At 44.0% G+C, this 234,738-nt stretch overlaps 5 protein-coding genes and 3 long non-coding RNA genes across 11 annotated transcripts; 4 read left to right on the plus strand and 4 right to left on the minus strand.

Annotated features, from left to right (window-relative positions):
- Positions 1–3,003: 3,003 nt before the first annotated feature.
- On the minus strand, positions 3,004–28,124 carry KLF15 (KLF transcription factor 15). Of its 3 annotated transcripts, none has more exons than XM_080996577.1 (3): positions 27,796–28,124; positions 15,028–16,116; positions 3,004–6,167 (listed from the first exon to the last, which is right to left on the minus strand). In XM_080996577.1, the coding sequence occupies exons 2-3, from the start codon at positions 16,059–16,061 to the stop codon at positions 5,999–6,001; spliced, it is 1,203 nt and encodes a 400-aa protein (XP_080852703.1). In that variant the 5' UTR covers positions 16,062–16,116; positions 27,796–28,124; the 3' UTR covers positions 3,004–5,998. The 3 variants fall into 3 exon arrangements, with proteins under 3 accessions (XP_080852703.1, XP_080852704.1, XP_080852705.1); XM_080996578.1 differs by lacking the exon at positions 27,796–28,124 and adding an exon at positions 19,685–25,633; XM_080996579.1 differs by lacking the exon at positions 27,796–28,124 and adding an exon at positions 17,815–18,278.
- A 34,560-nt stretch (positions 28,125–62,684) lies between these two features.
- On the minus strand, positions 62,685–64,487 carry LOC308472260. Its single transcript, XR_013983373.1, has 2 exons — positions 64,297–64,487; positions 62,685–62,963 (listed from the first exon to the last, which is right to left on the minus strand). It is a non-coding gene; the product is annotated as an uncharacterized lncRNA (long non-coding RNA).
- A 162-nt stretch (positions 64,488–64,649) lies between these two features.
- CFAP100 (cilia and flagella associated protein 100) lies at positions 64,650–93,627 on the plus strand. 2 transcript variants are annotated; one of them, XM_080996922.1, is made up of 17 exons: positions 64,650–64,820; positions 65,664–65,797; positions 67,840–67,992; positions 68,414–68,488; positions 70,366–70,472; positions 72,162–72,354; positions 73,414–73,481; positions 74,511–74,674; positions 76,711–76,791; positions 77,758–77,924; positions 79,153–79,333; positions 80,011–80,071; positions 88,346–88,497; positions 89,393–89,528; positions 89,733–89,935; positions 91,078–91,171; positions 93,300–93,627. In XM_080996922.1, the coding sequence occupies exons 3-17, from the start codon at positions 67,926–67,928 to the stop codon at positions 93,411–93,413; spliced, it is 1,863 nt and encodes a 620-aa protein (XP_080853048.1). In that variant the 5' UTR covers positions 64,650–64,820; positions 65,664–65,797; positions 67,840–67,925; the 3' UTR covers positions 93,414–93,627. The 2 variants fall into 2 exon arrangements, with proteins under 2 accessions (XP_080853048.1, XP_080853047.1); XM_080996921.1 differs by lacking the exon at positions 65,664–65,797.
- Positions 93,628–93,828: 201 nt separating this feature from the next.
- ZXDC (ZXD family zinc finger C) lies at positions 93,829–108,403 on the minus strand (the record flags this gene model as incomplete). The annotated part of the gene is made up of 10 exons (XM_080996902.1): positions 93,829–96,829; positions 97,151–97,252; positions 98,638–98,792; positions 100,550–100,634; positions 101,465–102,150; positions 103,193–103,363; positions 103,937–104,067; positions 104,475–104,553; positions 105,314–105,466; positions 106,858–108,403. 10 exons carry the CDS (start codon positions 108,401–108,403, stop codon positions 96,743–96,745), a joined length of 3,195 nt encoding a protein of 1,064 aa, XP_080853028.1. The 3' UTR covers positions 93,829–96,742.
- A 103-nt stretch (positions 108,404–108,506) lies between these two features.
- On the plus strand, positions 108,507–118,464 carry LOC308472266. The gene is made up of 3 exons (XR_013983389.1): positions 108,507–108,633; positions 108,701–113,292; positions 118,325–118,464. It is a non-coding gene; the product is annotated as an uncharacterized lncRNA (long non-coding RNA).
- On the minus strand, positions 111,253–168,859 carry UROC1 (urocanate hydratase 1). Its single transcript, XM_080996915.1, has 21 exons — positions 168,330–168,859; positions 160,877–161,007; positions 158,648–158,741; positions 156,565–156,624; positions 153,804–153,932; positions 152,504–152,565; positions 151,548–151,614; positions 150,362–150,505; positions 148,758–148,846; positions 147,219–147,281; positions 146,709–146,888; positions 144,595–144,692; positions 143,982–144,054; positions 142,009–142,130; positions 132,606–132,676; positions 130,180–130,278; positions 128,234–128,333; positions 125,851–125,932; positions 119,791–119,890; positions 118,325–118,538; positions 111,253–113,292 (listed from the first exon to the last, which is right to left on the minus strand). The coding sequence occupies exons 1-20, from the start codon at positions 168,453–168,455 to the stop codon at positions 118,398–118,400; spliced, it is 2,031 nt and encodes a 676-aa protein (XP_080853041.1). The 5' UTR covers positions 168,456–168,859; the 3' UTR covers positions 111,253–113,292; positions 118,325–118,397.
- LOC308472283 lies at positions 146,029–158,677 on the plus strand. The gene is made up of 3 exons (XR_013983406.1): positions 146,029–146,158; positions 147,513–147,603; positions 158,540–158,677. It is a non-coding gene; the product is annotated as an uncharacterized lncRNA (long non-coding RNA).
- Positions 168,860–173,203: 4,344 nt separating the features above from the next.
- On the plus strand, positions 173,204–232,561 carry LOC308472240 (netrin-4-like). The gene is made up of 10 exons (XM_080996923.1): positions 173,204–173,775; positions 183,713–184,260; positions 193,677–193,940; positions 207,027–207,153; positions 214,104–214,292; positions 220,592–220,805; positions 221,117–221,253; positions 222,518–222,586; positions 223,622–223,792; positions 229,269–232,561. The coding sequence occupies exons 1-10, from the start codon at positions 173,688–173,690 to the stop codon at positions 229,403–229,405; spliced, it is 1,944 nt and encodes a 647-aa protein (XP_080853049.1). The 5' UTR covers positions 173,204–173,687; the 3' UTR covers positions 229,406–232,561.
- The last annotated feature ends 2,177 nt before the right edge of the window (positions 232,562–234,738 follow it).

Below are 234,738 nucleotides of genomic sequence, written 5' to 3' on the forward strand. Positions count from 1 at the left end.
AAGGGGGGGAATGAATGAATTCCTATGCCCCACAAATAACCCAGAGGTGCATTTTAAATAAAAGCACACATTCTACTCATGTAAAAACACCAGGCAGGTCCCACAAATAACCCAGAGGTGCATTTTAAATAAAAGGACACATTCTACTCATGTAAAAACATGCTGATTCCCGGACCATCCATGGGCCAGATTTAGAAGGCGATTGGGCCGGATCCGGGCCCCGGGCCTTAGTTTGCCTACCCATGCACTAGGGGCTGCAGTTTTAGTCTTGATTGCGACTTCTATATCATGAACCATTTCTGCACTTAACATACAACAAGTGTACCTCTGTCAGCTTGCTAAGGTCTTATAAAACACCAAGGCTTCAGCTTACATAACACAGCAAAGGGTCAGAGTAATCATTAACCTTGCCCCTTTTCTAGTTCACTTTGTTCTCAAGTAACCTGTTTGCCTGGATTAAACATATAGCAATATGTTAAGAGAAGGAGAAGGAGAAGCAGCTCCACAGTGTTCTTCCTACTATTGACCAGGCATGGAATTTGAGGGAGGAAGGACAGGCATTCCCAGGAAAGGTGGCTTTTAAAAAATAAAAAAGGGATCAAGATCCACTTTCTTCCCTTCCAATGGTTTCAATATGCCCGGATACGTTCCCCAGGAAATGACCTTAATAAAGAAAAGCTGTATCACTGGAAAGATCGGAAAGGCTCATTAGCAACATTTAAGCAAGAACAGGAATGTTGTTGGCATTTGATTGGCATCCTATTCGTGTGTGTGTGTGTGTGTGTGTTGCTAGTCAAGGCATGGGTCATAGAGTAAGGATAGGAAACTGCAACTAATCCAGAATGCTGCAGCTAGACTGGTGACTGGGAGTGGGCACTGAGACCACATAACACCGGTTCTGAAAGACCTACATTGGCTCCCAGTATGTTTCCAATCACAATTCAAAGTGTTGGTGCTGACCTTTAAAGCCCTAAACACCCTCAACCCAGTATACCTGAAGGAGCGTATCCACCCCCATCTTCCATCCTGGAGACTGAGGTCCAGCGCTGAGGGCCTTCTGGAGGTTCCCTCACTGTGAGAAGTGAAGCTACAGGGAACCAGGCAGAGGGCCTTCTTGGTAGTGGCACCCGCCCTGTGGAACGCCCTCCCAGCAGATGTCAAGGAAATACAGTGGTACCTCGGGTTACATACGCTTCAGGTTACATATGCTTCAGGTTACAGACTGAACTAGAATCAGAAATAGTACCGCGGGTTAAGAACTTTGCTTCAGGATGAGAATAGAAATCGTGCTCTGGTGGCACGGCAGCAGCAGGAGGCCCCATTAGCTAAAGTGGTGCTTCAGGTTAAGAACAGTCTCAGGTTAAGAATGGACCTCCGGAATGAAGACATCTGAAGGCAGCCCTGTTTAGGGAAGTTTTTAATTTTTGAAATTTTATTCTGTTTTTTATGTTCTGTTTATTCTGTTTTTAATGAAAGCCGCCCAGAGTGGCTGGGGAAACCCAGCCAGATGGGGCAGGGTAGAAAAATATATTAGTATTATTATTATTATTATTATTATTATTATTATTATTTAGAAAAACGATGTTTGATGAAATAGGCAACTGCCAATAAGCTGCTGTTGGAGCCAATTTGTACAAAGAGTAACAGTAGTAATTTTTTAAGTCCTGGTCTGTGCCCCTACAAGTGGGAAGATGTAAGTTTTTAATGTGTCCTCCTGGACAAGGTGTGTGGGTACGGAGGAAACTCACTTTTTATTCTGAACAAGAATGCCTTGGAGAAAACTCACAGTTCAGATGTGATTCCTTCTTCTCGAGACATCGCTAGGTTGATATGCTCAGGATATTATTGTTGTACCCTACCCCAATCTCTGGGTGGTACAAGATTCCAGGGGTTCCGGACGCCTACCTAGGCTTTGTGTTTCCTTCTGGAAATGAGGCACAACGGAGACTGCAGTGTCTTTATGAGATGTGGTTTATTTGCACATATTTACAACCTGAGTCTACGATGGAGGGGTTCACAGTGTCAGTACCCCAAGAGCGTCTTGCTTCCTCCATAGGCGCAGCCTAGGATTCCAGCAGAGAGACAATATGGTGCTGCCTGCTGTATTGCTTCTCAGTCACGTCACTCAGTCACATCACCTCTCTAAGCTAAGCTCTGATTTTATCTTTTAACTCTGAGCTGAGGGAGGGGCCCCAACCATATGCCATCTTGCACCAAGTTCCTTTGACCCTTTGTAGTCTTAATGGCTTGTCTCCCAGGCGATTTCCTGGACATGGGAAGCTTAGCCCCAACATGCATCATCTTATGCTTGTCTACCTTGTATTGTCATAGTTTTCCTTTCTGTGCAAATGCCAGTGCTAGCCAGTGGCCATACCAGCACACTCAAAGGGGAATGGGCTGTAGCATTTGCTTAGCTTGCAGAAGGTCAATCACTGGCATCTCCAGGTATGGCTGGGAAAGTTCCCTGTCTGAAACCCAGAAGAGCTGCAGCCAGTCAGTAGAAACATTAAATAAGATGGACCAATGGCCTGTGCCGGAAGTGAAACAGCAAAGATCATTCTGTGTGCAAATTAATGGTTAATTTTGTTTAATGTTAAAGTCAACTAGCCAAGAGGGGAGTGGGTGGAGGTGTTACTTAGCAACCATGCAGAGCGACATGTTTACCAAAGTTGCACGTGCTCTGATTGGCTGTGTGGTCCTGAGGGATTTTTCCTCTGTATGTTTGGTTGTATGTCTCCCTGCTATGCACAAGGCCTGAAGTAAGAAAGACAAAACCTCTCTGTTATTGTTCAATTTTCTCAGTAAAGTGTAATCAGGATTTCTTTTCTCTCTGGATTTTGCGACATTTAAGTTAAGTTTCCTAGCAGCTCGACTCAGTATAAGGCAGCTTCCTATGTTTCTAAATGCTAGACATTACTATTCTTTCCCATCCACACTGCCAAGGGGCTCCATGGACTCCTGAAGAATATGATTGTGAAAACCAAGAAAAGCGCATCACATCACTTGTAAAATTTCAATTTTCTTTTTATTGTCAAAGTAAATATATTTTATGAAGAACAAAAGAAAAAAATATACAGGATTGTAACTTATGTACACTGGCTTTAAAGATATTCTTTTGTTTCAAATTTACACAATTTTCTCATACGTTATTAAAAGATATTTTATATAGATATGCAATATGTACAGTTTTATTTACATACATTCATAGGATGTGAGATAAAAACCAGTCAATAGAAGAAAGATTTGTTTATACTTGTTTCTTAGACGACAAAAGGAATGCATTCCTAGATGAAGGTAGTGAGTGGAGCTCTTGCTCGAACATGGCCTGCATTTTGACCTGGTACGAACGCTAGAATTGCAGTGTTTTATTTCCCATTTGGCTAACAAAAAAGTTGACAAGACAGACAAGGCTTAATCCTACAGAAGTTAATTGCAACCAAGTCCCATTGAAACCAATGGATCTTCAGGTAGGAGCTACTAATCCCGTCCCATTGCTTTCAGAGGGGTTGAGTCACGGCTAACGTTTACTCAGTTGTGCTGACGGACACAGGCACCGTCTATGATCAGAGAAGAGATGCAACACGCTCAACTGTATTTTGCTTTAAACAAATATTCTCTAATTACCAGATTCTATTTTGCTAGAAAGCTTCCTACGATCAGCTGAGTACATAAATAAAGGGAAAAGAGGGGGTGCAGGGGAAAATGTTTCCTAACACAATAATTTTGCTGCCAGCATTGCATTATAAGTATATATATATATTGATATATATATGTATGTACGTATTCCCTTTTTTGTTGTTGTTGTTTAGCCCTTGAGACAGCTACTGCACCAGCTGGCTAAAATGCACGATGCCCCAGTTGCATTGCTCTCCGAATAGCAGCCCATGAGGATACTCCACATTTGGGGGGTGCTTGCCTCCTACGGCTCAAAAAAAGTGCTTTCGCAAAACATTCAATAAGTCTTTTAAGTCCTCCCTCCCCAGTGACTGGGGGGGGGGGGGTATAAGGATTTCATTCCATGCTGTAAACGGGGGGGGGGGGGGGGATGAGTCCAGCATTTCTTCACACATCCATCTGGGAAGATGCAAAGAGCCATCCCAGTTACTTCTGTGCCCATCAAAAGCCACGTGAGGAGGAGGTTGTAACTTTTGGCAGGAGGTACCTTAGGCTCCTGCAGGAATGGTACGTGATGCAGGCTATATTGCATGGTGAAAACGCAGTGGCCCAAGAAGCGGCAAAAACAAGGTATCACTCTTACATCCAGTCCTCCCACATCATGATCACCGGACTATGAATCTTTGCCAAAGAGCAAGCATCATTTGTACAGGCCTGTGAGCATCACTCCTCTCCAATGAAAAATATTTTATAGAGCACATTGGCCTGGCTATATTTTGGGCTCCATAGGAAGCCAACATTCAACGCTCTGCCTTAACACCAGCTACACTCACACACAAACACACTGATCAGCTATTGTACTGTCAGCCTACTTTGGATTATGGCTGGACTGTGACTTTGAGACCTATGAAGCAGCAGTCAAGAACTGCTCCCAAAGACTGGAGGGGGGCAGAGTCTGTCGCTGAGATGCACCTCACCCTATGTATATTTATCATCCATGAACTGAATGAGACTGGTGTGTTTTAGTAATCTGGATGATTGGGCAAAGGACATACATTCCACATTTTATCTTTTTGTTTCTTCCTCCTTTGGTTGCCAGCTTTTTGATTTCAAAAATACTGACCTCAGGAGGGGCAAGGGGTGGAACCAATACACACTGGTGGAATAGGAGATAACATGGAAGACTCTTGTCAGCCTGGAAAGGAACCAGGGAGGATTAATTTAGTGGCTTATGAGAACAGGCCCTGACAAGACTCCAGCAGAACTAGGAAGGATCTGGACCTTATGAGTTTTTCAGGCCACAATTCTGGCAGCTGACAGGATATTGTGCAGCTCTGCTCAAGAGCAGCAAAATACCAGCTGGCTTGCAATTTCCCACACAGAAACACAAATACAGACATCATACACCCAATATGCTCCTTTTGCCCTTCCTCATTTGATAACCTCTACAGTGGGGCAGCTAGATCATTTTAGACTCTGGACCTAAGAGTCGCATGAGGCATCCCTCTATAGGTGGCTGTGTATGACTTCAAAATGTGTGCTGCATTTGGGGGCCTTCCTGCTCATAAGAAGAGCACTGTGGGATCAGGCCCAAGGCCCATCTAGCCCAGCATCCTGTTCTCACAGTGGCCAACCAGATGCCTATGGGAAACCCTCAAGGAGGACCGGAGTGCAAAAGCACTCTCCCAGCCTGGAAGTCCCAAAACCTGGTATTTGGAGGCATGTGTTAGCTCCAACAGTGGAGATGGAACATGGCCGCCATGGCTAATAGTCATTGATGGCCTTATTCTCCATGCTTCTACTGCTGAGTGGGCCTTAGCCATCAAAGGCCTCTGCCCTGACAGGACTACCAGGCCTCTACAAACTCCTAGATAAGGAACACCATCACCTCAACAAAATATATAAGCCTACCACCCCACCCCAACCTTGCCAAAAAGGCATTGTTTTAATTTCAAAAGGAATTTGCTGTTTCCAAACTGGACAAATAGGCCAACTTAATAAGAATGCTTTAAAAAAAAAAATTACCCCTCACAACGAATAGCCCTGTACATGAGCAAAGCCTTCAGGAATGCCAGAACTATAATTAACTAGCAGCAAGTAGCCCATAAATTATCATGGTGCAGGAGAAAACAGCTAAAAATAAAACACTGTAATTTCAAAAGGAAGAAGCATCAGCAAAGGAAAGGAAAAGAAATAAGGTAAAGGTGGTGGGTGGGGGTTTTTTTCTTCTTTTTCTTTTTTAAAAAATAGATGTGTGTGAAGTCATGGCATCAGCTGTTACAGGGAGACAAATAAATTATTGTGAGGAGGATACCGAACAAAGTTCTGTCAGTTCCTGTTCATGGGTGAAGGGGTGGAAAGGAGAAAGTGAGACCCTCCCCCCTCAGTTCACTGAGCGCATCGAGCGGCTGCTTCTAGGAAACCGGTGGACTTTGACGTGCTTGGACAAATGGTCGCTCCGAGCAAACTTCTTCTCACACACGGGGCACTGGTACGGCTTCACTCCAGAATGCGAGCGCCTGTGCCGGGATAGTTCATCTGATCGTGAAAACCTGAAAGTCAGTAAGGGGGGAGAGGAAGGGTTATCAGTAGGTTGTTGTCTTTGGTTGTCATCAATGCATGAAAAACCAAAGGACGAAGTCACACAATGAAAAGAAGACAAGAAGTGATTTATAAACAGACAGAACAAAATTGCATGTAAAACAAACATATACATGAATAGCAGAGCTGGCTGCTGTTGTGCAACAATTCCAACCATTTCTCCAAATACCTCAGGTTATTCTCTTATTATGACAAGATCTCCTGGATTTCATCCAGTTTCAACAGAACAAAATGGAGAATTTCTCACAGATGGCAGCTGTAAATCCCCTTTTGAAATCCTTGTTCATATGGTATAGTTCTTCCACAAAAGCTTAACCAAGGTACTTTCCATCCTGTAATCCCTATAATTTTATTTATTTTAGTAGATATCCTGCCTTTCTCCCAACATGGAACTCAACATGACATACATGGATTTCCTGGGCAGTCTCCCCTCAAAGCACTGAGCAGACTCAATCCACCCTACCTATATCAAGGTAACAGTATCATTTGCCCATAAACCATTCCCCTATGGGCCGGGGCTGCCCACTTGTCAGTCACCTGGCATCACAATTACACTCTGTGATCTGTTTTTCCATTGCACTGTGTACAGAAACCCCAGTGGTCATCAGGGTATGCACACCACAGTGCATGGTGCTTTGCAAGCCCTGACAATCAGCTGATTGAAAGGGATCACAGCTAAAGAATCCCTGACAGATGGCCATCCAACCTCTGTTTAAAAACTTCCAGTGAAGGAGAGTCCACAGCCTTCTGAGGTAGTCTGTTCCACTGTCAAGCATCTCTTACTGAGTCATTTGTTTAAGCTATGTGTAGACCAGTTAATTACCAATGTTTCTAAGTGGTGTACATAAAAATTAAAAAGCATGCAATGGATAGGATTGATTAAAATTACTCGTAAAAACTGAAAAGTTCCCCTTCAATTGCCTGCTGAAGAAGAAAGGTCTCGTATGTCAAACACCTTTGTCAAGCAAATTCAACGGAGAGGAATGAATGAATGAATCAATCAATCAATCAATCAATAAATGCAGTGACTCACATTCGACATCAAGCTATTCCCCACATGCTCTAGCAGACCTGTCCCCCAAATGGTGGCAACATGTGGGAAATTCTCCAATACATTGGGACAAAGTCATTATCCATGAACCGCTAGCAGCACAGAGGCAGATGTCGGCCACCAAGCATAGTTAAAAGTAGTCATTGCATATCCACTGGCACTGATTTCAAAGGAGGGAGAGTGTGACGCTGTCTCATACAAATGTTCCTCTCATATTGGAAGGCACAGAACAACGACATTTTGAACACAACAAGGCTCAGTCAGATTGTGGAGAGAGGAGAGAGAGACCCTCAGCTAGCAATATAACTCTCTGAGCTTATATCTTAGGCAGCTCCTGCCTAACATCAGGAAAGGGGAAAAGAAAAGAAAAACCCTAAATACAGTGGTACCTCAGGTTAAGAATTTAATTCATTCCAGAGGTCTGTTCTTAACCTGAAACTGTTCTTAACCTGAAGCACCACTTTAGCTAATGGGGCCTCCTGCTGCCGCCGCACTGCCGTTGCACGATTTCTGTTCTCATCCTGAAGCAAAGTTCTTAACCTGAGGTACTATTTCTGGGTTAGCAGAGTCTGTAACCTGAAGCGTCTGTAACCTGAAGCGTTTGTAACCCGAGGTACCACTGTGCTGTCAATACTGAGATGAATTCATAGAGTTGCAAGGCAGGACAGTGCTGATTTCTAGCTCCGCATAATGCTGAAACTCCTCTGAAAACCCCACGTGTTCAGGATGCACAACTGCCCCTTTCGAAAGATGGTGCTATGAAGTGGGTGTCAGCTAGAACAGTAGCAAAGGTTGGCACTGAAAAGAATTCTTAAGAAGTGCTGTCAGCTGTTTGCTTGTAGTAAATGAATGAAGCCGCAGTCATTTACTAAATGCAAATTGGAAGAGAAAGGAAATCTGTAAAATGTGTTTGCCTGAAAAGATAGTAGATTGCTATGTTTAGGTGAATGCATTTTGTTTTGTTTTTAAGCAAAAAATAATAATTCTCAAGAGAAATGCAGGTGTGCCAAATTCCTGTGCCATCATTGTGTGATGCTTGGATTTATTTCTGCACACACACACACACACACACACACACACACACACACATATATAAATGCTGAGTCCATTGGGATGAGTTTTTATTATTAGCAAAATCAGGGGCAGATGCATGAGCACCTCAAAGATATGTGCTATCTGAGCCATGGAAAGCAGCGTGAGTTAATATGATAAGAATATTCTTTACCTCATGCCTAAACCCTGCAGTTGATCAGGTAACAATGTTGCTATGCTGTTGCCCAGCTTGCTGGGAAAGATCAGCTTACTATTCCAGCAGAAATACACTCCCTGATCCCTGCGTGTTTATACAAAAGAAAAGACTCGAAAGGTGAACATCTGAAGCACGTAGAATCCCTTGCGATCGCCACACACTAGCCTTACCAACTTTTGTTTGCTCATTTTGGCTGGCCTTTGTGTCATGGTGCACATGGAATGATGTCACATATCCTTAAAGAGTTTGATTCAATCACAGGTGGTTCTCGGGTCAAACAAGCAGGACATGTGACAGATCCTGGAATCATGGTAGCAAGCTGCCTGGGTTTCACAGCAATTAGCTGAGCCCCGAAAGTGAGAAAGGGGGAGATCTTTTCCCATATGTTAATTGCTCAGAAAATCTGGGGGAAAAGTGCTTCAGTGGGATTTAAGCATGCTTCAGTGGAGGGTTGCTGGCAGAGTGAAGCAGCTGCCTCAGGTTGGTTTAGGGGTGTCATAGAAGGGCAGCAATTTGTTAGTTATTTAATTGGATGTTGTGCCTTTACTCCCAGGGAGAGGTACTTGTGGATTTTCTGTCTCAAGTACCTCGGATACTATGCACCTTGACTCAGAGAGGGGAACCCTCTGGAACTGCACATCAAGAGACACAATTTGCTTTGTGTCAGTTAATTGCACCTTCATATTATGCACCGCCAGTCCAGCTTCCTTGTTTTTCAAAAACCCACCCACATTTTCTTATGTGATGGCGGGTGCTTTAGAAGTGTGCAGACTGCAGCTAATGGACTATATCTGCTTTCTAGTGCAGCTGTGCTGAATGCCTTGCATAAAAGAAAAGGTACAAGTAGTAGCCAATAGGCACTGCTGTGTCTCCATATGTCCTACATCAGTATTCTTCAACCTCAAATCCCAGGCATTTGTTAGACTACACCTCCCAGCATCCCGAGTCAGGTTAGCCAATGGTCAAGGGTGATGGGAGTTGTAGTTCGACAGCATCTGAGGACCCAGGTTCAAATGCTTCTCAGTTAAAACGATTATCGTTTCCCACCCTTGAATTATAGCACCTTGATTGACAAACATTATTTAATTTTTATTTACTTATCAGATTTATATACACACAAAGGAATGGTATTCTGAAGGAAAAGCTGGTATGTTTCAAGTTCCAAGGACTGATATATAGAATTTCAGGTATCACACATCCTAAAATATCAAAGATGGGGGGTTAAATATCGATTTCATAGGTCAAATACCAACCCAGGAATTGGATATCTGCATTCAGCATGAAATCTGAGTTCAACTATGTGAACCGTAGCAGATTCCAAATTGGATTTTTGAATGAAAAATGCATTTCTGAGTTAATTATGGCGGTCCAGCCATTATAAGTGTATTGATGGCTTTCCAAATTATAAGTCCATAGCTCACTTACATTTTGTGTTTGCTGATTGCTTCATCCCAAGTTCTGGTAACACTCAACTCTTGCTAACCACATACTGCCGGTTTTAAATTGTTTTTAATGATAATTTGAATGTTTTATTTTATATTTTTTGTAAACTGCATAAGAGGTTTTCTTACAATCATGTGGTATATAAATTTTGTGAAATAAAATAAATAAGCAAACAAACACCTTGAACTGCATTCATAGAGGAGATGCAGTGTAATCGTGGGAAGGCGTCCGTTCCAATGGGAGATATTTGTCATTTGCCTGCAGGGCTTGTTTGATTGCTTTACACAACAGGTTATTTATTTTGTAGGCTCTCATAATGGTACAACAGTAACAAAGACGATAAATGGTCCCAGGGTATTGTCTGAAGGCAAGGGAGGCCACCACCCTGGTGAAGCAAAACTGGTCTGGCTCAAAATATAGGAAGCTGCCTTATTTTGAGTCAGACCAATGTTTTGCCTAGCTCATTATTATTTACTCTTGACTGGCAGAAGATATCCAGGGTTTCAGGCAACACCTTTCGGTTGCCTTGCATCAGGTCAGACCATATATTTATCCTACCAGTTTGGCATTGTCTGGCTAGCAGTGACACACTCTCTCTCTCTCTCTCTCTCTCTCTCTCTCTCTCTGTCTGGGTCTCCAAGACACAGACCTTTCCCATCACCTGATGGGTCTTTACTGGAGGTGCCAGGCACTAAACTTGGCTGCTTCAGCATCTACTTGACTCTACTGAGGTTTAGTCCTTCCCCGTGGAGCAGGAGCAGAGAAAGATCCATTTGATTCTGCCTTGCCTACTTTAAATGTGTTTTGATGTTCTACTACGGTAGTAATGCACTACTGTAAGATGAGCAACTGTGGTTAGATAACAGCCTGTGAAGCAAAGTCATTGCTGTTGCTGCAGCCATCATACTACAGATCGAAGGAGGGTCGTACCACACAGCAGCATGGGGTAGCCAACATGGTGGCTCCCTGGCATTGTAACACTCCAGCTCCCAACTTCCCTGAGCACTGGCCAGACTGACTGGGGCTGATGGGAAATGGTGTCCAATAATATCTGCAAGGCACAACACTGACTACCCCTGCAACAGAAGAATGGAGAAATGGAGAAGCCAATCTGTAGTAGATGTATTAGAATATAGGCACATCAGATTTCCTGGTGCATTTTGAATACCCAGGTTCTCTTTTGAGGGAAGCTATTCAGCAACATGACATTTTGTTTTTAACCTCACTGTCTCGTCTAAAAGAAGGAGCAGCTTTAGTGCTGTCCATAGCTAAGTTATAAGAAAGGAGATTCCGACCAAACTTCAGAACAAACCTTCTGACAGCAGGAGCTGTTTGACAGCGGAACGGACTCCCTCAGGAGGTTGTGGTCTCTCCTTTCTTGGAGGTTTTTAAGCAGAGGTTAGATGGCCATCTGCCATGGATGCCTTAGGCCCTTCAGGTCCCTTCCAACTCTACAGTTCTTTGATTCTAAGTATTGTGTTTCCATTTACACAGACCAGGGCAATTTTCTTTAATTGCTCTTGATGCAAACAAACACCTGAAATGCATCTGTTTGGAAAAAGGAGTCCTACACAAAGAGGAAAAGAAAACAACTAAAGGAAAAATACCAGAAGTGTATCTCTTGGGCCTGTGTGTTCAATACAGGGCGATAAAGAAAAATGGAAAAGAACAGAAGCTCCAGGTGTACTCGGCACACACAAGTCATGTGAGGTCCCAGCTCTCTCTGAACTTCTAGAAAGTAAACATTCTCTGCTGATAAAAGGAAAGCTGTGCAATTTTGGGCTCAGTTACCTCCAGCCACTTGCCAATCTCACTTTGATGGCCAAAAACACCACATAAGTGTGCACTGAAATTCTGGACTAATCCTAGAGAGGTATACTGGAAGAAACAAACTCCTTAGAAAATGGGCGGCCGCCTCTTCCTTCCTTTTAATAACAAATGCCCATTGCAAATGTGGGGTGGGAAACCCTGGGCCCTCTCTGGCCCTCAAGACTCTCTGAAAGCTATGCTCCACCCAAGCCCTGCCCTTTACACACAATCCACACCCTGCAGTGGCCATACTCTGCCATCTCCTTGAATAATCTTGCCTGCCTGCAATCTGCCACTGATCTGTTGATCTGCTGTCTTCCATAAGTCTCCTCCTCATACTGACCATGAGCTAGAGCTGTCAAATGTACATATCAGCTGATGCAGTTAACATATGCACTGGCTCAAAATAATAGCTCCCACCCAAAAAGATTAAAGGGCGTAAGGATCTGCAGGATGTGTAGTTTCTCGAGTAAAGAAAGGGGAAGACCTCTGGTGATGCAGTGGCGTAGCGTGGGGGTGCAGGGGGGCTGGCTGCACCGGGCGCAACATCTGGGGGGGCGCTCGCACTCACAGCTCTCTGCCCCACCTGGAGGGGGCGCAAATTACTTGCCTTGCCCCGGGTGCTGACAACCCACACTACGCCACTGTTCTCCACAGCACTTAGACCCTGGATGCCACAGTACCAGGCCTACACAACTCACAATGCACCAAAGCAGATCACAGCTGTGCATTGTGGCCAGCAAGGTGCATGCTGTCCCTTCCCCTGCTTTTTGCAGAGGCAGCAAAAACATGAGAGGTCTATCAAACCTCTGGTGGACAATCATCCATGGCTGGTGTACATCACTCATGCTAGTCAGCTGTTACTCACAAGGACGCAGGCAGTCATCAATGCAAGCACATTCCCCATCACAGCAATGCAACATATTGCCTGGGCCATATCCACTGCCCTCTCTCCTGTGATAAATGTACAGCTGCCATTTTCTGAACTTTGTGACATTCCACAAAGCCGAACCTCATAAAGAAGGTATCTTAGATATTAGTTCTTACTCTGTTTAAGGGTTGGGCACTCCGGGCCTCTCTCTCTAGCCCTCAGGCCACATGTCCTGCCTTAGCCACAAGCCATCACTGGCCCATCTTCTCATGAGTGCTTCTGCATGGCTGGAAAGTATCCTAGAATTCTGTCAATGCCCCTTGCTTGTCTGGACGGAGGATAGATTGTGCTGTGTAAGCGGGTGTAGAAACTCACCTACTGCACAAAGGTAACATTTGCATTTGTTGCTCCACCCAATTTGCTTCCAGACTCACCCAACACTTGCATGTGGCCTCTGAACAGTGGCCAAGAAGGGAATGTGGCCCTCAAGCTGAAAAGGGTTCCTTACTCTTGCTGTAAAGCAGGGGTGTGGAACTTTGGGCTCTCTAGGTGTTGCTGAGCTACAACTCCCATCAGCCCCAGCTCAAGGCTTATGGGAGCTGCAGTACAACAACATTTGGAGACCAAAGGTCCCCCACCTGTGCCCTAAAGCAGAGTTTCCCAAACTTGGGTCTCCAGCAGTTTTTGGACTACAATTCCCATCATGCCTGACTACTTTTCCTGCTAACTAGGGGTGATGGGAGTTGTAGTCTGAAAACAGCTGGAGACCCAAGTTTGAGAAACCCTGTCCTAAAGCATACTAAAAAAAATAAATTTTAAAAATTGGTGATTTCAGGCTCTTCTCTACGACTTGTGACAGTTTCACCCACTGCCCTCTTGACATCTTCTGCTCATGCGATCCATGCTCACTTCCCTTGAAGTTAGGAAAATGACGTACATTTGTGGCTTTCATAAAGTACATCCTCAGAAGAAAGGATGGAAGAGCAAAGAGGACTGGAGAGTCACTGAGAGTCCTCAGACAGGCTTGCTGGGATTTCAAGTCCATTGGCTACAGAATACCAAAATCATTTTCCTTCACCAGCATTTAAAAAAAATCTGAACATTTGTCATAATTTCCTCACATCCCCCGCTCACAGAGACAAAATTTTCCACAAAAATATTTGCATTAGGGTTCACTGTTAGGGAGAGCAAATATTCTAAATGCCATGACAGGAAGCCATCAGGACGGGAGGCCAACCGCGTAGTTAATAATCAACTATTTCCCTAAAAACCACGGGTGAGAAATGTTATGAGTCGCTCCTTGCAGGCATAGGGCAATCAACCTAGGGAAGTGTCACAAATATGGAAATTGAAGAACATAAATACTGAGTCAAGCCAAATGTCCAACCGAGAATCTCAGCCTCCAGGCATGACCAACATTGGATCCTACGCCATAGGGAAACCACAGCGATTACACAGCGATTCCTCTGTCTAGTCTCTCTTACTTACAGCCTGCGGAAAACAGAGGGTTTGGAGGCATTTTGACTAAGCCTTCCCCATTCTGAAAAGAAGCATGCCTATTTCATCCTCGAGTATCCATGCCCAACTGCAACATGTAGTAAGCACTGCAAGATGGCATTTGACATCGCCTCACAAGTTCAGGGGTGGAAGCCACAACAAAGATGCTCAGCACACGGATGAGATGCAGGTCAACAGACATTTAGCAGACCAGATTTGCAAAGTCTTGTGGAATTTGTGTTGATTCAGTCAGAAGGAGTGTCAAGCCATTCAGAAAGCAGAGATTTCCATGGGTCTGATTGTATGCATTCACTTAAAGATGGTGAATATGGATATATAATTGATAATTCCCCCTCCCTCTTTTGTCACTAACTGCAATTATAGGAACATATGAAGCTGTCAAAATACTTTGCCCATCTAGCCTAGTACTGTCATCTCACCTGCCACTCAACCATTTAACTGGAGAGGATTGAGCCTGGGACTTTTTTGTATTCAAATCCTGTGCTTCACCACTGAACTCCTCTTGGCACCTATCCTTTCCTTTGGTGCTGATTGCAGGAAATGCATCGCAGCCAAGCCCATAATATACAGCTCGCAATGCCTGTTCTGACAAGTTCAATCTCTCTTTTATGAGCTGAGATGACAACTGTTTTTGTTGAAAAACAAAACCTTTTCTGCCACTAAAGCCCAAGAGGTTGTGCCATTTGATTCATAGATGTTGCTAGCGTCATCTCATTTCGAGAGAACATGCTTAAATTCTAACGATCGGCAGGTACTAGAGAAGAAGGCACATCCTTCAATTAATTTGGTTCAAAATCACCGGCTAGCAAATAACGTGGAACGAATGGCAGTATTATGTGACCCAGCCTGCCACCACACCCCAATACTGACCTCCATCCGCAACCGGGCCACGTACACGCAAAGGGTTTCTCCCCCGTGTGCCTCCTCAGGTGGGCTTTCAAGTGGCTGCTTTTAGTGTACATCTTGGTACATCCGGGGAAAGTACATTTGTGCATTTTAATGAGTTCTGCCGCAGGGTTCTTTTGAAACTTTTGACCCATGATGACCCCCGTTTGCCCCTGGATCGTACCTCCAGGCCCGATTGGTTTTGCAGCGATCGGAACTGGGGCTATGCGGACAAATTTGGAGGAGGAGTTCAAGTTGGATGACGGAACAAGCTGTGGCACAAGTGCAAAGGTTTGCCCTTGGATGTTGACCAGGAGCTGTGCGATTTTAATGTTCTCTTGCGCAGGTCCCTGTGAACTAGGGCTTGCGTTCGATGCTTGCTTAACTTGCACTGGTTGGATTTGGAGCATGACTGGGATCCCCCCATCGAGGGACATGGCTCCGTTTGATGCATCCATCGTGCCGCTTGACTGTTCGCTTTTGCTATCTTTTAAACTATTACTGGGTACCATGTGATCTTTGGGCTGCATGGAAGCCACAGTTATCTGGCCACAAGCTCTCATGTCTTTGGTCTCGCTTTTGGGTCCTTCCTTGAGCTCTGTCTCCATGTTCTCTTCCAGAAACTCCTCGATTTCCTCCAGGGTGGGCTGAAATGGTCCCGAATCCTCCATCTCCACTGTGAATTCGGGCATCCTATAATGCTCCTCCTTCACAATAGGCTGAAGTCTCCTTTTGTCCCACCAAGAGGCATGGCCATTCCCCAAGGATGCCTGAGACAACAAGTAGTCCAAGATGCTGTCCTGACTCTCGGCACTTGACGAGCTCCCGCAGCTTGAGCTAAGGACCTGGGAATCGGGACTGGAACAAGAGCAAAAACTGGAAGAGTCGCTGTCATCTTCCGACAAGGGGGACGGCAGCATGTGGTACGACCTGCCGATTGCTGTCATGTCCCCAAAGTATCCGAGAAGAGGCCTTGCAGATGAGAAGGACTCATCCGCAGGAAGCAAGTGATCCACCATCCCGGGATAATCTCTTTATAGGTCTCCCACCAGCATGTACCAACAGAGCGAAAGCCTGGATATGGGAAACACAAACACCAAGAGTCAGAAGTCAGGTTTAATCATTCATCTCAATGCACTAAAACTACAAAGCTTTCTCCAGCCTGGCCCACAATCCTTGCTGCGTGCTCATGTTGCTACATGTTTTGATATTGCCTGTTATCACCCAAGAGGATTTCTTGAGAGCTCTTTTTCCAAGATTGCACCACATGCTTGCAAAAGAATTCTCTCTGAAACGCCATTTCACAACTATGTGTTCTGGAGATTTACAACAGCCTACTTATTTCCAAAGGATTGCTGGTGAGGAGAAAGATGTCCTTCAATGTCCTTTTCCTTAGCCGTGGATCTTGCAGCCAATGCTAAAGGGTAGAGAGAGCCAGGAACGAGGCCGAGGGAGGAGAACTGTTGAAACTTTTACCATTCCCAAACCTCCATATCAAGCAGAGTCTTTATTACTAGGTTGCCGCTTTCCACTGGCTTTATTTTTAACTTTCTCACATATACAAATATAGGCTAATCAGCGTAATGCAAAGCTTGGGGCGGCAGGAGCTAAAAATATTGGCTAGACTTTGACAGTGAGGATTTTCCTCTCCGGGTTAATGATTCAAATTTTCTACTGCCATTATCTGTTGCGCTGCTCTTGATACAGGCTTGAACCAAGCCGGATTATTTAATCGCCATACCTTGGCAAAGAGGGGGCCGTTCCCCACCCCTCGAAGAAAGATTACTAGCAAATTTTAGCTCTGGTCTGCATGCCCACAAGTCCAGTGTAAAAACTTCTCTCCAGCATATTCTCCTGCCTTTCATTTGAAGCACTGCCTTGGGATGAACTGAAGCATGTGACAGCTTCTAAATTTGGAAGACTCCGGTCAGAATTAGCATCTCAATTCTGGCTTTGGATTTCAAAGCATTGTGACCAGCCTCATTGTGCCATGTTCCTGACAAGCACCATCAACTCACTTAGTCTCAGGAAGACCTGGGAGTGAATTTCCTACGGAAGAGCATCTGGGTGGCGGGGGGGGGGAGAAATCATGCACAGGCCTTTCCTGCTCTAGCTGCCCCAAGCAAAACTCTCACAGCAAAACACCCAAAGCTTGTGCTCTCGGTTGTGAAAGGGAAAAGATACAGTCTCGGGCAGACAATTATTTGCTCTTCCAGTCAAGGCAAACCTACTTTGCCTTGGGGGAGGGTATATGAATTGTGGTGGCAGATCCTTTAAGAGCCAGTGCTGGTGTAGTGGTTAGAGTGTTGGACTATGACCTGGGAGATCAGAGTTCAAAGCCCCACTTGGCCATGAAGCTCACTGGGTAGTCTTGGGCCAGTCACTGCCTCTCAAACATATTCTACCTCACAGGGTTGCTGTGAGGATAAAATGAGAAGAGGGAGAACCTCTTGGAGGAAAAGGTGCAATATAAATGAAATAAACTTATAAAACCTGGGTTTGGAAGAAAGAGGGTGAACGTGAGAGCGTGAGAAGGGGCAATGGAAAACAAAGGAGATCTCAAACACACCTTTTGCAAAGTCATTTCTAGCATGCTCGTCTGCTATTGCTATTGCTGCCGCAGCTGCTTTGCCACAAACTGTTGTTGATATTGTCCAGGGGTAGGCAAAAGATGCTTACTATTCCCTGTATAATCTGTGCTTTTACTGCATCTTTTAACTCGCCCCATCTTTGTCTCGTTCCGCTCAAAGAAATAAAATCCAAAGCACGCACCGCACAGCTGAGATGGCAAAAGATGGATTTTGCACACATCTTCCATCAGCACCAGCCCACTGACATTCCACAGGAAGCCTGAACAAGCGAAAGTACATTTCTTTGAAAAGCAGCTTCCTGACTGATGCAAGGCTGGGGACGTGGATGGCGAGTCCTGAAGCAAAAAAAGCATTTGTTGGCTTCCCAAGCTGCACACTTTCCTAGTTTACACACAAACGCCAGCCATCTCTTCTCGTCAAATGACTACACTTATGAAATGTTCACATGTGCTGAACGGGAGGAAGTTCAATCAAAGGTTAGGCTTCACGGTGCAAAAAAAGAGGAAGGCGAACAAGGTTATTATGACATAAGCTTTCATGGGTGACTGTCATTAAATGCTATGCAGAATTCTAGATACATATGTGGTTGCAGCAGAATGGTATACTGTGAGATCAGAAGGAAAGGTAATGCCCCCAAAAAGGACATTTTATTAACAATGATCATTCACACATGTAAGTAGTTAAATAATGCATGTAGGGTGATTTATTTATTTTTTAATCCATTGTGTTGGTTCAGTTCACAAGAGATAGCTTTGAGCCTCTCGGTGTATGGTAATTTATCCATTCCACAATGCATTTTCACCTCTTTTTGCATAATAATCACTATGAATAGTAAAGGGGATTCTTCACCTACACAGGTTAATTACCTAAGGATGCTGCAGATCAGATCTGAACCTCCAGAGTTTTCTCCTTTGTACTGCTCCAGGTTTACAGTTTAACCCTGTTCATGTCTACTGATAAGTGAGTTCCATTGAATCAAATGGGATTTGCACCCCAGGACTGCAGGTTTAATCAGTTTGATAGATTAATCAACTAAAGCTTTAGCTGATTAACCAGTAGGGAAAGGTGAGCATACATGTGTTTATTCAGCCTGTGGTATATTGGTGTAATAGGAATGGGGAGGGTGGACTACAAAAGATGGCATTTCCTTATAAAATTATAATCTCACACTCCCTTTAATGTTGTGGGGGATGGGGAATCACCCTGATAATGGGCATAAGGAAGGTCTTCTGAGTAATATCATCCTCCTTATTCCCCGACAGAAGTTTTGGTAATACGCCGTCAATGAATTGATCAAATCAGTCAGCAAGCAGGCGATTAACCAACCAGGGATTTCTGGGCACAATTCACACAAGGGATTGTCTTAATCTATGATGTCCTAAGGGAACTTTGCCAGCACACACAAGTGAGTGTACACACCAGTTCAGTATGTTCAGATCTTTGGAAGACACCCTGCTCTGAGTGCCATGCTTTCTGGCGTAAGGAAGGTCTTCTGAGTAATAGCATCCTCCTTACAGAATCTCCTCCCCAGAGATGCCCAGCAAGCTGCCAGCTTGTTCTTTTTCTCGTTTTGAATCAAAGCTTGTTGGAAGGAAAAGACATCAAAATGCAGCGCTAGGCATTTTAATATGATCTTCATTAGCTCCTCTGCAGGCATTCGAGTGCCACGTGGTGGGATGAAGCATTTCAAAGCAGAGATGCATTAATGAATCCTGCCCCAGTTTGGTCACAGTCCAAAGCTGCAACCTTACCAGGGAGGGAGCCCCCCACTGAAGCTAAGGGCACTTGCTTCCGAGCAGAAATGCACAGTTCACAAGTTCCACTGGGGTGTGTTGCAGATGGCATGCAGGAGGGAGGGGGTCAATGGGAAACATATGTTTCCAAAAATGCAGGGAATGCATGCTGGCGCGCCTTAACTCTCAAATGGCAGTCTATGCCTCACCAAAGGAGGGCATGCATTTGATTTGCATAAAATCTGCATGAATTCAATTCATATGCATAGATACAAAATAATAAACCATTGTACTATAATTTAAGTAGAAATACAGTACCTTTTACTACAGTGGGGAAGGTGGCCTGTTTGCCTGCCCAGCCTGCTGCCCAGGCGTCCCCTGTTGACGGGCAACTTCAAGGCTCTTCCTGCTCTTCCTTCTGATGGGTTCTTTATCTTTAAACTTGACTCGGACGCCTTCAACAGAGGGCTGTCCTCCGTAGGACACGTGGCCTCCCTAATATTTCCTGGCAAGGGCCTACGATGTGTCCCAGGGTATTTGGTTTGCACGTCTCTCTTTTAGACTTCCATGCTTATGCCCATTCATGCAAATGGACTGAAATCTTACCTAACTCTGTACTGGACTGTGACCAAAGTGCAGAAAACAGCACTGTATCCAGGTTGCTATGCAGAGGGCCAGGAAAAAGGAGCATTTTAGAAGGAAAGTGTGCATGCCAAACATACAGGAAGTGGAACGAAGCTGAATGGAATGGACAGGGAAATAGGTAGAAAAACAGGCAGAAACTATCAGGTTTGCAAATCCTGGGAGCTAATGCTGTAAGGCTTAGTCCTGAACAGATATGTATAGGATTGCACCTTCAGGGCACATTTTAAACCATGAATGGCTGATTTGTGGCCCTCCATATGTTGCTAGACTACAGCTCCCACAGCATCCCTGACCATTGGCCATGCTGGCAGGAACTGAGAGTACTTGGAAGCCAACCACATCTGGAGAATCGTCAGCCCAACGCTGTTTCGAACTGTCCTTGTCAGCTCAGGAGCTAGCATTTCAAGCAGTGATAAGGGCAATATTAATCTCCGTGATTTCATCAGAATACAGGGTCCTTGAATCAGGTTCTGGGGTGGGGGAGGAGGGAGGGGGAGGAATGACATGAGAGTCGGCAGATGACGAGAATGCTTTCTAGCACAGGGCCAGCTGCTATTCATCTTACATTCCCATATCCATATGGCGCAAATCAGTACTCTCTCCTCCAGTGAAAGAAGAAATGCCAAGAGGAGGCAGAAGGGTGAAACCCTAAAGGCACAGAGGTCAGTAGGCAGATGTGAGAACTTATACCACTTTCCTTGCCCTATCAGAGCTGTCACTGGAGCCAAAGGGAATTCTGGGTATTGGAGGAACATGCTGGATTCATCACTTGCCTGCTAATGACCAAATCCTTCTTTTTTTTCCCTTTTCTCTTTTGGAGATTCTTAAAGAAGTATGTAATAGTAATGTTAGAGTCATGGGGAAAATACATAGCTGTATTTTCATTTACCGAGGCCTGCCCACTTTCAACAGTTTATCCATGAATAAGTTTTGTGGGGGTTATTGCTATGGTTTAGTTTGTTCTTGTTCTCATTATGTTTTTTATAGGGGTTTTTTCCCCTCTGCAACTGAAATGCAGTCAGCTCTGGGGTGAAGCACATTGACCCTTCCACAGTACTCCAAACCTCCGCAATATCCTCACAATATTGTTTTCTTGCTACTGATCTTTCAGAGCTGCCTTGTTTTGGGAACAACAGTTGCCTGTTTAGGTCACCAGCTAAATATTAAAAGGGCAGCAAATGTACTGCATGCCTGCGCACTGCTGTATTTCAGAGTAAGCATTCAGAGGAGAATGCAGAAAGCTATGCAAAACTTGAGCTGCTTGTCACTCCAGGGAACATTAGAGGACGACTGGGGAGCAGAGAGATGTTGCTGCTAACAGTATAATCCAATTTGGTGCCTTTTAAACAGCTGTGGATATGCTGACAGCTACTTTCTAGGGTTGCCAACATCTCCTCTCTTTGATGCAACGTAATCCCCTAAACCTATGTTCTCCCTACTACAACCAATTGCACCAAGAGGGATACCTGCTGAGGGAATGCACAAGTCCCATTGGGACATCATCAATGCACCTTCAAGAAAGTCCTTGCATCAGGGCATTGGAATGCCACAGCCCAGGAATCCCAATAAACAGCAGAATTACTTTGCATGCAAATGTCATTGCTTCTGTATAGGGAAAGTGCCAAGTCAAGAAGCCAGTGTGGACCAATGCTGGATCTGTTTCCACCAAGGGAACTCAACTCCCAGCCTCTGCTTGACTGTAGGGGGGTAGACCTAACTCCCTCCATCCCTTGTGATCTAAGGGTGCCGCATTGCTAGCTCTGCTTCCCTCCACTGTCCTAACTGGGCCCTAATATCTGTGCACAGGTGAACATCCACAGGGCTCTTTCACGTGAGGATTTTCCCTCACATGGAGGAGACCTATGTGTGTAGCTCTGCGTGCACAAAAGGGCCTATTATGATTCTACATGGCCTCTAGGATACCTGTGATCTACACCCTTAGACCACATCCCAGTCTCAATTCTTCCTCTGCCTTCTCATACATCCTCTGTATATACATACCCTCCAACATTTCTCCGATGAAAATAGGGACGCCCCATTCCATAATGATAATTTTACTATTTATACCCCACACATCTTACTGGGTTGCCCCAGCCACTCTGGGCAGCTTCCAACATATATAAAAATATAATAAAACATTAAGCATTAAGCATTAAAAATACTTCCCTATACAGGATTGCCTTCAGACAGCTCAGGGGTCCGATAACTCCATATCCTCCAACGTTTCTCCAATGAAAATAATATAATAATTATTTATTATTTATTCCCCAGCCACTCTGGGCAGCTCCCAACCAAATATTAAAAACACAGTAAAGCATTAAACATTAAAAACTTCCTTAAGCAGGGCTGCCTTCATATGTCTTTTAAAAGTAAGATAGTTGCTTATTTCCTTCACATCTGAAGGGAGGGTGTTCCACAGAGAGGGTGCCACTACCGAGAAGGCCCTCTGTTTGGTTCCCTGTAACCTCACTTCTCGCAATGAGGGAACCGCCAGAAGGCCCTTGCAGATGGACCTTGATGTCCAGGCTGAACAATGGGGGTGAAGACGCTCCTTCAGGTATACTGGGTTGAGGCCATTTAGGGCTTTAAAGGTCAGCACCAACACTTTGAATTGTGCCTGGAAACATACTGGGAGCCAATGTCGGTCTCTCAGGACATCCTAAGGAAAAGTGGGACATTCTGAGATCAGATCAGAACTGGGACGGCTTCTCTAAATGAGGGACACCCCTGGGAAATAGGGTTATTTGGAGGGATATCTGCAGCATGACCAAGATGCAAACATTTGAATGGAAATATGTAAATGAGGAGGCGGGACCAGGCAAACAAAAGTAGGCTCAATTTCCAAAGATGGCATCACCAGCAGCAGGAAACAGTTATAGACCTATGCACACCAAACGCCAATGTACCTTGGAGTGCTATTCTTCAGTAGCTACCAGTTTCCTTCTAGAGAGACAGACACCTGAACTGCTGCACTTGCATGGCAGTAAGAGCCAAAGCTCTCTTCCACTGCTGAACCTGGATGGCTGAGATCCTACAGATTCCTTGGGGAGCAGGCACACAGGGGCAAGCATGTGTGCATAGGCACATGTGTTCATGACACAAGGACAGAGTGGACCTCTTAGGAATCTTTCCAAACACAGACCCTCTAGAAATAATCTTGCCTTGATAACGTATTTTATTAGCAGCTATTGTAATGCTCTGTAGGATTTTACACCCTTGAGAAAAAGCCTACAGATCAAAGTGCAGAATGGAGGAGTACTGGACTACCAGCAGTGAAGAAATGCAACAGGATAGAAGAGTTGCAGCAACTGCGAATGATGAGCCAGTTTTAATTCCTCGATTTGTATCCCAGCCTTATTCCCATCAGCTCAGGGCAGCAAACATGAGGTTGTCCCATTCCATTCTCACAGTGCCCCTGAAAGGTAGGTTTGCCTGAGAAATATTGACATGTTCTGGGGGTACTCAAGGATGAGCAGTACTGGCACCTCCCCCCCCCATGTTAAAAGTGTGGCAGTTACTATAGCAACTTCATGGTGAGTACCGGCACCTTTTGTTTCTTTAAAAAAGAGGCTGGACATGCCTCAAACCACCGACAGAACTTCACAGCTGAGCAGAGCTTTGAGCCAAAGTCTTTTTGTTGTTGTTGTTGTTCCAAATCGAACTTCCCAGACTACAGATTGGGATTTTTTTTAAACCTAGCTGACAATCTGGCATCAAAAGAGGTATGTTTACAGCCCCATCGTATGCTCTGCTGTGTGCACTGGGTCAGCATAAAGGGATGAAGGAGATGCATATAGCATCTAATCATCATCAGAGTTGTCGTCATCCTTTACTGTCATCTGCCGTCAGGCTGGTTTAAAAATACGCTTGCTGTTAAATGCGGCAAGAAAGGTTTCCTGATTAAGGAGCCTCCAGCCTGCATAGCACATGACTGCTTGGTGGTGCCAGTTAAATGCTTAAGAGAAAAGGCACATTGGGCAGCGCACAGCAACAACTTCAGGGTCTGCTCTCACTGCACATGGTTGCAGCTGCACCAAGGGCAGCTTCTCGATTCCAGCCAGCACCAAATAACATTTTACAACACAGGGCAAGTTTCTAGATCTCATGGCTGGAAAGATTTTTTTAAAAAAACCAACAAACAAAACCAGGAGCACATCTGCAAATTGAGTTGTATGCAGTGTTGGTCCTACTTAGAGTAGACCCATTGAAATTGATGGATATGGCTAACGTAGGTCCATTAATTCCAATGGATCTACTCTGAGATAGCTGGATATAAGAAATACTTCCTTGCCCACACAAAAAGGTTCAAAGTATTTCCTTTCTCTCCATGGAAAACCCTCCCAGCACCTTTATCTCACCTTACTGTCCACCAAAGAATCATAGAATTGTAGAGTTGGAAGGGACCACAAGGGCCATCTAGTCCAACCCCCTGCAATGCAGGAATCTTTTGCCCAACGTAGGACTCGAACCCATGACCCTGAGATTAAGAGTCTCATGCTCTATCAGCTGAGTGCTCTCTCTCTCTATATATATATATGGGACCTCTTCCCTTCTCCTGATTCCCTCTATTCACAATTAGACATTAAGAATACATAACTTATCTATAGGCTGGTAGCCTTGCAGTACATCAAGATCCCTGATAATAAAGGAGAGGAAGGTGCTCCAGTATATCAAAACATGCTCCGATTAGCCTTGTTTACACACACACACACACCCCCCTCTTTTTCACAGCCTTGTCAAAATTTCTGCAGGAGCAGAGGAGGATCGGTGGGAGTAGGGGGGGCCAAGAAATCCCCTTTCTCGCCAAAAGCCAACTGGCTTTAAAACGCATCCATTCTCCTTTGTTTTCCAGAGGAGGAAAGACTTTGTTTACAGCAATAATGGCCAAAGACTTTAATCCCGGCCTCTAGATTGTGTACATTCCGCTTTGACATTCATGCTGGTCACACACACATGGAGTCCCAAGCCTGTCTGTGCTAATCTGTCAAGAGGTGAATGGATAAAAGCTCCGGGATTCATTGCACTAAGCAAGGGAGGGGGGCGGCGGCACAGAAAGGGAGAAGGGATACATTTCATATCCCTTCAAGAACCAGGCTGTGGTTTTAGTGCGAGGAGTCGGGGGGGGGGGTTGTTTTTGCTTCCTCTAAATAGCCGAGTGTGTTTAACCCAACCTCAGCTTCACAAGGCTGGGTATTAAAGAGGCTGACTGAACACACTGTGACTGGTGGAGTTCTCCCTCCCTTTGGCCTCTGAAGTTTGCAATGACCGACAGTAACCCTGCAACCATCTCTCTCTCTCTCTCCTTTCTTTCAACATTACCATAACAGCCATAGCAGAGCACAGCTGCCTCCTCCTGTTGCTGCTGCAGGAGGTTGCTTCCCCAACATTACATCCTCATAAGCTACTCAAAAGTTGCTCAGGGAAACCAGTAAACAGAACCGTGCTGTGTGCCGCAGAACTTCTCTCTCTCTCTCTCTCTTTCTCTCTCTCTCTCCAGTATGTCAAATATCTCACACCCTCAAGTTGAGAACATAGGAAGCTGCCTTGTATTCCAAGCCCATCCAGCTCAACATGGGCCACACAGACTGGCAGCAGCTCTCCAGGGTTTTCAGAGGGGGGGGTGTTCCCATTCCCACCTGGAAATGCCAAGGACTGAAGCTGGGTTGCAAAGCAGATGCCCCTTCGCTGTTAGAAAGAGGTTGGCAGAAGAGGCAGAACGTTGCAAGTGAAGGGGAAACATTTCCTAACTCTGACAGCAGTTCGGCAACAGAAATGCTGCACCCTTCGTCCCCATTAGAGTCATGCTCTCCTCCAGTCACCCAAACAGCTGTTTGGCAGGCTGGGAGGAGCATGGGCTATACATGAAGAGGATGCATGTTTCAAACTGGACTGCTCCACTGGCAAGAGCACGAGACTCGGAATCTCAGGGTTGTGGGTTTGAGCCCCACGTCGGGCAAAAGATTCCTGCATTGCAGTGGGTTGGACTAGATGATCTTCTGGTCCCTTCCTACTCAACAATTCTATGATTTTACAATGCTCCCCATGTGCCTCCCTGCACATCACACTCATGCTTTCAAGCAACTTGTGGCATTTTTTGGGAGGGGGTTGGCAGTGGGAGCAGCTGGGGCATGCACATCAGGTAGTGCTGAAGGCCCTCCAGGGCCACATCATGTGGCCCCTGGGTTACCCACATGTGCCTCAGAGGCAAAACAAGGGAGGTTTTTCGATTCGCCATCATGCGCTAAAAGTCAACGTGTCTTTTTTGCCATCTGCTTGAAAGCCAAGCCATGGACATGTGGCCCAAATGACCCCATGATTTTCTCACATGATGGCATACAGTGATCTCACATACCCATGCCCTGCACTCCCCATGGAGAAGTTCCATATGGGAAACAGTCCTGGACTTCCTAGGAAGGGTGTGCAGTATCTTTTTGTAAGACGCACTGAAGGGGAGGGGTACTCAATAGGTATGTGTTGGGATACAGCTGCTCCAACTTTGCCTACTCCTAAGGCAGGATTTGGGACTGACTACAGGACATGGAGCCCCTTCTAGTTGTCAGGTTGCATGATTTGCTTCCCAGTAAGAAAATGCGACCTCTTTTCTTGATTCGGTTATACCAATATTGATGTCAGACTGTGCAAGCTTTGGAATCGCACAGAATCCTTCATCCAACGAAAGGTTCTTTGCAGCTCGGAAGCTGCTGCCCTACCATACCGCAGGACACAAATTAGCTTCACGTAGAAAGACAGCCTCCTGCTGGTTTCGTCATCTCTGCCCTGTTCTCGACTTAACACAGCAACCACAGCTGTCTTGTCCTGTCTAGGCGCTCCACGTTAACATAAACTCCGAAGCCACCGCCATCTGCAGCGCCCATCCATTTGTCCCATAGCCGTGCATTTTGCGTTTCACCCCCTGGGGGAGCGGGAGGGGGGTCCAGAGAGAAAGCCAGCGGTGAAGCTTTGATACAAACCAGAGTCACTTAAAACACCTGCTGGAAGGAGCCAAGCGTGCAAGTTAAAGGCAAAGCGGGGTTGGGGGGGGGGCGAAAAGGAGGACATCCCTAACAGTACAGGAGGAAGGATCAGTAACCGGATCTTTTCCAGCGTGGCAAGCGAAATGCACGCCGTGGGCTAAGAGAGGAAGCGGGGAAGTACCTGCACGTTTATTTCTTATTCAAGGGAAAGCGCTGGCCGCATGTTGCCTTGCTGCTGAAACTCCTCAGCCAGGCAGCCTTCGCATATGGTGGGGAGCGCCGACTCTCTCCAGCGCCAGGAGCGGAGATCAGGATCCGCACAGGCGAGGATCTCTCGCCCTTCACGGCCAGGATCCGGGAAAGGAGTCTCTGCCCTCTCTCCCTCCCGCACCCGATCACTGTAAACATCTGAAGGCGCGCACACGCACCCCGTCCTGCCTCCATCTGCTGCCGCAAAGAGGACTCGCCTCGCCTCCCTTCCGTCCACATTCCTCGAATTCTGCGCGCAAGTCGCCCCGGCGGCCAAGCCAGCTAATCGATCCTTCGATCCGGCGGCCCTCTATATTGATCCGCCAGGCTAGAGCCGCCGCCGACCGATCGCCTTCTTGCTTAGCGTTTCCTGCACGCGCAGAATAAAGCAAGCATGCTGCCCGGTTCCTTGACTAGAAACTGGCTGCTTCTTCGTTTTCGTGCACTGAGATTTACCCCCCCCCCCGCCCCGTTCTCCTTTCCTTCTCGCCCCACTCCCGTCCCGCATCGTGCACCACCAACCACTTATTATGGGTCACAATCGTGTCATTTGCTTCTTACCTGAATTTATTCAGTCAACCCCCGAGGGTGAGCGTGAGGAGGCGGACAGCACACCCCCCCACACACAATTTAAACTGCAAAAAGATCCCAGTAGGCAGCAGCTCCTCTTGACATTTAATTCTTTTTTTTTTTAAGGAGATGGGTGGGGGAGGAGAGAGAGAAGCAAAAAATAAAACGGATGGATTAAACCCCTCCAAGGAGATGATGGGGTGGGTGGCAAGCGGCGTCCTTGAGAATCGCCCGCAGGCAAACAGGGTCCCGATGGGCGGCCAGCAACCCGGCCGGCGATGTGTCCTTTCGCTCTCCTCGCGTAGTACTATATCCCCATCACATGACTGCCAGGGAGGTTATCACAGTAAAAGGCAGGGGAAGGCTTGAAGGAGGCTCGACCCAAAGTGGCGCCCTCATTGGCTGAGGGAAAGGCAAGGGGCGGGCCTGAGGGTTTGTCGTCAATGGAAGTATCTGGTATGCTCGCTCCGTTCGCCTTTCCTCTCCCTGGTCCCCCCCCCCTCCTCTCCTCTCCCTCCAACCCCCCTTCCCCACCGCGCGGTCCATTTTTGTATCAAAGCCCAGGCAGGAATGTTTGGCTTCTGCTCTCCTCTGCTTACTCTCTCTGAGCCATGACAAAGAAGATCATGTGAAGGCGAGGTAGAAATCCCTCAGGCGTATATTTAGAAGGCTGTTCTAACTTGGAAGAAGCACCCCGCCCGGGGGACAAATGTCCATCTGACAATAGTTTGGCATTTCAATTGGTCTTGTTTTAGGAAAGGGCTGTAGCATCTGCCTCTTCCCAGGTTCGATTCCTGATGTCACCAAGTAAAGCTGGGAGTGATCCCCGCACCTGCTAGAGGAGCCCCAGCTAGATAATACTGTTGCAGGCCACCCCAGTCTCCCAGGGGTGAAAGATTCCAGGGGTTCCAGGTACTTACCAGGGTTTGGTCTCCTTGGAATGAAGGGCAGCAGAGACGGTGGTGTCTTGATGATATATGGTTTATTTGCACGTATATGCAACCTGAGTCTGCGATGGAGGGGTTTGCAGCATAAACTTCCCAAGAGGGTCTTGTTTCTCCCTAGCTGCAGGCTTGGATACAAACAGATCTCAGCCATGGCTCTCCCTCCACCTTTTCCAGCCTGCCACTTTTGAACCCATCTTCTAGCTCAGATCATCCACTCTGGCCTCTGTCTTTCTAACTAAGCAAGGAGGGAAGCCCACCCATTTGCCCTCTGGCACAGAGCCGCTTCCTGGATGGTCTGGCTATTCCGCAGTTGAATCTGTGCTAGATCAGGGAATTAGAAGGAGGTCTCAGGTATTATAAGGGTCTCCACTTACAGCCTACCCCCCCCCCCCAACTCATAACACTACTGAGGTAGAAGGACCTGGGGTCTAACTCAGCAGGAGGCCGCTTCCAGGATGGGTGACCATACTTCACTGTTATGAAGACCTGTACAGGTGGCTTTTCCTTTGTTAAAACCCAGTGCTTTCTCTTTTTGGCTTTTGATTCACCTTGGCTTCTTCACAGTCATTTTCATTGGCTTAGAAAACCCCGTATCATCCCTGGATGAGACATAATGTTGGAAAAAGCATGCTTATTTGAAATCCTAAAGCTTGCATATTATATATAGAGAGAGAGAGAGAGAGAGAGAGAGAGAGAGGTACCTCGCTTGCATATAATATATATACACACACACAGTGGTACCTCGGGTTAAGAACTTTGCATCAGGATGAGAACAGAAATCATACTCCGGCAGCACAGCGGCAGCAGGAGGTCCCATTAGCTAAAGTCGTGCTTCAGGTTAAGAACAGTTTCAGGTTAAGAACGGACCTCTGGAACGAATCAAGTTCTTAACCTGAGGTACCACTGTGTACACACACACACACTTCAAAAATAATAGACTTGGGTTTTGTTTTTTTCTGCTTACTCAAGAGAACTGACCTTGTGTCCACTGATGGAGTAATTGCCCTGCTGTACCCATTTTAAGGTAGCCTGATCCCTTGTCTGGGTGAAGTGCTCTCAAATGCTGCTGTTTGGACATGATGCAAGGGGAGTGCAAGATTAAATCATGCTGGGTGATTTCAAACAAAATGGGCCATAGCCTGAATGAAAGCATTTCAGTGTGATCAAGGGAAGCACACATGCCAAAATGTAGAACACAGAGATGACTTTAAGACTGTCATAATACACAGTGATCTGGGAAATGGGTGTGTGGTGGGGGAGAGGTTAAGAAATGGTACAATGCTCACACAGTCCAAACTTAATCTCACGGTGTCATTCACTGTTGTTTTAAAGATTTAGTCCCCAAACCAGCAAAAGTTAGGTGTGTCTATCCTATGCATCTTTCATCAGAAGCAAATTCCTTGTGCAGTGGAGGCCTGAGCTTGCTTTCTCAGCTGTAGATCTCATTCCGTTCCATAGCACTTACTCACTAGTAAGTTGGTGCAGGACAACACCCTTAGGGGCAAATCATACATTCTAAATGCACAGTCTGCCACTGAATGGGGACGCATTTTTCCTTTAAAATAAAAGTTGGGGTGAGGTGGATCTGGACCACAGCACAGAGGATTGGGTTGACTCCTTCTTCCATGCTGCAATCCAAATTAAAATTGCCTCCTTGAAGCTCCACCCACCCTGCAAATGGCAGCCTCTGGGTTATGTGATTCCCATTGAGAGCGCAGTGATGGAGTGTTGGGAGGGGATAACACCCACCTCCCTGTACATCAGGGCCCTGATCACTCCATATGGCTTGTATTTTAAGGGGGGGGTGCAATTGCAAACTAGGAGTTTTAAAATAGCACAGAGATTGGCCCTTATTTAGGTTCTATCATTTTTAGATGGTCTTAGAGTGAGCGCACTGTAAGTTCCCAAAATGTTTTTCTTACACATTAATCTAAAACAAAGCAGCAGTTCTTCTTGATTTCAGTGGTGCTTACTTAGACTCATAGAATCATAGAACCATAGAACTGGAAAGGGATGCCAGGGGTCATCTAGTTCAACCTCCTGCGATGCTAGAATCCTGCCACAGAAAACCCTGGGTGGGTTCAAACCACCAAGCTTCTGTTAACAGCCAGACACACTGGGCCAACCTTCCATATTCTTACTTCCACTGGCCCATATGACCAGGAGTGTGCATCATATCTGGTGAATTGGGGTGATTTGGGGTAGACTTTCATGTTACTGAGGCAGATCGTGCTATTCACTAGGCATGCTGAGGTAAGGGGAAAGGGAACATCTAATTGGCAAGTAACTCTGTTGCCCTGCATTTTCCATTAAGTTTGCATATAATAATAATAATTTAGAAAAAAAAACCCTCCTAAATTGTAAGAAATCATTACAAAAGTAACACTTCAAATGTCTGTCCTTTGCAGAATAATCCTAGTGGGAGACAAATAACTTGTTCTTCTTTGAAACATTGTTCTCTGTAGCTCATTTTTTCAGTCAGGTGTCAATTTTGACCAGAAAAGCCAAGACCATACAAAATTCTACTTCAAAACTCTACCTTTGTCTTCAAACTATCTCAGAGCTTGAGGAGGGGCCTCATCCATTTGCTTTCTGGCACAGAGCCCCTTCTCCTTGGCTCTCCTAATGGCTCTTCCTCTTTCCTTGTCTTTTTAATGGCTCATCTCCAGGCCCGGAAACTGGCCTGGCTTATATTTTAACCCTTGCTGAATCCAGAAGTTCATTGTCTGGCACCCAGGTTAACACTCGGAGCACTGAGTAAATTCTAACACATACTAGACCCAGGAATTTAGGAGAGACTGGCACCCACAAACTCATAACAATATATCTATATTTACTGCATATGCATGCAAAAATACCTAAGTTCAATTCCTGACATTCCTGGAATGGTCTAGGAAAGACTTGCAAACAAGGCTGAGCTAGTTGGTCCAATGATTCAAATCAGTGAGTTTCCTGCCCTTGATATGCACTGGTGTACAGCAATGCATGCAGTCAGCAGATGGATATGCCTGAGGCATCAGGATCTGCACCGTGTAAGGAACAGCACTAGCTCAGCACCATCTTACATCAGTTTGTCCCTCGTTGAAAATGTACAGCTTGTCCCATGCTTTCTCAAGTCTTTCTCAAGTCTGCCTGCACTGGACTTGCCAACAGAGACAAAACACTGCAAACCCAGCAAAGGAAATTGCACTTGATGATTCACTTCTTGTGAATCACCTGTGTCAAAAAGAAAAAAGAAAGGACAGGAACCTTAAGTCTTGTGTTTCCTAACTCTTCTTCTTCTTCTTCTTCTTCTTCTTCTTCTTCTTCTTCTTCTTCAGCCAATCTCTTCTCCTTCGGATTACAGTCTGGACTATGGAATTTCCCGTTTCCTTCTCCCCCTGTTACTCACAATCCTAACTTGCAGTGCAGTCTGTCACCCTGTCAGAAACAAGCTTAAAAATAAAGCCTTAAAAACTGCCACGGTACTGTTATTCCAAGGACCTTCTCCTGACAGATGAAACTGGCCACACCTTCAGGACATCAGGGAAGGGACTTCCATTCATTTCTTCACCTTCCCAGACATTGGGAGAGATGCAATGGAGAGCATTCTCCAGAAGTGCTACCCAGGATATGGAGCTCTCTACCCCAGGAGATCCACTCAGATGCCTCCAGGGTGGCTTTTAGGTGCCATCAGAAAATGTGGTTATTGCAGGGGGGCTTTTGGTTTGGCTGGTGGCATTTCCACCCCCAAATGTCATATCCAATGCATTATTTTGCTATATTATTCAGGTTTTAATTTACTTTAAAAAGCTGCTGTTTTATAGTTATTGGTGCTTTTCTGCTGTATACAACCTTCACAGCAGGGCTGTGGAACTTCCAGATCTTGTTGAAGTCTCAACATTTGTCAGCCCCAGGCAGCATGGCCAGCAGTTAGGGATTATGACAACTGTGGGCCAGAGGTATCTGAAGGGCCTCAGGTTTCCCTCTGCAAAGCAGGTTATCTAATTACGAATAGATGAATAAAATAAAATATTGTCCTGCCTTGGACCTACCGAGGCTCAATGTAGTTTCACCTGCATTTATTTTATTTATTTTATTTATTAGGTTTATATACTGCCCTTCCTCATAAGATCTCAGGGTGGTTCACAGAACAAAATACAGGATAAAAACAGTGCTGTTTTTGTAGAAAAAGAGGTGCCAGAACTCACCACGAATGCCTCCCTTGTTCTCTTATAATGGCAATGGCGCCCACCTGAAAGGTGCCGGAACTGAGTTCCAGTACATTCCAGCTGGAAAAAAAGCCCTGGATAAAAACAAGTAAATAAGTAAAACCAAACAGCAAACCAATAACCCCTGCTTCCCACAGACACATTTATAAGGCTGTAAAATACAGTCGTGCCTTGGAAGTCAAACGGAATCCATTCCGGAAGTCCGTTCGACTTCCGAAATGTTTGGAAACCAAGGCACAGCTTCCGATTGGCTGCAGGAAGCTCCTGCAGCCAATCGGAAGCTGCAGAAGCTGCCCCGGACGTTCAGATTCCAAAGAACGTTCGTAAACTGGAACACTCACTTCCGGGTTTGAGGCGTTTGGAAGCCAAAATGTTCCAGTTGCAAGGCGTTCATCAACCAAGGTACTACTGTATTAATCAGCCAAAGGCCTGGTTGAAGAGAGACGTTTTTACCTGGCACCCAAAATTATATTAGGAAGGTGCCAAGCAAACCTCACTGGGGAGAGCATCCCACAAATGGGGAATCACCAGAGAGAAGGCCCATTCTCATGTTGCCACCCTCCGGATCACACATGCAGGAGGCACATGAATAAGGACCTCAGAGGATGAATGCAGAGTCCAGGATTGTTTATGCATCTGAAGCCTAACTTTGGGAGGTGTGGGCTGACAAGACAAGCATTCAGTGGTTTCCCCTCCCCTCCTGATGACACCACCCTTATTCAAGCAAATGTGCCTTCAAAGTCAGTGGCAATTCTGAGGAATGGACCAAGGATCTGGCTGATGAATTTGTTCAATATCAAAAGCACCAGGGTGGCAATTTAAGCGACAGATAGATATTGGTGGTGTCAGTTGAGGGGGGCAACTCAACACATGCTGTGTGAACTTCCCAGCTGCTGTTCTCTCCATCATCGAAGGGAGATATACTGTTGCAAGCGATAAATGAATACATTGAAACAGCTTATACAGTATTTCAAGTCTGGGTGGTATTTCAAGGATAGCCAATGAAGATAACAGTTTCTCTTTCAAACTGGCAACTCACATGCTCTTTGGGAAATCGTCTTACATGAGCTGCCCAAGTTAGGAGATATGGATGCAGCTGGTTCGCAACACACTATCAGCGCCAGAACTCATTCGCAGGGGAAATCTCCATTCAAACTCATTTCAAAATGGCATTTGTGATTCATGAAAGTAATTGAAGTTGCCATTTTGAATGAACATGCACGGAACAAGTACAGAAAGGGGCAGTCGGATTCAGACAAGAAAAATGCACAAACTGAGCAACACAGAGCAGATCCAAAGCCGATTGGGCTGTTTCCTGATGCTGCAGATATAAGGCAAATCTCATAGTTGCTACACACCCCTAATAAATGCATTTATTAAATAAACAAACAACATGATTTAAAACAGCCACTGTGATAGTGGCTCCAAGTGTGTAAGACTGTAACCATAGGCCAAACTACTGTAGATTTGACCAAATGTGTCTTTTCAAATTAGCATGCAAAACTGCAAATAGCATTTGCACTTGGAGAGGACGGATCTTTTATAGACTCAGAGCAGGCAATTTAACCCCTGCCACTTCTCCTGAAGCCCTAAGAAAAATCCTTTTTCTGAAGCTTCAGTGGCTTTAAAATGGGATTGGACGAATTAATGGAGAATGAGGAAATGAATGGCTTCTAGTCACAATGGTTCTATGTTACTTCCGGTATCAGGGACATTATTTATGCCACCGAATTCCATGTGAGGAATATTGCGCTCATGTATTGCTTTGGGCTTCCAATTGGCATTTGTTTGGACACTCTGGGTGAAGATACAAATGGGCCGTTTTAGCATCAAAGAAGGGATTTTCCCTTGGTACTACAACAGTGATAGAAAGGGTTAAATGATCCCTTTTACAACTACTTTGATCCCGCTAACTATTTAATTGTGCTGCTTGTTTCTTTGTTTGTTATTTTTATTAAATTTGAATACCACCCTTCATCTGTAGATATCACGGTGGTTCATACTTGCAATATATATATTTTTTAAAAGAAACCACTATTCATGCTAAATGCAAGGAGCAAAAAAAGCCACATTGTTGCACTTATAAAATTAAGATATTTCTTTCAGCCCCTAGTGGCAGGAACTCACAGGAGGCAAAAATGACCCTCTTCTAGGGTCCATTGGCGGTCAGGCCAAGATGTGTGTGAGACAGGTGGGTGGACAGCTGGCCAAGTGAAAGCATTCAATGTCTTCTTCCAGTTAAGCCTGTAATTCAAGAAGCACCTCCTGGCCTTTAAATAAAGAGAGAGAGAAGAAGAAGAAGAAGAAGAAGAAGAAGAAGAAGAAGAAGAAGCACAAAACACCTTTCCTATTGGCTCAAATTCATAACTCCAGAAGGAATAGCCTTCCTCCAGTGAGATCTTGTAGTCCATTTTTATTCAGCACAGTGACACACATATTTCAAAGCCAGGAGCTTCTTCAGCTAATAATGAAAGGGCTTACATCCCATTTGTACGTAGGCAGATGGGCTGTTTTGACCGCATTCATTTGCAGTCCTTGAACAGATAAGAACTCCAAGTCCTCTTAATGCTACTGAACTATTGACACAAAGAACGTGTTTATCCTCTGCTGCCGTGCTGCCGTGCAAGGTAGAAAAATCGGCAGCTGCCCAAGGGTCCATTGTTTATAAGGTTTCTCGAGGGCATTCAGGTAACCTGGCTGTGATGTTTTCACTTTGACACCGCTTATGCAATTTGGCAATCGGCCGGTCTAACAATACCAGCTCGCAACACTGGATTCCCCTCTGCATGTGCATCTTGGATTGTGGTGGGAATGGGGGTGGGGAAGAGGTTGTACGCAGACCACATAGCAACAATGAGCAATATGGGCCCCTCCAGAAGTTGCTAGACTACAACTCCAGTCACCCCTGACCATCAGCTATCCTGTTTGGGCTGATAGGAGTTGAAATCCTAAGCACACTTAGACAGCTGCAGGTTCTTAACCCTAGGAAAGGGATCTTGAGGATGGGGTTGATAGCTCAATGAGAGCATCTGTCTGTGCCAGTTTTGAAGGAGTTGGATTTCACTTTTGCTTACAATATTGAACGGGGACAACAAAGTTCCTAAGCCACCTAGGACGGTAAAATAAGGTAAGCGGCACATTCCCTTTCCTTGTCTCTCCCATCAGATATGCAGTCAACTTGCTATCGAAGAACGCTCTCTGCATTTGGAGCAGGTGTAAAATCTCTGCCCAGATCAAAGCCAGGGGGAAACGCTTTCTATCCGTTTAGAGCCAAGGAGGATGAAAACATCACTGAACTGGTTGACTCTTGTGTCAGTCATGAAGCCACTTCCTCCCTCCTTGGAACAGCTTTTCAATTAAAAGATTTAAATCAAACAAACATGCAAAGAAAGGCACACAAAAGTCTGCCTGAAGGCTGGAGGGGATGGTGAAGTAGAAACGAGCACTGGATTTGGAGCAAGTGCATGTATCATTTGAGGAGCAAAATCGGAGGGAAAAACAAGCATTAAAAAACCGAAAGGGGACCTCTATTTGAAGGCAAATCTGTTGGCTTCCCAAACGTAGGGGACATTGGCTCTTCTTTCAGCCAAGGCATTTTTAATATGAGCTGCAAGTGCTTCTCTGGCTCCCCCCCCCCCATTGAAATGACTGGAATTCACCCGGGCTGCAACTGTGTGACCAGGGGCCCTCTGCTGGTCAAGCCTGAGACATCAAGGCAAATGCTGATTATGTTGGTTTTGGTTTGATTCGTCCTTCCACCATCCCTGAGCCATTGCAAGCAAAGGGTCTGTGCTTCCCATTGATCTAGGGGCAGGGATGCACATTGCAAAGTGGGGAAAGTGTCAGCATCGCCCTAGAGCCAGTGCACCAACTGGACTCATGCACCTCAACCCCGACTGGGCTAGGCGAGCTGGGTAGCACCGCCAGAGACCTCCTTTCTCACAGGAAACGGTCACAGTGCTGTGGACTCACAGCTCAGAGCTGAGAGCACCGGATTCACTGTCTCAATAATACAGTCATTGCGCAGCAGAGTTTTGCAGAGTCTTGCAGAGTATAAACCACTCGGAGAGCAGCTCTGTAGAATATCTTCCTTTTATTCTATAACTACAACTATGATACAAAACTACATACAGAGCTAAATATTCTAAGCATAAATCAATGCTACACTGAGAGTCTGCAGCTGCTCTTAGCAGCAATCTTATCTCTAGGATCTCTAACACTCTCACTCTCTCCGATACACTGACTGACTGACTCTCTCTCACACACACAGTGATATGTTGCTGGGCAGAATAAGTAGATAGGCAGGACACGCCTCCTGCTCTCTGGAGAGTCAGCAGAGACCATCAGGAGACCATCAGGAGATTCTTGGGTATGGGAGGGGTGAAATCTCCTCATCCTCCCCCATTTCATCCGACCATTTCAAGAATCTTTAACATAACTGCAATTTGCACATACACTCCAAAAGTTGTTCTCTGCTTACAACCTTGGTTAACATATCTGCAGGTATCTCTCTCCCGGCATATAAAACACTTTTACAATACCATTGAATAAGCAGCTTCTGGAAAAATCTTCACACACATTTCTTCCTTTCAAATACAAATTGACATTTCTAATTAGGCAGATTTGAACAAATCATTTTTCAGAACTCAAATACACGCTTTCCTTCAAATATCAGGTAAGGAAATAAATAAAGCGTTTTGTGCTACTACTCTCAGCACACTTCATGCTAGGTTTGAAAACCCCACCAGAGTTGCTCGTGACCGCAGTCTTTGCAAACTCTTCAGAAAACCTTTTCGGTGGTACACCCTTGGTTGTTCTCTCGGACCTGCGCAGAACTCTTTGATCCTCTTGTTCTGGTGCTTCCTCCTCTTTGGGAGAATGGGGAGCTAAAGTATATGAAGCTGCTAAGTCTGAGTCAGCGTCAGACTCACCTGAGGCTTTTGGGCTCTGATAATCTGTGCCATCATCTGGAACTACATTGGCATCAGGATTATCACCACCAACAACACTTGCCTCCCTCTTAACTTTCTTTGCCCCTTTTGCACCATCATCACAAATGGGATGGCACTGAAAAACACCAACTCTGTCCCATTGTGGATTGTCATCAATACTCCTGGTCAGCCTTATGGTTTTCGTGTCTGTGATCAGAACACGATAAGACCCTTTCTCATATCCTAGGAAAACACCATGTTCTCCACGCTTGCTCAGTTTGTCACCCTGCGAGGTGTGCACCCAAACCTCCGAACCAAAAATTTTAAAATGCTTTACACATGGCATTCTTCCGTGAAGCATCTCATATGGGGTGCAATTTGTACTAGACTGGTACCTCCTGTTATACACATGACAGAAAAACGAAAGAGCTTCAGCCCAATAGGGATTGGGCAGCCCCGAATCATGTAACAGTGTTCTGATTCCTTGCTGCAGGGTCTGGTTTACTCTCTCACATAAACCATTCTGCCAGGGTGATCTGGGCGTGGCCGTCCTATGCTCAATGCCCTGTTCAGAAAGAAAACTCTCAAACTCTTCTGAACAAAACTCTCCAACCTTGTCTGTGAAAAGAAAACGTACATTCTCATTATGTACATTTCTGAGCCATTTACAAAACTGGCGAAACTTGGTAAAGGCTTCAGCCTTTTTCTGCAGCATATAGACCCAAACATATTTCGAATAGGAGTCTATCAGAACCATGAAAAACCTTGAATTGCCTCTAGAGAGCGCTAGAGGCCCCACTAAGTCTGCATGAATGACTTCATATGGTTTCTTGGCCTCTCTCCCAGACTCTGTACCTTTGGGAGCTTGCCTTGCCTTACTCTCTGCACAAGAAACACATTTCATGTGGTAGGGACATTCTTTCAACTTCATACCCTGAACCATATCAGGCATTTTTGCCACAGCCTGGAAATTCAAATGACCATAAATACGGTGGTAATAATGAATACATTGGTCATGCAACTTCTCATTCTTATCCACAGACAAGTTGCAACACTCTTTCTCAGTTGCTTCTGCAGTGCCTGTACCTGAAACAAAAGGCAATTGGTACAATCCATTTACACATTTTGCATACAGAATGAGCTTGCCATCTCTAAGAATTTCACAGCGAGATTTAGCAAACACCACCTTAAACCCTTGACGATCAAGCTGGGAAACACTCAACAAATTGTCCTGAATATCAGGTGCATACAGGACATTCTTAATAGTTGCATTCAGGCTCTTTAAGAACACAGTTCCCTGAGCCACACTCGTGAGAACTGTCCCATCTGCTTGATGAATTGCTTTCTCTTGCTTCTCAAGCTGAACAAAGAGATTCTTATCTTTGGCCACGTGGTTTGAACAGCCAGAGTCGACCACGAAGAAACTCCGCCCACGTTGACTGGAACAGCGAGAGATCAAGGCCTTTGAAGTAGCAGGTGCTTGGGGATTTCGTCCTCCTCCGCCTCTGCCTCTGAAGTTTCCCTTCTTCTTTGAAGACTTCTTACACTGGAAACTCAAATGGCCTTGTGCTCCACACGAAAAGCACCGCTTCAATTTCAAAGCTTTAACAGCAGCAGTTTCACTTTCATTTTCCCCTGCTGAAGACTCAGGCACATTTTCAAGCACATTTTTAACAGCACAGTCCCGGCTTTCGCTAACAGCCTGTCTGCGATCCCACTCATTCAGAAGCACGCTAGACACATAATCTTCTGTTAGCCGGTCAGAAGGCATTGTGGAAATCTGGGCAGCTACTCCATCATAAGACTCATCTAGGCTATTGATCATCAGCATTGCAAACACAGCCTCTGAAATAGCCAGGTCTCGCTGAACAAGGTCCTGTCTGAGACGCTTTAATTGAGATAGATGGCTAGGCAAATCACCACCTTTCTCCAACTGCAGCCTGCACAGCTTCTTAAAGAAAATCACACTGGAACCAGCATTTTGTCTAAGATGCATATCTCTCAACTTATGCCAAACAGCTTGTGCAGTCTCTTGATCCTCTAAGTTCACCAGCAAGTGGTCTGAAACACTCAAAATAATTGTCCCTCGGGCTTTCATATCTGCAGCATGCCACTCAGCCCAATCATCATCATCCTTATCTGGAGGGTCATCTTCTATCGTGTGAAATAGCTTTTCCCTCTGTAAAAGCGCTTTCATCTTTACTTGCCAAACTGCATAGGTTTCAGGCGTGAGGAGAGGAAAGGACAGAGCCATCTGGCCAGAATGTGCACAGGCCATGTCTGCTATTACTTAGAGCAAGACACTTCCCTCGTGCAACACAGATAAAGCCTTGACTCCCTCAGCCACTCTCTCTCCCACTCAGAGCGCAATTAACAGGCAAACAGGGATGCTATCTTCTTCCTTTGGCAGTCAGCAACATACCTCCATAAATCAAGCAGCAGCAAGAGCAACAGCGGCAGCTTGAACACTCTGCTCCAAAACAGCTCTGCTTCTGGGCACCGCAAATCAGTCCAGCATGCAGTGTCCGTTCCACCGTCCGGCAATCAGCAACAGAAACCTCTGGCGACTGGGACGCCTGGGACGCCTGGGATGACTGGAACAACGCCAGGTCAGACGACTGGAACAACGACTGGGCCCATAACCGATGTCAGCATCGCCCTAGAGCCAGTGCACCAACTGGACTCATGCACCTCAACCCCGACTGGGCTAGGCGAGCTGGGTAGCACCGCCAGAGACCTCCTTTCTCACAGGAAACGGTCACAGTGCTGTGGACTCACAGCTCAGAGCTGAGAGCACCGGATTCACTGTCTCAATAATACAGTCATTGCGCAGCAGAGTTTTGCAGAGTCTTGCAGAGTATAAACCACTCGGAGAGCAGCTCTGTAGAATATCTTCCTTTTATTCTATAACTACAACTATGATACAAAACTACATACAGAGCTAAATATTCTAAGCATAAATCAATGCTACACTGAGAGTCTGCAGCTGCTCTTAGCAGCAATCTTATCTCTAGGATCTCTAACACTCTCACTCTCTCCGATACACTGACTGACTGACTGACTCTCTCTCACACACACAGTGATATGTTGCTGGGCAGAATAAGTAGATAGGCAGGACACGCCTCCTGCTCTCTGGAGAGTCAGCAGAGACCATCAGGAGACCATCAGGAGATTCTTGGGTATGGGAGGGGTGAAACCTATGGGACAATAGTCTGAGGTCTGGGCTTAGGTGTAGCCACCTTTCTCTGACCACACATTATTGAAAACTACTCTGATATTTCATAACATATAAAGGAATATAATCTTTTTTAAAAAATCAATAATAATAATAATTAATGCTGTTATTGGTTGGCAGTTTTAAAGAAGCCACTTCCCATGGAAGCACCTGAGGTTGCCGTTTTTGCTGGCACATTGCAGCAGTGAATGGGAGCTCGGATCCAGCCCATTCGCCTTCTAAATCCAGTCTGCGGACGGTCCGGGAATCAGCGTGTTTTTACATGAGTTGAATGTGTCCTTTTATTTAAAATGCATCTCTGGGTTATTTGTGGGGCATAGGAATTCGTTCATTATTATTTTTCAAAATATAGTCTGGCCCCCCACAAGGTCTGAGAGACAGTGGACAGTCCCTTTCTGTATTCAAGTATTCAAAGCTCATGCAATGAGCCCTGGAAGATCACAGCTCTCAATCACACAGGGAGCCTGCTTACTATGTGAGCTGAGAAGGCTCTCTGCTGCACAGGTTCAGCCCCCAGTGCAAAGTGGTGGGGAAAGACCAGTGGCTTCATCCCCACCTTCATATAATAACTGGGGGTGGGAGGAGAGAACGACTGTAAGGGATTTCAATGGTTTCTAAAGCACTGGGATGCTCTCCTCTCCAGCCACTAGGGGGCAGGCCAATTTGTAGGAGAGAGACTTCACCAGGGATCGGCCTAGAGGTCACCAGCATTCTCTTTATGTTTCAGACTTTTTTATTTTATTGTGTTTTTATGGCATTGCTTATATTTCGCAGCATTTGCATTAGCTGCCTTCCCTTTGTCGTCACCTGAAAACTGTGCTATTCAGGCAAGTCTTTGCTAGGTGCATTCTTTTCACCAGCTAATTTTTACTGATGTTGATGTTACTGTAATTTTGTATGCTGCATACTGCCTTGCTGTATTTATATGAATTTATTTATTTATTTCATTTGCGTCCCACCTTTTCCTCCAAGGAGTTCTAGGTGGCGTTCATGACTCTCCTCCTCCTCCTTTAATCCCCACAACAACCTTGTGAGGTAGGTTAGTCTGAGAGGCAGTGAATGGCCCCAAAGTAAGCTTCATGGCCATGTTTGGTTTTTTTACCCTGTTCACCCAGATCCTAGTCTGACACTCTAAGCACTACACCACAGGGGTTCTTGAAGTGAAAATGCAGTCTGTAAATATTTCAATACTAGTGGCTCACCAACCCCTCTGTCATTCCCCCCACATTAACTCTATTCCCACCCCATGGAACTACTAAATTTGCTTTTCACCTTCCCAGTCCCATTGCTGATGCCACTTCTCTCATCTATTCTTCAGCCCTGCTTTGCACCCCTGTTTTCACCTTCTCCCCATGTCTATGTCTCCCCCCTTCTTCTTTTTTTACAATTCCCCTTGCACACAAATCACTCCCAAGGCAACCTCTGCATCTTCCTCCACCCACACATTGCAACTATTACAAATCCTTTTCACCTTCTGCCCAGTTATGAAGTCACCATTCCCTCTCCAAATCTTCCAGTGCAGGATTACAGCTTTACATTGTTATGTATCTAGGAAGAAACAAAACAAATCCTTCTGCCTAATCTACCTCATAAGGCTGTTGTGAAGATATAATGACTTGACTCCATATATATGTCACCTTTGAAGGAAGAGCTTAGAAGTTAGGGTCTGGTTTTTGTCTAGGGCACTCAAATGATTTTCGGAGATTGACTTGCAGAATCTCTTTCCAATGGGCTAAGGGGTTTGCAAGCTTCAACATCCTTCTGATAGGAAAACTCTCTGCTCTGGGTCCACAAGGAAGATTGCAGGCAGGTCCCTTGGCTATTAGGCAAGATTGAAATAACAGAGCTGTCCAGGCAGGTTATTAATCAACTTTCACTTGCTTGAAAGGAGAAATGTAACTACAGTTGCATGCACTTTTGCATAGTGCAAGTTAATGCTATGCACCTGGTTTTATGGGCTTGGAAATCCCATTCGGCCCCCTGATAACAAGGCCTAGAATAGATGACGGAAATCCTCAGTCTGGCACCTCAAAAGTAAATGACATATATGTGGAGGCACACCTTGCAGTAATTCAGTTCAGCTCTCAACAGCCTTGCAGAGAAGGCCTTATTCCCCCACTCTTGCATAACATCGCTGTTGTTTTAAGACATCTGCCTGCAATCCCCACTTTGGACAAACACCCGAGTGTTTTTCTATGGGGATGACGTCAAAACCTGCAATCTCCCCCACATATGTCATTTCAACACCAGCAGAGATCACAGCTTTCCTGGCAAGCTCTCCCTTGCTGTCACTGAATGACAGAAATTCCATAAAGGCAGCTTCGATCCAGGCAGCATGGTTAATCGGTTACCAAATGGCAGCACGTGCGGTCCAGATCGCTTTGCCAGAGGAGTAATATCTGCTTGCATTGTTAGCTGTCCCTGGTAGATTCTTTCAGCAGCAGAGGTCAGAAAACCTGTGGTCAAAAGAGAAAATTGCTTCCAAGCTGGAAAATGTTCTGAACAGGGCAACTAAAAGATCAAGGGGATGGAGCGGCACCCCGATGAAGAAAGGGTGAAATGTTTGGGGCTTTTTAGCTTAGATCAGGCTAATGGCCCATCTCTACAGTATCCTGTTCACACAGTGGCGAGCTAGATGCCTGTGGGAGACAGCAAGCAGGATTCAAGTACAAGAGCAGCTTCCCTTCCTGTGGGTTCCAGCAACTGGTATTCAGAAGCACTGAGCTTTCAATTGTGGAGGACAGAGCTGGTGGCCATGGACCGACCTGTAGTTCTCCAGCCAAGCAATGTGAGCAAAAATACACATGTTGTTCTTGTTTAGTCATTTAGTTGTGTCCGACTCTTCGTGACCCCATGGACCAGAGCACGCCAGGCACTTCTGTCTTCCACTGCCTCCTGCAGTTTAGTCAAACTCATACTGGTAGCTTTGAGAACACTATCCAACCATCTCGTCCTCTGTCGTCCCCTTCTTCTTGTGCCCTCAATCTTTCCCAACATCAGGGTCTTTTCCAGGGAGTCTTCTCTTCTCACGAGGTGGCCAAAGTATTGGAGCCTCAGCTTCATGATCTGTCCTTCCAGTGAGCACTCAGGGCTGATTTCCTTCAGAATGGATACGTTTGATCTTCTTGCAGTCCATGGGACTCTCAAGAGTCTCCTCCAGCACCACAGTTCAAAAGCATCAATTCTTCGGCGATCAGCCTTCTTTATGGTCCAGCTCTCACTTCCATACATCACTACTGGGAAAACCATGGCTTTTACTATATGGACCTTTGTTGGCAAGGTGATGTCTCTACTTTTACACATACTAGAGTAAAAATGCACAGATTCGTGAAAACTGCACACAAAAGGCATTTTATTAGGAGAAATGACTTTGCAAAAAAAATGTCCCTAGTAGGGGAAAATGCACACAAAAAGTGTGCTCTGGGAGAGATTAGCTCTAAAGTGCTGGTGCCTTTTCATGAGGACCTTAAAAAAGAAAAAAATTGCACCCAAGTTATCATATTCACCCATCTCTACCTGCCACCGCTCAGCCAGGACTGATGGGAGTGGGAGTCCAATAACATCCGGAGGGCAGCAGGTACCCCATCTCTGCTGCAAGTTATACTTTTTCTCAGCTTCTAATAAGTTACTGGGTTGGGGGCTGCGGGACGATGACAGTGGCAAAACTCTGCATTCTCTCCTGGTAATGGTTCCATGACAGTTTGATATCAAGCATTTATAGCAGCCTTTCTTTTTCAAAATCAACATATCGACTGAATATAAGGAACGTGCTTGGTGCCCAGTTGCCCAAGGGCAAACCCAGATTCCACAGAATCAGTAAAGACCCAGTTCCCAGCTCCCAGGCATCCATGTTTTGGTACTGTGTTGAAGGACAACATTGCAGAACTGAATATCAGACTAGACAAAACTTTTTTGTGGCATCCCATCCCTAAGCATTTAAGGACATTTTGCTGCAGCCAGGAGAGCTGCAGGAGTACAGCAGGTGCCGTCATTCTATTTATAGGCTTATCAGATGTCAGCTAAAACTGTTTGCACTTTCTATAGATTATACATCAAGTACAACAAGACAACACTTCAGAGTCTGTGCTGGTGGAGGGGCAGGTGCATTAGCCCAGGTTAAAGGCATCTGCTTAATTGAATGCATCTGGGAAAGGACACATGCTCTGGCCCTCTGCCCAGAACTTCTCTCAAGCTCCCAGAAAGCCAAGCTGATTGCTTTACAAACACTATTGTGTCAGGAGGAAAATTGGAGGTATGTGTGTGCACACTTTTAAAAACGAGGTGACATTATTGGGCAGGAAGTCGTTTTCAGGCCCAAGTCCATTTACAGATGCCTTAAAATAATACCCTCTTGCACGTGGATTTTGCTGAAGATATTCCAACAGCAGCCTATTGCAGTCTTGCATGCGACTCAGCAACACCTTTGAATTTGGGAGCTTGCACCTGTGTGGCTTTACTGAAACCCAATCTGAGTCTGTTATTTCCAAGCAGCAGAATGAATGAGCTGAAATATGTGAGCTTCTCAATACATTCAGCTCCATAGGGGTAGTTTTTCTTCATTCCATACGCATAAGATATTCAAGTGTGCATATTATCTCTGATACTGAATACACATGAGCTCAGTGTTAACAGGGTTGGAAGCATCCACAGATTTATTTCAGTTGTCAAACCACTATCAATGGATCCAGTTTCTCCCTGACATTCTGAGTGACCATTTTATGACAAAGGAAAGAAGACTGGGAGACACTGCTATATAATCAGGGGCAATTTTGCTCAGCTACCTGCAATGGCCAGTAGAAATGATTGTGTCTAGATCAGGGGTATGCAGTAACCACAAGATTCAGTAAAGACCCCAAATTGCTGCTTCAGTCTGAAGCACTGCCTGTTTGCTTCACAAGGCTGCCTGATTTGGCTTGGGCCCCAAGGTCAAATCCACTTTGGAAGGAAAACACAGCTTCATTTCCCCATCCCATTCATTATTATGGGGAAATCAAAAGACCTATTTCCCCCCCTTTTGGCAGAAGTAGGTAAAATTTGTGGGCATGGTAACCTCTCTCAGAGTAGACAAATTATAGGCAGATAGGTCCAGGGGTTTTTATGCTGGACACCTGTAAAATATATTGTTTGGTTTAAAAAAGGAATCGTCTATAACTTTATTCTTTGGTGGAGCTTTATGAAATTTGCAAGCCTAGTACTTCCTCCTGATGGGGTGAATTCAGAAAAGTCCATGTAGTGGTTTTCCTACAAGAGCAACTTCTACTGCTGGGATGGTTGGAAAAAGGATTCCCTTAAATCTCCCCTGGTGTTTAATTATAGGCATGACCTGTCAGCCATAACCAGCATGGTGTAGTGGTTAAGAGCAGTAGACTCGTAATCTGGGGAACTGGCTTCGCATCTCCGCTCCTCCACATGCAGCTGCTGGGTGACCTTGGGCTAGTCACACTTCTTTGAAGTCTCTCAGCCCCACTCACCTCACAGAGTGTTTGTTGTGGGGCAGGAAGGGAAAGGAGAATTTTAGCCGCTTTGAGACTCCTTAGGGTAGTGATAAAGTGGGATATCAAATCCAAACTCTTCTTCTTCTCTCTCTCTCAGGGGTACTCTGGCATTTGTTCTATTTCCCTTTTCCTTCCCTTCTTCCCCTCACAGTTTCCTTAAACGGTGAGATGAAATACAAGTAGCTTAGCTTTCCGCAGACTCTTGCCTGGAGGGATTTTTTGGCACCTGAGTCGCCAAGGCACCATGAGATGCTTCAGCGGGTCCCCATTTTGATTGAAGGCACCTCATGTGCAGATCCCGTTTTGCTTCAGACAAGCTGAGAATCCCACCAAAGCACTCCACATTGGGTTGGGAGTCATCAAAATCTGCTGCACACCCTTATTCAATGCTATTTTTCTTGACAAAGAGGTGCTGGAACTCCCCATGAACACCTCCCTCTTTCTCTTACCTGAGAGGGGCCAGAACTGAGTTCCGGCGAGTTCCATCTGGTAAAAAAGTCCTGTATACATTCCCTCCAGAATTAGAGGCAGTGTGCTTCTGAATATCAATCGCTGAGGGACAATAGCAGGAGACGGCTATTATGCTCATGTCCTGTATTATGCTCATGAGAACCAGTGTGGTGTAGTGGTTAAGAGCAGTGGACTCGTAATCTGGTGAACCAGGTTCGATTCCCCACTCCTCCACGTGCAGCTGCTGGGTGACCTTGGGCCAGTCACGCTTCTCTGAAGTCTCTCAGCCTCACTCACCTCACAGAGTATTTGTTGTGGGGGAGGAAGGGAGAGGAGATTGTTAGCCACTTTGAGACTCCTTAGGGTATTGATAAAGCGGGATATCAAATCCAAACTCCTCCTCCTCCTCCTGTTTGTTGGCTTCCCACAGGCCTCTGGTTGGCCTCTGTGAAAGCAGGATGCTGAACTAGCCTTTGTAATGATCCACCAAGACCCATCTCATGTTTGTAAGCAGCACACAAGTCCATGGACATGTAAATTTTCTGCAGTGATGCCTAGCGGTCCACCATCAATCCTAGTTGCGTTTTTTAAAAAATCAATCTGCATTTGCCACAATAATCCTAATGAATAGAGTTGTAAATCATGCCCCAACATGGGGGGGGGGGAGATGCTCCCCTCAAATATAAGGATGGCTATTTTTAAAATCACATCTTCCCAACCAGGAAGCGCTGGATAATGGTAGGTAGGATTTAGTGCAACCACGTTTGGGATATATTGAGGACTAGTCTGTCAGAGAGATTCTGCGGTGCTGAGAGGCAAAGAAGCAAGCAAGCATATTGTCCTTATAGGTATAAGAATTATAATATACAAATGAGAAGGGAGGACAGATTAAAGTTATAGTGGCAAAACCCTCCCCGGTAGCAATTATTCCTCTTATCGCTATCCAGGGCGATGACCTGCTGTACAAGCTGCAGATAGGGAAAACTCAGGCAGAGCAACGCTAAATGCAATATTGACACAAGAGGCCGTTTTTTCTGGAAAACAGCCTTCAGGGTTTGCTGACATCCTGGTTCACGGAACTCTGTACTTCTAAGCAGGTGTGGCCTTGAGCAGTTCAAACAATTGGCCATGGGGTTGGATCCTTCCCACTAAATATTACTTCAGATCAAATCAAGGTTTTTGGCTGCTTAGATGTCTGTTTAAAGAAACAGTGGAAAAACCACCCCACTTATTCCTGACCAAATGACCCGAAGAACCTGGCATAGGCTGTTCTTGTGCCTCTAGCATCACTTGATCTGCCGAAATCAGCAGGTGACACTATCCTGCAAGGAGATAAATATTAGCACCTGTGAATATTTGAACATGGAGGGTAATTGAGTGCAGAGCTGGCAAGTTAATTATATAGATGCTCCTGAAAAATAATCTAATCATGGAATCTGAAGGTGGGGTGCAAAGGCCCCCTCCCACAACCCCTAAAAGGTGCCTCTTAAATGGAGCTTCTCTAACTCAGCTTCCCACATGGCTAAGAAATTAGGATTCAATGTTTTCCCAGCATTCCATATCTCACTGCACTTATATTTACCACTTTAAGCATTTTACTCATTCCAGCAATGAGCCTACAAGGAATTAAGAAAGAACAGAACAAATTAAAGGTAAGTTACATTCTCTTTCAGGGTGCCAACTTGACTAAAATATGGGGGGGCAGATAAGCCCTACCCCACATGGTGGGGTGCATACACACCATTTGAATGACAATGTCCATCAACTGGGGGGCAGGGGCGAAGAAAGAAGAAGAAGAAGAGTTTGGATTTGATATCCCACTTTATCAATACCCTAAGGAGTCTCAAAGCGGCTAACATTCTCCATTCCCTTCCTACCCCACAACAAACACTCTGTGAGGTGAGTGGGGCTGAGAGACTTCAGAGAAGTGTGACTAGCCCAAGGTCACCCAGCAGCTGCATGTGGAGGAGCGGAGACATGAACCCGGTTCCCCAGATTATAGATTTCTTAAGTTTCCACAAATCCTAACATCACTGGATGCAAGAATTTTGACCTATGGCAAGAAGAGATAATTCAGCACGTATTATCTTCATGAAGCTGCTATGAGCATATAAGGTAGCAGACGTGTTTCATCACATCTACAGAACACTGAGGGTTCCACAAAACAATTGGAAAACCCCATAGTTCAGTGGAACCTTTAAAAACTAATAAATGTTTGTTGCATCAGGATTTGTAAGCCAAAGCCCTTTGCATCAGATGCATGGAATATTATAGTTACCTAGCTTTTCCATCTTTGTGTGTATCTTAATAGACAGAAGGGGAATGTTATTACAAAGGAAAAGCAGAAGATCCAGCAATTCAACAGATAGGTGTCCCAACACTACACTGAGCAGAAATACAAACAAGAGTAAAAGATTTATTCAGAGTGGTGAGTGTAACCCACTTCCATTTGGCGTTGCTTTAACCCTAGCCCTTTTCCCTGGAATTTATATATTTTGTTTTCTCCCTTTCTACCGAGAATTCAGAAAACATTGCCAAATCATTGCCTTTCTGTGTTTTGCTTTGTTTTAGCTGATTTGTGTGACCTTTCTTCCAAAAGTAAAAAAAACGTGATTGCAGCACCAGCCTTCCCACTGTGGAGTGGCAATGTGCTTTTGAGGCTTTTAAGGGCTACAATACTTTTACTTTTTAAAAAACCTACCAGTTCTGCCTCTTTTAGTCTTTCTGATCACTTCAGCTGGGATGAGTGATTAACGGTACCACACCTCTATGTTACTTCCACATGTTAATCAGAAAGGGGAGGACCTATTTCCTTTTTTAAAAAAAATGGAAAAGCACCCTTTGCTACAAAGAAAATAAATAATGGAGGGGGCTAATAATTAAAGCACCATTTTCTTGTGGGAAGCAGGAGTTGATTGATAACAGGACATTTCATTTGTATTTTCCCAACCATACCAAACAGAGAACTATGAAAAGAGATGAAGATGCAAGAGGAAACATTTAATTAACATAGTAGTGGGGTTTTCTGAGAAGGCTTCCTTGTGAGTAAATGCAGAAGGATCTTGGCTGGTGCTAGATTAATATTTGTTGTTTAGTCGTTTAGTCGTGTCCGACTCTTCGTGACCCCATGGACCAGAGCACGCCAGACACTCCTATCTTCCACTGCCTCCCGCAGTTTGGTCAGACTCATGTTTGTAGCTTTGAGAACAGTGTCCAACCATCTCATCCTCTGTCGTCCCCTTCTTCTTGTGCCCTCAATCTTTCCCAACATCAGGGTCTTTTCCAGGGAGTCTTCTCTTCTCATGAGGTGGCCAAAGTATTGGAGCCTCAGCTTCACGATCTGTCCTTCCAGTGAGCACTCAGGGCTGATTTCCTTAAGAATGGATACGTTTGATCTTCTTGCAGTCCATGGGACTCTCAAGAGTCTCCTCCAGCACCACAGTTCAAAAGCATCAATTCTTCAGCGATCAGCCTTCTTTATGGTCCAGCTCTCACTTCCATACATCACTACTGGGAAAACCATGGCTTTTACTATATGGACCTTTGTTGGCAAGGTGATGTCTCTGCTTTTTAAGATGTTCTCTAGGTTTGCCATCGCCTTTCTCCCAAGGAGCAGGCGTCTTTTAATTCCGTGACTGCTGTCACCATCTGCAGTGATCATGGAGCCCAAGAAAGTAAAATCTCTCACTGCCTCCATTTCTTCCCCTTCTATTTGCCAGGAGGTGATGGGCCCAGTGGAAATGATCTTGGTTTTTTCCATGTTGAGCTTCAGACCATATTTTGCGCTCTCCTCTTTCACCCTCATTAAAAGGTTCTTTAATTCCTCCTCACTTTCTGCCATCAAGGTTGTGTCATCTGCATATCTGAGGTTGTTGATATTTCTTCCGGCAATCTTAATTCCGGCTTGGGATTCATCCAGCCCAGCCTTTCGCATGATGAATTCTGCATATAAGTTAAATAAGCAGGGAGACAATATACAGCCTTGCCGTACTCCTTTCCCAGTTTTGAACCAATCAGTTGTTCCATATCCAGTTCTAACTGTAGCTTCTTGTCCCACATAGAGATTTCTCAGGAGACAGATGCGCTGGATTATGGAGAAAGCTAGAGAGTTCCAGAAAGACATCTACTTCTGCTTCATTGACTATGCAAAAGCCTTTGACTGTGTCGACCACAGCAAACTATGGCAAGTTCTTAAAGATTAATATAGCACTATATTAAGTGTTGAGAGTAATCCCTGTTTTACTTCCCTTTGCAGATAACTGTGGGAAAATGCCCCTTAATTGCCAAAAGCCTTTAAGTAAGGAAGCAACCCAATTATCAATTGGCAAAGCAATATGATTAATGCCACGGCATACCTTAAGAAGGGACAATAGCTTTCTGTGGGGAGCTTGCCACTATTAGCTGAAAGGCATTACTTATGGTTTGCAGGGGGAGAACGGGACAAGAGCTTTTAAAATAATAATTATGTCATATAAGGCGTCTTGGTTCTCACTGACTCACTCATTTGGTCTGATTATTAGGAAGAGGAATGACATTTTTGTACAGGTCATAATCAGAAAATAGAAAATTCCTGCTTAGTGTGTTGTGTGTGGTTTTTTAAAAAAAGATACCTTAAATGTTTAAGATAACCTTTGTGGAAAAAACCGAGGCTTTTTTATTAGGAATTATAGGTGCAGAAATACCAAAGGAGCAGAAAAGACTATTTATGTACGCAATAACGGCTACGCAGATGCTTTTTGCCCAGAGATGGAAGAAAGATAAAGTCCCAACCAGAGAAGAATGGATAATAAAGGACTACACCAAAATGGCAAAAATGACCGGGAAGATCAGAAACCAAGAAGATAGAAACTTGAATAAGGAATGGGGAAAATTTATAGAATATTTAGGAGAACACTGTAAACAATTAAAAACTTTGCAGGATTTTAATAACACTTGTAATGTAACAAAAACTAGGGTAAAAAAAGGAAGTTAAAGAAAAGATAGATTACATTATGTGATGCAGTTGAAAATGATAAACAATGGAAACCATGGAGTAGCATAGGGAAGTCCAAGGATTCAGGGAATCCTTTATAATATGTATGATTTTGATTTATATTTGAATGCAAATGTAATTTGTAAAACTGAATAAAGATATATATTAAAAATGCAATAAATGAATAGTAGAAAAAAGGAACCGTAATTGCTTACCCATTATCTCTGCTGCCTTATACAAGTCAGACATTGATCCATCTAGCTCAGTGCACTGTCTACATGGGACTGGCAGTGGCTTTCCAGGGATTCAGGCAGGAAATCTTTCCCAGCCCTGCCTGGAGACAACAGGGATTGAACTCAGGACCTTTGATATGCAAAGCAGATGCCCTGCCTCTGAGCTACAGCCCTTCCACAGTGAGCTATGGCCACCCTAAAAACAATAACACCTGCATCCAAACCCTTAGGAACATAGGAAGCTGCCCTATGCTGAGTCTGACCATTGGTCCATCTAGCCTCAGTATTGCCTACACTGGCTGGCAGCAGCTCTCCAGGGTTTCAGGCTGGGTTCTCAACTGGATTGAGCCTGGGATCTGATGCATGCAAAGGAGATGCTCTACTATTTGGCTATGGCTGTTCCCCTAACATAGGAGGCTGCCTTATACCAAGTCAGGCGTGTGCTCCATCCAGTTCAGTGTTGTCCGCACTAGCAGGCAGCAGCTCTCTAGGGTTTGACGCAGGAAATAATTCCTAGCCCTACCTGGAAATACTGGGAATCGAAACTGGGACCTTCTGTGTGCAAAGCAGATGTATCTTACTTTTGAATGTGTCTCCTTTACAAGTCTTCTTTAATGAGATTTTAACTGATGATGATGATGATGCCTTGCTGGATTAGGCCGATGGCCCATCCTGTCCAGCATCTTGTCAGCACTTGTCAAATTCAGCCTAAGGAATAAGACGCAGCAGAAGCATTGTTAAACACTTCCAAATCTAACACATCAGTGTCTTCAAGAAGTAGCCAGTCTTTTAGCCAGCAGAACGCTGCGGCTTCATAATACAACTTTAAGTCTGGCAGGGCAAAGCCCCCTCTTTGTTTTGCATCGGTTAATATCTTAAACTTAATTCTGGGCTTTTTGCCCTGCCAGACAAACTTAGAAATGTCTCTCTGCCACTTCTGAAAGCACTCCGTTTTGTCCAAAACCTGAAGTGTTTGAAATAAAAACAACATCCTTGGCAATACATTCATCTTGATAGCAGCAATTCGGCCTAACAAAGAAAGTTTCAATTTTGACCAACTATCTAAGTCTCTCTTAATTTCTGTCCAGCATTTTTCATAATTGTCCTTAAATAGACTTAGATTTTTTACTGTTATGTTTACCCCTAGGTATTTTACTTTTTTAACCACATTAAGTTCCGTCTCATTCTGAAACCGTTCTGACTCTGTATCAGTCAAATTTTTCCCCAAAACCTTAGTTTTCTGTTTATTTAGTTTAAATCCAGCCACCCGACCAAAGTCATTAATCAGTTGTAATACTCTTTTCGTACTGGGCTCTGGCTTCTGCAAGGTCAAAACCAGGTCATCTGCGAAAGCTTTTAATTTATATTGTTTCTGACCGACCTGAATTCCTTCCACCAACCGATCCCCTCTAATCATGTTCAATAGCACTTCCAGAACCGAAATGAATAACAAAGGGGAAATAGGGCAACCTTGTCGTGTCCCTTTTTCAATTTTGAACTCTTCTGTAACCACATTATTAACTATCAATTTAGCTTTCTGTTCTGAATATATCGCCTCAATCCCATTCTCAAAACCCCGTCCCACTCCCATCTCTTTTAAATTTCCCATCATAAATTTCCAGGAGATATTGTCAAAGGCCTTCTCCGCGTCTATAAAAATTAAAACTGCTTTTGTATTTATATCTGTTTGCAAAAGTTCCAAAATGTCAATAATGTTCCTTGTATTAGCAAACAGATGTCTACCTGGGAGAAAGCCGGCCTGGTCCTTATGAATTACTTCATTTAAAACTTTTTTAAATCTATTTGCCAAAATGTCTGCAAATATTTTGTAATCCACATTTAAAAGAGAGATGGGACGGTAGTTCTTAAGTTGTGTCTTTTCAGCTTCCGACTTTGGTATTAATGTGATGAACGCTTCCTTCCACGACTCCGGTGCCCTCTTCCCCTCCATAATTTCATTGCTGACCTCCATCAAGGGTTGTATCAAATAGTCTTTTAATGTCTTGTAGTACTTGGAGGTCAGCCCATCTGGTCCTGGAGATTTGCCGAGTTGCATGTTCTGGATGGCTTGTTCAATCTCCTGTCGTGTTATTTTAGAATTCAGGATTGTCCTATTTTCTTGTGACAATTTTTGCCAAAAATTGTTTAATCTCAACATCGTCTTGCGGCCCTTGGGTGTATAATTTTTTGAAATATCTCTGGAAACACTTTCTGATATCCACTGGATTCTGAATGTTTTTTCCATCAACCTCTAAGTTTGTAACAGTATTTAATCTTTGTCTTCTCTTCAACTGCCAAGCTAGCAGTTTTCCACATTTATTCGCCGACTCAAACGTTTTTTGTTTCATTAATTTAACCTTCCATTCAATTTCCTGATTTATCAATTTAGAATATTGTGTTTGATAAAGTTTAATTTCTCTCAGAGTTGGCTGTGACTTCGGATTCACTCTTAATTTCTTCTCTAATTCTTTTATTTTATCCAAGATCTTATCTTTTTTCTCATTTTGTGTTCTTTTCTTTACTGCATTCTGTTGTATCAAGAATCCCCTCATTACAGCTTTGCTTGCGTCCCAGATTATTCTTTTTTCCACCATATTATTCATATTTATCTCAAAGTAGTCCTTCAAAACTTTTTGGGCCTTCTTGGTAATTTCCTGATCTCTAAACAAATTGTCATTCATCTTCCATCTAAAGGATCCAGTTGGTAATAGTGTCATATCCATCTTTACTGCATTATGGTCGGAACAGGTCTTTGGGCAGATTTCCACTTTTCTGACCTTAGGTGCCAGGCCTCTAGAAATCCATATTTGGTCGATTCTTGTCCAGGTCAGTTGGGCTTCAGAAAAAAATGTTCCCTCTCTTCCTAGTGGGTTCTTTGTCCTCCAAATGTCAATCAAATCCATATTGTCAGTCATTTCAAAGAAGGTTTTAGGTAGTCTGCCGTCTTTTGTAACATTTTGACTTTGTGACTTGTCCATGTTAGTTGATACGACCCCATTCATATCTCCCATCATTATGATGTTGTTGTAATCCAGATAGTCCAGCATTGTCTCCTGCAGCTTCTTGTAAAATTCCGATTTCCCTTCATTAGGTGCATAGATTCCTAATATCAACAGTTTCTCTCCTTGATATTGTATCTCAATGGCCAAAATTCTTCCATGTTCATCTTTAAATAGGAATTTAGGTGACAGGCTCTCTTTTGCATATATCACCACGCCTCTCTTCTTAACTTTGTCCGACGATACAAATTCCTGGCCCAATCTTTTATTTATTAACACTTTTCTGTGGAGCCTCGTCACATGTGTTTCTTGTAAACAGATAATGTCCAATTGTTCTTTTTTTAATATGTGAAATATTTTCTTCCTTTTTTCCGGAATGTTACAACCATTAATATTCCAACTCAGCAGTTGCAGAGACATCCTGGATCAATCTGGTTATTTCTCCAGGGGTGGTATCTTCTCTGAATCTTCAGGTTCCCCAGGTGCTGGTGTTGATACTGGCGTTGCCCCAGGCCCAGAAGGTAGTTCAATTCCTTTTTGAAGATCCTCTCCGTATGTAGCCAAAAATTTGTCTCTCTCTTCCAGTGTTCTTACTTTGACCTTTCTCCCTCTAAAGGTAAAAGATATTCCTTGGGGAAATTCCCACCTGAATGGAATTGCGTTGCTCCTTAGTAGTTTAGCAAGTTCAGAATAGGCGGCTCTAAGATCCAGCAGTTGTCTTGGGATATCTTTATAGATTTCAATTCTTCTATCCAAAACCTCCAGTGACTTTCCGTAATGTAGGCCCAAAATCTTATCCCTTTCCTCCTTTGATCTCAATGTTATCAAACAGTCTCTGGGCCTCTCCTTCTTTATGAATCTTCCAAGTCTGAAAGCTGACACAATTTTAAAGTCCTTTTCTTCCAAATTCCAGAACTTGGAGAATTCTTTGGTCAAAAACTCAGTTAGATGTCCTTCTTCTGCCTCTTGTAATGATCTAATCCTCAAATTATTCTCACGATTTCGCAGTTCTATCATAGAAAGATAAATCTGATGTTCCCCAACTTGTTTAGTGAGTGGTCTTACCTCTTGCTCTAAATTTTCCAATTTTTGTCTGGTGTCCTCAGCCAATTTCCGATTTTCTGCTGAGGCCTCCGTTAACTGTCCAATTGCTTGTGTATTCTGTACCACTTGTATGGTTAGTTTATTTAGACATTCTGTATTTTTGTCAATCTTTGCTGATTGCACATCTACTTTCTTGTCCAAAGCTTCCAATTTTTCAAAAATTTTGTCTAGAACAGAAACAGATACTCCTGAGGCCATATCTTCCAATTGTAACTGCTCTGCTTCACCCTCTCCCTCTTTTGCCTGTGACAAGGCAACTTCTTCAACTTCTACTTCTGAGGGCAAAGTAGGTACAGATGATCTACGTGTCTGCGAGGCTGAGGTTAGAGTTGTTAAAGTTGTTTGTCTAACTCTCCCTCTTTTTCTTGTGCCACTCATTCCAACGTTATCTGTCAGTCAAGGTCACACTGAGTTATTCCCATGGGAATGGAAAGGCCCAGAGCAAGCAAACAACAAGGGAATCAAAAGTAAAATGTACATGTAAAGTCACTGTTTTAATCCAATCCTCTAGAGGGAGCTTAAAGTGTCTTTCAGAGTCTAATTTAATGTCCAAGAACCTTCAAATACAAATGTTTAGCAGAGTTTATCAATGGTCACTTTGTTACAGACAGTGCTTATTTATCTCCAAAAAGAATGTTTCAAATTTAAAAGGTCTCAATACCCTCAGATTGTTGCAAGTTCCAATATACAGTATCCAAATCTGCAGTACTGACAGCTCAATCTCTTAATGCTCAGGCAGCTCCTGACTCTGGGTTTCACCTTCTAATTTGTAATCCAATAAAAGGAGGAAAGTCAAGTGCAAGTAATAATCCCAAATCTTTAGCTTAAAGTCTTTACTTTAAAATGCAAGTTCAATAGATGCTTAGATCTGTAAAGTTTAGAATCTCTTTCTTTCAGCCTCCACTCCTCCAGCTGATTGCTTTTTTCAAGTTCAATGGCTGCGGAAGACGGACTTCCTGTTTCCACGTCTCTCCGCTTTCAGCCAAGTTCAAGCCAATTTAGATTTTTCCTTTAAAGTCTCTAATTTCAAGTGATTCAGTCTTTTACTCACAAATTAGTTGCTTTTCGTCCGGATCCGTAATTTGACAGGAAAAGGGATCAGCGCTCACCGGCAGCAGCAGCGCGGCTTCGCTCCACAGACTGTGAAGCAGCTCTCAGCGCCGCAACCCCCCTCCACGCTCCGGAGCCCCTTACGGGGTTCCTTTAGCGCTTGGAGGGTCGCTCAAGGCGCCCACCGAGCCTCAAGACCCCAGGCTCTTGCTGCCTGGGGTTTTCCGAAATGGGTCTCCGCTTCGCCGTAGCGGACGACCCGTTGTCTGCGGAGCCTCCTCTCCCGTTCAGAAGAGGACCGCCATTGCCGTTCGCGCCGCCCCCGGAAGTGTTTAACAATGCTTTTGGATGGCATGCATATTTATGGTATGACAAGGTTAAAGCAAATAAGGCCTTTAAGAACCATATTGTCAGAAAATCATTGTTTAATGTCTGGACAAAATATAAAGACTTGCTGGAAAATAAAACACCAAGGTGGCTTTCACCTCTGGAAGCTAAGGCCCGAAAAAGACCCAATATGGAGGCTAAATGGCCAAAATATTGGGAAATACTAGAAAAGGATGGAGACAATTGGAAATTGCAGAGTTTGGAGAAAATGAAAGACAAAGTGCGAGATTGGTTACATTACGCTCAGATTAAAGAAGTTTTTAAAAATGATAAGAAACTAGGGTTCCAGGTGGAGAAATCGAAATTAGAAACAGAATTGTTAGAACCAAAGATTAAGGTACTTTCAAGGATGTATAACTTGCTGTTGAAATGGAATACACAAGATGAAACGGTTAAATCGGCTATGATAAGGTGGGCACAGGACATTGGGCATAATATCATGTTTGAGGACTGGGAGAGGTTGTGGAGTAATGGATTGAAATTTACTGCATGTAACGCTCTGAAAGAAAATGTAATGAAAATGATTTATAGATGGTATATGACCCCAGTCAAACTTGCCAAAATTTACCACCTGTCTGATAATAAGTGTTGGAAATGTAAAGAGTGTGAGGGAACGTTCTTCCACCTCTGGTGGACTTGCCCTAAAGTGAAGGCGTTCTGGGAAATGATTTATAATGAATTGAAAAAGGTATTTAAATATACCTTCACTAAGAAACCAGAGGCTTTCCTTTTGGGTATTGTCGGCCAAGGGGTGGCAAAGAAGGACCAGACATTTTTTATGTATGCAACAACAGCAGCAAGGATACTCCTCGCAAAACACTGGAAAACTCAAGATCTACCCACACTGGAAGAATGGCAGATGCAACTGATAGACTACATGGAATTAGCTGAAATGACCGGCAGAATTCGTGACCTGGGAGAAGAGAGGAATGAGGAGGATTGGAAGAAATTTAAGAACTATTTACAAAAGCATTGTAATTTGAGTGAATGCTAAATAAGATGCTAGATTAAAATAACTGAGCACCACTAAATTTAGAAGTTTTTAAGAAAATAAGTAAGATTGTGAAAATTTAGCTCCTTTCGAGAATTATAAGATTATGAAATATAGAAGGGATATAAGAATTTAAATAAGATGATAAATTGCTGACAAAATGTTACAACGATGAAAGTGGGAGCGGGAGATGTGAGGAAGTCCAAAGAAAATGTGAAACTATGTTAAGACAAATGTTATATTGTTTATTATGTTTACTTTTATTGTAAAACCCAATAAATTGCTTTAAAAAAAAAAAAAAGACGCAGCAGAAGCAGCCCTAGCCTGGCCTCACTGAACCCCCTTGAAGCTTACGAAGAGTTCACTCTTATGTGGACTCAGTGCAGTCAGGAGCCTGGGCTGTGATCAGCAGCATCCTTGTCCATTTAGGTCCCCAAAATTCTGTAAATTAGGTTCCAGCCCAGAATAGCCTGGCCTGGCCTGAACCCCACCAGAGTCCAAGTGCCCTGTGTAACCTCTAGAGAGGACAATCGAGCATAGGAGCGTGCAGTTAGTAGCCCTTTCAGCCCAGTTCTCTCTCTGTTTATTTTTAACTGCTGAAAAATCGCTGGAAGAAAATAAACACCCAGAGTGTTCATTGGAAGAGATGCGGTAATTCACTGACAACCATCTCAAGCTCACACTCTCTACCCTACCAGCTTAGTGGCTGTTCTATACACAGAAAAGAGAGGAGAGGAGTTCTGTTCTATTCCAGGTATACAAGCGGGAGTTTGCAACAAGCAGCTGCTTTGTGGAGTGCTCCTGAACAGATTTTTTTTAGCCAGACATGCCTTTTTCTAGAATACTCCATTCCGTCCCTAATAGCCGTGATGGCTGTGCACTGTTATCCACTGCCAGAGGCAGTAATGCATGCCAGATTTAGGGCAGTGCCGGCACTTCCCCTGCACAGGGTGCTGAGCTGAGGGGACACAAAATAATAAAACCTATAAGGGTACCTACTGAGAAGAAAGCCATTGTACCAAAAGGAATTATTGTGAGAATGAGAAACATGGGGGGGGGCAGGCACCAAATTTTGTCCTCATTCAGGTTGCCATATTACCAAAGTCCACCACCCGTGCAGTAATTTTTCTGAATACCAGTTGCTGGAAGCCACAGGAGGGGAGAAGGCTCTTGTGGTCAGATCCTGCTCGTGGGTTTCCTACAAGCATCAATGCTGGAATAATAATAATACCTTTATTGTCAATGTACAACCTGTGTACAATGAAATTGACCAAGCCTAACCGAGCCTCCCACCCTCCCCACCCAAGCACTCAGTCTCATTGCACTCTGTGTGCTTATCGCACAACACATCACCTCACAAGTCAGTTGCGCTATGTTATTTTCCATTCAACAGCCTAACGGCCCACGGATAGAAACTATTTTTTAGCCTGTTGGTACGGCCGATTATACTTCTGTATCTCCTGCCCAAGGGTAGAAGATTAAAGAGGTGCTGGCCGGGGTGTGAGTCATCCCTGAGAATTTTTCTTGCTCTCCTAAGGCAATGATCCCTTGCGATGTCATCTAGCGGACTCAAGGGACAGCCCATGAGATCATGGGCTGTATTCACCACCCTCTGTAGAGACTTTATGTCCATGGCCAAGCATATGGAATGCTGGAGAGCCACTGCCAGTCGGTTTAGAGTCCAGGCATGGCCAAACTTGGCCCTCCAGCTGTTTGGGGACTACATTTCCCATCATCCCTGACCACTGGTCCTGTTAGCTAGGGATGATGGGAGTTGTAGTCCCAAAACATCTGGAGGGCTGAGTTTGGCCATGCCTGCTTTAGACAATAGTGAGCAGCAGCTCTCCAGGATTTCAGGTAGGAATCTCTCCCACCTCTACCTGCCGATGTGTGGGATCGAATCTGCAACCTTCTGCTTGCAGGGCAGATGCTCCCACACTGAGCTCTGGCCCTTCCCCGTGAACCAGAAGTCAAAAGCCTGCGATGGACTCCCTACATGACTAAGTATATCACCAGGAAGGGTGCTTCTAGCAGGGCCACATGCCACTTCTCTGTGGTGACATGAAGCAGGACCTTTCATGTAGCAGCACAATGCTGTCCCACACAAGCTTTCAGGATTTTGGTGCCTGTTGAATGTATTATTTTTTTTAATCCCAGCAGGCCTTGCCATCGTTTTTATTCCACCTGACTTGGTCACTGTTCATTTTGGAACAGTAGAAAGTTAGTGAAAGAGTTTTTTTATCTGATGGTGATATTGCATTGTATTGACATTCTTTTTAATACAAAGCTATTAAGACGTTTTCTAAACCAATGATTGAATATAGAGCTGCCTCATCATGCAGAAACTCAATCCAGGGTAACTAAGCTGTGGCCCTCCAGAGGCGGCTGGACTCCCAACTCCTTCAGCCCCGGCCAGCATAGCCAATGGTAGGAAATTATGGGAGCTGTAGTCCAGTAATACTGGGAGCGCCACAATTTAGCAACCCTAATCTAAATCTTTCAATGTCCACACACACAAAACAAAACACCGAGCTAATGTCCTCTCCGCCTCTCTCTTTCCTCATCTCTCTCCTTTTCTCTCTCTCTCTCTCTCTCTGCTAAGAGGAGACTACATCCCAACATCAGATGACATCCTGTGGCAGATTTGGGCAGTGCACTTGTTAGAAGTGGAACAGCTTTTCTGAAATCCACTGAGGGAGGTTTCCGCAACAAAACAGCAAGGTCCCTTCCTGTATCACACACCCCTATTGACATTTCAGGAACAAAGTTTAGGAAGCTGCCAGAAAATGACTTTGGACCAAGGACAGGCATCGTTTTTGGTGCTTACTGAAGACTTTTCTCTCCCAACGAGACTTTTAAGTGGGCATCTTTCTCAGTCTGCATCTATACTAGAATTGTTTTTAGATTTTAAAAAATTGTTTAGTTTTGTGTGTTTGCTGCCCTGGGCTCCTTCAAGAGGAAAGGTGGGATATTATTTTTAATGATGATTAAGCTGTCCAAAGGGTCAGATGTCAGTATGAGATACACCCACGTCACCAGAGTTTTCCTATGGTTTTTATGCACTTATTATATTTTTGTTAAGCTTATCTGATGTTATAAATATGTGCACATTTGGTCAGTTTGCTTGCCCACCCTTCAATATTGCCCTGGCCCCTGCCTTATGCACACATTGGGGGTAAATCTTTATTTAAATAAACATTCCTAATTTGACCCTTAAAGATATTTCAGACTTTATTGCCCTATCAAAGGACTGAGGTCACTGAAGATTTATTCCCATGTTATGATAAATGGTTTATTTATACATATATAGCATACCTGGAGGTTTCACAGTTTGAACCCATTCCAACAAATACTGCTACCCCATTATGTTTCAGAGGCAGCACGCAGCGCCTCCTTCAGACCTCCCAGAAAATCCTACAGTTCTGACCTTGTTCTCAAACCGTCTCAAGTGTTAACTACCAACTGCCTCCTTTGTTCATATCTTCTATAGACCAAATTAGGACATTCCTTAGGATGGAGAGCAAAGGGGCATCCCATTCAGACATTTCCTGGCCATGGATGCAGTCCATCAATAATCTTCATAACAGAAGAGAATTTATCAGGCTAACCATGTGACCAGTTTGGCCATTTTAGCAGTCTTGTCTTAAACACACAAGAATCACTGGATGAGAAGGGAGCCTGGGAGTCATTTAAATCTACCCCCAAACCCATAACAATATTGTGTTGGCCTTGTTTTTTAAAGCTAAGATTCCCAACAATCTTCATCAGATTTCAGAGCTTCCATCATCTATCAGGAACTGCAGATTTATATTCTCCTCCTCCTCCTTCAATTCCTAGTCCTCTTGAGTTTCAACATTTTTAAAGCATTTCCTACATTTATAGGATCATTATTTTTTATTGTTATTTCTGCATTGGAAACCCTCACCATGACAAAGTAGTGATGTATGTGCACTTGGATGAATTTCTTTAATTCTCACTGATGAATGCCACGGGACTTCTGTGCAGCCTAAACAGATGTTTGGTGTGCTGTTGTTTTCAGAGTTCCACAATCAGCCTCCTTTCTCTCCTTGCTTGTTCCATTCACTCGTTTCACAGTTTGCTGGCTCCAGTATCTGAGTAACCAGCAATTACAGGAAGCGATGCCTCTGTGAAAACTAAATGGAAGTTTAGAGTTTTGTTTTGATTTTTCAAAGAACAAATTGTGCCATTTATTTTATACCATACTGAGGCTTCTGTAGGGTCCACAAAATCATCTGGAACATTATTGGCATATGACAGGAAGTGTTTTTTTGAAAAGCTCAGTCACCAGCCTCTGCAATATGAAGGGGGAGGAATGCGGGGCTAGGAATAAATAACAAGGACTTGGGGCTTCAAATACACAGAGCTGTACCCAACTCTCTAGCAGCACAGCCAGACTTCTGTTTCCTCTCCTCAGTCACACCCCAAATTTGTTCCAGAGAGTCCCCCAACTCTCTAAAGCTGAATTTGACAGCACACAGGAGAGGGGCTGGAAGGGACAGGAAAGTCATCGCCAACATGTGCATGGGTATCTGCTGCACCACTGAATATGGCTCACAATTACTGCCTTGAACTTGAGCCCTTTCTTTGTGCCATTTATTGCAGGACTTCAAAGGTACAGGATCCCTGGATGGTTGTTGTTGTTGTTGTTTAGTCGTTTAGTCGTGTCTGACTCTTCGTGACCCCATGGACCAGAGCATGCCAGGCACTCCTGTCTTCCACTGCCTCCTGCAGTTTGGTCAAACTCATGCTGGTAGCTTGGACAACACTGTCCAACCATCTTCTCCTCTCTTCTCATGAGGTGGCCAAAGTATTGGAGCCTCAGCTTCGCGATCTGTCCTTCCAGTGAGCACCTGAGATCGTGAAGCTGAGGCTCCAATACTTTGGCCACCTCATGAGAAGAGAAGACTCCCTGGAAAAGACCCTGATGTTGGGGAAGACTGAGGGCACAAGGAGAAGGGGACGACAGAGGATGAGATGGTTGGACAGTGTTCTTGAAACTACCAGCATGAGTTTGACCAAACTGCGGGAGGCAGTGGAAGACAGAAGTGCCTGGAGTGCTCTGGTCCATGGAGTCACGAAGAGTCGGGCACAACTAAACGACAACAACAACAACTATGCTATATGGTAATTTATGGACCTAATAGGTATCTAAAACCATTTGCACGTGGAGAATGTAGGCACCCTATATATAGAAATGAGCAAACCAGTGATATTTTAGGGAGCAGGCCAGCAGGCGGGGCCCATTACTTACATCAAAGTAGCCTACACAACACAGAACACTGTTGCTGTATGTAGGTTTTATTTCTTTTTTATCTTATATTTTGGAAATGTACACCCATTTTTTCCCCTTTAAATTTTTTGGGGGGCCCCAAGAGAGTGGGGCTCTAAGCTATAGACTGTTTAGCTTATAAGTAAATCCGGCAATCACTGCATCTTCTGGGGCCCCCGATTTCACAGGTTACTTACCTATTGCGTAAAAAGGTAGCTTTGTTTTGTCTAGCCTGCGTCTACCGCCCCTCTCAATTCACTGAATGACACACACAGAGGCCGAGTTCTAGTATTACCAGCTTATTATTATAACAAAAAAGGGGCTGTTATAATTCGAAGCAAGGAAAGCCTGCCTCTCCACTGCTGCGCCCCTCTGCGCAGTGCCCTACCCAGGTTGGCCAACCATCCCTCCGGAACGACGCGGCGCTTCTTCCTTTTATGACGTCAGCATCTCCCGGCAACGGGAGAGAATGGTTGCCTTGGCGACGTAAACAATATAGGAGAACAATGGCAAAGGCAGAACGTCGAGACACCAAATCGTGTCTCTGGTGCAGAAGTGCAGCTGCGCTTGAACGCAGGTGGCCGAAGGGGCTTTCCAGACGCCGAGGATTCTTGCTTGCAGTTAAATGAAGCGTTTAAATGGGGCACATCTGAACTTTGTTTTCCTTCCTTGTATTTTTCAGTTACGGTGTTGTTTTTCTCGTCACAACTGAGAATTCAGGGTGAGCTATGTGCTTTGTTAAACCTTATATGCATTGGTGAGAGATAGGTCTCTGAGTTGTCTGAAAGCAGGGAAGTCGACAGGCTAAATAGATGTTTTTTAGGGGAGAATTACTGTGACTTTCGTGGAAGCATACCATATCCTCAAAAGAAACTAAACTCTTGTGAACTTTACTCAGCGGTAGCATTACACAGGCACACACATCCGCAAATATTTAAAGTTGAAGATCCAGCTGCCTGTGGAATAAGTTTCCCTTCCAAAATATTTACATCTATGGTCATTCATCTGCCTCTTAAATTCCCATCAGGGGGTTTAAAAATATTTCCAGTGTTTTCTCAGCCCAGTTGCTGTTTTTGCTCTTGACAGCTGATTTATATATTTGTACTTTTAAGGACAATCTGCTCATTCAAAGCACCAATATTTTAATGTTTATGTTGTGTGTGTGTAACCTTTCTGAGGGAGGGAGAAATTATAGACCTCGGGGGTTCAGGTTGCTCTTGACATTTGTCAGTTTGGCATCTAGAAGTCAATGCAGTCTATTTTGTTTCTTAAGATTTTTACATTGTAACCTGGGATCAGCTTTTGGGAAAGAGCAGGCTATACTGAATAAACATCTTTAATTTCTCTGCTCTGCAACTGGTTAAATATAATTAGTTTGCTTTTTTAAAAGGAAGTTAGTAGGCTGTGACTGTATACGGATTTAACTTGCCAGAAAAGCTGCGCCCTATGCACATTTACTTAGCAGTATGCCCTAAGTGACATTTGTGGAGAAGGGCTGTAGCTCAATGGTAGATTAAATCCTTTACCTGTAGAAAATCCCCAATTCTATCTTCTGCATTTCCAGGTAGGGCTGCGAATATCCCTCGCCTGAAAACCTAGAGAGCTGCTGCCAGTCACTGTCAACCATACTGAACTAGCTGGATCAATTTTCTCACTCAGCATAAGGCAGCTACTATGATCACATGCCCCATTGAAAGAGTGGGTTTATTTCTGTGTAAACAAAGATCATGCAGTGTGTCCCATTGAGCACAGTGGGACTTCCTTCCCTGTAAACCTGTTTTGGATTGTGTGCTGTATGAAATCTCACAATGCTACTGTTCCTTAAGTAGTTATTATCTTAAAGAATTACCTCAAAGTATTATAATATGCAAAGCTAGTCTTGAAAATTAAGACTATCCCACAAATTATAGGATTGGTTCTATCAGATGTAGTGATTTACTTGTGGTTCAGGTCCTGCAAAGACTTTATGTACATTTCGTCAGGAACTTTGTTCCATTTCTCTGACTTAACTTGAATCATTTCAAATAGCTTGGAAAGATAAGACCTGTTGCTGTAGGAGTATGTAAGTTTCACCCCCATAATATTTTAGTTCACTTTTGGTACACAGATATCAGTACAATATAAAACAGTGCATAATGCATCCATGGGCATAGCCGGAGGGGGCAGCTGCCCCCTTGGATCAAGTAAAACAATAGAAATACTTATCTAACTGAACAATTATGTTGGTTCTGCACTCCAACAAAGTTCTGTCCCCACCACAACAAAAATCCTGGCTACGCCCATGAGTGCATCACAAACAAACAGAAGTTAAGGGCATTGGTCATACTGTAGTATTGAAAGAAGTACGGAGGCTTTTTGCATGTGATTTTTCATTATGAAGGACCGTTCCTAAATGTTTCATTGGAAGTGCTTGTATAAACTAAATATTTGCATATTGTAGTAATAATTAATCGCCAGGAAGAATAATTGCCTCAGCTGAAACAAATTGCAATTTTACATATTTGGGAGGGAAAATTGTACCTTCTCTGCTTCTTTGAGATGGGAAAACTTCTTAATGGGAAACTTTTCCCTCAATCGCAAAATTCTGGGGTCCTCCTGTTTATTCAGTTGAGTGGGGCCCTGGACTTTGGCTCTGATGGCACAAATGACTATGTGGTGGTCCCTTCAACAAGGCTGGGGAATCACTGCCTAATGAACATGACCATCCATGGCCCCACCTAACCTTTGAAACCAAATCTCTGATGCAGTGCACCAGGCCCTTTTAAGTTTGCCATTAAGATGTCTAAAACGATTATTAGGCTTTTTGTGATTAATGTTTTTGGGTGCTTCCAGACAGTCACTATTTTCGGGTGGGATTCAGTCACATACAGTGGTACCTCAGGATACATACGTTTCAGGTTACAGACTCCGCTAACCCAGAAATAGTACCTCGGGTTAAGAACTTTGCTTCAGGATGAGAACAGAAATCATGCTCCGGCGGAGCAGCAGCAGCAGGAGGCCCCATTAGCTAAAGTGGTGCTTCAGGTTAAGAACAGTTTCAGGTTAAGAACGGACCTCCGGAACAAATTAAGTACTTAACCCGAGGTACCACTGTATCTGCAAATTCAGGCTGCACAATTGTAGTTGTTTGGGAGGTCTTGAGCAACAAACCCACTTCCCTAAAAGATCAGACATGTTGAAAAAGAGAAGCAATGAGGAAATGCACAGAAATATGAGGGATAATACATGCTTCCACGCAATGCCATCTAACTTCCCCACATTCATTATCCGAATGAATGCTCCTTAAATAGCCAATGCCATTTAATCTCCCTGCAAACTAATTAGGGTGAATGTTCAATAAGCAGATTATCTGGAAGTGCTCTTGTGTAAGTTATGTACCTTTAAAGCACATTAAAAAACATTTTCTCGCTCAAAAAACTGGGCACTAAAGTTTGTAAAGGGTTGTTGTTGTTCATTTCATTTCTGGACCGCTTTATATTTTTAAAAAGGCTGCTTGGAATTGCAATTCTCTGAGAGGTAAGCTGCAGTGGTCAGAGTTCTTTGATGTGGGAAAAATGTGCTTTGAATAAGCTTTAAATGCATAGTGTGCACACAGCCTCAGTAGTAGTTTTTACTTGTCCCTCTGAATATTTATATATCAATTTTATTTTATTTTCCTACAGAGACTGAGCAACATAGGTGCAGTTGGCTCTTCCCCACTCGCCTGGTGCATCAATTCTGTTTTTCTGCTTATGTTCTAGGAAGTGAACGCAGCATACGGTTTGGGGGAAGCCAACGTCCAGTGTAAACCTTACCCTGTATTTTATTAAGGCAGAACGTCGCCAACATGTCTGTAGTCTCTTTTGCTCGTTCAGATACATCTCTGAATGCAGAGAGCTCTGAAGCAACTTACAGTAAGTTTTCTCTTTCTTTCTCACCACTTTAGTTAACTGGCTTGGTCCGTTTGGTTTGAAAACTCATGTCGTAATCTGAGGAGCTTCTGAAGAATACAGAAATCTCCAGGACGTGGACATTTGTGGGATATATATTTTTATATGTCTGTACATTTTGCCTCATATCTAAGGTTCTATCAAGGCTTACTTAAAAAAAAAGAGACGGAATAGAAAGTAAGCTGGAAATCTGGGGCACTAAATAAAGCCCACAGGGACTTGGTTGGCCATTCCTGATCTGAACAGTCCTCATGGTGCAGGTCCTATCACTTGAGCATTAGTTCCAAAATGTGAAGCATTACCCTCGCTTCCTGAAACCTCAAGTCTTTTTTCCAACTCCTGAGATATCCATGACTAAGAGTGGGATTGATTCTTATTGTTCCAGGAGAAAGACTGACATCTCGGCAAGTTGGGGATGTGTTTACCATTCCCTCAGTTCAGTCAGGTGAATCAAAACTAGGTAAGACAGTCTTGCAGATTTTTACTATTTCTGTTTTATAATTGCATATATGTTCCAGTTTTCCTCTTAAATTGTTCAAGCTGACCCTTCTACCTTTTATCCCAGGGAACTCTGGGAACTGTAGCTCTGGGAGGTGGACATAAGGGTCTACTAAGAACTCTTAGCACCCTTAACAAACTACAGCTCCCAGAGTTCTTTGCAGGAAGCCATGGCCATTTAAAGTAACACCACAGTGCTTTAAATGCATGGTGTGAGTGTGACCTTTGACTACACAACCTGAATCCCACCTGCAAAATGGAGACAAGTCCAGAAGCAGCCTGGAGAGAAAGAGAGAGTGAAGGTGGAGATACCCTAATGCAGGGGTCTCCAACCTCAAGTAGGCTGCAATCTACTATTCAGCATTAAAAACTGGCAGTGATCTACCACACTCTCCCATTGTCATTGGGGGCAAGGAGTAAGGTGTTGGTGGCCAGAAAAAAAAACCCTTTCTTTCCTTAGCACGGATTCACAGTCGATTCCATCACTGCCTTCTGTGTATTGCCCAAATGGAGGCGACAGCTGATTAAGCCACAGGTCGCTCAGTATGGAGGAGGAAGGAAAGGCCTCATACCGAATGTAGAACATGGCACCCTGCACCCCAATTTCCTTTGCTCTCAAGGGGGAATGCTGCACCCTCTCCCCGCCACACGAGTGTGGTCCTGCAGCCCCCAGCGAGGGCCGCCCAGCCAAAGGCGGCCTCCTTAGCAGAGTGAAGTGAGAGAGGCATGTGCTCCAGAGCTCATGGGACCGCAAGCGAAGGCACAAGTCTGGCCTGGGAGGGCGGAGTGCAGACCGACTCCAGCTACAAAAGCAGAGGCTATTGAACATGGATATTATTGTTGTATCTTTGGTCTTAGATCTTATGATTTATGTGGAAATTGTTTCCATTTGGTTGTGTACTTTTTGATATGTTTTATTTATTGTTTAGGACTTATGTTTGTAATTATGTAAATCTTGTCATGTTGTAAACTGCCTTGAGCATGGTCCAGCTATGGAATGGTGGCATACAAAGAAAATGATGATGATGAAGAAGAAGTCTCTCCCTCCTGCAGCTGCCTTGCAAGTCCCATTCAGCCCGCCGGCTCATGGGACCACAGAAGTGGAGCCGCAGCTTGTTCCCTCCCACAGCCTAGCCCCGGCTGCGAGGGAGGAGCAAAGGCTGCCTGGCCATATTGTGATCAATGGAAACCCATTCAAGGATCGATCTGTTGATCCCAATCGACGCCTTGGACATGTCTGCCCTAATTCATCGCCATCAGCATGTCTGATGTGGTCCCAAATTGCACTGGACTTGAGGACAGTCAGGATCAATCTCATTCTGGCCTGCAAAGAAAGCTTAGGCACCAACTTTGCAGCAAATATAAAGCAAAACAAGAACAATACTCAGTTGCCCTAAAAGGGATGATGGGAATTGTAGTTCCAAAACAGCTGGAGGGCCAAGTTTGGCCATGCCTGCAAAGAGCCATTAATAATTTTGCGTTTTTTGTGTTCTTTTTGTGTGTGTGTTTTTTTAAAAAGATGAATCTTCATCAGATGGGGAGAAACAAAACTTGTGAAGGGGGGAAAATACTTTGTTTTTATATGCTACATGCATATAAAATACAAATATTAGAATGCTGTATGTGAGAGAAAGGGGAGGGAAGTCTCTTCTCAGGTGATATTCGTATATTTTTTTAAGTTGCCATTTTAAAATAAAATCTGTGTTGGGGTGCCATCCATCTGTGGTAGCTATCCACACATGCAGATCACCAATTAGCATCGTGCAAACTTTTTTCCCCTGAAGGGCAGCTGTTCCCCCCACCCCACTCCCCTCGCTTATAACTTCCTGTTTCTTGCAGCTTCTAGTCGTGCCACAGACTTTCAGTTAGACAAGAACCCGTTTAAAATCCCTTCAGATATCGATATCTTCTTGCTGCGAGACAGGCAGAAGGAAAAGGCAAGAGCGGTATGTACCAATCACACGAGGTTCCTGGAGGAAATCTTTCTTGACCACAAGCAGTGTAGCATTATTGTTATTGTTTATTACATTTCTGTCTTGCCCAGGGCAGCAAGGAGCAAAGCAATACATTTTAAAAAAATTAAAATACATTAATACAATTATAGATCATAGGGTCAGGAAACATGTTGCGGGAACAGTGTGTGCACATGCTGCGATTTTGCAGATATCCAGGGAAATCTCTAAAATGAGGCTCTGAGCTCCTTGGAAAGTGAGCTGGAAACAAATGTTATAAATAAAAAGTGCTCATAAAAATACAGAAAAGAGCAATCCAACTGATCAAATTCTTTTCTTTTTTTTAGGGCAGATAAAATAAAGTACCTCTCTGTGCAGTACAAAATTAGATTCTAGAATATGCTGCCCTAAAATGTAGCGATAGCCACTCATTTAAAGTACTTTTTAAAATGGCATTAGCTGAATTCATCAAGGATAAATCTCTCATCAATTAGCCATGAGAGCCAAGTAGAACCTCCATGTTCAAAAGCAGTATACCTCAGAATACCCAGTATGTTGGGGAGAAACTATGGGAGAGGGCTGTTTCCGAATCTGGAAGTCAACAGCGCTGAGGTAGCCTGAAGTGCTGGTCTTGGGACTAGAAGCTCAGCGCTGAGTTCTGAGATCATCTTTGGGCTTGCTGGGTGACTTTAGGAGATGGACTGTGGCTCTGTGTCTTGGATGCAAAAGATCTCAAGGTTTGACGCCCAGAATCTCCAGGTAGGACTAGAAAGACCCTGGCAATCTGCTGCCATTCAGTGCTGACAATATTCTGGCTCATTATAAGACAGCTTCCCACGTCGCTATGACTTTGCAAGTAGAACTATATCGGTGTCAAGGCACATGAGAATCCATATGAGCCATCACTTCTGGGACATCTTTCCCCCTTTACATTGTCACAATCAGCTCAGGCTTGAGTCCACAACCAATTTATGCTGTTCTGGACATTCCTTTTCCCCCATAAATAGTTTTAAATTTAATTTTAAAAGTATAAAATTATAACAATATCAAATACATACTCAGATTTAGAGATTTCTATGAATCTCCAGACTTCCCACCACCCCCTCCGTGGGTTTTATTGTCATCATTTACAACTGCGTATTATTTCATCATCCATATTTTAGGTCTATCCATATTATCCAAAGTCTTTGGTACATTACCAGTGGTGTTAAAATCCTGCTAGTTTTCATTTGTTTACAGTGGTCTCTTAGATAAATTATAAATCTTTCCCGTTCTTTCTTGAAACTTTTGTCTTCTTGGTTCCTGAACTTTCCAGTCAGTATTGCCATTTTGTCAAACTCCAACAGCTTAATTTGCCATTGTTCTTCTTCTTTCCATCTCTGGGCTAACAGCATCCGTTAGGCGGTCATTGCATACATAATGTCTTTTCTGTTCCTTTGGAATCTCGGTATCTACAATTCCTAATAAAATTTGCTGTCTGGACATTCCTAACCAAAATAGGTGTTGGCTGTTAGAGGTTGGGCAGTCAGATCTGATTTTTGCAGAGGGTCCATTCATACCCTAGTCCCCCTAGTTGGTCACCATTGGCCACCACCACCCATTCAATACATATATATTTGAAGCAATCTTGGAGGTTACTGAAAACTGGATGGAGCAATAAGCCTACCCCCTTTTTACCTTTAGGAGCGAGAGCGAAGGAAGACTTTGAAGGTTCACGAGAAGATGACCTGCTCCACCCTGCAAGGTGCCAAACAATCTGGCTTCAAGAAAGAAATCCAAATGGAAGAGGAAGCGGAAGACAAAGAGTTGGCTGCAGAAGCAGAGCGCCTCAAAGCTCTCCGAGAAAGCATCTCTTGGAAGATAGCAGTCACTAAAGGTAGGGATCTTTACAGAAAGCATCCAGATCAGGACACAACCAAGAGACTGACGGCAATTTGAGTGACAGAACACACACGGCTTCAGCCTCCAGGCTCAGTTGCTGCCACATCTCCAGTAACAAAAGACATCAGTCAAAAACAACCCATGATGTGCGATTGCGTACATGTTTTTCCAGTATGTTTCATTTTTCAAACCGAAAGCAGCCATAGGATGTTGCAGTCTTTAGTAAAGGAGTGCCCCAGGGTTTGGGCGTGCATACACACATGTGCTTGACCCTTTCCCTTCCAGCTTTTCTTCCATTCAGAATTGTGGGCACCTGCTTCCACAGAGAGAAAAGCAACAGTGGGTTAGGGGGCAGACGCTCTATGGGGGAAATATCCGTGAAGCTCAGGGGTGAGGAGCCTTTGTTTTAATTCCGAGGGCCACATTCCTTTCTGGGCAACCTTTGGGGGGCCGCATGAGGGTGGGCAGGGCTAGATGTCAAAGCAGGCAGAATGCTGAATGTATGTTTAATCCAGGAATCCCCAACCTGCGGCCCTCCAGATGTTTTGGCCTACAGCTCCCGTGATCCCTAGCTAACAGGACCAGTGGTCAGGGATGATAGGAATTGTAGTCCAAAACATCTGGAGGGCCCAAGGTTGGGGGTGCCGGGTTTAATGTTTACACAGCAAGCTGATTTAAATGGGTACTTACCCACAACCCTCTCTGTCCTCCATCCAGAAAAGAAAGAAGCAGGTTCAGAGTTCAAGGGCATATTCCCAACGAGGCAAAAATGCTCATGGAGGTTGTGAAGCTGCGCCAGTGAGGGGTGTAGCCTTGGGAAAGTCTCAAAGGCCAAATCTAGAGGCCAGGGCCCGAGTTCCTCCACCCCTGATGTAGCTGGTTGTAGACTCTTAGTTGCAAGGACATCTCAACTTCTTGGGGAATTGTTACTGATTCTTGAAACTCTCTGAACACAGCTTTTTTGCACATGGTCTGCCTCCGCTTCGCAGCTGCTTGTTCTGTCTCTACTTTGCACAATTGTCTCTCTCCCTCCTGCCTTTCTTTCTTTTTCTAGACCAGGTCGTCGAAAGAGAGACCATGCACGACTACATCAATCAGAAACGGCAGATGTTTTTGCTGCAGGTATATGGCTTCAGTTTGGGTGGAATTTGATTCTGAGCCAGTGGAGGGCAGCAGTCAAAGCAATGGGCTTGCCTGGGGACAGCTGGCTTCAGGTCCCTGCTCAGTCATGGCGCTCAGTGAGTGGACCTGGGCATGCCACTGTTTCCAACTTTAGAATGTTGTGAAGGTATAATGGAGGGAGACTACATACATCTTTAGAGGAGGAACAGCTGGTTACAGTTGTGATCATACACGTTCTTACTAGCTTTCTTCCTGCAGGGAGACTTTCATGTGAGAATAGAGTTAGATATAGTGGCTACTTCTGGCATCTTATAGTAGTACAATCCTGAAAGGACTGTACTGTGTGCTTATTTAATTAGCTAGGGTTGCCATGCATCCGGAATTTCCCGGACATATCCAGAATACTGCAGTTGGAAGTAGTATCTGGATGGAAATCGCAAAACAAAAAAATGTCTGGGGAAATCCTGACATATGGCAACCACTGTTGGAGGAATAGGGGTGCGGGGGGATACGTCCGCTCTGGATGCCATCGCGGGGGGGGGGGTGACATTTGATTTATTTTGCATGTATATGCCGCCTTTATCTTCCAAGAATTTCAAGGCCGTGTATATGGTTCTCCTCCTTCCCATTTCATCCTCACAACAACCCTGTGAGGTAAGTTAGGCTAAGAGATGGTGACTCACCCAAAGTCACCCAGTGAGCTTCATGCCTAAGTGGTGTTTTGAACCCTATCCTATGCCATTATCTGCTGTTCCCTATGACCTCTCCTTTGCAGGCCACAGACAGAACTGATCCAGCTCTAGGAAGCAATTATTTTACCTTGAAGAAAATGTATTTGATTGGGACTCAGTAGACGAGGTATAGACTATGGACTCCCTACGGAGATAATGCAATGTTTTTGCATTGTATTTCTTTTCATAAGCAACTTTAAAGGGTTGCTGAGCTGAGTCAAGAATTGTAACAAACACAATTCAGCAAGTCTCCAGTGTGGGCCAGTAATTTTTCTCTTCTTTTTGGCCTAAATTCCAGTATGCTGTAACGGTAAAGAAAGATGAGATCCAGAAGCTGGAAAACTTGGCCATTGAAGAAGAAGCAAAGCTGGAAAGAGCCGAGGAAGACCTTGAGAAGGATGCTGCCATGTTTGATGAGTTCCTGAAGGAGAATGATAGGAATTCTGCACAAGCCTTGAAAATGTAATGCTGGAATTTGGACTCCATACTGTCACATTAGATTTTGTGTGTGTGTGTGTGTGTGTGTGTGTTTTCCAATATACCCACAGTGTTTCCCTCCCCAGAATAATATGAGAGAATGGTGGGAATCAAATTGGGATTTAGAAATTGAGGAAGACGCGTGGAATGGACTGTGGATCAAAGCCCCGTATAAATCTATTCCGGCATTGACAAGAGAAAGAGCCCTCAAAATTGCACATGGCTGGTATTTAACACCTAGATATCTAGCTTGTATAAAACCCAGCTGCTCTCCTATGTGTTGGAGAGGGTGTCCCACTATTGGGACATACAGAAATATGTGGTGGGAGTGTTCAAAAATAGAAAAATTCTGGGGAAATGTCTTTGCAGAGATATCTTTGATTACATGGCAGACAGTTCCTATCTCTCCAGGACTGGCATTGCTTAATTTGTACAGTCAGGACTCACCAAGAATTAGAAATAAATATATTATAATCCATTTACTGACCGCGGGAAGAACGACCATAGCCAGAACATGGAAAACATTGCAATGTTGACCATGGATAAGTGGTATGAAGCGGTCTGGTAGACAGCTTTGTTGGAAAATCTAACATGGAAACTGCAGGTAGAAAGAGGCTAAAAGAAAAACTCCTACACAGTAGGGGACAATTTTATTGAACACACAGTTAGTGAGGCACATGGGGGGGTAGTGTTTGGGGTGGGTAACATAGTTTGGAATACTTGAAGTATACATTTTAACCTTTCAAATCGTTGCAGATATAATGTATTCCTTCCTTTCAATGAGATTGGAGCACATGGTGTGTTGTTTTATGGTTTTTAAGATCATGAGAATGTTTGAAATATATGCTGTGACAAATCAACTATTTTTAAATGGAAACAAGAAACCAAAAACCAGGGACTAAACTCCACATCAAGACTGAAGATGCCTGGAAAGGTGCATGTGGGTGGGATTTTAAAAGGCCCCACATATCCTGCCAATGACTGCACACTCAAAGGCAGCACAAGTTTATTATGGACTCAGTCCTGCTCATGCCTGCACGTTTTTCCACAGTGTCCACATGACAGCATTCTCTTTTTTTTTTTAATAATTTTTATTAAGGTTTCAATAAAAAGTTAAACAGAAAAAACATAAAAAAGAAATACACAAATACACAATACATAATCCCAAAAAGAGAAGAAAAACACAGAAAACAGAAAACAAAAAAAGAAACAGAACAATTAAAAACAATATCACCTTTTCATTTCTGTTTTTGAATTTACTTATTTTCTGGACTTCCTCATACCTCCCTCTTTTGTATTCCAGTCCAAATTGTTTATCCAGCAATTTCTTTTCCACTTTTTTAATCCCAGTCTTTAATCTTAGTGTAATATAGCATTAAAATTTTACCTCTTAAGTACCAAATTTCCCTTTCCTTTAATTTATTTAATCCTAATCTTTAATCTTAGTCTATCTATAACTTTATCCTGTACAGCTGGAAACCACTTATTTTCAATCCAACATCACTCTAACATTCTTTAATTTTGCAGTGTTTCTGTATGTAGTCTTTGAATTTCTTCCAATCTTCCTCCATCGCCTCTTCTCCCTGGTCGCGGATTCTGCCAGTCATTTCCGCCAGTTCCATATAGTCCACACATGACAGCATTCTCATCCAGCTGCCACCCCATTCCCACCCTACTCCACAATTTAATCCAGATTTACAATGCCCATTTATCAGACTTCCTGTGGAAAGTAAATCTGGATTAAATGGAGAATATGGGGTGGCATTCTGAAGATGCAACTGCAAACTTACATACATGAGGAGTGCTGAGTCCAGATAAGGCTGCCATGTGGAAGAGCCCTGTATGGACAAGGCTGAGCTGGGAGGTCACAGAGGCAAGGAAGCTGGAAGAAGCTTCTCCCTCTGTCTCTCTCTGAGCAGCTGCATCTGGCTTTTCAGGGAGAAAGACCTTTAGTCCCACTGCTTGCGTCATCCCCTGCTGCTGTTCTTCAGGTAACTGTTGTTTTGATGCCTTTTTCTTAGCGCCGAAAAGGAAACCAAAGCCAAGCTTGAAAAGATCATTGAGATCCGAGAACTGACTGCGCAAATGATGAACATCCAAAGGTCAGAATTGTTTGGAAAATATTTGGAATTATTGTCAGTTATAGTATTTTTTTGTAATACCCCAGAGGCTATTTCTCCAATCCTGCAAAGAGATCTGCACTGGTTGCTGATTTGCTACCAGGCCAAAGTGTTACTGTCACTATATGTACTTGGGGACCCTCTTACCTGTGCCTTGCCCTCTCAACCACTACAGTCTGTGGAACTGGTACCACATAATACCCATTCCACATTTGTGAGAAATCAACTTTTGACATGACACGAGGCAGACAATAATTTGATTAATCTGAAAAACTTGATTTAGGGAGAGGTTTGTTCCCCCACATTTATACGCGGGAGGTCCAACTCTGGCTGTTCCACAGCTTTCCCTGTTGGGAAACAGCAGCAGTGTGGTGTAACAGTCTTCTTTTGAGGTAGAAAGTTTAGTAGTTGCTGGAATGAAGCAGACCCCTCTGTGGCTTTGCCTCTGCCAAGAGACAAAATACATGGGTTGAAATGGTCCAACCCTGGAAGCTTTTCCTCTGGGCAGCGGTGGAGCGAGCCGATTGGGTGCCTGGGGCGGGACGCATGCCCTGTGCCCAGGGGCAGGGCCAGCCATTCATGGGGTTGGGGCCAGCCGCCCACAGGGCAGGGCGAGCTGGGGCAGGACATTCCACGGGGCCTCTGAGGAGACTGCCTGCCTCCTCCCACTAGCTGCCCTACAGCTGAGGGGGAGGCAGAAGGAGGACTGTTTGGGGCAGCATGGAGCCCGTGGGCGCCCAAGCCACTGCGTCACTCCCAGGAGAGACGCGTGGCTCAGATGCGCTGCAGGCCCTGCGGTGAGTGCCGCTCACCATTTTGTCACCCCCCTCAGCGGTGACACCCAGGGCAGCCCACCCCCCCTTCCTCCGCCCCTGCCTCTGGGCAGAGAAGACTGCAAATGACTCTGTTCACGGTGACTGGAACCTGATGGAACTTCTCCTCCTCTAGCGAGATCGCCAGGTTTGAAGACACTATGCAGGAGTATGTAGTATTCAAGGACTTCCTCTTCCAGCTGTCCCCCAAAGAGTGGCGCGAGGAATATGAAAGAAAGCGAATGAAGGACAAAGAAAAAACGGTGAAAATTGTACCTGACAAAGATTTCGCACCTTCTAAAAGTAAGAGCTCCCAGCAAAGGACTGTCCATTGTTTGGGTCCATGTGCACCTCCCATTTTATGGTTGTTTATGACAGATTAGCATAAAGGAATTGGGGAATAAGGAAAATAATCAAGCCAAGGCTAGATACTTCTCTGCTTTACTTTGAGGGGGTTCTTATTTTATCCTGGCAGTTTTAAATTGGTAACACTTCCTTTTCTAATTAAATACTAAATGCTGCATTTTAGCTGTCTGAAAGCCTTTTGTTAGAGCCCAATATTGTCAGGAGAAGCACCGCTGATTTCAATGGTGCTTTCCCCCAGCTTTTTCTGCAGAGAATTTCATAAATGATACATGGTTGATTAAGGACGTGGAAGCAGCTCTCCTGATCCCATGCTATCCACAAGACCACCCTTTGCTAGTCTGCTGTCCTTATATGGTCAGATGATCCTAATAAATTTGGTATTATTTGGTACTCTTCTTGTGGGCGTGGCTGTGGGAGCTCTCTTGCTGAGCTCCTGTACTTCAACATTTACCACCACTGCACATAGCAGAACAAGGAGGATTTCACAGCAGACTGAAACCAGTAAAGGAGAGTAGATTTGCTGTCCAGGGGGAGGCAATTTCACAGTCTGGGTGCCACAACTGGTGAGGCCCTGGCAGGGCTGGTGTGTACATTGAACAACAGGGACATGGGTGGTACTGTGGTCTAAACCACTGAGCCTCTTGGGCTTGCCGATTGGAAGGTCGGCGGTTCGAATCCGCACGATAGGGTGAGCTCCCATTGCTCAGTCCCAGCTCCTGCCAATCTAGCAATTCAGAAGTAAGCCAGTGCAAGTAGATAAATAGGTACTGCTGTGGCAGGAAGGTAAACAGCATTTCCGTGCGCTCTGGTTTCCGTCACGGTGTTCAGTTGCGCCAGAAGCGGTTTAGTCATGCTGGCCACATGTCCCAGAAAGCTGTCTGTGGACAAATACCGGCTCCCTTGGCCTGAAGTGAGATGAGCGCTGCAACTCCATAGTCACCTTTGACTGGACTTAACCATCAAGGGGTCCTTTACTTTTACCTTTACCTACATAAAAGCTCTCTCATGACACACCATTAGGCTCACCTACCTGTCAGAAAGTCCTGTGAACTGTAGGGGTAAAATATGTATACACCTCTACTCAGAAGGAATCCCCATTGAGTTCAATTGCATGAAATGTATTTGTCTGTATAACTTAAGGCGCATTTTCCCTTCTCCTGCTCAGGCCGGGATTGGCAGCAAAGGAGGAAAAGCCGATCACTGCCAAAGCATTCCAGTTTTGACCTGTCTGGAATAGATTTGAGCTCCTCCAGGACTCAAAGCCAAGTTTTTGCTAGAAAGGACTCTCTTAGGCTCAGCCAGGTGTCTTCAAGGCAGAACCTCAGATCCCAGCTTGGCAAAAGATCGTAAGTGCAAAAGGGGAAGGAATTATAAAGGCAACATCATTGGCCCACATACAATCATGCCTGTGATTTAAAAAAGAAATTAAAAAATAAAGCTCAGTCTGGAGGCCCTGCCCAGAGGTGCCAGGTTGGCAACTCTTGGTGAAGTGATGAGGCTGGTAAAAAGTGGCACACAGGACAAAAGAGAACTTCTGTAGTGACAAAATAGCTAAGGGATCTAACCAATTTACTCTACAATCCTACACTCACTTACCTGTAAGTCTAATTGAACTTAATGAGACTTACTTTTGAGTAAACTAGTATAGGCTTGCAGTTAATTGTGACACAGTAGAACCTCGACTTACGTTACCCTCGGGTAACGTAAACTTTGGGTTGTGAAAGCGGCAAACCCGGAAGTATTTTTCTGGGTTTCGCCTCTCGCACATGCGCAGAAGCGCTCTACCGCCGTGCATGCACAGAAGTGGGATGTGGCTGGACCTCTGGAACGGATCCTGCCCGCAACCGTAGGTACCACTGTATTTTGTTTTCATTGTGTGCTTTATTTTCCGCTGTTATCGCTTGCCACAAGCTCTTGAAAGGGGCAGGGCTAGAAACTGATTTCTATTGTATTTTTAAATCTCAAGTTATCCATTGTTATGGTCACTTTGTGCAAGCATCTAACTTAGAAATAACCTTTGCAGGAGCATTGCAGGAGACAGGGAAACTCCAGAGACTCCGTCTGATGACGATGACGATGACGAGGTTAGTAACCTTGAATCCAACATATTGAACGTATTCCTTTTGATTTACAAAATGGGGGTTTGCTGCTTGTGGTTCGTTTGGCTTACTCAAAAGTAAGTCTCATTAAGCTCAGTTAGACTTACTCACAGGTAAGTGAGCGTAGGATTGTAGTGTAAATTAATTAGAGCCCTGAACTATTTTGTCCTTGAGCTAAATAAAGCCTAGCAAGACTAAATAAGGCATAATACTACAGTTTGTATTACTTGGTAAAGAGTTTAGCACAGTAAAGCATAAGGTTACCAAGCAAGACCCCTGTGGTTGCTAGGAGTCCCTTGGACAACAATGGACACGGCCTCTGACAGCCCGGGGGCAGCATCGCAGGTCTGAGTTTCAGGGTCTGAGCTTCTGGGTTGAAGCTTTTCCAGCTCTATGACATCTGGGGCTCCTTTCTTATACAGTGGTACCTCAGGTTACAGACGCTTCAGGTTACAGACTCCACTAACCCAGAAATAGTACCTCGGGTTAAGAACTTTGCTTCAGGATGAGAACAGAAATCGCGCGGCGGTGGTGTGGCAGCAGTGAGGCCCCGTTAGCTAAAGTGGTGCTTCAGGTTAAGAACAGTTTCAGGTTAAGAACGGACCTCCGGAATGAATTAAGTTCTTAACCCGAGGTACCACTGTACTGTATAGTGTTACACTGTCTAATTGGTGTCTTCATATCCACATGCATACCCTCCAACATTTTGTGGCAAAAATTCGGGGCATCTCCCCCCCACCCATCCCCATATCCGTCGTTCTCCCCTCCCTGCCACTGACCCCTTCCTTGCTCCCTCTCTTTCCCCCTCCTTCCCTCTCCTCTCTTCGGCTTCCTGCTCATGAGACGCAGCATGGCCGGGTGCAGCCTCCCGGAAGCTCACCCTACCCACCCCATGCTGTACCGGGAGATGGAGCCCGCACCACATTGAGAGACACAGCGCAGCCTGGAGTAGCCTCTGGGGAAATTGGAGCATCCCGGATTGGTGTCAGAAGCCAGGGCAGCTTCTGTTAATTCAGGATGTCCCAATTAAATCGGGACACTTGAGGGATCTGCATGTGGCTTAGACACCACTGGCATTAACATTCCTTAACTATCCTGATGACCCTGGCAGGAAAGCAGCAGTGTGAGAAATGGACCCGGCCTATTTTAAAAGGATATCCAGCCGGCTGGTCAGTTTCTCATTTTGATCCTCCCTTTTAGCCCGCCACTCGTTTCTGCTAATTAAATGCTGACTACAGTCATACCTCAGGTTACAGCCACTTCAGGTTGCGTTTTTTCAGGTTACGGACCGCCGAAACCTGGAAGTACCGGAACGGGTTACTTCCGGGTTTCAGCAGTCGTGCGCGCGCGCGCAGAAGCGCCGAATCGCAACCCGCACGTGTGCAGACACGGGTTGCAAATGTGCATCCTGCATGGATCACATTCGCAACCCGAGCGTCCACTGTACAATGAAACTGTTAAGTTGTGGGCGAACATATCAGACGACACAGCGATTCTTCCAAAGCTGTTTTTTATTTGTTTGTTTTTTAAAAATAATTTTTATTAAGGTTTCAATCAAAAATTGAACAGAAAAAACATAAAAAAAATACACAAATACACGATACAAATCCCAGAAAGAAATAAAAAAACACGAAAAGCAAGAAACAACAATAAAAAAAGAAACATAACAATTAAAAACAATATCACTTTTCCATTTCCGTTTTTGAATTTACTTATTTTCTGGACTTCCTCATACCTCCCTCTTTTGTATTCCAATCCAAATTGTTTGTCCAGCAATTTCTTTTCCACTTTTTTAATCCCAATCTTTAATTTTAATATAATTTATAACACTTAAACTTCTTTAATCCTAATCTTTAATCTTAATGTAATATAACATTAAAATTTTACCTCTTAAGTACCAAATTTCCATTTCCTTAAACATCTTTAATCCTAATCTTTAATCTTAGTCTATCAATAACTTTAACCTGTACAGCTGGAAACCACTTATTTTCGATCCAACATCACTCTAACATTCTTTAATTTTGCAATGTTTCTGAAGATAATCTTTGAATTTCTTCCAATCTTCCTCCACCAACTCTTCTCCCTGGTCACGGATTCTACCAGTCATTTCCGCCAGTTCCATATAGTCCATCAGTTTCATCTGCCATTCCTCCAGCGTGGGAAGTTCTTGTGTCTTCCAATACTTTGCGATGAGTATTCTTGCTGCTGTTGTTGCATACATAAAGAAAGTTCTATCCTTTTTTAACACCATTTGGCCGACTATGCCCAGGAGAAAGGCCTCTGGTTTCTTAGGGAAGGTATATTTAAATACCTTTTTTAATTCATTATATATCATTTCCCAGAAAGCCTTAATCTTTGGGCACGTCCACCAAAGGTGAAAAAATGTACCTTCAATTTCTTTACATTTCCAACATTTGTTATCGGGCAAATGATAGACTTTTGCAAGCTTGACTGGGGTTATGTACCACCTGTATATCATTTTCATAATATTCTCTCTTAAGGCATTACATGCCGTAAATTTCATACCTGTGGTCCACAACTGTTCCCAGTCAGCAAACATAATGTTATGTCCAACGTCCTGTGCCCATTTAATCATAGCCGATTTTACCGTTTCATCCTGAGAATTCCATTTCAGCAGCAAGTTATACATTCTTGACAAATTCTTAGTTTTGGGTTCTAACAGTTCTGTTTCTAGTTTTGATCTTCCCACCTGGAAGCCAATTTTCTTGTCCAATTTAAATGCCTCCATTATCTGAAAATAATGAAGCCAGTCTCGCACTTTGTTTTTTAATTTTTCAAAACTCTGCAATTTCAGTCTATCTCCGTCTTGTTCCAAAATTTCCCAATATTTTGGCCATTTGACCTCCATATTGACCTTTCTCAAGGCTTTCGCTTCCATTGGTGACAGCCACCTTGGGGTTTTGTTTTCTAACAAGTCCTTATATCTTATCCAAACATTGAATAGCGCTTTCCTGACAATGTGGTTTCTAAATGCTTTATGTGCTTTGACCTTATCATACCACAAATATGCATGCCATCCAAATACATTGTTAAAACCTTCCAAGTCCAAAATGTCAGTGTTTTCAAGAAGTAGCCATTCTTTCAACCAGCAAAAGGCTGCTGATTCATAGTAAAGTTTGAGGTCTGGCAGGGCAAATCCGCCTCTTTCCTTTGCATCCGTTAGAATTTTAAATTTTATTCTGGGCTTCTTGCCCTGCCAGACAAATTTAGAAATATCTTTCTGCCACCTCTTGAAACAATCCATTTTGTCAACAATCTGCAAAGTTTGAAACAAAAACAACATTCTAGGCAATACATTCATTTTTATCACAGCAATACGGCCTAGCAGTGAAAGCTTCAAATTTGACCAAATTTCTAAGTCTTTTTTCACTTCAGACCAACATTTTTCATAATTATCTTTAAATAAATTCCCATTTTTGCTGTCATGTTAATCCCCAGGTATTTAACTTTCTTAACCACTGTTAAACCTGTCTCATTCTGAAACCTCTCTCTTTCAAACGGTGTTAAAATTTTCTCTAAAACCTTGGTTTTTGACTTGTTCAATTTAAATCCTGCCACTTGACCAAATTCTTGAATCAGTTCTAAAACCCTTTTAGTACCAGATTCTGGCTCCTGTAACGTCAATACTAAGTCATCTGCAAATGCTCTCAATTTGTACTGTTTAGTTCCGACCTGTATACCTTTAACCGACTGGTCCCTTCTAATCATATTCAGCAGAACCTCCAGGACCGAAATAAAAAGAAGTGGGGAAATTGGGCAACCTTGTCGTGTCCCTTTTTCAATTTTAAGTTCTTCCGTCACAACATTATTTACAATTAGTTTAGCCTTTTGTTCTGAATAAATTGCACCTATACCATTCTCAAAACCTTGGCCTACCCCCATACCCTGTAGATTCTTCTTCATAAAATTCCAAGAAATATTGTCAAAGGCTTTCTCCGCATCTACAAATATCAAAACTGCTTTAGTATTTATATTCACTTCTAATTTTTCCAAAATATCAATTATATTCCTCAAATTGTCAGACAAACGTCTTCCTGGGAGAAAGCCCGCTTGGTCTTTATGAATCTCTTCCATCAACACTTTTTTAAATCTCTTAGCCAAAATATCTGCAAAAATTTTGTAATCCACATTCAGTAACGATATAGGGCAGTAGTTCTTAAGCTGTGTCTTTTCAGTCTCTGTTTTTGGTACAAGTGTAATATATGCTTCTTTCCACGACTCTGGTGCTCTTTTTCCCTCCATTATTTCGTTGCAGACCTCTTTCAATGGTTGAATTAACCATTCTTTTAAAGATCTGTAGTATCTAGAGGTCAAGCCGTCTGGTCCTGGAGATTTACCCAATTGCATGTTTTGAATGGCACCTTCTATTTCCTGTTCAGTTATTCTATGATTCAAAATTAATTTGTTTTCTTGAGATATTTTTTGTAATCCATTTGTTTTCAAAAATTGGTCTAAATCTGTTTCTTTCAGTGGCCCTTGAGTGTATAATCGTTTAAAGTACCTCTGGAAACAACTTCTGATCTCTGCAGGGTTCTGTATGTTTCTTCCTTCCACTTCTAAGTTCGTAATTGTGTTTAATTTTTGTCTCTTTTTCATTTGCCATGCCAACAGTTTACCACATTTATTGGCCGACTCAAAAGTCTTTTGTCTCATTTGTTTAATTTTCCATTCTATTTCCTGATTCATCATTTTCATATATTGTACTTGGTATAACTTTAACTCTCTCAAAATCTCTTGAGATTTGGGGTTTACTCTCAGTCTTTTTTCACATTCCTTTATTTTGTCCATTATCTTATCCTTCTTCTCATTTTGAGTTCTTTTCTTTATTGCATTCTGTTGTATTAAGAACCCTCTCATAACCGCTTTACTTGCGTCCCAGATTACTCTTTTCCCCACGTTGGTACTGAGGTTTATCTCAAAATAATCTCTCAGAGTTTTTTGGGCCTTCTTGAGTAATTCTTCATCTCTAAATAAGGTGTCATTCATCTTCCATCTGAAGGAGCCAGTTGGTGTTAGTCTCATTTCCATCTTAACAGCATTATGGTCGGAGCAAGTTTTCGGGCAGTTTCCACCTTTCTTGTCTTTGGTGCCATTCCTCTAGTTATCCAAATTTGGTCAATTCTTGTCCATGTCATTTTGGCTTCAGAAAAGAAGGTTCCCTCTTTGGCCATGGGATTTCTTATTCTCCAAATGTCAACTAAGTCCAAGTTGTCTGTCATGTCAAAAAAAGTTTTCGGTAGTCTACCATCCTTGGTGACTACCTGTCTTTGTGCCTTGTCCATATATGTGGATACCACTCCATTCATATCTCCCATCAAAATCATGTTATAATCCATATGGTCCATCAGGGTCTCGTGCAACTTCTTAAAAAATTCAGATTTCCCGTCATTTGGTGCATAGATTCCTACTATCAAAAATTTTTCTCCTTGTGTTTGAATTTCAATTGCCACAAATCTTCCTTGGTCATCTTTAAATACAAATTTCGGTGATAATCTGTCCTTTGCATAAATCACAACCCCTCTTTTTTTAACTTTGTCCGATGAAATAAACTCCTGACCAAGTCTTTTATTTATCAACAATTTCCTGTGTAATCTTGTTATATGTGTTTCTTGTAAGCAAATTAGGTCCAATTGTTCCTTTTTTAATATATGAAATACTGATTTCCTTTTCTGAGGGGAATTTAGACCGTGACAGTTCCAAGTTAGTAGTTGCAGGGCCATGATGTTATTATTTTAGTACTCCTCCTACTGCACCTAGTGCCTGTTCCTCTTCTGTCGGTGGTATCCCTTTTTTCTAACGGTCTTTTGGTTCCGGAGATAGTCCTTTTTGTAGGTCTTCTCCGTGGTCTCTCCAAAATTTGTCTTTGTCGTCTTCCGATCTTATTTTCCTCTTCTTTCCTTTGTAGCTAAAAGATAGGCCTTGAGGAAATTCCCACCTAAAGTTAATACTGTTACTTCTCAGCAGAGTAACCAAATCTTTGTAATTTGATCTAAGATCCAGAAGGTGTTTCGGAATGTCTTTAAATATTTCAACTCTTGTCTGATGAATTTCCAGTGTCTTCTGGAAATGCAAACCCAGAATCTTATCCCTCTCTTCTTTTGTTCATAGAGTGATCAAACAGTCTCTCACCTTCTTCTCGCCTCTTTTCCCAAGTCTAAAAGCGTTTACTATTTTAAAACTGTCTTTTACCAATTCTGGATCCCAAAAGTCAGAAAATTCCTGCATGAGAAATTCAGCTAGGTTGTCCTTTTCCACTTCAGGTACTGATCTGACCCGTAGATTCACTTGTTTTTCTTTCAATTCAATCATAGACAGGGTCAATTTATGGTCTTCCAATTGTTTGTGTAGTGATGGTATTGTCTCTTGAACCTCTTTAACCTCTGTGGCAGAAGTTGTAGCAATTTCTTTGGCCTCCTCGGCAATCTGGCGCACTGAAGCCGATTCCTCTAGTAATTTTTGAATAGTCTCTGTATTAGTGTTTACTTTCTGGCCCAAATTATTTATACTTGCTGTATTCTGGTTGATACTTATTGTGTTTTAATCAATCTTATCAGATGCCTCTGCTACTTATTGACTTATTCTATTCAAAGATTCATTAACTTTAGCCAAAACTTGAGCAAAGGAATCATCACTTGCCATACCTTTTACTTTTGGTTGTGCCGATGGGGCTGCTGTTGGAATCCCAGAGGCGCCAGAGGTCGAAGATCTCCTTTGTAATCCATCTTCTGTTCGAAAAACTCTGCCTGACCTTGTAGCTTGTAACGCTTCTGTTTTCTCTTTCCCATCTGCCATTCCCCTTTAGATAGAGCTCAAGGTCGGTCACACAGTTAAATTCAAACAGTGGAAATTTCCAACAGAGCTGTGTGTGAATTCCTCAGGCCAGCTGCAGTTTCAATTATAACTAATTGTAACAATTCCAAGTTCCACTAGGGGGACACTGTAACAGTCAGAAAAGTTCTTAAATACTTTACTTCTTTTTTAAATCCCCCCAGTTTGTCAAGAAGATAACAATCTATCTAAAACAGTTACTTTAAGACCAGGAGATGTTTATCCACATATTGTATCCAAATTGTATTTCCTGTGCAGGACTAACTGTCAAAGTATATTTAAAGACAGTACCTCTCATCCGTTTTTAAATTGCCTCTGGGAATCCGTTCCCAAGGAATTGAGCGAGGGTTTAATCCCTTTATTTTTCACTTCTTTATAAAAAAAATAACATCCACAGTTCTCCCCCCTTTTCCCTCGATTTAAGGGGGGAAAGATCCAGGTTAGATGATTGGGTTAAAGTCCGTTAATACGTCTTTTCCTAAGCTTCCGCTTTCAAGTTCAATGCTTTGTTGTATCTACAATAGGGAGAGGCAGTCTTCCTTTTTATACCTCTCCGCTTTCGGCCAAATTCACAATTTGTACAGTTCCAATTGCGTTAAATCCTACTCACGGATCGTTGATTTTCAAGTCGAAATTCCAAGGAAAAAAGGCAGCGCTCTCCGGTTACAGCTTGCAGCTTCACTCCACGAAAGAAGCAGACAGCCCACAGCACAGCGCTCCTTCCCCCGCTCCGATTCCGAGCCCGTTGCCGGGCTTTTTACCGGGTTGGGGGGGGCGCCAAATGTGCCCGCTGGGTCCCAGGTTCACAGGCTTCCCCCGCCTGTGATTTTCAGGGGTCCCCCGCTGCGCCGAAGCGGGATCCGACCCTATTTTTCGTGGTGAGATTTCCTCCGATCGAGGAAATCTGCCATTAACCGCTGGCGCCACCTCCGGAAGTCCCAAAGCTTTTTCTTTATTTGTAAGCTGGTACAGAACTGAACTGAGGAGCTCAGTCAGCCTGCTTATATAGAGCTCCACTAGAATGCAACAGTAACCATTTTCTGTAACTAGCCAATCACTGAAGGTCACTTTCGGTCCTGGCCCAGGGTGAGAACTTCAGTACATAACAGAAACCATACTAACTCCTGCAAGGGTAGGTTACAATAGGATAATAGCAATGCAAGACTAGGGCCCAGGCCTGCTCTTAGGCATCAGACCGAAGCATGAGAGGGGCAATTGCAGGCATCAGTGTAACTCCTCAATATATCAAAGGTGCATTGGGATACACATTTTATTTGAAGCAAAGGAGAACATGCATTCTGTAGTTAACCATATAATATCAACCATAATATCGATACACTCTCCTGCCGTGCATATTGTCCTGTGTGCTTAACAGAAAGGACTCCTTGATGCTGACACTTTCCTTTGCAGGAGCCGGTGTTGTACTTCACAGATCCACACCAACTGCTGAATCTGTTCACTGAGTTGGAAGAACAGAACTTGTCCCTAATTCAGAATTCTCAGGAGACGGAGGAAACCCTCGATGAACTTCGGCATACCTTGGCTAATACGCGGAATAAAATGTAAGTGATGAAAGGACACTGCCCACAGTGAATTTGCACAATACATAGGTGCTTCTGCATCGTGAGTGGTTTCCAATTTATATCATCAAAATCTATTCTGAGAAGCACAGACTAGAAAAAGAGACATTTCATAGGACACATGACCAGTTTCCCCATTAAACTTTGGGAGGGGGTGTTTCTCTATGATAGAACCCACGCAACATTCATTCATCCAGTGCTGGATTTATGTATAAGCTAAACAGTCTATAGCTTAGGACCCCACTCTCTTGGGGAAATAAAGGAAAAAGAAACTGGATGTACATTTCCAAAATATAAGATAAAAAAAAATAAAAATAAAACTTACATACAGCAACAGTGTTTTGTGTTGTGTAGGCTCCTATGATGTAAGTAATGGGCCACGCCTGCTAGCCTGCTCCCTAAAATATCACTGGTTTGCTCATTTCTATATATAGGGTGCCTACATTCTGCATGGACTGGTTGCATGGCAACATGTGCAAATGGCTTTAGCTACCTATTAGTTCCATAAATTACCATATAGCATATATTCAGCAACAAAAACAGCGACAATTTGTTGTTGACAAAGGACAGCTGGACATATAAAGGGCCCCATTACTTTCAATAGCTTAGGGCCTCATCAAACCTAAATCTGGATCTGCTTTCATCTCATGAGGACCTTGTATTAGGATTCCCATGCTTGCATAATAGAGACGTCATTTCCCCATGCCAAAAGAATCCAGATTATCTAATACCTGTTTGCTAGGAAGCTGAATGTAAGTGAAGTTTCATAGTTAACCTCCCTGCAGTTGTTGCACATGATTAGCACATGGTGTGAATATAAAACATATCAAAACTCCTTTATTTTTTATTTTTTAAAAAATGTTTTCTTCTGGACCAGGGACCGTGAAATAGAACAACTGAAGCAGCTTACAGTCACTCTTCAAGCCAACATTGTCAAAGAGGAGGAGACTGCAGCAGACCTCGAACTCAAATCCCGAGTCTTTTCCTTTGGAGAATACAAAGCTGACGTTCAGGTATGTATCTGAATGAAATCGATGACTGAACAACCTTGGCTAGGAGAAGAACAGATAACAGGTGCCTGGAGATTGTCGCTGACGGGAGCTTGACCCCTTTTTCTCTGGTGGAGGGTGGGGAATAATACTGGAAGTGTTATTCCGAAGGAATGTGGTAGTTCCAGTCCCAGGTTCGTGGAGGTTAATACTGACTCCTGCCCGCAGGACAAAATGTTGGTGAGCTTGCACCGAAAGGTGCTGGAAGTCTACCGGCGCTGCATTGGGGAAAACGAGGCAAACCTGGGAACCCTGCAGATGCTGACTGTGATTGAGCACCAGCTGGACGACTTACTGGAGTGCCTGGAGAGGATCCCTCCAGCCAAGATAGAACAAGCCGAGAAGGCCAAGGAGAAGGAGCGAAGGATGAGGTCTGACGGGGGCTGCCCACTTCTTTGGGGAAGGGGCAGAGGGCACATTTGGAGGTTGGGGGAGGAAAGTCCTGTGGGCACCAGTCACAAAATGGCTGCCAAGGCATAATACAAAACAGCTGGGGAAACCCAGCCAGATGGGCGGGGTTTAATAAATTATTATTATTATTATTATTATTATTATTATTTAAAGAAGAGAGACAGCACCATCACTACCAAGGGGAAAAGGGCACCTCATCACCATGCTCGCTCAAGAGAGAGCTCTTTGTTCTTTGTTCTGAACAGGAGCATAGATGATGGTGGTATTATTATTATTATTATTATTATTATTATTATTAATTATTATTATTATTGACCCAGCCACTCTGAGCGGCTTCCAACAAATATAAAAACATAAGAAAACATGAAATATTAAAATACTATCCTGTACAGGGCTGCCTTCAGTTGTCTTCTAAAGGTTTTTTAGTTACTCATCTCCTTGACATCTGATGAAAGGGCATTCCATATGGCGGGCGCCACTCCCGGGAAGGCCCTCTGCATGGCTCCCTGTAGCTTCACTTCTCGCAATAAAGATGGGCATGTTTAAGGAGGTGCATTCAATGTAGGAGAAACTGAGCCAATGCAAATAAGATCTGAGCAGGAAGAGCACACCTTCCGTCTTCTGCATTGTGGATTTACGAGGGCATGTTTCCTGGGTACCATTCACGGATGCTATTGCAGGTACTAGTGAGCACCCTGGCACCTGCAGGCACCATACTGCCTTATTGTCTCTAGTCCAAGTGAGAACATATAGAAAACTTGACCTGTGATGGAACCTGTGCTGTCTCTGCAAAGGAGGCAAGGCCTGCCAAATACTGTTAGTTGCTTGTCAGTCCTACTGTTTAAACATACTTAAAACTAAATCAGTTGATTAATTGCACCAATTTATTCAAAAATGCAACCTGAGAAATAAAATTAAGGCACAGAGAAAAAAATTCACCCCATTTGTGGCCCTGTTTTTGTGTGTACATGGAAGCACATGGCATGGAAACGCCCGAGTCCCACTCCTTGTGCTAATTCAACTTAATAGAAATCTAATTAGATAAAGTTGGCTTACATGACGTGCACTTCTAGCCCTTAATCTGTTTCATTTATTTTGCCAGGATGAGAGAAGAAAAGATAAGGCAGCAGAGGCTATTACAGGAAGAGAGGCTGCAGCGTGCGCTGGCAAGAGCACAAGCTGATGTTAAGAGAAAGGTAAATCCAGCAATTCCAGACAAATGGTCCTTGTGCACTTCCTAGATTTCAGAATTGCAGCCGACACACAAACCTTTTTGCTCAGTGTCCTTCTGTAAGCCCAGGTCCACTAAGCGGTGGCTATAAAAAGGACAGGGCTTTTACTGAAACACTGCCTACATATGCCCATTGCTTGGAAGAACAAGGGATGTTTGCCCAAAGAAACTTCTTGAGGGGCAGCTTCACTTGCTACAAGTGCACTTAACCTTACTAAGAGGTCGAGCACTCAGCAATTCAACAAGTTTTCTTTAAGCTTGCTGAGAAAAGCGTGGGTTGTTGCACAGGGTAGTGGAACAGCCCGAGAAGGCCCTCGGACATCTCTGCTCTGGGCTATCCCACTTCCTTTCAAGCTTGTAAAATACAGAGATTTCAGTTGCCCATGCCTGGGATGGACTCAAGCAGCAATGGTGGTGAGAGCAGGTGGAGGACAGTAGGTGGAGCCCGAGCCAAATGAGATTCCTGCATTGCAAGGGGTTGGACTAGATGACCCTTGGGTCCCTGCCAACTCTACAATTATATGGCTGTGCTCTGCCTCCATATTCAGAGCTCCCATAGTTGCGAAGATTACTAGATGAACAAGAGAAATCTGCTTGACTGGGTGTTATATATTTTACTTTGTAATGCAGAATGAGCTGTGCTGACCAGGCAAAGCTATTTTTAGCAATTTGGGAACGAATAAGAAAAAAAGGGGTGAATTTCATAGAAATGTTCTGGGAACAGCTGATTGACTGATCTTAGTGTTTTTATAAGGTGACCAAATGTTTGTCCTCCCTCCAGTTGTTTTTTAAGCACCTGGTAGCAGACAGGTTATCTTCTCTTAGCACCTCAGCCATTTACTGAGTCCTATGCTGCAAAAATGTCTGTGGGAACCTGCTGTGAACTTATAGCTTCTCTCTGCTGCCTGCTCCTTTATCAGTTATTAATCCTTTAGAGACCTATCATCTTATGCCACTACTGCTGAGCTTACACAGGAGCTTTTGAGGGGCTTTGTTGAAAACTCCAGAAGTCCAAGTATACAATGCTCACTGGATCACCCTGTGATGTGCTAGTTGAAAACCCTGTGCGGTTTTAAGAACAGTAGGATCTTTGAGGTTGAAAAAAGCAGGAGCTTATCACATCCACTTAGAGCAGTCTCACCTTTCACTTTCCATCTGCTGTTGTAGTTTGTAAGGCGCTTTCATGAGAAGCTGCCTCTTGAGCCAGAGTAATAGGAATGCAAAGTTGGACACGCTGATTTGGCACCCCTTCCCTCCCCCAATAAACCATGGCTGTAAGGTGGGGTAGTGCCAAACCAGCTTGGGCATATGGCTGAATGGTGCCATTATGGCAGCAACAAACTCAAAGAACCCACCGTGGTGCTCCGAGTTCCTATCTGCCCTTTGCTTGTTGTTGAGTGTGCTTTCCGTTACAAAAGATGTAGTTGTAGCACGAGGACAATTTTGTCAACTCTATCTTGCAAGAGTTGCCACCTCAAAGATAACTTCTGATAGCACTATGTTAGTGCCAGACCTCCTCCTCCCTTTTGCACGCCTCCTAAAACAGGTGCACTCAAGAATAGCAGCATCTTAATTTGCAGCAAAGTACTAACAGGATAATGAACCATCTATAGAGGGTTATTGGGTTGTTAGGAGGCAGTAGCACCACATACTCTGGGAGAGGGGAACGTAGAAGACGTTCTGCAGATGTTGCTGGACTCCAACTCACATCATCCCTGCCCGTTCATCAAACTAGCTAGAGCTGGTAGGAGTTGGGAATCCACCAACATTTTCAGGGCCACAGGTTAGCCACCCCAAGGATAAAGGTACAGCTGTGCATCCTTTCTAGAGCTGCTACATGTGTTAGCCCTTTTGTTCCTGCTCTTGCAGAGAACCATAGGAAGAAACCACACTGGTGATGGTTTCTTCTGCAAAAAAAAGCAAATACTGCAGTTGGCTCTGCTTTTGCAGATGTACTTTTTAAATGTTTTTTTTTTTTTTTTTAAGTACACTTAGAGCTTATAGTTTTGGTAGTTTTAAATATCGCCATTTGCACACCACACATGAAAATTACTAAGAGTTCTTCTGATGCCTGTCTTTATTGTGTCTTTTAGTCTGGCAGAAGGTTGGTATTCCGGTCTGAGCCTCCTGCCTACAAAGAGAAGGAAGATGAGGATCAAGGACTCATAGACAAGGAAAAGGAAGAGCTACTCTACTACTTTACTTAACAGCCCTGAAAGTGTAAGAAATGGTGGAGAAATGTTTTGGTAGTTAGTACACTTTATCAATAATTTGTTCACTACTTTCATCCCATTTCCTCATTCTGGTTACATGTACAGCCCCCAGTAATCCAGGACAGACTACAAGTCAGCTTATACACTGCTTTTAGTTGGACAATTCAGTTTTGCCTTTTTGTAAATAAAACTGCTTTTTTAAAATCCAGCAGGCCACCATGGTTAGCAAGAGCAAGCAGTCCAATGCTTTGATTTCAGTCTTGAGTCCTGGAGATACAAAAATGAAAGGATTTCTGCTATTCAGAGATTTCAAGGCTCCCAAATTAGAAAGGTGTTTACAACTTTCCTTCTCTTGCGGTTAAGCAACATCCTGATTGGAAACAACAAAAAACAACTGAAATGGAGAAACTGGACATTAGGTTTTTTTTATTAGTCTCTTTGTCTCACCAGTTCTTTAGATGTCCACTGCCAGCAATGGACTTAGGCAGAATAAATCTGATGTTGACCTTTAAGCCCTTACCCTTCAATGTTTACTACAAATTCCATTTTAGGAATTTACAAAGCCAAGTAAATGATTTTTAAAAAGTAGACATGTTTACAAGTCTCAGGAAAAAAACAACCCACATGTGACTTATTCATAACTCTGAAAAACAGAAGCACCACGTTTTGATGGGCCCAGTTCATACTCTTACCTAGGCTGTGATCCTTTCAGCAGTAAGTGAATGGGTGTGCTGTCCCCACCCTCCCTGCATCAAAGGTAACTGCTTACCAGGCACTCTATGTAAAAAGCTGTAGAGGAAGTCTTCTTGTTCAAGAAAGGGGTGAGGGAGTAGAAAGAACAGGAGATGAAAAGGCCTCATCACAGAGCAGCCCAAGTTACCTCTGAGGATCACTGCCAAAATGAAGTGTATGAACCAACCCCACAGAATAAAGAATTTGAGGTGACTTTTATGGGGGGGGGGGGTGCAAGCCTCCAACACTCTCTTAAGCAAAGTCATACATCTGCAGACCACTCAGAGTTTTAGTTTCTCTTAAACTGAACTTTAGTGATATAAAAAAAAGGTTGAATGAGTTAGCAGTTACTTCACTCGGTTCATCTAAGGCAGTGGTGGAAAACCATAGTCTCTTCTGGGCAAGCTGCTAAGCGCCACCTGCCAGCCATGAGTGGAATCAGAGGCAGAAGTGGGTGGGGGAATGAATATTCATTTCACCTTTGTACAGTAAGCCAGTTTCCACACACTATAAGTACTCATAGCAGATTCACTGAAATTAATAGACATGACGTGACTTAAGGTTATTAATGTCAGTGCTGCTTCTTGGAGTAAAACTTAGCTGAATACAGCCTGCTCCTCTCGATCATCCACCCAGGAAAGCAAGAGGCATTGTCAGAATTCAAGAATACATTCCAGCCATGCAAAGACTCAAGGAGGGGTGGTGAGGAATGTGGCCTAGAGCCAGTCCCAAGGGCCAGAGAAAGAGGCAGGCAGGCAGGGCAGTATTTTGGCCCCATGGTTCCCCATCCTGATCTAAAGGAAGCAAAAATTAACTATAGTTCTTATAGTTAAGAATTTTTTTAAAATACCCATAAATTAAATCTGAAATGATGTATAATCAGTATAAAAATGCCTTTACAATTTCAGGGAAAGTAAGTAAAAAGGCACAGGAATCAGTACATTTCTAATTACTTATGGGCAAGCCCCCTCCCAATCTTAATTTGGAATGAGCTTATTGAAGAAGCGATGCATGGTCCAATAATAGCAGAAAATCATTTCCAGGGCCATTCTAGTCAAGTTGTGCTCTCGATTACATGCTATGGAGTAAGAATAGGTCCAAGCAACACATCCCCAGGCATTAGGGATGTACCAGGAAAATCTTCTGAAAGGGTGACAGAAATCCCGGTATCCAGAATGCTACCATCAGAGGCCCTTGGACCAGCTCACCTCATTGCCATTGTTGCCAGGTAAGTCTGGGTGGCTGCAGAATTAGTCCATTCCAAAATGTGCATGAGCTTCAGAGGCATATGGGTCTGGAGAAGGGTCCAGTCTGGGGAACTCTGTTTCTTACCACCACCACTCATGCTTTTCAGCTAGCTACCCTCTTATTAGTGCATTCCATGACTTCAAATAAATATACACAAGGTCAGATCACATGTGTTCATCTGCAGGATATCATACTTTGTAAAAAATAGAACTGCATATGCACGCTCACACTGCAGGATTAAAAATTCATACATACACACGCTGCTTTTTAACAAAGTCCTATATATAGATACATATATATAATTTTACATCCTTGTGGCACATCATGGAAAAAGTATGTTTAAAATTCCAGCCTTGATGTTTGTTGTTGAACACCAAGTTCTTATATCCTATGCTCAACTGAAATCTTGACATTTGCTTTTTAAAAGTCTACAGAACTGTTTTCCTATCAACTAAAGTAAAAAAGGCAGGTTCCTATTTAAATTAAATATGCACTTTCCTTCTGGGTCAGTAACTCACCTGCATCTCAAATCCTATGACACTAGCTGGAAGCTCTTTGCTCAAGTATATAGTCTGTGTAAATGGCACATGGACCAAGAATGCAATCCTATGCACATTAACTTGGGAATAAATATATTTCCAAGAAAACAAGCATGGGACTGGGCTATACATACTGAAAATGGCAACTTCACAGGAATTGGCAATACTGTTTTGTATTACTGTAAACATATTCAAGGGGTAAGAATTAGCATCTGCTAGGCAGCCTCCTAAAAGGTAGAAAGTGTATACTGCACCATATCAGGGATGGAAGGAGCAAGGAACAACAAGGTTCAACTTCTGCTACCCCCCCCCCCCAAGAACTGTATTATCATTCTGCAATTATTTCCTTAAAATTGTATTCAATGCTATCAGAGAATAAACACTTCAGTGGCCTTAACGGCTCTTCCTCCACTCAAGTCCAATATGCAACTAGGGGCACTAATTATGTGTATGGGTTTTACACTGCCAAGTGTAACTGTTGATATTGCAGCACTGTCCTTGAAGACAACAGTATGGAGTACAATCACAGCATGTCCATTCTAAGACAGGGTTTCAAAACATCCACTGCATAATCTAAATAATGCTTCCATTATCACATTTTTCTGACCACAAGACAGAACATACCAAGATCTCCAAAGCCTTATCAAATAAAATTTACTGAACAGGTTTCCATTGCACGATAACCATCAAGCAAGCCACGAAGTAGCACTGATGTGTGCCCACTCCTATTTTTTTCCTTCAGAAGTAGGAACAAGCTTCTATTTCTCAAGATGCTGTACTTGAATGTTTCTGTCCGCAGCACAATCATTCAAGGTCTTGTAGGTTAATGGTGCTTCCTGTAAACTGAGAATTATCAGAACTGGCATCCTCTTCGGTAGAGTTGTGTGGCTCCTGTACAAAAGCAGAATAAAAAAAATTCACAGTGACATAGGCATTCCAATTTCCAGGTTTCACAGATATATATGGCTGATTTAATAAGCTTCCAAATTCCATCTCTGGGAAGATCACACACACTGGATGATTTTAAAAAATCATACTCTTCTACAGTCAGCTTTTGGTCGTTTACCATTTATCCATCAAATTTTAAACAAGCAAAAAAAAGCATACAGAAAAGGCATCTTTTAAAAACTTATAGTAGCTGTCCATTTGTATCACGCAGGGCAACTGGAATTTGTGTTGCTGTCCAATTTTAAAACACAAAAGGGGTTGTACCTGAAGGATATGAACAGGCAAGTCTACTGTCAGCTGAGAATGTGAAGAAGACGACTGAGAACTGAGCTGAAATGGCAAATCTCCCTCTCCTGGGGAATCATCCTAAAGATAAAGGAGACAAGATCAGTTTCTAATCACAGAAAAATCCCAATGGCAACCTAATCTGCTATAAACACATGGAAACATTTGGAAGTGGCAACATGTCTAATTAGCTATGCATTTTTAAGGCTCTCCATCCTGAAAGTAGAAATCTTAATCATTTCTATGAAATATATAAATCATGCTGCCACCCAATTATGGACTGGAAACTATTTACAGTCATACCTTGGTTGACGAACGCCTTGCGACTCAAATGGTTTGGCTTCCGAACAGCGCAAACTCGGAAGAGAGTGTTCCCGTTTATAAATGTTCTTTGGAACCTGAACATCTGATGTAGCTTCCATGGCTTCCAATTGACTGCAGGAGCTTCCTGCAACCAATTGGAAGTCGCAACTTGGTTTCTGGACGTTTTGGAAGTCAAACAGATTTCCAAAATGGATTCCATTCTACTTCCAAGATACCACTGTACTTAGTTACTTTATTCACTATAAGCAGACAGTTATTAAAAGGCAATGTTCATCTAACTTATTCTTCCATGGACACCATCCTCTGCATATACTAAATGCAAAAACAAGAGAGTACTTTATACATCCATGTACTGATCTAAACGGTATCCCTTTGCTAAAGGAAGGCTTTCTGACCCAGTGGAGCTTTCAGACAGCAGAACAAGAATGAAGGGAATCTTCAGGTACCTCCTCCTCCCTACACCACCACTTCCTATGCTGTTCCAAAGGGCCCAACCCTCCAGAGCACATCAAACCTGTTTTTATTCATCACCATTTGCAAATTGGTTACACTTATTTTAGACAAAGGGGTCACTTCACCTGGGACATGCCAGTCTACTGTATACCAGCTCATCTTCCCCCTGCCACCCTGACTTCACCACCAACTGTTTGTTTGAATGTGTTGCTGTCCATTTACTGTTTTGTTTTAACATATTCCCAATTCATTTCACATATATATTTCAACAGTTTTCATTTTCAGTAAACAAGCGAGGAAAGGGGTTATCATGTGATGGGTAGAGAAGAGAGCTGAAAGGTTGAGTATAATAAATAATAATAATAATAATAATAATAATAATAATAATAAACGTTTATTTGTATCCCGCCTTCCCTGGTCAAGACTGGGCTCAGGGCAGCTAACATCAAATATATAACATTGGTATAAAATCAAACAATAATTAAATTACCTCCTAAAAACAAGTCAGGATAGTTTGCAAGTTAATTTCTAAATGCCCTCCAGGGATGTTGCATCTGAACTATATAATGGATCATCATGCACACCAAGAACCACTTACCAGTTGCGTAAAAGTAGATGTAGGGTGTACATTTCTAAATACATAATTTAAAAATGAAGTGTGTAAATAAAGTCAGGCAGTGAATTCTTACCTGAAGTAGCTGGATTTGAACAAACTGTGTGCCAGCTGAAGAATCTCTTACTGTTAGGCTTCCATTTGGCAAAACACTATTGCATGACCGATTCCCATGGTTAGAAGAACTAACTTTATCACTTTTGCCTTTTCTTATGCCAGAGTTAGGGCTTCCTGAAATAAAGTAATTGACGTGTGTAATACAAAGTCATGTTCCAAGGAATTGAACATATGTACTTCTAAATAATCTATTTCAAAAAAGCTTTTAATATAACAATATATGCTTTTCACCAAAGAAAGTAGGTAATTAGTTAGTAGGTAATACTACACATGGCATATAAAAACCATGGAGCTGAATCCTGATATCCCATTAGTAAAACTCAGCTTACAGAATCCTGCACCTCATAGCAGTATTCAAAACTCCCATTGTTCTGGGTGCATTTTGCGACAGGGAATTTCATTAGTGCAAGCAGTTTTTGAGCTCTGGGTGCAGCACTGCACCCAAGATTTAAGATTAAAATTGCAGAGTGGAAGGAAAGGAGGACTTTTTTCTGCCTCCCCACTTCCAGCTACTCTCTGGAGACTGGAGAAGAGACCCTCGTAAGAATATTAGGGAGGTGGGCAAGGAAAGAACTAGATCATGTGAAAAATGAACATAGTATTTTAGCTGCAGTTCTTTCTTTTTCAGCTTTGTATTCTTGTTATAAAAAGTGTGCCTAGACATTCCGTTCTAGTGCCTATAACCTAGGTTTAAGGTGCCATTTAGCTCCTAGCTTTCATATCTCAGTTTCTACCTCCTAGACCAACCCAGTTACTTCACTTCTCCAAATATAATTACCGTATTTTTCGCCCTATAGGACGCACTTTTTCCCCTCCAAAAATGAAGGGGAAATGTGGGTGCGTCCTATGGGGCGAATACAGGCTTTCGCTGAAGCCTGGAGAGCGAGAGGCTCTCGCTCTCCAGGCTTCAGGAAGCTCTGCGCAACCCTCCGGAGCCCGGAGCGAAGCCGCGCCGGCCTCCGGAGGGTCGCGCAGAGCTACCTGCCCTCCCGGGCTCCGTGCAGCTCTGTGCATCACTCCGGAGCCCGGCACCAAGCCGCGCCGGCCTCCGGAGGGTCGCGCAGAGCTGCCCGCATTAGGAAGCCTCAGCGTGCCCGGGCTTCGCACAGCTGTCCGCAAGCCTGGGTAGACCGGTGCGGCTCCCTAGGCTTGCGGATAGCAGGCTCTTCTGGGGGCTGGGGTCGGGGGAAGCTCGGGCTTCCCCCGCGCCAGCCCCGTGCCTGGGGGGGGGGGAATAAATTTTTTTTCTTTATTCCCCCCCCCCCAAAAAAAAACTAGGTGCGTCCTATAGGGCGGTGCGTCCTATGGGGCGAAAAATACGGTACTAATGAACAGCATGGACGAGCACACAAGAGGTTGACCAAATTTCTCTGAACACCATGTTTACATCCTTAAGTCACAATAACTGAAAAAACCAATCCAACAAAACTGGACCACTATGTGTTCTAGACAAAGAAACTGCTTCACATACAGCATCAAGGTCAGAACAGATATAATCAATATGTACATGCCCGAGGAAGGATTAGTAAACATGGTTAGAATTGGGTGATAAGGGTATTTTACAATTACCATTTCATACAAAAGTAAACATTTAAGAAACAGGGAAACAGCTTCATTAAGCAATATTTCATTGAACAGTGTTCTATCATCTGTAGAGGATGATAGAGAATACCCACTACTAGAACATAGCAAAATTACCCCAATTTGAGCAAGTCTTCTAAGAAGTGAGGCTCTATTCACCCGAATAGCCCCAAACGAACCATGATACTACCTTAGTAATCTATGATGGCTTGTACCAGGCACACACACAAGTCTTCAAAACAATTTTACTTGGTAAATTGCATCCTGTACTGGAACAATTATATACTCACCTATGTCATTCCCATTTTCTTTCTGTTTTCTTTTCTTGGCAAGCTGAATGGCTCGATAATCTGTTCTTGCAGACCCACCACTCTCCTAATGAGAGAAGAAGGTTTATGCATGTCACCAATACAACAGGATTCTTAGGATTATTAGGTTCACATTTTAGACAATATGCTTTTCCAAACATCACTGAATAGATCCCTAGAAGTCTCCCTGCATGGTCTGAACTTTTTCTATGCTAATCAGCTTAACAGTTTAATGGGATAGTGATGCAAGCATAGGGAAATTCAATATTGAGGTCACCCATTTATCTGACTCGCAGGGGATTGGAAGTACTGTATTAAAAAGACTACCACTGAAACACGTTTTGGAAATGTAGCTCAAGACTATGGTCCTCTGTCTTCCTCAAACTAACACACGTTTAATTCAACTACCAGTCAGAAACCCTATTTTAGCTGCGTGTGGGATAATAATAATAATAATAATAATAATAATAATAATAATAATACAAGGATCAGAAGAGAAGGAACTCTTCAAGATATTGCAGTCCATTTTCCTTGTTCTATAAGCAGCGAACAGGGCACTCCTTTTTATTTAGTCAGTTCCAAAGTCAACCATCACTCATTTTTGAGTACTTACAACAACTTGGGAAGAGAGGTTAATAGCACTAAGCTCCAGCTGGGAAAACAAAAAGCAAACTTTCCTCCAAATGTGATGTAGAATGTGTAACTGGGTTTAATACTTTCACAGGCAACCGCAACTTATACCACTTACGTTGTACAAAATATACGACGACTTCGTTCGTGGCAGACATTCCACAAACCCATTTGATCTGGTAGAAAGGATGGCTCATATACGGCAATATAATATCCTCAAAGCTAAGACACTAATGAAAACTACAGTTATTGAGAGCTACTGCATACCAGAAAGGAGCTGCCAGTCACCGTGCTCAGATCAGTTTCTTTCTGTGCACTGTAACTTCCTGGAGGGTTGGAGAACACAAACTGAGTCACCACTTTACTGCCTTCTTGCTGTCCCACAACATCCAGGTTAGGAAGTAAAGTTTGCTCTGCTTTACTTGGAGCCAGTAATTCAGATGCATTATTTCCACCAAGGCTGCTTGAAGGGGTTAAAGTGGCTGCGTCTACTGACAGGTTATTACTGGAAGTCAAACCATGCAGGTCTTGACTGGAACTCCTTGTGGACAACGATGCTAGGGAGCCTAAGGCTTCTGCATTCACAGTCTGTACATCATCCAAATTTAAAGTGCTTTGCTGTAAAACTGTGGCAGTGGTTCCCAGCAGAAGAGAGCTGTCCAGGCTGTGTGGAATGTCACTGCTAGCCACTAAAATCAGTGGGTCAACTGTCTGACCAAGAGAACTGCTACCAACGGAAAGATTGCCCCCAAGCGTGGAGCCAACAGAAGCAACATCTATTGTGAGAATTCCAGAGTTTATCAGAGCCATGTCTGTTGAAATTCCAGAGGTGTTCCCAGAAACACTGGAAAAAAGGGACACAAGGTCTACATTGCTGAGGTCACTTTGTCCTGAACTGGCAAGTTCGCTGCTAGGCGTGAGGGAACCGATAGTTTCCATCTGATTTAAGAGATCTGAAACGAAAATTTAGCATGTTAGTACCACCGTGCCCATGGAACATGGGAATCAAAAGCCAACAATAAGCGCCACCTGCTGCCTCTACTTCTAACTTGGCTGCCCTGCCATTCCTCCAAACATCCTGCTGTCTAAATCACTCCAGCCAACATCCTTCTCACCTTGCAGAAGCCAATGTTAGCTAGGAGCCTATTTCTGCTTGTCACTATTCTAGTCTGTCTTTTCGGATCATTTTCAAACCCTGCCTCCCTCTTATGCACACACAGTGGCATGGCTGCTGTTCAAGGTCAGGGTGCCACATACTATGAGAATGGCTTGAATCAGCTTCCTGTATGTTATGCAGACTGAGAGGTACATGCTGCATTTCCCCAGATTCTGGCACCATTACTTACAACTCAGTTTGGCTAAACCACATAGGAAACAAATTCATGCAGTTCTCACAACCATGTAGAGCTTCTATCATACAGAAGCAATTTTCAGTGGCAAACAAGCCACTAGTTATATGGAATTGATCATAAAGTGCCTGAAAGCATGAGATCAATGTCTGAGAAAACCGCAAGTTGACACCAGTATCACTCAGTCACTGCTCCTGCTGTAAGTTAGGAAATACTATTATAAATTAATGCCCTCCTTTTAAAAGGATACAACACCCCATAGTAATTACAGTGGTACCTCAGGTTACATACACTTCAGGTTACAGACTCCGCTAACCCAGAAATAGTACCTCGGGTTAAGAACTTTGCTTCAGGATGAGAACAGAAATCGCGCGGCGGCGCAGCAGCAGCAGGAGGCCCCATTAGTTAGTGGTCTTCAGGTTAAGAACAGTTTCAGGTTAAGAACGGACCTCCGGAACGAATTAAGTACGTAACCAGAGGTACCACTGTAATTTACAAGGACTTAGGAGAAAAGCATTTGAAACCACAACTTATTGGGCTTTCTAAAATAACCAATGTTTCAATACCAAAAATAAATATATTATGTTTTAGATATAACACATACCAGCTATGACTTATTGCCAAGCAGTCAGTCAACGGGTCATACCTGCACTAAAATTGTGTTGCTTGACCATGTGTGTTTTCATACTATGCTTGGAAGTGAACAATTTATTACAGCTGGATACAGGGCAACGCGTCTTCAGTGAGTCCACATCCTGAAGGTGTTTTTTGGAGTGAATATACAGACTACTACGTGCCGAGAACTTGGCACAACAACCTGAAATAAGATATCAAAGTTTAGGTACTGTCCCTGTATTTACATTTTTAATTTATAGCCTCTTTTCATTTAGATGCCAAAGGCAATTATCAGGATTCCCATTCCATTCCACAAAATTATCTCTCATGATTGTTTTGTATGTACTGTCATAAAAAATGTGGAAATGTTATTAATACAAAGTAATGTAATATGGAAAATCCATTTAGACTGCAATCCTATACTCACTACAGTACTTGAGAATAAGCTCCACTATGGGAATTACTTCTCAGCAGACATAGGCTGTTAGTGTGGAAAACTTAAAATGTCACAAACAAGCATGTATAGGGCATCCAAAAGTGCCAGAACAAAACCAAAAACACCTTTTTAAAAAGTAGTTTTGGAGGGGAAAACAAGAAAGGGTTTCTCCTATCCATGCTGTGCTATGAACGTGCTTTTCTCCCCATTGTATGATTCAGCAACAATTCAAACCTGATGCATAGAGCAGCTGCCATCTTCTCTAATTTAACCCTCTCTGCATGACTAGGAACAAAGGAGATAAACACAAGCATACAAGAGCACATATACAAATAATACCTTCTACTGGACATTCAAATGGCTTTGTGCCAAGATGAGTTATACTATGGCCTTTCAGGTGTTCGGCTCTTGTGAAGGATTTTCCACAGCCTTCTACAGAACATGTAAACCTTCTGTCATCTTCATGTTTCCTACAATAAGAATTAAATAAATTCAGTATAAAATACTAAGGGCACAGGCATCAATGATTATAGGTTGGATCCTAATCATTTTAGCTGAACATGTGCATATTGCTATACTGTACCTGGAACACTTAAACCAGAATTCCACAATCTGGTACCCTTCAGCTGTTTTAGACAACAACTCAGATCAACCCCAGCCAGAAGGGCCATGATGCCTGGGGCCCAACAGCACCAAAAATAATATTCCAGATAAAATGCATATGCCTTTCCCATGGGAAGCAAAGCTTATTTATCTTCTTGTATTCATCTCTTTCCCTTTTCGCACCCTCCCGATTTGTTATTTCCCCCAGTGAAAAAGTTTAAAGTGCAAGCTCTTTGAGGACCTCTAAACAGCCATGTACAGTCAGGTAATTTACCTTTTGTGCCTTAATAGCTTGGACATGCTAGTGAAAGACCAGCCACAACCTTCAAAGTCACAGATGAAAGGTCTTTCACCTGGAGGAAAGCAAAAGCAAAAATATTTTTTTAAAAAAAACGAATGCAATTACCCAACATTTCTGATAACCCCCCCCCCCAACTGCTCACTCTCACATGTTATTCTGGATGTCTAATAATTTTATGTTTACTATTGATTTAATTGTTCTGTTTTGTGCAGCTTATGAGCTACTTTGAGAACCTTAGCTAAAACCAGTTCAATAAATTTTTAAATAAACAGAAGAAACATTCTCACCCATCCAATGACCCTTCTGCCTGATTCCTCTCTTGAGTTAAATAGCTTTGGTTCTTTAACACCAGAAGATTCAGAGCAAGTCATGCATATAGCTTACATTGCTCAAAATGCTGCTGACCCCAGGCAAGCAATATGCACAGTTGTTTAAAGGACACTCTCCCTATAAATCTGAAAATACTATTTCAAGTTTACCAAATCCAAGGAAGCCTTACTTTTATAAATCAGTTAAACATTAAGTTCTATTTGCTTCCACCACCCACTCACTTAAGCTCAGGCTTGCTGGTTTTATTTAAGTAGAAGTTAACTTCTACTTAAGATAGCAAGCTAGCAGTGCACCCAAGGACACAGAACAACACCAGGATTCAAGTAAATCAAATAGACTGGGGGAGGGAAACCCACACACAAAACTGTGTTTATTCCTTAGTACCACAACTCCATCTAAGAATCAAGGACACATTTCAATTCAACATAATCAGTTTATCTATTAATGACAAACCAACTTTAACTAATGCCCTAGCTTCACACCTGTATGACTTCTCATGTGGATTTTCAGTCGGCAGGCTTTGTCATACTGCTTGTTGCAGCCGGGGAAGGAGCAGGAGAACAGTTCTTGTTCCCTGAAGTGGATTCGATTATGAGAAAATAATGCACTCACTGTTATGAAGGTCCTCTCACAACCTAGAGAAAGAAGGAAGAACCAAACTCTGCTTTAGTGGAAAACAAAACAATTGGGTATTACCATGAACTAGAATATTATTACCACCATGATCTAGAAAAGTTCATGGTAATAATAATATCATTTAAATTGTTTTAATGGTGTATCTTACTGTGTATATTACGTTGACATATCATTTCCAAGTACTATGGGGGGAACTGCCTGAAAAGTGGTCTACAACCCCATTAAATAACAGTAGGTAGGTAGGTAGATAGATAGATAGATAGATACCTCATTAAACTATGAAGACCTTTCTGGGAAATTGCTCTGGACTAAGTTTATTTCCAATACTGCAATGTACTGCAGTATAATGTCACAGCTGGAGTTAGTTTTTTGCATCTCCTTTTCACTAGTACACTGCCATTCTTATACATCACTCTGCAATTTCCCTTTCTTCTAAACTGGAGTGCAAATTTTCTTGTTGTTTCACTAACCTTTACTTTCCACATCTAATATTGTAGCATTCCAGCATGGTAAGCATTCTAATGTACAGAGACCATGTACATGATAGCTAATCTAAAGTAGATTATCTCAGAGTACCAAATGCAGAAAACAAACAACAGATGAAGGCCTTCATGTCTGCCTTCTGTGCTTCTCTCTTGCAAACAGAATGCTGAAAGTTATGCACAAGTCTAAATATTACAGTGCACTTATATTGAACCCCACTACAGAGGCATTCCATAACAAGTGATCAAATTTTACCTCATCCAATTTTCTTAATATTTTGTACACTTGTTGAATGATCAAAACTAAGTTTATATCTAACATTTTAATTTTTTTTAAAAGTGTACAAAATATTAAGAAAACTGGATGACATGAGGTTAAAAAAAATATATGAATCATTTGATATGGAATGACCCTACAGCATTGTGGATGTTCTGGCTTGGATTCAAACCTTCACTTACCTGCAAAGCTCAACGAGTAATTTCGGGTCTTATCACTATCTCTATTCTATCCTATCCCACAAGGTGCCGAAAACACCTAATGAATAGTGCAGGGCAAAGTATTTTTTCTTAGAAAGATTAGTACTGCAAGTGGGTACTGAGATTGCGATTCAACTCTCTTCCGCTTTTTCCACTGTGCAAAACAAAGCCACACTGCACATTTAAAGTGCACGACTTCTCCCCAAAGAATCCTGGGAACCGCAGTTTGTTGAGGGTGCTGGAACTGGTAACTGGAAGCTGGGTTCCAAGGATTCTCTGGTGGAATTCGTGCGCTTTAAACGTGCAATGGATGCAGCCAGCAATCCGGGGGTCCAAACGGATTTTGAGGCGGGGCTCTTACCCAAGCCCGAAAGGCCGAGACTTGTTGACCTTTGTAAAAATAATTAGAGGGAGAGCTGCCGGCTGCTTACCTGGATACTCGCAGCGGTAAGGCCGGTCGGGCTCCAGGTGGCTTCTCCGTTGGTGAGCGCCGAGGCGGGCGGCGCTGGGGAAGCGCTGCCCGCACGCCTCGCACTTGTGCGTCGCCTCCTGCTCGTGGGCCCGGCCGTGCGCCCGCAGGTTGTAGATGGTGGTGAAGCGCTTCGAGCAGCCGGGCGCCGAGCAGGCGAAAGGCCGCAGCTTGTCGTGCGAGTGCAGGTGGCGCCGCAGCTTGTAGGCCGTGGCGAAGGCCCAAGAGCAGCCGGGGACCGGGCAGCAGAAGGGCCGCGCCGCCCGCCCGGAGCCCCCCGCCGCCGCTTCTTCTCCCGCTCCTCCTCCTCCGCCATCCTGCGCCGTAACAGAAGCAGCGCCGCCGCCTCCGTGCGCGGACAGGCGGTGTAGTCGCAGCAGCTGCTTGCGGGAGAAGGCCTCTTCGCAGCGGGGCTCGGGGCAAGAGTAAGGCGCGGGAGTCCGAGGCGGGCCTCCTGCCGAGGCCTCGTCGGCAGCGCCTGAGGAGCGCGGCGCCTGAGGAGGAGGAAGGAGCGGCGCGGGTGGCGGAGGCGGCTGCGCGGGCCCGCCGAGGCTGAGCAGCCCGTTCTCGAAGCGCACCAGCAGGCTCTGGTTGTTGATGGTGAGCGTGCCCGAGAACGAGGAGCCGGCGGCGCCGGGGTCGTCGTCCTCCGCCGTCGCCGCCTGTCCGCTCCCCTCAGCCACGGGCCCAGGAGCCTCGGCCTCGAGTGCACCTTCCCCCCCGCCGTCGCCCGGCTTCTCCTCTCGCGGAGGCGGCGGCGGCTGCGTCGTCGTGGTGGCGGCGGCGGGTTCCTGCGAGGGGCTTCCGGAGGCTCCGCCCCGCACCAAGTTGAGCACCAGCAGCAGAGCGTCGCTGTCGTGCGGCTGCCCGGGGCCCGCGGGCGGCAGGGCGAAGGCGCTGCTCGCGGAAGGCCCCTGCGGAGGCTGCTGAGGGGCGGGCGGCGGAGGAAGAGGGGGAGGCGGCGGCAATGGCGGCGGCGGTTGCTGCTGCTGAGGCGGTTCCGGCGGCTTCTTGCCCTCCAGGAGCAGCAGCACCGGGAATGTCACGTCCAGGCCCCAGGCTCCCGCCGCCGCTCCTGCCCCCGAGTCCCGCGGCTGAGGAGGTCGGCGGGCGGGCCCTGAGGAAGAAGCCCCCTCTCCAAGGGCCGCGGCGCCGCTGCCGCCATGTTGCTGGGTGCCAGGCTCGGGCCGGGCCGCCTCCACGGCGGCAGGCAGCCCCTGCGTTTCCATCTTGGGGGTCCCTGTAGCAGCGGCTGAAACCGGAGCCGCGGGGCGGGGCCGGCGGGGCGGGTGGAGAAACCCGGAATGCGGATCGCTCAGCGAGAGAGAAAGACAACAGCTCAGAGAGGGGATCCGGAGCCAACGCGGCTGGGTGGAAAACCCGGACACGGGATTGCTATGTGGAGCATGCAATAGCGCAGGAAGGTGCGCCTCGCGGAGCGGAGAGAAGTCGGGGAAAAGGGGATGCGAAAATAAGAGCAGTCGTCTTGGATCAGGCCAATGGCCCATCCCGTCTTAACACCCTGTTCTCACAGTGGCCAACCGGATGCCCGTGGGAAACCTGCAAGCAGGGTTGAGTCGCAAGAGCCGTCTTCCCTCTCCTGTGGTTTCCAGCAACTGGAATTCAGAAATATTGCTGCTTTCGACTGTGGAGGCAGAGCTATAGCCATCGTGGCTGGTAGCTATTGATAGCCCCTCTCCTCCATGAAGTTGCCTAATCCTCTTTTAAAGCCCTCCACGTTGGTGGCCATCATGCAAAGGAAGGGATCCTGCGAAGTACAGCGATGTGCAGGTGGAACACGTGAGAATGTGCTTTTCATGTGCAGGACAAACCTAAGTGTCGGAAATAATAAGGTTTCCACCTCCTCTGTTGAAAGAGGCTTACACCTAGATTGGATCCTTCTTGTTTACATTTATTTATTACTTTATTTGGGAATTGCCTTTCACATACACCTTAAGGTGATTTAAATCATACCAGTGAAAGCAACAAAAGCAGGTTTAAAAAACAGTGCGAAAAGCAACTAAAGATACTGTTACCCGTCACCGCAATCTCCAAGCAGTGCAAGATCCCAGGGGTTCAAGGCACTTGCCCAGGGGTTCAGGTTTCCTTGCAGTGAGGGCCTGCCAATATTGTGATGTCTTTAGGATATATGGTTTATTTACACATATATACAACCTGAGCCTGGGATGGAGAGGTTCACAGCATTAACACTCCAAGAGACTCTTGCTTCTCCCATAGCAGAAATAAGGCATAGCTCTGTCCCCCAGCCTACCAGCTTCTAGCTCACATAACTCAACTCTCCACTCTGGCCTTTATCTTGTGAACTACCAGCGAGCTGAGGGAGGGGGGGTTCACCCATTTGTTTTCTGGCACAGAGCTACTTCCTTTGTTACATTAATGGCCCACACTTAGAGGGTCTTTAGCTCACCAGTAAGATAGCCTGGCTATTCAATGAATTGAATCCACCTGTATCCAGGAATTAGAAGAGGGCTGAAATATACAGCCTATCCCCAACAACTCATAACAATACAATACATAAGTTGTAAAGAAACGTGATGTATTCCCACCACGTACAGATGACGCCCCACTTTACACGGATTCAGGCACCCTACACACAGTGAAAATCGTGTAAGTGGGGAGCACCCTTTAAAAGCCTTCCTCTCTCTCCAAATTACTACTCTCCAAAAATCAAAAATACTGCACCAAAAATATCCACAACTGGAATTGCTGCAATATCATTTAAGCAGCAGGTGGTGCTATACCACCTTGGGGGAAAATTACATGTTGGTCCTAACTTTTGACACACCCATTGTGATTTTTTGAACTTTTAAAAAAAAATCATCACAACACATCTTTGTTATTATGAAATGGACAATCTCCTCATGCTTAGCCAACTGCATTATTTCTAAAGCTTTCTGAAACTGCCCCCTTTCTGTATTGCTAGGTTATTTCATACACCTGCTACAATATGAGTGTGGCACAATCACCGGGGCAGTGGAGAGAAATTCAATTCAGTTCACATTTAAAGGTTTCTCTGCTAAATTGGCACTTCCTGAAATGGTGTGTGAACCAAACACTCAGCCATCCTTCAAGATTCAAACTTCTCTGAATTCTGCAATGAATTAATGAGTACAAAAATTCATATACTAGGTATAGGGTGCAAAAAATCCATCTGTCTGTCTATCATTTGTTAGTCACTTTTTTCAAAAAGTGTCCCAAAGCAACCTGGAAGCCAGCTAAAAGCAGGTAAAGATAAGCCTTTAGCACCTAAAAACAGATGAAGGTGGAACTACACATGCCTCCCTGGGGGAAGCATTCCACACGCAGGGAGCCACCACTGAAAAGGCCCAATCTTGTGTTGCCAGGCTCTGCACCTCCCATGGAGAGGGCACACAAAGAAGGACCTCAGATATATTAGTGAACATAGTACCCAAATATTCACTGGTGAAAATTGCTTGCAAAATTGCCCTATAATGCTGAATAATATTCATGAAGACTCTTAAAAGAAAATCTGCAAACCGATGTGGGAATGTGGAGAACTGAAATGAAGACTGGAAAAATGAGAAACCATAACTGACACATTTGCACATTCCTAGCCACAACTTTGCTAATCCAAGCAACTGCTAAGCAAAACAAGTATCTAAAACCGCCATGAGGAAAAGCTAAGTGATGCTGAGCATTTTCTGTTGGAATTCCATATGCTTCATGATGGACCTGCATATTATAACATGGTAAACTCAAAAATTAATCTGGCCTTGTCACAATGGATCATCTGTCATTGTATTCAGTGCTGTAATTTGTTAAATTAAGAGACATAAAGGCCTGATTTGGATGTCGTAACAAACCATGCCACCATATGATCTTGGTTTGTTATTTTAGTTTGTGAACAAACAATTTGCAGTATCAACATATCTACACAACCCCATTTCTGCTCATTAATTTATCTGCTTTATAATGAATATATCTGTACCCAGAAAAGTTATTTACATAGTTTGCTTTGTTGATGCAGTTTTAGTATATCCAAATTCATATGAGGGATATTGGCCACAAACATGTTTATTATATCTTGTCAAAATATTGTCTTTATATTTATATAAAATCTTTATAAGCGTCTTTTTAAAAAGCAACAACCCATTATTGGGAACAGGGTGTCCTTAAGTCTCTATTGTAGGGCTCGCTTGGGCTATTCAGTGAGATACAATTCATTGACAGCTTAAATTGAACTGCATTCCACTGGCACAAAACCATGGAAGGAGGAAAAAACCTTGCAATGAATCGCAGTTATGAAGGAACCAAATGTCATCTAGTTCAGCCTCTTCTACACCCCCTGCACAAGAAGGGAAATCGAATGAGGCAGTTCCTGTTCACAGAATCATTTATTGGAAGCAATTACTTTAGGTGCAAACAGAGTGTGTTTTCTACATAATTTTAACCAAGGTGATTCCATGAGCAAGTATGGCAGAAATTGAGACCCCCAATTTACCCAGTATCTATGCAGCGTTCAGTAATTAAACCCATGGTTCTGCCACTTTTCATGTATTACAACTACTTTATAAAAAGCAGTTTGAACTATTTAGTTAAAACTGTTTTTGTTGATGGTTAACTATTCTAGATTAACAATAATTACATTACTCTTTGGGGGGGGATGATTATTTACATCTCATTATTAGCACATTGAAATAGCAACAGAAAAGTGTCTTTCCTCACCTAGGTTGCGGAAACAAAGAAAGCTAATCGGGTTCTGACCTTTTTGTGAAAGGACTGATCAGTTCTTGTACTGAAATCAGATTCCTAGCCTCAGAATGTGCTCAGAGGCATGCTGTTCTTTAATTCTGACTGTTTGTCTGTTGTACCAGGCTCTGGTTACTGGATCTTGGGGTTCAACTAAAATAATAATAATAATAGTAATAATAATAGTAATAATAATAATAAAACAACTAACAAGGAAGGAGCCCTCCCTTCTCTGATGTCACTGATGAAGCTAAATATCTGGCTTTACAATCTATGGCCAAAAGCTTTTAAGTGAGATGTTGAAATATTTGGCATTGTCTGTATGCAAACTGGGTGTGGGTAAGCTCCAATAGAACCGGGAGCTTTTAAATTTATTGGCAAATTCCAAAATCAAAAGCACATGAAGATAATATATCACTGTGTATGTGTGTGATCTGGCATCTAGTCAGGAATGTTCTGAACAGAGAAGTAGCTTTTGTGACCTAAGAGATACAACTGTGAGCAATTTTCACATTGGATATATCACCAGCGAGTGTGATTCATCACTGCAGCTCTGTCAGCCTGAAAAGATCTCGACCACCAGCAACCGAGGCCCATTCCTGCCTCCATTCCAGCTAGCAGCCACAACCCCATCACAGCTGTGGCATTGTGCAGCACCAAAAGGCACCAACTCTTCTGTAGGCCATTTGCAAACTGTGGTGCAAAATGGTGGCATCTTCTTTCCTTTTTTATGGCTGGAGATGATGTTGGAGAGGAGATGAATGATGCTATGAGACAGGATGACAAGGAATGCAATGTGGTGGTGATGGTGAGTTCTCACATCCCTGATAGACAGATAGGGATATAAGCAAAGGGATGGACAAACAGTAGAATTCAGGGGAGGTGAGTGAAGAATGGGTTGTGGGACAACTCTGATCCATCCATCCATAGTGCTTGGAAGGCAAATCAGGCAAACAATTAAGTGAATGCTTCACCCTTGTGTATATAAATTAGCTAAGGAATCGGGTATCCAAATCAACAAATACAGTGGTACCTCGGGTTAAGCACTTAATTCGTTCCGGAGGTCCGTTCTTAACCTGAAACTGTTCTTAACCTGAAGCACCACTTTAGCTAATGGGGCCTCCTGCTGCCGCCGCGCCGCCAGAGCACGATTTCTGTTCTCATCCTGAAGCAAAGTTCTTAACCTGAAGCACTATTTCTAGGTTAGCGGAGTGTGTAACCTGAAGCATATGTAGCCTGAAGCGTATGTAACCCGAGGTACCACTGTAAATGGATTTCCAATGGGGGCCCGTGTCAGACCCTCCTGAGCAGCTGAAGTGCTGACACATAGGCATAAATATTCTCATAATGACAATGCTGGATTTTGACTACAAACCTGAAAAATGGGTTGCTTAAAAGAGCATTAGAAATGGAACATATGTGTCCTTATTTCTTGTGCTTGGATTTCTAGACTGACAAACAATCATAGATGTTGACAATACAACTCATGCTGGATAGATTCTTTGGTTGGGAAACATTCACTGTGATGCGATGGAAATATGTCCATTACTGTTGAATGTTAAGTAGGTTGGAGTTTCCAAAAAATGAAAATAAAAAGGGTCCACTGTCCTGGAAGGCAAACTCAGAGGCGTGTTTATTATGCCAACTTAACTAAGGCTTGTTGAATGTGGGAGCCAGGAAGTCATGGAAAAGGCTTGTAGTGCCACCTGGTGCCTTGCTGACCTCGGCTGACCAGCACTCTGAGCTTTACAATGTATTGGAATGCATGACCTCATATGGAGTTATGTCCCCCCCCCCTCTGGGCAGTGTAACCCTATATGGTTTGTGGGTGGGTTAAAGCTTGACCGGATGAGGTAACGTGAGACATTGGAATGCAGCCATGCGGCTGGAGAGGAACAAAGGAGTAAATAATAAAAGGACTGGAGGGAGAGGAGAAGTCTGAAACAAGAGCTGCCCTCCGTCCATGGAAATATTTGCCTTTGTGTGTGTTTTTCTTTGCCTTGCACCCCAAAATGACGGCTGGTTTCCGTCAATTGGTTACCACAAGTGGTGCCCTCTCTGAGGAAGAATAAAAGGATACGGCTGAGGTTTTTAAAAGAGAAAAAAGAAGCAACTTGAAGCAAACAGTCTGAGGCAGACTAAGAGGATTTTAAAAGAAACTGTGAGAGGATTTTCGATCCAAGCAGTGCATATCATCGGCTCACTACGTCCGGCAAGGATTGCAAGCGCTAATCATCTTAAAAAGATCCCGGTGAGTTCGATCCCTTCTATTATATTGATTTTTGAAAAATGGGCAGCTCTTTGACTACTCCCCAACAGAAATTTTTAAAAGACTTAAAATTTCTCCTCTCCTCCAACAAATTGGAAGTTCCAGAGGGTGATTTGATACAGCTTATTCTGGCTATTGATGAACATTATCCCTGGTTCCCTTTGAATGGAACATGCGAATTAAAACATTGGGACAAGATTGGTGAACATTTTCATGAGCTCCCCAACATAAGTGTTCGAATTTTAAATGCTTGGTGCAAGGTTCGATATGCTATGGGTTCTTTATCACCAAAAAATATCTCCCTGGCTGCATTGCCAGCACAACCTCCAGCTTCTTTAATTCAGTCTGCTGTTCTGCCATCTGTCCCAATCCTTGCCCTGCCAGCAGCTCCAGAACCCAAACCTCCAGATTACAGTTCCTCACCAGAGGACCCAATCCTGCAAAAATACCGTGGTCTGGCTGGCAATAATCCAAATCTTTCAGAGGCAGGACCAGCTACCACTTTTCAACGTGCAGTCCTTGCCTGTTCCTTAATTCAGGATACTGTGGCATTCCCTGTCATTGTGCCCCCTGCTGGTGCTCCAGCAGGAACTCAAGCCCAGCTGTTGGTGCCAGATGACATCAAGCTTTTGGCACGTACAGTTTTACCCCCATCAGCTGGTGTATTATTTGCTCATGAATGGGAAATCGCCTGTCGTGGTTATGCTCCTGCTTTACTGCAACAAGCAAGAGGGAATAATCCAAATATTACCCTTGCAGACGTCATGGATGCCATGATGGGGTGTGAGCCTTTCGCTCAGGCTTCAGTACAAGCCACACTGCTGCAGATCTTATTGAGGGATACTGCTCTTGCTGCTAAACAAGCAATGAGAAAAATCCCAGAACCCAGTATTCAGTCAAGGTGGAGTTCAATCAGGCAAGAGGCAAGAGAATCATATTCTTCCTTTATGGACAGGCTGATTACAGCAGTGAGTAGCCAAATTGAAAATCCTGAAGCCAAACAAATAATTATCAAACAATTGGCCTTTGGAAATGCCAATGAGGATTGTAAGGTTGCGTTACAACCGATAATACACAATCCTGCCACAGACACAGCAGCCATGCTTCGCATTTGTCAGTCTGTAGGTACAGCAGCTCATCTGCTGGTGGCAGCGCAAAATAAAAACCAGCCTGTAGCCACCGATACAACGTTTCCAGCGTGGCAAACCAGGATCACCGATACCTCAGTGTGGGTAGAACGGTGGCCTCCACCAAAAGGAAAATCCACAGCAATGACACCATCTTGTTTCTGAACAGCTTATTTCTGAACAATTGACTTTCGGCCACATTGAACCATCTTCATCCCACTGGCTCCAGCAGACAAGGAACAGTTTGCTTTTACATTGCCAGTATATCACAATTCGCAGCCCAACCAGCGATATCAGTGGATTGTCCTGCCTCAAGGCATGCGGAACTCCCCTACACTTTGTCAACATTTTGTGGGTGAAGCATTGAAACCTTTCCGCATGCGCCACCTAGAGGTGCTGCACACAAGCTGCATCTGGCAGTGTTTGCTACACCATTGTTGCCAACAGGAATTTTATATGCTCAGGCGGAACAAGAAGAAGACTATCTGCATTATAGAATGGTTACATTTACCGCACATCCCATCGAAGAACATTTATTCAGTAATTGAATCCACATCAGACACTGTTATCAAAGGACATTCACAAGCGATAACTTTAAGCGGTTATGATGTTACCTCAATTTATTTACTTTTCTCACAGACTGAACAGCAGCATTTATTGATAACAAATGCTGCCATGCAAATTGCTTTAGATGATTTTATAGGTGTCATTATTTTTAACCCTCCAAAGGATGACCGTTTGACATTTCTGAGACAGGTCACCTATGTTTGGCTACCCCCTTGTCTCTCACACCTCTCCCCTCTGCACTAACCCTCTTCACGGATGGAACGAAAAGTAGGGGGGTGGTGACATGGGAGGAGGGAGGAAAATGGAAATGCTTATTTACCCCTCCACAGTCTTCCGCTCAGCGAGCTGAGCTAGCAGCTGTGATTCTTGCCTTTCAATCCTTTCCTACTCAACCTTTCAATCTTATTGTGGATACTCAGTATGTATATCGCCTTTTTGCTATTTTACCAATATCTTATATAACTCCTTCCTTGGATTCTGACTTGTTTTCCTTGTTTCTTGCCCTGCAGGCCTTACTTCAGCACAGAGAGTTCCTTTATTATGTTGCACATCTTCGCTCCCACACATCGCACCCAGGGTATTTAGCAGAGGCAATGCAAGAGCAGATGCGGCTTTGAGGGACATTTCTGCCTTTTCTCTCTTTTCTGATCCTATACTAGGTCATAACACCTTTCACCTTCCTGCGAAAGCATTGGCAAAGCAGTTTTCTATTCCTTTGGCCCAAGCAAGGGATATAGTTTCCCAATGTGCTTCTTGTTCTAAATCTCAGCTGGCCATTCCTTTTGATGCTGTCAATCCTAGGGGCACGTCTGCATTGGCGTGTTGGCAGATGGATGTCACACACACACCTGTGTTGGCTCCACTCTCCAAGGTTCACCTCACGGTGGACACCCACTCTGGATTCATATGGGCAACGCCCATGAGAGGGGAAACAGCTCGGCATGTCATTCAGCACACTATCCGCTGTTTCTCAGTCATGGGTAAACCTGCGCGTATCAAAACTGATAATGGTCCAGCATATATTTCTAAAACATTTTCAGAATTTTGTATGTTGTGGAATGTGAAATTAACTCATGGCATACCCTTTAACTCCACAGGTCAAGCTATAGTGGAAAAAGCACACCTGACGTTCAAAACACTATTGTTTAAACAGCTTGGCGGCCGAAGCATACCAACAGCAGATATCCCTTCGGCTGTTCACCAAGTTCTTTTTGTACTTAACCATTTTTTTATATCCACATCTTAGGACCCATACCCCCGCTTAATTGCATTTTAGGAAGGAGGAGGCACTCCCCCACCCCTTGGTGGTGTACCGACGCTTGCCTGATCCCACGTGGCATGGACCTGTCCCGCTGATCACGTGGGGACGAGGGTAAGCGGCAGTGGACGTCGAGGACAAGCCTTTGTGGGTTCCAGCTCGATGCGTGCGGCCATGGCGAGTCCCTTCAACTGCGGAAGTGCCTTCCTAACCATTTGCCTTGCCATCTTTTGCTGCATCATTATACAAGGAAGAGAAGCAGACGACACAATCCAGTTGCAGCCACCATATTTCACCTTATCGGCTGGCAAGCAGCTGTCGCCTGAATCCTACTCTGGCTGGCAGTATCCACGGCTCAGCCACTCTCGAACTATAAGAACAGCATTGTTGAATAAGACTTTTAGGGGAGAAAATTATCATAAGATATGGAGGAATAATATTTTTGTGCAAGATATGATTAAGTTTACCAGTTTATTGCATGCTTCTAAATGTTGGTTATGTATGCACATGCCGCCCTTTGCCAGTCATTCAGGCATAATGCTTCATGATGTGCCTGTCAATGGCTCTTTTCGATTTACTAATATTATATCCCCTAAGCAATCTTTTTGGCCCCCAGTACACTTGACCCTCCATGAGCCTGCACCCATTTATTTTCAAATTAAGGAGGGGAAAGAATCATGGGGCATATATCCAAACTGTCAATATACATTGAAATTCATGTTTAATAGCTCTTGTTCTCTTACAGGAACATACAATGACCAATTTCAGTGCTATAGAAGTGACACCAGTGCATGGCTAATAAACTAGAAAGGAAGCTACCATGCAGCTTGGAATCAGAATTCTTATATTCTTGGCTTCCGGATGGAAGTTGGCTTCGACATTTATTGATTTTAGTGATCATTATAGTAGTTATTTGCATTATTTTGTGTTGCTGTATACAATGTATTCCTTCTTTAATTTCTGTATGTACTGCATGGTTCTCCAGTCCGCGGCCCGCTTCCGGTCTCACAAGAGTCGCCTATCGCGCTCGATATAACCGTATTGGTACTGACATATATGACTCTGATTAAATAAATAAAGAAAGAGGGCATGTGGGAGCCAGGAAGTCATGGAAAAGGCTTGTAGTGCCACCTGGTGCCTTGCTGACCTCGGCTGACCAGCACTCTGAGCTTTACAATGTATTGGAATGCATGACCTCATATGGAGTTATGTTCCCCCCCCCTCTGGGCAGTGTAACCCTATATGGTTTGTGGGTGGGTTAAAGCTTGACCGGATGAGGTAACGTGAGACATTGGAATGCAGCCATGCGGCTGGAGAGGAACAAAGGAGTAAATAATAAAAGGACTGGAGGGAGAGGAGAAGTCTGAAACAAGAGCTGCCCTCCGTCCATGGAAATATTTGCCTTTGTGTGTGTTTTTCTTTGCCTTGCACCCCAAAATGACGGCTGGTTTCCGTCAATTGGTTACCACAGTTGAAGACCAGAAGCGCATTGTTCAAAGCCTGTGGTTGTTGTTGTTTAAAAAAGGCAGGAAAAAAAATTTAGTATAAGGTTAACAACTCAAGGCTTGTTCCAGGATATTGTCATCTACCACCTTATGTGGAAGAGTCACCTTCAGCTTCTTGTCTTTCTGCATGGCTTGGCAAATGGTTTCATATGCATTGTTGTTGCCGGACCAACAGCGTCTAGCAACCTGTCCATAGGGAACAAAAATAAATGGGTATAAATTAAGAAAAGAGTCATTTGTCTCTCAGCTATGTCAATCGTAGGAGAACACTTCTAATCAAATGGTTCTCATTTTTAACACATTTGATTTCTCAGTACAGTATCTAGCTCCTTCACCCCCTTGGCCAGGCATAGGCAAACTCGGCCCTCCAGATGTTTTGGGACTACAATTCCCATCATCCCTGACCACTGGTCCTGTTAGCTAGGGATCATGGGAGTTGTAGGCAACAAACATCTGGAGGACCAAGTTTGCCTATGCCTGCCCTTGGCTGTCCCCCCCCCCCCCCGCTTTAAAGTAAACCTGGTATGTTTTAGTTCCAGTTACAAGATTATTGGCCAGCACTAACCACAGGCAGTCACAATATCAACAGGGCGCTTCACAAGGTTCCCTCTGACGTAATGGAAATACTAATGTGATCTGTAATATGTTCCATTTTAGATACAGGCATTTCTTGAGCAATCGCTGCTCATTATATGGGGAGGTGTTACACAGAGCTAAGCACTCCTAAAACTGACTGAGTACAGTGATAAAGCCTTTCCCACATTTAAAGAGGCTAGGAAAACACTGTGCTTTGAGGGTTTGAAAATCAGATTTAAAGTGTTCAAATTTGAGGAAAGCGCCTGGAGGAATCCTGCAGTTATCGCATCAGTTCAAGCTTTGTTTACAGGCTGCTGTTTTTATCATCTGCCTCTGATAAACGAGGCTTATTAAGAGTGTTCCTCAGTGGCTCAAGCCTAAAGATTAACTTCCTATATGACATACCTACATCTCTTTCAGCAGTGATAAAGGGAGTTACATGCAGAGCAAATCCCTTTTGAGTCCTGCATGATAAATTGACTATGTCCACTAAAGCAGGATGGTTTTCAGTTGCTCAAATCCCTCCTGCAAAATTAAAGACCCCGAATCCAAGACCCAGTAACACTGACCTGCCTCCACAAGAAAAACCTTCAGCTACTGGAGCCAAACTGGAGCCATATTCCTCACTGCACAGGACTATGGCTCTTTTTTAGAATGTTGTACAGGACAAACTCCTGGAGACCTTACTAAAGCTGCAAGTGCTACATTTCATTAGAAAATAGCTAGCCGAGGAAATGACGCTTTGTGATTTCACGTGAACTTACTAAGACATTTATGAAATTCTGTATTTTTCAATACATTTAAAAACAAACAAACACCCAAGCAATATTTCAGAAAAAGCAGATCAAGCATAGTGGCTTACTCCATTGGAAACATCCCAGCTCAGCATCATCTTCGCACGTTCTTCTGCATCTGAGGAGCCATCCAGGACAAGGCCAAATCCTCCGTTTATCACTTCTCCCCTTTAAAATGAATTAATTTTTTTAATCACTTTTTTGGTGTCGAATAAATCACATGCCAGTGCACTACAATCAGACACACATTTGGGAGGAATGAAAGATACTAAAACAGTGCTGTAATTGGGCACATTTAACTGATGGCAAATGGCCAGTTCAAGTAATGGACTCTGAGAATCCTGGTGCAGGATAAGGATTTTGCCTTTTCCCACACTATGCCCAGCCAGCAAGACCAATTCTTATTAAAGTGCCAGTGCCAAGGGTTGAGCTTGCTGTAATTCTCCTGAGTACAAGATAGTCCAAACAAGTACTTGTTTAAACAAATAATGAAAATGCCTGCATGTCTGATGATTAAGTGGCTAAAGTTACTGGGTTTCTCAAAGGCCAGGCCATGGCTATTGATGTTTATTACACTGCAGTGTGGAATTCAGTTGCTGCATGGTGGCAATGGCCACTTTGGAATATGAATAAAGACCTTGGAATAGGGTCCTAATGGAATTATGAGAAAGTATTCTTTCATTAATTATTTAATTAATAGGTTGTTTTTTTTTCCAGTTCCTCCAGGCTTTGTTATTGGGGGATTTGTTTTCATGTTACCTTGCTGACAAGTCATAAGAGCATGACGTTTGCCCTTTGCAAGTGTCAATCTAGTCCAGTACAGTGGTAACTCGGTTTAAGAACAGCCCTCTTTACGAACTCTTTGGTATAGGAACTCCGCAAAACCGGAAGTAGTGTTCTACGAACGGAAGCCAAAGGGTCAAAGGGCACCAGCGGCAGGAGGCCTCATTAGGGAAAGTGAGCCTCGGTTTAAGAACGGCTTTGGTTTAAGAATGGACTTCCGGAACTGATTAGGTTTATAAACCGAGGTACCACTGCACTCTGCATACAGATGCTCCTGGAAGGTCACAAGTAAGGCGTGAAAGGGATGGTCACTGCCTATTCTTTACCCCAGGTAGCTGGTACTCAACGTCTGCCTGGTACTTAAATGTATACCACATCATATCTGGATGTTCCTATTTTAGTTATTGTGGATAACGGGGACAAAGCAGAACTCAGCGGACTCTATAACCTATAACACATGCTGTAAATGTGGCTGAAGGCCTTCAAATGTTTTTAAAGCCGAGATGATAACAGATTAAACCGAGCAGAAGCTGATACTTGAAGTGTGCCTTCATATGTAGAGGCTGCAGCTGGGGGAAAAAGTAATTAAAGACTGTGCTACTTTTCTTAGATGCCCAGGTGCGAGTCAAACACAGAAAACAGTTAGCTGGAAAGCTCTGTAAAATCCCACCCCACTGTTCTTTAAAGAAAGTTTTAGACTACAACCACAATAAACTGGTTTCAACTCTATTTAACTGCTATATTTATTTAAAGGTATGCCTCCTTTTTTCAAAAAGGCATAGTTCTACACTTCTGTGTTGAAAGAAGCCATGGCAGTTAAACCCATTTCCAAACACTCTAAATTTTTCTCCAGCTATGGCAACAAGTCAGAATTTGACCAAGGCTGAAGCCTAAGTTGTGTAAGCATTCTAAAATGCATAGGTTTGCATCTAACAAAGTACCCAATCAGCAGAATGACTTCTGCTCAGCCAACAAAAGATTCTCTCCCTCTCCTCCCCTGCTTGTATCCTGTGCGCACACACCCCACCACTGCTCTGGGGGGCCCCAACTCTCTGGAGCAGGTTTGGGGTGGGACGAGAGGGAGGTGAAATTCTACTCCAGAGGAAAACTGGATATACCTTAAAATACTGGATATACCTGAAATAGACAGAATGGACGACAAGGTTATGTGTAAAGGGTTAGATTTTACAACCGCAAACAAAGAAAGATTCTTGTTGCATTTTAAAGACTAAGAAATTCATTATGGCATGAGCTTCCACCATCAGATGCAACCCACAAAAGTGTTTGCTTGTCTTTTGTTGGTGTTTAAGGTGCTACAAGACTTTCCCCTATTTTTGTTGAAGGCTAACATGGCTGGAAGTTCTTAAAATGGATTAAAGTAGCCACACAGTGAACTGAGATTCAACTAATGTTGCCAAGGGGAATGTCTTCAGGGACCAAATCAGTATTGCCACAGAGGCCAGCATGATATGAGTAAAAAATAGATAGATGTTCAGGCAATGCTGAGATTAAGCACCAATTTAAAATGTTTTTCCAAGTGCTGTAGTTCCTCCACCTATCTCTGTGTGATGCCTGGTCAGAATCACTTTCTAAGTTTCTCCTACTGGAGTCAAATCTAGAATTCTGCCAAGCAGTTCAATAGCTAAGACAGTGAGGTTTAGGTTTGCCCCACTCCACATGCCTAAAAATGCTCATAAATTAAACTTACAACAAGTCATGTTTGTTAAGCTGAATTTTCCAACAAGTCTTCTCACTTTTATTGGAGAGCGCTTTGCCCTCATTAGTACTGGGTCATATATTCAAATAATTAAAGAAAGATGTGGCATTTTGACCTAAGCTACCTCCTATAATTTCCAGATGTCTCTATCCAAGGTGATCAAAGAACTCCAGGCCCCTCTTGCAATCAAGACATCACACTGTTGACTGTGTACTTCATTTGGTAAATTGCCTCTGTCTCTTTGTTGGTACAAGTCACTTTGGCCTCCTGCTAATAAATGGGCTTTCAGAACTGAGCTGCCCTAACAATGGCCAACCCTAATGTAACTCCCTATATGCTCCAGCTAATAGTAAAAGGATTCCGATTCATGTGAGTAAGTAATTAATGTTCAGCTCTGTTTAGGCAGCATGATTATCAGCCTATAAACAAAAATATCACTTAAGTCTCTGAAGGAAGAATAAAAATTTGTGGAAAGGAAACTAAAACATGCATATTAGAAGTGGCTGATAAATCCATGTGTTTATCCATTGGTAAAAACACTGCAGTTCAGATCTCTCAGTTCTCTAGCCAGCAGTATTGACAATGGAATGCTCAGCCTCACAAACATAAGACAGCACACACATTTTATTATGAACTGATGAAAGATTGAAAAAAAGCATGTCTGAATGATGGAGTTTTCAAGGACCAGATGCATGGATCCAATGCAGCCAATCCCAGTGCTGGGCATGAACTAATTCACTGATTAATTCACTGAATTAATTCAAAATTCTCTGACTCACACCTGAAAATAGTTCCCGTAATTCCCAGGTGAGTTGAACGTGATTTTATTTTAGTTTATATGGGTTTCATCACACAGCTCTGCATCTGATTGTGGTCACTGCATTTTCCATTTTTACGTATCTGGAAAGTGATTTTGTTTTAGCTTAAAGATCATAATTGTTGGGGAAAACAAATAAAGCAATTCTTCACATTGCACCGTGTGTGAATGTTTTGATGTTTACTTAGTCTTATTACTTATATGTAAAACATCAGCAGAGCAGCTTGTAAAAATTTTGAAGGCTGAAAAAAATGTGAGGACCACATGAGTGCATTGTGTCTTGAACTGTAATGGAATTAGCTCCATTTTGGAGGGGGTGAACTGGAACTGGTAGTAACCCCTTTTAAAAAATGAACTTTCTGAGCAGTCTGCTGTCCCCACCAGCCTCAAACTTCAGATCACCTTGATTCCTTCTAATGGGCAATGCAGACAGCCACCATGGAGGGTGAAGTATTATCACTAGTGCTTTTTTACCCTTCCTATTTAGTGCAAAGTAGCCAATGGAAAGTATGAGCTTAAATTGCATATTTACCTCATTGAAATCAGACCCTGTTATCTTTTGACTGGGACAGAATTGCATGTTAGAAGAAACACAAGAGGGCAGAAGTCTCATTGTACAGGTGGAAGTCCTTGTGCTAACAGGCCAACTTCATTGGATACAACCCACAGAAAGGTGCCTGATTCTGAATAAGGCAATTGGTCCATCTAGCTCAGTATAGTCTGAACCAGAGGCGTAGGAAGGGGGTTGCGGTGGGTGCGGTCCACCCTGGGTGTCATGACTGAGGGGGGTGACAAAATGGCAGGATAGTGGGCGGCACACCTTGCACCCGGTGGCAGCAGCTCTTCTGACCAGGCGACAGAGAGCAGTCCTCCTCAGCCATGGCAAGGCCATAGCTGTCAACGTTTCCATTTTTTTAAGGGAAATTCCATTATTCCTAATAGGATTCCTCGCAAGAAAAGGGAAAAGTTGACAGCTATGGGCAAGGTGCACCTGGCCGCAGCAGCTAGTGTTGTGTAGTGGTTAAGAGTGATAGACTCGTAATCTGGGGAACCGGGTTCGATTCCCCACTCCTCCACATGTAGCTGCTGGGTGACCTTGAGCCAGTCACACTTCTTTGAGGTCTCTCAGCCCCACTCACCTCACAGAGTGTTTGTTGTGGGGGAGGAAGGGAAAGGAGAATGTTAGCCGCTTTGAGACTCCTTCGGGTAGTGATAAAGCGGGATATCAAATCCAAACTCATCATCATCACCTGGCTGCTGAGAGCAGGAGGAGAGTGAGCAGCAGCTGCCCCACCCCTCTCCTGCCCTGAACTGTGGCAAGTAGGAGGGCACCCTCCATGCCCTGCCCCCTTTGGGAGCGTGCCCGCCCTGGGCAGCGCAGGCATATGTTCCACCATTGGTATGGAGCAGGGATGGGGGAATCTATGTCACTTCAGATGTTGAACTACAACTTCCACAACAACCCATTACCATTCCAGGAAGCTAGCTGTACTAGCTGAATATAGACTCCATGGTTCCTGTGATCATTTATGTCTGCCAGCACGACAGGAACCAGGATAGCAGAATGGGTGAAAACCTCAATGGACAAGCATTGCGAGGTTGAGGCAAAGGAAAGGAGCAGGGACTGTTGTGCCTAACTAAGAGCTTGGGAAGGATATCTTGCTTTAAGAAATCTTCCAGGTTCAGTGCCCACAGAAAAAAGGTTTAATTTGCTCCTTAAAAAAGAAAGAAAAAAAAAGCTAAAACTAATTGGAGTGAGAGCGGAGGAAAAAGCAGACTGGCACCTGACCTGTTTTGTATCAGCGATCCCTTGCTGCATTTTAGCATATGGACATGTTATATTGGGGTCCAAAGGTCACAGGTTTAAATGCAGCTTGCGGGGAATCAAAATGCATCTCATCCACTGGCACCCTGAAGAACTAGGCAAGTTAATATGGTGTTGGAAGCAAGTTCTATTTAGAAAGAGAAAGAAGGAAAGAAAGAAAGAAAGAAAGAAAGAAAGAAAGAAAGAAAGAAAGAAAACCTCGAAACTACCATAATAGTAGTCAGTTTTCCACTGAATGCAGTGGTCACTGTCTTAACATCTGGGATTTTTTTAAAGATTAGCAGAGAATCTTGCAACATTAGTCCATAAAAAGAAACCTCAGACTCCAGCAGAGTCTACTTAAACCATTCTTAGCCTGGTTTTGCACTCTGAAGGCAGCTAATACTGTAACTTCATTCAAAGGCAGCCCACAGTAACGGGCTGTGCTGCATGAATCCCACTGGAGCTGTATAAAAGCACAACTGTTCCTCAGTTTTCATTAACTTGCATAGAGATTGTGTGGGGTACCTTGATGTGTTTCTAAAGCACAGGTGGAGAGCCTGTGGTCCTCTGCATGATCCTGGACTTCCATCCCCCACTATCCCTGACTACTGGCTATTGCTGGTTAAGGGAGTTGGAACCCCACAACATCTGGAGGGCCACAGGTTCCCCTTCGCTGTTTTAAAGTCTTTCCAGAGGAGTAACTGTGTTAGGCTGCTTCAGCAAAAACAACAAAGTGTGGCACTTTAATTTGTCACGGCATAAGCTTTCATGAGTCCACATCAGACTGTCATCAATGAAAGCTTATGCCACACTACGCATGTTAACATGGCACACTACCCTTTGTCATTTATAAAGTTTGAAACAGAAGCAATGGAGACTCCCATGAAGGCATGTCCTTCAGCAGCTCAATCCTGTTGCCCTACAACCATTGCTGTTTTTTGCTGCAGCCGCATGGCACTCAGGAAATGACTTCTCCCTTCCTTTTGAAGACAAATTCTCCTTACCAGCCAACACCACCGCCGTTGTGCAAGGCAACCCAGGTGGCTCCTCTGAATGAGTCCCCCACAAAATTCTGCACAGCCATATCTGTGGAGTGAGAGATCAGATGAATTACCGAAGCATGGGGATTCTTAGGTTAATGTGGGGGAAGGCGCATAATATACGTGCAGCTGTGAACCCAAAGCTTTCCTTTCTGTCTTCATTTCATTGACTGTTTCCATTCCAGCTATCGCATTGCCCTAACATTGTTGCCAGAGGGCTAAAGCAAATGCGATGGTAGCAGATCTGTGTGGCAAACTTGAGATTGCTGCCAGATGCCATAGCAATTTAAAGCACAGCCAGTGCTAATTCCGGAACTCAAGACATCCTTAGTGAGTCACCTGAACTATGAGGAATAGGCCTGACCAGGGCAGGCAGCCCAAGGAGTGTCTGCTTCTGCTTCTGCTTCTGCTTCTCCTCCTTATGAGCATCACTATGCTGGCTCATGACCTGTCCTTCCCTCAGACAGGTGAGCAGGCAGGCAGCGCCAGCCAGCATGACTAATGGCCAGGGATTATGAGCGCTGAAGTCTAGCAACATCTAGGAGGTAACAGACTCCCCAACCCAGGCATAACAGAACACAATCTTCTCCAGAGCCTGTTGAAATCCTTGGAAAGATCACGTCTCTGAAGGCCTTTCCTTGAGAATGGACTTCACTTTGTGATAGATTGTAGGCATTGCTGATGCATTTTGGTATGTCTCCTGAGTTATTTAGTTTGGGGCAGGCTGGATGTTTCTCGTTTAATTTAACTGGCTTCAAGTAAGTAGGTTTACAGTGGCTGTAAATTGCCTTGGGAGGGCTTTTGCCCTGAAAGGCTGCCTTTAAATGAAAATACAATCCTTTAAATAAAAAATATAAATGCATTTTCTCATGTTATGTGTACTTATAAAACTGATAAACACTTCTTAAGTAACTTCAGCTTATCTGAAATTCAACCATATAAAAATGGAATGTTATTATTTACAAGCAAATTCCTCATCCTGGAAAATATCTAAGGGCGTTTCCAGAATGTTGTTTTTGGGGGATGGAGGGCGAGATTCAGCCACACACTAGCAAATACAGGCTGCACAATTAAAGTTGATTTTGTGGTCTTGCACAAACATTCCCAATAAGGGAACTGATGGGGAAATGCACTGAAAAAGGTGAGATAATGCAACATCCCCACAAATAAGACTGAATGTTCAACAAACAGATGGTGTTGTCTAAGCTCCTCGCAAACTTTGTACAAACAAATCAGGAAGAGTGTAAACAGGTCATCCGGGGCAACTGAAGGCATTACAAAGATGTCTGCAAACACGACATGCATGCTGGCAACATCAGCCCTGACATGTGGGAACCCCTTGCAGACAACCACAGTGCTTGGAGATAGGCTGTCAAGGCCTTTAGCAGTAACCAGAGGAGAAATGACTGCTGGGAGGAGCGCAGAGAGAAGAAACACCATGGTGCATCTGGACGCTTTCATCTGCCCTAGCTGCAACAAAACATATCTCTCCAATATCGGTCTCTACAGCCACAGCAAGCACTGTAACCCTCCAATGGTTTGACTTCACCCCTGAAAGTGCACTCCACCATGGTCTCCCAAGACAGACAGATGCCAACCATTAAATGTGCAGAATCTTGGGAGGGAGGAGAATTTCCACAGTGATTTAATCATCGGCCTTTCTTCCCCTTCCCTCCACTACGCAGGATATCTGCATTTTTATGTTTTGAACTGCCGCAAATGTATTCATTGAACTGACACCTGACATTTTGTTTAATTTCTAGTAGCTCCGCCTATCAGATGCTGGGATCTTGGTTAGCTGGATAGAGATGGGAATACCAGCGGGTTCAGCTTGTCATTCAGGGGCGAGAATAGCTGTAGATTCTGAAATTCTCTTTTATTCAGGGACAGGCGCTTTGTCCTTCTTTGAATTAGCTCCCTGTGTATTGATGGGGTAATGGCCATTTACATTATAAATAGTTAGAATATAATCTTTACAGTATCCTGGTCTAAGTTGTGCACTCAAGTTCTGTACTCTAGATGTAAAGAATATGCTATTTTTACAACTCCTTTTTTTTTAACCTCGCCCTGTGCTTGCTTATGCCATCTCTGTCTACTTACCGCCTCAGAAAAAGTAGGATATTCCCTATGGAAGTTCAGACTACCATAACCTAGTTAACCTTCCAAGCCAAGGATGATTCAGCATCTCCCTCACCCCCTATTTTGACATCACTGAATTGCGGGCAACCTGTGTAGCAGGAAATCTTACCTACCAGACTAAAACTCTCCATGCTATTCAGCGAAATTATTTTTCGCATCTTAATCAATTCTGATCGCTCAAAAGAGACTATGCACCTATTCAGCTGACCTGCACAAAATGCTGATCCATCATAGATGTTCGACGTTTCTCTGTAAGGACTGTCTGTCCCACTTACATCATGGTGATCTCGACTAAGGACAACTGGTGCCTGCAATATAAAATAAAAGCTGAGGAGAGAGCAGTCAGAACTAGGGTGGGTGGGAACAGATCACTCTTCCTATTTAAAAGGAAGAGCCTCAGTTGACAAATGTACACTAAACCAAACTATGGCATAACTCCAGGTAACATGGCAGCAGAAAGACCAGGGAAGGAGTTATCACAAAATCCACCCTTTTAGATTCCAAAAATACTTGCTCCAAAATAAGGCCCGTTGAGTTCAATGGGGCTTGCTCCTAGTTAAGTTGGCATAGGGTTTCAAACCTAAATCACTCCCAGAATTCCCTATTGCCATCTGGCATGGATCTCTAATGGGATGGGTCAGAAATGACAGACCTGGTGAAGAGAACAAATTTTTGTTTCTGATCTTCTGGCAAGATTAAAGGATTATCTTCATCCTCAATCCCTGCTGTAAATTATTTTAGCATGGAGACCAGTCCAGATGGAGGTACCAGCTGACATCTTCTCAGGGAAAGACTTTAGCAGTGAGTGCTTGTGTTTGATAAAAAGCTTAAACTTATTGAAGTGGAAAGATATGGAGCATGGCCCTGTTTTAGGCTGCTAGCAAATTGTGTGGTCCGCTTGTAGTGCACTTATAAAGAGGGAAACCGTGACATTAGATCATGCAGAGAGAGAGAGAGAGAGAGAGAGAGAGAGAGAGAGAGATGATAGATTGGCATGAGGGTTTGATTGATAAAAGTATCTTATATTAATGGGTCATTCTGGAGTTCCCAAGAAAGATCCTGGGGTCCAATACTGGAAGCTGATATGCACGGTCATTTCCTATTGTATGCTCCCTGGACAGAAAAGATACTTTAGCCACATTTCTCTGCCATGAATCATTGTACTGAAATAAATAGAAAGGAATATCTCTGAAAACCACTGGTCATTCCTAACAGGTTTTAAAAGAGGAGTTGGGTTCAGAAATAAATTTTAAAAACCCCACATTTTGTACAAAACCTTATCATACCATGTGGTTAGTGTTAGAGCCAACTTCATTTCTGAGGGAATGTTCAAGGAGGCAGGAGAGGATATATTGTTAAATTATATCCTTCCCAACTTGTGTTAACAAGTTCTACAATTTAACAGAGTAACATTCCCCTTTTTAAACTTGTACAGCAGATAATGTCTTTGCCAGGCTTGCTTAAGCCTCTAAAATAAGTTTCTTGGTAATTCCCCCTTATCCCCTCATAAAAAGGTTAGACACAACACAGTCTTGTATAAAATTATATAAAATAGTTTACTCACATTCTGTTCACAAATGGATCCCAGAAGGCAAATTTAGGTTACAAAATATATACACCTGGAATCTATCCCATAAGGAGATAGTTCTTTTGTCCTCTCTTGGAAGCCAAGAGAGCATCTCAGACTAAGCAGATGTTGCTTCTTTGAGGAATGGAGTCAGAGAGAGATATGGCTGCCTCCGCTGAGGTATTCTGTTACCTGCATAGGGGAGGTCATGCCCACCTCTGGTCACATGTAGAGGAAGTCTGTCCCAGCCCAGGAGGAAACAGCAAGTTCCGACTGGCTGGTCCAGACACCCCCTTTTATGTCTACTCTAGGAATGTTGTATTTGACTGCTCTGTGTTTCACATCCCACAATTTCAACCCGATATTCTTTGTTACTCTGCTGCATATTCATTTGCTTCAGGTGGTTTGCATTTTTAAAGGAAATATCCTTGTCCCAATGTTTTACCTTATCCTGCCAATGTGGGTGGTGTTCAACATGTATTTACTAGATAGCGGAACCACGTGGCGTTTTCCATCACAGGTTCATCTTATATGCTAGAGGAAAAGAAGCAAGTCACACCAAAGTGATATATGCAAAGAGAATTTACCTTAATTTTTCCTTCGGCGATGCTTCGGTTAATAGCCAGTGCAATAGCAACACGACCCTTCTGATCTGAGTACAAAATTCTGGCTTGGGAACCCACAACCTAGAAAATAGAAATAATAGAAATATCTCCAGTGCTCCAGATGTGAGCCAGTGACATTTCTTTTCCTCACAATACACATCTTCAATGATCATGTTATGATAATGCCATTAGGTGAAATAATAATAATAATAATAATAATAATATGCCACCCATCTGACTGGGTTGCCCTAGCCACTCTGAGTAGCTTCCAGCAAATTATAAAACCACAGCAAAACACCACACATTAAAAGCTTCCCGATACAGTACAGGGCTGCCTTCAGATGTCTATTAAAGAAGCCTTTTATTGTGTCTGGGTGCACAGTTGTGATGCGTGTGTGGCCCCAGCAACAGTTTATCTGGTTTGCAAATGTGCCTCCCAGGCTCCCAGAGTTTGGCAACACCTGGTTCATCCCAATCCTAGAGCTTTAGCACTTAAGCTCTTCATGTTTAGGTCATTTGTACTGATAGGGTGTCATTTGAAATATTTCTAATGTTGGACAAAAATGCAGTGGGCAGTTTACCCATGCTTTGGGATTCATGCTTGGCTTTTGGTGCTGAAGAACTAATGCTCATCATAAGAATAAATCACACCTTGGCTGCCTTGGACTGCCTGAAAGCACTTTTTCTTTAAAGGTCTGCATGGCAGAAATGAAAATATTCCCCGAAAGTCCTGTTAGCTTGGAAATTTTCCAAAGCCCCTTCCAATTTACATGACCCAGTTAGTGCAGCAACTATGGCCTAGTTTTTGCTAAAGTAATAAATCTGTGTCTGAGCTGGGCTACTTCAGATTGCAGATGGGGCGCCTCAAATGTTTTAATGCTTCTCTGTGCAAAGGAAAATAGGTGTCAGGGACAAGGGTTCCAACTTTTCTCTGGTGCTTAGTTTTCTAAGAGCAGAGAATTTTCGTATAAAAAAGCAATCCATCATGAAAGGTCCGGCCTGCATGCATGTTTATCACCTCAGTGAGAACTAGTGACCTGAATAGAACTAGGCTGGATTCTGCATACAGCCAAGCTTGCAACCAGGGCTACTTAGATAATCCACCTCTGCAGGGTTCCAACCCAGATTTTGAGGTTCCACTGAGTCAGATATGTTTAATGGAGCAAAAATTAAAATCTGTTCTTGTTCGGGAGGTACATTTCCAGAATTTGGCAAGCCAACAAGAGGATATTCCTCTCTTTCCTGCATCTTTTCTTTAACATAATGTGTGTATGCTTAATTGGAAATAAAACCTGTAAACTGTTTTCAAACCTCACATCTTTGTAGTAAAAAAAATGCAAATTTAAAAAATGAACTGCACCTGAATTTTAATCTCCCCCCCCCAAAAAAAAATTAGCAATTGTACTTGTCTACAAATTGTGATATTGCAAACATTAAAAACAACAACAATAAAAATACAAGCAATGGCTTGGACCCTAACTTGCCTTTGAAACAGAATTTGTGTTCATAGTATGGGACTTTCCTGCTCTCGCTCTCTCCCCCCCCCCCCCTTTTCACAGCCCACTGTGATCCCAAAGATTTGATCCCATGGGTTGTTGTTGGTTCTTGGGAATGGTGTGGGAATGCAGCTTGGAGCAGCTGCATATGGAGGTGGACTTGGCAGAAATCACACACACCCTTAAGTGAATTAGAGGTACAATTCTGGCCAATTTGTTTTTACTTTTTTTAAAAAGAGAGAGAGAGATGGATTTATTTATTTTTTTAGGAAAAGGTTTGTGTATTTCTTCATTTTGGACACATGCACAAAATCCAACCTATTCCAAAAACTGGGAGTGCTATTATTACTCAACTGGAATGGAACCAAAAGGAATGTCATAATTTCAGACGTTTCATGGAGCAGAACTGAGAGAATTAGTTTATTCCTCCTTGCAAGCCACCTCATTGCTCAGCTGAATGATAGCAGCTTTGCAATGATGTGGCAAATGTGATTCAAAATGCATGGCCATTTTATCACATGCTGTCTGATCCACTCAGGCTACAAATGAATGAGGAAAATGTGATAGTGTGAACTGGGATGCTTATGAATGTAGGGGTGTGAGATGCCTCTGTATCCAGAAGGTGATTTATTTATTTTTCAGAGGCCTGGAGGCCAAGGCAAATGCCACATACACAAACCTGCATACTGTAGCCCCACTCTGTTGTTTTTTTCTGCCTTTATGTAAATTGCTTTAGGAAGGTGCCAGTGAGATTCTGGCACTGAGAACACAGAGACAACCATTTACCAAGACAACAGTTTTAGGTTTTTGATTGGGCTCAGTCTTCCATTTGGAAACTATGCCCTTTAAAATGATGACACTGAATCTGAGCAGTGCACACAGTCATTCTTTTAGTTGGCTGGATCCACATACCAAATTGTGCCTCCTGGCTTCCTGGATCCAGCGGATGTTATCGGAGTACTGCTGCTTCACAGATGCAGTCACTGGACAAGAGGAGGGGAGAGGGGACAAAATGGCTCATAAAGTGAGTACATTGCAGCCTAAGCCATGCGGTAACTCCAGAAGCCAGCACCTAGATACACTATATAGAGAATAAGATACAGGGAATGAAAAAGGCATGAGCACCTTTAAGACGACAAGTTAAATAGGAATGGAGGGTGGATAAACGATTGATTGATTGATTGATTGATTGATTGATGAGTGATTGATTGCCACTAGGCTTAGCTTGCACATAAACATGCACGGTCTAGAGGCAAAGGAAATAATTTACCGTTCTTAACCTAAAACCGTTCTTAACCTGAGGTACCACTTTAGCTAATGGGGCCTCCCGCTGCCACTGCGCCACCGCCACGTGATTTCTGTTCTCATCCTGAGGTAAAGTACTTAACCCAAGGTACTACTTCTGGGTTAGCGGAGACTGTTTGTAAGCCGAGGTGTTTGTAACCTGAGGTACCACTGTACTTTATCTATTTAGCAAATTAATAAACCACCCTTCATCACACTGTAATCCCAAAGCGGTTTCCAATAAAATAACAAAAGCAAGATAGCATGTTCATGACCAAATATAACCAGCTGCCAGAGATAAATGTCAAATATGGTCACCAATACTGAGGAGACATTATTTTAAGCCTGCCCAGGCATGATCTCTTCCATGATGCTTGCAGTTCAACTGCAAGATCCTTTAATTAAGCGTTGAGGATTAATATGCCAGTCTTTTTAATAACCATGAATAAGACATCTGCTTCCTTAGGAGAATTATACTGCATTTTAAATTCCATAGGGAACTATCCTATAAAAGGACATTGGGAGACTTGAATGAAAAAATGTGTTTAATGGGCTTTTGCAAAATATGACAGAACAAATACAGAAGGGAGTATGAATATCTCTGAAAGGCTTTAGATCACCCTGGAAAACAAACATGGTAAATCTGGGGTGCAAAACAGCTCAAGGAACAAGCATGGACTCCCCACTTCTATTCTGTCCAAGTGCGGCAATTCATTCACCCTTCCTAGGTAGAATCACTGACCTCTCATTAGCTTAACTTTGAAAATCCTTCCTGAATTGCTGAGTCTCACATTTAAAATAAAAAGGGGGGAAAGTTGCCTCTTTTCTCATGAAACTGATCCTTTATCAATTTACTTTGTTGCCTCTGCTGCTTGCTGATCTTTATTTAGGTTCCAGAAGATACTAAAAGTTTGTTGTGATCTTAGCCACATTATTTGTGTCAGCAAGGAAACTGACTCCCTAGCCTGAGAGTTATTTTGTATTTTATTTTTACATCATCCAAGCCTCTCCAAATATACACAGGAAAGCACATTCTTCACATAAAACCGGTAAAGACAATTTCACTCCCACGCCAGCCTTGATGCAGAGAGGTCATCATTTCTCAGCAGATATTCCAATTTTTACAGAGTGTCACTTCAACGAGATAACCTTGGACATACTAATTTTGACTTTAAGAACGTTGCAGGAAGCAACCATAATCACATTTGCGTGTGTGGTGCAAAACACCAGCATTAGACTATGATTCAGTCTAACACTTTCTATAGGTTAATGCACAAAAACCAAAGTATCCTGGGCATTCTGCTTCACAGAAGCCTATTTGCTTGTAGTAGCTATAGTTCTGAGGGTTGCCACAGGCACCAAGAATTAGTCTAGTCCTTTCAATAGCACACCTGATGCTTCCATTGCTATTTATCTATTGACTGCCCTTAGCAGAGAGCTGGAAGTAACAGCTAACAAAAGGAGTGGTACCAGCACCACCATCAACGCTGGTGAGAAAGATGGAACAGCTCTCCATGTACACATAAAAATCACTGGAACTGACAGCTGATACAGCCACGCAGAGGCTTCTGTACACCTGAGGTGGGTGGGTTAACAAGGTTCTTAGCTGAAGATTGGTCTTGCTCCTCATATCTTTTCCTTCTGCTTCACATTGTGTGGTAGTCCTTCTTTCTGCTTCATAGCATGGTGTGGCATATAACATCAAAGGCTATAAAGTTTAAGGGCTTGCTCACCATGCATGAGAATCACTTGGCTACTCATCAGTTGCTCACAGCTGACTGTGAGGTAATTGACCTCACAGGAAAAACTTTCCATTTGATGTGATTAGAGCAGATCTAAAAGTTCTCCCTGTGGTGGCCTTTCTGCACATTCTATGAAAAATATATTAAATAGCTGTTTACGACTGTTAAAGCCCCAAATGGCTTAGGACTGGGACACCTTTTATATGGCTGCATAACTCTCCACCTAAGAAAGCTCACTTTGCCCCCTCTTTGGTTACTTTCTGTCCTCACTATGCGAGGACCTTCCTTTGCAGTAGGCATCTAACCTGCCAAGTCATTAGTGACAATCTCTCCTGCAATATCCAATACTTGAAGTGCTTTACCTGCTGTAACTACTTTATCTGTCTACAGGGTGCCAATGTGATGCCCCCTAGATGGTTTTGAACTCCAGTTTGCATCAGAACCAGCTATTGTTATGGCCAATGATCAGGGATGATAGGAGATGTAGTTCAGAAGCATCTGGAAAAAGCACCACGTTGGTTACCCCTCGTCTATTAGTTTGCATTTTAACTGATTATTTAAATGCTTCTTCTGTCATGTGGCAAATCACCTTGAGTATCTTAAAGGAAATAGCAAGGCAAAAACATTTTTTTAAAATAATAAATAAATGTGACAGGTTTCTGTCTTTACAGTTTTTGTCATTCCTTTTCAATTCTGCTTGATAAAATTTTATTATTATTATTATTATTATTATTATTATTATTATTTAAAACAGAGGCAGCTTCCCTTCTTCAGAATGACAGTGTATGGCTAGGAGCCTGAATGTGGAATGTCCCAAATTCAAAGAATTGGAATTTTGTTTTGGTCATTATACTAATGATATGCACATTCCACAAGAGGAGTGTTTGAATGGCCCAACAAAGGAGCAACTGTAGCTATTAACCAGCCACTCAATGGCCAGCTTGATCTAAAGTTGCTGACTTGGTGTGTCAAAAATGGATCCCATGAGGCCATGTTCTGTACCTATCTGTGGAAGACAAAGAGGCAATTCAAATGTCCATATGGAGAATATGGGTTGACTGGAACCAGGAGGAATTTGGTTCACAGTGAAGCCACTGTGTGTTTGCTTCACCACAGGCACAGTTTTTGCCACTCAGCTCACATTGACCACACCGTAATCCCTCCACTTCTGGAACTTTTCCAAAAGAATGGTAAACGTGGTTTGGGTTGCAGCAAGGTCCAAGGTAAAGCAAGCAGACATTTCCCCATGTTAACAAACGCTGCAAAGATCCATTCAACAGGCTTTCTCAACCTTCCAATATGTCACTCTTGAAGATGAGGACTGTAGCTGAAGTTCTGCTTCTAGCTATAGCATAGCTGAACATAACAGAGCATTCAGTAACGAAGAGGTCAAAGGGGATTCCTAGAAAGGTTCATCTTATTAGACATCCACTCCACTGAAATTCAGTAGTTGTTTCTCGCTGAATTCCTCTGTCCATTGCTCTGCCAAGCACAACAACAAATTCAATAACTGAGATGCGACCTAATCTCCTTCAGTCAGCTGGATTTTTAAAATGTCTATATATACACACATATATACACACACACACAATTCTGATGGGCACTTTCTTGTGAGACACAGCCTTACGGCTTTATCTGGCATTAAAATAGTTTGGGTCTCTATCCCCCTTGAATGGTGGGAAAGTCAAGGCAGTCTTTCTAGGGTCGGATGCCATACCTTCCGGGAATATCTGCACTGTGAGAATGAGAGCGTTCCAGCTTGTCACTGTGTTTGTCATCACCCAATCGCACAAAACAAAATAGTCTTTTGCAGGCCCCCTATAGTTCCATATGGGCAGGGGGAAGAGGTACCTTTGCAGAAGGACCATAGCTCAATGGTAGAACATGCTCCTTGCATTCAAAAAGTCCCAGGTGCAACCCCTAGCATCCCCAGGTATGAGCTAGGAAAGACTCTCTATGAAACCAGGTAGGGCTGGGTGATACCCGTCTGAAACTCTGGCGCTATTGCTAGTTACTACAAGCCATATTGAGCTAGTTGAACTATGGTCTGCCTTAGTATTGCAGCTTTCTATGTATGTTATGTTAGTATCTTCAGCTCACAGGCAGAGGTACCTGGCCTCCCCCGAGGCAATTGAGCGAGATACTGTGTTTACCGTCCGTCTGCAACCTCCGGCAGGCTAGGTAAACAAACCCGGCGATTCTTCTCATTAGATGTGAGATAGAACACACCCTCTGCTTCTCTGCTTCTCTCTCCCTCCCTGCATTCTCCCAGGGAGGAGAAATGAGACAGACAGGAGTCCTTTCTACATGTTTTATTCCTGTCACTCAACAGTACATAGAAATGTGACTGTTCCCTTCAGACTCCATCAGAAGAGTCTCAACTCCTCCCCTGTACTTCCAGTACAGGTCAGATGACACACTGAGCTAACATCCGGTGCTCAGTACAGAGAATAGGCTCCACCTTTTCTCCAACAGTACATCTGCAAAACATAACATCCTGTTTTGCATTCCAGCCATCTGGAGCTGGCTTTTGCCTTGGTGCTTTTTCCCAACATCCTCCCCCAAAAGCATCAATTGGCAAAACATGATCCAGAGAAGAGAACAAACAGTTGTTATACATATAACAGTCCCCTGTTGTTTCAGTTCCACCCTTGGAACTCCCCACCACTGGTTTCACCAGTGTACCTCTCTGGTTGTCTGGCTTCCAAGGAATGAGTGCTTCTGCATTACCTTGGCTAGCTACTCTCTGTTGTGTCTTTGTCTCTGACTTAGACACTGCTTCAACCTGCTTTGAGTTGTTAACAATAGCAACACATGCAACAGCTAAGTTAGCAAACTCTTTTGAGTACCTCTTTGGTGGTACACCCTTTGTAACTCTCTCAGACCTGCGTATGAGGTTCTGATCCTCTGTGCTCACTGGTTCAACCTTTGGACTCTGTTGAGAACCAGTAGCAATCAGTGGTTCTTCCTTCACCTGTGAAGGTCTATCCATTGTGTGAGATTTCCTCTCAATGACTCAATGAGAGTTCAGTTACAACTGAACTCTCTGAGCTATCACTGTCATCATCATCAGTACCACTGTAATCTGTGACATCAGAAAAATCATCATCATCATCTGAATCGTTTCCTGTGGGAAATGTGTGTTCTACAACCCGCTCTTGCTCTGGAGCACTCTCTAGGAACTTTGTGAGAATCACCTGACCAGATTCAGACAAAATTACTCTGTAGAGACCTTTTTCATAACCCACAAAAATGCCTCTGGCATTCTTTACTCCACCTGGAGCTTCTGTTCTCACATGAGACCCGAAAACCTTAAAATAGGCAACAGAAGGTTTTCTATTGAACAGCTTCTCAAAAGGAGAACTTCCCAACTCTTTTGAGACTTTTCTCAACCACACGTGAAGATAGGACATTAGCGACTCGGCCCAATATTCATGTGGCAAATGTGAACTCAGCAATTGCGCATTCATCCCCTTTTGCAATTCTTTGTTCACCCTCACACAGACCCCCCTGTTCCATGCTTCTGCCGAAACAGCAACTTTGTGGTCTATCCCTTTTCCATCCAGGAACTTCTGAAACTTCTGTAACAGAAAAATTGGCTTCTTATCTGTGAAGAGACAGTCAATGTTAGCATCATGCATATTTTTAACCTTGTCACAAAACTCCTGAAACTTTTCTAAAGTTTCTTGCGGTTTCTCCATCATATAAACCCAAGAATAATTAGTGAAACAATCCACACACAAAAGGTAATATTTTGCACTGCCTCTAGATGGTTCTAGAGGACCAATCACATCAGCATACACCCGCTGAAATGCTCTGTCGACCTTCTTGGTCACCTTCCTGGTGCTCATACTGGTCACACCTGCAAGAGAGATTTCGTTAGAATCAGAAGAATTACATTTCATGTAATCACTTTGATCAAAAGTCAACAAATACAGTCCATCTTTCTCTTTGGCAGTAAGAAACAGTTCTCCATCTTTGTAGATCTTGCAGCTTTTAGCATCATAGGTCAGTTTCAGTCCTTTCTTTGCAATCTGCGACACACTCAGCAGATTAAATTTCAGTTCTGGAACCAGGTAAACATCACTTATAGTCAAGTTCAGACTCTCAAGATACACAGTCCCAATTCCGGTCGCTTCCAACTCTTGACCGTTGGCCTGTTTCACAGCGAAGCTTTGCTTCTTCAACGTCGAAAATAATCCTCTGTGTGGGCACATATGGACGGTCGCGCCCGTGTCGATTATGAATGAATTCCCAACATCTGGCGTGGTTCCTTTCGCCATCATAGCCTTTGCAGGTTTCACCTGGCACTTGGTACGGCTTTTGCCTGACGCCTCAGGCTTCGTAGAGCTGCTCTTTGCTCCTCTTGACTGGCGCGGCTTCTTACAGTTTCGCTGTAGATGCCCAGTCTGTCCACAATTGTAGCATCGGACAGCACTCAATGCTACTCCATGCTCTCCAGTAGATTCATCAGTGGGGAGATTTGAACTCCGTTCCTCCCTCCCCCTGTCAGCAACACCCATTGCACCTTGTTCAGGAACACCAACAGTTCCAACAACCACAGTTCCTGCACTCTCCCCTCTGGGGTCAAAGCTCTCCTCAGCTTTCGATGAGCTCTTAGGAACTTGGCCAGCATCATCTTGGCTCACCCCTTCTGGGGTAGTTATCCATCCAGACCATGATGAATAACTGTCTCTGGTTAAGGGAGGTGGGTAAGGCAAAGCTCCTTTCTTGGCATCCATCTTGAAGCCAAGCCTCTTCAGCTTTCCAGCCCACACTCTCAAACAAACTGTAAAATCCAACAGTTGTTTTTTTCCTTTCTCACTCAGGCAGGCAAACTGCAAGTTGTTTACGTTCTTTTGCACCTGGCAGCTAAACTCTGGCTGCTATGGAAAGTCCCTTCCAAGGGCACGTAAACTTGTAGCCAAAACATTCTCTGATTTTGTTTCGCTTTCCCAGGCTCACACTCACAGTCCACCCCCTTTGCCAGTAACTTTCCAACTTTCCGTTACCTAGCAACAATGCATTTCAATAGGACAGTTTATCAACCACAAGAATTTGTGGAATGCAGGCTTCAGCCTTTAAGCTGCAGGCCTCTTCCTCCCGGAGCTCTTGTTTTCGTTGAAACGCAGCTCCGTGAACCAGTGAATTAATCAAACTGCGTTCACACTTTTAGCCCGAAATGCAGCATACCTTGAACTTTGTTGCTCTGGAAAACACCTGTTCTTTCCACCAGGTGTCTGTTGAGCCTCTGACTTCTTTCAGACGCTTGCCTTCTCCCTTGGAGCAGAGGAGGACAATCCACCAGCCTCTCATGCAGATGTCCGATGAATCGCAACCATCCTCTGCTACCATTTGTTAGTATCTTCAGCTCACAGGCAGAGGTACCTGGCCTCCCCCGAGGCAATTGAGCGAGATACTGTGTTTACCGTCCGTCTGCGACCTCCGGCAGGCTAGGTAAACAAACCCGGCGATTCTTCTCATTAGATGTGAGATAGAACACACCCTCTGCTTCTCTGCTTCTCTCTCTCTCCCTGCATTCTCCCAGGGAGGAGAAATGAGACAGACAGGAGTCCTTTCTACATGTTTTATTCCTGTCACTCAACAGTACATAGAAATGTGACTGTTCCCTTCAGACTCCATCAGAAGAGTCTCAACTCCTCCCCTGTACTTCCAGTACAGGTCAGATGACACACTGAGCTAACATCCGGTGCTCAGTACAGAGAATAGGCTCCACCTTTTCTCCAACAGTACATCTGCAAAACATAACATCCTGTTTTGCATTCCAGCCATCTGGAGCTGGCTTTTGCCTTGGTGCTTTTTCCCAACATGTTATTAGGCAAAGGTGCTCTTTTTTAAATTCCAAAGTTTGGGGCCATTGCCAGCAATTTGCTCACATCTACTCATTTCCTTAAAATTAAATAAATTAAAATCATATTTAAAGTACTGTAGTGGGGTTAGCAAACTTTGTTAATATTGAGGGGCACATTTTCTCAGGTGTCAGGGGCTGTATGCTGGCAGAGGGCAGGACTAGAACTATATGTGGGTGGGTCTACACCTTCTCTCTCATTCTCTCTCATTCTCTCTCTCTCTGGCCCTCCTTTTTCTCTTTCACTCCCTCCTCCATTCCACCAAACAGGTTGCTGGCAGAAGAACAGACCACTCTTGCCAGAAGTCTAAAACTATCCCTTGCAGAGGGACTTTGAAATTAGGCCGAGGGCCACATTAAATTAGGCTGAGGGCCATGTGCAGCCACTGGTTGCCCACTCCCATCTTACAGGAAGTCTTCAATCCTTTGCCAGCAAACCAGCCAAGAGATGTCAAGATCAGAAAGCCAAGTAATGAAGACTTCATATGGCAAAACCGCTGTTCAGTCCTTAAGCATGACAACATGAATTATTTTGCTTCCAGTGTGTCATCAGGTATATGACCTCATTGTATGAAAATATTATATTTAATTCAGTCTGTCGTATCTGCGTCCCATCTTATTCCCCAAAGCTCAGTTGCATAGATGGGGTGGTATTCAACTAAATAACTGAACTCATGCAAGGATTACCACTAGTGCAATTTCCTCCCCCCACCCCGTGCTTTCCATCTTCAAATCTTCCCTGGAGGGTTGGTGGAACTCCCAGAGCAGATTTAGGAGGCACACAGTGGTTGCGGGGGGAGAGGAGAACATTATATTGTGCAAATAGAAATCCTTGTGTTGATGTAGCATTAGTCTTAATGCTATGTTAAATACAACCTCTCATTTTACCCCAGATCTCCCACTCTGAGCCCTACACTCTGTCAGTCACTCTGGCCTCCTCTTGATGTTTCTACTCAAGATTAACTTGGTTTTGTTGCCTGTAATAGAGGAAGAGGTTGCAGATGTCAATGACCCTGCAAATACATGTGGAAATGGCAAGAAGTTCCAATGGCTATAAAAGACATCTGTGAACTCCGCTGTCAGAGGCAGCATGCCTTAGAACACTGGTTGCTGGGAATCACAGATGGGAAGAGTGCCATTTTGCTCATGTCCTGCATGAGGGCTTCTCAAAGGCCTCTGGTTGGCCTCTGTGAGAACAGAGTGCTGGGCTGGGGGGGGGGGGTGTCCTTGGCCTGATCCAGCAGGGCACTTCTGACATTTTGCACCCAGAAGATGTGTCTGTCTGGGAAATTTACCTTGAATTGGATAATAATTTGGTATTTATGGTATTTATGGTCTTAGTTGCAAGACACAATAAACTGAAGGTAGGTTTATCCATACCCCAGATTCACCTCCCATACTAGAAAATGGGTCGTCTTACCTCCCTGAAGCACAGCTTTCTCAAGCACTGATGTTGCAATGAAGTCGGTGGTTGCCAAATCTTCTGGGTTGCCTGAGGTACAAACCCAACGGAATGGTCCAAATCCCAAAGAAAAAATGTCACTGGGAAGGGAATATGTTTCACGATTAGAAGATAGCTGAAATTCCTGCCATATTTATCCTGGCAGTTAGCAATGCTTTTCTTTCATTAACTGAAGATGAAAGAATTCCAGCTATTTTAAAAAAACACACTAATCCAAACACTAAGTTCTTCGGGCCATTATTTTTGAATTTCCACCAAGGCTTTACAGATGTAAGCTACTGTTTCTGTCTGTGGGTATCGCACCTGCCATAAGCATGTTCTGACAGAACAGGGAGGTTTGAGTGAAGAAGCAACCAACTAATTTCTTCTACTCAGAGTAGACCCATTGAAATTACAGGCAACAACCATTTCCTACAGGGCTTCTCTTCCCGGCCCCTGCATATGTTGGCAGGGCATGCATAAGTGCATTTAGCCCCCATTTCACCCTCTTCCCAGTCCAAAAGGACCCACACACCTGCAATTATGCATCAGTTGGACGCACCTAAAATGGTTGTCACCTGTAATGGACCTAGGTTAGTCATGTCCATTCATTTCAATGGGTAGAAGAACTTGGTTGGATACAATATATATTTTATTCTTCAACTACATCAACAGTTAGCAGCTAGGGTGGGTTTAGTAATTCCTGGTTTAGTAATGTAGCATGAAATCAGGAGCGCAGGAAAGGAGTGCAGAAAAGGCAGGGATTTCCCTTTGGAATGCCCTATGATTTACATTTAAGCTGAGTTAGCTGGTCTATATTCTCTGGGGTGTAAAAAGAAAAAAGAAAAGTGGGGGAGTAAGTTCAGTCTTGGAACACACTGCGTTTTGTCTCTCAGGTGTTTCATCTCTCTTGCCTGATTCTCTCATTACACTGGTACCTCGGGTTACAGATGCTTCAGGTTACAGAGGCTTCAGGTTACAGACTCTGCTAACCCAGAAATAGTACCTCAGGTTAAGAACTTTGCTTCAGGATGAGAACAGAAATCGTGCGGCGACAGCGTGGCAGCAGCAGGAGGCCCCATTAGCTAAAGTGGTACCTCAGGTTAAGAACAGTTTCAGGTTAAGAATGGACCTCCAGAATGAATTAAGTTCTTAACCCGAGGTACCACTATACTTTCCTCCAGCTCAGAATTTGTCTGATAAATCCCCACCAGCTCTCTATGCATGTTCATATCCACATGACAGAGTGGCAAACGTGACGAGCTTCTCTATTCAAGGAGCTCCCATTAGTGTTTAAAGCCCTATAGCAACTTAGGTCCCAAATATCTGAAAGACCACCTTCACTCCTATTGACGTTCTTGGGTGTTAAGATCTGCAGAGAGGGTTTCTCTTGGTAGTACCTTCACCCTCAAAAGTACAGGGAAGTAAAGCCCCCAAATTGTGGAAGACCCTTTTCACTGACGTGTGTTTAGCATCTTCACTTAACAGTTTTCTCCATGTGCTGAAGATGCATTCTGGCCTTTGACAACTAAGGTATTTTGTTTTATGGGACTGACCTCTTTCACTGAATTTATACTGTTCTGTTCTATCTGGAATGGTTTCATTTAGTTTTTATAACTCTGGTGGTTTTATCTGTTTTCATTATTGTATATTCTATTGTAATCTTCCCTGGGACTATACGGTGAAGGGCAGCTAAGAAACCTTATGAATAAAGTTTTGTGAACTGCAGCTTTTAAGAACCCATCTTATAGCTTCTGGTCTACCGACAGATTACTTAATCACAAAAGACAATTCAGTTTTTATGAATATACAGGAATGACAAAAAATGGTCCCAAACAGGAAAACTCATTCAGTGTCTTTCTCCTTCTCTTCCTAATCCCCACCCAAAGCACAAGATACATTCACATCTTCTTTCCACACTGGAGTTCCACATTTTATTCTCTCCTACATACCCCATAATGTGTTGGACGTAAGAAGGGTATCGAAATTCAGCTTTGTTGGCACCTCTTTTCTCGATGTCAGCACCTTTGGAACAATTTAAATATAGGTTTCAATTTAAAGTGCTGGTGTTTTTTTTACCTTTAAAGCCCTACACAGTTGTTGTTATTATTATTGGATATAGAATTATGCTGCTTTGCATGTTGTGCTGGGTATGACTGCACAAAAATAGGATATAAATGTGATGATAATGATGATGATGATGATTCAATCCTTTTGCCAGAGTTTTACAGACAGGGTTTGGGTGAGCAGGATTGGATAGCTCTCCAACTGGCTGACAGTGGGGCGTATTGGAAAAAGTTATACATTTTAAATGCCACAAAATTCATACACAGTAGGCATTGCATGCAGGAGAAATTAACATGAAACTCACATGTGATTCTTCTTGAATATGAGATCATCATATACCAATGGTTTCATGCTTTTTCCTACACAGAAAAGCGCCCCCCTTTCCTGTAGAAAATGTGCAACATGGGCAGCACCCGTGTTCTTAGGATATGTTATCTGCTGTACTCGGCCAAATGCACTACTTGCTTAACTTATGCAAAAAGGAAAAGAGCTACTTACCAGCTCTCTGAGCTTCTAGAAGGAAAGCATTTCCATAATCCCAGAAAAACATTCCTTGATCAGAGAGCCTGTTGATGGCAGCCACTTGTCTCCTCAGACTGAAAATGGAAAGTTATAACATTCTCTCAACACTAAATGAATTTCCATAAAGAAAAATTATGAGCATGCACTAGGCCCTGAAATGAATGAACCAAAGTCTGTCATGTCTTAATTGCAATGGGTCTACTCTGAGTAGGACTAGCATTGAATACCACCCGTTATTTACAGCCCTGTGTTTGATTTGCTTATTCTTTAAAGCACCCTGGGATCTTACGGGATAAAGGGCAGTTAAAAAGTGCAATTCATTAATTAAGACTGAGACTAGTCTAATTAACACTGTTATTGTGAGGATAACATGAGACAAGGATACACTGCAAACTTGGAAGAAGGTAGGAAAGAGATCATCACAGTAAAATATTGAAATGGGTGTATTTATTTATTTGCATTGAAATTTATGAGGCACTTTTCCATCCAAAAGGGGCCCTTAGAGTGGAATATTGGAGGGTGAAGCATAAGAGTTATAAAATTAATGCCGTAAAAAGTCAATCAAAATAAATACTGAAAGAATAATGTATAAAATCCTAAGCAGCAAAAACAAACAAAAATCCCCAAGCAATCCATCAACATAGTCAATACTGCATGCACATAAATAAAATAGTAGGGGGTAGTTTTCATCAGACATATAAAGGTCATTAAGGAAAGGGCCAGGCAAACTTCCCAGAGAGAATTCCAGAGAAGGCCCTTTCCTACATTCCCAACAGCCATGCCTCTGAAACTGTTGGTGGGACATGGATCAAGGTCTCCCTTGAAGATCTCGGTGGATGGGTATGCAGCCCTGGCAAAATAATTTGTGTTCCTAAAAAGGTAACTATTAATTGACATAGGCTGACAGCAAGCGTGAGAGTGGGCAACCATGGTTTGGGGGCAATGACTGCCCCTATCATGTACAAAGTGATTATGTAGACGAGCAGACTTGAAGTCTTCCCCATCTTGCTGTTTACCTTCCTGCAGTCTGATATTTGAATGTCTTTTGAACCCAGAGAGGCTCCAATACTGGAAGTAAACCCAGCTGGGGAAGGAGGTGCTGGGGCAATGGGAGTGGGGATGGTTTGCCCAATGTTGAATGGAACTTTCTACTATTGAGCCAGCTTCCTTGAGTGGCTTTCTTGCCCCTGGAAAATTTGAAGTCAGAAATACCACTGACCTCCCACATTCTGGGGAAGAATGGTTATCACTCTGGTAGGACATTTCAGTTTCTGACAACTCAGCTCTCCTCACTCACATGCTCTTTTTGTTCTTTAAGTCAAACCCTTTTCTCACTTCTGATTTGGGCAGACAAATGGATCCACTGCCATGTTGCGTCTAATTTAAACCATCAAATCTGTTTGACCTAGCATCAGTCGATTGGAGTGACTGCTGGCTCCCAAACCATCTTTTATGAAAATGAGACCTAACAGGAACAAGCTACAGGAAGACAATCATTACCGCTAATCTATAGAGGCTAATTCCCTAATTCCCAGCTCCTGTGAGTATGCATTGGAAAAACAAGCAGCTGGCGATGGCTCAAAATCAATGCAGCTGGGTCACTTAACATTTGCAGCATTCTCAGAAATAAAACTCCTCTTCCTGCACAGTCATTTGCAGATTTGATTTTAGAACAAGGCTGAAGAAATGAATGACATTTCTGTAGCCTGCCTCGACCTTCAGCAAGGAGGATTCTTCTTTCTGGTGATTAGCTCATGCATAGTTGTGCCCCTGAGTTTGTCATAAGCGTATGATGCTGATGAAGAGATATTCTTCCAGACTGAATTTGATATCCCAGTATGCAGTTTCTGGTGTTTGGATTTTATGAATGTCATTCCAAAATCAATTCCACTCCCCTATAGCTAGCTAGATAGACAGACAGACTGATAGATAGACAGACAGACAGATAGATAGATAGATAGATAGACCCCAAACTTAACTGTGTCTATAGAAGGAAAGTGAATATTACAAGAGACATTTGACCTCACAACAGTAGCAGAGTTTTGTCTAACAAATTGTCACAAGAAAACGTGTGCAAATTATTGAAGTACCTCTCTTGCACTAGGGTTCGGAATTTCACAGGATTGCTGGACATGAGCTGGTTAGCCTCCTTAAAGCTCAGCTGTACTGGGTAGTAGCCTCCATTAAAAGGATTGTGACAAGATGTTTGGTCAGACCCCAAATCAGCTAGCAGTTCTCCAGTGGTATTGAATTCCTCTGCAAGTCTCTCCCTGAACACAGAAAGAGGAAAAAGTGGACAACTATAGACCAGATTTTGGTATTGAAATAGAAAAGTAGATACCAGGAGCACCTAGACGAAACTTTGGTAAATTAGCCCCTTTGTATTGCTAAGGGATGGACGCATTGTAGGGAATGGCACAACCAACACTTCAAGCATTTGTAAATCACACTGATTTCAATGACAAATACTTCAATCTCCCATTAAAATCAATGAGGCTGAAGTTGCGGGGAGAAATTTCACAACACATTTTTTATCAGAACTGCAACATGGATTCCCTGCTCCTCCCCTGCTATCGCAAGGTTCATTATTAGCTACTTACCAAAGATCTACCACGTTCCCATGATATCCCAGACTAAGAGCCATTTTCTTCTTCTTTGCTTCTCTGTGTATAAGTCAAAAGGGATTAACTTTTAACAATTCAAAAGCAACTTAATTTTAAAAAATTCCATGTCATGATAGTTTTAGGTTTAAAAGATATTGAACAATGTTGCTGGGGGGGGGGTGTTCAGATAAAGACTTTCAAGCAAATAACAATGTCTAAAATCCTCTTGAAGCTATAAAGTGAGATAAAACTACTCTCCTGACATGCTGCATTTTTCTCATCTATATTCAGGGACCTCTTTGTTCTTACAATCCCCTCCTTGACATCTGACTGCCTGTCCCATTTCTCTGTATGTCATTGGCTGATCTTCTCTGATGTCAAAGTGAGTATTCAGGCAGGGATGTCACAGATGTCCTGTAGGTACCAGAAACTGTTCTGGTCTTGAGGGCTTGGATTATTACCTTTAAGACTCTGAAGTGTTTGAAATTCCAAAAATGCAGGAATAACTCTTTTTAACAAATTAAACATATACGAATCAAGATGGTACTATGTGTTATTGGATAGTATCTGGCTGGTGCTAATCAGGTGAGTGGTTTGAAAGCAGGCAGACAACTCTTGCTGTTACGTGATATTATGTTATGTGATATTTATGTTAATAGTGTGGTTGTTAGCAGTGATCTGTTCTGCAGTTTGAGCACTGGCGGAAGAAGAGGAGTGCGGGCGGAGTGCACCGCCCCCGGCAGTGCGACCCCGGTGGGGTGCCATCGCGGTCCGTCCCCCCCGCGCGTGCTGGGTGCCACGCCCCCGCAGGCGGCACATCACGCCCCCACGACACACGCCAACTCCTCCCCCGCCTGCTCTCCGCCCCCCAGTGCCGGAGCATGAAGCTCCGCCACTGAGTGTGAGATCAAAGTACTAAAGAATTCATTTATGTTCTGCTCCAAAGTGGAAAAATTATTCACACTAAGGCAGGTATGGGGAACCTGTGACACACACACCATGTTGTTGTTTTTCCAACTCCAATCAGCCACAGTCAACATGGTGAATGCTCAGGGTTGATGGAAGATGTAGTTCAACACTTCTCAGAATGCCACAGATTCCACACACCTGTACTAAGGCGGACATGGCAGAAGACGTGAGCCTTGATTGTGCTGAAAAAATAGGACAAGAATTTTATACATGCAAATTCCTACTTCAAGGAATGTGGCAAGTTGCATGTGTCATGTTTTTCACCATTGCAAAGTCTTAAATTGTTAGCCAGTATCTGCCCCTCTTCACTACACACCTTGAAAACAAATAGGGGAAACAGATGTCAGGACCAGCCCCAAGAGAGTTTTTTATTTTACTGAGGAGCACTGACCTAGTAGTCACTCACTTCTGAGAAATGTGAGGTTAAGCACTAGAAATAAACCATAGCAGAGATAGGGCAGAAAGGGTTGCCTACCCCAGACCTTTTCTCCACACTGCAGAAAAGTCCTTTGGTGGGATGTGGAGTTAATTAGCAAAACGCTAAAGAATGTGTTTATTGAGCCATACCTGAGCTGAGCAATACAGTGGTCCAGACTGCTAGTGATTTCCATCAACCATCCCTGCTGGTGGCGTTTTAAGAGGGCCGCTTCATCAACCTGAGAGGTTGCATTAGATAAAATTAAATAGAATTAAACAAGGAACTATTGAACTTGAGGATAATTTGCCTTAAATTACTTATCTGATTCATTTCCTACCCTTTACCATAAGTCTCCAGGGCAGGTCACAGCAATTTAAAAATACAATATTAAAAACACTTGAAAACAAATTACAGTTGCAAGAATAGAATGGGTCTTAAAATATATATATATCCCAAGTGTCAAAGGCCAGGGTAAATCTTCAGCATACAATGGAAACTATATATAAAAATGCCATGGGCAGATTTGTGGGGAGGGAATTCCTCAATCTAGGGGTTTCCACAGGGAATGCTCTTGCCCAGATCACCCCCCACCCCGAACCTCTGAGGAAAGGGGAACTAAAGACTGCTCTCTTTGCTGATCTTAACACCTGAGAGGGTCTGTAGGGAATGAAGCAGCCTTTCAGATTTAAGGGTCCTAAGTCATTTAGGGCTTTAAACTCTACTGTGAGCACCTTGAATGTGGTCCAGAAATGATCTGGCAAGCAATGTGAACAGCAGGTGACTGAGACCAGTGGCGCGTAGATCTGAGGCCTAGCCTGGGACAGGCCACTCCTAGCTGAAGAACCACAAATGATCAATCAGTGAGATTTCTGACCCAAGCAAATTTAGAAACAAGATTTTCTCTCCATCGTCAGTGGTAAAATTACAGGGGTCACTGAAGTCCTTTATTACCCTGTTTAACAGCATAGCTATAAAGCTGTTATTATAGTAAGGCCTGTTTCACATGAGAAGATTTCAACTCCATGGGGAAACCTTTTCTTGAGTGAGCAAGATGTGCATGTCTGCCAGCCACCATATAGCTTGAATTACAATCTGCCCAACAAAATTCTTGTTTGGTTAAGAAAAACAAATTCACATTAGCAAATCCTTTCATTATTGTTCGACCTTTTTTGTTGTTGTTTTAAAGTCCAGCTGCTGGTTTAAATGGATGGAAGCATTTTTTTTTCAGCAAGTCAAGGTCTAGGACTGGAGTGGGTAAGTTAGCGTGCAGCTCACTTAAGACCACAATCCAAAAGAGAATAAAATACACATAACCCCACTGAAAATCAACGGGCTTAAAAACACTTAAATCAGTTTGGGGTTGTGGCCTAATGTTCTGTGTCAGTTTTTACCTGAGGGGTTCGTAACCTTTAGACAAAATGATGAATTGTTTAACAGTGTGATCCTAAACTTGTCTCTTCAGGTGTAAACCCCATTAAGTTCAATAGGGTTTACTCCCAGGCAAGTGGGTACAGTACTGTAGCCTGAGACATTTGCCCCTCTCTAAGCTACTAAAACCTTAACTTTTGCTAGAGTTTCCTTGTAAGCTCTCTCTTCTTAAAACCCACTTGTTCATTAATTGTGTTCATGCCTTAACACAATCACAAATGGGAGGGAAGTACAGGGAGTGGCCACATGAGAATGGACCTTTCCAAGGGAGGTTGATTTTTAAAAAAAACTAAGCAGAAGCATACAAATAAACATACAGGCTTACCTCAGCAATAATTCCCACACAGCCAGCAATGACTGCAGCCTTGGCTTGAGCGCCACTCATTCCTCCAAGCCCAGATGTGACAAAGACTTTCCCAGCCAGATTCTCCACTCCCAAGTAGCGACGGCCTGCGTTGAGCACTGTTAGCTAAGGCACATTGCAGAAAAGGGTGGTGACTGTGCATGGTACCCTATGGTGTCATTTACCAATGGCAATACTTCTATCGTATCTCCATTTGTTTATCATTTGCACTTCCCATTTCATCTACTCAACAGAACCTTACATGCTCAGGAGTGTAAGGCCTGAAACAAAGCAAAGGAGGCTTCAGTCCAACCACTCAGGATCAATTACAGGCAATTAAAACAGGAGAATACATTTTCTCCTACACTTCTGTGTGAACCACTGCTCTGGTTGTCCTTCCCATTTGGAAGGTGACAGTTCTGTATTAGTAGTGCTTTGGTGGCGGCAGAAAGATTCCACTCTCATGCACCTGATGCAGAGATAGGGCAGAATTGCCTGCCCCCAGTGGAGATGGGTTTGAAGGAGGCATCTACATGGTTCAGAGACACTGTGGGAAGCCTCTTCCTTAGAGGAGGAATATGTGCTTATAGAAGCCCTTATCAGGTAATTGTTTTTTCACAAAGCAGTTCCCTTGCAGCACCCAGCTTGAGAGTTGGTGGCTTATATATGTTGCAATGAGCAATGTGTCGCATGGGGCTTGTTATGTATTCAGTGGTCTGTGTTTGCCTGAGCTTGAGTCTGGACTAAGGATGCTGAGCCCCTGTGTTCTGATTCGATACATGATATCCAATCACAGAACATTTCAGGATTTGGGCCTCTGCCATTGGCCCTTAAACTCTGAGTCATGATTCGCAGCTTGGAAGTTTAGACAGCCAATCACGTTGGGAGTGGGAGTGGCCCAGGCCTTCAGAAATGTATATAAGCAGTTGTTTTGCCCCTGTTGTCCAGTTCAGTAGTTCAATAAAGGTTCTTGCTGTTATCACTGTGTCTTGCACCCACCTACACTTCAGTGCTTTAGAGCAGAGAATGGAGCAGTGGGTCAACTCTGCATTTGTTGTTGCTCTTGTTGTTAGAAATACTAAATAGATCTTTAGTCAGAAGAGAACTGATGCTTCCTTATTCTACAAATGATACATTCTGCCCAACAGTGATAGTGAGCAGTTCTTACCACAGTTCCATGGACTATTCCCTGTGGTCCAATGTAGCAGTAGCTACCTGCTGTCATCTGTCCATACCTGTCAATAGGAGTGAATGCAAGGCAGTTTTTTCAGTCAACTATGGATGTTATTTTATTTTTATATATTCTGCCCCTACATTACTCTGTTAGTCTAGTACAGGGGTCTGCAACCCGCGGCTCCGGAGCCGCATGTGGCTCTTTTACACCTTTGCCGTGGCTCCGGGGCGGATACTAGCGAGGGGAGGAGGCGCATTGTGCGCCCCGACACTCCCCACTGTGGCGGGCGCTGTACTGGCTGTGACGTCGCATGGGGGCGGTGCGTGCGTTAGTCACGCACCGTCCCGACATCACCTTCCCGCCCGCTACATTGTAAGGGGCATGTACGCTGGTCACTGTTTTGAAGGGGAGTGAAGAACACACACACACACAAAAAGGTAACTTGTTAATTTAACGTTTATTTCTATGAGGAGGAGTAATTCTGAGGGGTCAAACAAAGAAATAATAAAAAAAAGTGACAAAAAAGTTATTTTTATAATGACGAGTTTTGCGGCTCCCAGGTTTTTTTTTCTTCGGAAACGGGTCCAAGTGGCTCTTTTTGTCTTAAAGGTTGCAGACCCCTGGTCTAGTAGTGCAACATTTCCTAAGTAACAGTACCCTTTGACACATTTCTCCATATTTCTCTTTTTCTCCATGTAGCTTCCTATGGTGTGATTCTATAAATTACTCAAAAATAAGCCCCACTGAATTACACAAATATAAGCCCCACTTCCCCAAGGAAGTGAATGCATGGTTTCAGCCTTTGGGTTACCGTATATTTCTGCATGTATACATATAATGTTCTATCCCTTCACCATCGCAGGTCTGCCACAAAATGTTCCCAGTTCAGAACTAAAAAGCAGACCTCAGAAATTAATTAGGAACATTAATTAGGACAATGGATAACTTACATTGTAACCCCCATTGCAAATAGTTTCTCATATTCATCTCTGGAAGAATAGTTAGGAATCACCTAAACAAAGCAAGGAAATGTGTCTTATTTAGAGCATTTTGACAGCACTTTGCAGCTGACCAGGCAGCCAGAGAACTTTATACAGGTAACTAAAATCAAGCTAGTCCCTGTCATCAGAACTGCAATCTAAAAGACATGACACAGAAGGAAAAGGGGAGGAAAGAGGCAAGTAGACACCAGTTCATAAAATTACAAGAATTAAAATAGAAGTCCTGAGGTGGGGAGGAAGGTGAAAAGAGAGAGAGGTCTCTGATTAACACTGTGATTCTACCACCTTGCCAGCAGAATACAACCAACCTATTATGGGCGCTCCCCAGCCAAAGGAATGCACACAGCAGATAGTTAACTGTATTGTCAAAAGTGGACACTTACAGAAGTTCCTACGGCTCTGAACGCCCACACATACCAGCTAGCATCCAGGCAGCTAGTTCCTGGTCTGTGCTCTATGGAGCAGTTGCAGCAACAGGGGGGACCACACCCCTCAACCAGTTTATGTACCTTCCCCTGATGGGCTGCACACACACAGCCAGAGGCTGTGCCTGTGTGAAAACTGCCTCTGCCCTTCCCTCTTCAATCCTCTCCTGGTCCGAGAGACAGTGGTACAGGAGAGGGTGGGGAGGCACCCAGCCCTTCACTTGCCTGACCTGCCTTTTCCTCCGATCCCTAATGAGCTCCATTCTCCAGCTCTGGAGCTTCCCCTGCCTCTTGCCTCTGGCTGGTACAGGTCCCCACAAATCACTAGCCCCCTCTCCTGAGCCAGACTCCAGCCCCTTGTTTCCCTGTGTACACTCATCAGTGTCCTGCCATTCCCCGACACAACCTTACTAATGCTGAAAGTGTGAGGGAACCCATTTGAACAACCAACGAGATCTAGTTTTAGATGCTCCAATTATAACTAATAAAGTTTGACCCTATAGTAATTTGGAAAGTCGAAGAATATTCAAGAACACCCAGATCTTTTCCTGTCTCTGTCTCCCTTATTTTCCAAGGCCGCAGGGAAAGGACAGCAGGAAAAACAACAGGATGTTATTGGATGTAGTGGTGGAGGACAAATTCGATTCAGTTTGCATGTAAAGGTGACCCTATCTGATTCACACTTTCTGAAACAAACAGTACGTGAACCAAAACACGGCCAACCTTTGATCAATGAGGCAAAGCACAGTGCATACCAGAAAACACTGTGGGTCGTGACAAATGATAGTAAGCAAAGAGAGGACAAGATGACAGCAGCTATTTACCATGCCGTTGGTTATGACTAATCGAGGAGCGTTGCGGTGGCTGGGGAAGAGTCCCAAGGGATGCCCACTGTACATGACCAAGGTCTGATCTTCAGTCATCTCAGACAAATAGTGCATCACCAGCCAGAACTGAAAGAGAGAGATAGAATGGGAGAAAGGAGCAGGCTAAGCTTCCTTCTTATATTGATCTGTGTTTGTAAGGCTTTTAAAGGGCAAACTAGGCAAGTTGTTAGCAGGCCACCATTTTAGATGAACTGGCCAATTCTTATAAAGTGGCTTAAAGTGCAACAATGGCAGGTGGAAAGCCAGGTAATGTATCACACACAAACACACACGCCTTTCCCCTGAAACTGCTTCTCCCCACCCATTTCCCCCCCTTCCAGTTGAAACTAGAAGTAATTCACATTGAGGCGGGTGGCGTGGGGTGGAGAGCAGTGTTTGGGGAAAAGCATGAGCCCTGGGCATATACTGAGTCAGTCCATCTAGCTCAGCATTGATCGGCGAGGCCCCGGGCCCCGCATTCCCTTAGATAATAGACACATGGACACAAATGTTTAGGTTAATGGGATAAAATAGGCCACAACTTTATTGGTTACAAATGTGAGCAGTTTGGCTTAGGCACTGGATGAAACCAGACTATATCCTGATTCCTGCCTGTCTGCAGGGAGTCTCATAAGGGTAAGCCACTGGTAGGGAGAGCCCTATGCTATACATCAAATCGGGGCACTCCAGGGTCCATGATGAGGTCATGGCATGGCCCCAGCCCATGCCCAGGCTTTGGACAGGATCCACACCCCCGGATCCCTTTAACGGGATACCCTTAACAGGGAGGGGCAGGCAGAGGCTACAACCTCCTCTCCCATAAACAAGGCCTAACCTTACAAAGTTGTGACGATTGCTAAAAGGTAAGGGAAAACCAAATAGCTGGTGCCAATTTGCCAAGTGGAAAAACTCCTACCTGGCCTCAACAATAAGGCGGCCTACATTAGTCCATGGCAAGGCTGATGTCAAGCAATACATTAAAAAAAGAGGGGGGTGGGGTAGAGAGCAGTGTTGGGGGGGGGGGACATGAGCCCTGGGCATATACTGAGCCAGTTCATCTAGCACAGCATCGTCAACACCAGCCTTCCACGCCCTGGTGCCTTCCAGATGTCATTGGACTACAGCTCCCTCCATCCCTGTCCATTGACTGTCCTGGTTGGACAGATACTGGGAGTTGTAGTCAAATGACTTCTGCAGAACACCAGGTTAGGGTTCCTGGTCTACAGCGATTGGCAGCAGCTCTCCAGGGTTTCAGACAGGGACTCTCTCCTAGTCCTCCCTGGGGATTGCACCAGAGGCCTTTTGCATGCAAGGGATGTGCTCTACCTACTAAGCTCGGGCCCTTCCCCTGAACTAAGTGGGTAATGGCTCAGCACCCCTTCACATGCCACGTTTTCAATTGCCTCTCCTCCCTGCACCAGAAATAACACTTCCAGGAATAACGTTGCTACAACATCTTTACAAACGGTCTCGTTTTTCATGAAACGAAACACCGAGAACAAACTGTCCTTATCGCAGTGAAAGAAAATCATTCATCCGACTGCTATTCTTAAGTAACCAGTGACAAAGGCATATTGTTTTGCTCTGCTGTGAAACTCTTGTTAGACATCACAGTCATATCGACGCTGGACATGGCTGCCGGTGCAAAGGAAGAGATAGCAAGTTTCCAAATGTTGTGTTTTCTGAATGTCACCTTGCTAGACGCGAAGTGCAGAATCATGTTCTTCGCCTCTTTTTCAGAACATCATGGTTGCTTCAGGAAAGAAAGCTGAAAGAGCTTAGCTCTGCCTGGGGACCTGGGAGTCCTAATCCCAGACAGAGCAGGGGATTCTTGTGGTTCCCAAATGATGAACCTAAAGCACTCTACATCTGCTCAGAAAACATTCAGACTAAATGATATTTAGGGTGCTTCCAGATTCGTGTTTCTTGTTTATGCAAGGTGTGTGCAGCATCCAAACAATGGCATAAAAATGGCAGCCCATATCTACCCCCACCCCCATTTAACCTGGATTTACACTTTTCATGAAAAAATCTGTCGTTAAAGTTATTTTAATGACCCCCCACAAACCTTGTAAAAAGGCAAAGGTTAAGAACCCCTGACAGTTAAGTTCAGTCACGAAGGACTCTGGGGTTGCGGCACTCATCTCACTTTACAGGCTGAGGGAGCCTGCGTTTGTCCACACACAGACAGTTTTTCCGGGTCATGTGGCCAGCATGACTAAGCCACTTCTGGTGAAACCAGAGCAGTGCACAGAAACGTTGTTTACCTTCCCGCCAGAGCAGTACCTATTTATCTACTTGCACTTTGATGTGCTTTCAAACTGCTAGGTTGGCAGGAGCAGGGACCGAGCAACAGGAGCTCACCCCGTCACGGGGATTCGAACCACCGACCTTCCAATCAGCAAGTCCAAGAGGCTCAGTGGTTTAGACCACAGCGCCACCCGCGTCCCACAAACCTTGTAGCCTTCTATAATTAGCAGCAAAGAAAGCAGCCACAACAGGTAAAACAGCTGTCACCCCACCCCCAAGCCCCCATAATTCAAGCACTGGATTGCTCTTTCGATATTTCTTAAAGTCAAAAGCCCCAACAACTGCATGGATTCATTGTCAATGACAGCCAACAACTTAGTCCCTTCTTCCACCAAGCAAAATATTGATGTGATGGATTAAATAAGAGCATGGTCAAGCAAGGCAAGCAACAAATGTATCGACACCATACCTGTGCCCAGTTGCTGAAGACTTGTCCATTCCCTCCATAAGTTACAAGTTCCTGGGGAAACTGCAAAGAGCATATTTTTAAGTATGTTTAAAACAGCATCCCTTATTCCAGTCTCAAAAATGATTAAACCCAGTTTAATCAAAACACTGCTTAATGAGCACATAGCAGAGCTTAAATCTGACCAGGGGCATTCTAGACTGTGGCCTATTCAATTATCCTCTGTGCTGAACGAACTCCAGAGCGCCAGGAGATAATAGCTTTTACTGGGTTGTGCCTATGGCTTCTGTTAGCAGAAGCCACTTCTTAGGATGCCTCTAACCTCCACCGATTCACAAACTGTCAAGTCATCCACCTCCCCGTGTCTCCAAGCTGTCTAAGCTCCAGACAATAAGCAGCAGAACCAGTGTGTTGATATAGCTTGCATTTCAGTGGAAATGAATGTTGGTGGAGGGACAGGGCTGGCTCAATACATTTTGCTGCCTGAGGCGAAGGACAAGATGGCACACTCTTCCAAGGCCCAGACAGAGGCTACCTGGACTGGGTGTGGAATTAGTCAAATACAGTGGTACCTCGGGTTACATATGCTTCAGGTTACATACGCTTCAGGTTACAGACTCCGCTAACCCAGAAATATTACCTCGGGTTAAGAACTTTGCTTCAGGATGAGAACAGAAATTGTGCAGTGGCGGCGCAGCGGCAGCAGCAGGAGGCCCCATTAGCTAAAGTGGTGCTTCAGGTTAAGAACAGTTTCAGGTTAAGAACGGACCTCCGGAACGAATTAAGTACTTAACCCGAGGTATCACTATACTAGTGAAAGGACTGTATCTTCAGTTTATTGTCACGACTGTTTCGTGCATTTTAACTGCCTGTTTTATTACCATTCCTTGAGGCATCCAAGCAAAAAAATAAAAATTACGTAACATCCCTATTAATGTGGTATTTGTTGAAATATTTATAGTGCTTACAAAATTATTCATATTTTTGTTTATGGGAATGAAAGAACACCAACCATCTGATTGCAGGAAATTGCTTCATAAGCTATGAAAATGTATTCTAAAAACAGTCACACAAGCTGTGTAAGATATAACAGACTATGAATATTTCTAATAGTTTTATTTGCAATAAAATCCTTTTTGGCAAGTATCAGTGGGATGGTGGAGCTTGTATTTTGCCAATGATTTGATGACTGTCAGAAATAGTATCAGATCATTGTTGATACATAGCTTGCCTTTGTATTTTGTCTTTATAGCATAGGGTAGCATATTCTAATCTTGACTAAGCAAACTTCAAATCACTCTTGGCTTAGCTGTTCACTATACCTGGTGGCAGATTAGGTAATATTTTTCCGCAAGGTGCTTAAACAAGGAGTTGTTTTGAGTGATTCTTACAGCAAGTTCTCACATAACTTTGACCGAAACTTTAAGAGGGGAAGGCTGGAAAGAGTAGGGGCCAAGTCCATGGCTTCCTTCAACAATATTAAAAATAAAAACAATATTCAAACCGGATCCATAGCTGTGCTGAAAATTCATGGATGGCAAAACTGAGAAAGCCGTTTTGCCGGATAGTCTTCAGAGGAGGACTAAAATCTCCAACGGTTTTAGGAAGAGCTCAGAAAAGCAAAAGAAGAAAGTAAAAAATTGGCTGGAAATTATTTTCTGAGAAATGTCAGCTCAGACCTGTTTGTTTTTAAGCATCACACGCTCTACCTCAGAGTGGCATGCTAATTTTGCACCTCCACTGTTCTCCTAGTGGTGCAGCAATAAAACAGCTAGCACATTTGCAAGGGTAAGCAGGGTTCGGTATGGTCTCAAATTGGATGGGGGACTGTGTGTTGAGGTTCCTACATTGCAGGGGGTTGGATTTAGATGACTCTAGGGAGTCCTTCCAACTATGATTCATTAAAATTAATGGGGGAAAGTGGCAATGCATTGATTTTTTTAAAATAATTAACCCATTTCATCCTTTTCCATTTCAGAACGATCCAAGCAAAACTGGTATGTGTCAATTCACAAAAATCAATGCATTGTCACTGCTATCAGTTTTCTTTCCAAGACTAAGCCTTCCACCGAGGAATGTTCATTACCTGTGCCACTGCAGGGTCAAGATTATTCATAATCATGTGCATTATTGCAGCAGCTTGGATGGTTTTGCAGGGATATTCCTGGATGGGGTAAGCTCTGAAATTAAAATACACCAGTGAGGAAATGAAATAATTATCTTCAACCTTCTACAAGTGCGTACTTGAATTTATCACAAGCAAATCATAATAAAACCAAAACGAGAATAAAATGTTTGATATAATGGTAGAATCAAACGGCATCATTCTTCTCCTCCCCCCCCCCCGAGTGATCAATATTTTCAGAGATTTCTCTGCGTATTCAAAGTACTTTGAGTGTCCCTAGCAAAATGCACCCCCACTACAAAAGCTAACGCTATGCCAAAAATTACTTCCATCTTTTTTTTCCCAGCCATGGTCCATCAGTTAATGAGAAAATAAATTGCAACAATTTTCTGGGATATTCCTGTGGTCAGGGCATAGGTCTTTGTTTTGCTTACCGTGTTTTCAAGGTGGACACTGAGTTTGTAAGTGTCCTTACTTTCATTCTACACATTATCTCTCCAGAGGTTTGCATTCTGCAGCCTTTCTGGTGGCATCCTTCCTGAAAACCCATTACATACTTGCCTGGGCTTTAACAAAAAGGCAGGAAGGTGTGTCTCACTGCTGTTTGGTGCTATTTTTAAAAAAGGTGAAATCTTTTTACTTTTAAAGAATCAGGTAGGTAGCCGTGTTAGTCTGACACAGTCGAAATAAATAAAAAAATTGTCCAGTAGCACCTTAGAGACCAACTAAGTTTGTGCTGGGTATAAGCTTTCATGTGTATCTGAAGAAGTGTGCATGCACACGAAAGCTTATACCCAGAACAAACTTAGTTGGTTTCTAAGGTGCTACTTTTAAAGAAGTTAGTGTCAAATCATGTTGTTGTTGTTGTGTTTCTTTAACAAAAAAAAAGTAAAAAAGACTTCCCTTGGAAACAAAACCAACAAGTGCATCAGTCTCAGGCAGTCAGTTGCCAGCCTCTCTGGCTTCCCACGCTTGAATTAAAGCCCAATTAAAGACTCAATGAGCCCCTCATGGGGGAGTTCAGATCAGGAAGTATGGGCAGCCAGGGAGGATTCAGAGCACTGGAGAAACCATCAGTGGAGAGCGAAAAACAAATGCCTTCCTTGGTCACCTCACAACAAGGAGGTAAACTCAACCCCAAACCCGCTGAAATTCTAAATAAATTCTAAACTGCTGTGCAAATGAAGCAGAAAAATGGAAGCCTCTTTCACAGGGGAAGAATACCGCTCTAGCATAAACTGATCAGGTACAAAATGATGTCCGTAATTTCCAAGATTCATAGACCTGGAAGATGCATATCAATAGTTGTGCTTAATACTTGTAACAGATCCCATTTCTAGATAAGAACTCCCTTATTTGCATATGGATTTTATGTGGATTCTCTCTCTCTTTCTCTCTCTGCATATGGAAACTCATTTAAGCTGGGGGAATTAGGGCAGCCAGCTGTGCTCATCAGAAATCCATCAACCAATTTCAAACCCTGCATTTGAACGATATGTGTCTATATAGCTTTAGCAGCTGGACTCACCCCCATGGACAAATACATATCAAGATGAAAATGAAAGTTTGTAGCCTTTGCAAGGTTAGGAAGTCATTTTCATTTTGTTTTTAAAATACTGGTGCTCAGTTTTATAGCAATGAATGGACTGGAATTAGCGCTGCTTGTCTAATATTATTAGCTGAGTTAGAGATGAACAATATATTGAGCAGATAGGGGGGAATCTTCTCATTTGCTGCTGGTACAAAGTTAGCTCCCAAGAAGAGGGCGCTGCTTTATGCTGTGCTGCTCTTGGCTGCCCCCAGTGAAGTAGGCCACAAAGAGGTACTACACTGTAACTACAGAACCAGCGATTGCCCAGCAACACAAAGAGCAAACAGGAGTCTGATTAAAGTCACAGACTCTGGCCCACTTCCTTGGTCTGAGCAACACCTTTAGCACAAAGACCAAACTACTGTCAGATTCAGCAATGGGCCAATTTACCTGCCTGCCTGCCTGCCGGCTTCCTAGCTTGCATTGCCTCCCCTAGCCTGCCTATTTGGTGACAAGTGGCCTTCTGTCTGTTCAGTTTGGTTCATGGGTTGTGCCTCCACATCAACTCACTCTGACAGAATTTAGGTACAACTCTAAACAAACAAATGGCTTTCACTCCCAACATGCCATTCCTCGTAGAGCCCTCCTCAAGCCTTTACCTCATCTCAATGCGGGGGCAGAACCTGTACATGTAGATATGTCCATAGAGTCTCAGCTCCTTGGCAAATTCTGGCGCCAGGACTTCGTGGAAGTTGGAAGGGAAATAACGCAAAGCGTTCTTCAAAGCCAGCTGCACAGAGAGAGAGAGAGAGAAGGAAGCCAGAAGAAAGTGACCAAGTGGGTGGTTATCACAGCTAATTAAACACATGCATTTTTATCAGCCTGAACGGGAAATGTGCCCAGATGCTGCAAACGTATTCAAGGGCACTGACCGTTAATAAGATGAGGCTCCAACAAACAAGGTAGCACAGCATTTTGAATGGGATCTTCCCACCCTAACCTTTGCATAAACAAGAGGCTATCCTGGCACAGGATCTGGGCTGCACTCGTTCTCCAGAGGAGATGGAACAGCAAGCAGAATCAGCTGTAGATAACAGACATGCCAGGAACTCCATTGTACCATTATACCCAAGCACAACATGATGCAGGACACCCCTGGCGCCTGTTTGACAGCAGAACTTTGCTAAGTCAGGTTTGTAGCTCCATTGTCGCACTGAAATGGCACAGAAGGTTCAGTGCATGCTAATCTAATGGACCAAGATCCCCCAGTGCTGTGCCAAAGAAAGCACAAGACTTCTGTGCTCAAATGTGCTAGCATTGCCAAATGCTGGGTGGGTGATCTTGTATCAGGAGCAATCAAAAGAGTGAGGAGACTGGAACCAAGTTCTATGAGAAACAGTTGCACAATGATAAGATTAGCCTAGAGAAGAGAAAGTGTCTTCAAATATCTGAGGACTGTCACACAGAAGATGCAGCATACCTCTTCTCTGTTTTTCCAGAGGGCAGAACTGGAACAAATGAGTGGAAATTGCAGGAGATCAGAGTTTAGTTAAACATTAAGAGAAACTTCCTAATAGTAAGAGCTAATTGACAGTAGAATAGACTAGCTCCGGAGGCTGTTCATTTGACAGCCATCTGCCAAGGATGCTGCAATCACATTCTGTGTTGCAGATCCTGCAATGAAGCAGGATTCAGAGTAGATGATCTCCAAGGTCCCTTCCAACTCAACCCCACCTTGCCACTTTGTGGTGGCACCTGCCATATGCCCTGAAAGGGATTCACTGAAGCCTTTTCTTGCTTTGGACATTTCTGCAGTTGTTGCAGTTTTAATATTTTCTGAGAACCATATACGGTTCATCAAAACGAGCTGTTTGTTACCTTCACCTCAGTCTCCAGGGAAGGAGCCAAGTCTGAATATTTTAAATAAGTAAAATATGCCAGCAGGAACCCCAACAATACTTCAAAGGATAGTTGTTCCTCCAGCAGGCAAATCAGATAAAATCTTTCCTATCCTCCTCAGTAGGGTCCTCCTCATGTCATTGTCATTAACTCTTTTTGTAAAAAAACACACAACAAACCACCATATGGGATATGAAACAAGGAAATGTTTGTTCACTTCTCAAGTTCACTCCCTGCTTTGGAAATTGAGCATGCTATTAAATGTGTGGGAGCCCCAGCCCACCTGGGTGGAGTAAAAAAACTAAAACCATAAAGCAGACCCTTCTATATCCAAACTTCAGTTTGTAGAAATTTCGTTGCTTCCACCATGAAACTGCTTAAGGGTATAGTTATCTGATCTTCTTTGTGAAATCAAATAAGCAGACAGCAGAGAAGGGAGCTGACTTTAGCCTTTGGCTTACATGGTATACGAGGCCAGGAAGCAGTGGTGAGATCAGGGCTCTACAGGCACATTGAATTGGCTCTGCCAGGGTATTTGCACAGCCCTGACCTCACCGCTGCCTTGCCTCCCACTCCTAATCAGTGACAATGCTGCTGCCAGAAAGCTATTGCTCCCATATGGAAAGGAAGCTCCACAGATGGTGATGCCTTCAGACTATGCAAAAATATGATGAGCTAGCCCAGTGTCTCCATGCTGAGACGATTCAAGCTCAGCTTGAGCAGCATCTTAAATATTCAAGCGGCATTTTAAAAATACTGTTTGCAGCTCTAGGCTCAGTTTTTAGGAAGAATGGGTCACAAATCACAATCTGCTATATATTTTGCAAATGGGATTGTCCATCAGCTCTCTTTGTTTCCAGGCACCTCTTGAGATATTGTCTCCCAATTTGGCACGACATTTCCTGAGATGGTGGAGTGGTACTGAACCAGATCAGTGATCCTCCAGAACTGCTATCTTTCCTGGGAGGGATGTTCCCATTGGTACCAAGTCAGGAGAACACAAGGAGAGCCTTGCTGGACCAAGCCAAAGGCACATTCATTTCAGCATCCTGTTCATATTGTGGCCAACCAAATGCCAGGACCCCCACACAAGAACACTCTTCCCACTTGTGATTCCCTGCAACTGGTGTTCAGAGGAATACTGCTTCTGACCGAGGAGATGCTACACATAATGGCCAGTAGCCACTGACAGCCCTGTTCTCCATAATGCTCTAAACTACTACTCAAGTAGTGGTAGCAGCCTAGCAGTAGAATAAATAGTCTTTAGAAAGCCAAATCCATTATTTTGACAAACTGTGATGCATTTCAGACACTGAATGAACCCAATTCCCTAGTTGTTTGTGGCTTAACATCTAGTCATCTGGAATTGACAATGCTGTGCCCTTTTCCAGGTGAAGACTTTAGCATTTGCAGATTCCCTTCCCTTCTACTATTACAGCACAATGACCTTCATGTGCAAACTAACATGGCCATTTGTCCTAATTTACACAACCAAGTACTGCAGACAGCTACATTTTAGAGACAAAAGACTCTTGTCTGCAACTGACAGTTCTAGATGGACTCTACTTAAGAGGCTAGCACAAAGAAGATGAAATGTGTTTGTGTTCTACTAACAAAAGTAATTGGATAACGATGGGCTATTTGTTGGGCAAATGTCTTTGTTGAATTGGCAGGTGAAGCCACACAGTGAAGAGACATCAGCTGGCAGGTGGAATATTAGATGCTAAAGCGACAAACTGGAAAGCTGGCGAGGTGTTGAATTTTGACAGGCTGCAAATTGTACAAATAAGTATCTGCTTTGTGTATCCAAACAAGTTAATTCAGTGCGGCCCCAGTTTTCCATGTGCAAACAGGAGTGACCAATAGGGAGGGATGGATCTGATCTCCTAGCAGCAGTGCCACCGTCTAGTACTGGGACAGAATAGTGGCAGTGTCATCAGACTGGCACAAGTGCACCAGTGTGCCAATTGAGTGTGCCCAAACTGCCTCAACCTTGCTGCTGCCCTGCTCTACATCTGCATCACTCTGGTATGCAGTAGTGGCACTGCTGCCAGGAGGCCAGGTCCACAGCAGCACCTCTCCTCACTGCCGTCTCCTGTGTGGAAATGTTTCAAAGCATATCCTTTGGGGGGGGGGGTGGACCACTGCTCAATAACAGAGCACATGCTTTGCTTGCAGAAGGTTCCAGGTTGAATCCCCGGCATCTCCAGGTAGGGCTGGGATGGAGGACATGCTGCCTGAAACCTTAGAGAGCCACTGCTAAGTCAGTGTAGACCAGAGGTTCCCAAACTGTGGTCCACGGACCACTTCATTCAGGTAGCCTGTCTGGATTTGAAGGCGGGAGATGGTATATTCAACATTCATATTGATTTTATTTCTTACACTGTATTACAATTTGAATGCTAAGGAATTCAAATAACAATGCAATGAAACACACTGTGTAGGAAATAAAAGAAGCCCATTAAAAAATACTGTTAAAAACCATACAGCACCTAGCACATGGGTAGGCAAACTAAGGCCCGGGGGCCGGATCTGGCCCAATTGCCTTCTAAATCCAGCCTGTGGAATCAGCGTGTTTTTACATGGGTAGAATGTGTCCTTTTATTTAAAATGCATCTCTGGGTTATTTGTGGGGCATAGGAATTCATTCATCCCCCCCCCAATACAACCCAGCCCCCACAAGCTCTGAGGGGCAGTGGACCAGCCCCCTAATGAAAAAGTTTGCTGACCCCTGACATAGCACAATGCATTATAATTGCTACGACAGGCAGAGAAACCATCAAGTGGTCCGCTAAGATGCTCAACCATTTTCATGTGGTTCAAGGGGGTGGGGGAGTGTGGGGGCCATTGGAGTAAATGATACTGCCCTAGATGGAGCCATGGTCTGGCTCAGAATAAGGCCATTTCCTAAGTTCTTATGTAAGGCAAGTTTACTCTTTAACAGGGGCACAATGAAGCGATGCAGGCTATCTATGTATGGCAGACAAAGGAAATGCAGCAGAGAGTCCTATGGCATTGTAGGGTAGCAGAGTAATACATTTAACAAAAAAAATTTTGTTTTTGCTGCATCAGGCCAACACAGCAACCCTTCTGTAATTTGCCAAAGGAAGACACTGTCTTTCTTAGGATTGGTAATAGTAAAGCACAGAGACTTCTGCCTCTGGGCAGGGAAAAGGAGGAGACAGAGGATGTTGCGGCTTCAAGTCCCGAGCAACAAAGGGGCTTGGAAGAAAGAGAAGTCAGGAACCATATATGGAAAGAGCCTTGCAGATATGGTTTGGTTTATCCAAGGAGATTAAAGATGAGATGGTGGAAAGAGCCACGTAGCTCTTCCGAAGGACCCCGAAGCACATGGCTAAAGCTCTCATAAAGGCTTTATATTATTGCCAGAAGCAGAGATGCATGAAAACAAAACATGGGAACAGTTTTGAGTTAATACTGCAAATATAAATTGAAAATAAAGTGCTGCAGATACACAGGCCTGATCCTCAGCTTATATTAACTGGCATTGTTCCCTCAGCTTTGGAACACATTACGGTTACACTGCCGATTCTACTTCTAATACTGCTACTACTATTCCAATGAATTATATTATCATGGCTGATATTATTAATAGTCACAGCAACAATAATCATTTATATTAATTGCAAACTTGTTCTCCAAGTGCTGGTCTTGGGATGGAGCAACTGCCCTATGAGGAAAGGTTACAGCATTTAGGTTTTTTTAGTTTAGAGAAAAGGAAAGTAATGGCTTGTCTATATTTCCACTGTCCCGTGCCTAGAAAGCATGGCTTTGAGCAGTTTTGTCTTTGCCCCACTGCTTTCCCCCAGAAAACTCACTCTTTAGTGCTAAATCAGAGCAGACATCATTCTGGAGAAAACCCAATTGATGTTTGCTCTGATTCAGCAGTAAAGATTGGGTTTTCCTGGGGGAAAGTAGCAGGGCAAGCAAAAGTGGATGACCCCAAAGAGCCAACAGGATAGAAGTTTATAAAATTAGGCATGGCCTGGGGAAAGTGGTCTGATGCCAGATCCTATAGAGAAAGTAGCAAGGCTAACAGGCTGTTGCAGGACCACAGACAGCTCCCAGTGAGCAACCTGCTCCCACAAAAGTTGGGAGCAGACTAAAGCCTTTTAAGCTTCTGTGTCCAGACTCCCTCTTCCAGACTCTACTGCCTTGTAGACAACTTCAGAGTCTTAAAGGGCCAGCTCTCTGGTCTGAAGACAGGCACTCTTGCCCTGTTCCCTAGTTTCTCTCCTGGTGTGCTCCCTGCACCGCTGAACCAATGATGTGTGGTGGGAGGCATCCGGTTTCTCAGGGGAAGGAGCCTGTGATGGTCCAGGCTCTGGCCCTATAGGCCATGGTGGTCAACTCTAGGAGATTCTTCTGGAGGCTGCTGTCCAGCGGCCTCAGTTGTAGTCATCTCCTGCTCTCCAGCAGTTAGTTCAGGGCTCTTAATCTGACCTGGCTCCTTAGTACGTGCCTCTGCAGCCTCTGACTCTGGGCCTGGATTGCTGTGGCTTGATTCAGGGGTCAGGACAATGCAAACTTGGTGCAAAACCATCTAGCGTCAGCTCAACCCCTCTCTGGACAGAGAGCCTTTCCACCCACTGTACCTTTGTCTTGTGTGGATTATCTCTGATCTAGTCGGAGGCAGTAGGCCTCTGAATACTAGTGTTTGGAAACCACAGGAGGAGAGACTGCTCTGGTGCTCAGATGCTTCTTGTGGGTTTCCCACAGGCTTCTAGCTGGCCTCCACGAGAACAGAATGCTGGTTGAGATGATCTATTGGTCTGATCCAACGGGCTATTTCCCTCATAAAAGCCTCCATTGGTCCTAATTGCCCTCTGTCAATGCAAGGGACACACTAATGGATACAAACCCATGAGGTTAGACTCACTTTGGAGGATGATGCTATCTAGGAATAAAAGCCTGTTACATTGAAAAGATACATAACATTTAAATTACCCGCTAAATACGTTTGGAGAAAGCGACTCACAAACATATTATGTGCCAAGACTTTTGAGCCAGCTACTGCCTCTCAGCCTAATGCAATAATACAGGGTGAGCCCTTTAAAAGAGGCCCCATGGATACAGGGTACACATGTTCCACGGGGCCACTTTTAAAAGGCTCACCCTGTGCAAAGATGCCACAAGTCCTCTCTGATTCAGAGTAAAACAATCCTGGAAGCACCCTCCTGGGAATTTCTCACTGGTTGGGGAAGCGGTGGGCATGTAACAATACTTAAGAACCCAGCAGGCAACTCAGTTACTGCTTAGTTAAACAATTATTTATTTTTTGGTTGCCCAACCAAAGAACAAATCATTAACTCAACTCACTCAAGGATGAGTCTCAGTTTGAATATGCCAGGCCAATCGATTTCCCCCAAATGTCCCTCACCACCATATCATCATAGCAGTTTCTTTTTAAAGGCTTGAAAAACTAAGTCAGTCTCCTGCACAACTGTTTTTGTTGAAAATTGAGAACCTATAACCCTGTAGACAACAATTCACTTTGTTTATTTATTTTATTTATTGTATTTATTTATTTATTATTAAATTTATATTCTGCTTTTCCTCCAAAAGGAGCCTAGGACTGAAAACAAGTGATAAACTTATTTTAAAATCTCAAAAACAATTTCAGTATGAATACAGACTTGGATAATAGGTCAGTATCCATGAGCATTGGTCATTCTGTCTGGGGCTGATGTGCATTGGGGTCCAACATCTGGAAAGTAACAAGTGGCTCATTCCTGCCTTACAAGAACACATATCTCTGTATACATAAATACAGTGTTATTCTTACATTCTTATGTTAAAGGGCAAGTCTATCCATTCCTTTAAGTTTACAAAGCTAAGCACACTTACTAGAAAATGTTCCCCTAGAACATGCACAAGCGTTATTTAGGACTGGGCTCTACTTGTGGAAAGACATGTTTAAAAATAAGCAACTAAATCTATTGTCTAATGACTAAGCAGACAAAAGTACTTCACGCTTTATTTGCTTCACTGAGCGACAACAGAAGGACCATGATGATTGCTTATGGTCTCCTCTTTTATCTAGGCAACATGTGTCTCTATAACCAGTTTCTGTGAATATTTTTATTCCTGTGCGTTTGGGGAACTGGGATGCCACAGACCAGCAAAGGCTGAAGTTCTGGTGTGTTTAAACAGGTGTGGGCACCCAAAGAGATCCCATGCAAATGTTCTTACCTTTTCTTCATGAGAATCCAGGTTGGGAGTCCTCACGGGAGCATGAGGGATTCCACTCTTTCGGCCCCTGTTCTCTGGAACAGGGTTCAAGGGAAGCCCGCCACAAATTTCTTTCAGGCTGGACATGGCTTGTGAGAGGTTGTAATTAGAGGAAGAAGATCATTCACAGAGAGCTATTGCCTGAGGGGCAAGACAGAAGATAGAGGCTCTCTTTGGAGAGTCCTGGGGGATCTTCAGCAACTTTGAGGTGACCCCTGATGAAAGCAAGCTGCTCACTGGCTTTTGTATGTGCACCTCCAGTTCTCTGGAGAAAAGACACCATGCCTGTCAGACACACCTATTCAGTCTCCACAATCCTATTGGCTTCTCCTGCCTCCTCCTCCTAAAGAATAATTCACAGGCCTACTGATTATTCTCTGGCCATTCTTTGCGCATGCTTTTGGGCCTGTTACTTTGAACCACATTCGGCAAGCTTATGTACTTTGCACACACACACATTCACTACTCTGAGGGGCCTGGTGGGTTTTGCAAGGTTTTGAACCAACTGAAAGACACAGCAGTGTGTGTCAAGTTTAAAAGATTCTACAATCTGACAAAAAAAATCAAATCTTCGTATTTGCGTGTTTTCATTTGTGGGCCTTAATGTAGATCACCTTTGAGACTCCCCTATCTGATTATAGTAGTAGTAGTAGTAGTAGTAGTAGTAGTACCCTGCCCATCTGACTGGGTGACTTCCAACAAATATAAAAGCATAACGAAACATCAGACATTAAAAACTTCCCTATACAGGGCTGCCTTCAGGTGTCTTCTAAAAGTTGTATATTTATTTATCTCCTTGACATCTTATGGGAGGGCGTTCCACAGGGTGGGCTCCACTAGTTATTAAATCCTCTGTTTACCAGCTTTGGGTTCCAGTAATCACTAGCAGAGCTTTACAACAGGTAAAATTCACAATAAGGTGATGAAACATACATATATATTTTTTTAAATCACAGCAACAAAATGTCCTATAAAACTGACACCAACATGTAAGTCTACAAAGAATCATGGGAGCCATACAGCAGTAGCATAACATAATGACAAAACCTCCAAATTGCTCTAAAACAAGGCAGCCCTTTCCAGGCATTTGAAGGAGCAATGTGAACTCTCCTCAGGAGAGATTTCTATAATGTTGGGGCCACCTTTGAGAAGCCCCTGTCCTAAGGCAAGCCCCTTGCTTCTCTGATCATGAGGAGGGGGAGGGACTCTGAAGAGGATCTCAATATGTGCCTGGCTTCATAGAGGAGAACGGCACAACTATCCTATTCCATTCATTTGGCTGCCTCAGTCAGTCAATTTCGGGTGTCAAATTGCTGATTATTTAACTTATTCTTATCAGGCACTTCCAGACCATCATATTTTAGTACAGATCTCTCACACTTCTGGGTACATGCTGGAATAATATGCCTTTTACACAAAAAGAGCACACCTTCCTAATTCACCCCCCACCAGCCCCAGTGATGAAAACATGCATAATGGGGTGGGCAGAGGGGGGAGAACTCAGATGAACCAAAGCAGAAGTGAAGTGCTTCTTACTATCTTAGGCCTTACACACATGGCCCACAAATGCCTTGGGGAAGAGAAAGAAAAGAATGAAATATTTTTGCAGATCAGGGAATTAAGTCAAAGGCACATTTGCCGAGGGTGGGGACAATAAGCCTGTTATCAGAGGGCTGCAGGCCTGGAAATCTGGTTGGAAGAAAGGAATGAAGAAAGGAAAGAAAGGAATGGCTGGTGGAAATTTTGCCCCTGAATATGTCCCACTCATGCAGTCAGTCAGAACTATTGCAGAAAGAGATTAGAAAATCCACTTTATGGCTCCAGTAGGCAGCAATCAGTTCTGGTGATACAGACACTCAGGGGATAAAAACAGAGAGTTGTGGAAATCGTAATGTGACCCAATAAACAGACTGCTGGGGAAAATATAGAAACTAGGGATCAAACCCCACCTAATCTGCAGATTTACTGGGTGGCCTTAATGAAATTCCTGCTGTTTAGCATTGACACACCTTCTGTAAAATGGGCATAATGCAGTGATGTATTTTGTGGTGTTGCAGCAAGAAGACGGGAAAGGATCACAGCAGGGAACAATGATCAGTATGCTTGTACGCAACATGCAAACATAACCACATGCATAGTTGTGGAAACATTTTGTGACTGTGGGTAAGCCAGGGGTGGGGGAACTTCAAGTCGGCAGGGCATGGTAGTGGCCCTCTAGGGCTTCTGTATCTGGCCATAGATACTCTTCCCAGGCCACACCCTCTCTCCTCAGGCTACACTCATCACCGGCCTGCTTCCCACCCCAAATATTTGTGCCCAGCAGGAAGGTGACCTTGAGCTCTCATAATGCCTTTTGGTTGTCTGGGTGAAGGCTAGAGAGGGTAAGTGTGTAAATCAGATAACTGCTCTCCCACTTTTGCCTCTGGCCGCACAGACTTGGTGCCTGCCAAGATCCCTTGCCCCTTATTTATTTGTAATAAAAAATAAATAAAGGTTGGCCTTTGTTGTTGTTCATTGCTTGGAAGGGGCTTCTCTGTTGTGTGAGGGTTTTGTTGTTGTTGCCTGTGTTAGAACATATGAACAGCTTGCTGAATCAGCCCAATGACCCATCCAGTCCAACACCCTTTTTGTCACAGTGGCAAAAGAGTTTTATCACTTTGCAGGGGTACGGGGAGGTATTTTTGAAAGCAGTTCTGAGCACCACCAGTTTGTTGGAAAGGAGTACAACAAGGCTGTATATTGTCTCTCTGCTTATTTAACTTATATGCAGAATTCATCATGCAAAAGGCTAGGCTGGAGGAATACCAAGCCGGAATTAAGATCGCCGGAAGAAATATCAACAATCTCAGATATGCAGATGACACAACCTTGAGGGAAGAAAGTGAGGAGGAATTAAAGAACCTTTTAATGAGGGTGAAAAAGGAGAGCGCAAAATATGGTCTGAAGCTCAACATCAAAAAAAGAAGATCATGGCCACTGGGCCCATCACCTCCTGGCAAATAGAAGGGGAAGAAATGGAGGCAGTGAGAGATTTTACTTTCTTGGGCTCCGTGATCACTGCAGATGGTGACAGCAGTCACGAAATTAAAAGACGCCTGCTCCTTGGGAGGAAAGCAATGACAAACCTAGACAGCATCTTAAAAAGCAGTGGAAGACAGGAGTGCCTGGCGTGCTCTGGTCCATGGGGTCACGAAGAGTCGGACACGACTAAACGACTAAACAACAACACCATGATGTGGGTATTTGGCAATGCCCACAACAGTTTCTTACATTTCCAAATCTGTCTCCATACGCAAAAGTGGTTGAGGACACCTCTAGTCTTTTTGCTGTAAGAGACTTGTCCTGGCTCTCCTTCTGGAACGTTGCAAGGAGAACTGAAAACACGGAGGACTGAATAAAAAGTTCTAAAGGGCTGGGCTGAGTTTCAATATCATGAAAGGGCAGCTAATGGTTATGTATTTCACTTGCAAAGACACTTGTGGGATATTCTGTCTCAGATGCAAACAAACGAACAAAAAACCCCACCTTGGCTGGCCTTGGGAAGGACACACCTTGACTTGGAGCAGGAAGTGATATACTGTTTTGCCTCTGGCAGCAAAATAACTTTGCATGAGCCTGTAAACCCCAGGGGGGTGGAGAAACCCCGGCCTGCACTGCAACCAGTCGGCCAAAGCATTGCTTAGTTTCCAACCAGCTGCAAAAATTCAATCTTACTTTTCCCTGCTTAAATCCAACTTCTGCTTCTCCTCCCAGACAGGCTCTGGCAGGTTATTAACGCTGCTCGTTAATCAGCATCCATCCTTAGTGGTCGAAGCCACTAAGCAGGACAGCACATGTCCGATCACAGCAGCAATTTGTTAAACCCTCCTCCTCCTGGACCACTTTGCCTCTGTCGCCTGCCCGCCTCGGTGCTATGCGCAGACGGCGCCTGCTGTTGTTGGCCGTTATGCCTGAGGGGGGCGCTGCGGAGACACGAATCGACCCCGAGCCTGGCCGGTGCGAAGGGGGGAGCGACGGAGGAAGGAGCGCTTTCCCCGCCGGGCATTTGGTTTTAAAGGCCCAGGACAGGCGCAGCGTCGGAGTTGGAGGCTTGACGGGCTCTTGCGAAGTGGGGGAAAGGAGAGGCTCTGCGAGCGAGCAAACGCGGACACGTGCGTCTGGAGAGCGGCGCAAGCAGCCGAAGGAGTGCGCAAGTGAGATGCAAAACACAGACACGCACACGTATCAAAGGACAGGAAGAGGATCACATGTCAGAATAATCCCTTTTGCAGCCAGACGGGGCTAGAGGGGACCGAGGTGGCCGGCAGAGGCGATCGCCGCGGGGTTGGAGAGACGCGAGCAGCTCGGCGCAAAGAAGCCTCGCCTCCCAAAAAAATTAGCTCATCGTCATTTTTTATTTTATTTTATAGAAGGCACTGATCCAAGGCACCTGAAAGTGAAGGAAGGGGCTATTCACCAATCCCCACAAAAGCCACCCAAGCCCAGCGCTGCCCTGAATAGTAGTAACAATACTACTACTAATAATAATCCATTTTCTTTTAAAGACGGTGGAATACATAGGATCGCCTCTGAGACACCGGCGATAGTCCCAAGGGGGTGGGGGAGAAGGCCGTGCTTGGGCGACCGAGGAGGGGGTGGTTGGGGGGGGTGAGAGGGTGGCAAAACAAAGGCGGCTTTGCCCTCGATTGCACTCGCGTTAGAGGAGCGCCAAAGCGCGAGTCAGTCCGACGCGAGGAGGAGGAGGAGGAGAGCCGATTGGAAACATTCAGGCGGCCAAGGGAAGGTCCGAAGTGAAATCGAAAGTTGAGTGAACTCCGAGGGAACTTTCGCCCTCCGCGCCGCGTCGCCGCCTTGACCCTGCGAAAGGTCGACGGGCGAGGAGGAGGACCAGGCTTGCTCCGCTCGGCTTGCTGTGTCAGACGTGTGAACTTCACCTCGTCTCCGGGGGGAGGGGGCGAAGGGGCTCTATCTCGAAGCAGCCAGCCAGCGCTCTGCCTGAATCCACTGGGAGGCGATGGGCGGCTGAGGTGGACGCGCCGGGGGAGGCGAAGCGGCCGCGGAGCTGGGAAGCGCGCCTTAGATCCGAAGGGGAGAGAGAGAGGAAAGATACACAGAGACACGCGCGGCGGGTTCCCACCCACCCCTTCAGGGAAAGAGAAGCACGAGGAGCCCGCAGTCATCGCTGCCCTGAAGGAAAGTGTTTTTGTTTTGTCTGCTCTGCCCCCGCCCCGAAAAGAAAGGTCATGTGGGCACCAAGCTTGTAGAAATACCACCACCATCATCATCATCATTATTATTACCCTCGCGCCTCCGGAGAAGATGGATTTCCTAGGCGGAGTCATGCAGCATAAAAGCATAACGCTGATCGTATTCCTGGAGTATATTATTTCTGGCCATCCTGGAGCAGGTAAGCGGAATTACGCATAGGTTCCCAATCAATGGTGGGGGAGAGCTTTAAAGCCTCTTCCGAGTGTTTATTTGTAGGAAGAGGAGAAGCCGTCCGTTTTTTCTTTAGCTGTATAGCCCACTCTGTCACTGAGTCCAGAGGCTGGCAATACCTGTGTCTCATCCCCGCCTAGGTCCCGGTTGTTCCCATTTCAAAGCCAGGAAACTGAGGCACAAAGAAAGGTAATTCTCCCAGAACCATGCTGCACTGGGATTCAGATCAGGTTGAAATGGGATTACTGGGTATGGTTTTTTCAACAGTGAAATCTTATGCAAGAAATTTTTGGTTTGCACAAAGGCTCAGATGCCAGGCTCTACTATAAGGAGAGCCACACAAGATTGAGAGTTATGATTCCATATTCAGCACGCTGTCTGCCTGCAAGTACTTGAGATGGGCTGTGACTTTGGGTGCATAATGTATGTGCATATCAGTGCTTTGAGTTTGGACTTAGCGCATAGGATAGTGTTGGGAATAAACATATCCTAATAAGAGCAGCTTTCAACTCATGCCACAAAACGTGTCTTGCTCACCAATATGCACTGCTTCTCAGGAAGAGCATATCTATGTTTCTAACCCTCTCTGGTGAGGACTGAGATGCATTATTGACATAGAGCATGAACCATCCCCTCCCATCTTCATGTAGAAGCCCTCCAGTGTGCTCTTGTCTGTAAGCATGAGGCTGTGCCCTTGATGGGTCTATCTCAGTGCTATCTACACTGACTGGCAGCAGTCCTCCAGGATGTCAGACAGGAGTTCTTGCTCAACCTGACATGGGTGTGCTAGAAACCGAACACAGGACTAATGGGCTGAGTTATGGGTGGCGTTGCTCCTCAATGATCTAAGGAGGGATAATAATGGTCCTTCACAATTTGTGACCCAAAACACTCAATGCAGTCATGTCTTTGGCATTACAAGTTGTTCAGGAACATAGGAAGCTGCCTTCTACAGAGTCATACCATAGCTAGTCCATGTTGCACAGTGATGTCTGCTTGACGCTGACCACCAGTGGCTCTCCAGCCAGGACTAATAATAACAATAACAATAACAATAATTTGTTTATACCCTGCTCATCTGGCTGGGTTTCCCCAGCCACTTTGGGTGGCTCCCAATAGAATATTCATATTAATAATAATAATAATAATAAAACGATAAAACATCAAACATTAAAAACTTCCCTAAAGAGGGCTGCCTTCAGATGTCTTCTAAAAGTCAGATAGTTGTTTATTTCTTTCTCAAACCCACCTGGAGATGCAGGGGACTGAACCTGAGTTCTTCTACATGCAAAGCAAGAGCTTGGCCACTGGGCTAGAGCAGTGTTTCTCAATCTTTTTTTCCGACCGTGACTCCCCTTTCAACCTTGTTTCCTTCATGTGGCCTCCCCTGCTCTACTGGTAGAAAGGGAGCTATTTTGTTTGTAAATAGAACATCTTCTATTTATATTTTTTAATAATTATATAATTGCACCTGGGGGCACCCTTGGAATATCCTTGGAATATGGCCCCCGGCTGAGAAACACTGAGCTAGAGCCCCACCACCTCCACCTGCAAGGGGATATGTTGATACTATGGCGAGTGTACCATAATGCACTTAGCCATTCCCAAGAACGCAAGGCCCTCCCCCACTTTTCATTGACTGGTACCACTTCTGTGGGAGTGGTCAGCACTCTAGGAGCCTAAAGAGACGAGTGGACTGCTGGATAGAGTGGGCATATTGGCCGACGGTTGGCACAGCAGAAGCGAGAGCTCAGTGGCTGTGGGGATCCTCTTCTCATACACAGAGCTGCATTGGGTGAGGCCCGATTGTGGCTTAGTTTTCAGACATTATGACTCTTGAGCAAGGAAAGCCACATGGTGGTAGTGAGCCTGTTGTAAACATTGAGTAAGAAAGGAAATGAACTCCAATTTGATTCTCTTTAACACCTGTAAAGCAAGGAGTCCATTTAGTCTGCCAAACAGTAGGGCAGGCTATGTTAGTTTTGACCATGATACTCAAATTGTAGAGGAAATTGTTGAGAGGCAATCAAGGGGAATTCCTGGTTTTCAAATATACTTGTGAAAACCTAGATATCAAGGTGCACGTATGAAGTTTCAAATATATCCAAATTCCATTCCGCTGCATTTTTTCGACTCCCGATCTCTGTACAGCTTTCTATCCGCTGCACCACACCAGGCTGCATCTTCCGTCTATATACAGCTTCATAGCCCATGCTTGCTATTTTGGTTCTGTTGAAACAGCGGATAGTATGCAACCCCCCACCCCTTCTTGCCAATGATTACATTGGGTGGTGGCTTATACCCCTTAGCATGGTTGTTCCTTCTTCTTTCCCATTTGTTCAACAGCTCTACGAACTGGGGAAACTGGTGTGAGTGTTTTGCTTTTTAACTCAGCGATGGCAAGCAAAGGGAAGGTTTTAGTAGTTTGGTTTTGTGTTAGTGAAAAGCATAAAATAATCTTGTGATGTACAATAGATGACAGATTATGAAACAGATGAATGCATCAGACAGTGGCTTCTCCCATTATCTATTCTCATCAGAATTGTTGTCACTTTCCATCAATCATACACGGCAATGATAAAATTACCCCTGATCCACTTTGTTTTCAGCCCTTTCCCCTTTATCCTGTGACCAGTGTAAAATGTGTTACAATATTAACATTTAGCTGCTATATAAAGTTAGGACACAGCAGAGAAACTGTCCAGTCTTCATACATTAGGGGCAGTATGCCTTGCAAGGTTTGTGTTACTCTGTCCTGGACTGTCAGATGTTATTGAAGATGTGCCACTGTGGGACTGCATTGTGTTGAGAGCTAAAACCTCTTCACTGACCCTAGTGACTCGGATGACCTCAGCCACTGAGAATCGAGCCCAGCCTTATTTGCATAGCTCCACCCTTTCGTGATCTTACGGCCAACAAATTTCAATGGGGATTAGACAAATTCAGGGAGGATGAGGCTACCAGTGGTTACCAAACCCCGATGGCTATGTCCTGCTTCCATGGTTGGAGGCAGCATGCTTCTGAATTCCAGTTGCTGGAAATTGCAGCAGGGGAAAAGTGCAGTTGCGCTCAGGTCCTGCTAGTGGGCTTCCTCTAGGCATCTTGTTGGCTCCTGTGAGAGTAGGATGCTGGACTAGATGAGCCATTGGCCTCATCCAGCAGGCTCTTCTTATGTTTTTATGACCAAACCCTGGCTCTCCCTGCTTGATCCCACTGGATGCAAAGCTTTTGTACAATAATGATACAGTATTGCTGAAAGACTGACGATCAGAAATTGAGGGATGAAGTTAAATCCAAATGGTTGATATCAGTGGGACCATGCTACAGTAGTTGGTTACTAGACTAAGTAGCATGGCTGTTTACACACAATTAAATATGTTTGGCTGCAGTAATTCCTCCCTCACTTCCCTCAAACAAAGCAGAAGCAGAGGAGGTGACCAGTGGAAAGTAGGAAACCATTTCAGATCCATTTTAATACAGTGGTACCTCAGGTTACATACGCTTCAGGTTACATACGCTTCAGGTTACATACGCTTCAGGTTACAGACTCCGCTAACCCAGAAATAGTGCTTCAGGTTAAGAACTTTGCTTCAGGATGAGAACAGAAATCGTGCTCCGGCAGCGCGGCGGCAGCGGGAGGCCCCATTAGCTAAAGTAGTGCTTCAGGTTAAGAACACTTTCAGGTTAAGTACGGACCTCTGGAACGAATTAAGTACTTAACCTGAGGTACCACTGTATTTCTTTAAGGGTGAAAGGGTAAATCGGGCAATAGGAGAGAGGTGATTAGATCAGAGGGCTATGAACTAAGAAATAAGCTAGCATTCTGGTTATATGCCTCCTTCAGAGGTTAGATAGTAGGCTTATATTTCAGCAGTTTGTGGTGAAGCTTTAAACAACCTCACTTTCCCATTCTATATTTAAATACCCTACAGTGTCCACTGGGAATAATAGCTCTCAAGATAAGTTTAGTTTATGCTATTTCATATCATAAGCTTTCTATTTTAAGTGATACCACAGATCCATCCATCCATTCATTCATTGGTTTTGTATGCTGCTTTTTCCACACACACCAAAAATGTGTGGCATCACTGTGTGGCAGATTCTGACCATGTTTAGCCAAATATTCAAAGGTGACCTCTTTGGACCTTCTTCTTCGTCATTCAAAGACCTTAGACTGAAGCAGGCATGGACTGGGATACTGGGAGAGAGGGCCGAACACCTGGACAGAGCTTAGGTGTTATATCACTGTAGAGTAGTAAATCCCATCTTCTGCTCTTACCTCTCTTACCAATATTAGCTAGATCAGCCTTCACAAATCTCATGCCCTCCAGATGTTGTTGGACTACAACTCTCATGACTGATGGGAGTTGAAGTCCCAAGAACATCTGGAGGACACCAGCTTGGTAAAGGCTGAGCGAATTTCCCCCCAGAAGCTTCTTTACACAGTAGCACATAAACTATGAAATTTGTTACCACAAGATGTGTTGATGGCCACCCATTTAAATGCCTTCAAAAGGCAATTAGAATTATTACGGGACACATGGTGCATTGCACAATTATATCGGCAAACAAGAAAGATTACCATTTCAAAGAGCCTATGCATTTCAACAGTTATAAAGGAAAGGGATAAAGGGAAGAGGCAGACTGCTTTAAGGAGTTAGGCTTCATGGAACAGATTAGCCTACTAAAATGTATATATAAAGAGGAAGGGACATATATATAAAGAGCTTTTCCATTGCACCATTTAGAATTAAAACTAGCAGCAGCAACTCTTTTTTCAAAGAGTTGGTTGTAGAAAGACTCCCCTGGTTTTCCATTGCTCTCAGATGGAACATGAAGCATCCTTACTATGGGTGTGGTGTGACAACAGGATCCTATGTACCATGGGCGTAGCCAGGATTTATTTGGGGGGGCAGGCTTTATGTTGGGGAGGGGAAGAACCGAGATATCTGCAATGCAATTGGTCAGTTAGTTAAGTATTTCTATTTACAGTATTTACTTTATCTTGGGGGGCAGCAGTATTCCTACACCACCACCCCGACTACACCCATGCTATGTAGCAAATGTGCTTGATGTCAGCAGTTATTGAGAAGCAGTGGTGGCCCTGGCAGTACTCCTGGAGGACATACCATTATCAACATCCCATCCAAGAGTATGAAGGAGAAGCCAACTGATCGCAATGAGCCATAGTTTGGATCTGCCCAATTCTTTGCATATAATATTTTTTAGGAATGGGAGCAGTAAGGTCATGGATGCCTACTTCCAGTGAACACACATACTTGGAAGAGAAAGTAGACTATGATCCACTCCACTGGTGTGTTACTAGCCAATCTGCTGGTTACTGGGATCATTGCAGGGCTAGGTTGACCTTAACTATGGTAATTCAGCACTACATTCTTTCTGTCCTTAAGCAAGAGTGCCTAGTCAGGATCCCTTAACACAGAATAGTTATGCCACGTGTGTATGTATTTTTGTGTAAAATACACTTTACTAAATTCTAGTAAAGAATTTAAGGTGCTTTCCAGTGGCATTACACTCTTTCAGTGGAGCAAGAAACCTGGTCAGTCTACCCTATATACTGGTTTACTTATTTTTCCATACTGCCTGTGGTTTGGTTTGGTTTTTTCTTATTTCATAACATGGCATCAATGGGTGAAAGGCACTCAATAGCAAGGGCAGGCCCACTAACTTGAAACATCAAATAAGGATGGGTTTGCATAACTACTAGCTTGGAACATGTGGCTCTTTGAGTATATTATGCAAAGGTTCTGCAGGCCCACTTTTCAAGCCACATGCAGCCAGCTGAACTCGGTAAGGCTATGCGCGCACACTACTGACTTAAAATGCAGCTGGGTCATTCTTTTTCTCAGTGTGGTTTGAAGCTGGTTTGGGGGGAAACATATCAAAACACAGTATTTTCCTAGATCTGGATTGTGGCTAATGCCATGTGTATAAAGGTAAAGGTAAAGGTAAAGGGACCCCTGACCATTAGGTCCAGTCGTGGCCGACTCTGGGGTTGTGGCGCTCATCTCGCTTTATTGGTCGAGGGAGCCGGCGTACAGCTTCCGGGTCATGTGGCCAGCATGACTAAGCCACTTCTGGTGAACCAGAACAGCGCACGGAAACGCCATTTACCTTCCCGCTGGAGCGGTACCTATTTATTTACTTGCACTCTGACGTGCTTTCGAACTGCTAGGTTGGCAGGAGCTGGGACCGAGCAACGGGAGCTCACCCCGTCGCGGGGATTTGAACCGCCAACCTTCTGATCGGCAAGTCTTAGGCTCTGTGGTTTAACCAACAGCGCCACCCGCGTCCCACCCACGTTCCACCCACGCCATGTGTATACCACGTCCCAAACCAGCTAATCTGCTTTTAGCCATCAGCCATCTGAAAGGTTTGCCCAGCTTTTTGATGACTATGTCACTGCCAGACGCTCCAAACATTTGCCAGAAGCCCTCCGACGAACAGCCACCTTGCTGAGCAACTCCCCTGGGATAGAGGGTAAATGCATAAATAGCTGAGTGGCATCGATTATTGCGCAACGCCATCTATCAAGAGCCAGGCACCATCCACCTCGGTGACATACAGCCCCCTGGGAGTGAGAGGAGGAGGGCGCACTGCAGCCTTGATTGTTTAGCCTTGCATGAATTATTCAAGGAGTCCCTTTTGGCATTCAGGGTAAGTCCCTGGTTGCCGGAATGCTCTGCCCCTTTGCCCGCCATGCCCCACTTCTATGACCCCGCGTTTCAGAGAAATAAACCAAGTGACGGATGGGCTGCCTTATTGGCACATTAATTGCTTCCAATGCAAGACTCTTAATCAACTGCAGATTTTGATCCGGCTCTTCCCACCCGCCCCCCTCTCCACTCATTTGTCACATGTGCTCTCCTACTCTGCCGTTCCTAATGACACAGCAGTTCAGACAGGAACCATTTATTGATGTTGCTGCATTAGCAGGCACAGCAGATAAGCCTCCTTGTCATCACCACTGATTAGAAAGCCAACTGTGCTCTTCCCCACTCTGCCTGCTCCATAAAATGCATTTAGAAAATTGGTGGCGGGGGGAGTGGAGGAGAGAGAGAGACAGGCAGTGGGATGCTTTCCGATTCCATCTCTAGGAATGAAAAGAAGCAGATTTCCATTTTAATTTTGAGCAACGGGGCGAGCGTCATCTGTATTCATCTCCTGTCATTCTTGCATTCTGAGGATTCATTGGAAACCAGGGCAAGTCTACTTTTGAAACAGAGCCATGCAAACAGAGCAATTCCATAGTTCTTGGGTTAGACCCAAAGGTTCCCTTCTGCACGGGGGAAAGGCGTAGCTGATCACCCAAGGCCTGTTTTACAGCTCAGGCTGGAGCAGAAGAAGGTGGGAAGTAGATCGGGATCTATTGGTGATTTGCAGCACAGCAGCAAGGGATTCTGACTCGCAGTGGTTGGGCAATAGCAACAGCACAATGACTCCCACCACAGCAAGTTGGACTGCTGAAATGGGAAAGAAAAAGAAAGCTTGGAGGAACCAGACTTGGATTTTAGTGTGCAGAACTCGGTTCAGTTCTGGTACTTAGAACAAATCCCTGAGCTCACTGCAAGTTCAGAGCACTCACGTTCTTCAATTCTAAGTTCTTCAGTTCCTTTTGCACCTGGCTCTGGTTGTTCGATCTCTAGTGAAACACAGAGTAGCTCCCACAAGGCTGAAGTCTGCCTTCCCCTGGGCTAGAGGACCGTGCAAGAAAAGTGAACCTAAATCCAAAGAGGTGCTTCCATTTCCACAAGCAGACATTTGAGAACCACTATGGGATTCTTCCAGGGACGCGGGTGGCGCTGTGGGTAAAACCTCAGCGCCTAGGACTTGCCGATCACATGGTCGGTGGTTTGAATCCCCGTGGCGGGGTGCGCTCCCGTCGTTCGGTCCCAGCGCCTGCCAACCTAGCAGTTTCGAAAGCACCCCCGGGTGCAAGTAGATAAATAGGGACCGCTTACTAGCGGGAAGGTAAACGGCGTTCCGTGTGCTGCGCTGGCTCGCAAGATGCAGCTTGTCACGCTGGCCACGTGACCCAGAAGTGTCTGCGGACAGCGCTGGCTCCCGGCCTATAGAGTGAGATGAGCGCACAACCCTAGAGTCTGTCAAGACTGGCCCGTACGGGCAGGGGTACCTTTACTTTTACCTTTATGGGATGCTTCCACTAGTTCAGCCGTCCCCAGCCTGTTGCTGGACTACAGCTCCCATCATCCCTGAACATGGTTCTTGCTAGCTGGGGCTGATGGGAGCTGGAGTCCCAACCATCTGGAGAGCACCAGGTTGAGAAGAGGATGCTCCAGTGCTTGCACCGTCCACTGCAGAAGACAATTAGCTGTTCTCCCTCTCCCCAATTCCAAAAACCTTAAATCCAACCCACAAATTTTAGTCGATACACTTTAGACATAAATAGTGTGTTCTGCCTTTTAAAAAAACTTTCTGTAGGTATGAAAAGCATAAAGCCATAGAACTGTGAGAAGCCCTAGTTCAGCATGATATTCTGCAGCAGAAGCATCCTGTGAAATTGTGACAGAAGTAATGGAAACGAGCATGGAAGTGGATTTGGAACAGGAACAGAAGATGTGTAGCCTCTGGGTAGAAAAACTGGAAGTGAACTCTGATTTTGACTACCTTTAGAACGGAGCTATCAACTACTGCTTATTATTGGAACTCATTTTTTCATGCACTTAGGGCCATTTGATTCAATATTTATTCTGATGGTTTTATGGCACTGTCAAGGCGGGCTTGATCATTTTGTCTCAGGGCAATTTCAAGCATTCAGGTCTTGTTATTAGCTGCTACATGAAGTACCACTGGGCTGCCACTGTCTTAGGACTGTTGCCCTAAGTGTGGCCATGTGGGGGCCTCTCTAGTTTGCTCCTCCTGCTGGCAGCTGCTTCTAATAGCAAGTTTTTGTGTGTGTGCTGTGTGACTCATGGTACAAGCGCTCCAATTTTCTCCTTTTTCTGTCACCCTGCCCTGTTTTCAGGAGGTCTCACAGCCACAGTAAATTATGCACGTTCTTCTCCATAGCAAAGGGTTTCAATCAATGCATGCATCATTTTTTTAAACAATGATTTGAGACGCAGAAGGTAGATCTGTACGAAGACATTTTTAGAAATGTTTATCCTGCTGTATTTTATCCTGTGTACAGTGGTACCTTGGGTTAAGTACTTAATTCGTTCCAGAGGTCTGTACTTAACCTGAAACTGTTCTTAACCTGAAGCACCACTTTAGCTAATGGGGCCTCCTGCTGCTGCTGCTGCGCCGCCAGAGCACGATTTCTGTTCTTATCCTGAAGCAAAGTTCCTAACCTGAAGCACTATTTCTGGGTTAGCAGAGTGTGTAACCTGAAGCGTATGTAAACTGAAGCGTATGTAACTCGAGGTACCACTGTATTTGTTTTTAAATGACTGGCAAGCTTGATTTGCATTATGATCGTATTGTGCACCAATTAATTTGCCAATTAATTTCTCATTTCACAAATATCTGATCTTATCAGCTGAATTGATGCTTGGTTAAGCAAAATCTCTTTTTGGCTTTTCCACACATTTGATAATACCCGATTCAGTGGGTAGGATCGGATTTCCGCAAGGCACAGCTGTGGAACGAGAATATGTCTCAGACCCAGGCAAATCAATTGGTACACAATGCCATCAAATTTGGGTTAAGTGAAACTGATGGATGGGCCATAAGTCTCTTTGAGACTTTTTTTTTTTGTTTGCAGAAAGCAAACAATAAATGCAAATAATAATAACAATTAATAACGGTGTTAAGTGCTTGGTAGGGAATCCAGGGCTGGGGAGGGACTGGGTGATACACAATGGTGCAGAATATTGATTTTATGCAGTTTTGTATCGTTTTGTTCCCTGCTGCTCGCACTGCAGATTCAGCGAAGCTACGAGCCTTCCGATGCGACGGACACTCCTGCAATCCTGCCGTGGGGAACCTTGCGACTGGAAGAACGCCAGTCACGCTTACCACCTGCGGTCAGAACAGCACAGAACTTTACTGCTTTTACCCAGACCACCATCTTCTCCACCACCACCACGGCCCGCAAGGGTGCGGACAGCCCAGGTGCACCAAGTGTAACGCCAACCAGCCTGATAACTCTCACCTTCCTTCCGCTATGACGGACGACTTCTTCCTAAACCCCGCCTCCTGGTGGCAGTCTGCGCAAGGGGTGCACAGGGAGGAGATCCGGCTGGATTTGGAGACGGAGTTCTACCTGACCCACGTCATAGTGGTGTTCAAGTCGCCTCGCCCGGCGGCCATGGTGCTGGAGAGGTCGCAGGACTATGGGCAGACGTGGAGGCCGTACAAATATTTCTCTGCCAACTGCACGGCCACTTTTGGGCTCCCAGATGATACCACCGAGGAAGGGTCTCTCTGTACCTCCAGGTATTCTGATGTGATGCCTTGCACTAGAGGAGAGGTAGGTGACGGTGACTGAAATATTCTTCACCTTTCTGTGGTCACTGAGAGATTATGCTAAAAAGAAAGGTTAGAAGCTGCTGCGGAAGAGAGCAGCCCTGGTGTAGTCGTGGGCAACACGTGTCGTGTAACCTTTGACAGCCCCGGATATGGTCCTATCCATCCCTATTTGCATCATCCAGCCAGTTTTCAGAGTTTGGGTGAGCAGAGAGATGGAAATGAGCATCAAAATGCACATTGCATGGGGATGTTTCTTGTGGAACCGTAACTATGTTTTTTGTTTTTTTTTTTGTTTTTTTTAAAAGGCCTAATCATATAATTTGTTTTCCAAAGAAAGAGAGATTTTAAAAATACACACTCAGAGAAACTGTTCTATTTCCAGCTGGCAGTTTTTCTGTATAAAGCAAAGTCATTTGTCATGCTGTCAGTACACATAGAGTACTAAGAACATTGCCAGTTCCTCATTTTCAGAAACCTGGATCCTGTACTTCTACATGTGTCTGTGTATGTCTATGCCAGTGACTATTTTATGCATGTCTGATTGACGCACGATCATGCACACACTTGTTGCTGGCTAGAAAATGGGGCAGAACTGGGCGGGGCTTATGCATGCTCCGCCAACGTGCCGGGAGGTCATGAATGGAACCCCTGCGTAAAATGATTGCCATTATCTATCTGTCTATCTGTCTGTCTATCTATCTATCTATCTATCTATCTATCTATCTAATCTATCTATCTATCATCTCTCTATCTTAATGTTTTAATTTTTTTGTAAGTTTTTAAATCTATGTTTTTAGCTGTTCTTATTTTATCTGTAAGCTGCGTTGAGTACCTGCCAAGGAAAAAGGTGGGGCATAAACAAATATATTATAATAAGAAATCTCTGCAGCAGAATCCTGTGCAAGGCAAGTGGGCGATTCATCTTCTAATGGTATGGACTGACAGCTGGAATTCTCTTATAATTGTTTAGCATAGTATATCAGGCACATGTAGCTATGTTGACATATCCCGCTCTATGGCATCCAAGTGATTTTTGATGCCGCATGAACCATGTTCAGGTTTTCTCACTTGTGGAGCCTCTATTCAGGTGGCATCATGCCTTATGAGCACCCAATTTAGATGTTCATAGAGGGAAAGGGAAAGGACTGGAGGCCACCGCTACCAACGTAGCCTATCCCCTACAGTTTCACATTACTAGCTCACGGTCTGGCTCCACTCCGTTCCGCTCCTTCCTGATCAGAGCGATAGGGGAGAAACCCAGTAATTCACCTTGCCTGAAACTCTATGGGAACCGAAATGCAGCCAGGCTTCAGAATCCGCACTTCTCTGGATTTTATGATGAAGCTCTCTAACTAAAAGAAGTGTGCAATAATTGTGCATATCAGGAGGACGTGTTCTTAAAGATGCACATATTAGTCAAAAGATGCATATTTGAGTCAAAATAGTGTAGAAAAATGCACTATATCAGGGGAAATTTCTTGCAAAAATGTGCAAATTAGGCAAACTGGTATACAACGATGTGTATATTTAGGATAAATGCTCACTGAAATGCTGGTGAATTTTCATGAAGAATTTTAAATTAATTAATAAATGGCAAACTGATGCAGAAATGTGGTAAACCGGATTTGAAAAATGAGAAACCGAATTCAAACAATTGTTAAGAAGTAGGGGTTTTTTTAAGGGTGCTGAGAGTTTTTAGGAGATCCCCTATTTGCTCCCAGAGCTACGAGCCTAGAGTACCCTGGGAAGTAGGATTGATCATTAAGACACTCTGACAACTGTCTCTCTCAGCCACTCTCAGCCCCCATTAACGAACTACAGTCCCCAGGATTCTTTGGGGGAAAGCCCTGACTGTTTAAGGTGTTTATGATTCTTCTTTAAATCTACAGTGCAGACAGGCCCCCAATATGTTTAATGGGGCTTAAACATATGCCCAGGTAACTGTGCATAGGATAATTTATTTTATCCATTCATGAAATTCATATACTGCTGATTGTAAAAACAAACAAACCTCAAAGCAGTTTCCAAAAAGATTTCAGCCTTGAAAGTAGAGTTATCTTGATGATCCAAACTGGTTGTCCAAATGAGTCGTGTGACTCTCAGCTTACCTTTCCAAGGTGTAGGATACAGCAGTGTAAGCAGTGTAAGTACTTGTCTTATTTTTCATCTTCTGAATGCCTTCCTAAGACATGGAAATAGTTACAAAAAGTTGCACCGTATTGCTATTTTACAGAAAACAAGAGAGGCAAATAAATTCAGTGGTGGAGCAAGTTCTGCTGGTGAAAGAGAATGCAGGCATAGATATATGCATACTGAACTTCAAAAGCTTGCATTTTTCATTTATTTGTTTTGCTACCCATAGAAGTTGATCTAATAAAAAGCCTTCATCTGGCCTGCTTTAAGAAGATCTTCAGTCGCATGTGCCCCAGTTTTTAGTTTTACATTCACCTGCATTGTGCCAGTTAAATAGAAGGTGTGATCAAAAGCAGACGCTTAGGTTAAAATGCTGGTGCAGATTTGTACCAAAGCTAAGGTCTCAGATCAGATAGAAATAGGAATGGATGTGTTCAATTTTTTGATTTTGATTTTTGTATTGTCCTTATTCTGCGCTGGAGGGATCTGGGAAATTAGAAGCATGTTTTTAATAAAGCAGAGCAGCCGGAAATGAAAACAATTCTGTAGGAGGAAGAGTTTGGAGCATTGGAAGGGTGGCAATTGCAATGCTCCCCTTTGCCGTCGCAGGAACTGTAGGTCAGAAAAGTCTGATCCACCAAGAATTTATTGACTTGCTTCTCTATTTATGTTCCTGTCAGAATCTATAGGAGGCCAAACTACCAAAAGTCCTTTCGTTCCATGTGAGCGTCTCTTGTGACAGATGACACCAAGGGAGTGTGCTAGAATGATAACTGGAATGCCCTGGGGGAAGAGGAATTGTGTATGCCTGAACAAGGTAACCCGTTGCTGTGGCAACAGGTTAGATGTGCCCTGCTTGATGGACCTGTTTAATAATAATAATAATAATAATAATAATAATAATAATAATTCTTATTATTTATACCCCACCATTCTGGCTGGGTTTCCCCAGCCACTCTGGGCAGCTCCCAACAGAATATTAAAAACACGATAAAACATCAAACTTCCTTAAACAGGGCTGCCTTCAGATGTCTTCTAAAAGTCAGATAGCTGTTTATTTCCTTGACATCTGATGGGAGGGCATTCCACAGGGCGGGTGCCACTACCGAGAAGGCCCTCTTGCCTGGTTCCTTGTAACCTCACTTCTCGTAGTGAAGGAACTGCTAGAAGGCCCTCAGAGCTGGATCTCAGTGTCCGAGCTGAACGATAGGGGTGGAGACGCTCCTTCAAGCTTTGCTAGCCAACCTGTGTGGATTGGTACCACATGCTCTCTTTTCAAACCACACCAGTGGATCAAACGCTAGATTTTTCTAATGCTTTCCTTCCATGAGACTCAAATTCAGATCTGGTTCAATCATAACTGCCTCGGAATTCACAAACATGAGCCTGAGGAAAATAAACCAGCAAAAGAACCTTTTTCTGGTTCCAAATCTGCCATGAAGCCACTGCTAGTTGAGTGGAAGGACAACAGCTCTCACACTTAGGGCCGGTCCTGCCATTAGGCAGTGGAGGCGACTGCCTCGGGCAGCATATGATGGGAGGTGGTGGTATCCCTCAGCTCGTCCTCCTGAGCCTCCTGACAACCCATTCACAATATTAAGTCCCTGTCTGGAAGCCCCCATTGCTGCGATTAAGAGGGTGGGGATTCCCATAATTGCAGCTGCATATATTTAAGCTGGTGTGATGATAGTCGTCATGATTTGGGAAAATGCAAGAGGTTAAGCCAGGACACCCCCCGCCCCCCCAAAAGATGGCGAACTCCAGGGCCACCTATTGAGTCTAACATGGTCCTGGAGTCAGCAGATCTGCTTTGGCCACCATGACAAAGAAAGCTCATCATTCATGACTCTTTAGTTATTCCAACTTCCAGCTGGAAGAGATCGGGGAAGGGATTAGTTGCTCATAGAGGCAAGTGCCCAAATGTTATGACTAGGGCTGTCTGTTCAGCATTTCGTTGAACTTGAGCTGCAGAGGAGATAAAGTGCAGAGGCAGGGGAGGGGGGAAGCAGTTAACTCCAGCAGAATAAACATGCCGATAGCACCGCCAGGTTCTGCTTCCCCAGAGGAAAGGGCCATAATGCAGTGTGAGTGTGTTGGGGGAGTGCGCAGTACCAGGCAAATATGGTTTTGTAGGGGGAAAAGCAGAATGGAGAACAACTTAGAGGCAGCTACGATGGAAGAGGAATCCTCTTCTAACCTGCATTTTAATGAGCCACATCTGCAGGCTTGCATTCTCTTTTTCTTCTTCCTTCTGTTTTTTTTTTTCCAATTTGTAAGCTAGCCAGGAAAAGGCACTGTTTTTCTAGCATTATTTCTGCACTTCCTGGCATGCTGGACAGCAGATACTGAATAGATTTATCATCCTCTCGTCATTATATAAACGCCCAGTGAAGCTCCTGCTTCATTGGTCAGACCTAAACGGGAAGGGACCTGGGGAGCTATCAGAAATTGTTGACTTTTTTAAAAAAAAAGTTGCTTTTTTATGTATAGAACTGACATCTATTAGGCTACTATCCCACCCTTCTTTTAGAAAGTAGGAGGATCAGAGGGGTTCCAGTGATCCTGGGTCCAGGCACTAGTTAGCATCAGGGGCTCCCAACTCCATTCAAGGCACTCAGAAGAAGCACTTTTCTGAATGGTCCTCTCTGTAAGGACAATGGTTGATAAGCTTTCTTCTTTTCCCATCTGAGTTCATTCTAGGAAACTGGTTCAAATCTACCTGAGATTGGCAGGCACTGAAAGCAACTGCTTTCTGATGGCAGGGTGTGAGCACTGAGCTTGATGGTTCACAATCCCAGGGCCCAGACATCCATACCGCATTATCATCGCCATGACTTTGGCAAGATAAATTGGCTACTTTGTGACAAACTCAGTGTATTCATACCTAGGACTCAGCTACACTCAAGTCAGTTATATCGTTGTAACTCCATTGTAAAGATGCAACACCAGATGGCGCTCTAGAGCACAAAATTTGTCTACGCAATTTTACATAGGGGGTTTTTTCTTTTGTTATAACGATCTAATTTATGACTTATTTATAGTGGTTTTCTTCCTGTGTGTAGATCCAGCCATAGAGTTCATTCACAAGTTCTGTTGGGTGCTTCTGAGGTGGGGAGAACTAATGGTGTGATCCCAACTCCTCCTCTGCATTTACTGTGTGCACCTGTTATCAACTGCTGATGGTGCTGAAAGGAGCCAATCTCTTTTGCTGTCTCTTCTGCTATCTCTTTGCTGTGTCAGAAGGAGGGGACAAGACCATCCCTCCAGTTGTCCTTCCAGCAGTGGCCTCTCCGTGTCACTAGTTGCCAGCAGGTGATAGAGGGGTTCACTTTAAATTTTATTTCAGCTTATTATCAATCATCATCATCACAAGGTTCTGGTCTTTGACTGCTTTTATTTTGCATTGATGCAGGCTAATTGCTTTATGCAACTTTGTATTAGTTGTTTCATTGCCTAGAGATCCTGCTGATTAGGATAAAGGTAAACGTAAAGGTACCCCTGCCCGTACGGGCCAGTCTTGACAGACTCTAGGGTTGTGTGCTCATCTCACTCTATAGGCCAGGAGCCAGCGCTGTCCGCAGACACTTCCGGGTCATGTGGCCAGCGTGACAAGCTGCATCTGGCGAGCCAGCGCAGCACACGGAACGCCGTTTACCTTCCCGCTGGTAAGCGGTCCCTGTTTATCTACTTGCACCCGGGGGTGCTTTCGAACTGCTAGGTTGGCAGGCGCTGGGACCGAACGACGGGAGCGCACCCCGCCGCGGGGATTCGAACCGTCGACCATGCGATCAGCAAGTCCTAGGTGCTGAGGTTTTACCCACAGCGCCACCCGCGTCCCTGGAATCTTCTACCTTATAGAAGGCGCAGTGTGCCTTCATTGTTTTAATTTTCTTCTGACATCTTAAGGAGGATCTTAAGATCTTTTCTTGGGTAGCCTGCCATAGGATGTAATGCGTAAGAAGTGCCCTGACTCCCTGACTCACTCATCCTTCTTGACTCTGGGCATGAATTCCTGATAAGAGGAGCTTTTGTTGTGGCCGCATCGTTTCACATCAACTCCAGACTAGGAGATCAGGCTGTAATAACAGAATTATCTGCATTGGGGAATGGAGAATCAAAACATGGACCCCACGAATGGCAGGAAATCAAAAATCTGAGACATTGTCTCTGGAATGAAGATGACCCTCTTGGCCAGAGATAAAATATCAATGAGATGAAGAACTGCCAGCTTCTACTGAATGGGGTCGCGGAAATACATCCCCTTCATGATGGTTGTCAGCTTGCATTTTCTGTTGCTCTAAGGCACTCCTAAATTCCTTGCTGCTAAAAAAAAAAAAAAGATAAAGGGGGTCAGGGCAGGCAGGGATAATAATATTCCATTTATGATGAGTTGCAGCTGAGTGACTGAAAACAATAGCATGTGAGAGGTGAGAGTGAAAGGAATTCTCGCAAAGCACAGAGCTCCAGCATCAATTGGGATTATGCAAGAAAGACAGAGTTTAGCTCTCTTTTCTGTGGGAGCATTCAAAATAATTCAGAGGACACTTCCATTCTGTAAGTTCTTGAAAGCTAGCAGCCGAGCTCCGAAGTCCTAAGAAGAACTGAAATGAGGCTGGAGCTAGGATGGTGTATTGGGGTAGTAGACCCCAGGTTGAAGCCAGAGATGTCCACGGTTCGACTCCCTGCTTGCCCCACTTGTTGTGGGGAAGACTCTGACTTTGTACAGCAGACAGGCAGAAAAGGGGGGAAGGTGAGGAAAACACGACAACTTGGCAATCCTAGCTGGGCTAGATCTCATAGGAGGGACGAATCAAGCAACACCACATAAAAAGAGCAAAAGATAGTCAGTCAGAGGGAGAATTGATTATTGGACCGGCATGGTGGGCAGGGAGCAAAAGGTTAGGCGCAAAGGAGATAAACTGCAGCAAAGTGAGCTGGTGGGGAAGACCAGAGCAAGCAGCCAGAATTTTACTGGCCTGCCTAGAATTGTCTCCTCTTGGCCAGTTGCCAAAATGAATGTATTTGTTATGAGCAGCTAACAACCCTGCCTTCCTTTCCCAACAAATTCATTTTTACAGTGGTCTGTTGCCCCCTTCTAGTCAGCAGCATTCTACGTCTTTTGATAATTCAAGAGAGCTGAGGAAACTGCTCATCCCAGAGCTTTATTTCTCAAGCAGAAAGAGGCCGTGAATTAATCATAGAATTGCACTTTGATGTGGGAAGTGGAAGTTCCATATAAGGATATTCAGAACCCGTTGGGACAAGCCTATCATACAATAAGCTTTGTTGCTGATGGATCGATATCCAACAGCTCATGGGGACCAAGAGATGGCAAAATAATATGAAATATGAAAGGCAAGGCCAGAAATACATATTTGCAAAATAATGGAAAGTACTGGAAACCTTTGCTATCTGTCTTCTTATTTCTAGAAACTAGAGTCAAATCAACTGTTTACTCAACTTAAAACAGATCTTAGGAACACTTATAACAGGGCAGAACAATGAAGGAACAAATTTGCCAGTTTTTAAATGTTGCATTTTCTTTGTTGTTGATTTAATTTTGCAAGGAACCATATAGCACAAAAATTATTGTTATTGTATTGAGGAATGCTCTGAGCAGCTGGCATCCTGTTCTAAAAATATTCCTCAAATGATAACACCTCAGTAGAGTTTCAAGGCCCTGATTTCAGCTTTCACAACTGGGAGGACTTCAGAAATGTTTCTGTCTTCTAACAAGTAGCTTGGTTCCAAGAGGGCAATGCCACTGCAATGGTCCATAATAATGTGCTATATGGTTTTTTGTAAGCCTTGCTGAGATGTACACTTTTCAACTATAATGCTGTTTTGTCTACCTTATTATAAACACCTACTTTCACTGCAATGATTGACTATGCTTTTGGGTTTGGCTGTGATCTTTCCAAAGCCTTCTCTGACATTGATTTCTCAGGTGATGGCTGAGAGGAAGATGTTTGTTGGTACCCAAAGACTCTTCTTTCTTCTGTTAAGAGACACCAGAGACTGTAAACCACCCTGTGATCCTTGGATGTAGGGCAATATCTAAATCATCACCATCATCATCATAAGGCGAATATAGAAATCAGAGGTTGTGTTGGTTTCAGTGGGTGTCCCTAGGTATTTCATGCCATCAGCAAAGCACCAGAAATTAAAAGCAAGCTAAACATGTAAAGAAATGCTAGTCCACATACACATCTCAGACTTTGCTTGATGGCACCTAGAACCACAAAAAACTGTTACCCCTAGGTGCAACAGTGAGTAGGGAAAAAAAATTTGTGCATGCGCTCCTGATACCCAACTTCAGGTGTTGATTTCAGGATCATGTGACTATTTGGGGCTCTTGGATTTTGAACTTCAGAAGAGGAAATCTCAGTTCCAGATATATTCTCTCAGTGGCTTTTGAATTCGTATTGAATTTCAGTGCTTCTCTACCAACAATGGAATGGTGCTATCTGAGCTAAATAAGCTTGTCGGTTAGCCTTTGTTTCCATTAACCAAGCTCAGGCAGGCACGTGGATTGAGTAAACTTGGTCACTGGGCTTTAATTCTGTCCATCGAAAGAATGCTGGGCACCTGTGCTAAAGAGAATGGGCTGTTTGCACACGGTTCCATTCCTCGGGGGAATGTGGACAGCTGGCCGGAAGGGGCCTCTGTTGTTTCTCGTGCTTCCATTGATCAGGGAATGTGTGAACACCTGCACTGGGCGGCCTAGGCTGGGCAAATTGCCCATTGCTCCCAGGAGCAAGGGACATCTCCAGTTTGAACCCTGGGCCACTTGCAAATTGGTGTCCTCTAAAGAGATGGGAAGACGATGGGGAAAAGAACAATAAGGTGATGTCAATGGAAGCCCTGATAGAGCTCCAGACAGAGTGTGTTGTTGCCCAAAACCCAGGATGAGAGAACTCAAAGTACCTTTTGCTGGCAGGACTCAAGACAAAGCAAAAATAAAGGTTTCTGAATCTGCAAAGTATTATCCATGAATAGTAGCTTTGAAACTAATGTAAACAGTGGTTTTTAGCGTTCTGCCTTGAGGGAATAATTGTCCCATTGACTTTTAAGCTGTCGTGAAATTCTTCTGTTCTAACAGGGAATTTTCAGCATCCTCCCTAAATCACAATTCCTGGGATCCTTTGGGGGAAGCCATGTGAGTTAAATTGCTAGAAAAACACTATAAATGGGCTGCATAGCTAAATAAAACCTCTGTTGATCACATGTGGAAAACTCGACTTCACGGTAGATTGTTTCCTCTCTCTCTCTCTCTGCTTCCAGGTGATCTTTCGTGCCTTAACTCCTGCTAACAAGATTGAAGACCCATACGGTCCTGAAGCACAAGACCTCATGAAACTCACCAATCTGAGGCTCCTCTTATTAAAGAGACAAGAGTGTCCTTGCCAAGGCTCAGGGCTGCTGGAGAAGCCCCACAGATTCTCCCATTATGCCATCTATGACCTAATTGTCCGAGGCAGCTGCTTTTGCAATGGCCATGCGGAAGAATGTCAACTTGCCAATGGGACAGTTGTTGTGGACAACATGGTAAGTGTTCAAGTTATGCCTTCTTAAAAACAACATAAAACAACCCTGCATATCTAGTGCATTAGATTTATCCTTTTGCATGGCTAATAGACCACAGGTTGTTGAATGTGGTCACAGTGTGTATCTCCAAACAATTAAAATACCTGTTTCAGGCTTCTCTTATCAGAACTTAGGCCCGGCTCAAATGTTGCTGTGGTGACAGGCCTGCTGCAGAACTTCCACACAACCAGGCTCTGTGCCACAGTGGTAACATTTATTTTATTATAGCTTTTGACACCTGAATTCTTTTCAGCGTTGAGCACAAATGAAGTCAAATCAGATATTAATAAAACCACAATAAAAATAATATAGCCAAGGCCCTCTGGACGTGGGTGGGGTCAGTCTAGCTAGAGTAATCTGAACAATTCATCTACTGCTGATACCTTTCTGTAGAACAGGCTTCTCTAACCTGGTATTCTCCAGATGTTTTGAACCACAACTTCTATCAGTCCCGGCCAAGACAGGTGCAGTGACACATCCACTTTATCCAAATTTCCTTTAGCATGGGATGGGATAGGATTGTTCTGCACATGAAAGTTCCATAAGAGTTACCAGGTTGATATACCTTGGTACTTGTTACTTGTGCAGAAAAGGACAATCATCACAGGATGGCAACTCTGTTCTAACATAATGTCTCAATCCCATGGAATATCTGCTGAAACTAAGTTGTAGAGATGTCTGCTTCTGAAGCAATATGCTCATGTGGCTTTAAAGCTGCAGTTCTGCAATTATGAATGAAGAGCTAAACATCTAAGACATGTGCTTTCATTATTCCTGGCCATACTCAATGGATGTGAAGTGTTAAACTATTAATATTTAAACGCTGATGAAACACTAACAATGCACTGGGCACTGGATATTTCAAATAATTCCCTTTTTTGAAATGAAGGAAGGAAAGAAAGACCTGGAGGGAATGTTAAATCCTCTTCTGATTAACAGCGGCTCTCAATTCCAACCTTATTTTGGCCTCTAGAGAAATGCCAGATTTGCAAGGAGTCTGGGAATTAGTCGTTTTTTGGATAAGCTGGGAACAAGTTTATAATTACATCTAAAACAAAATGACAGAATGAGGGCAAATTTGCAAAGCTCATTTGGGTTTTGTGACTTACATTTACCTACATGTTAAAAAAAAAAAAATTGTAAGAACCCTTTTCTCAGTGTTTATCTTTCCCAGCAGTTTAAAATGAAGTTGAATAAAATGGGTTTGGCAGGTGATGATGAAACTAGTGAAAGGCCTATTGCTGTGTCAGGTGGGATGCTTGGAGAGAGAAGCAGCGCTACTGCTAAGGCCTTCTAAGCCAGGGGTTGAGAAGAACCTTTGGCCTATCCACGCCCACCTGCCAATCCCCTGACACCATACATGGAAGACTGTTTAAAAACCCAACATAAATTTACTGGACAAAATAAATGCAAAAATAAGAAGTGACATAAGACTAACTAGGAGGGAGCCAGATAGATCTTTCGGGGCAGGTACAGCCTGGGCACATCCATGGACTAATGCCAAGAGTATCTACCATGGACCTGTTCAGATGTTGCTGGACTACAACTCCCATCAACCATGACTGTTGGCTGGGGCTGATGGGAACTGCACTCCAGCAACTTCTGAAAGGCACCACATCGGCTACCCCTGGACTAGGTCCTCCTTATAGTTCTTGCAGTCCAGTCGCAGCCTCCCTCCACACACATCCTTACTCAAATGGGGAAATGTGCACACAGCACCAAGGAGTGGGTTTTGCCGGTCTCTCCTATTGGGCTCTACCACCTTTCCCTATACAGTTGTACCTCGGGTTACATATGCTTCAGGTTACATATGCTTCAGGTTACCGACTCCACTAACCCAGAAATAGTACCTCGGGTTAAGAACTTTGCTTCAGGATGAGAACAGAAATCGTGCTCCGGTGGTGCAGCGGCAGCAGGAGGCCCCATTAGCGAAAGTGGTGCTTCAGGTTAAGAACAGTTTCAGGTTAAGAACGGACCTCCAGAACAAATTAAGTACTTAACCCGAGGTACCACTGTACCTGCTTCTCACCTCCCTGCTTTTCCCAAGGTGAGTTTACTTGTCCTTGAGAGAAGAAAGGAAGGCAGAAAAGAGAGGGGGTTTTCTATTTTGAAGGCCTGTCAGAGGACAGTCTTATATTTGGAGTTGTCCTCTGCTTGAAGAGCTGTCTACTCCAAATCTGGTTTAAAGATCAGGAACCATAAAAAGGGAGAGCAAGAAACCTGGAGATGCCTGTCAACCGTTAGCCACACTTGGTCAGCAAACAGAGCAAGCACAGTCAGTTCCCTGATGTCTTTATGTCTTTGCCACAATGGTGAAATGCATTATATTTCTATTTCAATAACAATAAGCAAAATTTTTACTCTCTTTTTTGTGAAGGAAATCCACCCCACCCCCCATTTTCTCAGCAGTGCATGAACTGGTTACTTTAGACGCCAGCATATCCTCCAATATTTCTCCAATGGAAATAGTGATGTCCTTATTCCATAATGATGATGACACCCCAGTCACTCTGGGCGGCTTCCAACATGTATAAAAACATCATGAAAAATGAAACATATACAGGACTGCCTTCAAATGTCTTCTAAAGATTGTATAGTTATTTATCTCTTTGGCTCAGGGGCCACATAACTCCATGCTCTCCAATATTTATCCAATGAAAATAGGGACGTCCTAAGGAACAGCGGGACATTCTGGGATCAAATCAGAAACTGGGATGGCTTCTGTAAATCTGGGACTGGAAAATAGGGACATTTGGGGGGGTCTGTGCCAGTCAACCTTTTGGTTTTTCAAAACAGACAGGGCCTTTCGTGGGAAGAGAGGGGAAAGAAGTTCTGAATTACAAGTTTGTATCAGGCCCAAAGAATTCATGCTTTAGCCATGGCTCATGGTTATCAGCTGTGCAGTGTGGGCCAGAAAAACCAAAATGCATAAGGTTCTTGCATGACAAGCATTTGAATCAGAGCTCCGGGTATGTGTGGAGGAAGGGAAATGGAAAGAAAATTACACACTGCAATGAAGACAAGGATGGTAGGGAAGTAATGATAACTAAAGCCCCTCACCCTGAGATATTTAGCCCATTTAACCAGACGCGAACAACACCAATTAACAGCTGGACTCTGCCAGTTTCCTTGTTTGGCTCTCTAAAGAAATCTAAAAGCCAAAGTAGTTTAAAATACTTCTATCTTGGTGAGACATGACATTACAGAGTCCATGATTCCTTTCACAATGTAGCTTCATATACCTCTAGGTTTTTGTAATCTTGCCTTGCTTTCTTCTGAGGTGGAAATTCCTTGCTTCCATTTCATTGTTTTAGAAGTCAGGAGGACAAATAACAACTGTATGAGTTCCACAGTATTTTAAGAAAAATCCTGAACCACCACAGCTCTGGCATACTTCTAGGATTCACCCCCAGTATCCTAGCAACAAAGGATGTTATGAAACTCCACCCACAGGAAATATGGGTCCACTTAAGGAATGAGTCGATAAGAGGAAAGCAAACAGCTAAATATGCAAGTGTTGAAGCCTCACAAGATGAATAACACATTAAATTAACGCAGCTGGTTGAAGAATAAACACACTGCCCAAGAGAAAACACATTATGGCCCACGCTCTTGGCACAGTGATTGTAAACCTTAGCTGGATTTCTCTTTTATATTTTCCTCTAAATGTTGTGCCACTAAATGACTTCATCCAGCATGGAATTGAATTGTTTTGTTTAACTAAAATTCATAAATTCCCCATTTCCCAGAATTTAATAGGAAGAATGCATCCAGATACATTAACACTATTTTTTTTAGAATGAACTTTAGGAGTTTTCAGCTTGTTTTCTTGAATTTGGAAAAATACCTCCTATTTTTGTCGCTGGTTCATCTTTGCCTTTACTTTGAAGTTTCACTTGCAGATGTTGTGATTTGATCAGATTGGCTGTGATGGCCTGCTTGATTTTGTCATCAGTGTTGCATACAGTGCATGTGACGTGATTTCTGCATCCTTGGGACTGGATCCAATGGGTTTAAGTTTCAGGGTGATAGATTTCCAGTAGGCAGTAGGAGAAACATCTTCGCAGTAAGAACAGTTTGACAATGGAACCGAAGGTATTGAAGTAGAAGGAGGACAGACATCTGTTGGAGATGCTCCAGCTCTGGATTTCCTTTATTGAGCTGGCCTGTACCATCTCTATGATTCTATGATGTCATGGGACACACATAAATAGAATCACATAAGTGGCCACAGCCAATAGCATTAAATAGCAGTAGATTAAGCTGTGGATTGTTTGTTCATCCAATAGAGGTTTTTGGTTTTTTTTTAAAGAGGGTCACAGATTGTTGCAAGTCAGGGTAATTATTCATACCACAGGAGCTCTCCAATAGGTAGCTTGTGGTATTTGTGCAGCAATACATTGCAGTTTTGAGTTCAAGGAAGGTGTGGTGTCCTCACTACAGGACTATTTAAGAGGAATTGAGATGTTTGGACCTACTACAAAAAAAAGAGTAACAACTTTGCATTCATTGTGCAAAGACACCATAGTTTGGAAAGGCCATGGTATATAATGGATCATGACAGTCAATGACAGCAAAAAAAGGAAAGGGCCTCATATCTGAAGCAGTAAACAACACCATAGAATTTCATATAACCAGTCCTTAATAAAAATCCTAGTCTATAATCTCACTTTTGATGGCACAAGCAAGGTAATCACTTAGTTTTTTTAATGTTTATATACCAAAGAAAATGGACAAAAGAGAGTATCATTATTAAAGATGTGAAATATCCCTTGAAATCAATGACTGGGATATCATGGAACATCTTATTTTAAGCAAGCAAGAACACTGCTTGTTAAAGATATTTAATATATCCAAGATTGGCTCTGAAGGAAGTGGTCCTCCCTCTGTCTGATCAGGCACCTAGGGGTACTTGTGGAGAGACAGGTATTAACAGTGGTGAGGAGCACCTTTTGTCAACTTCATCAGTTATATAGGTTTTGCATCTTACTGGAGTAGGAGGAGTTTACTAAGCTAATTCATTCTTTTATAACTTTTAGGATTGACTACTGTAGAGTAGAGCTGCCCTTGAAGGTGCCGTTGAAGCATAGCACTGCTTTCTGCCACTTCTTAGACTTCCACATTTGCAATGTTTCCAAAGCACTTTCCCCAAATATAATTTTATTTTATTTATTTATTAAACATACTTGTTGCTTATCACCTGAAGGTCTTCAAGCAACTTATAGCAAAAAGAATTACAATATATATAATATATATATAATATTATATATTAATATATAATATAGGGGGAGCCATATAATACATTAATATTTAATTTAACATAACATTTATGGGGGAAAGAACATTCCAGCCTTATTAATAATAGCAAACAACATTAATAATACTCAAATAATAAACAAAGCAATACTCTGGCCCACTAATTGGCAAATAAGCAAAACCCTCAACCCTGCCTCCCTTATCCAAAAATCATTCACATCGAACCAACAATTTCCCCCCTTTAACCTCCTCACCCCACCCATAAGTCTGGTGTCAAGGCCAGCTGTTACAAATCAGTGGTGGGTGGGTCCAGTGTCCTCCAAGAATGGTCCAGCATCTTTTTTCTCCCTTCATGGGGGAGCAATAGCAAAGCAAAGCAGGAAGATGGTAACAGAGGTTTTAACTGCTCCTCAAGTTGCTGGTGTAATGCATTTTTGTATGTTATCTTCATGAATTTGTGCATCGTTATACACCCTTTACCCTATCATATGTGCGCAAACACACACACACACCCCAACACCACTATTCATTTGGAAAACAACATTGTGAAACAACATCGGAGATCTGCAAATTTTGAAGAATGGCTGTATTTTGATTTGTGTATTGCTTGAGAAAGGGCAACTTGTGTAGGTTCGCCTTTAAATGCAAACTTAATCAAATGTCTCCCCCATCCCTACTCACTGTGGAACATGAATGGGAGAGTGCTATTGCTATCACATTCTGCTTATGGGCTTTGCTCTTATATGCCATCCACCTCATGTAGAATTGTTGGTTGGGGTAGCTGAGCAAAAACCTGGGTTGTGTAAGGTAAAGCTAGTTTTTCTCTATCTCGGCCTTCATCTTGGTGACTTGGCTGTCGCTTTCCCTTGCAAACATTATCTTCCTCTCTGAGAAGTTTTGTTCTGTTCCCTCTCATAATCCCACAACCAACTGAATTTGTACACTATCTGATCTAAGCTTTGCCAGTCTGTGTGACCTCCAAATACCACAGGAGCTACTGTGTGTTGTAGCTTGCAATTCACCGAACATGTTTTTATTGGGAGGGAAGTTCGACTGTATATGCCAATTAGCTGACTAACCCAAGAAATAAAGAGACATTCAGCTTGTGGAATGATTCAGACTAGTTTCTACTAGGGTAAAAAGACTCTGAGTTGTTATATCTGAAAAGTTGCACACATAAACCTTTGTCCATGAAGAGGAAACTTATTTGTTGCATGAAAATACATGTAACACTGGGTTTTGTTGTTGTTGTTAGGAAAAACATATTCAGAAGAAGATTTTTTTTAAGTGGAAATGTAGCAGTTGGTAATACAGATTTTAAACCCTTCCTCTGGTGGTTGTTTTCCCACTCCGGATCACCACCTTCCCCAGACTGCTTTTCTTCCCATGGGAATCCAGATTAATTATAAATGTGCATTTGATTTCTATCTGGAACAGGTGGAAAGCAGCTGGAAAAGTGTTTGTTAGAAAAACCTGCTACCTACATATTAGCCTGGTAAAAGAAGGACAGTAATGGCGCCTCGTGATGTTCTTAACAACCAGGTGTAGGTTTATGCCTTATTATAATGTGTGAACAAGCCCCAAACAAGGACCAAGTCCATATAATTGTAATGAAAATGATAGGCACCAGAGTCACAGTAGTGTGGCTGAGTAAAAAAAGTATGAGTTCTTCTTTGGCAATTACTTGTAGCTGAGTAAGATTGTCTTTCATGAACATGGTCTTAACAGTGATTCTGTAAGTGACTGTGGAGGCCAATGTGGAGTGATTCTGTAAGTGATTGTGGATCCACACATCCTTCCACAGTGGGGATATAGGTTTCTGGGCGGGAGTTGATCACTGCGAGGATTTGCCAAATGTGCCTGTTTCTTAGCTTGTTTCTCCTTTTCGGCCTGAGTTTGTGCTTCTTCAAAGTCCATGACACCTTTGGTAAAAGCTGTTCTCCAGTTGGAGCACTCACAGGCCAGTATTTCCCAGTTATCAGTACTTAAGTTACTTTTTTGCCTTGAGAGCATCTTTAAACTTCTTTTGTTGTCCACCAGTATTTCACTTTCCATTCTTGAGTCAGGAATAGAGTAGGTGCTTTGGAAGATGATAATCAGGCATCCGAACAATATGACCCGAAAGTATGAGTAGTCCAGTCGCCATGCAGGAATGTACCCAAGCTGGAATTGGGGTGGTCCATCCATTAGCAGTTGCAAGGTTACAAACAGTTACCAAAGTCATTTAGTCCAAACAGAAAAGAAAGCAAATGACCAACTCTTATTCAAAACCAAAACAAAACCGGGGCATAGGAGAAGTGAGAAGCCATATTGTGGCCATTTGGCTTAAATTTGTGCTTTTTAACATAGTGGGTTCTGTGAAACTAAACTTCCTTCTTTTGTCCTGTCACCATTCCATACACTGGAGTCGGAGCCCAGATTCACTTATTTTCTTTCCTAATATTAACTTTTAGGCAAACCCTCTTATTGCCACCCTTAGCTCCTTCAGGAACAAAAGTGAGATATAAATTGATTAAATAAATAAATATTCAAAGGAATGTCTATGGGACATTTAAAAGGGGACTGGTTTGATTGCTTAACTGCTTGGCTACTGGTGGGTTTTGGTTATTTTAATCATTTAATTGCGACCTTGTGGCTACTTTCATCTCCAGTGGAAAATCAGCACTAATCCTGCTGGTAGAGAGACATCTGATTGGAAACACTTGTAAAGGCTAATAAACTGGTTTAATTGGCCTTGTGTCTTTGTTAAAGGAATTTTTTTGCTATTAAACACATTTTTTAAAAAAAAGAATGAAGCAATCAATTTAGTTTGGAACAGTCAAAAAACATTGGAAACAAGAATTGTTCTAGAATCTTCTGGAATGATAAAATGTCAAAAACTTGGTGGGTTATACCTACATTTTCCCCCATTATACTCTTCAACTAATGTGTTGTATCAGAGGTCTTTGTTACCTGTCGCTTTTCTCTGCAGGTGAATATGACTGTGTAGGTCAGGCACAGGAACAGAACGAGCAGTCCCAACCCTGCTTACACACATACACAACACATTTATTGAATATCTGCGCAGGGCTTCAGATAATGCCTAATTCTTGAATATGTAAACAGGCCCAAAGTTTCCCTTTCATTCATCCATGTTAGAAGACAGGAGCTCAGGTAACAATTCTATCCTGTCCTACTGAATATGCTTTTTCACCTGGAAGAAGTTGCTGCCCAACTCCCGGGCAGGTGAGAAATTGTACTGGTTTGCATGAAACCCAATATGAATTCTTGCCCGTTCCTTGGGGCCTGCAAGTGACTTGCTGATGATGATATGCAAATCTCTCTGTGTCCAAAATTGCTTTGGCAGCAGTACAAAGTGAACGTGTAGCCAAATGACAAACACTTTCAGTGAATCGGCATCAGATGCCCAGTTCTGGAAAGGTTCCAGTACCCAAACTTCAGTCAATGGGACCTACCCCCGCCCCCATTGACTAATGACAGCCAAGAAATAGCACCAATGGTAGCAACAACAGTAGGAATCAGCAGCAGGATAAAAGAGGCTAAGTGGAGAAACACAAGAGGAAGGAAGGATAAGATGAAACCAAATGGAAACACAAGTCTGCGTCACAATAGCCTGCGTCACCAATGTTCCAGCCAATGTGCTCCTTCCCACCCCCACCATGAAACTGTAGTTTCCATTCCTTTACCATCATGATTACGATGGCTGGGAACAAAAGGAATTCTTGATTGAGGTCCAGAAATCAAAACGTTGTGACAAGAGCAGATCACAGGCAGTACATTAATCCTCTTCTTGCTCAATTCCATTTGCTGCCAGTTAGCTTCTGGGGATTATTCAAGATGCTGGTTATTATATACCAGCAAAATGCCTATCGTTATGGTCAGTGTGTGTGGAAGGAAGGAAGGACATGCATATTTCAGGGACGTCATGGGTGGAGAGCACTGGGTCTCTGCTTGCCTTGACTTCAGCAGAGGCCATACATAGAGTTAGGGGTCTGACACCATCTGCATAGCCCTTGCATCTGCTAAGCCAAATCCTGGTTCTGTTTCTTGAGTGCTCTAAGCCAATCCCCAAAAGTCAGAGGGAATCTGATAGTGAGTGGGGCCATGGCCTGAAATGGGCCAGGCTAGAGTATACACATGTACATACATGCTAAAGCATACCCAGGGATGACCTGTCCTTTTTTGCCACCTGAAGCAAAATAGGAAGGTCCTATACCCATCCCCCCAACCATGCCTGTTGAACCAGTGCCTCACTTGCTAGGGTCACATGGTTGCAGCGGTGGCTTCCAGTAGGATATCGTAAGATCTTGCTGAACTCTTTTGAGAGCTCTGTAAAATCTCACAGTATAGAAGTCTTGTTCAGAAAATAGACTAAACCCATGTAGCTTGTGGGCTGGGCCTACTGCTGTTATCCTGCCTCCCCATATCCCAGCACTCAAACATAAAAAGACCAAGTGTTCCCTCTTGTCCTGCTGTGGTAAACTTCAGTGACATAGCTGTCAACTTTTCCCTTTTCTTGCGAGTAATCCTATTCAGAATAAGGGAATTTCCCTTTAAAAAAGTGAAACGTTGACAGCTATGTTCAGTGATCCTTGGATGAAGTGAGGTATAGAAATTCAATTAATAATAATATTTATAATGCTGTTAAGTATATATTATGTAGGAATGTTAGTCCTATCAATGCTGCCAAATTGCTTCCCAATTTTATATCACCTTCAAGCAAGCAATCAAATATCGTTTTTGTTTTTTTAAGCCACCAGTTCTTCATCCAATCAAAAAGTTACGGGAATATTTCTCTTTCAAAGTGTCTGTCATGCCAGACATGCAGAGTAATGAAGTCTACATGGTTCTCAAGGCTGTTTGTTGTTGTTTTTTTAAGCGATGCATCTGGCTTAAAATGTTTTACTTCTGAATTAACCAGAAAGTCCCTAGCACTCAACAGGATTGAGTCATAATTTTTTTCCTTGGCATGGAATTGTGGTTTTCTTGTTCCTGTTTTATCCCATCCAACTTTTTTTCCAGTCCTGCACTTGGTATTAGGGATGGGGGAGAAATTTGATTAAGTTCACAGTTGACAACAAACTTATTTGATCTGCACTTTCTGAAGCAATACGCAAATCGAAACGCATCCATCCTTTGAGACTCATAACTGCTCTGAATTTTGCAGTTCTCCAGCCAAATGATGTGTACAAAAATGCATATGCTTGGGTTGTTGCTGGCGTCTGTCTTGAGAGACAATGGAGTGTGCCTTCAGGTGTGAAGTCAAGTCTCTGTGTTAGCAGCACCAAAGTGACCTCCTTAGGGAGCAAGACTATGCAGTGTGTATGGAGGTCCTGGGCTGCCCAGACAACAAGACCCCCATCTCAGCCTTGCTGATGTCGTCCAAAAGAAAGCAGAGCTTGGCTGCAGGAGTTGCCGGAAGGAGGCCTATAAGGCACAAGTAGATAGTCATGAAAACAACACATGAAAATGCATTATATCAGGAAACTTGACTTTCTGTATAGTAGGCATAATTGTTTGCAAACATCCACCCCAAAATGCTAAACTTTTTGAGAGGGGTGGAATTGATTTAGAAATGTAGGGAACCCAACTTAAGACTGGAAAAGTGAGAAACTGTGAGAAGCCAAAATGGACCCATTGACCCATCTCTGCTTGATAGACAGTCGTACCTTGGATCGCAAACACCTTGGCTCCCGCACAAATTGGCTCCCGAATGATCCAAACCCAAAAGTGAGTGTTCCAGTTTTCGAGCAACTTTTCGGAAGCTGGACGTCCGACGGGGCTTCTGGGGCTTCTGATTGGCTGCAAGAGCTTCCTGCAGCCAATCAGAAGACGTGCTTTGGTTTTCGAACATTTTGGAAGTTGAATGGACTTCTGGAACGGATTCCATTTGACTTCCAAGGTATGACTGTATAACTTATTTGGTTTAAAAGAGGTCTTCACACACTGAAATACTAAGGTGACAGTTATTCAGTTGTTCTTTCTTTCTTTCTTTCTTTCTTTCTTTCTTTCTTTCTTTCTTTCTCCCTCCCTTCTCAAATTATAAGCAGGTTCAGGGTTTTGAGCACAGGCATTCTTGTACGATTCCCTAGAGGCTTCCTGTACAATGTACTCTGTCCCCTCCATCCTCCCCTGAGGCTGACTGCAGCCAAGTGCAGAGAGGGAGAGAAATGCATACCCCGAAGTCTCTGCTCAGTCTTCCGTGAGGAGGCAGCAAACTGCTCTGGGCACAGAAAATCTGCCAGCTGGCTCTAGAGGAGCAGTGGCATCAGCCATGTAGCCTGTGTCCTCATATCTGATCTGAAGGGATTAGGAAAGAGGGAGAGAAGGTGGGGGGGATTGCTGTAGGGAGCAAGCTGGTGAAGGGTAGCAGAGAGGAGCATAGAGGAGATGTATCTATAAATTTAATTTTTTAAGAATACGTCTCACCAGTTTCTCACCTGCAACAACATGTATAGGCCTTGCAGCAGATGAAACACAATTGCCCCCCCTTTTAAACACCATAGAGAACTGCCAGTGGCATTAGTAGCAAGATTAAAGGGATTTAGATTAGATTCATGCCTCAGTCAGAACTGAAATCTCAGGCTCCACTTTTGTATATAATATGCAGTGAGGCAGAAGCATGGCTGCACGGCTGCAACATTTGGTACCCCAACCCCATGTGCAAGAGAGGGCGGTGGAAGGAATTTAGGGGTGCAGGGGGTGTGTTTGATGACTGGAAAATTGAACTCAGTGGGGCCCATTCAGTTCAATTTTCATTCATCTCACGACCAATACAGAGGGGGGTGACTGGGAGACCTCTTCCATATTTTAAAAATCACATTTGAAAACAAAAGAGAGAAAGACATTTGAAAATGTGAGGGGAAAGGAAAATAAAGTGAACTAAACCACAGAGCCTAGGGCTTGCCAATCAGAAGGTTGGTGGTTCAAATCCCCGCGACGGGGTGAGCTCCCGTTGCTCGGTCCCTGCTCCTGCCCACCTAGCAGTTCGAAAGCACGTCAAAATGCAAGTAGATAAGTAGGTACCACTCCGGTGGGAAGGTAAACGGCATTTCCGTGTGCTGCTCTGGTTCACCAGAAGCGACTTAGTCATGCTGGTCACATGACCCGGAAGCTGTATGCCAGTAAAGCAAGATGAGCGCCGCAACCCCAGAGTCGTCCACAACTGGACCTAACGGTCAGGGGTCCCTTTACCTTTTAGGCTTTCTGCAATGAAAACAAATGGCACTTGAAGCAATTTCTCTCCCTTTGCAACGCCCACTAAATAATTATTTTAGGCTGTCAGTGCCTGTGTGTCCTGCTAAAACCCAAGTAGGCTTGGTCTCAAAGAGGTGGCCAGGTGAGAGCTAGTGACACACCTCTGCATTAAAGCATTACGTGCAGATTCACATTTTTGCAGATTTTTCAGACCCCCAAGGTTTCATTTCTTCTCAGAAGGAAGAATAGGTGCACATTTCTTTCAGCATGTCACCTGTAAGCCTGTAGCTGGGCCTTCTCCAGTAGGACCAGATCAGGCTGTTTCAAGATATTGCCACTGCCATCCATCTTGGAACTGCTGGAAGAGGCTGTGGCCAATGGGGCCTGGAGCTTTGGGCTTGGGAAAGGGGCAGGAGTCGCCGTCGTCCCTCTGCCCCTTCCAAATTTTGGACGTCCAAGTGGAGAGGGTTCCAATGAGCAGCCCTTTGGGATGCAATGAATGCGTGTTCTTCCACCAAAAAGACCTCTTAGCTAGTGCATTTTAGCGCTTTATTGTTTTCTGAATGTGTGTGTTGTTGTTGCTTTCTTTGACAGGTCCATGGGAAGTGCATGTGCAGACATAACACTGCAGGACAGCATTGTGAGAGGTGCACGCCATTGTACAATGACCAGCCATGGGAGCCAGGCGATGGAAAAACGGGGACACCAAATGAATGCAGAAGTATGTGGGTATGGCAAAGAGAGGGTAGAGATGAAGGGTTGCAATGTAATCCATCTTTCCACCCAGCAGCAAAGCCCGATAACAGCCAATTCATGGAGTCGGGATTTACGATGCTCTAGCGACAGATGGGGAATGGGATTGCCAAGCAACTGCCTGAAACGCCTTTCAGTCTCTCTCTATATGTGTGTGTGCATGTGTGAGCAAATGTGGTTGGCCTATGTGATATATTGTAAAATAGGGTACAAAGAGCAAAGCTCTGGTTTTCAAAGAGATTTTGCCCAACATTGCTTACTAGAGTTTTGGCCTACGATGAGAGCAGGGGAAAATATATAGATTTTTTAAAGTTCATCTGTTTCTTAGCAGGTACCATTGTAGATTTATTTATATATTATTATTATTTATTGGATTTATATACCGCCCTACACCCACAGGTCTCAGGGCGGTTCACATAATTTAGAGGCTTTCTAGTTTTATTTCATTTCGTCAAAGAGTAGTACTTCATTTCAAGGTGATTTAAAAAATGGTAAAGGTCCTACCATCGTTCCTCAGAAAATAATATATTCAGAATGGGTATGTTAGTTGAAATAGTGATTGAAAAGAATACATGGGATAAAGCAAAACTCCAGTTACAGTGAGGTTTTTAAAATCAGAGTTAAAGAGGCTCAACTCTAGAGGTTTAAGGTTTCCATAATCAAAATTCTAACCTCTAGGGATCCTTTCGCCTTAAAACTATGGCGCAGTTAGTGGCCTAGATGGAGATGTGTCTATCATTGCCCAATTTTACTTTTATTGGCCTAATGTACAAGTCACTCTTCCAAAAAAAGATTCTGGTTTAAACTAGTTGAGGTGGAGTGGGGTGGGGTATTTGAGGGACGAGGACTGAACATCACAGATACGTCAGGCTAGATGCAGCCCCAGAGACAATATTTACATCCCTTTTATCAGAATGGGGTGGGGTGGGTGAAGCTCTTCTCATATTTTACATCTTATATACTAATAAAAGGCAACAAACTTTATGTGGAATCAGTTTTGCAAATATGATTACAATAAGTGCTTGGTTATCAGCACAAAAGAGGTAGGTTTATCACTTAAATTTCTCAGTCTCTGCCCTACCCCTGCAAATCCTGCCTTTTCTTAACTCATACTGATTGAGGGAAATGTAAAAGGAATAATTTATTTGTTTGTTTCATAAAACTCGTATAGTGCTTAGTTGTAAAATAACAGCAACAATAACCCTCAAAGCGGCTGACCAGAAAACACCACTCACGTGTGATGGGACGATGAGCTGCTTGTGTGTAAAATCCTAGTCCCTCAGAGTTTGGTCAAGTTTGCAAACCTCTGTCTGTAACGGAGCCCCTTAAACATGGCTCCGCCAGTCGCTGGCAGATTCCGACAGTGGTTGCTTTCGGAATCGCTTCCAACATAAAAGCTCCTTAACGGAAACACGTCTTCTGGACTCTCTGCGTGACAGTTTCCGGCGAGGAGTGGGTGTCCCTACAGGAGGTCCTGAAACCTCCCCACTGTTTTCGCTGGAAGTGTCTCTGAGCCATCCCTCCAGCTCCCTTTCCCTCAGCTCAGCTCCTCTCCCCCTACTGGTTCCCTCTTCAGCTGCTGAGTCTCTCCCAACCTGTGTGAGCCCTTTCACTTCCCTTCCTTCCGATGGCAGTTCCCTGACATCCACCTCCCCTCCAGGGCCCCCTTCATCCCCTCTCGCCCCCTCCTCTACGGGCGGTGAGGAGGCAAAACCCCGGAATGAACTTCCTTCATCTTCCGATGTCCCGAACACTTCTCTCCACCTGTTGCGGTTCCTGGTCTCGAAGTACTCCTCCTCCTCAGAGTCCATCTCCCCTTCCCCTTCCGATTCCGAGAATCCTTCCAACTCCTCCTCCTCATCGGTGGTCCCAAAGTATTCCCTCCGGAACCTCTCCACAGGCTGAGGTTTCCTTGGGAACCTTTGATGGAACGTTTCTATCAATACCTCGTCATTGATATCTTCTGCCATTACCCAAGTGTTTTCTGACTCCGGTTCTCCTTCCCACGCTACCAAATACTCCACCTGATCCCCCTTCCATCTGGCGTCGAGGATTTCTGCCACATGGCTGCTGCATTCCCTTTCTTCTATGACCGGTCCCCGAGTGGCCATCCCTTCTCGTCCCCCCTCATACGGTGACAGTAACGACCTGTGAAATACTGGGTGCAGTTTCATGTGGTTGGGTAACCGGAGCCTGAAAGCCACTGGGTTGACCTGTTGAATGACCTCAAAGGGACCCAATCTCCTGGGTCTTAATTTCTTACAACCTCCTTTGAACGGCAACCCTTGGGTTGACAGCCACACCCTATCTCCCACCCTTATGGTTTCACCTTCCCTTCGGTTCTTGTCTGCCTGCCTCTTGTATTCTTCCTTCGCCCTTTCTAAGTTGAGTTGGAGCTGACGATGGATTGCTTCCATTTCTTCTACAAAATGCTCGGCTGCCGGGACACCCCATCTCTCCCCTTCTCCCCCTGGGAAAGCCCTGGGATGACACCCATAATTAGCCAAGAAGGGGCTCATCCCTGTGGACACATTCTCGGCATTGTTGTAGGCAAATTCCGCCAGCGCCAACTTTTCTACCCAGTCATTCTCTCTGTCATTGACATAACACCTCAGGTATTGCTGGAGGACCCCGTTTGCTCTTTCCGCCTGCCCGTTGGTTTCAGGGTGCCGGGCAGTCGAAAAGTTGACCTCCACCTGCAGTAAGCTCATGAGCTTCCTCCAGAACCTGGAAGTAAATTGTTTTCCTCGGTCTGAGACCACCCTCAATGGCACCCCGTGCAACCTAAAAATGTGTTCTACAAATAACTTCGCTGTCTCTTCCGCCGTGACTGCATGCGAGCAGGCTACAAAGTGGCACATCTTTGTTAGTAGGTCTACCACCACCATGATGGCTGTTTTCCCCTTGGACTTCGGCAGATCAGTCATAAAATCTATCGACACTGCCTCCCAAGGTCGTTCTGGGGTTGGTAAGGGTTCTAATAGCCCCGCCGGTGCCCGCCTCTCCCCTTTGGCTCGCTGGCATTGCTCACACCCTCTTACATACTCCCGTACATCTTCCCTCACCTTAGGCCACCAAAATTCCCTGGTGACCAACCACATGGTTTTGTGTTGTCCAAAATGCCCCGCCGTGGGGCTGTCGTGCAACTGCTTGAGTACCCTCCCCCTTAAGTCTCCTTCAGGGATATACAGTGCCCCTTTGTAATACAAAGCTCCATTTCTTTCCTCGAAACCCCCTGGTTCCTCTCCCTCACCCCTAAGACCTCTGAGCTTATTCTGGGCGTATTCATCATTCTCTGTTTCCTCTACCAGTTCTCTTTGTCCCACCAATGCCGCCCCACACACCCAGCGGTCCTCTGGAATGACATGTCTCTCTTCGGGTGCTCCCTCCCCCTCCAAATATTCAGGTTTGCGTGAGAGAGCGTCCGCCCTAATGTTCTCTGGGCCTGGCACGTAACAAATCTCAAAGTTAAATTTGGAGAACTCCTGGGCCCATCTCACTTGCCGTTGGTTGAGCACTCGTGCCGTCCTCCAATACTCTAGGTTCTTGTGGTCAGTGCACACTTGCACCTTATGTTGTGCGCCAATTAGCAGGTGCCTCCATCTCCGGAACGCCTCATGAATGGCTAGTAGTTCTCGGTCATACACCGTGTAGTTCCTCTCGGATTTGTTCAGCTTTCGCGAAAAAAAAGCACACGGTCTCCACTCTGACTCCTCCTTCCCTGGCTGCAGAAGCACCGCCCCAATAGCTCTGTCTGATGCGTCAGTTTCCACTCTCATCGGTTTTTGTAAATCCACATGCAGGAGTTGTTGTTCCGAGGCGAAGGCCCTTTTTAGTTCCTCAAATGCTCGCTCCGCCTCCTCAGTCCAAACGAACTTCTTCTTACTGCTGAGACAGTCCGTAATGGGCGCCGTCAGGTGGGCAAAGTTTCGGATGAACTTACGATAGAAGTTCCCAAATCCTAGGAACCTCTGCACATCCTTCCTTGTTTTGGGTGTTTTCCATTCCAGCACCGCCTGGACCTTGCCGGGATCCATGGCCAATCCCTTGTCTGACAGGCGATACCCCAGGAATTCCACCTCCTTGGTATGAAACTGACACTTCTCCAGTTTCACCCACAGCTGGTTGGCTTGCAGCCTGCTCAACACTTCTCTGACGTCTCTCACATGCTGCTCCTCATTCTCAGAATACACCAACACGTCGTCTAAGAAGGCCACACAATTCTTGTAAAGCAAAGGCCCCAGGACATGGTTCATAAACGATTGAAAGCACGCGGAGCCTCCTTGTAGGCCGAAGGGCATAACTAAATATTCAAATGCCCCCAAAGGGGTGAACATGGTGGTTTTCCATTCATCCCCCTTCCTTATTCGTATCAGGTTGTACGCCCCCCTTAGGTCCAGTTTAGTAAAAATCTTTCCCTTCCTGACCCTTGTCAAAATGTCGTCAATCCTGGGCATAGGGAAAGCCACTGGTTCTGACACTGCATTTAAGGCCCTGAAGTCACACACAAGCCTCGGCTTGTTCGTGTTTTTTTTATCCACAAAAAACACTGGGCTGCCCCCCACCGCCCTGGACTCTCTGATGAACCCTCTCTTCAGGTTCTTGTCAATGAACTCTCTTAGCTCCTGCATCTCTCTGTCTGACATGGCGTACAGCTTGCCTACAGGGAGCTGTGCCCCAGGGAGTAAATTTATTTGACAGTCAAAGGGTCTATGCGGGGGTAGTTGGTCAGCTTCCCTTTCGCTGAAGACGTCGCGGAGATCTGCGTATTGTCGTGGTACCTTCACGTTCTCCGTTACTTCAGTCCCTGCTAGGGTGGCTTGGGCCCCTGCCAAACCCTTTCCCTCTTTGCAGTGTTCTAAGCAATGTGCTGAACCAAAAGAAACCACTCTCTGATGCCAGCCCACCAGCGGATCATGTAACGCTAGCCAGCTCATCCCCAATATAATGGGAGCTCCTCCCAAGGTGGCCACATTAAACGCTATCAGTTCGGTGTGCCTTGCCACCTTCATTATCATTGGGACGGTCTGCAAGCTGACTTCTCCTCCCAACAGCTCCCTGCCATCGATCGTGGTCACCTGCAGGGGGTTGCTTAAAGGGATCGTCTGTATCTGGTGTTCAGCTGCAAACTCTTTGCTCATGAAATTGCAGGAGCTGCCTGAGTCCAACAGCGCCTTTATCTTTAGAGGGTGTCCGTTTGGCAGCTCTAGCGCCACTTCTATCACTAGGGCGGGTTTAGGAGGTTCTGGCGTGGGCACTTTCACTGCTCTTTGGCCTGGCTGCTGTGCCCCGACGGTGGCAGCCAGGCGTTGGCTTTTACTTGCTTCGGTATTTCTTCCTCTCTTCCCTCCACAGCTCCTACCATCCCTTGCCATTCCTTCCTCTGGGGGCAGACTCTGGCAAAGTGACCTGGCTGTTGGCAGAGATAGCATTTCCGGGCGCCTTTTCCCTCCTTCTTTCCCCCCTCACTGGGCTTTGAAACTGCGCGCGCGCGCGCTGTTCCGATTTCCATCGGCTCTGCCAGCGGGAAAGTTGGCTCTGGAATGTCTGGAATGCGGAACTCCTTCCAACGTTCCCCCTTCCCTTCCCGCCTCTCCAATGCTCTCGCCTCCTGGCGCGCTCCTATGGTCAGCGCTGATTTGGTCAGCTGGTCCATAGACTCCGCCCTGGGCGCCCGGGAAAGTTCGTCTTTCACAGCCGAAGAAAGCCCTTCTTCAAAGAGCATTTGAATGGGTTCCGCCGATAGATCCCACCCCAATTTATGGATCAACATGGTGAACTCAGTCCAGTACTCACGGACAGATCGGCTCCCCTGTTTGCAAGCCATTAACTGTCTGCGGACCACTCCCTGTTCAATATCGCTGGAAAACATCAGATCCATGGCGCGAAAGAACTTCATCGTGTCCTTTAGGACGTCACTATTCGCTGCCATCAGGGGTCTAACCCAGTCTCTCGCCCCCTTTTCAAGATGCCCAATCACGAAAGCCACTCGTGATTCCTCGTCAGGGAATTCATCAAACTGCAGATTGAGGGCATATTGCATCTCTGTCCGAAAGCCATGATAGTCTTTGGGCTCCCCCCCAAACTTCTGCACCAATCCTGGTACCTTTCTGACGAGCTGGGTGTCTTTCCCCTTTTTGTCTGCATCCTGAGCCCTCCTCTCCTCAAGCCTCGCCGTCTGCAGCGCTAGCTGGACCTCCAACACCCGGTACCTTTCTTCCAGGCTTGGACCCGCTCCAGCTCCTGCTTCTCCGGTTCCGGCTGGGTTGCTCATGATGCCTTCTCCTGCACAAGCTGCTCACGAAGACTGTCGGAATGCTGTGATGGGACGATGAGCTGCTTGTGTGTAAAATCCTAGTCCCTCAGAGTTTGGTCAAGTTTGCAAACCTCTGTCTGTAACGGAGCCCCTTAAACATGGCTCCGTCAGTCGCTGGCAGATTCCGACAGTGGTTGCTTTCGGAATCGCTTCCAACATAAAAGCTCCTTAACGGAAACACGTCTTCTGGACTCTCTGCGTGACAGTTTCCGGCGAGGAGTGGGTGTCCCTACAGGAGGTCCTGAAACCTCCCCACTGTTTTCGCTGGAAGTGTCTCTGAGCCATCCCTCCAGCTCCCTTTCCCTCAGCTCAGCTCCTCTCCCCCTACTGGTTCCCTCTTCAGCTGCTGAGTCTCTCCCAACCTGTGTGAGCCCTTTCACTTCCCTTCCTTCCGATGGCAGTTCCCTGACATCCCGTCACTGGATTTTCTTTACACATCTTCCCAGCATTTCCTTGCTCTTAACTAAAACGTTAGGACTAAATAAATCCATGTGAGGGAAAACCCCACATTTAAGTTCTATTCACTTGTACTACAGTGTGAGTAAGAATCATGTTGCTCCTTCTTCTTTTCCCTCTCCCCCTCACCCCTGGGCTCTGGACAGAGTGTCGCTGTCACAGTCATGCTGAGAGCTGCCATTTTGACCTGAGCGTCTGGTTGGCATCAGGAAAGCAGAGTGGAGGTGTCTGTGACAACTGCAAGCACAACACAGAGGGCTACCGGTGTCAAAGGTGCAAGCCTGGTTTTTACAGAGACAAAGGGAAACCCATGTCTTCGCCGGAGATTTGCAAACGTAAGTGGGGATGGGTGGGTCTGCCAATTTGGATTTCACTTCTTCTTTCCACCATAAATTTATTTCTTCACATTTCTGCATCAGGCTGCAGTGTTGTTGCTTTTAAAGTCATGAAAGTTCATTGGCATTATAATGTGAATTTCTCCATGATGATGATGATGATTTATTCCCCGCCCATGTCACTGGGTTGCCCCAGCCACTATGGGTGGCTTCCAACATAGTATAAAAACACAACTAGCCATCAAATATTAAAAACTTCCCAATACATGGCTGCCTTCAGATGTCTTCAAAAGGTTGTGCAGTTCTTTATCTCCTTGACATCTGATGGGAGGGTGTTCCACAGGGTGGGCACCACTACCAGGAAGGCCCTCTGCCTGGTTCCCTGTGCCTTCACGTCTCACAATGATGGAACCACCAGAAGGCCCTCAGAGCTGAACCTCAGTATCCAGGCTGAACAATGGGGTGGAGATGCTCCTTCAGGTATACAGGGCCCGAAGTACACATTTTTGTATGCACTTTGTGTGACAAATACACACCTTTCTGCAAACAATTTTCCCTAAGGTTATGTATTTTTGTATGTTATTTCCCAAACACATGCATTTTATGTACCCTTTTCTCAAACATATGCATTTTAATACACATTATTTTGTTGGAAAACTGAATTGCAAAATTCAGAGAAGAGCAAATTTGGAATGATAACTGCATTTCTGCTTGCATATTCATTTGAGAAATGTGAATTAGATATTAAAAAGAAAACTGGACTGAATTTCTTCCCCATTGTTAAATGTAAGTCATCAGCACACTTGTTTTAGTCATATTTATATATAATAAAGTAACTGATTGATTCAAAACTACCAGTGAATTTGACGGGGGGGGGGGAGTTTCAACATGTACAAACTGGTAGAGCCTATCTCAAAGCACCATCGCTGTATGCCTGTCCTTCTCCAGCGTCAAGCTCTGGTATAAAAAATGGTTCTGCCCATTTGTAGGAGAAACCAGCAGTACATGCTGATCAGGGATGCCATTGTGACATGTGAAATGTTCCCCTGGTCACTGGAACAGCTTTTCACGCTAATACATTTCCTTTCAAAAAATGGAAGTGGAAGCAAACAAACTGATGAATGCTTTGGGATTCACGCAGCACCTGAAAAAAGAAGAAAATTCTGAATTTCAGTGCAGGGCAAGACAGTCTGCTGGGCCACTGTTTGATTCACTAGGAAGCACATCTGTCATTTGAAGTACAATGTCAGTCTACTCTTTTCCTATTCCTATATCTGTCTCCACCCTACTGCCTTGCTTCTGGTCTTCTGCTGCTACTTTGGTAGACCTGATCCAGGTTTCCTTTGAACTCTTACGTTTCTTGCGCTGTAATTTCCGCAGGCCCCTGGTATTGCTTGAATGGCCCTGTTCACAACACATCCTCTGTTTCTGCTCTTTTGTGTTTGCCTCTTCTGAAATGCTAGTGCTGGCTCAGCCTCCGTCCCCCTCCCTGCCCTGTTCACCAACTTTTAAGCTTTTGTGAAAGCACAAGGAACGAGGAGCTGCCGAGCTAACCTATTGGTGTACCTGACCATATTGCATGACACCCAGTGACTTCTCCTGTAGCTCCTTTCTCTTAACTCTTGAGAAATCTTAGGGAAAGTAAGCTTTGTAAAGCCACCCTACCACAAGATTAGATTTCAAACCTCATAGCAGTTGAAAGATTTGTGCCCGAGTACCAAAGTGGGGTAAATGTTTAAGTTAAAGAGCAGAAGGGGAGTAAAACCATTATTTCCTAAGGAATCAACTACAAAGCAGCCAACTTGAATGAAACTGAAGCTCAGTTTTCCAAATGGCTTTTGATCTAATATGGCTGCCTTAGCTCTAAGACAAATCTTCTCGCAAATATTTTCTTCAGCATTCACTTCTGGGAATACTGATGTTTCAATGCTTTCCAGATATCCTCTGAATATTTTCTGAATATTCAGGGAAAATCACAAACAGTATTTGATATCCAGTGGGATTTGATTTCAGTATTTGATCATTAACATTATGTGATAGTCAGCAAGTCTAGTAAAATTATTTGGTAATATTTGATTTGATAGCTGGCATGCATTGATGGATTGTTCTTTATAGTATTTGGTGGCTGACAGACAAGTTGTTTTTTTTTTTAAAAAACGTAATTTTATTAATCTAGATTTCCAAGATAGCCTATAAAAGAGAACCATAAAACAAATATAAAACAGATCAAAAACATCAGAAACAAAAGCAGTTATCGAGCCACATTTAAGACATTTTTTTTAAAAAAAAAAAAAAGATTGCTCAAGATTTTAACTGACATGCAAGTCTTTGACATGTGCATTAGTATTTAGTACAGTCATACCTTGGTATTCAAACAGCTTAGTTCTCAAATGTTTTGGCTCCCGAACACCGTAAACCCGGAAGTGAGTATTCCGGTTTGCGAACTATTTTTGGAAGCCAAACATCCGACGGGGCTTCCACGGTTTCTGTACTTTGATTTCCGAACGTTTTGGAAGTCGAACTGATTTCCAGAATGGATTCCATTCGACTTCCATAGTACAACTGTATTTGATTACTTCCAATATGTCACAGTTTGCCACCTGCCAAAATCAAAACAGACAAGATGCGAACAAGTCTGAAGTACCTGACTTGTGAAGTAAAATTTGAGATGCGATTTTTGAATTCTTACTTGAAATTTCACATAGTAGTAGTAATAGTAGTAATAATAATAATAATAATAATAATAATTTATCATTTATACCTCGCCTATCTGGCTGAGTTTCCCCAGCCACTCTGGGTGGCAGGTTGAGTTTAGCAATATTTGAAAAATATGTCAGATTCAAATTATTCCTTTCAGTTTTCCAACAAGTTCTGCTCCCTGTTCGCGCATTCTGTGAAAAAAGTCTCTTCTGTCACATATCAAGCATGCAGAGCCTACGTATAGCGAGTTTGTACAAACAAAGGTTCCTTCACAAGTTGTGCTGAACGTGTATGTGGGGGGAGAGCTCCTGGTTGCCATCCTGTGCCCCCTTTCTATGTGTGTTGACTGTGTACAATTCTACTCAGTCGCAGCCAATGGAGCTGCACAGGTGAGGTGGCAGTGCCACATAGTGAGAGGTGGAGGGGCAAGGCATCAGAAGTTTGGCACAGTGTGGGCACAGCACAGACACAGTGGCAGGAACATTGGGTTTTCTCCCCCATAATGCCCACACTGTGCCAAGCTCATTTTGCCCTGCCCTTCCACCTCTCAGTAAGAGGCTTTGCCACACCATGTTCAGAGATAGGAGAGCAACACAGCCTTACCAGCTACTCCTGGTCCTACTAAGTGGGCATTAATCAGCCTTCAACCTACCTCACAATTCCGATTTGTACCACACCCTGTCCTGCTGACCTTCAGCAAAAGACCGGAGGGTTTGCGATGTACCAGTAACTCATACCCTCAGCTTATTTTGGCTGAGAAATGCCATGTTAAATATCCACCGGCTTACAAAATAAAAATAATTTTAAAAATGCTGCGGATACCAAAGAGGAAAATAACAAATTTGTCACAGCAGATTGCACAGATGTTTGTGGGATGAGCAATGGAGTTCTCAGCCCCATTGTGAGAAAGGAAGAAATGCTTTGGGGAAGGGAGAGAGGGAACGGAAACTGCCATTGTCTCTCCCGTGGGCACTGGGTTGGAGAAGGAAAGGCCGAGGGGGAAAGCTGAATGAAATACCCCATTAATCCCTTCGTGAAAAGCTTGCTTTAAGAGTGTTCTTCCATCCAGAGCAAAGTCCCTCTGTTAAGCTGAAAAAGGCCCTCAGGCTCCTGAGAAGAAAAGCGAAGAGGACTTTCTGCTCAGAAGGAATCTCTCAGCATTAGTCACAATAATCGAACACATTCTCTCTTAATCACCAGTAAGAGGAAAAATGTGTTGTATAACAGTCTGAATGCTCTGGTGCTAGCCAAATCCTCCTCCACAGAGTTCTCATTGGTAGGGATGCACAGACATTCCTGCAAAATGAATTGAAAGGAAATAAACCAACCCAAACAGCAAACACATAAACATGCCTTCCCCTTCCTGTCACCTCTGTTCATCCCTGAACTTTCTTCAACTCTTTTGGTATTTTGCTGGGTGGAAGGACAGACATGCACATTAGGGCAGATGGGGCATTGCCGGCTCACCTTACTAGCAGCCAGTCAGCAAGTGGCTGGGCACACAGCTTTGGTTTCTGTAAGGTCTACAACTGACCACACAGGAATGCATGATCAGATTTCCTGACTTTTTTGTTTTAGCAGTGAAACAGGGCTCCAATTTTTATTAGAGCAGGTATAGGCAAACTTGGCCCTCCAGATGTTTTGGGACTATAATTCACACCATCCCTGACCACTGGTCCTGTTAGCTAGGGATCATGGGAGTTGTAGTCCCAAAATATCTGGAGGACCGAGTTTGCCTATGCCTGTATTAGAGCAACACTAGTGAGGGACAGGGGACTTAATTTAGAGCTGGCCCTACTGTTAGACAAAGTGAAGCAGACACTGAAGAGTGGTAAATGCGGAGGGGTGTCGTGCCTGGCCAGCCTGCTGCCCTCTGGTGTGGTGGAGGACTCTGCCCCACTGTCAATGTTGAAGTAAGAACCAGCTGCAAGTTAGGTTGGCTTTTGTACATGGAATGGGAGTGACCACATCTTGCCTTTTATCTCAGTCAGCAAAATGTCTTGGGCTGGCCCTGGCTTAACCCTCTCTCACATTCCATTTCCCATTCTAAATCATGCCCACCAAGCTGCTACTAGTCCTCATGGCGGGAGGGGCTAAACATAGGACTGATTCAGGAGCATGTGTTATTTCCTGTGGAAGGCGGACACTTAATTGGGGGAAACAGCATGGGGAAATGGAACAAAAGGTCCTCCCCCCTTGAAACCCACACATGGGGTGGGGGGAGAGAAATATCTGGAGATCCAATCACAGATCTCCCATTCCATGTGAATTATGGCCTTCAAGTTGCAATTCTGCTAACCAGGGATTTGCTTAATTTCCACTAACACCTTCAATAGGATTGAAGCCACTTAAGTGCATTCAGGGTACCAGCCAAGGCATGTCACTTTCTGGTTCACTGTGTTTTTTTAATATTCTGTTGGAAGCCACCCAAAGTGGCTGGGGCAGCCTAGTCACATGGGCGGGATATAAGTAGTAAATCATCATCATCTGAAAATGCATCATTTGAAAATTGATTGTGTAGGAGCAAGAAATACAGAAAGAAGAAGGACACCCACACCCAATCTGACTGGCTTGACACAAATAATCCTGAAGTGCCATTCCACATATGGCTAAGTGTACTAGGCAGATGAAAGCCATTTTCTTTTGTTGTAGCATAGATAGGAAAACTGGAGCAAACAGCATTAAACTTGTCAGAAGTGTGTTCATTCCTCTACGCGCAGAGTCCATGTGTGAAACATTTCATTAATGCCAAAGTCCAAATTTGGGCAAACCATTCCATCAACAAGTCTCCAGTGTTTGGCGATAATTAATTTAGCCGCCACAATTAGGTATATACAGGCAGTGACTGTTGTACACGTGTCCGATTGATGCTTGAGCATGCGCACGCTCATTTCCACGGACCCAGAAGTGGCTGGAAAAGGGGGTGTAATGGGGAAGGGGGATAATGGGGCTAGCTTATGCATGGTCCACCGATGCAGGTGGTGTCCAGGAATGCAACCTGGAGCTAGGTTTTTACTTAACACTGTTACAGATCGAGAATCAAAAAGAAAAAGAAGAGCAAGTTTAAGGTCAGATGAAATTTTCCGATTAGTTATGCATTCCGTTTCTTGGAACACTTTCTGCCAAAACAAAGTAGCTTTGGGATAGGACTACCACATATGCAAGAAGAAACCAGGGGCCCTTGCACCCTCTCCAGACTCTAGCATCCTACAAAGTTGTGATGGATATAAATACCAGTCCTGAGTAAGCTTAATCGTATTTTCTTTTACCTTGGCTGAAACTGACTTGAGGGGGTCCAGATTGCTTGCCAGCCTTAAATATGGGTCCACCAACGTCGCCCCTTACAACATGTTTTTTCATTCCATCATTAAAACCTGGTAGGGTTTGAGAAAGAACTTTGCAAAGCTTAAGAATAAGGCCTGGGTCTAATGTCTCTTGGTTATAAATCGGTGATTCAAAAGAAGTTAAAGGGCAAGCAGTCTATTCCGAGAATGTTGTGTTTATGCATCTGACATACAGTAAAGCCCTTGAGGAGATTCTGTCCTTGCAGGTGACTGTCGGCTAATCCTCTCCATTCCACCCTGCACTTTCTCATTCAGCTTGCTCCTGCCACCTCATGGGCTCAGTGAACACGACTTTCAACCAGAGCTGGAAATGCCACCCAAAGACAGGATTCTGCTTCTGCAAACCAGGCGTTGCAGGCCCCAAATGCGACCGGTGCCTCTTGGGCTATTGGGGATTTGGAGAGAATGGCTGCCAACCTTGTGACTGTGCCAGAGACTGTGATAAGCACACTGGAGAATGCCTCAGCAAGTAAGCAAACTCTTTAACACAAACCAATAATGTGCAGAATCCCTAGGCTGGTTCAGTCCTAGCTCGGGATTAGGATATTGTTGCCTAATTGAAGGATACAGAAAATATCAATGCATCTTTCTGCACAGAAATCACTAACGATTGGTTCTTAGAAATGTTCCTTGCTTAATTTTGCTTATCAAAACTCTGGAGCTAGCATTACCTCTCTGTCATTGAGTAGTAAATGAATGAAGCAGAGGCTACCTTGTGACTAACTATCACATCCTGTGATCTAAGTGCCATTTCCATTTGTTCTATTGTTCTCTTCCCAGTTACGACAACCAGGCGTTTTTCAATATTCCCATTGGTGGAAGAATCCCTGACCTTATTCAAACACCAGCCAATGAAACTGAAGATGAGTGGCAGTGGAATGACCACGAGCAAGGGTTTTCTGCACTAAGACATCCAGGTATGGATTTATATCGTTGCATGAAATGGATAGATGCCAGTTATTACTTTTACAATTCAGTGGAGCGTTTTAGATTTACAGAGTATTTGTAGAAATACTTGTGGCTTTATTTAGAAAATGCTAGCTAAGGCTAGAAATAGGAATGGACAAATCTGTTAATTTCAGTGTCTCATTTTTCCAATTTCGAGTTCAGTTCTCCACATTTCCGCATCAACTTGCATTTATAAATTAAAAAAAAACCCATCCTCATTTTTGTGTGCATTCATCCTAATATATACATTTCTGCTAATTTTTCCTAATGCAATGTATTTTTTATTGTTGTTTTCAGCGATATATGCATTTTGATGCATACTTTCTCCCAACAGACATATATTTATACATATTATTTGGTTGGAGAACTGCAGCACAAAATTCACAGAGGTGCAATTTTAGCTGTGATTTCACATATTATTTTGGAAAAAGCAAATTATGTAGCATTCTAATGCAAACCAAACCAAACCTCCGAACCCCTTGGTAAAAATCTGGGAACTTCCATGGCAACATATTAAGTGCTGCAGGCACCAAATTTGACTTCTTATAAAATTGCAGAACTCCCAAAATAAGTTCCAGCTTTACAGAGGCTTATAATTGTGTTTGTCATAACTAATTGTTCGTAGTGACTGAAGGGTACTTGAGTCTGATCTCTGACTTGCTTTTTATTTAGCATATATATTAATTGTGTGATAATTTCCATGCAAAGTGTTTTGCTTCCTACTTAGAAAGCTTGGCTAGATAGGGTGGTGTTTCACTTTTGCCATTTAAGCATCATATTTGCAAATAAATGATTTCTCTTTAAAACCTATTTTAATAAGACATACTCACCTTCTTGGGCAAGGTTCTTGGACCAGATCTAGGCGTTCTTGGAGGAAACGGATTTTCTGGATCCATTTCAATCGGGGTTTAGACCTGGTTTTGGCACAGAAACTGCTTTGGTGGCCCTATGTGATGGGCCTCTGTCATGGCCTTTTAAACTGTGTGTGTAGTATGTATTTTTGTCCTTTTATATTGTAAACTGCCCTGTGAGCCTTACTTAAAGGGTGGTATAGAAATTTAATAAATAGATAATAAAATAATAAACAATAGCAACAAAACATTCTGATATTTGAAAGCGTTTGTGCATGTGTACATGAAAATAACTTCATTTCTCTCTTTACCAAACTCACCCAACCCCATTTTCTTAATGTGACCCTCCTCCTTCAACACTGGCCTGCGATTCCCTGGCTAGAAAAGTGTGTCTGCAAAGAAAGGATACTAGGAAGCGTCACCAATTTCTGCCAGATGAAATATGCTTACGGTAAGTGAGTAAAATACCTTCTCCCATTTAAATAGTGGGAACCAAATGAAGCCCCAGAACCTCTTTCCTGCTACTCTTCATCTTTCAGAACTCCAAAGTCTGTAGCAGAGAAGCCTAACGCCTGCACAAGGGAAACTCGGATACTTAATGCTCCCATAAAAATAACAATTATAGATGATGCGCATCTTACACTTATTTTACTTACACAATTAAATGGAGAGTGGCAGAGTGCCAACTTGAATAAAATATTGCAGGAGACCAGGTAGGCCCTGCTCTGCATAATTGATCACAAGACACACACACATACCCCCCATTTGAATGGCACTGCCCATCATTTTTCAGGGGGCAGCCCCCTCAAATATTTTTTGGGGGGGCAAAGGGACCTCAGCCCCTAGGAGTTGGCTCTTATGGAAAGCCGAGTAAACTCGCTTTCTATTTATTTTCCTCCCACCCAGCCAGAGCTGCATTCAGAGGCTTACCTGGCTTTGTGGTGTAGGAGTTCTGGGATACTGCCAGACCCTCTGTGCCTCCTTCCCAGAGCTGGAAAGGAGGTGGGAGGGCTCTAGGACCCTGCCACAGCCCTTCTACGCCCTTCCAAAAGCTGGGCAAGCAGCCCTCCGCCTTGCTGGGTAGGGGTGGTTCTGGATGTTCCTGGCTTCAGGCATCATTTTCATGCTTGGGCCCCTGGAATGAAGCCCTCACATAAGATGCGTGTTGCCTGTATGAGAATGAATTTCTATAACTTTATTTGTCTAGATATTATGTTATGGGTTGGCATTTGTGTTTTATGTTGTAGACCGCCCTGTGATCATTTGATGCAGGGTGGTATATAGATATAATTAACAAGATATGTAGTTTCTCCCTAAGACAAGCTATCCAAATTCTATGACAGATCTCTGAAGGCAGTCTGCTAATGCGTCCGTGTATTAACTAAGATGTGCTATAGCCACGCCTTCAGGTTCTGCCTACCAACACAGCAAAATAAATTGCCCAGTGTGTAAAATTAATTGTGTTTCCTTTTGTGCTCTTTGGCAGTAATAAAAGCAAAGATCCTCTCCGCTCATGACAAAGGAACCCATGCAGAAGTCATTGTGAAGGTCAAGAAGGTTCTGAAATCGGGAAGAGTGAAAATCACAAGGAGTAATAGAAGCATCTATCCTGAGTCTTGGACCAACAGAGGGTGCACATGCCCGATTCTTAATCCTGGTAAATATTCTGTATTTATCCCTGGCATGTCCATGTAGGACAGAAATTATCTCTAGCCTGAAACCCTGGAGAGCCGCTGCTAGTCAGTGTTGGCAGTTATGAGTTAGATGGAGCAATGGTCTGAGGCATTATAAGACAGCAACCACAGTTCCTCGATGTTCTTTCTTTTCTCCAAAAAACTGGCATGGCAGTGCCAACCCACCCTCAGTGCTCCATGCCCCAAAAGCACTTTACTGATCTTGTGTGGGTTGCCCTGTCACCACAGAGTTCCCACCTGTTCCATGTTAGGTCAGTGTGAGATAGGTGGGTAGTTCTGTGACATAATCACCATTGAAGACCTGCAATTTGCATTGAAGGGAAAGCTCCCATTGGAAGAAGTGGGAGCTTTTTTCCTCTATGCAAATAGCCGGTGTGGGGACTGCAGTGGAGGCAAAGAGTTAATAATAATCATAATCATAATAATTTTTATTTATACCCCGCCCTCCCCAGCCAGGGCTAGGCTCAGGGCGGCTAACAAGCAATAATAAAAACAAGTTGAATGAATACAACTTAAAAACAAGATTAAAATACAACATTAAAATATTGAAACATTAAAATGCAGCCTCATCACAGGAGGAAAAAGAAAAAAGAAAGAGGGGGAGGGAATCAAATTGGCTCCAAGCCAAAGGCCAGGCAGAACAACTCCATCTTACAGGCCCTGCAGAAAGAAATCAGATCCTGCAGGGCCCTGGTCTCATGAGACAGAGCGTTCCACCAGGCCGGAGCCAGTGTTGAAAAGGCCCTGGCTCTGGTTGAAGCTAATTTAACTTCCTTTGGACCCGGTACCACTAGGGTGTTGCTATTTATGGACCTTAAGGTCCTCCGTGGGGCATACTGGGAGAGGCAGTCCCATAGGTATGAGGGTCCTAAGCTGTGAAGGGCTTTAAAGGTCAAAACCAGCACCTTAAATCTGACCCTGTACTCAACCGGGAGCCAGTGCAGCTGGAAAAGCACTGGGTGAATATGCTCCCATGGCAGAGACCCCGTGAGGAGCCTTGCTGCAGCATTCTGCACCCGCTGGAGTTTCTGGGGCAGCTTCAAGGGCAGCCCCGCGTAGAGCGAATTACAGTAGTCAAGCCTGGAGGTGACCGTCGCATGGATCACTGTTAAAGAGTTAAAGCTCTCCTATGCCACATGCCATGGTTCTGCTCTAGATCAGGCATGGTCCTATACCTGTAATTTACTTTTGAGAAGCCAGTCACAGAATTACTAAATACATGGATGGGCGCCTCATTTATTTTGGCCCTTAGTGCCAGAGTCTCTTGCATTATTCCTTCCAGTTTCATCACTATGCTTTGTAATTTGATGCACACTGCCACATAGGTCCTACTGTCCTTTAAACAACAGCCTGGGAACATGCTTTGGATTGTTTCTTCCATTTAAAGTCAAAGTAATTAGAGAAGGAAGTAGTTTACTTCTGGGCTTCATCAGATTAGGATGAGCAAATACGTACTTCTGAAGGTCGCAGCAGTCTTGCTCCCATCCCTTGATAAATTATATTGTGCTTTTTTATTGTGACTAAATTAAACACACATCCACATTGACTGAAAGGAAGTGTTTTGTCTAAAATGTAGGGTTTATAACCTAATCACTCACCATGATTAACATGAGAAGACTTTCCCAGCAAACGCCTAGAATACCACCACTGTTTCGATTTCCCATTTTCTTTCTGCCCCATAAACTGAAGCTGGAGACAAACAATAGCTTTCTTGAAAGAACTGACAGCAATTTGAAAGAGGGCTTGCTGCTTAGGGTGTATAAACGTACCCTGTTTTCATTTATGGCAAGGAAGAAGTTTCAGGGTTTTGTACCATTTAAAAACCTGCGGACCAGTTAGATCTGAGTTGACCTGGAACAAAAGGAATGAAGGGAAGACTCTTTAAAATGGTTGGTTGGTTTCCAGCCTAACAGTAGAGTGGTCAACTTTCATATCCTGCCAATTTATTTATTTTATTTATTAAATTTATCCACCACCCTTCATCTAAGGACCACAGCATGGATTACAAAAGCTCCTCCTTTATACACCTATGGGGTAGACAGTGATCATATTCCTCTCCCTCCCATTGAAATCTTCACTTAGGAGAAATCCAAACTGAAATGATGATGCAGAAATGTGGAGAATAAATTCAAGGTTGGAAAAACAAGAAAGTGAGAGAAACTGAAATTGACCTATTTCTCCACCCCTACTTACAGACAACCAGTTTATTGAGCTTTCATCCTGATCTGTTTGCACAAATTCTGCAGGTCAGATGTCACGTGCTATTCATTGAGCCTCCCTTCTTATTTGTTTTCAGGGAAGTGAGATGATGCTGTGTCCAGCAAATGTTACCCCATGCTTTATAATGCATTTTTGTAACCCTTTCCTTATTGCAAAAAACCCCAAGTTTTAGAAAAAGTGAGTCTGCTGCAGAAGATCCCCAAATCAAATTTAATTGTGCAACCTGAATTTGTCAATATGTGCTTAAACCCCACCCGAAAATAATGACAGTCTGGAAGTGCCGAGTCAGGGGTGCCAACTTGAATGAAATATTGCGGGGTCCCAGGGAAGCCCTGTCCTGCATCACATGACACAGAGCACGCACACCATTTGGATGGCAATGTCCATCAACTTTGTGGAGGTCTGGCCCCCTCAAATATTTTATTGCGGTGGCCAAAGTCCCCGCGGCCCCTAGGAGTTGGCTCTTATGCAGCTAGTGATGCAATAATAATAATAATAATAATAATAATAATAATAATAATTTTTTGTACCCCACCCATCTGGCTGGGTTTCCCCAGCCACTCTGGGCAGCTTCCAACAAAATATTAAAATACAACAATTAATCAAATATTAAAAGCTTCCCTAAACAGGGCTCCCTTCAGATGTCTTCTAAAAGTCCGATAGTTGTTTATTTCTTTGACATCTGATGGGAGGGCGTTCCGCAAGGCGGGCACCACTACTGAGAAGGCCCTATGTGAGGGAAAGGCTTTAACGCAACAGTAGGGGAAAGAGGAGGTGGAGGTAGGGAGTGGGATGCTGACACGAAGTCAGCTGCGATTTAAAGCAACAGTAGAAGAAAGACGGAGAAGCCCGGTGCACTCTGACTGGTTCCTCAGATCTGTGTAAACTAATGAAAATATAGTTTGACTTTTCTCACTTGTTTAGCTACTTGTCCATCTAACAACTATATGGATCTGTCGTGATGATATCCAAACATAACTATTGCATCTGTGAAATAAACATCCATTTATTTACGGTATTTAACAAACTTCAGTGACTTCGGAGGGTGGTAGATCACTGCCAGTTTTTGATACTGGGTTGTAGATCACAGCCTACTCAAAGTTGGACATGCCTGGACTAGATGACCCTCAGAGCCCCTTCAAATTCTCCAATTCTTATTCTCTGAGTGGAGTAGAGTTTTTGAAACAGCATCTGTTGGAGGTCCTCTAGTTCCTTATTTTGTGTGTGGAGCAGGGGACCATCACGACCCCCATCCAGCTGTAGAATTCTATGACTGAGCAAGGAATTGAGCACAAGCCCCAATCCAGCACTGTCCTCAATGCCACACTTTAAAGCCCTAAACAGCCTCAGGCCTGTATACCTGAAGAAGCATCTCCACCCCCAACGTTCAGCCCGGACACTGAGGTCCAACTCTGAGGGCCTTCTGGCGGTTCCCTCACTGCGAGAAGTGAGGTTACAAGGAGCCAGGCAGAGGACCTTCTCGGTAGTGGCGCCCGCCTTGTGGAACGCCCTCCCAGCAGATGTCAAGGAAATAAGCAGATATCCTATTTTTAAAAGACACCTGAAGGCAGCCCTGTTTAGGGAAGTTTTTAATATTTAATGCTGTATTGTTTTTAACACTCAATTGGGAGCCGCCCAGAGTGGCTGGGGAAACTCAGCCAGATATGCGGGGTATAAATTTATTATTATTATTATTATTATTATTATTATTATTATTATTATGTGGGCTAGTTTAATGCAGATGCATACAAGCAGCAGAACAGAAAATAAGTCCAGTTTTGACTATATTTGCATTCCCTTTCTTCCTGTATGTCCACAGAGTCTCCCTTCCTGTCCCTTTTTGTTTTGTTTTGAGCAAGGGGAAGGGCGTCTTTGGGAAAAGACAAGGAAATAATCCACACTCGCCCCTGCTAGTCCCGTCTGGCACTGCATTCATCAGGAGTTTCTGCTGTGCGCAGCAGTCTGGCTCCCTGCCCAACCATCTCTGTGCCATTGTACGGCATGTTCTTCCCTAGCTGGTGACAGGAAGTCCATATCTAATCTCATGGCATTAGAGTATAATCATAAAAACTTCATTTATGGTGTGGTGCAGTGCAACTGCAGTGTGGGTTTATTTTTAAGTAAAAATAATAACAACAACAACTGCCTTTGTCACCAACAGAGATATAGCACCTTGAAAAAGAAACTGCCACCTTTCCCCTGCTCCCTAAATGGAAAGTCTGATTGGGAAAGCCATCAGTTGGCATTGTTTTAACTGGGCAATATATTACTAGAGAAGGTAGTCCTTTGGTCCATTTGCTCAATATTGTTGACACGGCTTGGCAGTGGCTCTCCAGGGTTTCTGGCAGGGGACGTTAAATGTAAGAAACACAAACAGGATAATTGCATTTTAGCTTGAAATTTAGGTAAAGTAATTTCAGTGACTGCTCACGAAGCTGTGTTGATGATGCACGAGCACCCTTACCTTGATAAGTGAATTAAGGCCTGTAGTGGGATTATGCCCCATTAATCTCAAGTCAATCTACCATGTAAATGCAGTGTGAAAATATCACGTAAGTTTTCCTCATATTATTTTTGGAACCTGTAAAGACTTGGGAGCCGTGGCGTCGTTTTCCTTAATATAATTAAGACTCTTTCTTATAACTAGTTACCTGTAATAAATTGCATTTCATGAAATGTTTTGGCCATTACGTTTATTAAGTTTTGCAGGTGGTGACAGGCTCTTCTTTGATGAGGGTAAATAAGACTGATTCCCCAATTCATTTGAAGAGGTCTCCGCTGTTGTGGGTTATAGCCAGTAGAAGAAATGAGGATGAATGGGTTATTACTGCTTTTCAGGGCCAAATGAGGGTCACATACCCCATACTAAGTGATTATGGCACTAGCCAGCCCAGCCATCATGTCCAGGCCGTGTTGGTGGGGCATCTGTTATTATTGTCAAAGATCCCTCTGCCTAGCTGACAGGCAAATCTATTGCTTGCAGTAAGGATGCACTGACCACCCTTTTGCCTTTATTGTGAGGTTACTGAGCAGCCTTCAAGGAGAAATTATCTCTCTGCTAGCATCATTTCTCAAAGCAGGAATATGATCCTGTGTGCTTAGTACTCTTTGCAGCAGAGAGGGGTCATTTTGGTTGGTTTTTTAAATTAATGTGAAATCCGCTGGTGGATTTAGAATTTACTCTTTTTCTAACACCTTGCTGTTCTTCTTCCAAACCAGGTGTAGACTATCTGATAGCAGGACAGGAAGACACACGGACTAACAAACTTCTCGTGAACATGAACAGCCTGGTGAAGCCCTGGAAAGCTCACTGGGGGAAACTAGTCGCAGACATGCTTCGAACTGGATGCAAATAATACCTTCTTTCAAAGCAAAAGCCACAGACTTTGCATATGTTAGTAATATTGCTGTGAAAGGCCTAAGTAGTTCTCTTGTTGTCTATCAGAACATTCCTAAGGGGAATTTAAAAACAGAATCTCTCTCTCCCCACCCCTGTCATATTTTGTGTTTTAGGGAGGCATCTTGTGCCTTGAGTTCTTTCTTCCAAGAATCAAAGGACAACAGCAAAGGACAACGACAAACAATCCCAGCCCACACAGACTTGGAAACCTCAACCCTTAACTTTGTTTGCCTAGGAATCACAGCTTATAGCTTGCCCACATCGTTTATCCAGAGCTAAGCCCCACCCCCCCGCCAGTGTCAAGATTACAAAATGCATCACATGTTGATGCTTTCAAGTCCCATCCTGATACTACTAACGCGTAAACTTACAACTGCTTCACTAAAGCATTTGTTTCAGGGTGGGTGGGTTGCTTTTTTGAAGCAGCCATAAAGGATGAGCAAACAACTTTGTTGAGCTTTGGAGCGACAACATGCTCAACGGTTGGCCTGTCACATGACACCCGCTTTATTTGGCAATCTTTTCAGCTCACTAAGCAAGCTACAGTTAGAATAACATACGCAGCCTTTGGGGGTCCTTAAAGAGTCTGTACGTGCGCCCTCAGCATTTGCACTGGGATGGAAAGATTCTGTAGATTTTTGTTGTCTGTGTCCGAACTTTGCCACCAGAGAAGCAAACAGGCAGAGCCTGTGAGATGGTAGAAGAGGCTGAACGCCTTCCCAGGACTTAGCCCCTTGGGGGATTCTGGGAAGTGTGTGCACTGCATATGGCGGGGCATGGCTGGGGTCTGATCCTGCAGGCAGGAGCCTCAATGGACTTCATCTTTGTTCTTTCACAGAGCTTCTGGGGGAAGTGGTAGGTGGGGAGAGTTGGATTAGAGATTACAAGGACTGATGAGTGGAGAGTTGGATTAACATCATTTGCCTTGTCTAGGGCTGTTCTCTCAATACGTGCACCAAATCAACAATAGTTCTGGCTTTAACTTTGAGCCCACCTGCTCTCATCAAAGGTCTTCTCCCAGCTTGCCCTCCCCCCGGCATCCATTGCACCACGCAAATTTCAGGAGGATTGCAGCACCGATGATTCCTTTGTGAGGGAAGAATGCAGCACCAGCCCACAGTTTCTGTGTGCAAGTAGTGAAAGAAGTCCTGGAAGTTGATTTGGTTTGGCGTTGGTAGATTCACCAAACCACCCCAGAAGAGGTTGCAGGGCCGCTAGTGAGACATACATTCAAGGAAACATCGGCTACCTCTGGGAACAGCCATGTGGTTATTCTGACCTGCTCTTTCCAAGATAATATTTGATTCTCAAGTGCTGTCCTGCTAATATTTCATGTAAAAACTGTTGGGGTTATAGCTGCCAGCAACCACTTGCCTGCGGCAATTACGTTCTGTTTAAGAGCAAAGCTTCTCAAAGAGCTCTCTTCTCTAATATGAAACAAAGATAGTCAACTAGTGCTGCTGGTATTCTCTATTTTCTGTTGGTTGGTTCAAAGAGAATGGCACCATGAAAATGCTTAAGTGTTGGCCTTTAAGAAACACAACACCTTGTCTTATTGATCTTGCCTTGTTTTACTGATTTAGTTGTGATTCCTGCAGTGCAGAGGATTGGAATACAACTCTACAATTCTGATTCTACAATTCCTGAAGAGCTGAAGCACTTGTGGGCAGGCACACAACACTCATGTAACTGCATCTTGCATCACCTGCAAGGCTGGCAAGTAGCGTTCCATGTCCTGGCTAGTCAAGGCACACAGAAATCTGCAAAGATACAAAGGCTACCTTTGCTTGCTACACTGAATCATGGTTTAGCATGTGTGTGTGTCTCACAGGCTCATACTCTTTCCCCTCCTCTTCCTGCATAGCTGGCAGATTGAAAGCTTCTGTTTCTGACTAACCACAGTTTACTGTGCCATCTGTGGCTCATCATGACTATGTTAAGTTTAAACAAGCCCGCTGCAGTTAACTATGGTTTGAAGTTGCCTTGTTTGAAACTAACAAGAGCTCATGCCAGTCCAAATGAAAAAGCAAACCATGGGCTAAGCAAAAGCTTTCAAACTACTCCTGGCCCATGAGATGAGAGGGGACATAGGCTTATTTCACTGCAGCCCTGTCCTGCTTGCTCATGTCACTCTAAACCATGTGTAAAGTGCAGCTTTCACCAGACCTGCCATCCCTCGAATCAGGTAGCCAGATACAGCTAACAGGACATGTTTGTCCATTGGAAGAGGCTCAAGATGCTCACAAAAAATATATATACAACAATCCAGACTCGCTGCATTTCCTTTCTTCTGCAGCTTGAGAGCTCCTCATCACTCCCACGGCTGACATCTTACCGAAGGACACACTAGTTGTGCTTTCCCTTCCGTATCTACTTTTTAGTTTGCAAATCACTGCGTGCACATTTATTCCTTTTAAAAAACAAGAAGTTTTTAACATCTTGCAAAACCGCTCAGGCTCATCAGTTCTCTATACAGCTAGCTTCTATTGCAATATGCCAAACCTTTTTGCCTGAGGTCAGTCTTGCAGAGAAATTGCTAAGTCCATACACAAAAAGTGAGTGTACCTCCATGAGCTTGAAATGGTGTTGTCTACAGAAGCCACACCTGGAACACGAAACTTGGGTCACACAGGGCAGTCTATTGAAAAGATATTACAAGGCAAGGAGACTTGCATTCCTTAGCGTTTACAAAGATGTAATATTGACCAGACTGGCTTAACTGAAGGCTTCCATTTGAAGTCAGGCATCCATTAGGGACACATTTTCATCAATTGAAATGGGAGAATAGAAGATGCGTTGCTCAGATATTACTTGTCCTAAAGATTGTGAAGTTTGTTTTGAATGCCACTCAGCTGCAAGAGAAATGGAAATCTAACTTCACTTAAACACGTGGAAAGGTTATCTGTAGGTTATGGGAAACACTTTGCAATGTGAAAAAATGCTCGTACTTAACCACAGGCCAAGGCCTTCTACATACAATTGTTCTTTTATTTCAGGTAATCTATGAGTAGAAGCCATTACTTCTAGTTGCTCACAGTTTTCATTAAAAGTGCTAAAGTCAAACTGGATACAGTATTGTAAACTACATTTATATTATATTGTCTAAATGTAATACTGACTCCTTCATATTTTGTTATGACAAGAAGCATTCAGTGATGTAAAGAGGCTAGCTAAATATTGTTATAGCTCATCCATATAAAAAATGGATTAACGTAGATCTGCTTTTGTACCTGCAGTTTTGTGGGTACCCAAAAAAAGGTGCATGGGCAAATAATACTTAGGCTCAAAATCCCTTGACTTACATGGAGTGGCAAAAATTAGTTTATTAACTGGACAGGAGAAATGATGGCAGAAGGATTGGGGGGAGAAAAAGTTATGTTCTTAGAGCAGCCTTTCTTACTCTTGGGTTCCCAGGTGTTTTTGAACTATAACTCCCATCATCCATAGCTAGCAGGTCCAGTAGTCAGGGATGATGGGAGTTGTAGTCCAACAACATCTGGGGACCCATAGTTGAGAAAGGCTGTTCTGGAACTCGGATAACCAATGGGGGCCCCCTCCATGTGCTCTTGGACTATAACTCCCATCCTTGGCCACTGGCTATGCCGCTTGGGGCTGATGGGAGCTGGAGTCCAACAACAGCTGGAGGGCGCCACCTTGGTGATCCCTGTTTTAAGAGGCAAGAACCAGAGAGGAATGAAGGTCTTAATGGAATGCCCTAAACTGGGCAATTTCACAACAGGCCCATGCACCACATTTTTGGACTTCTATTCGCTTTATAAAAGCAAACTTGCAATATGCATATTGTTTCACGTGCTTGTGAACTAGAATTATGCCGATTTCTGTTTTCGCAGCACAGAACGGGAAACAGAAAGTACATAGACTGGACATGTTTGCAACTGCTCTGTTGGTTACACATGCCCCACCCAAATAAATACTGGTATTTACTAAATGCTGAAAATGAAGTTCTGAAAGGTAAATACTGTACCTTAAAAATAAGCCATTACTGAAGAATCCTCTTCCTTCTCACTCCTCCCTGCTCATGCTAGACAGGTTCTAAAATGGGGGCCAATATCTTCATATGTAAATCTGTGGCTGCCTTGAGGCCTTACAGGAGCAACAAGAGAGCCATTTCCTACGGTGGCCCTTAGGTCCTATGGCAGGCATAGGCAAACTCGGACCTCCAGATGTTTTGGGACTACAATTCCCATCATCCTTGACCACTGGACCTGTTAGCTAGGGATCATGGGAGCTGTAGTCCCAAAACATCTGGAGGGCCAAGTTTGCCTATGCCTGTCCTACAGTGTTCAAAGGCTGGCAGGACTGTTGTGGGATGGCCACACAAAGAAGCATCTCCCAGTCTCTTGTGAAAGGCACATTAACACCCAGATTCTGTAAACACTGTTATAAATCATTTTCAAAATGTGAAAGAAAGAAAAAAGGCATGAGAAAGGAGATGAGAAAATACAAAGGCTGGCAATTTGTTTGCCTTAATACCCAGCCAGCTGAGTTTCCTTTTCAGAAATGACAGGTCCAGGTAAACCCCACTCTTAACAAGTGCCCCATATTTTATCTGATCACTCAAGGCTCCATCTCTTTGGGCCAACGGCTTAGGCGCCAAGCTTTTATCACTTCTGCACTTTTGGCACCTGTTTTGTTGCCTACTCTGTATGCAGACTGAGAGGCCTTTTCATGCTCTTTTTCTCTTTTAAAAAAAGAGTAGAATGCACTTTCGAAATGCCTGCTATCCATCCCAGGAGTGAACTGCTGACAGAGAGCTGGTACTTCCACTCCACTTCGTTAAATGAAAAGTGAATGATAGAAATCAGGCGGCACTTAAGAGAAGAGGCAGCAAGGAGAGCCACTTGCAACACATTTAACAGTCTGGTGTCTGCGCAGAGGATAATATGCTGCTAAAGTGACAATTGGTAACACTTGGAAGCTCATTAACACCACTGTAAACATACACCAACTTGGCCGGCTTTGAAAGAGGTTTAGACAAATCCATGGAAGACAAGGTTATCGTCGGCTACTAGGCAGCTTAGCCATGTTCTACCTCCACTGGCAAGAGGCATTATGTCTCTGAATGCCAGTTGCTGGAAATCGTCAATGCAGAGAGTGCTGTTGTGCTCCTGCCCAGCTTTCAGGTCTCCCATAGGCATCTGGTTGGCCTCTGTGACGACAGGATGCTGGACTAGATGGGCCACTGGCCCGATCCAGAAGGTTCATCAAGTGTTTGCATATTATGCTCTTACTGTACCAGCATGCACCAAGGTACAGCAATTGTGTTAA

Source organism: Podarcis pityusensis (assembly GCF_964106645.2).
Source record: "Podarcis pityusensis genome assembly, chromosome: 2".
Lineage (NCBI taxonomy): Eukaryota > Metazoa > Chordata > Lepidosauria > Squamata > Lacertidae > Podarcis > Podarcis pityusensis.

Coding starts and splice junctions, on each gene's coding strand:
- CFAP100 (XM_080996922.1), top strand. CDS start 67,926: ATGTCTGTAGTCTCTTTTGCTCGTTCAGATACATCTCTGAATGCAGAG. Junction 67,993..68,413: donor GAGCTCTGAAGCAACTTACA/GTAAGTTTTCTC, acceptor TTATTGTTCCAG/GAGAAAGACTGACATCTCGG. Junction 72,355..73,413: donor GAAGATAGCAGTCACTAAAG/GTAGGGATCTTT, acceptor TTCTTTTTCTAG/ACCAGGTCGTCGAAAGAGAG.
- UROC1 (XM_080996915.1), bottom strand. CDS start 168,455: ATGTCCAGCCTGAAAGAAATTTGTGGCGGGCTTCCCTTGAACCCTGTT. Junction 147,282..148,757: donor CACTGTATTGCTCAGCTCAG/GTATGGCTCAAT, acceptor ACTTATACACAG/AGAAGCAAAGAAGAAGAAAA. Junction 142,131..143,981: donor TACGTCCAACACATTATGGG/GTATGTAGGAGA, acceptor TTCCCTTCCCAG/TGACATTTTTTCTTTGGGAT.
- KLF15 (XM_080996577.1), bottom strand. CDS start 16,061: ATGGTGGATCACTTGCTTCCTGCGGATGAGTCCTTCTCATCTGCAAGG. Junction 6,168..15,027: donor TGGCCCGGTTGCGGATGGAG/GTCAGTATTGGG, acceptor ACTGACTTTCAG/GTTTTCACGATCAGATGAAC.
- LOC308472240 (XM_080996923.1), top strand. CDS start 173,688: ATGGATTTCCTAGGCGGAGTCATGCAGCATAAAAGCATAACGCTGATC. Junction 173,776..183,712: donor TTCTGGCCATCCTGGAGCAG/GTAAGCGGAATT, acceptor CTCGCACTGCAG/ATTCAGCGAAGCTACGAGCC. Junction 214,293..220,591: donor TTCGCCGGAGATTTGCAAAC/GTAAGTGGGGAT, acceptor TTTCTCATTCAG/CTTGCTCCTGCCACCTCATG.